Consider the following 288,358-nt stretch of genomic DNA (forward strand, 5'->3'; position numbering starts at 1 on the left):
CATTCGACCCATTGTCATATAAAACTATAGATTATTGCGTATTTAAAGATGTAGTTCAGTATATAAAACTCCTGTGATCGGGGTGAAAACAGGGTCACTGTGTGGAGATTAAGCTTCACAGTGCATCTGTTTGAACGTGTGGTCTAACTGATTTTAGGTGACATCTCCCCGTCACACCGGGTCTGCTAATCAACACTAAACAAGGTACGTCTCCATGATGGAACGGGGCTCTTGGCGCTGTGCATTTCAAAGAGGTCCCCTCACGACCGGCCATATCCATTTGGGTTTTGCTCCACAGGGATATTGCCTCCCCCCAATGCAAAACCAGAGGAAATCAGTCTTTGCTGGTGCTGAGCCCCAGCCATAATGAGATTTGAGGGACATCAAAGTGCCTCTCCTTTTGAGGAGGAAAAATAGAACGGATGAAAAATGGGCCTGAAATGCAAATGTCCCACTGCGATGATGAACATGAGTCAGCTTCCTCAGGAGCACGACACAAAGGGCTGAATCAAGTTTGGACAGCTGAGAAGTTTGGGAAATGCTTTCAAAGATAAGCCGTTTGTGTCTAAATCCAGATAGAAATGATGTTGTGATGAAAGGCTGCCGGGCGTGTGGTGGAGAAGAATCAAACACGCATGAAAGCAAATACGCTAAACAAATGAGAATAATGCAAGCAGTGTCATGGACACCCTCCGATTAACTGTTCACTGACCTCGCTTTCTCTTGAGCAGGATTGGGAAATTTGTCAGCAAACTTTGAGGTCAAGCTTTAGCCTCATAATGACGACTCCAGTTGAACCTGAGCTCTGTCTTATTAACGGGGGAATATCATGGGCATACTGTTGAATTACTACATAATACCTTAGGGAGCATGAGGGATATTTTTAGCACATTTTCAGAGCATATGTTACCTCCATATGGCCCTTAATATGACGGCGGCTGAGCAAGCGGCTCGCAGCTAACAGCGCTAACTGCATTAAATTTACAAACCGCATCTGCCTGAGCTAACAGTGTTTACTGGAGTGAACTGGGGGGCGGGCGCTGCACTTCTGCAATGACGCCGTCTATCAGGAAGGCAGTGCGGCGGCAACGAGCTAGCTGGTGGTCCACACTCACCTGCAGGGACAAGCACTAAAAAGCCTGGCTAGGATAGCACAGATTACTGCTTTATTTATACTCTGACTATCATATAAAGATCCTTTAATAAGTCCGATCAATTGGAAATCAGTAACTTCCAAATGTTCTGTTTCAAGCAAACGAAAGTTTATACATTCCCTGATATTTCATAGGGCTCTTTGCAGTGTGAGAAGTACCTCCAGAATGTATCATACAGCCTGGAGGTGAGTCTGGAGAGTTTGCCGGGGTTAAATCATTTGGCCTCCTTTTACACTGCTGGTCTCTGCAAACTCTTACTCTCTTTCCCCTGGAAGCTCTGGATCTTTTGTTCAGGGCAGCAAAGTGTGGAGAAAGAATGTTCAGATTTCCTCCCTCCAACCACCAAATATAACAATGATATAGGAAGGGCACAGAAACAGTAACTGATTTTATCAGTGAGATGGAAATGCCAAGGGGCTGGTAAAAACAAAACACATTTAGCTGGAAAACGGCAGAGATGACATACAGCAATACTGCACAACTGATTGATGAAGTAGATGCATTTATTTCATGGTACTTAGTGGATGACAAAGATGACGAGCTGTAAGAAAAGATGCTGAAGGCGATGAAAACATGAGATGGAAGAATTTAGAATGGGTCATGATTTTAAATCATCACCCCTTCAATGCAATTTAAAATAATAAAATAATGTCATGTTGTTACAGCAAAGGACCTGATGAACTGATTGCCTGTAGCAATTTGAAATCAGTAGTCATACCTTTGGCCCGACACCTTCCATCCTTCCTCAACAACAAAGCTACATGAGGTGTATTTGTCTGTTGGCTGTGTACATTAAGTGTAATAACCTCCCATGTAATTACTTTTTGTTTGTTAAGAACAGGAAAAAAACTGCGTAACAGCAATTGTGCTTAAATGATCTCAAGACAAATGAAAATAAATGGAATCATACACATGAAGCACATTTTTCTTCCTCTGCGTTGGATCTGTGTCTATGTCACTGTTTCTATTACATGCTTCTGCAGCACAGAAACATATGTGATGTGAACACATGTAGGCGCCATCTTCGGGTCCGGGATCTAGTTCGTCTAATCCATCATGGCAACCATGAGCGTGTCCCAGCAGTGTGCATGTTTTTTTCTTGGTGCCCCCTGGAACAGTTACCATTGTCGTCTGTGCTACTTGAAGCATTTCTATATTTGTTTGTATTTTCTTTATTTGCAGCTTTTTTTTGTATCAATCTGCATGTGTTTTCCTAGGATGCAGCGCATTGAGCTCTCAGGGCCACTGTCATTGCCTTAATTAGACTTAATTAATTAATGCTTTGCCAGAACAAGATTACTAAAAGTCTTCACAACTTGGGGAAAAAAACAACAACAGTTTCAACAATGTCACAGTAAGGACTGCAGTTGATTAATAATGAATTAGCACATAACCTTTAACACAGTGGTGTTTGTATAAACGGGAGAACAACATGTTAACTTCAATCAACAGAGAAGTTTATCATGGGCTAGATTAGGTACTGGTGCCATTAAGGCAGAGGACAAGCTGCAGATGGAGTGATCCATTATTCAGAGCAGAGCCTCTCCCGTATCAGGCTTTGGCAGCCATTTGTTAGATTAACTCTCACTTGTTTGCATTTGGACAAAGGGAGTATCATGCTGAAAGACGTATGGGCTAATTGGAAAATGTTACATGTTGAAATGTACACATAAAGCTCTTTTAGAGATTCAGTTAAATGATGGATGCTGCTGCAATTCTACATTCATATTTAATAAGGCGAAGCATTTGAAATGGCGTTTTTTCTTTCTGGGAGGATCTGCTGGCAAATGTCATAGGTGCTGCCTGCCATTAAAAGTCTGGTTTCCCTTTTGTTGTTATACCAACAAAGAAGCACAGAATGAGCGAAAGGGTCAAAAATACAAGTGCAAAGGTGCAGGAAATGAAAGTAAACTTTGGGCAGAAGACCAGCATCAATGACCCTCTAAACCACCGCCTGAGCAAGGGATTTGATTTCACCTACTGGTTTTCAGAGGTCTATCTATTTAGCATTTATTTTAAGGTGTGATAAACGTGAAAACGAATCAGCAGACAGTGAGTGATTTTATTATTGCCCATGCTTTTAGTGAGCATGCAAACAGGCATATACTCACTATTCCTGTAGATCAGATGTCTCTTCACAAGGAAATAGATTACATTTATTACCAGCTTTTGACGTTCACATTTGCATACTTTCTCCCGTTGTTTGAACCCAAACTCACCTGAACAAAGTATTTAACCTAACCAAGCCGTGTTGTGCTTAAACATTATAACACCTTATCCTGTCGGTGATACGTCAGTAAAGGTTTCTATCTGGCCAAACAACGTTTATTGTCACTACTTTCTGACTGTACCGTCTGTACCGACCAGACTTTGACTCTCTAATGGACAAACCATGCACAGTGAGTTCAGCACTACTTATTTACACCTTAGTGACTGACATGTTAAATGACATAGTAAATTGCACCCGAGCAGACAGTCTGTGATGACAAATCAATCCTGTTACTTGTAGGTCCATCAGTGTGATTTACATGCTCCGGTGTGTGTGCATTAAAGAATGCTCATGAACTAATAAAACATTTATAATCTAAGTATAATCTATATTCATGATGCACACTGCTGTGGATGAATGGGAAAGGCTATGCAGGATCTAATTCCTTGACGGTGAGCTAACCGACACAACACAGGGCAGGATCAGAGCTGAATGAAATACAACGGTTAATCCAGTTCATCACACACAGATTGTGTTTTCACTGTGTTCTAATCCAATGTTCAAATCCTGCTATCAAATGGAAGCAAATCTCTTGCAACAGCCATACTGTAGTGTCAAGTTCAACCATTTGAAAAACAATGAAGAAGGAGGGTTAGGATTACAGCTGGAAGTGCCAGGATTGCCCTTGAATGTACTTTGAATGTACTTAAGCAAATGCCAAGTCTCCTTCTGGAATATTTTACAAACTCAAAGTGAACTAAGACGTGAATGTTAGGAGGATATTTAAAGGTTTAAAGCCTGCTATGTGTTTGCTTGTATGCTTTCAGTGTTTTGGCCTAATTTGAGTGTTGGTGGATGTCTTTTCTACAGCCCAACAATGATTTACAACCCTCCCAATGGAGCCAAAGTTTATTTATACAACACGTTTCATTCCAAGGGTAATGCTCTGCTTCATGAGAAAAGCAAAAACCATTAACAGTAGGAACTCTATGTACTTGCACACATGGTGCACTAACAATCAATTAAAGGATAAAATGCAAATTGAATGCAAAAGCACAATGGGACAAGGTTAATTAAAAGCACAGGAGAAGAGACATCTTTGTAGTCTGTTAAACGGGTTCATTTTGTTTTCCCTAACACAGCTGTTTTGTTTTTTTCCCCACCTCTTACATTTTGTCAATCTTACAGCTCTAAAATAACAATCAATACCAGATCAAGCAGTCACAGTACTATGAGTCAGTGGAGACCGATTTGCCTTTGCCAATAGTCCCCTTTGACCATATTTGAATTTTGTGGCTTCAGTAATGGCGCTGAATGTTAAACCCAAATCAAAGCCTCTGAGATCCCAGATGCTACGTGCATATTTCTCTACAGTCCGTGGTGGGAATAGATTCATATAGAAGGGCTATTATCCATCTGTCCATCCTTGCACTCATTAAACTGTCCATCTACTTTAGTGCCCAATCTCTGCAGGAATAACGTTCACTTGGACGACTGCAGTCAAGGACTTGTCCAAGTCCCAATGCTCATTGCCAATGTGGGTAGTAGAGTGACATTTATAAAACGCAGCCAAAAGAAGTGTGGGGGGATGGGGGCGTTTAATTAATATGCTTGATTGGACACATGAGGCCCCGGTTTGCAGCACCAGTGTTGGCTTTTAATACAAAATAGAACCATGGATAAGATCTGGTCCTAACGACGATCTAGTTATCTAATTTTAAATATAGGTTTTGAACTTTAGTGCCAAGCGTGGCTTCGAGGATGGCAATGTCGGCCGGAAACATACGGTTCACAAACAATGAGCTTCATGCAACAACATTCTCCTCAATTGCTCTCATTTAAGAGAAAGAAACAAGGGAAGTCAACTCCAGATGCACAAAACAGGAAAATCAAAAGGTATCGACGGGCAGTATGTAAGTCACTCACAATATCATCCGTGGGTCTTTGAGTCTTCATTGGGATCAATGGACCAATATATTACAAATGTAATAAACCAATCATTCTAATTACCCTAATTGATACATTCATCTAAATTTGATTAAATTTTTTTCATGCTCTTCAAATGTATCTCCTAAAAATGTATTTTTCCTTGCGTTGGACAGTTTGTGGACATTTTTGCTCTTATCTTGGTAGGAGTGCTCTCGACCATTTTACCTGAGAGAAAAGCATAAATAAAAGAAATATAACGATAAAAACAAATTGTGGATAAGAACAAAAATAAGAGGAAATTGTTCTCATATCACTTCCTGCATGAGACGGGTTTTATCCTAGTCGCTTTGGTGATCACCTTTTCCTCTTGAAAAAAATATCTTAACAAATTTTGGACAGTTTGTCATGAAATTTGGTAAAAGCAATAATGTTCCATAAAGGATGAATCGTAATAACGTCTGCATTCATCTAGCGCCCTTCAGCAGGTGGAATTGTCTTCATGTTTTTGACCAAAATGTCAATGAATCTGATGACACTTCCATCAGGCTCAGCTATACTTTGCGTTTAGTGCGGATTAGCAGATATTAGCATGCTAACATGGTGAATATGATAAACATAACAGCTGTTAACATTGCCAGTGTGCCTTGGCATCATGCATATCTTCATTACAGGAGATCTGTGCCCTTGTATGTGACTATGAAGCGGTATTCCCTTAGACCCTTTAAAGGGACTAACGGATGTCTCAGAGACTAGCTTGTCGGGAGGAGAGCAGGTAGCAGCTACTGAGACTAGCTAGCTTACAGCTAGCTCTGGAAATAGTAGCTGGCTAACTTTGTCAAGTAACACTCACGCTAACGGAGAGTGAGTGTATATATAATATATATGTATACATATAGTGAGAGAGACTTAGGTCTAGAGAGGCTAAATCAAACCCCTATGGAGTCCCACGTGGGACCTTATGTTGGAAATAAATAGGGAGCCAGACATCACTTACCACGCTTTTGGGCGTGTCGTCTTTATAATTGCGTATTTTCACAGTCTGATATAGACTGGTATTTTCAACAGTTATATGACAAAATGCAACTTTCTTGATGTGCAAAATTATCTTTAAAATTGACATTAGTATGTGTGATTCATGGCACATCAAAATGAATCAAAGAATGATTTGTCTCCCGCCCCTCTGCAAATGAAAACCATCAAATGTAAATGTCACATTTCTCAATTCTGGCCACGCAGTGCTGAGGAGATTGGGCTACTTTCACAGCTGGTGATTTCTTGAAAATGTGTCAGTATACATTCGCTCAGCACAGAATTTCTGACTGAAGGGAGGAAATGAATCTCAAGCTTCCACACTTTATTTCACAAGACTTGCCTGCACTATGTTTAGTTTATTTTTAAGGTGAAATTCACTGGAAAAAGGTGTAAACGTATCTATATACCTTGGATGCATTGACATCAGAATGCTCTCGTTGGCATGCAGCCTGTTTGTCATTTAATTTAGTTCCAGCTGTTATTTTGATCACAATAAGTAGTTTATTATCATCTTCCTTCACTTCTGTCTATCCATGTATCTGTCTATATGTCTGAACACCCATAGATTATAATTAAAGAAGTGGAATGATGGATAGCAGGCCGGGGTTGTTAGAAAACGGCTCATTTAGTGATCGTACTGAGCAAATTCTGTTTGGTTTAAAAATACAGAGTGAATTGTTATCAGTATTTGAGCTGACGGGAATGACTGTTTCAATTGATGGATTGACGTTTCTTTTTTTTGGGGATGGATTGTTTCGTACAAACTTGTGTCTGATGTAACAGTTGGTCAACTGTCACAAAATTAAGCATCAACAATTTCAGTAATTGATAAACCGTTGGAGGCGTTTGCTAAGCAAACATGCCCTGCTGTTCCAGATGGCTTGTTGCGTCCTCCAACTGCAAGTTCAGACAATATTCACTTCATAATGAGACAATGGAGAGCAGTGAATCCCCACATTTGAGACTCCGATATTGATGTTCATAAATGGTTCTGACTATGAACATTCTTGTGAATTTCCCATCAATTGACAATTACTCATTATTACAGAAATGTGTGTATATATATATATATATATATATATATATATATATATATATATATATATATATATATATATACACATTAAAAATTATTTATCATTATTGATCGTATTACTATTAATGCTTAAAATAAAAAGATGTAAATAATCATTTTCTTTTCAAAATCATCCGATCTCCCAAATGTGAACATTTTCTTGTTTCTTTGCTCCTCTGCGACATTAAAGTTAATATATTTTTCACATTTCTGACATTTTGAAGACTAAACAAATCGACTAATTGAGAGGAAAAAAAATCGACATTCACAAAATCTGTAATGCCACATCCACCTATTTAAATGGACAAATCTCACTTTCCACCAGGGGGGAGGAGGAGGAGGAGGCGGAGGAGGAAGGAGGGGGCTTCAGCCCGGTGATGATGAAGTCAATAAATAAGGAAAGCAGAGCCATCGAAGGCAGGGGGATGGTTCCGCAGCTCCTATCCCGCCGTCCGACATGTGTTTGCGTGTACAGTCGGTGCTTTGCAGCGGTGCTCCTGTAGAGAGCGGTAGATAGTTTGAATAAGTGCTGCCAGCCGCGCTCCCTTCTACTGTACAGTACACAAGCGGAGGGAGGAGCGACCGTGTAGTATTTCTTTTTTTGTGTGTTGCTTCTTTCCCTCCTGTCGTTGCAGCGCAGCACAAACGCCACTGGAAGGCAACCAAAACACGGGGGGGGGAAACAAAACTGCTCGTTTTCACTACGAAGCTTCGCAGGAAGGAGGACCGGGGGGAGAGAAGAGAGAGGAAGAGGGAGATAATTTGGGCAGTGCGAGTCGCAGCGGCTTAGCGGAGGACTGGGCTTCTGGGAGTGAAGGAGGGGGGTTGAGAGACGTGGAGACCCGACACACACCGCTACACTTGTGCAGAACCCGGAGGGGAGCCCCCGCTGACTTTCTCCCGCTTCGTTTCCGCCTAATGCCCTCTTATCCAACCCGAGCTGGTGTCCGGACCGCGTGGGGGTGACCGACGGTAAGTGTCGCTATCGAGGCTTTTAACCCGCCCCGACGTCCGCGCTGCGCGGCGTGCATGCAGTTGTTTGGCGGTTGCTAGCATCAGTAGCCCGGGCTGGTTTGACAGATCTCAGAGAGCAGCCGGGGGTACACACGGTGTCCGGGACGCAGGAAGCTGGCTGCAGCCCCGCTGTCTCTGCACCGTCCTACCCCCCTCATAGTCCTCAATGAAACGCCAGCACCGTGGGTGTAACTGTACAGCGCTCACGCTGCCTATCATCATAGTGGATTGTGCGTCTTCTATGTGCATTTTGCACACAGGCCTGAACTTGGATTTATGCCTGCAGCTGCACTCTGGCGCGCGCATGGTCCAATCAGCATGCACACGTGCACAGAGGCACATCGGCTGATCGATACAGATCCCCCAGCTATGATACACCCATAATGTATAGGGGGAGGATACAGGGAGCCTCTCGGTTCAGTTACTTGACCCCGATCTGGTGTCCTCATGTTCTCCTTGAGGCCAGAAGGCAGATTAAATGCATTCTTATTTGAATAGTATTTGGAATGTTCTAGCTTCTCATAGTACTATGGGTCCAGACGGTGTACTTTATGTACTGCAAGGCTGTCATGGAAGGTAAACCCACCTTCCTCTTCTTCTAAACCCTCCTAAACTAAAGTCAGTGTGAAAGTTGGGTCGTTAACGTGTGTGTGCGGTTCATCACGGTGTGTAACGGTCCCAGTGATGCTCACAGACTGGCATGGAGACTTGGTAGCGCATCCCAGACAATCGTCGTGTGACTATATCAGTTGATATGTATCACAAATGGCCAATATCAGAACAAAGTGTTATTGTGAGGCACAATGTGCGCTGCATTAAAACGGTCTGCTGGGTATTAAATTACCACAGACGCTCTGACTCCGCTGTGCAACTCTCTCTGTGTGTGTGTTTTAGATAAACATGACCTCAAAATACACTACAGTACAATGAGGCGTACTTTCTGCAACAAAAGACAACATTGCCCAGGAAGTTGCCTTGACATGACTGCACTGATTATGAAGGAGCTCTAATGCCTAATGTTGCCAAGAAGCACTTTACTAACGTGTCCCGTCGCCCCGACTGACTGCTGACAGGCGGCAGCGACGCGTAATCATTCACTCGGACCATGTGAAAATCCCCCTAGTGAAAATAATCTCAGTGCGGCAGATCGTGAATATAATGGTGACGGTTTGCGTAGTGCGTTTGCAGCTGTTTGTACACCGAGTCCCTCATCACCACATTACAGCGCCGTAATAATTAAATCACTCAATGTAACCACTCTGCCCAGAGTGTTTTCAAGGTCTCCATTCTCAGTTGCATTCATGCTCACAGAAGTGTCTTTGCTCTGTGATGATAGAAAGCGACGGTCTAAAAGCCTAATGCTCTTGCTGTTGAATCCAGCAAGCTGGCAACGGAAGTATTTCCTCACACATTTTAAAGGCAGAGTGTATGGATTACCTCGTCAACGTGGTAACCACTGAAAGATGTACATCCTTTTTACTCTGCGTCTACTCTATTGTGATGTCTTCGCAAACTTTTAAAAGCATGTGCTATTATTTCACACTATGAAAGCAGTCAATAAGGCACAACACATCTTTCATATAACCTTTTCTCAATATGACATCTTATAGAAATGAAATAAAGGAACAACACAATGCTGTTTTTTTTTTTAAAGTAGGATTTAGTCTCAGTTATTCCTCCAAAAGTACTTAAGTAAAAAGGTGTCTGATAGACATTGCATACGCCTTCATTCATAAATCATGTTCATGCCATTATTATGTAAATGTCTGTGGTCTTAAACCCCCGTAGAGTCTCAGGATTCCTTACAAAACCGGACTAAAACAAAGCTAATTTATGTCGGATCAGCTGGTGTGGCCCCAGGTGCCCACTGTTCATTAATCATTAGCCTCCCGTTTAAATCGCAGTGTTCTCTCCCCGGGTTGATTATTAGCCCTGGACAAATCCGGCAGTCATGTATAAACATTTTCTCCACGGATAGGATTTTAAATGGACCAAGTGTGGGCTGTGTGTGTCAACAACAGGAACAAACTCTGAGAAACACTTAGGTGATATTTTCTTTTTGCTCATACTGGTAGTTTATTCTTTTATTAATTCTATAGTTCATATACTTTCCCATGCATAGAAGGATAGGAATGGGGAAACTGAGTGATGTAACAGTGATGTGTACATGAGCGAACACAGACCAGGTCACATGGGGCTACACCCATGTGACCTGGTCTTCCCTTTCTCCTCTCTTCTCCTCCAACTGTTGGCTGGGGCTCCCTTCGGGGGCCAGAGGTGACCTTCAGTCTCTCCTAGCAGCAAGCACCCTAGTGGGCCTCTCTTTTTGTGACCCTGTTTCTGTCTGTCTTTCTTCCTGGCCTCCCTCGCTCCCTTTCCTTCTCCTTACACCACTCCTCCCCCTCCTCGTCTGCTCCCATCCCCTCCTATTCTCCATGGTGAGGCAGCAGCGCTTAATGCTTAGAACCATAGAGCGTTCACTTATATAACCTTGGCTGTGCAGCTGAGGTCCTGGTCTGTATCTACTGTATAATGATGTCAGAGCTGTCTAGGGAGGCAGAGGGCATGCTGGGTAGGCCAATATGTAGAGCTATTCCTGAACTGAGTCTGGTGAGTGGGGGTGATCCTAGGATTTGCCTCCCCCTTTATCCTCCTTTTGTCTCTCAGGATGATGTTGGCAGCTAAATGGAGATGCAGTTGTGTTTCATTTGTAAGTTTTAATGGAACGTTTGATGCTACGTTGTTTCCCCACGTTGCTATCCTGGTTTAGAAGTTTCTGGCATTTTCAAACAATCTTAAGGGACCAAAGGTAAGCAATGGCGACACATTTGTTTGCTTGTTATCGGAGGTTAGCATCGCCTGTGACTTATCCAATATTGCCTTTTCCTCCATAAATGCACATCCTGGAATAACATGCGTGTTATTGTCTTGCCTTTACTTTCTGCTTGACCTCAGTTGACTGTTGCTCATCCGATAGAATCTGGGGCCCAAGGCGCTTCACCACGTTGTCTGTGTTTTGGCCTATGACTAATTAGATTACAGCACACCCATATGATATAGACTCGTAGGTTGTTTCATGGAATCCATTCAGCCAGTGTGAATGCAGCCAACCAGCCAGCCAAACCGTCATCTGATCATCACGGGTTTGTGCACTAGAGCCGGGCTAATAGATTGTGTGGCGATGTAGAGTATACCCTGTGTTTACCAACATAATGCATTAAGACGCACAAAGCCATCTTTTATCAAAGAATGGTTTGATTCACTTCGCTCTGTTTTTTTGTTCTCTTTATGCACCCAGAGATCAGTCGGATGACCAACAAGCATCAGATAAACATCAGGCGCCCTAGCAGATGCCTATACATCATTATGCATACCGATTACTACAGTCTAGGCATTAATGCGTTCACCATGAGCCGCTGATTTGGGAGAGGTCATCATCGCCTCAAGGCCACCTACTTCTCACAAACGTCCTCTTGTTCCACTAAATCCCCTTACCTGCTTTCAGTGCTGCTTCAGCCGACACTTTGATGGACGACTTGAACCGGCGCTAAGTTCTTTCTGGACATCCACTTATTATTCTATAACCTACACTTACACCGACACGTGAGCCAGAGATGGAGCCTTTATATATCGCTTTAGGTCTAGTTCAACCACATGGGCAATCACTTTTTGAGGTAAAGTTATGAAATTATTGAAAAAGTAGGTCAAGTCAGCACGCAAATGATGTGGAAAGTGAATGTGAAGTGTCCCATATGCACACATTTATTCATGGTGGAAGTGTCTTTATTTATGGAAGGGAAAACATTCAGGTGACGGTTCAAAATTAATAAAATATAATGTACTATAATCAACTACGGCTCTCAGCCATTCCTTTATGGCTGTCAAATATTTATTCTCCTATAGATCAACTTTTTCTCATTTCATGTTATCTCTGCTGAGTCAACACACATGTAGGCATGATTTACTCTTCGTGTCTTTTGTTTGAGGAAGTAAGCTCTTTAAATGTGCAGATGGCACCCATTCACACTGTCAATGTCACAGTTAATGTGAACTAATGTGCAAACCACTGGGCTTTAATAGCTCAAATCCCACATGTGTTCCCTCCAAAGTCATGATATGTTGTAATGGGAAAGGTTGTAATGTTGAGAGAGGAGTTGTCATTTTAGAATAAAGTCATACTGTTCTGAGGAAAAGGTTGAAATGTTAAGAGAGAAAAGTTTTGAGAATAAAGTCAGAATATTTTGAGGAAACATTTTGTAATGTTAAAAAAGAAAAAAGTAAAATAATTTTCCCAGCAGGGGTTTCTGCGTGGCATCGCCACTTGGACAAATCCAAATACCAGAGCTTGTAGTAATAAAAATGTAATATAATTTGTTGAGTTTATTTAGGATTGTGATTACATTTGCTCATGATTATTCCGGACAGCGGTGCACGGTTGTCTGTTGTGACATAGAATGTTTTGTATTTATATTTTGTATTAATTTGTTGGGGGAAGGAAGGACTGGAGGAAATTCCATGCTGTTTCCTGCCGTAATGTCTGGCACACGGAGTAATGAGTGTGTCTTCACTGGCAATTGGAACCTCATTATCTGAGAAGAATGAGGCTAACCTTTCAGTGTGACATCCTAGCGGGTTTGTGTTGCATTCGGGGGCCCGCGGAGCTCCCACCGCTGATAAGAACGCTGTCACGGTGAACACGCCGAGAGGCACTCCGCGCTGGTCTTCATGCAGACCGCTGGGGGGTCCTGCTGTCTTGGAGATACTCTAATGCCCCCCCATGCATGACATCAGGTGTCAGCCAGCGTGCTCCAAGTTTTTGGCTGTTTCTCAGTGTTGTGGTTTTTCTTGGACCCTCCCTTTCCTGTTCCCTCAGTAGGTTAGGTTTCGTTTTATTCTTCAGACCTTTCTGTTGAGCCGGGGTTTCCATGCTGCTTACCAGAGGCTCCCCCTCGTCTTTTGTATTCCCCTGCTCCATTGAACTCTCTGTCTCTCCGTGCCCGTCTCAGCCTTCTGCTTCAGCAGCTTTCCAGATTACCGGGGAAAATAATAATTTGTAAAATAACCTTTATTGGGCAGAGAGAGTAGCGAGGCTGTTTTACACGGCCGCACTTCTTTCTTATTAACGCCAGTCAGCTTGGCTCTGCCCCGGGTACAACTGGGACCACTCACAACTGGCTTTTCATCAACGGAATATTTGGCACGGAGGCTGTGAGGTTTATTTTTGCCAGGGTGAAGCGGAGCACTTTACGAGGACATCCGACATTCACTGGCATTGGACTGCTCTCTCTCTCTCTCTCTCTCTCTCTCTCTCTCTCTCCGCGAGAGCTGCCTCAATTTATGCATTGGAATAGAAATGAAGTCATTACACATTTGCAGATGTATTAAACAACCAGTTCCCAAGACAATAAAGTGGCTACTTTTTTTCCCTCTACTGTGTCATAAACGCTGAGGCGCTGCGGCATACAGAGGGATTCCCTTCATGTGGATTTGAGATTGAACGGGCAATAACAATCTCAGTATCCATGTCCCCTGGGGCGGAAGATGATCAGTTTATAATCAGAGTTCCCAAGAGGAATTAATGTGTGTGTAATTATGACTTAGTTTGTTTGAGGCAAGAGAATTTGAAAAAGAAGTAATAGACAATGGTTTGGGTAGACGGAGTGTTAAATTATCCCTGTACGTAGAACTAGATACAGTTCATATTTATAGATCTAGGGCTTTAACCAATTGCTGTTTTCACTATAAATGTATTTACTGTTTGAAAAATGGTCGTAACAAATTCCCACGGCCTAAGGCAACGTTTTCAAATTGGTTGTTTTGTCCAATCAAACAGTCAAATACCCTCAATAATCCATTTAAGATGGAATAAAACTGAGTAAAGTAGCACAAACTTTAAAACTGAAAGGCCAGAGCCAAATCAATTTTTACATTATTATATTTTCTGTATTGTGTGAGTAAAGACCCCAAAATAATTTTACCACAATCAACCAACTCCAAAAGGAAAGGAACAGTAAATGACTTAAATAATCTCAAGATCAATAGTGTTAAAATGCATGTGATTAGAGGCAAAAGAACAAATCTGTTTAACAGCTTCCATTTGGAAATTTTCCATGCATCAACATACTATCTGCCGAGGTAATGAATAACTGAGCTAAGAGATGCTTATAAAACCCCACAATTAAACATTTGGCCGAGGCCCAAGTCCAGCTATGCGTGTCTACTCTGCTCTCCCAACGAGTACTGTATATAGATCAGCATTTCATAACTGGCGGAGAGAGAAAAAAATCCATGAGCATGGAATAGATTGACCCTTATTTTTTATTAAACATCCAATCAGCGTGAGCTCAATGCTCTTTGCTGGCTGCGTTGCAAATAAAGCTGGAGCAGGATTCCTGTGTTGGTAAACAATGATATGATATTAAACATGTCTCACAAGCTGTCACTGCTCAAATAGCCCGGGTTTAGGAGCTTGACATATAGCTGGCTATGCAAATGAAAGACTGGACTTTTTATTGTGGCCAGTTTTGTAATCTGTCTTGTTTAAGGAAATTTGAATGGACTCTTTCCAACACCTGATGGTTTGGCAAGCTCCTGCAAGGCTCCACCTCTTGATCGTTGTGTTTTTGGAAACATTGGGACCGTGATTAAAGGCACTACACATGCTGCCTACACCGACAGCTTTACTTTTGCTATGAAAAAGCTGCATAATTACAAGACCATAATGAAGACCTTTGGTTACACAGTTGGCTTTCAGAATAGCAACATAGGTTTTCATTAGGGCTGTGGCTTTTCACTCCAGACACTGGGGAATTACAAGTGTCAGGAGTGAATGAGGCTGGAGGATTTAAGCTAAGCGACATTAAATATATAAAAAAAAATATATATATGTATATATGTGTGTAATTTATATAAAACGTGACATTATTAAACTATTATTTATAAGCATTATAGCTGATTGTCTCAACCAGTTATTTACATTTACATTTACATTTAGGTCATTTAGCAGATGCTTTTGTCTAAAGCGACTTACAATATCCGAAAATAGCTAACTATTTCACCTGTTTATTAACGTCTTTTAACTAATTATTTCACCTGTTTATCAGGTCATTGCCTAGCTTTAATCAATAGTCTGCCTCGAGCAGCTGCATAGGTCAGGTCTTGAAATGCTGCAGCATTCAAAGTTAAAAGTGAGTGCAAGATCAGTGACAGACAAGGGGATGTATGGCAGGAACTTATTCCTTTTAATTAACACCTGGAAATGCCATTTCCTGCCCATTTACTCTAAAGCTCAGTCTATTTTGCACTCCAACAGTGTTTCTCACAGGATGCCGCAAGACCTGTTTTCACAAGTGCAGACCTGGGACCCTCTAGGGGGTCCAGATAAATGCTCCACACTTACAGTATTAAAATGGTTTGAATCCTACTTAAAGGACAGGGACTACTTTTGAGTCTATCGATAGTTACACATCTGAGTGGGCAAAAATTACACGTGGAGTTCCCCAAGGCTCCATTCTGGGGCCTCTTCTGTTCAATATCTACATGCTTCCACTGGCTCAGATCATGAAAAACAACGAAATATGTGAGAGGATACACAAGTGTACATAACAATATCACCAGGGGACTATAGTCCAATATCAGTACTGATTAGATGCATTGGGCAAATCAGTAATTGGATGGAGCAGAATTTTCTCCAATTAAACAAAGACAAAACTGAAATCATTGTTTTTGGAGCCTAAAAAGAACAGTCAAAAGTTAGCACCCAGTTTCAAGCGGTAATGGTAAAAACCACAAATAAAGAAAGAAACTTAGGTGTAGTCATGGACTCAGACCTGAACTTCAACAGCCACATTAAATCAGTTACAAAGTCAGCCTTCTATCACCTAAAGAATATATCAAGGATTAAAGGACTTATGACTCAGCAGGATTTGGAAAAACTTTTCCATGCATTTATCTTCAGCAGGCTTGACTCCTGTAACAGTGTCTTCACAGGTCTCCCTAAAAAGTCCATCAGACAGCTGCAGTTAATTCAGAACACTGCTGCTCGAGTCCTCACTAAGACCAAAAAAGTGGATCACATTACTCCGGTTCTCAGGTCTTTACACTGGCTTCCTGTTCGACAAATAATTGACTTTAAAATACTACTGCTGGTTTACAAAGCACTGAATGGTTTAGGACCAAAATACATTTCTGGTCTTCTGCTTAGCTACGAACCATCCAGACCTCTCAGATCATCTGGGACAGGTCTGCTCTTTGTCCTTAGAGTCAGAACCAAACATGGAGAGGCAGCCTTCAGTTTTTATGCACCACACATCTGGAACCAACTTCCAGAAAACTGCAACTTTCTGTAAACATACTATCTATAAACTTATTATACTGCACTGCAATTTCTATTCCTTGATATTCTTGTTTTTATTTTTAAAGTTTTAAATGTTTTATTTTATTTTATTGGCTTGATTTAATGCCTTTTCTCCAATGCTTTTACTGTTTTATGTAAAGCACTTCTAATTGCCCTGTTGTTGAAAGGTGCGATACAAATAAAATTTGCCTTGCCTCCACAGGAAGTTAATTTTGTTTTTGTATTTTCTTCCTGGCATCCCTCGCTCCTTTTCCTTCTCCTTACACCCTTCCTCCCCCTCCGATATATTTTTTTTGTTAATCTGGTGCACTTTGAGAGCAAAATGAAGGGGATGGGTCTATGCAGGACTTTGTGCTCTTGTAAATAATTTATGCTCTTGTAAACAGTTTTGTACTCTAGTAAACAATTTAATCATAAACACAAATGACACAAGTCACAAACAAAACATCAAAGCACGATCAAAAAGTGGGAAATGCATAAATGCACATTTGCATCCGTCCCAGTCTAACAGCAGCTCTGCTTGCTCCGTGGCTCACAAGTACAGGTTGGTTTTAATATTAAAGTTAAGTTTGGTAATTCAATTTTATTATTAGACATTTCAAAAAAGTTACGGTTTTAATATGTTCAGCTAGTGCAGGTTCGGATTAGGGTTAGGGTTAGGGTCACTCCTTTCAGTTATTGCACAGCCCGCCTATAAATGTACAGCAAGCCGCTGCCTCAGTTGGAGAATGACGTGGATTTGGGTCACATGCCTGGTTTTCTCGGTCCGACTCGGGCAACGTGTGTGTGTGTGTGTGTGTGTGTGTGTGTGTGTGATATCCCCCTATCTGAAGAATTAGACTTTGGTTTATGTTATGACTGTCTGTGAGGTCAAAGATCACTTCAGAGTGTAGCTGGGCTTCTTTGAAGTGTGGCTGACAGTGTGCTTCCCTCCACACACACTTCTGTCTGAGGAAACATCTTTTTCTGACATCACGGCCGAACCTTTTCTGAAGCCGGACTCCGTCTTCCACCCTCGGGTTATTTTGAGAGCGTCGCTTCTGTGGGAAAAGTGTCGGGCCACATGTTGAGTCAGGGTCAGAGCATTTTGTTCAGGGATTCACACACTGTCACTTCTTGTGTGCATGCGTCAACATGAGAGTGGAGAATAGTTTAGCATTCCCCGCGTGAACCAATAGCCATGGAGGTGGCGGCAACTGTGTGCCACTGTGTTACAGCTGCAGTTTGGCAACAGGAAACACCAGTCAGTCACCTTTCCAACAGTTGGTTGATGCGGCGATGCCAAATATGATAAGTCTCTTTATAAGTCGCCTTTTCTGTTCCTGTCATTGTAGATATATATTATGTATTTTATGATGACAGTTATTTAAGGATAATCTGTAAAAGGGGATGAGTCATGAGAGATGAGTTAGTGATTAACATACATTTATATACATTTATATTTTAACATATGCCGTGTCCTTTTTTGTCAGATGCGGCGGCAACATCATCTACATCAGCATTTCAGAGGCATGGTTGATATTCAAAATGATGCTAAGATGGGCCAAAGTGACCTTGTTTTAATCTGAAGCAACTCTGAAGGATTTACTTGCTGATGCTGGAAGTTCATACGGATTTAACCTTTTAAACCCGCTACTACAAAATGCTGTGCAGCCAAATGAAATATACAGTAAATATCTTTGGGTTTTTTCTGAATATGTCAGCTTGGGCTGTTTAAAATTATAACAGGACATTTATAGACAAACTGATTAATGTTCATTAGTTGTACATTATACACTGTCAGACAGTGTTGAATGAGATGATTTGCCAACCTTAAAGCTGCTTAAAAAGAAGATAAAATGTTAGCAGGGGGTTTATAATTTATTTAGATCTGCAACGATTTATCGGTTGGTTGTTAATTTGATCATCAACCATTTGGATTTTTGAAGAAAAAAAGCTTTTTAAATGTAAATATTTTCTGGTTTATTTAGTCCTTCATGACAGGAAACTGATTATATTTGAATTGTGGACAAAATGATTTGTCAGCATTTTCATTTTTCACCATTTTCTGACATTCTTTAGAAGTGAGAAAATAATGAATGGATTGATTGATGATGGAGGGAATAGTTGGCTGCAGCTCTGCATTTGTTTAATGGTTTGAAATCATGCTTTGCAGTGACACGTTAATTTGTGAACTCAACTATTGAAAGGGAAAAGTTGTTGAGCTCCAGCAAATAATCAAACAAAAGGTAGTGTTCCTGCACTTGTGCTGGTAGTCTGCCCTTTAAAAAAAAGAAAAGGAACATAATTAAATTCCCATCAAGGCGCTGCTTCAAGGACAATCTGTCGCTCTTTGAGGACTATGAAAGAAGTAAGCCTTTTAACAGTTTGAAGTACTAGTTTGGAAGCACAATGGACCCATGTAAACAAACATTAACGTATGTATCGCCATACAAAGTTGCCTTATCCTACACATAACCTAGGTATTGTTTTTGAATGCATCATTCAGTGTGTTTCATCTCTACCTGCTGAGGGATAGCGAGCCACGCACTGGAAGGTCCAGAATGCCAACTTCATGCCCTGAGGCTGCGTGCATTTTTTTGTCTTTTGTAAAAGTCGAGAGGCTCATGCGACCAATCAACTGCAGCCAATCAGCAACCTCCGGCAGACGGGAGACACTAACATGACTGATCCAGTTGCTTGCTGCTATTTAAAGTCGCATCTCTTCTTTTACACACTTAAACATGTGTTGGCACGAGCTGCGTTGTGTGTCAGCGCTTCCATGTGCATGTACACTTGGCTATATTTGTGTCTGCAGCGTCTTCATGCGTTTGGTGTCGAGGACAAGCTCGTGTTTCCTTCGACATAGCTGGCCCAGATAGCAGGAAACTCAATCTGCAAAGTGTGAGGCGATCACTCTGTGATTAGTGTCCAACATCACCCTGCGGTAGCCTCGCCATGGCAACACTGGACCAAAAACTCAGGGGCATTTCTTGCAAGCTCTGCACACGTGCCAATAATAAAACTGATATGCATGCATTAGAGCTGTGAATTTTCCTCTAGAATACTATAATGCTCAAATTCAGCCTTTTATTAATATTCACTACACTACACAGGCTTATACGTTGCCAATGCCATTATCGGCAATGTGGTTGTTTTACTTCCTGTCCACTAGAGGGCATTACCAATGAATATGTTGAATTCCCAACAGCTGACAGCTTTCTAGATAAGTAATCATTAAGAAAGTAAAACAACCACATTGCCGTTCTCCTGAAGACGCTGTTTCTCCGTTGCCATGGCTACGCCCTCCTCATCTCACCGTCAGCTCTACGTTCACGTTCTCACGTACATCCTGCTGTCGGTCTTGTTCCAGATGAATCAGCCGATGGAGACGCGGGTCGATCTAGCTAGCAGTAAGCAGCATGAATGCATCTTTGTCATGATGTCATCACTTCTAGAGCTCCGCCCATATCTTTGTTTCATCTCACCGAGTGCTGCCGCGTGGTTATCTCAGCGTGTTATCTCCGTGATGCTCCGCTGTCGGCTATTTCTGATGGTAAATGGTAAATGGCCTCATTTATATAGCGCTTTTCTCCAAAGCGCTTTACAGTAATGACTGACATTCACCCATTCACTCACACATTCACACACCGACGGCTGAGTCAACCACGCAGGGCGACAGCCAGCTCGTCAGGAGCAATTAGGGTGAGGTGTCTTGCTCAGGGACACCAGGCACTCAGCTAGGAGGAGCCGGGGATCGAACCGGCAATCTTGCGGTTGCCAGCCAACCTGCTCTACCTCCTGAGCTAAACCCCCCCCTTTTGATGTGTCAAAAGCATCTGTTTATGCGGGTAGGCCAAGGCGAAGAGGGCGAGATTTGCTAACTTTAGAAAACACGTTTCTAAAATAAAAACCCATTTCAGCATTCGAATAGAACTGATTTCTTTTACCGTTTGAGTCGATTCGATTCCCGAAATTCAGTCCAACAGCCCGAGCATGCATTCACAAACACGCATTCACACCGGCTGATGCACATCCGTGTTCTCGAACGCATCCGGGCGGATAACCTTAGTCAAGATGTCGTCGCTCAAGCTTGTACAGATCACCGCCCTGTGAGGGAAATATGCTGCATTAGGGTTCTCTGTGTTTGCACAATACTGTACATAAGGATATACACAAAGGCACTTACAGTTCATTTTTTTTCAGCCGGCAAGCTCCCTGTTTGTACAGATCTGTCTAAACTGTCTCGAGTGAGTGTTTAATGCTGTCGCCAACAACGGTTTGACTTTTCACAATGCGGGGCGACACTCAGGGGAGCAGCATGCCGCCGACAGGCCCGGGGAACTGGGGCAACTTCCTGCATCAAAACAATCGTTTGTCAAGTTGGTCATTAATTACCGGGGCATGGAATTTGGGCATTTTTGATGACGTGGAAATAGGATTTCATGCTACTTGACGAATACGCCGAAATGAATTTAATCGTTATCTTCCCAGAAACATGTGACGGCTTCACAGGATGAAAAGTGTTGCAAAGAGTGAAAATGGATGCGATTCACGGTTTTATCCCAATAATCATCAAAATATGTTTAAAGTTCCTTAAATGACACTGATATATATAGTATAGATTTAAAAATGGTCCTTTAAATTCTAACCAGGCTCTATTTTTCATCAGACAGCTTTTTCAAAGTATTTCGCTATTCACAATTATCCCGATGATGGAAATTCACCACGATCAACTTATTGTGTTTGACTTATGAGTGTTTTTTTCTGATCATCCCGATGATAAAATCCTCCTTTGTCCAATCCCCACTTTCTAGCCATGGCTGCATGTTCTTGAGACTTGTAACTGAATTAAATAGGACAGTAAATGCAACACTTTTTTGACGACTAAGAATATGACCGCAGTCTGTCGAGGTGTGAAAATGAACAGTGACACTAATCAAATTGGCCTCGAGGAGCATTCATAGAAGATCTGGCTGGACGCGGGCCCAGGGTGACTGAGGAGAGTGACGAGCTGGCCGGCCCCTGAGAGGAGGCTCCAGTGCTGCTTGTGTTCTCTGTGTCGCGTCCCTGACCCTTGTCCAGGTTGGACCGGCTCCAGCTGGTCGCCAGAGCCAGCTCTCCCTACTTCCACATCTGTAGTCCTCCTCGGTGCCAAGGCAGGCACAGTGACCCTGCTGGCCTTCTATCCCTCTGTGTTTGTGTGTACGAGAGAGAGAGAGAGAGAGAGAGAGAGAGAAGGGATGACAGAGAGAGAGTAAAACAGATAACATTAGAGGTTACAGGACTCGTAAATGGAGAAATGGTAGAAGTATGTTGTTTACAGTCCATTATTGTTAGGCCTGTGTGTGTGTGTGTGTGTGTGTGTGTGTGTGTGTTAGTGGGCTAAGCACGAGTGTGTGGTGTTGGGACCTAACCGTTAGGACTACACAATGCGGCCTACAGAAGCCCACACATGCGGCCAGGACAAAGGGACAAAGGGGATTAAAAACTACACCGCCATTTTAGTTTCACATCTCACCCAGGTGAGAGATGCGACACCTCACAACCATCCTATTGGCTGACATCTTCAGGGAACCCCGGGGGGTCCCCTGGAGCGGCCTGAGCTTTATAAACCGAAGCCGCCCGGAGAACATTCTCTTATTCACTCTTACTCCGAATCCTACTCTGACCTCTTCCTACAACCGGCGCAACACCACGTTGCAACGGGAGGCGACCCCCTCCCGCAGCGCACCGCTGCAACAAGAGGAACCAAGCCGGTTCCTGCCGTCCAGCTACCAGACGCTGTCTGAAGTAAGCTGACTAGATCGCCAAGCCGCGATTATATCGCCGTCCGTGGAAGAAAGAAACACGGACTGTTTTCTTTATTTGAGTTTGATCAACGAGAGGAAACCCGCTCCGCTCTCGTCTGGACGAAGCCGACTCATCACGTCCCCCGCTGACGCCGGGGACTCACGAACCACCGCCGTTACGGAACGCCGTCATCGTCTTACGCAACGATACCAGTAAGAGGCTATCAGTCTGGGCAGAGACACAAGTGATAGTGTAGGATATGCTTGTAATTCTTGTTAATGTGTTTTAAGTTCTGATCGCGGACCGCCGAGTCCGTTGGTTCATGTGCTGCTGTATTTGAATACTGATCGTGTACCCACGCAGCTGGGTTGATTTCTGTAACAGTGTTTTCGACTAACCTCCGCCATATTCGCGAGCTCAGAAAGCCTCTACTATCAGTTAAAAGACCGGTCTCGCGGAATAAACGCCAGTTCATTCACGCGAGCCCGTGTGATAACGGCACGCTTTCTGTCCCTCCGAATATCGCTGGCGCATCCTCTCTCTCTTTGTTTGTGCCCCGCTAACACACACACACCGCACACACGTGTCCTAAGCCAGCTGTTCCCGGCGGGCGCTAGGGACATAGCTACATCTGGTGGCTACATACGGCTATCTCTCTCTCTCTCTCTCTCTCTCTCTCTCTCTCTCTCTCTCTCTCTCTCTCTCTCTCGCGCTACTCCGTCAGACCTCAGTGGCTCCGCCCCTGACCGCTGCGAGGAATAGCTCCACCTCTCTCTCTCTCTCGCTACCCCATCGAACCTCAGTGGCTCCGCCCCTGAACGCTGCGAGGAATAGCTCCATCTGGTGGCCGCACATCAGCTATCTCTCCCTCTCTCTCTCGACACGCACGCACGCACGCACACACGCACACGCACGCACACACACACATACGCACACACACACTCCACGTGTGTCTCTCCTTCTGTTTAGCTTAGTTTTGTGTGTTAGGTAGTTAGGTAATAAGGCTTTGTTAAGTGCAGTGTTATTGATTGTGATCATTATTACTGATTTTAATAAATCTTATTATGTTATAACTAGCGGTCTCTTGTGCTTGTTGTGTATATGTCACTGGATAACAGCAGGTTGTGAAGGCTAGTGCTTGAATTTCACGCCTTTTTAATTGTTCGATTGGTTTTGTACTCCTATGCCAATGATCACGATGATTGGCATGTGAGTATAAAACCTTCATATTGAGACTGAATACAGTTTTAGGTTATCTTTTCCCTGATCCCAGGGTGGTGCCCCGTTTATTCATGATTATATCATGATAATATATTAAATATAATTATTAATACCGATAATCATATTGATATTGATAGTTAACTGTTGATAACCAAATCTGCTCCTGCTACAACCCCAACATAAATGGTGCCCCGTGTGAGGCCTTCTTAAACCAGCTTTATCCAGAGATTTATGCACAATAACCTGAGAATTATAGTAATAATAACAATAATAGGAATTGTTGTTATTGATATCATTGTTTAGAAATCGATGTTCAAGGATCGATTTGTTTGCTCCCTGTTACTATTTGCCAAGCAAATACAGATCAGGGTTGCATATGCATGTTGTGATTAGCCATTTATTGTTTGACAACAATACTAACAAACACAGGGTTAGGGATACTAAGACGCGTTATAACACTGTTATTACTCACCAGAGGTGCTAGAGACACCTCATTGACAGTCCACAGGCTGTAGAAGAGTACTAACATTTCCATTGTAAGTCACAGGTCGACGCAGCTCACCTGTGCACCCACATCAGTATAACAACAAATACCGGTACATTCTTTTTTCTTGCGATTAGCACCGAACAAGTAAAGCCACCGTATCCTCCCTTTACTAGAAGTAGAGCAGAGAATAGAGCCACAGAGTGCACCGACTCTGTGAACGTTGAAATTGTACCTTGCTATTTCCACCACGGGTTCTAGCTCGAGTTAAAATTTCAAAATAATTCCCTAACTGTTCCTGCCGCGCATTTCAGTTAGCGTGCCTTTGGCAAAGAATTAAGTAAGCAGCCTACAGTAAGTCTGAGTTGCTGTATAGAATCATTAGAGCGTGAAGCTGACCTCTCTAAAAGAGAACCGCCAGTCACCTTATCAGGTGATTTGCATAACCCCCTCCTTTCTCTCCAGACACAATGGAGAACTTTTGTGAACAGTTCATCTCATCTGTGGCACAGAGCCTTCAGACAGGCTACTCTGAGTTTTTGCAGAAACTAAATCTCAGTGAGTGCCAAGAGGAGATCAACGTGTTACTGAACAGCAGATCTGATGAAGTAACATCATCCAAGGGTCCATTGTTAAAATGCTTGCTACTAACTTTCTACAAACAAACCTGTCTCTTGGTTCAGAGTAAATCTGCCCTAGAGAAAAAAGTGGTAGCACTAGAGGAGCAAAGTGCTTGTCACCTCCACGACGCTCAAGCAGCAGACATGAGAGCCCTGCGTTATTTAGATGTCCTGCACACCACAGAGTCCCAGTTTTTGTCCTACAAGAACAGGTGGTCGAAGTCTAAACCAGAATGTCCTCCCTCAGCCGACTCGGCCAGTCAGTGTGATTCAGGCGTCTCCGACTCCCACTCTTTTTGTAGTGAAAATACGACTCCCCCCGCCATGCAGAAGATGGGAACAGTTACCAGCGGACACAAAGTCCTTAAGACAAACTCCACTGAGAGATAGCGGTAACGGCTACGCAGCTTCCCATTGCTCCGACACAGACAGCGAAGAAACCAGCAGTGGAACTTACACAAGTTCTCCTCCAAAATCTTCCTATCTTTGGAACAAACCTGTAATTTGCGACGCGCCTCCTCAACCTAGCTTAGTCTCGCCTTCACCAGAAAGGACGCCACAGCGCTTCCGCTTTGAAGAGCTTGAGAGCATGGCTAAAGATATTCAACATTTTGATCCCGACAACTCGAACCATAATATTGACGAATATTTGAGAGAGTTAGACAGACTCCTGATTGACCTCCCCCATGCCTCCTCACGGGAGAAGCTCAGACTAGTCGGGAAGACCACAACCAGACATGTCCGCAGTTTCATAGGAACACTTGCACCCAGAACCCAGGACCGATACCCCAGACTTTGTGCAGCACTCCGGAAGGAGTATAGCCGGGACTGGGATCCCGCCGCCGCTACGATCAGTGCCCTCGCCGTTGTACATGAGGAGCAGGAATCACCCACGGAGTACTATTGGCGCTTCAGGGCCGCCTATGCTCAGGGCCGTAACTCCCCAGGAGTGGAGGAAGAGCCTGCCTTCAAGGCCCTCTTCCTGCATAACCTACACGAAAGTGTGCGCTACGATGCCACCATACACTTCAGGACACATCGACTCTCCATGCAAGAGATTCGTAATTACGCACAGATGGCTTGGGAAACCCACTTAGCGCGCAAACTTAAAAGCCAGCCCGCTAACTTCGACACATCTGCGTCCGAAACGTCTGCCGCCTTAAAGCATAGCCCTCGTAACAGCGCGAAAGGGGGTGAGCGGCCAGCACGCCCCAGGAATCAGACAAAACCAAGGAACGAGAGTAACTCCCAAACATCCGCCGCCTTAAAGCAGAGCCCTCGTAATCGCGCGAAAGGGGGTGAGCGGCCAGCACGCCCCTGGAATCAGACAAACTCCCAAACTGACGAAGATAGGGATCCGTGCGACCCAATCGAGAAGCTGATAAAAACGATAGCGCTATGGCGTGACTCGACCCAACCATCACTAAACTCCCCCCAGAAGCCTGGTAAGAGACGGCGTGGGGATACTGAGCATCACCGACATGCCCACCAACTGCGTCGAGATGGGCATTCACACAGAAGTAGTAGGAAGCCCTACTCCGAAATTCTGTCCCAGTCACGTGAACCAGCAGTGTACAAACATGACAACTCAGATAATGACAGCGCCTCTGACATTTCCTCTGTTTCAGGCTACATGGAGCGTTACAGCCCTGAGCCACAACATAGTAAATATGGCTAACTTAAATCTTCTCCAGGAGTAAACCAAACGACCACTAACCCCTTCTCCTTTTCCTCACTTTCCTTTTCCTCCTTCGTTCCGTTTCATAGTTGGGGCGTGTCCTGTTTTGAAACTACCTGAGTGTAATGACAATGTTGATGCTTGTGAAAATTGTGTCTTAGCAGATGTTTGATATAGGTTAGACGGTTAGAAATCTCTGCCCAGACCGTAGAAATCTCTGCCCAGACCGTAGAAATCTCTGCCCAGACCTTGCCTCAATCTCTGCCCAGACAATGCCTCCATCAAAGTCATGGACTTTAACCTGAATGAACTGTTTAACCTCTTTTCCATGGAATATACAGACTGTTTGGACTCCCACGTGTTTCAAGGAATACATGGACGGTTCGGCCCTTATGTTGCTCCGAAGGTTGCGTCCCACACCTCAACCTTCAGACCAAAAGGGGGACTGTTGGGACCTAACCGTTAGGACTACACAATGCGGCCTACAGAAGCCCACACATGCGGCCAGGACAAAGGGACAAAGGGGATTAAAAACTACACCGCCATTTTAGTTTCACATCTCACCCAGGTGAGAGATGCGACACCTCACAACCATCCTATTGGCTGACATCTTCAGGGAACCCCGGGGGGTCCCCTGGAGCGGCCTGAGCTTTATAAACCGAAGCCGCCCGGAGAACATTCTCTTATTCACTCTTACTCCGACTCCTACTCTGACCTCTTCCTACAACCGGCGCAACACCACGTTGCAACGGGAGGCGACCCCCTCCCGCAGCGCACCGCTGCAACAAGAGGAACCAAGCCGGTTCCTGCCGTCCAGCTACCAGACGCTGTCTGAAGTAAGCTGACTAGATCGCCAAGCCGCGATTATATCGCCGTCCGTGGAAGAAAGAAACACGGACTGTTTTCTTTATTTGAGTTTGATCAACGAGAGGAAACCCGCTCCGCTCTCGTCTGGACGAAGCCGACTCATCACGTCCCCCGCTGACGCCGGGGACTCACGAACCACCGCCGTTACGGAACGCCGTCATCGTCTTACGCAACGATACCAGTAAGAGGCTATCAGTCTGGGCAGAGACACAAGTGATAGTGTAGGATATGCTTGTAATTCTTGTTAATGTGTTTTAAGTTCTGATCGCGGACCGCCGAGTCCGTTGGTTCATGTGCTGCTGTATTTGAATACTGATGTGTACCACGCAGCTGGGTTGATTTCTGTAACAGTGTTTTCGACTAACCTCCGCCATATTCGCGAGCTCAGAAAGCCTCTACTATCAGTTAAAAGACCGGTCTCGCGGAATAAACGCCAGTTCATTCACGCGAGCCCGTGTGATAACGGCACGCTTTCTGTCCCTCCGAATATCGCTGGCGCATCCTCTCTCTCTTTGTTTGTGCCCCGCTAACACACACACACCGCACACACGTGTCCTAAGCCAGCTGTTCCCGGCGGGCGCTAGGGACATAGCTACATCTGGTGGCTACATACGGCTATCTCTCTCTCTCTCTCTCTCTCTCTCTCTCTCTCTCTCTCTCTCTCGCTACTCCGTCAGACCTCAGTGGCTCCGCCCCTGACCGCTGCGAGGAATAGCTCCACCTCTCTCTCTCTCTCGCTACCCCATCGAACCTCAGTGGCTCCGCCCCTGAACGCTGCGAGGAATAGCTCCATCTGGTGGCCGCACATCAGCTATCTCTCCCTCTCTCTCTCGACACGCACGCACGCACGCACACACGCACACGCACGCACACACACACATACGCACACACACACTCCACGTGTGTCTCTCCTTCTGTTTAGCTTAGTTTTGTGTGTTAGGTAGTTAGGTAATAAGGCTTTGTTAATTGCAGTGTTATTGATTGTGATCATTATTACTGATTTTAATAAATCTTATTATGTTATAACTAGCGGTCTCTTGTGCTTGTTGTGTATATGTCACTGGATAACAGCAGGTTGTGAAGGCTAGTGCTTGAATTTCACGCCTTTTTAATTGTTCGATTGGTTTTGTACTCCTATGCCAATGATCACGATGATTGGCATGTGAGTATAAAACCTTCATATTGAGACTGAATACAGTTTTAGGTTATCTTTTCCCTGATCCCAGGGTGGTGCCCCGTTTATTCATGATTATATCATGATAATATATTAAATATAATTATTAATACCGATAATCATATTGATATTGATAGTTAACTGTTGATAACCAAATCTGCTCCTGCTACAACCCCAACAGTGGGCAGACCTTTATCTCTCCCAGCTAGCGATAGCTGACCGTAGGCGACCCTTTGCCTCCGTCTGCCCCGGGATGCTTCCCCTTTATTATTCCTCAGATTGTCACTTAAGCATGTGGACTCCTGAAAAAGCAGACCAGTGGTCTGCTGTAACTCAACCTGTAACCCCAGTAAATACAAATATGTTCTCAGACATGCATTAAGGCATCTGCATGATTCCCAAGCTTCACACAGCCGTTTGATTTCATCTCAGTATGATATTAAAGGGTCGGTTTACCTATAGTACGGAGGAAAAACATTTTCTCACTCACTGCTCAGCCATATTACTTTTGTGATTACCAAACCCAAATCTTCATTCCTTTTAGCAATACCGTGAATTGCCTCCCCAATAATAATATTCATGCCACACCCGCACAGAATTCATATTGCCTTGAAAACGCCCAAGGGATTCACAGGAAACCATGCAGCATGTAATCCAGCATCACTCTCTCATTGATACCGGACCCACTAAGCCCTATTAAGTTGCTGATGCAGACAGGACATTTCCTGCTCAGCTGCTGCTTCACATTAAAAGGGTTCAACCGGCGAAACTCAAGGTGGCTTTTATTGTGAAGACGCCACACTTTCAGAGTGCTGAGAAAACGTTTCTGTTTAATGTATGGGAGACTGCTGCCTTTAAAAAATAAAGTTGCTTTTATAATTTGTAGGGCTGCACAATTAATCACAATTTAATCAAACTGTGGCCTTCTGCAATTTTCATTGTCGCAGGATGCACAATATGCAATTATTTGAATTATGTTTCAGTGAAAACGAGAATTACTCATAATAAAACTCGGAATAAGTCGCCCACTGATAATTTTGCAGTATCAACGAAAAAAGTAATCGCACTTTGATATTTTTTCAAAATGGTTCAGTCCCATTAATTGAGGGAACTGTCCTATTAAAATTCACTTGCAGAGACCTAACTATAATGTAAAAACCCTAATATGCACCGATGCTACCAGGGGTAAACTTTCTCCTCATTACTGTATGTAATTAGGATTCAATTTGATCCATCATCACAGCCTAATGTGACTCTTCGGAAATGCAATGAATATACATCAACATTTTATTATTTGTCTTTGCACCTGAAAGCTGTGAGCTGAGTTTATTATTTGAAATGAGCACCAGCGTATTTCCAGCAAGTGAATAATTGATTATTGAACTGTCTCTGTTGGAGCCCAGGCCTCTCATTATGCATACTGTTGAACACAAACGGTACACATGCCATAGAGGAAGCACACACACCTCCATAAAAGCCCACACGGAGAACCTAAAACCGGTGTTGTGCTCATCGTTCCAGTTCCGAACTGTACATCGGGACGTGTGGGTTTGTTGTGTATTGTGTTAGAAAGTGTGTAGGTTTTGGCTGCTCGGCACTGTGTTTCATAGAAATGCAAAGCACTCTGCAGCTCCAGTGAGTCTGAGTCATCAAGCTCCTTTACTGTAGATTAGAGGAAGGAAGGAAATTAGAGAGAAAGGAGGAGAGAGAGCAAGCAGAAAGTGGGTCAGACATCTGAGAGCCAGGCAGTCCTTTTTCTGCACTGGGTGTCAAGACATTATCCAATTGCACCTCTTTTTCTTCTTCTTTTTCCTGCTTTCTCTCGCTGTCTGTCTGTCTCTCTCTTTCTCTCTCATGCATTTGTTTTTTTGCTCCATCCCCACTTTTCCCCGGCCAAGAAAAAGTGCAAAGAGAGGGGAGTTATTATGCTTGGCATGTCTGCAGAGGACGGGCTTTAATTTGGACACGGCCCAGCCGATCAATCTCCACATTGGCTCAGTTACAGCACTCTGTGTGTGTGTGTCTGTGTGTGTGTGTGTGTGTGTGTGTGAGAGAGAGAGAGAAAAAGTGTGTGTCTGAGTCCACATGTAACAGCTAAGCTTTTAAAGTATGCAAACCAGCAGATTGCTCTCACAGTAAAGCACACTCTGGATTAATCCTGTGTGGAAATGACTTATTCTATACACAGAGCCGTGGCGGCACAAAGAGTTGGCTTAAACGTGGAATGAGCATTAATGGAATACATCTGTAACAAAGTCAAAATAAAGGGAATAGAGTTGATTCTGTATAAGGCAGTGTGCGTCCCAGCAGCAGCTGAATGGCCGCCGTGGAAACGTGGAGTCCCGCAGGTCCAACATGAATGATGTTGATGTGTCGGGAGCTCTCTCACACTCAGACCAACACACCTGCACTCTGATTTGCACTTTAATAACTCGCCGTGATTTGCATAAAATGCAAATGCATGGATGTGATTCAGCGGGTGGTTTTGGCAAAGTGTCAGTGATCCTGCAACGTTTCCTGTTCGAGGCCTTCCTCTGGCATCGAGAGCACTCAGCCCACTTCTGTTAGAAAGTACTGGTTGAATGCGTGACAGCAGCTCTCAGGAACAGACCTGTGACCAGCATCCAGTGACACCCCACACAGCAGGAGCAGTTTTTACTGATGGGAAAGCAGAGAAGTCTCATACTTTTTTGTTTGAGAATTCATCCATGAATCCTTTTGTCCATAATATAGTTGTTGTAGCGGATTTGATGATGTGTGAATATGTTATGTTGTGTATGGTTCAGGCATGTAAGTAGCAGTGATGCTCGTCCACCTGGGCATGGATCACAGAGGCACGCAGTTTTTCAACTGTTCATCCGAGATGTTTTCTGTTCTTCTCCGCATGAAAATAAAGGTAAAGGCATGCGTCATGGCAGACCTCATCTTTTGCACAAGGACGCGTTGAGATCACTCCAAATTCCCTCAAGTGGTTTTGTGGTTAGATTGCCATTACGATAGTTATAACGACTGGTTACTACTCCCACAGGACAAAGGGACATCATCAAATGTCTTATTTTCATCCAATAATGTAAAAGCCTAAAAGACTGTTTACAAAAACAGAAAAAAAAGTTGCATTTTTGCTTTAAAACATGGCGATTCATTTTCTCCAGCTGGATTAACTGATTAATCTACTAATTGTTGCAGCCCTAAAGGAGAAAAATACAAAAAAAGGTGAGACAGCTCACAACAGGAACGCCACGAAAAGCATCCATACGCAGTCCCGTTTCATTTTGAAAAGTAAAACATCTTTCTGCTGTTCATAAAACGAAGCTTGTGACAACCAGCTCTTTCGTCAGACGTCAGATTTGTCTAAAAAGATGAACAATGGTAGCAGTCTAGTTTTGGGGAGACGCTGTCACCTTACAAGAGAGCTTTTTCTTTTATTGCAAGGATTAGGCATCACAGGCTGCCGACCAAACTGTGTTCAGTGTGACTGGCATGACGATTAGTTGGACACACTCTGTGAGAGTGGCAGGAGGAGATGCTGAGCAATACTTGATTAAGTGTGAAACAGATTTGCCCAAGAAAATAGAAGTTTCCACATGAAACGAGCAGACAGAAAATATGCTGTCTTACTTTGAAGGGGATGATTGCAGAGCAGATGAGGCTTATATAAATACTGTATTGACCTGAATATGAGTGTTATTTAGACTTTTAGACTCATTGATATGACAAGGTGGAGAATGCAGCGTCCCCTTTCAATGAAACGCAGTGTTAATGGTAACAAATTGCGTTCCAGTGCTCTTTCAAACTCCATTTGAGCGTTTCAAAGAGAGTTGGCATCAACTGATTCAGCTGTTCGTCCCCATTGATCTCTTCCCTCCTATAAAACCGATACGCCGGGAATTTAACCGTTGGCACAGTTTGCTCAATAATGTGTTGTGTGCAACTCGAAACGGACAATCCTAGTATTTCAGCCACACCGTATTAGGAGAGATCTCTGTCCAAAGTATCTCATAGGTTTAATCCATACATTTGATCATTTGTACTTTGTCCTGTTTGTATCTCTTCCCGGGAGCTGCAGATGGAAAGTAGCCAGTATCTGGTACACTTTCATTGTCCTTGACAAATAGATGAAAGTCTCAAGACTTAGCAAACAACACACACAGCCTTTATGCTAAGCTAGGCTAACGATGTCCAACCAAAAAATCAAAAAAACGTATTGATAAAAATGTCCAGCTGTTCCTTCCAACAGAGTGTTGTGTTGCGGTTGTTTCCGGCCTCGGCGCAGCAGGTTTCTGTAACGGTATGTCTTTCTACCACCAGGGAGTTGACAGAAAGCCAATGCTGTCTTTGAAATTGAAAACCATCCCTTTAAGTAAATGCTGATGAAGACAATCATCGCATGTCGGCCTCATGCACGTGAACTGTTAGATTCCTGGGGTGAAGCAGGTTGACGTTGTTCCTTTTCTCATATGGTGATTAGGGTCACAGTTGTAAATGGGCTTCAAGGAACAGCATATTCTCTTTTTCTTCCGTGCTGTCGTATCATGTCGTATCAGTGCGTTACGCTGCAGAATCATCAAGCCTCTCTTTTCTTGATGCCGGAGTGCAAAGTCCACCTTCAGTATGCAGCCGTCCTCTCTTTCCTGTTAGTACATCCTTGTCTTACTAATGATGTTCACTTGTCGTATTATTTTACACCACAACAGATGTTAAAGGCAGGGTGCAGAATAGGCTGGATATCATTTGAATGTTGCCACACTGTTAATGATAAAAATACCCGAGATATGATACCTCCTATACGGTGTTGGGGTTGTGACACTCGGTGCTGACTTATTACCGTACGCCTCCTACTTGTTAACCCGTATCTCTCTCTGTCTGGTTCAAATAAAGCTGAGTATATACTGTACATGAGCTTGAGTGCTGCCGGGTTGAACCCTGACTCCAAGCAGCTGGCCCTCTTATCTGTCCCGCCTGTGCCGATGCATTATTTATCCCTCCCCGAGTGGCTGGGAGCTGGCTTAGCATATGGATTAGCCGGAAAATGAGATGTATGACCACACTGAATCGCCATAGCTGGTAATGAAAACAAACTGGTGGTGTTTCTTTAAACAGGAGTGCCATAGATCTGAGTTAGGGAAGAGGTCGTGCCTTCTTGGTAATTATGCACAAATATATAAGATATATAACCAGACCTTTCCAGGGCATTGTGTGAAAAATGAAAAGCCAGGCTTGACTGCCTTTTAAAAGGGAGGCAGCATATATACTTTGGAAACGATCCCGGTGAAGTGATTACTGTAGCCAGGACGACATTTACAGTATTTCAACATTTCAGTGCATTATTTGGCCTCGGGGAAGCTACACCAAAAAACAGCCTTTATCTACTTTGATTTGTGGGATAGTCGTGTCCCACCAATCTGATGTCAAAGGGCCAGCAGTTCTCTCACCGTGTCTTTTTGATAACGCCGCCGCCGAGCAGTCATGTTCCCGCTCATCCGAGGCGAATTATTTCATTATCTTCTCAATGCAAGATAGGAGCGGCCCCCTGTGTGCCGCCTGCCAAGTCGGCTGGAAAGGTGAGAACGTGGTGGCGCTACTTGGCTGAAGGTCAATCACACAATGATTCAACCTGGAAACATGTGTAGGTCTCAATCAGAGCTGAGAAGCTGCTCATTAAATACAGTTTGAAGATGTTTTAGGCTTTAATTCACAAGCGTTGACTCATGGGGTAACAGGAAAGTTGACTGAGCCTGCTCAACTTGTATTGGAGCCCAGGGGGGAAAGGGGCGGGACTTATATTAGACTTATATTTAGGCAGAAAAGTAAACTCATATTTCGTTGAGTGTGGGAATATTCAGGTTTTAAGTGGGGAACATGCTGTCATGAGCAGACAGGACAGTGGCTACACACACACACACACACACACACGGATGACATTTCATGCAGACTTGGGGTCAGATCTGAAAGAAAGACATTTCAGTTGCAGCCCTGATCTCACTGTTCTTGTGTCCATTTCTTAATTATATTTGCTTATACAAATTATTTCTTTAATTTGCGTAAACGGTGTGTGTGTGTGTGTGTGTGTGTGTGTGTGTGTGTGTGTGTGTGTGTGTGTGTGTGTGTGTGTGTGTGTGTGTGTGTGTGTGTGTGTAATAACAGTGAAGTATTATTCCGTTTGCCTTTGCACTGCCAGACGCTTAATTGAATCCAATTCAAAGAAGCAGGTTTGGTCGTGCTCACTGAAAGATGATTGGTTGTGATGCAGAGTGAAATATAATTAAGTTAAAGGGTGGCATGTCAGGTATTCTGTTCATTTCGACGTTGATGTTCCTGCACAGGAATGTGGAGCATGCGAGCAAGCGTGGAGCATGTGGAACATCCACGTTCACAGCTCTCGTCTTCACCTTGAACGCTGTGTGTTGAGGCGCCACTGCTTATTATTCACATTTGCTGCCAGGATTTTGACACCTTGTGTGGAAGTACAAGTGCTAATGAATCCTGTCTGGTTAATATCACATGAAACCTTTTCTTGAATTAGTCGATAATGAGTCTCGTTGCATGAAGAGCAAAGTAACCAAAGGGATATGTGTAATACCTGAAATGTCATTCCATCGATGCATTCCTGAACAGAGAGTGTTAAAGGTTGAGGAAGGTTCATCATACTATACACTCCCTTTGATTCCTGTGGCCAGCCTCAGCCTGAGGTTAGACACCTAAAGGATTAGACTACTAAGCCTTTTAGTGGTAAGCTGGTCACATGAAAATCTAACATCGGTTTGCCTAGACAAGAAAACTTTGCACCTCCTTCGGGGATTTTCCTCTCTTGAACTCGGAGACTCCTCCCATGTCATCCCGGACTCGGCAGTACACGCATGCATCAGTGGCCATGTGGATTTCCATGTGCAGAGCTATCTGTAGGATTTGGCTAACTCCTGTCTCCCTTCGTAAGCCTCATCACTCACCGGTGTTCGGCTGCATGGATGTTTTTACCTTTTTTTTGTTGGCAAACATGAAGGAATCACAGGTTTTCTGTTCTGATTACAGAGTTCCCTGAGAGCGACGTTGGGGACGAAAGCTGGGATGAAATTTAAAGCGCCGACACCGAAGTGAAGACAACTGACCACCGAGGTAAGAAATGCTTTCACGGCTTTGTGCACGCCCCTTGACATGTTTTGTGTCTCAATAGTCTTGTTTCAGCACACACTTAATTAACTGTGAAGCCGCATCAATGGGAGCTGCGAGTGTATAGTTACGGTGATACCTCCATGGAGTCACAAAGTCAAAAGACTGGAGGTGGGGTCGGTTTTAATTTTCCCTGCTGGAACACAGTGTCTCATTTCCACAGGTGCAGATATCAGATACTGTATGCATAGTACATCTGAGCTGTACAGCACATATGTTCAGCTCACTCACACGTTTACCAGCTTCTCATGCTTTTGGCCTGTTGGAAAATGAGCCAATCCGAATCTCTCTGCCACCTGAACGGCATGACGGTGTCGCCCATAAACGGCCACACTGGTGTTCCACCAGCCGTCATTTACAAATCAAATTGCACGTCAGAAAACTTTGCATTTTCTAAAACTCTTGCTTTGGCATGAACGCGCCCCCCCTTTTGAATGTGGCTCATGAAACTTTGAATGTGAACACAATTCATGCTCTACTGTGTGAACCCCTGCGTCGCCTTTGTGCAGCAGGGTTGAACACGTCCACTTCCCCTCGTTCATGTTGAGTACTGAGTAATCACTGACGAGGCAGTAACTGGACTGGACTTAGCCTGGTGCTGCAACATTTTTTTATTGTTGCTGGTTTTACCTCTACATCTGCTGGCAGCAGGCCAGCGTAGCATCGCATAGTTCACAGCCCCCGAGCTGCAGCCGTCAGCGCTCCTCCTGAGGAGTGTTATCTCCAAGACTGTTGAACGTGCACTTTCCCATCCAGAGGGGAACACGCTGCTCCCGGAGGCGGCCGACCCCTCTGCTTCACTGCAACGCTCACACTCACTCACCATCCTGTTTTTCCACATTCCCGCATCTTCACGACTTTTCGAGCCCCAACGCTGCAGCAAGCATCGGCAGCGGGATGATGCAGGTATTGTGGGGTCGGGGGTCGATAGCGGTTTATTGATCTGAATGCGTCACCCTAGGTGAAATGATTGATGAAATGGAGATTCTGATGATGTGCTACAATCTGTGAGGTCCTTTCACCAGTCTGTTGGTGCAAAAACACCCCTGATTTATGATTTTGGATAGCGGAGCTCTGTTCTCTTTGGCCGACTACAAACGCATTTTCATTTCAGCCTTTGGCAAGAGACTTAGAGCCTGAACTTGTTTCTCTGGCTGCACACCTGCGAATGTGCAGGCGTGTTTTTCTTCCACTTCGTCGAGCTGTTTTTTCTCGTCTCTTCTGCACCTTTTCCAACAAAACGAATGCACTTCAAAGTTCCTGCCAAGCTACTGATAAAAGATAGTGTTGAAAGTTGTAAAATGTTATTACAATTTTACGGAACGCAATTATTGATGTTATCAACAATCAAATGTTAGATAGTACAAAATGGAGTAAAATAGATAAAGTACAAATAATGAAACGGAAAAGATTAAAAACCACTGCATGGAAACCGGCTTAATAGATAATCTTCTGAACTTATCAGACTGTTCAGGCTTTTCTATTGTTTGTCTTTACTCACACACTGATTATATCCACATTACTGGGATTATTCATCACAACTCTCATTGTGTAAACGTTGTGCGGTCAACACCACAATATCCACATGTAAGTATTTAATCATAATATTCAGATATTTGATTTCCTCCATATGGTCCACCCCTCGCTCTGTGACCTACGACCTCCCATACCACCCGTCTCACAGCATCCACATGAATCAGCTGCCAGGATCTCCAAGCTTCAGGGGAAAGTGATGAGTGATTTGTGCGTTGGCCCAAGATCCAAAACAGAACCTGACTTTATTTTCACTGCACTCTCTTTCCTGTTGTGTGTGGAGTACAGAGCTACTTCTTATTAGCAATTAGCCTTTTTAAGGGGCGAGTGCATGAATCACAACAAAGTGGCTTCTGTCAGAGGGAAGAGAGGTGAGCGTGGATGCTGCACATCCCGCCCCTGAGCTTCTCAGGTGGAGCGGAGAAGGAGCTGAGCCACTCCCCGCCCATCTGTCATCCTCTTCGGGGGAAACACTCTGACACACAAACACAGGCGAGCACACACCCTGAGCACACACACAGAATCGAATGGGCAAATATGTAACATCCACGTGCACACAGACCAAAACAAACACACACACACAATATAGTAAATACATTTGAATCATAGGCAGATGATCTCTGAGCCCTGCTGCCGTTTCTCTGAGCAGGGAGCAGTGTGACGGGCTCGGAGCCAGCGGTTGAATTACTTTTATTCTCTGATGCTTTGACTCACCACCTGGTTGGGTAATCCCGGCGCTCGCTTTTGGACAGCTCCCGTACTAAACCTTTCATTTCAATTTGAGTGAATTGAATTTCTCAGATGGCCATTCAGGCCGCTGCCTGGCACAAAGCTGCAGGAAGATCTCCATGATGGCGTGCACAAGAGAGACACGGTGACATTTAACATGAAACCATCACAGTCGGACGGATGTGCACGCACAGCGTTGCTATATTAATGCGGCCTCCTTTCCTGTTCCAGACATTTGAATAAGCATTTTTTATTGGTAATCAATAAACTAACTTAATAACCTGCCTTGAGGCTCTCTGATGTCTAGACAGAATATTGTTTCAACTCCAGCCAGGGATTAATTTAGAAAGACTGTTACCAAACTGCAAATTACATTTCCAGGAACCGAGGAAACAATAACTGAACTATGCTAATACATGAATGAGTTTGTCTGCGTGTTGCTCAATTTGTGGCTGGGTTGATGCCGTGAGGTGGCTCCTACCTACCAGCCAGGGCCCGGTTTCCCAATAACGTCCACTCTTAGCGCGCTACGAAGACTCCTACGTTATGACTTACCAAAGTTGTTTACCTCTATAGTCGTGGTTCCCGAACGGTCTCTTAGGAGTCTTCTTAAGAAACACTCCTTACGTCGTACGTACACGGCGCTGTCCAGAAAGAAAGTGCTGAAATCGATTGCTCAGAGTTCGATTTTCCATTTCATGTGCAGGTGCATGACAGCACTATATTATAAAATGTTGGCTATTGCAGTGTTTGCGAACCATGGTCGTACACCATGTACTGATTTAAAAAAAGATATAATAAATATAGAAACAGCGGAGGAGATTGAGCCAATTACAGCCTTAATTACATGCGTATTTGTTGCTGTTGTAGTCGAAACTTATGCAATATCCACGTCGGTCTATATATCCATGGGATTGAAGTTGATCCTTATGAAACTATGTATTCCAACGGCTCCGAGGACGGCGACATCTTTGGTTCAGCACGAGGATACGTTGTATCGCTGCCACAGTTTTGCCACCGTTCACAACCATCACCGACGTCCATTTATGACATTTTTTAATTGTTTGACGATGTGCCAATTTCCCAAATTGCTTGCAGGATTGTGCATGCCTTGACTTTGACACTGTAATATACCTCGGCTACTTCTGAGGTTGAGGCTTGGCCTTGTGATCGAATGCATGCACATTTTATTTTTATTTTCTTCATGAATGACTTAAAACCACTGGTGAAACACAACACTGGCAATGTGCAGTTTCATGCTGAAACATCATTACGGTAGAGCTAAGAAGGCTCTAAGAGCGCTCCAGACCACTCTTAACAACGTATGACGTACGAAAGAGATTCGTAGCAAAGAACGTTGCGGGAAACACGCAAAATGTTAAGTAGGAACTCTAAGTAGGGGTTACGAATGACGTAGCGTTAAGAAGGCTTTAAGAAGGCTCTGGGAAACCGGGCCCAGGAGTCTTGGCTGGCCACTGCCGCGGTGGAGGCGTGGCACTGTCATGGAGGCGTGATGCTGTCGTGGAGGCGTGACGCTGTCGCGGAGGCGTGACGCTGTCGCGGAGGCATGACGCTGTCGTGGAGGCGTGACGCTGTCGTGGAGGCACGACGCTGTCGCGGAGGCGTGACACTGTCGTGGAGGCGTGATGCTGTCGTGGAGGCGTGACGCTGTCGCGGAGGCGTGACGCTGTCGCGGAGGCGTGACGCTGTCGCGGAGGCGTGACGCTGTCGTGGAGGCGTGACGCTGTCGTGGAGGCGCGACGCTGTCGCGGAGGCGTGACACTGTCGTGGAGGCGTGACGCTGTCGTGGAGGCGCGACGCTGTCGTGGAGGCGCGACGCTGTCGTGGAGGCGTGACGCTGTCGTGGAGGCGTGACGCTGTCGCGGAGGCGTGACGCTGTCGTGGAGGCGCGACGCTGTCGCGGAGGCACGACGCTGTCGCGGAGGCGTGACACTGTCGCGGAGGCGTGACGCTGTCGCGGAGGCGTGACGCTGTCGCGGAGGCGCGACGCTGTCGCGGAGGCGTGACGCTGTCGCGGAGGCGTGACGCTGTCGTGGAGGCGTGATGCTGTCGTGGAGGCTTGACACTGTCGTGGAGGCGTGACGCTGTCGTGGAGGCGTGACGCTGTCGTGGAGGCGTGACGCTGTCGTGGAGGCGTGACGCTGTCGTGGAGGCGTGATGCTGTCGTGGAGGCGTGACGCTGTCGTGGAGGCGTGATGCTGTCGTGGAGGCGTGATGCTGTCGTGGAGGCGTGACGCTGCCGTGTGTGACGCTGTCGTGGAGGCGTGATGCTGTCGTGGAGGCGTGATGCTGTCGTGGAGGCGTGATGCTGTCGTGGAGGCGTGATGCTGTCGTGGAGGCGTGATGCTGTCGTGGAAGCGTGATGCTGTCGTGGAGGCGTGATGCTGTCGTGGAGGCGTGACGCTGTCGTGGAGGCGTGATGCTGTCGTGGAGGCGTGACGCTGTCGTGGAAGCGTGATGCTGTTGTGGAGGCGTGACGCTGTCGTGGAGGCGTGATGCTGTCGTGGAGGCGTGATGCTGTCGTGGAAGCGTGATGCTGTCGTGGAGGCGTGACGCTGTCGTGGAGGCGTGACGCTGTCGTGGAGGCGTGATGCTGTCGTGGAGGCGTGATGCTGTCGTGGAGGCGTGACGCTGTCGTGTGTGATGCTGTCGTGGAGGCGTGACGCTGCCGTGTGTGATGCTGTCGTGGAGGCGTGACGCTGTCGTGGAGGCGTGACGCTGTCGTGGAGGCGTGACGCTGCCGTGTGTGATGCTGTCGTGGAGGCGTGATGCTGTCGTGGAGGCGTGACGCTGTCGTGGAGGCGTGACGCTGCCGTGTGTGATGCTGTCGTGGAGGCGTGATGCTGTCGTGGAGGCGTGACGCTGTCGTGGAGGCGTGACGCTGCCGTGTGTGATGCTGTCGTGGAGGCGTGATGCTGTCGTGGAGGCGTGACGCTGTCGTGGAAGCGTGATGCTGTCGTGGAGGCGTGGCGCTGTTGTGATGCTCTCTCCTCTGCGTCACATGTTTGTATTGTTGTGCAGCACAAACACGGTGCAGCTGTGGTGTCGGCAGCAGCGCTGCAGCGATGGAGTGGGTGGTATTTCATGAAAGCGTGCGGTTTCTTGGACAGCTCTCTCATTCACTGAAAGGAAGTGGGTTTTGGCTTCTCTCGGCAGCTGAGAAAATGTTCCTCTGTTTGCAGCTCTGTGTTGATACGCTGTCATTTCACTCATTCTCATGTGTTCGTCTATTAAATACGGGAGCTGTGTTTAGAAGGAAGCTCAGTTGTCAGTGAGTAGAAAGTATCTGTGGTGACTTTAATGACTGCTACCTCTCAGCTTTGAGTTGGCTGTCTCTGCAGGCTGCAATGGTAAAGCTAACGTCCTAAAGATGTGTGAGAGCTCCACCTCTCCAACACGTTTATGTTCATTCTCTGTTGAACGACTCATTTCTAAATGAATAAAGGACATGCAAGTACAAGGGCTTCCTTTGTGCATTTGCTAGCACAAGTCGTAAACGTTGCTCCAGAGGAGGGCCGGGTGATAACACGGATTTTATTTTTATTAACTGTGTTTGCGGTTTAATAATGAACGTAAACTGTTGCAGGCCGTTGTGACCTTGTTGCTTCCCAGGGCCGTGGATGCTCTCTCTCCCAGTGGGGGCCCCAGCGTCCCATTTACAATGCATTGTGGGTGTGACCATTCACCATTCATATCTACACAACCAATGTGTTTATGATTAAACAGTTTACAAGAGCCCAAACATTTTACAAGAGCACAAAGATTGTAGCAGTTAACCTTTAAAATGTACAACATGTTCAGCTCCGCTCGAGGCGAAGGGCTTAAAGAAAGCCTTTATTTGAAGTATGATTCAGATAGAAATGCAGGAAAAGCCTCTCTTAAAAAGTCAATGAGGAATTGTTTTAGAGAATCATGATCTCAACATCAAAGCAAAGTAATTGTGATTAGACTTCTTGCCAACCTGTGGACGAACAACGCTGGAGTTTTTATTTTATAGATTGGATATATTTTATGGCTGGAAAATAAACATGCTTCTCAAACGGACAAACTCTGTAAAATAACCACTACTTGTAGACTTCCTCAATCAAATCGTTAACATGCCTTTACTGAAACTTCTCATCACTTCTGTGACAGCGTGATGCATCACCCCGATACGTCTGTCGTAAACAGGTTGGTGATATCAGCCGTGTGGGTGGATCGGTCTGGCCCTCACGCTCCACACGGAAACCTCTGAAAGATTGATGCGTTCGACCTTCAAACAAGTCATCAGAAATTCATGAGTCTAAGTGCACACAACAAAAATAAGAAGTCATGTTCCTTTTCAACCCCGACATCCAATTTAAATCTGCAGCAGCTCAACGGACAAGCCGCTTTGCTTCATTCCTTCAAAAGTACAGTATATTTCTCACGCTGTGATATTCATGAGGATTTCAGGCTGGTCAGAAGAGGATGTCGGAGGAGACGCAATTGACATTTTGATTACAGCGTGTGACGTGACGGCGGCGGAAATGTTCGCAAGACAGATCGTCAGGGAGGAAAAAGGAGAAGAAGCAGTTAGACTTGGTAACCTGTGATCACAGCTCGGCGATATGCAACATGGATGTGACCCGTCTTCGCTCCACATGAGTCTCTGAGTGGCTGGCCGGTGCTGCAGCTCCTGTCAGACATCCAACTGGATATCGTGGAGCGAAACAGATATGATTGTATCAAGTGCTATCCTGTTTCACGCTCACAATGAACAGCTTCTTTGAGCAAACCAGACTGGAAACATTGTTCTGAGTTCACAAGTTTCACGGGGAGCTCCCGTTTCCTGACAGCGCAGTGAAAGCTGGTCTGACAGGAACGAGGAGTTCTCCATGTAGACAAAATATTCTCCTCTCTGAACAGTTAAAGATCAAGATAGCCAGGTGTTTACACAGATCCCTATCATAGGACTACTTTGTAAATAAAAACCACCGCTACCTGCTCCCAAGCAGGCGTTAGCATGTACCAATCTGCTGCTGTGCTTTGGGCCTTTGGGTGGCAGGTACGTGGTTCTGGTGCCAACAGGGGATTGTGTTCTGGACCACCTTCTTATTGCAGGGCATGATGGGACATCTGAGAGAGATGGTAATAGAGCCTCATTTTAAAAGTACAGTTACAAAGATAAATGTTTGTTTGTATGGATTTATCCATATGACCTTATGATTCATAGTCATCTTCTTTAGGATTATTTGAATGTTCTGAATCTGTGACGAAATTTGTTCCAGTTTATTTTAGTGCCATTTTCAAACTTTTAAGCATATTTTTGATGATCAAAATCACACATTGAATGGCAATTATTTTCACCAGGATAATGTTGATATAAGTTTTTCATACGGTCCCTTGCCTGGAAAAGCAAGCGATCACTGATAAAAGTCAGTATTGCTGACTTTTGGTAACAGAATGTGGATACGGAGCTGCGGCGTCCTCAGATACTTTGTTCTGGTTCTAAACAAGCTTGTGGCTGAGGACAGCCTCCCTTTGTTGTGATTGTGATTACCATATACTAAAGGACTGAAGTAGGTTAGTGCTTTCATCCAACAGTCACCACATTCATTTCAAACACTTCTCCTGACACGTCCTCATCCTCTGGATTATAAAACATTCATCTGCTGATGAAAAGAACATTTGCACATAAATAGGGAAAACAATCAAGGCATTGAACTCACTGCACAGCTATAGTCACTGGAAATCCCTAAACCTTCAACGGCCCCAGATATAGAGCGTTGTGTCGTGAGACATTTAATGTGGTCAGTCATGTGAAGAGCCTGATGAATCTCCCTTTCTCTCAAGAGTTAATGCTAAATGCATCAATCCGGTCACACTTAAAGTAAGTCATGCCGATGTTGCTGCTCTGCCTTTAATAACAACGGAGGATGTAGAGCCGTCCTGTTTATCACAGCTGTGTTTACGCTCAACACGTAGAGGTTCTTATAGTTATATGGGCCACATTCTTGTTTAACATTTTGTGCCTCTTCCCCCCCCTCCCCCCCCCCTCCATGCTTAATCTTTCCCCGAGGCGGTGTCAGTTGAGAACAGGTGCAGCAGGGAGGCGATACGAACACAAGTTCCTGCACAAACAGTCGAGCCCCGCCACATTACATACGTGAAATACAGCCCGGGTCGGCCGCCGCGCCGCCGCTCACGTGGTAAAGAGAAAACAGGTTCAAAGTACTCGGACCCACGGCGAATGCCTTTCCTTGTTTTAGCACAGCGCTGCCTGTGTTTGCTCTGGGCCTCGCTGTGTCAGGGCTCAGCTGTATGGGATTATAGATAAACATACCATGTATGGCGCAGACTAAGACCTCACGGGGTCTTTTACCTCTGAGCCGAGGACAGACACGCTGAGCGTCCGCCCGGTTCACAGGTTTAATGAGTAACACGTCAGCGTGGATAAGTAGGGCTGTGCAGGACGGTGGAGAGAAAGTGGTACGTTGTGTTGCTCTGAGGACAAGCGTGTGAGAACATGCTGGCTCACCCACTTCTATACTGGGTCTTTATGACTGTACAGCGGCACGTATGCATCTATGTTAAGGAGGATCTGATAGTGTGCACTCTGGCACACCATAATCTCAGAGGTGAAAAGTTGGTGTTCATTTCACAAGCTTCCTTCTGCCCGAGGAAAGGTTCTCCCCGGGGCGGGAACAAAAGCCGCTCTACTGTCAGCATGTTTATTATGTCCAAATCGGCGTAAACAAGGTTACAGAGCTCTGGATATGGTGAACATTTCCATAATCAGGAGCAGACCGCCTATTCCTAGAGGGGCTAAGACACTGAGAACAACAGAGGAGGAACAGAACAATTTGAGAAAAGGCTGGAGGGGAAAGAGGGGCAGAAAAGTCTTGAGAGTGGTGGGCAGCATTAACCAGTTTAGAGACGAGCATTCCAGCTCCTTTGTAGTCAGGCCACAAATAAGCCAGTCCTCCTACTCCTTCGCCACACCAATGAAGTGAACTCTGGAGCACTCCCATAAAGGCAGAGAGGAGGCGAGAGGATAAAAATGCCTGCGGTCGGGAGTCGCTGCATACAGTGGACACCCGCTCAGCGCTCCACGTGGTCGGAGCTGTCCGTTCCACCGTGACACTTAGCGCAGTCTGGTTTGAGGTTGTTTTTTACGCAGGAACAGGAAGTGTCGTGTAGGGGGTTCGGTCTCTATATAACACGACGACTTGTTCAGCTTTGTTTCAGACTCCAGAATAAAAGAGCCAGTTTGAGTGCGTGAGCAAACATGCAGCAACCATTTGAATGAATGTTCTCTAGCTGGCAGGTATGGAGGGGACGGGCACAGGAATGCATCAGCCCACCTTTGTGCTCCACTTGGAAGACTTCCAGATCAGTTAACAGCGTTGTTGCTCTGAGACGCTTCTATAGGTTTCAACGTGCCATGACTAGTTAGATCGTACCGGGACCGCTGTGAGCCGCTCTAGTATACGTTTATAGAGCACCTCATCAAGTTTGATCAACTCACACCGCCTTTTGTTCTTTTTTTAATGCTCTGTTTTACGTGTGACAGCATGAGTGATGTCATTAATAATATCGGAGCGATACAGAAGCCTCATATTATGGCACATATTAGTCCCAAATGACTGCAGAGGTCTCATTTTAACGATCCTCCCCGCTTCCTCTCACTGTGATGATTGTAGCTTTGTTCTTTGATGTTCTCTTCTTTCTGTTGTTGTTGTTTGATCTGGCTCTGCACCGCCGGCTCAAGTGTTGTCTCTATTACTAAATTGCCCACGTGCCTTTTGGCAAAGCACTCTGCGTGGAGCCTCAGCCAAGTCTGTCAAAGTTAGTTTAGCTGAAACTGTGCCAGTGTGGTTTGACACACTTGTGTGTGTTTGTGTGTGAAGGTGCTTTGAAACCTTTTTTTCAGCGTTTGGTTGTTTGTCACATGGACATAAAGTCCTACTTTCTCACGTTTTCACGATCACACCAAACGTGTTATTCACACGAGTTTGACCACAGAATCATTTGTCTTTATTTTAGCGCCGGAGTGCAGGGGGGGAGGGGCTTCCCTCCATGTAGACACCGACAATGTTTCATCCATCATGGCTGAAATCACCACTCTTGCCTTTGTATATTGATACGCCTGGTAGTTTGTGTTGTGATTTAATTGCAATAAAGGGATAAAACCAATGCTGACATCTACATAATGATGGCGATTTGTTAGAAGTCATGGTTTATTCGGTCTGTCTGCAGGACGACGAGCTAACATCTCTTTAAATGCATGTTTTTTTAATGGAGTTTGGATCGATCGGATGCAGGCTAACGCTGTAGCTGCTCCATCAAGACTCAGTCTCAACACTGACAGGCTCTGTGCCACAGCGTCACACATCTTTAATAGGTGAATGAAGGTCATTTTGCATGTTTCCCTCATTCATGTCACATCATTCGAGCCGCCGCCTGCGTCTCTTTGCATTGACTTCGCATGCAGTAGCGCTGCGTGGAAACCCGTTTCTGTTTGCCTGACACCACAGGATTTTTATAATTACAGATATGTGATTTTTTTATTCTGATCTCAAAAGCTTAACTCCCAACAATTCTATCTGTTGATGGTGAAATCTTGTCGTATTTATCTCTATTCAGGGCCATGTATATAATGCAGGTATTTCCCCTGATTAATAGGTCAAAACCTGTCCTCCATTAACGAGCATGTGACGGCGATCACACAGTAATGTGCCGACATCCACACTATGCATTCACACCAGTCATCTGGGAGCACAAAGAAACTCTTGTACAGTCCCGTCATGATTCATCATAACACACAGTCGACTTGTAGGCTTATAATACTAATAATGCTTATAATCAGTTAATTATCATCAAACATACATTTATGCATTAGAAGCATTAAAGTGCGGCATATATTTCTGTCAGTCAAAGGAATTTGATTTCACCCACGTGGATCCCAGTGATGCAGGACGGCACTCACCAAACTGTCCACTGGAGGAGTTACCCCTCACTCTGTATAACTTAATATTTCCACCTAGAAAAGCCTTCAGTGTCCTTTTCCACTCTTCTTTCAATTAAATAGTACTTTCCATTGATAAGGATTACATTGTAACTCGTTTAGCGGTTGCCGTCTGCAGCATTCTCCCTTCATACCGGACCAACGTCAAACATGAGTCACTTTGGCCCAAAAACACAGGAAATATCCCGGTACTGACATTACCCTTTAAAGTTATTTTTGCGTTCAACATTCCGATGAATTCAAATAACGCGTGGTTTTGTTTGACGAGGTGCTTTGAAATGACTCGTGCTCGTATATCATGGAAAGTTGCAGAGTGCAGCGGAACGGGAAGACTCGGCCCTGACCTTTGATCGATCTCCACACCGCCTCGGCCTGATTGAGGCTGCCGAGGTCACGTTAATCCAGTGCCGCGTTCGGAGCGTTCCTGTGACCTTACTCTTGTCTGCATGCTTCTAGCTGATAGATTTGACACTTGGCCGTTCCCATAACGTTGCACTGATCAGAGTTACCTCTCGTAATTGTTTGTCTTGGCGCTGCAGAACAGAGAGGAAAGAGCAGGTCGGATGTCATCCACAGACAAATCCGAGTAATGAGGTGAGCTCCTGACTCTGACGGCCCCCGCGGTGAGCGGAGGCAGTCCCTGTTTATCAGCTGTGAGCAGGAAATGCATTTGTAACTGACTGTACGAGCCCATAACATGGGCAGGTCAGGTGGTAGTCAGTCGGCCTGTAATTGTAAGGCTGGGGGTCTGATTCCTGGCTCCTGCTGCGTAAATGGGTCAAGGAAAATAAGCCACTTTGGATAAAAGCTTATGTAATACAAGGGCTGCAACTAATGGTTATTTTCATTTTCTGAAAATCTGCTGGTTTTCCATGATGCAACTAATTGGTAGGCAACTGGACGTGCTTTAGGTGTTGGGAGACGTTTCTCCTGCTCTGCCTCCACTCTGAAGAAGCCTCTTGGATGAGAGATGATGTGTCCTGCAACGACCCGGATCACTGAGAACCTTCACTGGTTCATGGTCCTCTGAGAGGTCAGGACCAGTGACCAAATCATTGTTTACCTGTTAACAGTCTCCCTCCTGAGTCTGTATGTGTCCCAGTAGTGTAAATCACGGGCTTTATTCTGACTCTATGTGTCCTTGTCCGTTTGTATCTAAATGTCTTTGTGTCCTTGTCACTGAATGTGAATTTACCACTGTCTGTGTGTCCCTGTATCTTTGTCTGTCTGTCCGTGTGCACTCAAGTCTGTGTGAGCCCAGTTATCTGTGTGCGTGTGTGCGTGTCATTGCATGCATTGCCAGATAATCCCAACCCTCCCCATACACTCATGCATCCAGCAGTGGGAGACGACTGCAGAGGCATGCCTGGGGATGTGGTCAGGAGAGGCCTGTGTTTTATGGAACATACTGTACTAAGCTGCACCGCTGCAGCAAAGGTGCTATAAATAGAAGGTGCTGATAAAGAGGAAGAAAAAAAAAAGAGGGTAGGGGGGGGGGGCTCAGTTTGAATCAGACTCACTGAGCCGGTTCCTGTTTGAACACTCAGCCGGGGGCCAAAGGATCACTGCAAGTCCAGGCTGAGCTAAAAGCAACACTAAGAGCATAGAAGCAAGCATTTAATGGAGCAATATTCTTCAGATTTATGTGTTTATATTCAGGGTTTAGGGTTTGGGTGTCAAGATTTGAGGAATTTATGAGTTTCATCAGCAAAGTCGCCTGCAATAAGTGCAACCACATGTGAAACTATCATGGAGGTCTGCCGGAGAACTGTCCTGTGGCTCCTGTTTATCGTGGTGTCTAGAAAAACCCAGATTTTTATTTTCAAACGTTGGTGACTGTAAGCACAGTGTGGATCCCTCGCCTCCACTCTTAGACAGAAACACCAGTGGAAAACCCTCTCAAAGCCAACGTGCTTTTGGAAATGCAGGACTCGTCTGAGTACCGTTTGACCCGAGGATGGTTAGACCAGATCCAAAAGTGTAGCCGGCCCTGAACGGATTCAAACTGAGGCCGAACACGGTCAGCAGCATGACGGTCATTTAACAAGCAGCAAAGGCACAGCAGTACATGGGAGTTAGTATGATTTTCCCCTGCACTTTAAAGCTCACGCTCAAACATCTCCTGTATTTGAGCTGATAGTAAGCACGCTTGGACACACTGTTATACGGCACGTTGATGCACAGAAATATATATATATATTAATATATATATATATATTTGATGTAATTACACAGTGCCGTCAGGTTTTGAAGCTGCACCTGGTTTCTGACCACAGGTGGCTGTGATCGCTATCAGGCTTTTATTTATGCCAAAGGTCACGTCCCCTCGCCCTTTAAGAACATTATTTTAGATCATATAACCCAACAATATTGTACTTTTTTTTAATTTATTTTTTATTTTTAAAGATCAAAATGGGTAGAGATAGGAAGTAACAAAGTACAAATACTTCATTACTATACTTAAGTAGGATTTTCAGGTATATACTTTATTTATTTTTCTGACAACTTAATAATAGTAATCATCACAGGTGATTTGAAAAAACTGTCTAGCTCGCTATCATGGAAGACAAACGAAACGTAGAACCTGATATAAAAATGTTTTTATTTATTTATTTATTTATTATTCATTTATTTAGCCTCAGAAATATAATCAGTGCAGTAAATCTGGTTGTGCAACGTAGGTATGTTTTCATGATGAGCGTTTTTGTAGCACGTAGCCGTTATAACTGCTGAGAGCTTACAGGAGGCTGTTTAAGGGGACTCCTTTGTAAAAGCTACGTTTGTGGTCGCTGTGGAAGAGAAATGAGTCTGAACCCTGTTGTCGGGACGAGGACTTTCGTAGGTTCTCAAACAGTGTTTGCCCTCTGATCCGGCGTGTTGTAATGGGGCTGACATGGATGGATGAAGGCAGGGAGCAGTGTTTGCTTAGCCTGAGATAAAGGTGAGAGGCATATGGATGGGCGACGAGAGCGACCTTCCTCTTGGTATTCTTGCAGGGGGAAAAGCATTGCAGGCTTTTAGGCCTTCAGTTACACTGCGTCACAAAGTACTCTGGAAAACTCTTGGAAGCCTTTTGTTTGCCTGTTAAACACTTTAAGTAGTAGTAGTACTTTTAGTTAGGCATTGTGAGGAACCACAGATTCACTTATTTATCACGCCTTCGTGATGAGTTTGTTTTGATGCACTCCACGACAAATACAATCACACAGCACACTTAAAACACAAATCACACCGCCACGATGACAATACAGTAACCGTACGATGAATAAAGTGCACGACAGTGAAAGTGTACGTGCTCGTTGATACGAGCAGCTTTTAGGATGGGAATGGCTTCAGGATGAGTTGCTGTTGTGGAAGCAAGACGTTGTCGTCTGAATATGTGTTTTATCCGGAGGTGGAAGACTGAGTGCAGGGTTTGTGAGGTGTGAGGAGTTTTTCAGACCTCTCCGCCGGCTGAAGATGTGGTACGGCTCAGAAATGGGCGGGAACAAACGTAGCTAACCCAGTGGCATGCATCTCTTTTCCAAACGCCTGCATGCAGGTCTTGAAGGTCTCATCTGACACCCAGCCCTCTTAAATGGCACCGTTTTTATGACCTTGTTTTTCTCTTCTCTGTCTTTTTCGGCTTCTTTCGCCGCATGCTTTGTTCTCACACCCCGATCGCCCATCTTCCACCTCATTCTCTCACTCGCCGTATCTCCATAAAAATTCTTCCAATATCCTTTCATGCGTCTATGCCAACACAGTGACACACACACACACACACACACACACACACACACACACACACACACACACACACACACACACACACACACACACACACACACACACACAGACACACACACGCCTGTGTGAAGCTGTGGATCCGTTTTCGGCTCCCTGCACACACTGCACCCCCAACGTTCCCATTTGGAATTCTCCCATTCCCCCATTCCCAGAATCCTGTTTCACCATAGCAACACCAGCATGTGCATATGCGCGTACACACACACACACACACACACACACACACACACACACACACACACACACACACAATTCATATTCACCACATTCCCTTTTTCCCCCTCTCTCCTTCCCCTTTTTTATCCCCCAGTTCTGAGCGGGGTTTTTATGGCTGCACCCCCTCTGCTCACTGTGTTCCTTCAGGAATTTTGGCCCACGTTCAACAATCCTAAATCAACTACAGGCTGCTACAGCACCCTGGGCCCCTTCGCTCTGCATCTGTCACCCCACATGTTGACCCCAGGGAGTGTTTGTGTATGTGAAAAAGGGGGGCTGACAATCAGGCCACTGACAACCTGCCCCCCCCTTCTCTCCCCTGTCCATCATTTTCTCACTCTTTTAGGTCCAGGTTGTCTTCTTATTGTCACCACCTGATATATTATGTATATGTGACCCACATTACTCTCAATCGCCTTCAGCAATGATTGATTTCGTTGCCCGGTTTAATAGTCTTTATATCTCACATCTAAGGGTCTTATGTATTGCATGCATGCGGACATTAGAGACACATGCCTGTGAGTTATACGTCATGATACCTAAGATACAAGAGGAGCGGGGAAAAAAGGCAGCCCAACATAAATTAGTCATCCCACTCCCTAATAAAGTATCTTCCCATTCCCTCTGCAGTGTCAGATACCCCATATTTTATGTGCTTCATTATTTGACTGTGTAGGAGAAAAATCATAAAATGTTCCAAAAAGTATCAAGCATATTTGGTGGTACTTTATCTTTCGGACGTTCCACAGCTGTACTGTTAATCAGGGCTTTACGTGTTGTTTTGTATTCTTGTGTACATCGCTTTGCATTTTGGAAGACTCACTCCGGCTTTGTCTCTGTTTCACAGAGCTCATCCCTGCTCTGCTTTTCATTTTGTAAGAAAAAGAGAAAGGAGGGGGAAAAAGAGTGGAGTGGAAAGAAATTTGTTCTACAGATGTTGCCTGTCCTGGGGCCCAAACCGTAGTCAAATAGAGGACTGCTTTCTCAACCCCCCATGACTCAACAGCCTTCCCTCTACCTCTGCATGACCCTCTATTCTTATTTGCTCATCCACTCCGTCGTTTTTATTTTATTTCCTCTCCAATAAAGTGATCCAATAGTGTGACACATATTTGAGGCCAAACCCAGAAGTTAGCATTGCGTTGGTTCCCCTCCACGAAAAGCGGATCCATTTTTTTACCTTGGATCACTGCAGATCACTGTTGATAACTGCAGGGGGCAGAAGGTAAAAGCCAAAGTTACTTTTTACTTCTTTACGTTTTACCTTTTCATGAAGTTAGGTCATAAAGGAAACTATACGGCGGTTGCATTAGTGCGAGTATAAACACAACAAGGCTGTGAGGACAGAATAATCGGGTTGATGGTGTTTTGTAGTCCCATTTTTTAGCAATTCCCGGGGCATTGACTGGCATGTTTTATATCCTATAAGAAAACATTAAAGTCTCTTGACCTTGTTTTAACCACAGACCTTATTTCAGGCAACGAACCAAAAACGTAGTAGGCGCTAAAATGACTTATTCCCAGTCTGTTAGGACTCCTGCAGCACTCATACATCATGTACTTGCTGATTAACAAACTGCTTTTAATTGATTCACTGCACTAGTGTGGTGTTGTGCTAAGATCCGCTAAGGTCTGTCAACACAAGGGCCCCTTTGCTCCGCTTTAATGTGGCTCCGTGTACATCACATCCAGTGTGTGAGTAGAGCTGCAAGACAGCATGCAAGAGGGTTTGTGCATGTGAGATGCTCGGATGACAACGAGCCTGCAGCACATTAGTCCGGTGATTTAGTGAGTTTGGCTGCGTCGCTGACCTCATCCCTCCCGCTTCACTCGTTCATCCCTGCAGTCGGGTTGTCCATTGTGTCGGGTCTGGTTCAGTTCCAGTTTGGTGGCTCCTCCGAAGGAGGGAAACACATGTGCCGAGAGGAAGCGTTGTCTTTCGTGCTGTTTCGCAGCGAAGCCAACTCTCTCCCAGTTCGCCAGATATCACTGTCATGTTTGGGTGGAAAATCTATTTGTACATGCCTTTTTGTGTGTTATGTCACTGTGGAATGTGTGTGTGCCAGCACCTGGAAACACTTACAGCACCGCCTATTTATTCTCATCTGAATTTAAAAATAACATGGGAATTCATCTGCAGGCGCCAAATGAAGTCAAAAAAAGACAATAACCGAGCTTATGATTAGCATGCTTTCAATGGGGACTCAGTCCTGGTGATGCACACAGCTTTTTATAAGGCTGTGCATTTAATTTATCGTTCCACAAAGGCATCAAACATTTACGCTGCGAGGGATTGGGAAAAAAGTGTGTTGGAGAAAGTGTTTAGCTTGAAGGGCTTTGGACATCACAAGTTCTCTGTCAAAGCACATCCTTTGTGATTCAGGTTTCTGTTTTCATCTGCTAAAGCTGTCCTAATCCACCACCAAATACCATTCCCAGTCAATTTACAGTGAGTGTAAATGTGTTTATTCAGTCTCTCAATCTCATTGTGGTCTTTCGGTCTGAACCACACGTATGTAACAGACCTTCTCGGAGGAATCACATTTTTCTCATCATAATTGCATTAGAAGCCGTGTTTGATCTGCCATCTAGAGTTCAAACGCTGCTCACAGCAATGTGTTTGTTCGTGGCCGTTACACACAAATCCATCCTCAGAACTGCTCCCTGCATCCCGCCAAATTATCCATCTATTCAAAGAGGTCAGGTGTTCATTGGCATCCGTTTCCTCCAGTTAGAGACACAATGCCAAGTCAGGATTGAGCTCATCTTCCCCCATAGCTACCTGGCTGCATCCATTAAAAGGGTGAGCACAAAGTGGAGGCAGGTGTGGCTGACAGCTGTGCAGATTGACAGAAATAACAGATCTCAAATCTGCACGTTTCTTCATTCGCCGGCTGCATATTGCGAACGCTATCTTATCTTCAAAAGCATGTCACTCTGATGAGAAAATAAAAACGACCCCCTGCCAAACAGAAATCGGATAACGTGAGGGTCATTCCATGTCATTTCATCAAATGCCTCCCACCTGACCATCTCAGAATGTCCTGAAAAAATTCTGTTATGTCTGGAGGCTATTAGTAACAGATATACTCTGTAAAAATGTTGAAGGCCACAGGTGAGATAGTTTTCCAGATATTGCTGTTTAAAAATGGCTTTTCAGAGCATGATGCCAAAAACCGTCATACCCTACCCTTCATTCAATGATGTTTCATGAGAAAACTATTGACAGTAGAGACCTAATATTTTGGATTTGTCCTAATAACAAGTGTGTCTTTGTACTTGAATTTTTTCAGGACATTCTGAGATGGTCAGGTGGGAGGCATTTGATGAAATGACACGGAATGACCCGTGAGCTAAATGTCTGAAGGACTGAAGGAATACAATGGAATAAACTGGCAGTTCAGCCTTATCATCAGGCAACACAAAGGGCTTTTTTACACCGCAGTAAAGGTTGTTGCATCAAGCAGTCAGTCAGTCAGTCTTTTAGCTGTTCTGCGACCTTGCGTTTTAGCTCTAATTCATTCATGCCAATTACCACAGAATGTCCTCCAGGGCTGCCGATCGTTGTCTTATGTCTCTGAATAAGAGGCTGTGTTTTAGCATCTCCAGTTCTTTGGAAGATTTTACAGCCTCTTAACATTCTTCAGCTGGCAATTATAGCATTATTTAATAACCTCAAATTAATGCACATAGCTGTATATTAAACCTATAGAAGACTCCAGTCTGCCGTGACGCACGCCAACAGAGCAGGAAGTCTTAACGCTTCGTCACAGATTTAGATCGTATGGCCGTCACGTCTCCGGTTGTCGGAGCACAAAAGGCCTAGCGTACTGTTAGTCACGCAAGGAGCATCGCCCCGGTGGAGATCCGTTATGCAGCCAGGTCGCCGTGGCTCCTATGTTGAGCCATCAATTATGTACCGTGTCATGGCATCGCATTTTCTATAACGGGGAAGATCCACCCTCTTTTTGATTTCAGCTTTGTCTACGATGATTTCGTTGTACACTAGAGTATTGCATCTCTATGTTGTTGCTGTTAACTCTACTCTGGGCTGTATCTGTGCTGCGGCCCACAGCGCGGTTGTTGCTCCGGTTTTAAAAACAGTGGCACGTGTCGTGTACACAGTCAGAGAATTTGGCAGAGCGATCGGTCATAGTGCGAGGCTTGCCAGTGCCGCCACTTTTTTCTTGCTGCCTGCCAGACGGCCGTCTGTTCCCCCCCTGCCGTATCTCTAATCCCCTATTGTTGTGCTTATCTGGTGAGGCGGGGAAAAAAAGAGGAGGTACAAAGTTAAAGTTAGTGTGGATCAGCTGGGAAATATGTGGCTGATGTGCGTTAATCAAAACGCAGCTGAGCTCTGATGTGTTTCAGCAGCGACAGGCACTGGGAAGTATTTACTCCAGAGTTTATTTGCTCATGTTTAATTTGAAGGATATTTAAAACAAATTAAAATTCTGGTGTTGAAACTGGGACAGGAAAATGTTCCAGAATGTGATTTCATTTCCCGTTGTCAACAGCCAGAGATCGTGAAGCAGTAGCTCCTCCTCAGTTCCAATCTGCTGGAGGACCAGGCCGTAAGGGGGGCCTCGGAGAGCCAGAACCAGGACTGAGCGGGGCCAGACCCTACAGCAGTAAAATAAGAGGTTTTCTAAAGGGACTCTGGTGCACTGAAACACTTCCCCTGGGACTGCCAAAATTGACACCAGAGGCCAGTAAAGTGAAATAGCTTTAAGGTTTATTTGCATGTATTCCAGAATAAACTGAAGGAACAACTGGCTTTGTCTAAAGTGAAAACAATAAGCCTGTAAACGTCTCTAAATGAACAGGAATGTAAACATATAGACGTGTGATTTTAGGGGAAGCTGTTTCCACCTGCCTCACCAGCGTCTGTGATTCTGTCATCATTTAAATGTCAGAACACATCCTCGACAGTCCTCGACCCCCGAAGCGAGCGACTGACCGTGAAACAGTGATCATCAAAACCCAGACAATCGTTCAGGTGTCCTCGTACTCATACTTGTGTGGCCACACAGACAGCCTTGTGGATGAACTGTGTGATGGACTGCAGCAGAGACTCCCTCCCTCCTGCTGCACGGAGCGAGCAGCAACATCACGCTGAAGCTCCTAGAGTATCTTTAAATGTGGAGCATGGCCTGGCAACCCAACAGTGCAACTGGAAAACAGGCTTTTCTCAAGAAACGGCTGTGAGCCTATACACAAACCAAAAATCATTCTCTTCTCTGAGTAAACTCCTCTGCCATCATTTCCACTCAGGGACGATAAAGTTGACTCTGTCTGTCAGCTAAAGCCAATGGTTTTCAAACCGGGGGGTGGAGTTATGGCAGGGGGGCGTGGCGAGTAGGACCCTAAGATTTCCTCGATGTGGTAAAACTGATTCACAACTGAAAGTGAAACTTAAAATAGCTGCGAGTGGATCGAGAGATGCTCTCACTTTAGACACAGATTCTTCAATACATTTCTCATATTTTCTTCTTCATTTATTGAATTATTATAATTCATCAACCACATGACTAGACGCCATGTGATGAATAAAATCTCTTTAATTCTAAAACATAGAATTTGGAAAAATGTCAACCAAAAACACAAAATTTGGCAAAAAATAAAACGGAATCTGAAAAAAAAAAAAAAAAAAAAACGCAACACATTAACACATTGTGAATCCAGCTCAGTACTTTAGTCGTGACCAGGATGTGGATCTCCTCATGAAGTGTCTCAGAATCCTGTTTTCCTCCCGTGCTCTGCCTCTGGAATCATTTCCTCCTTTGAGAGCAGGAAGTGCCGTCTCTGTAAACGTGTTTGTCAAAGACAGCTTCTTACTGATTTGATGTGTCACTTCCATCATCCCTGGAACGGCCTCCTGCCACCTCCTTTTCTCATGTTGTTAGCCAGTAAGAGGTCACAGCGGGCCGTGACACCGTCTGATATGCCGCCAGCTCTAACGCAGACCTGCACTCGTGGCGTCACTCGATGAAGATCTCCCTGCGTTCGTGGTATAGATCCCCTGGTGTGGCCTCTCCACGTACAATGCACTCTCACATCACAGTTCACAGACGAAGAGGCAGCGAGGTAGACGCCTTTCTTATCTATGTCCTGAGTCTGAGGGAGAGAGACAAGATTACCCAGCCTGCGACCGTGACACAGTGTTATATTATGTTCAAGTACATAATGTACGGAACATTACACACGCTGCACTGTGAACAGCAGGCTAGAATGAAAGGCTGCAGCAACGCTAACACCAATAAGGGCGTGTCCTCTCTATAGAATTCAGCTTTTATAACATGTGTAATGAAAGGGGTTTATCATCAGGCAAAGTGCTTGGTGTTATTCTAACATACAGCATGGGTGGCCTCTATGAGCTGTATCGGTCTCAACATGCAGAGAGAGTGTTGGGTAAGAGCAGCGCTGCCATGACGCCGCAACTTATGATTGTTTTTAATGTCGATTACGTTTTCTTTTTGGATAACTGATTATTCCTTTGGTCTATTTAATGAGAAAACGCCTGTTACAATGTCCCGGAGCCCAAAGTGATGCCTTCATATTGTTTGTTTTCTCCAAACAACAGCAAGAACCCAACAATTTGAAATGAAATGTTATAAAAGCAAGAAACTGATAACCAGAATTGATGTTGATTACATTTTGGACGATCAGCTAAGAGTTTCTACACTAGGGTTGGGCAATATGTTTAAATGTTTCCATTGGTGATTGACAATTTGTTTGCAAAGATGTGTGTGTGTGTGTCTGTAGCTTTCACGGGGTTTTGAGTAAAGAATCGCTTCTTTGATTATTTAAGTTTTGAACTGGATGCAACGACAAGCCAAACTACCGAAACGAAGGCCAAGAACCGTCCTTTTTGACGAGACCTATTGACTTATTTTCTTCAAACATGAGAAAGATGCTGCTTGAGACTTATCTCAGCCCTTTGGCAGTCACTTTGGGAACGTTTCTAAGAATAAACATCACTGTATCGAAGCAAACACCAGTTGTGGCAGATTGCAGCAAACTCGTGAAGCAACATGTATTTGTATTGGCAACAAGTTTCAAATAATCTCGCTCCGCTGGCAGAATGTTTTCCCTTTAAGCTGCACACGGAGGCCAATCAGGCTGCACAGACACCACCATGACTGTGACTGGTTTGCTACGGCCGCTTTCTATTTCCTGCATCTGCCCCACTGAATGTGAGAGTAGGCTTCAGGCGTCTGGTGCAGCAACGGTGGGACCTTGAACCCACCAGAAGTGTAACGCAGCTGAGGTGAAACCGGAACCTCCAGGAAACCTTTGAAAGTAGCGTTTGTATGAATGCAATCAGCCCTGCAGCACAACCGTGTCAGCAGTCTGTCCTGCAGACCGCTACGGCTGTCCAGGCTGGTCGCACATGCATTTAGTGCTTATGAGCGCATGTGAGCGTGCGCTCGGTAATGTGCGACCGACTGTGTCATCGCTGAAGCGTAGCGCCCACCGTCCGCCCCCCCCCCATCAAACACCGTTAGCTCTGTCTGCACTGTCTCCATTGTTTGCACTGTTAGCGCTGTCCTTCCATCATCCCGTCTAACTCAAACTTCACTCGCTCTGTCGTGCTGTTTGCTCTTTGATAATCTTGGAACCTCTTTTTTTTTTTTGGCTCGTTAGCACTCTAAATCCAGTCTCCCCCTCGCCTGCCTCTGTGTAGTCGTGTCTGTGGAGGCCATATAACAAAGCCAGCACATGCAAAACCTGACACACACAGAGAGGGAGAAACCTCACAGGATTATTACACTGTGGCACTTTCATGCAGAGGAAATGGGAAACACACAGATGAAAGCAGTGAGTAATAAGATCCCCCCCAAAAACCCACACATAAATATAAAAGGCTTCTCCAATGTTAACAGAAACACAAACAGAGGTACAAGAAGTTTGACTGAAGAAAGTTGTGTCAAATTGGTAATTGATGCCCTCGATCTGTTTATGACTTATTTTGATACTCAGTGCTTTGGATGTAAATGGGTTAAAAGTGTTGCATACTACTAATTTACATCGAAATAAGGATTTATTAATGTCATTATATTTTGCTAACATGTTTCAGCAGCCCCCCCCCTCTGTGAAGGGGCTGCAGCCCAATAGAGAACACAACATGGAGGGCCCCTCAAAATATCTGACCACATAGTTGAGTTTTAAAAATGGACCTGTGTTGCAACTCCTCGCGTGTTTGTCTCCGTGTTGAGCGAGCACCAATCATCAACACTGCTGTGTGCAGGGATCCGCTCTCATGCGATGTGTAACCAACGAACAGCACAACGCCTTTCTGTTGCGATAGTGAACTCTTAACTGTTCCTTTTCTCCGGCAGGTAAAAAAACATGCTATCTAATGACGGCTGGCTTTTAAATCATGACTCAGATATTGCTGAGCGTCTTTCAAAGCTCGGCTCAGATCAGCTGTTTCTTCTTCGCTGTCTATCCACAGCTCTTTATTATTCAGTGAATTAAAGCAAAGCGTTTTAAGATGTGTGTATCTTCAGCCACACACACTTCACAATGCATCACAGATGACGGCCTTGCTGCATATCAATACAGAGAAGTGAAAGTCCCGTTCATATCTGGAATCAGCAGTAATGACGGGACTGTCCAAGTGAGATTTAACAGCGATGAGATGGTGAAGAGATTCTTCTGAAGTCAGTGCAAACCATCAGAGTTCTTAATGTGATCTGTGTATCTATGTTTACTTTGCTAGAGTCATTATCTTCGCAGCAAAACCGGATAGTCGTAGCTAACAGACCCACTTGTGACATCATGTGTCGGGTCACATGGTTTACCAGTGTTAGTGTGGATGATGTCAACCACCAGCTACTAATTATTTAGTCTTTTTCTTTCTTGTGTGGCCAAACACCGCCGCTTTAATGGAGGGTCGATGAGTCCGCTCCACAGTGGCAGCGTGTGTCTATTCATGCCAGACTGCATGTTAGATCCCACTGCCGAGGATAAGGAGATGCATGTGATTGTTGCTATGATGATGATGCAGATATTTCAACAACGGTTAAGCAGATAAAATGCCGGTCGTTAAAGATTTGAATGTTAACCTGGTCATGAGCCGGGGCCTCTCATCACGTATGTTCTGAAGGCACCAACTAAAGAACTCCCCGCAGCGTGCCGAGTTATGTTAATGACATGGCTGCACAAAGGAACTGTCTGCTTTAATTACGGAAGAGTGTTGGGCTTTGATATTCCCCCGTCTTCTACCACTCGGCTTCTTCCTCTGTTTTCTTCAGTTTTTTTCTCCACTGCTCCCCAACATGGGCCCTTTTTGATTCCCCCCTCCTCCGCACGGTGAGGAGAGGTGGACTAATCCCCTGAATCAAATGTGTCACCTACTCTAAGCAGGAATGAATAGGCCCTAGATTACCACTGGACACTAATCGCATTTAGGCTCCACGATGATAGCTTCTGTTCTAGGCAGGGCCGCGGGGCTGCGGGGTCGGAGGCCGCGCTGATTTAGAGCCTGTCTTCGGCTCCGGAGCGGCCCAGCTGTTGTCGTGCACCTGTTGAGCTTCTTCCTTCCTTCTGCCCCCCGGATTGTGAGGAAGGAAGCTCATAAACATGTTTGTGGAGTGTAAAGATGAGTGAAGTTTGTTTATAAAACCCATGTGGACTCAGTGGACTGGTGTTGCTCCCTCCATGGGCCTGTCATGATAATTACATCATGGAGGTCACCTTGATCATCTTTTCCCGATGTGTTTCCATGCATGTTTGTTTACCTAAGAATGTCTTTTACATGAATCCAGAATAAACAGCAGCGGTCCATTATCGCCTTTACACACACTCTTCATTCACACAGCGATATGTATTTATATTTCCAAACTGTTGTTCTTGGCATGAAAACTTTCAAAACAGAAACTGAATGTTATTTGTTATAATGTCTGAATATTCTTAAGAAGTTATCATGACAGGCCAAGTTTATTTATAAGTCTATCAATTATTTAAACATGAATTTTGCCCAATGGGATCGTCTGAATGCTGGTGTTTCTTTCGTGACATCAGGATTGCAGATGTCAGCACTCTTTCTGTAACGTGTTGAGTTCAAAGCTGACATAGAGAATCTCCCAGTATTAGTGAGCAACATGTTGGCTTTAGGATCAGTAAATGTTCCACAGCAGTTTTCTGGTAGAGCTGCATGTAGATCACAGTCAAAAGGCTAATATTAAACTTATAAGTTAAAGATTGTGAAGATGGCTCTAATTTGAAACACAACAGAACTGGCGGGCGGGGGATAACCCATCTGGGACAAAGACTCCTCTGTGCCTCGCTCACACAAAACCAGCGCAGTGCTGCTAATATTACCAGCATGTCTGAAACGGCAAATTAAAAGAACTCGAGCCAGTATGCGATGAGAATAAACAGAGCCTTGAGAATCTATAGGCAGCGTGAGCGCGTTCTCATAGCAGCTTGCAGATGTAATGGTAATTAAAAGTGCTTTTCATAACGTTGTGAAGGGCCGAGCTCCTCGCCCTCTCCGTGCTCTTGAGTGAAACATGATCCGATTGTTTCCGTTGTTGGATTGGTCATACATCCTGATGTCCTAATTATGCCTTGGACCAGATAATATAGTGACTTAGTCATGAGATCTTTTATGCCTGTCTAGTTTTATAGACTTGAAGTAGACTATTGCAGACATCATGCTGTTAAGTCATTGGTGCACGATCCCAGACTATTTTTTTTAGTTTTACAAGGCATCCGGGTCTTGGCTTTTCCAAATGTCTCTTGCTTTTTTTAAAAACACAATTTAAATGAATGTAATGAGCAAGTAATCTTTTTCTATCATGATACACATGTTGCATACAGTTTATCTGCTCCCACAAACTTAAAAAATCCCTGAAATGTTGTCACATATTTAATGCGCTGTGTTTACACCAGTCTCTCTCCGCCTCATGCACACACACACACACACACACACACACACACACACACACACACACACACACACACAGATTTCTAGGGCTCCGGGTTCCTTGATCTTTCATCACCCTCTGTGTTCTTTTCTCAGTTTCTCTACACATATTTCATGCAGATACAGTCTCGAGGGCACTGGAGCAAAGCTATTTGGAGCTTGACCAACAGTAAATTTTCATTTTGACAAGCCCCGTTGCATTGTCTTCTTCCTGTTTGCCGTGGGTCTCTCCCTGCCCGCCCTCCCACCGTCTCCTTCAACCATCCAGCTGTGCAGCCTCGCATCAACGAGGCCTTGTGTCCCTCCGACTTTCCGTCTCGGGTGCCTCCTGTCGTCGTCATCGCTCCCCTTATTGCCGTCCTCCTCCTGATCTCTCTTCGCTCATCTTCTGCGTGTGTGCATTTTCATGAGCGCCCCGTAGTAACAGTGAATCCAGTCTTTCAGCGGGACAAAACAACCGCCCTTGGAGTGACAACTATGAACATGCTGTCACCCCGTCCCGCCCCTCCCACTCTTCCCCAACCTGAATGGACTGACACAGATGGCCTGAAGGACGTTGACTGTAGTTTGTGTGTGTGTGTGTGTGTGTGTGTGTGTGTGTTTGTATGTGTGAATAAATGGTTTCATCCACAGTTACACTTATGCACATGGCTCGGGAATTGATTCCTGATGTTATGGGCTAAATCCCAAGCTTTATGGGCAGAGTGAAAGAATGCATTCAACCCCCAACTGTTTTGAACTACATGAAACAGCTAAAATAGCATAAAGGAATCATATTTTTTCCTGTCCCTTACATACATCATTTCCAGATGGACAGCGTAGATTCCCCAAAAGGGAATGTTTGCATGTTTGCACTGCCAAGGCTCATGTTGCACGGACGATGACGCCTTTTTTTGTGGTAACAATTTCACCAACATTGAAAGTGAATCCTGATATTACAGACATGTAAATCCAGCACCAAAAGCTAGCTTTGGTCTTGGCTAAATAGCTAAAAACCTTATATTAACCACCATGTTTTTCCAATGGTGCTTAGGGCTGTTGGCCTGAAATGTCCCATTTATTCCCGTCGCTCACTGCCGACAACCAGCTGGCGAAGTTCTGGCTGGAGATTACTTGAAGGTTTCCTACTTGCTGTCGTCTGTATTGCTAAGTCTACGTCATTTCCAGTAAATATCACGATACAAAACATGTTTTCTCTTTAGCACAAACGCCAGAAGCAGGTACCGCAGCTATCACGTGGCGTAATGCATCGCTAGCTGTCTGGACATGGTGTCGCTCCGTCTGCGGCCGAGGTCTCTGACATCAGTACATTTGTTGTTGAATTATTCCTCGTTCAGCTTGAACTAACATTACATTACATTTAACGAGTAGCGTCTCGTGCTGCATTTAGCATGTGCGACACAGACAGCCGGGGTACTATTGTTTTTTTAATATATATTTGAACCTGAGGACGTCCTGGTCTTGTACAATTGCTGCCATCAAGGCTGGGTTTTGGTATCAATCCTCATTGGAAATATATATTTATATATATTTGAATATATCTCATTTCCTGTACCTGTAGCGTTACTCTCGTGTGACAGCGTGATGAGATCTATCCACGTGAGAGACGGCTTGTATTGAAAGCAGCGTGGGGCCTGAAGGCCGACGTCTGGCAGCATTTTGGATTTAAAAGGTCTGAGGACAGAGGAGAGCTGGACCAAAGCAAAGCCACATGCAAGATGTGCAAACAAAAGGTCAAATGCTGTGGCTGAAATCCTTTTAACAGAAAGACTGTCGGCGAAGACATCCGAGGCCAACTCAACATCGCTGGAGACGACATTTACATTTTGATGCAACATGGCGTTGCGGCTTCTCTTAAGTCGGCAGAGTTGCTGCTTTGTCTTTGAAAAGTTCAAAAGGTTCATTAGATGTTGGACTAATTTACGACTCATTTTAACTAAGTGAGAAGAGTCAAGGTCAAGTGCAGTAGAAGGAGGAGATGGCGTGAAGGTGACGATGAGTAGGATCGGGAAATTTATTGCAACTGTGGTGTCGTCTTTTCTGCGAAGCCGCTGACTGGGGATCTGCTTAATGCCAAGCCGCTACAGATCGCTTTCCCACAGACGGACCACAAGAACATCCATGATGCAATGTGCCACCTAACCTAGATTATCTGATAATCAAGAGCATTGTAGTGTTTACTTCACGTATAATCTCTCCTGCTTTGACTTCTTAAGACTCGCTCACTTAGACACATTGCATTTTTTAAAGAAAGCACCTCAAAGTATTTCTGGAGGCACCGATGCTTCTAAAATGCCTGCCGACCCTGTGTTTGATGATAATGATCATAAAATTGTAGGTGTAATTGGGGCCTTTGTATGTTGAGATGACACGAAAGCTAGATCTCTTCATGACTTGCCATGTTTAGCCCTGCGTGTGCATCGTCAGAAGATCTTTTTTCCCTGAAGGCTAAACGGCGAAGCGGGATCTGATCTGTTCCATCCACCATCATTCATAGTCCTGACAGGCCAGCAAATTCCCTGCCCCCCCTCCCAGCCTGGAGTTCAAAGCCTTACATTTGCCACCAGAGAGGGGGTGTAGCGGTGAACTTGGGGCCTACTGCCAGAATTTACCCTCAAGATGTTTTCAGTTGAATGTCCTCTGAAGTGGGAGGACTTTTTCTGCTTCTGTTTAAAACTTCCTCGAGACCACTGTGGGTATTTTATCTGGTGCGATCGCATCGTGCCGTTTTTTTAGACGCCTCGAGGAAGCAGGGGACCAAATAACCCAATATAGATGTTTAGAGTTGCCATAAGGCTTTTAAGTGTGAAGCCTTTGCTGCCTGTTGACTGACCCCAACTAACGGTTGTCTTCATTGTTGGAATGAAACGTACTCTGTTCCATAACAGCCTCTGGAGAAAAAAAAGCCATCTCTTAACTTATTTCAACAAGAGCTTGCAGTGAGATTGTTAAACCATAATGGACTGTATTTACAAGGCTGGTTTTATCGCCCCTCTTTAAAAATGTAAAGATGTGGTGGTGATGTTGGCCAGGCTTGATAAGAGTCACTCCATCAGACTTGGTTAGCAGGAGATTTGTTGTGGCTTCCTCGGACACATTGTACATTCGAGCACTTGGACTCACATGTGAACAGAGCAGAATTTCAAGGTCAAGGTTTCTGTCATCTCACAAAAGCCATTTTTGGTGACAAAATTCATAAGCTTCTTTCTGGCCTTTTTGGTCAACTTCAAAATTCATTTCGACCAGCACCACACCCCCAAACGCCTCCTGCACCTTTAATCAACCTCTTCACACAGAACGTGATCTCGCTTGATGATGTTTGGTATCTCTATTACGGGGCCGCAAAATGACAGGCCACTTCAGGCAGAATGGCCCCGGGCGTCCGAGGCTAAGGCCCTCGAATGTTTTATCAACAGGCCCCAGACCCTTTTAGCGGAGAGAGTGAGTTGCTATGGTTACCGGCAGACGGGTCATTCGGTCAGCCGATGTGAAGCTCGGCGAAAAGCTTAATATGTGTGAATGTCTCTTGCTGTCACAACAGCCTGTCAGGAATGACGCTGAGCGACATACGTTCCAGCAGGAGGGGGAGAAGAGAAACTGCCTTGAGCTGTTCTTCCAGAAGAGAAACATTAGAACAATCTTGTTGTGGATGACCCAGTTTCTTTGTTCATTAGACTGATACCTCGCTTTGTTAACAGGAAATAAGACGTTGCTTGTTAGATTTAGATTGGTGATTCAAGTGGTGTTTGTTCCTCAGATACTCTGAACATCTTGTTGAGTGCAAAGCGAGAGAAAAAGGCAGGTAATTAGAGCCAATCAATCATGAAAGCTGTTGGTCGTATGTCCTGTATGACCTTTGCTGCGGTTCAGTAAAGGCCATGACCGCGGCTCAGACACGCCTCATGTGCTGTACAATATCTGCGTCCAGGATGGGCTTAGATGCACTATATAAGACAGCTATCTAGTCGGGGCAAATATAGCACAGGCATTTGATCGCACGCCACACTAATGCTACTGAAATCCAACATGACACAGTACACCCATCAGCATGTACACAGCAGTGTCTCACACTGAACTTAATTTCTACTCGACAAGGCTAATGCATGTTAGATGTAGGATGAACCTCAATCAGACAGCATGCCCCACATTTATATCACAGGCATTTAAGGACACATGTTGCAGGGATTACATTTTTATTATAAAGCTGTTTAAATATTATATCAAAATGTATTATATTAAGTATCAAAATGCACACAGCCTGTATTCAAAGGAGCTGTTAGGACTTCTCTAAGGTTATGATGTCAGAACTATACAGTCACCTGCATATAAAACTCACCAAACTCATGAAGTTGGACATTTGTTTTGGGGACTTTAAAGCAGAATCCTCCAGATTGTCTCCGTCCACAGCCACAGAACAGCACTGTTTCCACAGACTGAATAATAATAATTCTCCTCTCTAATAATTGTGCTCTTGCTAATGATTCTCACCTCCTCGGGCAGAATAGTTGTTAAAGTTTTTCTGCAGGTGAGCCACTCCCCAACAAGTCAATGTAAATACCGAGCGGAGGCTTCCTATTGGCGCCGCCATGCTGGTTAACCACCTGTCAGATTCCTGCCCTGAAAACAGCACAGCGAGGACACCGAGAAATTCATTCTTGCTCGCTCACTCTCTGTTTTCTTCCTTCCCACAAATTAAATTATGACTTCCTTTTAGCTCCAGCAGGAGGGCATCATATGACTGCTTCTCCATTCAGGCTCTTTTGTTGTTTGCACAGTTCCCCCTCGCAGTGAGCTACCTCTCTCTCCGTGCACCCGTCTTTTTTTTTTTTGCTCACATCGAAGAGCCCCGCAGCTAATTAGAGACTTGCCATTGGAATTTCACTGTGACAAAGAAAGCTATTCATGTCGGCAGGATGGGGAAAAGGCCACAGTGGCGGCGGAGATACCATTGGAAGAGTTAGCAAAATGAAGACACTTCACTTTGAAGCTCGTCTCTCCACAGACACCCGGGCTCTCGGCTTGCTGCGACGCCGCCCCGCCTTCGGCGCCGCTCGGCCTTAGGCGGCGTCCGTGTGTTCGCGTCTGTTGAGCCTTTCCATCATCTTCTGTGTGCATCCGACACTGTCGGTGCAGAGGATGAAGAGTTGACATCTTACCATGTTGCACCACATCCAACAAAATGGAACAAATGCATAGATATATGAATTTACTGAATTGTTAAAATGATGTATTTCCGTAATGTCATGTATATAGTATGTAAACAAAGAACATCACACATCCAGTTGAGCTATCTTGAGTCGGTATTGGCCGGATATCCGATATCTGTGCATCCCGACTAGCTTCCCATCCTCTCCTCTCCACAGCGGCTCTACAGGGAGGGAAAAAAAAGTACCCTTTATGTTCAGACGGAGGGGGATTCCCCTCGTGTGGAATGTGAAGTGAAACCCACCCATCACATTTTCCACACAGGCCACCACAGTATGCATTTACATCATCTCACGGTGGACATCGTGCTGCAGCGTCCACATGGAGGCGTACATGAAAAACCTGTATTAGGATACACGGTACAGACACTTCCTAATTTCACGGCACACTCACATCCACGTATAGAAAGTCAGACCCGTGCATTCCTTCCGGCACTTCAGCTCCGATGGGACCGTAAAGACATTAACGGCTTCCTCTTTTCCTTCCCGCCTCAAAGCACTTTGTAGTTTAAGCAGGTTTCCTCTTTCTCACTTTAGCAGATCTCTCTCACAATTTCTGGATCCTTTCTCTCTCCTCCTTCCATCATCTCTTTTCTCTCACTCTTCCCCCCCTTGTTGTTGTGTGGAACAGTAGCTGTCTCCTGTGGGCTTCATGTGGAATTTTATATTGAGACAGAAACCATAATGAATTGTAGCGGCGCTAAATTGCCTGCAAATGGCTAGATGCGTTTTGTCATTACTGTGTCGTTTTCTAATATAAAGTTGTCATCTTTACGCTAAGCCTCGCGTGTTTTCAGATAGCGCTCGCGTCGCTACAATCGGCTTTTCCATTGTGTGATTAATGGGAAGTGACAGATGGGAACTAAAGCTGAACTCTGTTAACTTTCTTCTTTTACCAAGTAATGACTACCATTTGCGCTGGTTCCACACCAGGTATTTTGTTTTGAGAATAAAAAAAAAAAAAAAACAATTTCACTAAAGCAGCTGTCTTGTTGCGAACGCTGTGGGATAAAAGACAGCGTTGATGTTTTAAATATTCCTTTTCACTCCCTTGCTGAGAGCTGGAGGAGAAGACCTTTATGGCTCTTATATGTGCATTAAATGTGACGCTAACGCCAGCAGAGAGTTAGCTTAGCTTAGCATCGAGACTGGGAAGAAAAGGGGGAAAACTTGTTGTTGAACATGTAACTCGTTTTGACCTTTTCTGGTAAATATGGATTAAAGAAACCATAGACAACTTTTAAAGGAGCCATTAGGAGGTGTATTGTTTTCACACTGAACAGAGATATGAGTTGTCTGTCTGTCTGCCGACGCCTCAGTGCTGAGCTTGGTGAAACACGTCATGTCTCCAGCTCCATGCTTCACGCACAGACACCGCATTGACGTCATTTTCTCATCTCACTCTCAGAAAGCGAGCACATAAGTGTGTTTCACAGCTGATGTTAGACTAGCGGCGTCTTATCTGGGTTGACGGGCTAGCGAACATCAAAGTGTGACCCTGCAGGTCAGGTAGCATGCATGCTAGCATCCGCCCGTCCAAGGCTCCAGCGTCAAGGCTGCCGTTACTAGCGATAAAGCTAGCAGTGAGAGGATGTTTTTGCAGCCATTACAGCATGACTGTGACGCCGGCCCGTGGATAAATGTTTGGCTTTCATGTCTGACTGTGAGGTAAACAGGCCGAGGCTCCTGAGTTACATTTTCACAGAAGGAGGGGGGAGAGTAGAAATAAAGGATAGGAAAAGGGGAAACGTAAAAAGCTCCTCAAACTAAGAGGAAATAGAGGGGGAAGGAAAGAGAAGGAAGATGAAGAGACAGAGAGAAGTCAATAGAGGAAGGACAGAAAGACACGGAGAAGGAGAAGTAAGCGTGAGGACAAAGGGAAACGGGGTTGAGGAGCAGCCGTGGGTGTCCTCGCTGGCCTTTGTATTGTATGGCCTTGTTTGTTTTCTATATGCTACATCCCTCCCTTCCTCCCCCCTCCACCCTCCACCCCGGCTGCTCACCCACCCTCACCCTCCTCTTTTTTTATTTCTTCCAGGGCGGAGACGAGGCGGCCCACACAACGAAGGAGGCCTGGGGAAATCATTAACCGCACACAAACACGCACAATATGACTGGTAGGTTAGCTGTGCCCGTCCGCCTACGGGAACAGTACATGTATGTTTGCATGTGTGTGTGTGTGTGTGTGTGTGTGTGTGTGTGTGTGTGTGTGTGTGTGTGTGTGTGTGTGTGTGTGTGTGTGTGTGTGTGTGTGTGTGAACACTTCACAGACTCAGCAGGCAGCTGCTTTGTATAATGAGTCATTATCTTTATCCCTTCTACTGTCCTCATCCTCTTAATTGTGCAAAGTGATTTGTCACATATGCAGTATGTGCGGCTCACGGGCTCATGTCTCTGCGGCCACGCCTCGCTCTGCTTATAGTTCACCAGCAGGAAGTTCTCTACTGAACACTGACTGCAGGTGTTATGAGGGTTTGATTCGGGAGACGACTCCACTCATTCACTCAGCAGAAAACACATTTTATTTGAACTGTAAGTTAAACGGTAATAAGAGAAGTAATACTTTTGCTTGTTTTGCGGTGTGATCGGGACTCTTCTGGCTGTTTTTGGTAGAACTGACATCTGAAATGTGACTTTGACTACACTTTCTTTTTGATGCCAGAAGCCAAAACGGTCGGAAATCACTGGTTTAGTCCTTAATAGCCAGTTTTATTTTAAGTTGGATGCATAAAATCGATACATAAAAGTTATTAGAGCTGTTAAATAAATGTAGTCGACTAGAAAATATAATGTTTCCCACTGAAATGAGGTGGAGTAGAAGCTTAAAGTAGCTTAATGTGGAAATACTTCATTAGTTTTGTCAACATTTAATGTTTATTAATGACAAATGTGGTCATAAGTGAGATCTCTAAGAGGGAATTGAATAGTCCTGTGATGGCCGGGGTGATGGAGCACCATATGGCAAAAGAATGAGGCGTTTATGTAAATTATGTTTTCTGCGATTCCACAGCGCATCTTCAGCAATCAACTTTTTTTTGAATGGTGCCTCCCGTAGTCCTTTCCTCTCTCCGCACAGCTGGAGCGAATGGGGAAGCGCATAATTGTGGTTTAATCCTTTCTCTAAGTCCCTGCAGCATTAGGGAAGCAGAGGCCGATAATGCATAGCAGCTCGGCCACAGCGAGACGGAATAACCCCCAGAGTTGTTTGGACAGATGTTTGCTGAGAACGGCTTTAACCGTGGCGAGCTCGTACCGGCCCAAAGAGGACTGCTGGGAGTCACAGGTTAAAGCGCTACTTGGCGGGCCTGTAAGGGTTCGTGCGTCCGTACTGAACCGTAACGCAGCCGCGTACGCAGTGTGGAGATCCCCGCGCGTCACCAGGAACCAAAGTTCACAATCGCGGCTTCCGGCCGGTCGTTAGCGACAGCTGCTGCGGTTAACACAAGAAGCTGATTGGCGTGCCAGTCAGTCACACCACAGCGAGCGCGAGCCCGAGCCCAACTGGAGGAGCCGCCTGCGGTTTCTCGGCCGGGTTGTGTGTTTGATGAGGACGGAGGGTCGGCGTGGGATGTGGATGGAAACGCTTGCCGATCGCAGAGCTGATACATATGTGCATGCTTTGTTTGAATACTGCATGGTTTATTTTTGTATGATTCTATGTATTTTAGTATTTTCAATTTCATAGCACAAGTTTTTCAGTTGGATAGCTTACCAGGCTTACCACAGCCAAAGTGTGTTTAAGATAAGATAAACCTTTATTAGTCCCACGGCGGAGAATTTAACAATATTACAGCAGCAACGAAGATTAGAACTAATAGAAATCAGAAAGTAACAGGTAAACAGTAAGAAAATAAATATAACCTTAGAATCATGGCCGAAAGTTGCCGGTGAGCAAAATGCTACTGTCTCAGGACGCGTTGGGTTGTGTTGTGTGTGTGTTGCCATGGTGATGAATGCAATGTGTGCACATAATTTTCACTCGGGTCGTTCTCTCCCAGTCACAGTGGGGGAGACGTAAAGAAGTCACGATGACTATTGTAAATATTTGTCCTCTGGGTTGTTGACCCCTGACCTCTTTCACAGTAAGAAAGATTAGTGACCTCGATCAACCGCAGGAAAAGTTGCTTTAAGTAAACGCTTGCTGTTGCACAATTTATGTCATTGTCTCAGAATGAATTGATTTGACACTCTGAATGGATTCTGCACCTGTATTTGTATCTGGCGGACCTACCTGTCTTAGCTGGATGGAATGTAACTGAATACTTCAGGAGTCATTTCATTAAATGCATATTTATATCATTGTGGCTTTGGAATAGGACCAGTTGTGCTCAGATAGCAGATCCGTTGGTAGAAGTGCAGTGATTTATTGTTAAGACAAACCAGCTAGAGGCTTTAGTCAATGGTCCACAAAGGGGTCAAATAGAGTTCCAAAGCCGATCTAAAGGGTTGCTATGAGGTCATGTTTTCATGGCTTATCGACTAAAATAACCTACCGCTTGTCGTTTGACGATGGTCTAGCGATTTATTGGATTCAAATTTGCTTTGTCACTTGTGAGACCGTCCTGTCAACTCCAACTCCAGTCTCCCATCTCAAGTTGCTATATCAGACTGTGAACAATGAGCTGGGCACGATAATGTAAATACACCCCCCTTAACCTCGATTTCGACATTGCTGCAGATTTAAATGTTAAATAAAAGATTCCGGGAGAAATTCTGCTTTTTTGTTTGGCGACCTCATTAAACCTCCTCAGACCCACCTGTGGGTCTCGACCCAGTTTTGGGTTTTGCTGGCTTAAGTTGTATAATATTTAGCAACTGCAAGAGAAATAGGAACTTTATCCTTTCTGTCAGGCAAGAGAGCATCTTCGGTGTCAAGCCAGTAAAGTGAGAAGTCGTGGTGATTCGTTCTGCTAGTAAAAGCCGTGAAACATGCTCCCTCCTCCTCGCCGGCTCCTGCAGTGACCTTTCTCACTGCCTTCAAGTAAAGCTTTTCTCTCTCAGCGGCCGCCCGCTGGAGAGCGTGCCCTTTGGTTTCGATGAAGACCAGAACATGTGTGATTCCTTCACAGAAGTGTGTGTCGGCAGTGGGGGAAGAAAACCATAGCAGGCAGCGGAATGGACGATGGGGGATATTTTAGAAGGGGGATATTTTTAGTGTGCTTGGCTCCAGGAAATGCGTCTCTCAGAATGGGGTTTTTGGTGCAAACTTTTGACTCACACTTGTTCAGGAGGGTGATGTTCACTAGCTTGTGTCTGCTAGCGCTGGTGTGGGTCGGAGCCAGGTGAGATGATAGGCGGGGACAGGAGGAGGTGAGATCAGTCTCCCATCACTGGGCTAGAGGCGGGCATTCTTAACACCTCATAAATCTCACCTGGTGCTGCAGGACGGCCGTCCACATAGCTGCCGCCGTGCACACTCACATGCACGCATGCAAACGTGTTGCAGAACAGAGTAGCATGTAGCACGCAGGGTTTTTTTTTTCGACTGCATGTTGTGAAATAAGAGTCATATCAACAGTGGAAAAACACAGTGATGTATTCTAATCTATCGCATTTCAGCCGTCTACTCTTCTGACATACATAAGAACAAAGAAAAGTTAATCTTGGCAGCGTTGTAGATGAAGCCGCTGAATTAATCTGCAGCAGTCCAAGTAGGACTAATCCCTCCACTGATTTGTCCTGTTTCACATCACAATCCAGAGTGTTCACGTTATTCTTGGTAACATTGAGTGTCTGTACTGTTACCTGATGTGCAACGTTCTGTAAACACAGCCAATTTATATTCTGGGTGCGTCATAGAAAACAAATGGAAAACGACCATCTTGGTCTCTCGTGTGCGTTCTTGTTTTCTTACCTGTCGTAGGTTGGATGTTCCATCTCTAGCTAACAAGCAGATGACCTTAATGCACGGAGAAGCACTGGTATAACTGCAGTCAGAAGATAACAATTATTGGTGTGTGACGTGCACTGGGCTTGTTATCTCGTGCTATGTTGTTGTTGAGAATGCATGCACTTGGTGAACTGTATAGGAAGGAATGCAGCGAAGCCGGAGCCCATTATATATTCCCTCAACGTGTGCTTTTTCTTCCCTCCATCAGCAGCTGCACAGGTGTTTTAATACATGTGTACACATACATGCCGCCGACTCCTCTGACCTCATGTGTTCTTTGTGTCTCTGTGTGATGATTACAGTGTCTTTAAAAGACAGCGGGGGGATTCAAGGTTAAGCAAGACTTGGTCACCTAGTTTGACTTCAGAAAGGCTGAACCGTTCTGTCGTGTGTAAAAACAGAAAAGGAACAGATCCCACTTTTGTTTCGACTACGAGAGTGGCTTAAATAAAAATGACTTTTTGTCATTTCGTTAGCCTAATAGCATAATTGCCTAAGTCATATTTGAACGTTTTCGGAAAAAGAGAAAAAACACAATTTCTAGCAAGCAGATTGGTATTTTTTATTGATAATGTAACAGCAAGTTCAACCAGACCTGTGAACAAGTTTGAAAAAAAAAAAAAGACACAACATCAACTCCATAACAAATAAAAGTGACTTAGGCAGAATATGTCATGACTTAGGCATTTTTTTCTCTTACAGTATATGTATATAATGATAACATAACCAAGTCTAACCTTATCTAAGGTGTTTTAAAGTATAATCTTAACAAAGTTGTTTTAAAGTTTAACCTTGCCTAAGTTGTTTTAACCTTACCTAAGTTGTTTTCACCTTAACTAAGTTGTTTTAACCTTACCTAAGTTGTTTTCACCTTAACTAAGTTCTTTTAACCTTAACTAAGTTGTTTTAACCTTACCTCAGTTCTTTTAACCTTAACTAAGTTCTTTTAACCTTAACTAAGTTGTTTTAACCTCAACTAGGTTTTTTTTACACTCACCTAAGTTGTTTTAACCTTGCCTTGAACTCCTTTTCAGCTGTCTAATGATGAGGGAGGTCATCATAGTACTGGTGGGCCACTCTTGGTAGTACTGGTTTCATTGCCTGCAAGTCATTGAATTTCCTGAGAGTAATTGGCAGTTGGGCAGGAAAGAGTGGGACCCACTGGAATGATTCATCGGGGAGGCTGAGTCGCTGGAGGCTTTTACTGTCTAGAAAGTTGAAGGAATAAACCAGCTTACCAAATGAATTGAAGAGAAGATCTAATGCTTCACTTCTGTTAAACTTTCTTATGCGATCAGCCATGTTTGTTTATACCGGCAAACATGCCTAAGTCAAAAAGATGACTTGGGCAGATAGTGATTTTGGACTCTAAAAAGTGTTCTGATAGGTTGAGGACATAGCCAATAAGGCAAGGTGATGCAGCAGTGGTAGGAGAGGAAGGTTAGGCAGATATCTCAATTTGGCCAAAAAATGACTTAGGCAATTATGCTATTAGGCTAACGATTTACTCACTAATCTGCCTCCTTTTAGTGCTCTTCCATCACGCCCAAAGAAAGCAAACAATCCGAGCTGAGGAGCCTCGAACGCAGCTGTCCATCACGGCTCGTCAACTCTGATTAAACCGTCAAACTCGGCTGATCAAAATCAAATCAACATTCTCAGATGTTTTGATATTTTAGCGTACTATTTAGGCAAGCGGGGCTTGGTTTCAACCGTTTTCAACACACAAGCAAAGAAGGGTGGGAACTCCTGGAATAATTGTACTATATATATATATATATATATATATATACATTTATGTGCTTTTTTATATATATAATAAAAAAGCACATCAATGTCTAAAAATAAAATGTCCAGCCTTGCCAACAGTAACAATGAATCCCAGCAGAACGAGGCTGGCGGTGAGACCCGTGTAAACACAGGCAGGTGGGGGGGCTTGTCACTCCTCCAGCCTGCAGCGACCACAGAGCGACCGCATCAGCTCTCACTCTCAGAGCGCTATCAGTCCAGCTAACTAGCTGTCTGCTGCCACCCTGTCCGCACTTCATTGATCGCTCGCTGCTCGCCGCCTATTTGCTAGCAGCTCAGAGGGAACGGCTTCCTGGCAAACAGAGCGGGAAGAGAGAGAGCGTGTTCTGTGTGGCCGGCCGGCGCTCGCTGTGACAGAAGTGAGCGGAAATGTTTTCTCTCGCTCTGACAGCCGTTAGTTTAACGAAAGATCGAATACATTAGTGCAAGAAAGCACACAGCTCCGACCCCGGAGGATGACCGCCACACTTGGCCCATGCTTTAGAGTGAGTGTGGTTATTCGCAGCTGCCGTGCACAAGTGAGGCCCTATTTTGTGGTGGTGGAAGACCAGACTCATTCATTTTGATTTGTATTTGTGGATGTCAGCCCCCAGTCCCGCCCTGACTTTCAGCTGCTTTTTTTGGGTCTTTTAACCTTCTACTCCCAGACCCAGTTAGCGTTAATGAGCCGCTCTGCCTTGGCCGTGTCTCTCCTCTCTCCCATGTCAACATATATAAATCTGCAGGCTCCGGGTCTGCACTTAATGTGATTGCCTGCTGCACCGCTGCAGTACAGTGCATTGTCCCTGACAGACCCATGTAATAAACTAAACCACACTGTTGCACCGTGTGCAAAAGCATTTCTGCACATATACCATGGCTCAACAACAGTAATTAAAAATCGGTGGCACAAACACATTTTTAACATTTGTTACATTAGTGATATTTATGAAATATTGCCATACAGCAACATTGCAGGTGCATTGGTGCGTGTATATCTTTAATTATTCAAAATATGAGGTCAATAAAAACCAAACACTGCTGCCTGGCAGCCACTTTTAAACTTACTGGACTGTTGCACTGAATTGACACATTTCATCAAGCATTAAAGATTAAGGCTCATCTATATTTTGTCAACAAATCCCATGAAAAGATCGAAAACCAACAACTCTGACTGCTATCTACGTCTGTGACCTCAGCTCATACTGACAGGAAGCTAATAACACATTTATTCTGAATATATAGATTTGAGTGAATATATTAAGTTGTTCCCTACAGCAACTGGTCAATGTTGCCTAATAGTACCTAATAATAGTGCTTTTCGTGGGGACTATTTTCAGCTGCAGATTAACACACATCGGATGCTCCAGTGAGTATTTGTGGCAGCAGGACGGTGCATGTGGGGCTGAGTCCAAATCAACCTCAGCCTGTGTGTTCATGGTGATGAGGGAACGTGTCACCCAGGGCAACAGTGTGCCTCACTGATGTGTGTGTAATCGTTTTTGGAATACAATGGAGCTCTATGGCACAGAGGAGGAAGATACTCACACACAATACTTGGTAGTATGTTCGTTACTTACTCTTCATGGGATTGTTTGACAGTCAGAAAAAACTACAGTGTGCACTCTCTCTCTCTCTCTCTCTCTCTCTCTCTCTCTCTCTCTCTCTCTCTCTCTCTCTGGAACTAATTTGACACCCGTTTGTCTGGATTCATTAATTTCGCCGTGTCTTGTGGTTTCCTGCAGCCATGTGTCATCAGCCTGCACCGTGTGTCGGCTCCGCTGTGTGCCAGAATCCTCACTGATTTCATTTCTGCACTAATTATTGTTTGTTTTTGTTTTTTTTGCTTTTCCACACAAAATCCCTTTTGAGGTCAGAGGCACAGGCTGTCATCAGAAATGTCTCCCTTTGAGCTCAATCATATCAGATAATGAACTGGAACAAATATGTCTCCCTTCCCCTCCCTCCCTCCCTCTCTCTCTCCTGCTGTGGCAGTGTTGAGTGTAATGACTCGTCCACATCTTTTCTCTGCGTATCTGTCGGTGGGTCTCGCTTGCCCAGTCTGAGCTACTAGCAGGGTTTATGTTTTTGCACGACAGGCCAAGTAGGTCAGAAATCTATTTGCCAAAAGTCATTTTTCCCCCTTTTTACAATTTCAGCAACGTTTTTCAGAAACTTCAAGTGCCTTTTGAAAAGCGACCCTGAAATTCTTGCTTATAAACGTCGCCGTTTTGTGTCATGTGAGCCTGTGCACGTGCAGCGCTCAGCAGAGACGGGAAGCGAGATTGGCTCGCTGCTTCGCCACTTCCATCATCCGGGAAAAAACAGTGTTTAATTATTTTTTACCACTTGTCTGACTAGTTGCCAGATTTACCAGCGCATTGCAGCATTTATTCGCTCCACGCAATCGGGTAATAATTATTGTTGAGCCCTGATTAGCAGCAGCAGACTTGGTGAACACCCACAGAAAGAGACTGTTTGCCGTGTGTGTATTTTTGCAGCCGGCTAAATGGGTGAATGTGTGTTTTCAGTGTGTTTGTGTGTTCGACAAATTCCAATCCCCTCGGACTAAGACTAAGTATGGGAGAATGTAAATATTCACACACTATATTTTATCCTAAAATTACATCTGCATCAGGAACAAATATTATGCGTTTAAAGCCATACGTTTGGGGGAACGGCATCAAGAAATCCTTGTTACGCTGCCAACGAGTCACATTTCTTCCTCCTTCTATGAGACCAGTGAGCTGCTTTTTTTTCTCCTTCAGGCGTGTCAACATATATTCCCCTCCCTGCACATTGAGTATTGCATCTGGTCCACCACTGATGACATCAGAGCACCTACAGGGTGGGTCTTTCCTGATCAAACGACCAGCATCGTGAACACGGCAGCCTGGCCATTGTCCCATCAATCAGCTTGTAAATGTCACGACGAGGACGTGGCAGCTTTCACGACAGAAGAAACCTGTTGAGAGGACTTTTATCAAACATGGTGGGATGGAGTGGGAGGTAGAACCTTCCTCCTGGTGTGGGCCAGTCATTTAAATTAGAGCCTGGTTTCTTTAACTAGCGGTTGGGGCCTAATTTGGGTTGCAGGCCTGTGTCTGGTCAGTAGCCACATGACCAGAATATTGAAGTGTGAACTCGGATTCCACGATAGGTAATCTGATATTTTACTTTCTGAAAAGAGTTGGACTCGCTGGTTATTGATTATGAACTTCAGTGCATAACATTGATAACATTTCCAATACATTGTTGTGGAAGATGGATTTTAGAAAGAGTAGATTCTTCATTGTTCAACTCTGCAGAACTTTATTTTGAATTCCATTGGAGGTCGTCAAATTTTTTGAAGAAACCAAATATGTCGGGCTGAATATCGGGGAAACGTTCTGACATGTTGAATATTTCCATTTTATGGAAAGGAGCAGCCTTTAAAAGAACAAGGAGGGTTATATGTGGAACAAGGGCCCCTTCTGGACTCAAACCGGGGACATTTCAACTGCGTACCCCTCAACCACTGTGTTCTTTTTTATTCTTGGTGTTTATTCTTGAGTGGAAGCCTTGAAAAGTGAGGCAGCAAGACATAAATCAGTTTCTACATTAAAAACAGAACCCCCCAACAAGATTTCCACTCTGAATTTTTAAAATTCATGGTGGGAGAAGCTTGTCTCTTTCTTTTCCAGTACCAGAGACCATTTAATGAAACATAAAAAGTCATAGTCAGAGAGTGATTAGTGCGCTGCGGTGGCTGTAGTATCCAGCAGCAGCAGGTTTCACAAACAAATGCACAGACACACTCACACAACAAGTCGCATATAAACCACACTCGTACCTAACGATCTGGATTATTAGAGCCCACCCACAGCAGGAGTCTGGTCCAGTGTCTATCTGTTTGATCAGCTAATTACCACTATTATGAGCACACACACACACACACACACACACACACACACACACTACCCCGAGAGACCGGGTAGGAGGTTTAATGCAGCGAGCCGCTGGGCTCCACCTCCCCCCTCGTTTCTCTATTCCTCTCTTTCCTTTATTGCTGGCCTCAGAGCATGCTGTGAGTTATGGGAATAAGACAAGGACTGGAAAGGACATGCAGAGGCTTATTAAATGTATACAAGTCTGCAACATAGCACTGCTAAAGATGCTGCAGTCTACATTTCATGATGTAACAGAAATCATATTTAAAAACCTCGTATTGAGGGTTAGCATGCTAGCGCCGTGGCTCTGGGGCTGCAGGCAGTCTGGCGTTTCGTCAGAAGTTCATGTTCCCCAGATGATGAACTTTTGTTAATCCCATAATTACGCCTCCAGTATTACCTGCAAGTCAAAGATTCTCTCATATATATCTCAACACCACATTGTACAGACGTTCATGACCTGAAATTCTTCACCATATACCTTTTTAATTAAATTGTTCCTCAGCATCTTTCCATGTTTTCACATCTGCCCTTTACCGTTTCCTCTTTCCTTCATCTCTCTGCCACTACAGAAAGAAGGAGGCGTGTTTCTCTCTCCTTAATTACCAGAATCAATGATGGCCCTGCCACTGTGTTACCCACACTGCCGTGCACTGCTGCACTACCACTTCTACATGCTCTCTGTGACTCAGGGGAAACGCATTACCACCTCTGAGGCTGTTTCTGCTCGCAGAGATTAGGGTCATTTCCTGGCAGTGGGGCCTGGAGTTCCTCTCTGTGCATTATAGTCTTAAACTTTAACCTGGATCCAATGACTCAAACGCAAAGAACACAAACAAGCTCAGCCATTAGCATCTTCTCCAGCCATTCGATACCTTACGATAGGGAGTCAGAATACTACAGCAGAGGCCGTGCCAAGACATATGTTTAAGGCCTTTTTTTATAGCCCTATTTCTTCAGCTGGTCCATTTATTTTATATACGGTTCACGCATTTTTCTTGGATTTAACTCCAAGGTTTATGTTTGGTGCTTAAGGGTAGACGGCAATAAGGGCAGGGCTGGAATTCCCCATATGTGAGCCGTCTGCTGCTGCTGCACCCTCACGTTTACTCGTCATATAAAACTGCAGGTTTAAATTTCCTTAATTTAATTTCAGCGTATAAAAGACAGCTAAGCAGAACGTGCTGGACCGCGTCCCCAAACCTCACTCTGGCTTATTTTAGCAGATCATTTCTTTCACCGACTGTCACGTCAGTGGCTGAGTAATTTGTAGATGGAAAGCTCTTATAGGTGGTCTGTTCTCCCACTATGGGTTAAGTGTGTGTGGTTTAAAGAGGCTGGCTCTCGGAAAAACCACAAAAAGTATGAAATACTGCAAGTTCAGGATAATAAAAACGTCTTTGACCCACAGGAGTGATCTCAGGATTTTAATTTCCTGTTGTGTCCTGCACATCGTCGCTCCCCATTCAAATCAGTCCCATCCCTGACGCTATTCTGCATTTAGCACCCCTGGATGTATATGTCTGAGAGCCAATGAAGTCAATGAAGGCAGCGGAATAAAAACACACAGTTTGTAGGTGTGAGCGATGTGTTTTGACACAGCCGGTCACTCTTGGCAGCTCTCCTCTGCAGCACAGCCCGAATCTGACGTTTGCAAATTTGCTGAATGTGTGTGTATTTTACTCCGTGTGTGTGTGTGTGTGTGTGTATGTGTGTGTGTTTGGGACGGTGCACGGGACCGGCATAACCCGAGATGCAAACCTCTAATTGCCCGGCCAGAAAGGCCGGCAGCTCGTGCCAGGAACCTCAGTAAGCATCACAGAGTGGGTGTGTCGGGGGTATGTACCACCTTCAGCCAATGGGCTTGCGGCTCCCCCATGCAGGAAGTTGTGGTTTGGAACATGTGTTGTTGCGGCATCAAGAGAACTGAAAGGACAGCAGACGAGTGTGAGAGCGAAACCTCTGCAGCTCCTCCGACGCTCTTCTGTTCCTCACGACTTGACGGCATTATACGAGACGCTTTCACCCCGTTTCCACATGTGTAATAGGGTTGGGCGGTATGAGCAAAATCTTATATAACGGTATATATCACGGTATGGTTTTTCCCCCTGTAAATTCAATTAATGGCTTAAAAATAACCATACTGTCGCATTTGATCATTTTCCTCTTTTATTTTAATTTTCTCACACTTTCAGCAGCATAACATTATTTTAAAGAAAGTATAATAATATAATAAATAATAAGCCACAAAGACTGTGCAAATGTCTGGTAAACATTTGAACTCCAGCTTTAACTTAAGCTATAGTGTGTGTGCAAATGTAAACACGGAGCTCCATCTCAATAAGAAATAAAAATAACAAATGAGAAAAAGTATGCGTCGTGATGGCGTCCGTTATCTCCCTCCATCGATGTGATTTATTGTCATAGGGGTGCCTTTGGTGAAAGACTCATAATACTGCTTCGCATGTTTTAACTTTAAGTGGTGGAAGAGGTTACCGGTGTTTCCACCTGCAGCAGCAACAGTCGCGCGACACTCTTTGCAGAGTATCGCTTTTTGTTCGTTGTCAGAGTTTCTGAATCCACAGAACGGACGACAGACGTAGCGCCCTTTTTCGGAACGAGTTCCTCCTCTTCGTCATGGGTGGGTCGCGCTGCCTCCGTTTCCTCATGACGTTCACTCTCCGCCTCCGCCATGATTGTTATTACTCAGGTAAAGCTGTATAATACCGTCATACCGCCCAACCCTAGTGTGTAACGACGGGAGGGAGGGAGGTGTGAGGGGAGAAAGTTGGAGGGCTTTGGGCTGTAGAAAGGCACATGGATGCACAGACCAATTAGAAAGAAAAAGGAAAGAGAAACTTATCTGTGTGGGCGAGTCTTGAAACATTTAGTCTCACCTTTCACAGCAGAGCATTGTCTCACACTGAACTAATGTCCCCCCCCCCCCCCCCCTTCCATTGTCAGCTAATGGACCAGCGCAGGGTAAAGGCATATTCCCCACGGACACACACACACACACACACACACACACACACAAGACGAGAGGAGATCAAATGACAGAAGCCTTTATCTTCCTTCCCAAATCGTGTCACACTGTAACTGCAGGTGATGCACAGCTGAAGCATCTGCATGGAGAAGTGTCAGCATAACCAGGGAACCTCCAAACAACATGTCGTCAGGCGGCTGCTGCTGTGTTCAGGTCATGGGAAGGAGTCTGGGAGGGATGTCAGTGGAACGGAGTGAAAGCACAGCCTCCTGCCTCGGGGAGAAACAGACCCCAGAGGGCCCGCCTTCTGACACCTAACACCAGATTTCACAGGGAAAATAGATAAATCCAGGTTGGATTCCTTAAAAAAGATCCAGCCAGTGTTGCATGCCTTGATTATATAAGATCTTTGCTTGGTGCTTCATCTTTCTACCATCGTTCACTCAGCCATTCCAATGAAAACAAAGGCTCGGTGTCAAACAGGCGTGTGATTTGCTGCAAGTTAACTTGGCTCTAAACAAAGCGGTGACCTCCAAACCGAAGGTTCTCCTTTTTTTAAGGCTATAAATATGCGATATACCTCAAACCTGTCGTTTGAAGAGCTGCTGCTTTCGATTAGCATGAGAACATTCAGAAAACAACGTTATGCACATCAGCATAATATATGATGCAGGAATCATGCTGTCGAACCTGCTGGCCCGTCAGTCTTGTATTAAATTAATTTGTACCGCATTAATCAGGAACACCTTGTTCTTAGTAATGAGCTGTGTGATTTGCTGCGGCGTCATGTACCGAGTAGTGTGGGGTAAAGAACAAGAGAGAGAATGAGTGAATAAAAGAAAGTCTGAGAAAATCAGGTCCACAGAGGAAAAAAGGGCATTTTATTAAATCAGATCTTTATGTTTATGCTCCGTCTACAGGCACAATAGATGCTTTTCCCTCAAGAGGCTTACTGGCTGGCGTTTCCTGCTCTGGGACGGCCCTGTCCAGATTAGAGGAAATTGATTTAATGGCTTCGGTTTAATGGCTCAAAAGGCTACATCCAGTGTGGTTACTTTTTTTTGTATTTTGGTTTAATACAACTTTGTGAATCTCTCTGTTTTCACTGCAGCACATGTTGTAAAGGCATCTTGTGTGTGTGTGTGTGTGTGTGTGTGTCTGTGTGTGTGTGTGTGTGTGTGTGTGTGTGTGTGTGTGTGTGTGTGTGTGTGTCTGTGTGTGTGTGTGTGTGTGTGTGTGTGTGTGTGTGTGTCTGTGTGTGTGTGTGTGTGTGTGTGTGTGTGTGTGTGTGTGTGTCTGTGTGTGTGTCTGTGTGTGTGTGTGTGTGTGTGTGTGTGTGTGTGTGTGTGTGTGTGTGTCTGTGTCTGTGTGTGTGTGTGTGTGTGTCTGTGTGTGTGTGTGTGTGTGTGTGTGTGTGTGTGTCTGTGTGTGTGTCTGTGTGTGTGTGTGTGTGTGTGTGTGTGTGTGTGTGTGTGTGTCTGTGTGTGTGTGTGTGTGTGTGTGTGTGTGTGTGTGTGTGTGTGTGTGTGTGTGTGTGTCTGTGTGTGTGTGTGTGTGTGTGTGTGTGTGTGTGTGTGTGTGTGTGTGTGTGTGTGTCTGTGTGTGTGTGTGTGTGTGTGTGTGTGTGTGTGTGTGTGTGTCTGTGTGTGTGTCTGTGTGTGTGTGTGTGTGTGTGTGTGTGTGTGTGTGTGTGTGTGTGTGTGTGTGTCTGTGTGTGTGTGTGTGTGTGTGTGTGTGTGTGGATGCTTCTCCTGCTGCAGGAGACAGTATAGCAGTTTAATTGAGAGAGAGCTGGGATCAATAGCAACGGTGAACTGACGAATACAGCCTCGGGCCCAGCAGGGCATTCAATTACCTTGAGCTGGTACACACAAACAGAACCGAGGTGCCTCTGCTCACCGTCTTAACTGCTCTGATACAAATGTCCAAACTGCAGGCATTTCAGTGTGAAGGCCTTTAGAGGACGGCGACGCCACCAATAAACGTCTTGACAAAGCTGGTGTTGGCAGCGATGCACATTTGTGACGGTTGCAACACTTTTTCATGAAAAGGTTTGAATGGATTCTGTCTGAGGTAAATTGTTGTCCAGCCTAAGTTACTGCTATTTGTTTGGTGAGGTGTTGGGGAGGAATACGAGTCAGACAGTGTAAACATCTAGGGCTTTATTGAGAAAGATAAGAAGGAAGGAGTGGATCAGAAATACACCGCTTTTTATGCATTTTGAATAGTTTGCCATCTTAGTTTGGACGACAGAGCCTCCTGATTGGTTGAGGCCTTTGTTCATAGTGTGTAAACTCCCAAAAAATGTAACTTGCAATGAAACTGACAAGCAAATCTGAAAGTACACCCACACAGTACTGATGGAGGAGCTGAGGACTTGACTGTCAGGTTCCTGATAAACACCTCTGGAGGTTTGCTTTGGTTGCGTGTTGTAACGCTTAGTTAACCTTTTAGGTACATACTTTAACCAGAGGCTTTAAAGCAACAAGAAGATACTTCCTATACAATAAAAAGTATGACTTAAAAGTACTGAAGATAACTCATAAAAACCCGATAAACAAAGTATTGCAGTGCCCAGAAACACGGTGGACACGGTTGAAAGGATACGTCAGCGTACTGAAAGAAGTGATGTATATCATATAGTACTTATACTGTACTTCAGCACTGCACCTATTGAGACCCAGGGAACACGTATAGGTTCACGATGAGTCGAGATAAAGTGAAGATAAGTGGCGATTTAACGGCGAACAAAGAGCACAGTTTGGACCTTTCATCGGACACGCCCGAGACTCGTTCAGCTCTCAGCTCTCTGCTGTATAGAATGCTGCTGCAGACGGCTTGTACAGTATGTGAGGAATGTGTCTGTGAGCTTTCAGCTCCTTCCACGCCGTTAAATCTTTATGCAGAGACGTGACAGGTGGGAGTCAAATTGTCGGCCGTCAGCAAGGTCGGGGGGGCTCGCAAGGACAGAGCGCACCTTAAAGTCTCCTATACACAGAGGTACGAGGAGACAGACGGTCTCTGTGCTCGGCTACGTTTGAACCGCGTGCAGCTAATGAGCTGCGGTTTACGAGCGCGCTCCAACACGAGTATTCACACTTCAGACAACAGCTCTGTATGTTTTAGATTTGTCTGGAGGAACGATCACAAAACTGTTATTCATCGTAAGACGATGGCTTTCCATCCCGTGTGCTCTTAACAATTCACATCATGATCGTACGAACCGGCACGCGTGCACACCGTGATCGCTCATCCTGCTGGAGGTCACGCAAACACGCCGAAATCAATGACTTTCATATGATGTAAAAAAAAAAAAAAAACATCACATACCGCCAACGACCTCCTGTTAATTATCCTCCACGACTGTTAGGTGACAGACGCTGATGTTCACAAGCAGCGAACAGCTGTGGGTGGCTCCCATTCAAGCGCAATTAATTAAACAGAGACACAACAGTGGCGTGCCCCGTGCTCCAACGGGCCGGCGTGGCGTTCCTCCAGATAACCCTGGGGTTTTGACTAATGAGCAAGGTAATTATATAGCCACATACAATGTGATTATCTGCGAGGTCAGCGAGGGGACACATGTGTTCCTTTCGCCGGCGCTGAGGGACCGTTGGTGGGGGGGGGGGGATGGCTCCAGCCCTCCTTCCTGGTCCCCTGAGGTCCCATGTTATTTTAATGTTTCCCATGTGACGTGGCCGTGCGTGATGGTGCGTTTGCAGCGTGACAGGCGAGGGAACGCGGCGCCCTATCTGGGTTATCTATTCAGACTGCTGTTAGTGGCAGAGGAGCCTCGCGGCCCGTGATTATGAGTCATCATGCTCGGGTCTGAATCTCGTCCTCGGTGCGTACGCCGCCCAAATAAATAATCACAAGCGCTATAAATAATTGATAGCGACAGTGGTCTGCAGGATTGTGCGTAACCTTGACTTCCCAGAATGCCTTTCTACAGCGGTGCTAATAGTTTCATGTTGGTCAGCTCTTGTTGAGGGTTTTAATGCATGCTGGTCGTGGTAACCATGGAGATGGGCGGTAACTGGACTCTCCGTATATCCTCCCGTGTCCTGAATATTCTTTGTTGAAGAGATTAGTGTACATACAGGATTTAGGCAAAGCTCGTCTTGGTAAATGTTTTTCGGTTTTAGCTGCGCTGCAGTTTGTCAGCTGTGTAAAGTCACAGGTTACCGGTTCTCCCTTTTTAAATCCCTAGATTAATACCAGTAATGGGTTACGGTCCGTTGCTCAGCCAACAGAATCACAGAGAGGTTCCTGCCGCCGTTCTATCAGCTTCACAAATAATGCATGGATGTTCAAACGCTGGCTAAATAACATCCCTGTAGGGGTGCTGCATTCAAAGAGCCGGCTGAAACTTCACGAGATCAAAGAGCACACGTTTGCTTTACAGCCCAATTACACAGCAGAGATAAAGACTCTCCAATGCAAACTTTCCACGTGTCCTTAAAAACATTTCTACGGCAAGCGACGGGACTATATTTGCTAGAGCTGTAATTGTATTGATTTATAATTAGTTTTTTTTTTACATCCGGTCGGTTTTGTTGAAACGGTCTACCAAAGCAGGTGCTGGATTTTAATCTAAATGTGAAATATGTCACGACGCTCCTGGCAGTTTATTCATAATTGTATTTTAACATATTCTTCCCCTATCATTTATTCACTCTTTAGTGCTGCATATCCATGGAGACTTTAATATTTTACTATTTCACAAGAAGTCTTGGGATGCAAACTAGGAGTTGTACAAACATAAAAGAGAATGTTTTAAAAAAAGAAAGAAAAAAAATTCAGTTAGACAAAGGGCTGCCTCATTTACTTGTTCAAACACTCCTCAGCTATACATATTTGCTTTGGGCAATGTAAAGCCGAAAACTCCACCTGAAAGTTTCCTTCGGTTTCTGGCTTATCTGCAGCTCGGCCCTCACTCCTCTATATGTTCTCATCGGTTTGCACACTAACAACATAGGTGGAGAAATCAGGGCTCGTTGTGTGACCTTCATTCTTTTATTCAATACAAACAATTCAGCACTCTCCAGGGTGGGAACCTGCCCATGCTAGATGAATCACCATGATACGAACACTCATTTCTTCTCATCGACTGGATTGGCCAGCAGCCCCCCGTAACTAGCCAGCTAGCTCGTATGCTACGTTAGCGACGTCCCTAATAAAAGGACTCACCCAAAACCCACAGACGTGAAGAAAAGAAGAAGTTGACAGATGACATTCCCATGTCTTTTTTAGGGCAGCGCTGCGAGCCAGAACAGTTTGGACACTGAAGGTATGTTGAAGATTTCTAATGATCCTTTATAAAGACAGGAGCTTGACTATAAATGACAACATTATTCCAAAATATGCGTGGGAACACGCCGCTGTCGTGGGTCGGCTCAGGTCTCACTAGGACGGCCGCTGATTGATAACCCTGTTGTCGTGAATAAACCAGGGAGTCGTTTATTTCTGATGGACGGGAAGGAAACGGTGAAACAGTGCTAGTGGCCGTTTAAATATCCCTGTGCAGTCTGTGATTCCTGCAGACTAAACGCTGACTAAAATAACCCAAGCGCTCCTTTTACACACTGATCCGTGATTCAGTCGTGGGAACTTATTCAATGTTCTTCTTCACTTCACTGGAAGTTGCAACCATTCAGCTCGACTACAGACAAATAAAAAGCACGATCAGATGTCTTCCAGCACCAGCAGGAATCACACCGCGTGCTTCCCCCAAATCTCTTCAGAGCGCTGCGAGATAAAACAAGCTCTCCGTGCGGCTTCCCCCCCTCGCTGTGGTTGCCCTCCATTTTTCTCTGAGGTGTTGCTGTTGTCGGAGATTAAATCTCAATGCGGGTGTCAGCCCCTGTGAGGAAACGTACCTGTTGTTGTTGCTCATCCATCAGCTTTTACTGTCACATTTTAACTCGATGCCGCCGCTCACTGACATCAAAAGCCGAGCGTAATGCCTCTCAGGCTGCTGCCGCCACACCTCCGTGCAGAGTGAAGCGTTTAACCAGCGTAGGACCCCTCTAGCTGTGATATTTTATTCAGCGGAAAGTGCCTGGTTTGAATTCACAATCCTCTTAAGCGGGGATATTTCCACAGTGGGGAGCATCGTACAGCTGCAGCTGGTGCAGCATGTCGGCTGTGTTTCGGCGTGCGGTTGGCACCCGGATAGAAGTCTCATCATGATATCAGTTCTGGCCTCTCACTACGCATTACAGCACACATAACAGCTGGCATCCAGAGCTTTGAACCTCTGAACAGCAAACTGTGGTCTTGAGGTCCGGTTGTGAATGGAAGAGTGAGATGAAGACTGCGATGTGTCATTCAGAGTGGCTCCTTGACCCACTGCTTCCCAGGCACGCCCACCCGGGACGGTCCCAGGAGTGGTCGGAGGGATTATGTATCTCATCTGGCCCGGGGAAACCTCAGGGTGAGAATGCAGCCAGGGAGAAGGAAGTCTGGGCTACCTGCTGCCACCCCACCTAGACCTGCATACGCTGCAGGACATGATGAAGGGACTTTAATCATGATGATTGTGGTGAAAACAATATTGCAACTGTTTGCAAAATTATATATAAAATACTTGTCAGTGGTGAGCATCATCCCCCTAATATGGTGCCACTTTGTAACCTTATGTCGGCAACATGATGGAATCACGTGTTCTAGATTAAGTTATAGATCTGATTTGTCCTCCGGCAACACATTTGTGTGTCTCGTTTGGTTTCCTCTTAGATGCTGTGGAAGAAGGGACATTTCTTGTTCCCACACTGGGTTGTAGATCCGTGACGTGGAGAGGTAGAGGAAGACGGATCATTGTGCAATGGAGACGCGATGGAGGGTCACCCGGCAGGGAAAGAAGCCCGCCAGTCGATTGTATTATTAATGGCTCTGCACGGACCTGTAGATCTCCCTGATATGAGCTCTGCTGGCATGTTAACATTAATCGACGGCCCATTAGTCTAATGATAAGTCACATGAGCTCCGGGGCAGCTGGCATCGGCCTGCTGCTTGTGATAAGGCTGCTGAAACGGCCTGTTTGTCTTTGGGTGCAGCTGTCGGAGGAGGGCTGTGGCCGCAGCATAATGGGCTCCTTTAGCGTTCACGCCGCACACTACACACACAAGACCGCTGTTGTCACTCTAATCATCGTTGTCTCTGAGAGTTTTACTTTGTATTTGACGCATCCTTTTATGACGCCTTTTCATCCGGATAAAATCAATAATTATTTCAAGATTCTGGCGGCAGTCTAGGACCTTTTTTGTAGCACCATTTAACCATGCAGTCAAGTCAATGTGCTTTACACGAGGGAGGAATTGAAGGAAATAATATCAGACAATTAGAGTAATGCAGTAAATGTAATAATGAAAATAATAGTGCAGCAGAGGAAATTAATGAATCAAAGGTGCAGGAAATATGATCGTTTTTCATTTCTATTTGATCGAGGCCGAAGGGCTAATCCACAATATAATAAACAGCAAATCCAGTTTAATATTACTATTTATAAATATCTTATTATCTGGAAATCTTCATTTCATTTCACAAATGTAATTAAATGTGAAAACAAGGTTGCTAATTGATTACGACCGTGACCTCCTGTCATCTCTCCACCACCAGCTACCTATTAAAATACAAATAAAATAAACCTTTAAATGAATTGTCTCTCAATCAAAGCAAGCATTGATGGAGTTTGGTGACGTCATGAAGTAGTGCGGGATCATGGGAGTTGTTGTCTTCCTCTCTGCTGTGGTCGGCTTCTCCCGGTTCGGATTCCTTCAGCGTTGAGCAGGTTTTAACCGGCGAGCTGCCGCCGGCGTCTGCTCGACTTGTTTCTCTGCTATCTTTGTTCGAGTCATTCATACTATTCAAATATATCTATGGATTTATGACAGCTTCTCAGTGACACCATGGATAGGGGACCAAAGGAAAAGACAGTTTGCTTGATTCAAAAGACTTTATTATTATTTCTCTGGGTTTGAAAATAGTTGGACACTTTTGGGATAATGTAAGTACATAAATCATCAAAATATGTCTCACTGGTCTCGTCATTTGTAGACATTATAATGTTAGAGAAGTTACAAAATGATGCCTTTTTAATAACCCTTCGGGATGCGGTGAGGAGCTGAGCCAATCAGAGTCACTGAAGGCAGCCCCCTGGACCTCTCCCACTGCTTCCCAGACACACCCAACTGGGAACACGGCGGAGGGATTATATATCCCATCTGGCCTGGGAACGCCTGGGGATCCCCCCAGGAAGAGACGGAGAACGCTGGAAATCAATCAAATATTTTACATCTTTTGTTTTTCTGGCAGTTCTGTAGAACTATCATTAAAAGAATACTTAAAAAAACATTCTATCAATTACCTCACTAGAGAACAGGCTTTTCTCGCATGCCTCCACGGTGAACGGAGAAATATAAATACAATGAATAATGAATCCTTGCTGAGTTGAAGTAAATTGAGGCTGAAGGGTAAAAGTATATGAAAACATCTGTGCCAGTCTCATTCCTGCAGCCGTATGATCACGGCTTCTCCATCAGCATCCACCACTTGAGTCTCTGCGTGGACGAGCCAGCATGAGGCGGCGGTTTGGAGACAGATTTCTGATGCAGCCTTCCGTCCGTCAAGGATTTACTAACTACAGAGACATGCAAGACAATTCAAGGGGACGAGTTATTCATATGCAAATAGTCATTTTGTGGGTGATGTAAGCTTTGAAACGGAGCCCCGCAGCCAGATTCAAACCATACATGGCTTCTGTGTTAGTCGACTGAAAGACCTCGGGTTACTTAGTCCGTCAGATGGCGTTGGAAGGTTTTAATAGAGATACTGTACTCACACACACACACACACACACACACACACACACACACAGACACACAGTAGATGCTCCCAACGTACGCCAGGTATCCGGGCGACTGGATGACCCAGAAAATCTTGCTGTTCCAGTTCTCTCAAAGCGATTCTTCATGTACGACACTCTGGAATACATACGTTGGCTGCCGTGTGCGTGGCAGTGTGAGATGTTTATGTCCGACGCGGCACAGAATGTTCTCATACACTTCCCCTTATATGTCCTCCTCCTCCTCCTCGTCCTCCTCTTCACCACATTCTCCCTGCTCATCTCCTCCTCCTTTCTTTGCCAGCTCCCCCGTTCTGTCTTTTATCTCCGTCCACTTGATTGGATGCTGAACCAGCTGTTTGGGCGGCAGCACAGCTCAGAAATTGATTTGATGCTGCCCCTCAAATTAGTCAATTAACTTAAGCACGATTACTTTTTCCTTTTTTGTTTTTCGAGAAGATGCGTGCAGTACACATTGGACATTTCATGTCAACACCGACGTGGTGAAAAGTAAGACGTCCTGTTCAGTCGATGTTTGATTTGGCTTCGGGCTCAACGTACACACTGCAACAGTAATCTTCTAAATAAACAGGTAAATATTGTCTCGCCGGCATCCTTCTCATCTTGTCACAGTAGCTCACGTCCTGCTTCTTATTTACTCCCTCAGCTTAAGTAGAACAAATGCTACATGCGGCGCCATAGCGTAGCATAGCATTGCAACGTAGCATCACATCCATGACGCCTTGCTCGCACCACGCTCCAATCTAGACTCCCATCAAGCCCCCCGCGTCCCACCGCTGGGCTTAATGGAGCGAGCGGAGCTGATTGACTATTTATGTCACTTTTGTTCTTCTGTAACACACCAAAGAATAATAGCCCTCTACTGAACTCCTTTCCCAGAGATGTGAGTTGACCATTCCGGGCGAAACAAAGGTCACTTTTGATCTCAGGTTTTTCCGAGTCTTTGCGCCGGCCCTCGTGTCGGCTGAGACCCATGTGACTAATGAGAGCTGTGGGAGCGGCTGCCGGCTGTGCACTAGATCGGCTACGGGGTCTGCCCTAGAAATAACCAGCGCTTAATTGATTGATTGTCTTTGAGTCACAACAGCTTTCATGTCTCCGTTGGGTCAATGAGTAGATGAAGGAATTATGTCCACAACAGCAGTCCCGCTGGCTTCTGTGCTCTACGTTCTGCGTGGCTATGTTTGGGTAAAACTTGCTTAGGAATCCATTTTTTAAATGTTTTTGCTCCTTTGCTTATGTGACATGATGATCTTGGATAGGAAGTATATGTACATGGAAAGTGGCTTCACTTGCTGTAATTCTGCCTGTTTATATGGTCCATTCAGAGAGTCCTTCCTCCAGCGTAAGTGATGGGGACCAGAATCCACAGCAGACACGTATTTAGAGTTTATCTGAAGTTAATATGAGTTTATATTCCAGTGCAGCTCAGCGTCATTCTGCTGGAGCTTCACATGAACTTCAGATCAACTTATAATATGTCTTTGCACAATCCAGGCCTGTGGGATTTCTCCTCCAGCTGAAGTGTTGTATCTTTTAATGATCAGTTTACTCAAAATAAAATGTGACTTATAATGGCAACCATATTGTCAGTTTTGGCAACCAAGCACAGAAGTGGAAAAAAGCCTGTGTCGACGGTGTCGGAGGTGTTGAATTGAACGTGTGAAGGAAGGATTTACACATGAAGTTGTGATTTGATTTGAGTTTTTTCTTTTGTCTAGTCTTGGCCTTCAAACTCCACACTTTATTAATACGCCTTGAACCCACGCCCGAACGCTTTTATAGCTTCTCCTTTGAGGTACAGTGGAAGTGAAAAATGAACATCAAAGCTCAAATCATTTTGCAAATAGTTGCACAAAAAAAACACAATGTTACAAAGAGGAAAGGTGGCGAAGGGATGAAGGTGGCATGGACGTGAAGGGGTGAATTATTATTTGCACCTGTTCATCCAGACCGCTGTGCTTCTGGAAAGGGGAGACCGGCAGCATTCCTTCCTCTATTGTGCATACGTGCGTGCACGCCTGCATGCATCCATATATGGTGCAAATCAAACGTATACAGATCTCAGTGTGAAGTCAGCCGTCCTCTTTGCCCTTCTCTGTTTCTTCCATCCTCTTCTGACTCTTTGATTGTGAGGAGCCTCTGGGTCCATACGAGCATGGCGGGGTCAGTGGGCCAGACGGACGCCGTGCTGAACAGTTATTCTCTGTGTGTGTGTGTGTGTGTGTGTGTGTGTGTGTGTGTGTGTGTGTGCCGGGTGATTCTTCGGCAGCCTTAAACAGCCTGCAGTGGAGCAGTGAACTTAAGCGCGCTGACCCTCTCTGACCTTTCCCCGTGTGCATGCATCCATACAGCATACAGTGGGCGTGTCTCCGTACGCATGTTTGCCCACGCCTAATGCATGTTGGCGCCTGCACATTTTAATGTATGTGCGATAGGAACCTTTTGAACGTGTGTTTGTGTACGTTGCCCTATTTTGAACACAGCGTCCGTGAAGTGTGAATGCCATGCGTCCTCCATAACGGCTGGCCCGTATCTGGTTAAACAGGACCGTCCCGCTACAACGGCTCGTCCTCATTCTTGTCCCCGTCGAGCAGCACACAATGCAGCTTCCCCCTCCAGGGCTTCAACGGCTCAGACACAAACCATCCACGCGCACATAATGCTCCGTTTGTCGGACCTTATTTTCTTTCATCTCCAGGAGGCGTTCATATTTTACATTACTGCACATTTCCTTTTTATATGAATCCAGTGCATATATTTCAGTCTCGACCTTCAGCTCAAATTCTACCCACCTATGTCATGTTGCTCCACTAATGACAGGATAGTGGTGATTGCTGAAACATAGGGTTCACATGGTGTCGCCCAAGTTCAGACGAGTCATTCAAAAAGGGATGCACATCATCGGTGTCGGCAGATGAAGGCTTTAAGAAGTTTCCATTGTCACGACATGCCGTTTATATGACAAGCCGACAAACATGTTCAAATTAAATAACGAACGAACAGCAACAGCAATGATTTGTCAGCGTTAGTCATGTGAAAAGAGCCAAATCGCATTCTTTCAACACTACAAATGTAATTACCCGTCTGAGGAGTCGCCGTCCACCTGTGAAATAGCTGAGATCTGCCCCGGTTGTTCCAGGATCGACTTAGGATCAGCAGCAGCATCAAAGCCTGCTACAAGTAGGATTCAGTGTTCAGATGTGTTGGAACATAAAATACATATAGAAAAACACGTTGGAACTCAAGTTGATAGTAGTTTTCTTATTTTGCCCAGTAAATGTGTACATTTTGAAGCTTGTTGTGTTTTATGTCTTGAGTTGGACGATGCATTCTCAACGTGAAGTCTGTTATTCTTCTGCGTCCACCCTAAGTTTGTTACGTTGCTCATGACATAAACTTTTAATTTGAAGGAGGACGATTTCCTTATTTCTTCTCTGTAAAAGTTCAGTTCAATAAATCACCGCAGGCTGTAATTAAAAGCTAACAAGCCTTCGCTCTCATGTAATGCATAGATCATTGCTTTGCCTTGAACATCACTTTGAATAAATGTGATCTCTGCATACATTTGCCATGTTGTGACATATAATTGATACATTGATACAGCCTGAAAGATTAAAACAGTCGGAGGAGAGAAAGGGAAAGCAAACGTGATGAATGTAAAGATGAAATGATTTATTTTTCTTCTTCACTTTTATCATATTTGACTACTTTAACCACATGGTTTCCACGGTCCAGTCACTCGCCTTGCAGTCTGATGAAACAATAAATGAGTTACACCGGGCCTTAATTGTCTTGTTTAGCTTTAAGTCCCTTAAAGGTTTTTGCTGTAAAAAAAAGAGCCTTAAAGGGAAAAAGGCACGTAGAGTCAAGTATCAGTGTGCCTTCAGGGCAGTTCAGAACACACACACGCTTCTGTGTTCAAGTCCCACACTCAGAAATGTGTTTTGCTCATTGTTGCTTCACTTGGATGTTGGCGCTCTGCTGTGTGCAGAATGATGTATTATGTGCAGGGTTTGTTTTCACATTCTTCTGCTGAAGTGGTGGGTGGGGGGGGGGGGGGTGCTCACTTTAAATCGTAGCTGAACACACGGACGTGAGAGTGGGACTTTGTGGCATCACAATCAGTTTTGAGGCTGTGAAACCTCCAGTGCTCATAAAGCACACAGAGACTGGACTGGAGTCAGGGAGGAGCAGCGTGTCTACACAACCTTCACCTCCACCATCGGACATCATGCAGAGCAGAGTATTCTGGGTCTCTTAAAACATTTCTGGAGGGGGATCTTTAACATAAGCCATGTGGTTTACTTTGTGTCTGGAGAAAAACCAATATTGCATCATCTAAATCCGTACGTAGTCTGATGTGGACACGGAGAGATCGCACAAACACACTGTACTGCCCACAGATACCCTGCCATATATCTCCAACAGCTTTTTATTCAACGCTACCCGATGATTACGCAGATTCCACCCCACCACGGCAGAAACACAAAGCAGAGGTGGTGGTGATGGGCTGCTGACAGTCCCGCCCTGCCCTTTGCCCCGCCCCCCCCTAACGTCTGAGGGTCCGGTGGGGGGGCCTCGGTTTCTGCAAAACATTCATGCTGAGCAACAGAAGAGTCTTGATGTGGGACAGTTCACGACCGAGAGCTGCGTCACACTCCTGCGCCCTGATTGGTTGTTTTCCTTTTTTCTATTATCAGGACGTAATGAGCAAAAAGAAAATCGATCGTTATCAGCATGAACTCGTGGTTTGCATTCATTCAGTCCAACGTTACAGCTGTGGTCACTGCACACACACACACACACACACACACACACACACACACACACACACACACACACACACACATACACACACACACACACACTGGTGCACTTTTCTACTTTTCATTTTAGCAGCGAAGCAAAAAGTGAGTCCTGGATTCTCTGAATCCCACTTTAGCTCTGAATGTGTTGAAATGTGTGAAAGCTCAATTGAGCATCAAACGGTGAGTTTGAGTGGAAATGAGCGTGGTGATGACAGACGATATGTCATCAGTGCACACAGGTCACATGGCGACCTGCTCCCGAGGCGTCTGTTAGACAGGTGGAGCCTGTCTGAACACATGGAAGAGTACACGCTGCTCCGACGCTGCGCTCCCTCCCATCATCTCACCCCAATAATGACAAAGACGTGTTTAGGCAGCACAGAATCCCCATCCCCGACATCCAGGCATTTCTCTCTCCTCTCTCGGCGTCGTCTTCTAATCACTAACACACGCTGGCATTCACAACCTGAACCCGAGATGTATGTCTTCTCCTCAAGCTCTTTAGGCAAACACACACTGGCGTCAAACGTCTCTCACATGCACATACAGTAGTATAGTGGAACTGTGTGTGTGTGTGTGTGTGTGTGTGCAGCATGGAAAAGATGAGTGACTTTTTCATTTCATCCGTCAGGGACGTTTGTTAAAGAAATCTCAGAACTGACAGTTGTTGGCTCTCGCTGTGTTTCTCCGCTCCTCGCTCGTCTTCTTGTCTTTTCCCTCCCAAAGCATTTAGTTCTGTTTCTGATCACCGTCTGGGTTTCAGGAGTCCTCTCCATGCACTCTGACGTTGTTCAGACAAGTGAACATCGGAACAAAGAGTTTGCATGTGTAGAAAACGTGGACGGCCCGTGTTGCCGCTCACATGTGAGCAGCCGTACCTTGTGTGGTGTATGACAGACTCGGCACTAATCACATCCAGGACCACACAGGCACTCAGGGTGGGAGCCCCTCAGCCCACAGTACCCCAACCAGATCCTCAGCCATGAAAACCACCTCCCAGCCCGTTGGCTCCACCTTTTGGGCCCCGCTAAGTCCTCCTCCTCCTTTACGCCTTCTCCTCTCTCCTCTGCTGTCCGTCAGGAAAAGGTGGAGATTAATGGAATATTAATCGCTATCACAATATTAGCTTCACACCGTTAAATGAACACGTTTGACATTTAAAAAGCACACTCCGTTTGCCTAAGCTAACAGCCGGCCACCAGGGGACGGCCGAGATGGTTTGGCTTCACTTTTGGAAATAATGTCACGCAGCCGCGGCTGCAATGCAGAACAGAAGAGTTTAAATCCAGGTGTTAATATCAGGAGTATAGGACAACATGGATGTGAAAGCTGTGCCGTGTTTATTTAAATGTGAACATTTAACACACAAACAGAGTCCCTGAAATCAATGAATTATTTCATCTCAAGACCAAAGCGTCACGTAAAAACGCAGATAACGGGCTTGAAAAACCAAACGTTAAAACCATCATACATTTCACACAAAGAGACCAGCAAGCAGCCTGAGGAGTTATGGCTCTGTGGCGCCCAGGGGCCTCACCGGGTCTTGTAGACTTGTATGGGGGGGCCCTTTGTGTGCGTCTGTGGTCTCTTTACAGTAGGGGTTTATTGCTCATTACAGCCGAGGCTGAGATGTGGAGATGAATGGAAAGGCTTGAGGGGGTGAAAGGTGACATGGGGTCTGGAGTGTGTGCTACTTAAAGTACCTTAAAGGAAAAGTTCATCCCAGTACGCCGCTGTGATCACGGTATTAGTCTGTGTAACAGAAGAAGGATGGAGTTTTAACAGTAACATCATATCCTTTATAATAATTAATACGCCACGGTGGATGGAAAAGATCAGACATGTATGCTGTGGTCACATGATGACTCAGTGTTTATGGATTACTATGATGCTTTGCAAAGAAAGATTTGATGATTAAGTCAGAGTTAATCATTTTGTTTTTATTATATAGAAAACACTTTTAGGTCTGTTGTTTTGTTGGTAATCTTTTTTGTGGTGTTTAAGCGTCCAATAGACACCCACGATGCCCCTGCTGGCCTTGGGTCAAACCAGGCCCTCCTGGTTTCGGGGCCTCTCCGATGCATCTGTACATCTGTCCTCCTAAACTGGGACACGCATGACCTGAATATCTCACTGTCACCTCCCCGGGGCCGCGATCTCGATATGGTTAGGACGGCTCAGCCGTGTCATCTTATACCGAACATGGTGACGGGAGGCCGGTTAGCGTTATGCGAGCATCGGCACACATGCCATGGACCAGGTTCTGCTGCTTGGACACATGGTTTCGTGCAGAGCCCCATACTGAGCACAAGTTAAACAACATTAAGTAGAAAGGTCAACTTAAAGTTCAAAGGTGTTTGTTTTGCTCCGTTGCCGGCGGTTATATGTGAGCCTGTACACAAGAATCAGTCGATGTTTACCGGCCTGATAAGCAGGCTCCTAAACCTCCTGGGCCAGCCTGTGTGAGGGCTGCCAGGACCAGCCACCTCGGACCCCCACCGACAGCAAGTGTCGAGTCCACAACCCTCCGTCCACATCGTTGAAGTCTTCAGTTAAGACTTATTACGGAGCTCAAGACGCGAACACACAAGCTTCAGTGAAGGAAGCAGTGGAGCCGTGGGCTGCATCTCAGCTCTCCTCTCCCCTCGGAGCACGCTGGCTCCCCCTCAAACAGAAAACCCTCCCAATTTGTAGAGGCTTTGCTATTTTGCTTTATACATTTGCACATATTTATTTATATCATTTTTATTTGTGCCAATGTTTGTACGCCTGACGCAAGTCTGGTTTGGTTTATTTGAGCTGAGGCCAGTGTCTGGATCCGGGCCCTGTTGGTAAACTCTGAGAAACTGGGTGCACGTCTCACACACACACACACACACACACACACACACACACACACACACACACACACACACACACACACAGTACCCACGACTGCCAGGCATGTGTAGTACAACACGTGCACACATGCAACCCATTGCTGATTTGGGAAATGCTGCAAACAAATGCTCACGTGTACATAATAGCCGGCCGGTACATGGATGTATTTATTCAGCTTTTGTGTCTTAAGTGTAAGATAAACAATAAGAATATCAGGAGATTTGTGCGGAAAAATAAGCTAAATAAACTTATTATGAAACCACATAAAGTTGTCCACATATACTTTCTATTTTAGGACAGTATGTTGATAGTTTTTGTTATTTTAGATGAATCTCTCTTTTTTGGGGGGGTTTCTCTGTTGCTCCATCTTTATTATGGGAAAAGTAGACCCTTTCCTGGGCTGTTGGCATGGCAACAGCACCCCTGTGTGTGTGTGTGTGTGTGTGTGTGTGTGTGTGTGTGTGTGTGTGTGTGTGTGTGTGTGTGTGTGTGTGTGTGTGTGTGTGTGTGTGCGTGTGTATGTGTGTGTGTGCGTGTGTGTGTGGTTGTGTGTGTCCAGCAGAGATGGAAAGGGGGAGGCCAAAATAGAGTGATTGCCCAGATTGCTGGCACAGTTGGACAAAGTTACCCATGCAGTTAGTGTGTGTGTGTGTGTGTGTGTGTGTGTGTGTGTGTTTGGTGCTGCAGGTTAGGTTCAGTGCCCTCAAACACACCACACACACACACACACACACACACACATCTCCCTCCTGGTCTGTTATGTTGGCATTGCCAGCTCAATCTGCCTAATGTTGGACACACGTGAGTAAACATCATTAATAAAGTAACACAAACACACACACACACACACACACTGAAAAGGAATTCCCTACTCTGCTCGCCCCGGTAATGACACCACCTGCACCGGCGGACTCACACTCACACCTTCCTCAGGATGACGTTTGGTGCGACCGCTGCCTCCGATTCTTTGGCCCCACGTAGCAGCATGCATGTGTGTGTGTTGTGCATGCTTATTCAGCTTCAAACACATGCATGTTGTCATACTGTCTCCATATGTTCACCTTTGCAAAGGTAGTTGTCAGGTCTTCTTTCTATCCATACTAAGCATGTGACAGGGTCTGACTTGTTGGATCACATCTGATCCAGGCAGTCCACCAACAGAAAAGAAGCCTCGTCTTATCTCACTGTTTGTGGTGTGGACACCCACATGTATGTCAAGAGAAATGATTTTAATCTTCATCTTTAATCAACACTTCCTCACGTGGATCCCACACGTATTGCCTTCTTTTATTTCCTTTTAATTGTCGGCATTGAGGCAGCTGGTGTAATATGTAATGACAAATGTACAAATCCCTCCGTTTTTTACCCTCCACCTTAAATGCCCCCCCACCCCCCCCCAAGCAACAATCTTAAAATCTCATCTTTGTTGTCTCGAACAATGAGACACTTCCATGAGCTGTGAGGAAATGAACAAGTGTGGGGAAGTGGACATCTTCGGGAAAACAATCAGGAAAAGCACACAAACACACACACACACACACACACACAGCGTCCAACAGTTTCACACAGAGTGCAGTTTTTCTTAAGGTGGGTTGAGGAGGAAACGTGAGGCAGGAGAAGCAGCTGGCTGTGTGTTTCAGGAGAGTTGTGTAGAAAGAGTAGAGGGTTAGCTGAGGTTGAAAAATGCACATTTGGCAACGATCTACAGACAGTTTGATCCGTCTGAAAACATGTTTTTTCTTTAAGACGGCTGTAGGAGGTGTCGGGCCCTGCAGCATTCATGGGACCACCTTAAGAAGGAAAAAAAAGGGGCAAAAACTGCAAGTGGAGGAAAAGAGAAGAAGTGAAAAAAAACAGAAGTGAGCTGGATTTGTTTTCCAAATGCAGTCACATTCTTGGCAGCACCTTAGCTTGTCCTTGCCAGAGGAGGGAGAGGGAGGGATGAGAGAGGTGGGGAGAGAGAGAGAGAGGGGGGGGGACGTGGGAGAGAGAAAGAACAGATTGTTTTTTTTTCTTCTTCTTGCTCACTGCCCAGTGCATTAAAAGTTAATATGTTAACATTATCTATAGATGGACTTTAATCTTTGGCCTCGGCTCACGTCTCTGCTGAGCAGACACATATGTCCAATGTACGTCGCTCTTGTAAAAGTATACATTGCCTCATTTGGCCCCTGATGACAAAATGTACTGTTCTATATTTGGTCAATTGCACAAACCAGTCACAGACCGTGTGGAGGGGGGGTATTTGTCCTGCTGCCTCCGGGCCGGTCCTCTGTCTGCGTCCGTTTAGAAGTTAATCCCTCATAGTTGACAGAAAGTTCACAGAAACCTTTCATGTCAAAAAGAACTGATTCATGGTTAAAGTCAATCGTAAAGGAAGATACCAAACGTGTGCTGGTTCCAGCTTCTCCACTGTGACAATTTACATTTTTAACTGCCTTTACATCATCGTCAAATGAATATACAAGAGTTTTGGATGGATATTGTTGGGAAAAACAAAAAACAAGGAAATTAAGACGTCACTGTGGGTTCTGGGAACTTAAAAGGATGTAACTAATTACTGAAACCACTAACACATTGCTTGGCTTAATATAATCACTCGTTGTCCTCTCTGTGTTGTCTGCATGCGATCTCAAGGGGCTGCACACAAACTCAGGTTAATGTATTTCAGCCGGTAGTGACGTTACTGCTTTTATGTTTACATGTTGCCTGCTAATGGGAAACAGTACGAGGCAGCGAGGATGCTGGGAGGGGCCGAGCGGAGGCTGGCAGCATCGTTAGCCCCGCAAGTGTGCAGATGTCTCGCGTAAATTTATGTCTCTGACTGCTCATCAGTCTCGGTGCCAGGCGCCAGCGAGCTCTGCCCAGCTGGGCCGCTGGACTTCCTCTGAAACAACTACTGGTGATGACAGCTAAGGTGCCACCGAGCAAGGCAGCTCAGCGGCAACTCCTGCCAGGGTCGGAAAACCGTGGTGTCACCGGGCAACCTCGGGGTGTGAATTTCTCTTCTGGGTAAACAAGGCTTCAGGAAGGTGTCTGCCTGTTTGTGTATGTCATCTTTGCATACCAGCCTGACGTTCTATAGACTCTCCTGTATGTGCGTTCCTGTTTCCACACCGCCGTCCCCGTCTGCCTCTGGGCTTTGTGGCAATCCTGGATGGATTATGTGGACTCAGACATATAAAAGGCTGACAGCCACCCTGAAAGACACGCAAAATGAACCGTTTGTGGACGTTTTGCACTTTTACAGTCGTTTCCGTGTCCCTTTGTAGTAGTTTTGCATCTCTCAGGTAGTTTTTATGTCATTGCGTGTCTCTTTGTGGTCGCTTTGCATCTTTTTTTTTTGTAGTCCTTTGTCAACAAACTTCAAGGGCTTTTTTTCCCAGGAGTCCCCCGTTCAGGAATCCATCCGCGAATGCAATGTTGCCGTAGCACCAGCAATTTTGTCACGATGTTAATCTGGGAGACAAAGTAGCAAATGTTAAAGAGGCTTTCCCAGGGGGGTTTTGTTTTCACGCCTTTTTTTTAACTTTTTTTTATCACCATCAGTTTTGAAAAGTGGCACGCAGACAGATGGAGTTCATAAGAGCCAAAGAGGGAAGTGAGGACAGCCGGAGAAGTGGTGATGTAAAATGTGTGGGGGGAAAAGAAAAGAGTGAAATAAGGATAAATGAGACGAGGAAAGAAAAATTGGTGAAAAGGACAGATAACGACGTGCGATTGTTGGCGAAAGCAAAGCGTACAGAAATGGTATGAGCTTTCCATGTGGCCCTTACTACCCAGTGTGTCCCATGTGTCCTTGGCTGGTGCACACTTATCTATATGCACACCCAAACACACACACGGTATGCATACAGAATAAGAAACATACTGTTACCAGCAGAGTCAGGGTAGGACACCGTGTTCCCATTTCCAGCAGGGCAACTCTGAGGGAGTGTGTACTATATCAAGGCTTACAGATACACAGGGATACAAATGCCCCGCTCTTACATACCAGGCTGGAGAACGTGTCAAAATGTAAAGGGACTATTGTTTACTTGGTCGTCATCTAAATTTGGGATCCATGAGACAAGCTGCTGATCATAGCTTGAAAGCCTGCGGTATTTAAATGGGTCAAAGTTCAAACGGTTTGAAACCAGAGATTCGTGTTTTGGCTTTTTTTTTTTTCTTGAGCAGTTTCTTGCGTAAGGTGTGCAGCGAGCCGCTGAGTTAAACTCCCACCGTCACAAACATATGGATGAGTGGCGTTTCAAGGTTTCAGCCCTTCTTGTCCTGTTTTCACCTGACGGCCAGACACACGAAAAGGCCAAATCCTCACCTGTGTGTACACATTCCAGTTAAACATTAACATCGGAGTGTATGCAGACGTCTGTGGCAGCGCGCACGCTCGGAGCCACAATGTCACATTTGAAAGAAATGGCTGTAAAGATAGCATTTAATCACTTTGCTGTGACCTATTAGCACCTATTAATAATCCTGTGGCAGTAATCAGGCTGGTGAGAGAGCCGGCGGAGTCGGAGTATGAAACATGATCTCTTTGCCTTTGACTACTTGTGACCCTGGGGTACTAGCTGACACCCCCCCCCCCCCCCCCCCATCCCCCCACCCCCTGAACCTCCATTTCTTCTACGATTGCAGGCTGCATGCGCCACATCAACAACCCGCACCCCGGCCCCGTTCCATTACTTAACCACTAATTGCTCAGGCCACCCTTGGGACTCGGGAGCACTGACCCCATGTCTGCTGCCATGATGTGAATTTTAACAAGGGTTCCTCCTCAGGAGCTCCAGGGCTGCAACCAGCATGTTCTGCTGAGGGGACGAAAAACCTCCGACTCTCATGTCGAATCCGCGTTCAAGAGAGAATAAACACAAATATCATGTAAAAAAAAAAAATAGGTGAACAGCATGAAAGTCTGTAATGATAAAATTGCCACATATGAGCTGACATGTGATCTGCTGCACGCCAGAACACGCCAGCAGCTGCAAGAAGCAAGCAGTTAACAGGTGTGTCCCCCCCTCCCTTTAAAGTGTAATATTTTTAAATAATTGGTCAAAGAGCCCTGGATGAAAGTGCAGCCTTCTCGGCCAATTTCTAAGACTTTTATATTTTTCTAAATGGGTGTGCGACTGACTTTAATGAGATTGGCGGAGGGTGTGAAAGGAGATCGTACCGGAGAGCCAGACTTCTGTCTGCTGAGTGCTTTTCCAGTTCTGTCGCTGCCTTGAAGACTGTCAGCTTTTAGGCTGTTTTGTGGGAACTGTTCTGCTAATGTGTCATCACACTTAGACTGATAGACTTTATCATTTGCATCCGTCTTAATTAACTGTGTTGAAAGCTGATTGAGTGCATGTGACTGTATGAATAAACAGGCAATGCGTCTGCACGTCAAATGTGAACCACAATATCCCGTGGGACGACGTGGGATATTTTCCCCTAGTGTTCAGGGGACCGGGGCGCTACGTCAAGGTCCCGCCCACACACCTTCCTGGGGCCAATCGCGAGCCGAGCATGAGCTTGTTAGCGTGAGCCACCTAGCTGCTACGTTAGCACCTATCTCTCTATCAATCTATCTTCTTCCTCAATGTTTAAAATGAATACATCAGCCCATGTACCATCATGACATGACCTACGCTGCAGCCAGGGGGCGATCCTGATGTTCGGCCATCTTTACATGCAGACTGTGTTTCGCCGTTGCCCAGGGCAGGAGTAGCGCAGCAGGCTAAGTGCTGTTTTCACAGCCAGATTTATGTTGCTGCTCGGAATCGAAACGGCAACTTTGCGGTCAGAAGCCAGCTGCTCACGGCGTTCACACGACGCTGCGTAGACCACGATCGGCCTTCGTGCGTGTTTCCGATATATGCGTATAGCAGCAGTGACTGGTGGTGTTTTTATATAAGAACGAGCTTTGATGGGTCAACAGGAAGTGCATGGATCAACCCTGCAGCACACATCCAGCCGGGCCACGCCCTGGAAACTAGCGGTCTTATTTATATGTACTTGCTCTGCTAATTGTGTCAGCAGCACAGCTAGCAAACCACTGAATTGTCTCCGCTCTCATCAACTTCATTGCCTGGAAACATAATTCAGTGCACCGTGTCTTTTAATAATACTTTTTGTTGCTATCACTCGCCCTTGACCGTAACGATTTCTTCCCGGTGTAGAACTACATTTCACACTGGCCTGCTTTGTACTGAAGAATTCACCCACCTCCTTTTCTTTTCCCCTCTCTCCTCACTTTCTGAAGAACAGAGGGACATCGATCTCTCTGGCCTGGAACAGAGGAGAAAGCGAGCAAGTCATTTTTAATTAATGCTGAGCTTCTCCGGGCATCATCGTGCGTTCACTAGCTATTCTTTTGATACTTTTTCAAGGCTTTATTTCAGAGCGTGCAATTAAAGGTGAACCTTTTTTTCCTTGAGGGAGAATGCCAGTTTTTGCAGGCCCAATTAAAATTTGGAAGCTGCACCGAAAAGGGAAGAAAATCAAGATGCATGTGGCCGAGACATGTGAGCTGCAGTGTGTGTGTGTGTGTGTGTGTGTGTGCTTTAAAGAGGATATGTTATCATATAAAAACATGTATAAAAAACATCTGACAAGCAGGTAATTTATTTTCACAGTGAATGTCAAACTTTTCAAGTCAACAGCATTAGTGTGATTTATGATCAGTGGTTGAAACGTCAGAAACGCTGAATCTGCGATTCACTACAAGTGTCAATATCCTTCTGTGTCTATACCCATGTGTGTGTGTGTGTGTGTGTGTGTGTGTGTGTGTGTGTGTGTGTGTGTGTGTGTGTGTGTGTGTGTGTGTGTGTGTGTGTGTGTGTTTGTGTGTGTGTTTCTTCAAGTTGATACAAGCAATTTCTTCAAGTCGTGACAGATCAGCCCCTAAATCTTCCCCTGTTACCTGTGTAGCTGTTTATCAGTGCGTATGTTGCCCGTTGAGTTGCCGAGCTGTCTGCTTCTTCTCCCATGTAATGGAACTGTAGTCGACAGCGGCGCCTCTTTCCAGAAACCATGACCCAGTTTCTGGAGATAATCCACAGACCTCGTTGGGATCAGTTTCACGTAGGAACTATCCTCTTTCTACTGAATTACACCATCACGAAGCGGAAAGCGGCTGTTTGCTTCCACTCAAGGATGGATCCCAACTCTCTCCCCTGATTGGTCTTTGTGTCAAACTGCCATTACTGCTCCAGAGGTGTGCTGTTTCTTTAGTGTGTACTGCTAGCTAATTAGCCTATCTTCTTCTTCTTTAGAAAGAAAATAGTTCCGACATGAAACTGAAAAAGGGTCATTTCTGGGAAGAGACGGCGGTTTTCTATTATGTTGGACGGAAGGTGGACATCTCTCCATCATCTCTGTATAGATAAGGAGCACTAAAAGAGAAGAGGAAAATCTGTATTTTCATTTATGTTGTGTGAGTGATGCCTGCGATGTGACGGCGTTCTCCAGCCAGAATCTCTGGCGTCTGAATCCACGTTAATGAACGGGTTCTCCGTCCCCCCGTCATCTCTGCTGCCGTTGGAAGGTTACCCCAAACACATTCCACGACCGCCGTTCATCACCTACTTAAAATGTAGGACTCACATGTTATTTCACATGATTTGTTTGCTGATACAATCACAACGTGATCTGCCGCACATTCACATCTCATTGCTCGCTGACGTGCACGGACCATAAATGGTTGTGTAACGAATCCCCAGCTGATCCGAGACGTGTATGATCCCAGGCATTTCTCCCTGTATGTACCTTTGTGCTCAAAACCAGCTGAACGCCCTAAATCTGCCTCCTCGACACGCCCAGCTCTCTTCCTGTTATTCGTCTTCTCGCTCCGATAAGTGGGTTTATTTTGTCTCCGTTCCAGCGGTGACCTAAATCAAGCCTTTACCTTTCGTCAACTTTACCTCGGTGCCCTCCTCCACAAAAATACCCTATATATGATCTCAATCTCACTTTATCTCCTTCTTTCTCGCTCTCCCCCTCCTTATCTCCCCCGTCTTTCTCACTGTCTCTCAACTCAAGTATGCTATGTACTCTTTTTCATCCCCCAGACCACTTGACAAACTGTATTTTCATGGCCTGACCTTGGCTATATGGGATATTAATACAAGCATAACTTCCTGGGTGGGGGCAAAGGCGAACGAGTACATACAAGGACACAGTAGTTAGGAGGGCAACTACTGTATATATATGGCCTTGGAGGAGAGGGGGGGGGGGGGGGGGGGGGGTTCTTACAGAGATTTATCACGCTTTTCAGGAAATACCTCGAGGCAGGGTTACATGTGTAGTGGAAGCTAGTTAGCCTAGCTGGGAGTGTGGATTACACACTTTAAAGCACGTCCTCCTGAATGTTCAGTGTTTAAAGGAACAGCACAGAAGCAGCTTATAGAAAAGCAAAACGCAACGCCATCATGTGCTCCAGTCAATAGTGCACCAGTTGACAGCCCGGCCCCTCGGAGGTCAGCACACTGGACTCATGGGAAAAGACCACTTAGAGGCTGGAAGCTTGGATGCTGTTGTTTCCACAAATACCTCCAGAACAGTTTGAATCCATCTTTTAAAAAGAAAAATGTTCAAACCAGCTACAGTCTGTAAACTGGGGATATTTCAGTCGGACTGTTAATCTAGAAATGTAGTCAGCAACTGAGCCTGTTGTGAATGCACAACCCTGGTTTTACACATTTGTTCATTTATTTGCTGGTACTTCAGAGTTTTTAATAGGAAGCTCCAGAGCGGGTCAGTCTGGAGGGTCAACCAGCTGTTGGTTCTCTAGTTATTTGATTCATTCATTAAAAATGTCTTTTTATGTATCTGCTTTTTATTGTGACTGATTGATCCAACTGTGGGTCGTCTCTCACCCCTTGTGGGCTTGATCCCTGAAACCCCCAGGAGGGGGCTGGTTGATGAGGGACTGACAGTCGTTTTTACTGGTACTCAAACAAATAGGCCCCCTCTTCTCATCAGTCCTCTCGGCCCCCAGTGTGATAAACAACTAATTGTTTGTGCTCCGAGCGCAAACAACAGCAGCGAGGCTAGTGCCACTCGTGGCAACAGTTGGTGTGATAGAGAGGAGGCCTCTGATAAAGCACACTCCATTAGTGCGACGCCTCCGGGGCTTATGTCATCATTACTGTCCGACTTATCATCGCTCCACAGATAGTCCTGCCGGGGGTCACGGTGTGGCAGTCTGCTGGGTCTGACCTTTTTCATGACAAAGACTGAAGTGTTACCGCTTGGTTTGTTTGTGTGGACCGTGTGTGTGTGTGTGTGTGTGTGTGTGTGTTTGTTTTAGAGCAAATATGGTTCTAGTTTAAGGTTTTCAATAGAACATAATACATGGGTTTAAGGTAGTTGCACGTGTTTGTTTGTGTGAGAGGTAATTAGCTGATGTAAATGTACACTTTGCTTTTATTTTGAACTCTTTTATTTTTCCTAATATAATGCGGCTCTTTATCTCATGGCTGAAAAGGTGTTTAACAATGGTTAGAGGGAGTCCACCCTCCACATCATGCTCTCGTATCACGTCATAAATCTTCAGCCACATCCTTAATGTCTCTGCGTCTGGCAGAGGTAGCTGTGTTTCTTATCTCAACCTCTCGATGAGTCATAAATAAATGTGTCCTGGCATTTACAGGTCTTATTCCAAGCTTTGACGCCGCGAAGGTTGCAGCACTTCATAAAACGTACAATGTGCTATTTAAATCAGTGGCGTTGTGCTTGTTGTTTCAGTGATTTTGCGACGACACAGAATGTGTTTATTCAACAGACTCTAGAAGACGGAGGTTAGGTTGTAAGTCAGTGAATTCAAATCACTGCTGCTATGAAAAAATGAACCCATTATTTTGTTTTTCAGTTCCATTTCAATATCTCAGATACACATGCACTTTCCTATAATCTACCTGACAATATGAGATATATAACTGTTGAGTTTTATTTAAAGTAATATTATTTTCTGAGCCTCTGAGCGTCACACAGAAGGTTTGGAGGGTTGTGAATCAGTGGCCTTCTTCTATTTATGCAAATCCAAAACAACTTCCTTTTCCTGCACAGAAAGGTTGTTTTGAATATGTATGTAATCTCTCTATTAGCAGTGAAAGCAATAATCATATCAGTCCTGTCTAAGGACATTCTCATGTCCTGTATCCCACTGTTCCGGATTAGAAAGGCATTGAACCAGGGATTAGCGGTGGGGAGAGAATAAAGCCTTCCTTTGACAACAAAGGAGGGAGGCAGGGGCTCATGGATCAGGACCCTCTGAACACACACACAAACACACACACACACACACACACACACACACACACACACACACAGTCTTTCTCACAGATCAGCTGCTCATCCTAAAGCTACTTAACCTTTTCGTGGGAGGTGACATTCCATAAGAACATTTCCAGGAATTATTCAGTTGTAGCCGCAGCGGTTGGAGGTGATGTAGTTCCCCTCTGACCTCCGGGCCACCGTATCCAGTTTGAGCCTGGTGTGTGACTCCGAGGAATCCCCCCTGCTGCCGAGGGCGGACACGTGGACGTGTTTTCTGTTTCTGACCCACTTGTCTAAATCCGGACATGTAATGCTGTGTTGCCAGTCATATTTGGAGACACTAGTTGGACTTATTTGGTTCGGGTTTTTTAAATTCAAAGATCTTCACCTGAACTTTGAAAATGCAATTATAAATATGTATTAATATTACAGTGCTGAAACATAAATATTGTATTGTAATTGAAGAGAAATAGTCTGATGCATCATGCAAAGATGAGATGAAATGAACATTTTAGGGGAAATGTTGCAATTCATGTCAAACCCAAAGAGATGTTTTGTTGACTAAACTTTTCTCAGTTACACATTTCATTGTGAGAAATCCCCATCATTTCCTCTGAGCAGTGTCTTGTTTTGTCAGCACAATGGTCAGATTTCTTATTTTGTTTTGCATAAAAACGACCTACAACAATCCAATAGGTTTCAGCTCTGTGGAATCTCACTGTGTCCGACTCCTTTGTGCTTCCAGATTGGACCTCACTCCACCCTCCGCATCCCTGAGACCGACATCCACCAACCCCGACCCACGCAGGCCCCCAGCCGGAGTAGTGACCTCTCCGACATCCTCCAGATCTTACCGTTTCGCACCGAGCCACGCCCCACCTGGTGACTCCCCCTCCTGTACTCCCCAAAAAGAAACCCCAGGGACGGGACCCTGTCATGTCTCACTGACGCACCCCTCCCGACCAGCGAATGACAAGTGTGCATCCGAGGGTGGGGCTTGCCTCAGTCTCTCATGATTGGCTGCTGGATGGAATTAAGGTGAATGGAACACGTGCCCAAGGAGCAGGACCCTAACCCATCAGAGGGGGAGGAGAAACGGTGAGTGGGACAATCAAGCTTTTTCAATCTTTTTGTAGACAAACTGATGCTTCCAGAGCAAATTCTACACTTATTCATCTTTTTCTTCCCGGAGTGCTCGGCCATCATTTTCTCATGGCCTGTGAAATGTTAAAAGTAGCCTACGTCACACCAAACTTTTGCCTCAAGAGCCGTCAGCTGCTCCTTTACTCTGTCTTTCCTGATCTAAACATACCCCTGACATAAAGCAGGCATGGCTTTCTGTTATTGTGTAATGTTGTTATGTATGGAGGAGGTCTTCCGAGGACATCCAACAAGGAATCCTTGTTTTTCAGTAGGTCTGTTATCGTCTAAATCTTTCTCATGGTCCTCTGTTTTTACGTCCTTGGGATCATTTTTTCCAGACAAGCTAAACAGTAAAGCTTTCTTTTTTCCTCACTGCCATTCTCTTCCTCTCGTCTCAATTGTTTTTCAGAGATCTGAGCTTAAAGCTACATCTGACCCCAGCGCTCCTCCCCAAAGCTCCCTCATTTCTTGAGAAGCAGAACCAGTCGGGCCAGCCTGAACACAAATAAACATGCCACTGTTTAAGCCCCTTCTCATAAATGAAAACATAATATTAGTGGAATGGAGCCTCTCTCATACAGTAGTGCTGCTGCTGGAGGAAGGGCCCCTCTGTGTGGAAGAGGCCTCTGGCTAAAAGGAAAGTGTTATCAGTCAATACCAATCTGCTCTGGCTTTCAGAGGGGAGTTCAGTTCATTTACAAACTTCTATGATAGTTTTATGGGACAGAGAGAGATTACCTTTTTAATTTAAAAGACATTTTTGATACGGGTCCAGTGAGGGAGAAAACGCCCGGGGCAGCTCCGCACCATCGCTGTACATCCACTGACAGTGATTGGTTTTACCACTGATGTCTCTTATTGTTCCGACAACATGATGGAGGAAAGAACCAACAGAGATAAAAACATTGCTCTTCACTTTTTTGCTTGATCCGCTCTTTTTGTTCTTCACACGTCCCATCTACATCCTCGATCGCCATCAGCTAAGTAGCTAGGTGCAACATTGAGCATCTTTTAGATAATGCAAAGCTGAGAGTGTTCTACTCTGACAACACTTTGTTGTTTGTGTCACATGACCGGATCAAGGTGAATGTTGAAAAAAAACACTTTTAGTGAATTTCGATTGGCGGTTGACCTGGGCAACCTTTCAAGTGGCTGCCATCTGCAGCAATCTCATTCAATACTGGGCCAAATATTTATATATACTGTGTATATATATATATATATATATATATATATATATATATATATATATATATATATATATATATTCGTTAAAGTTATTAAAAAATCCTCCCCATTCATCACTTAGACACAAAAACATTGTGAAATAGGTTTGAATGAATGTGGGAATAACAGAAGTTGTGATGTACGAGTGCGTCTGGAAGTCTAAATGAGGCTCTGAGGTGGAGGACGATCATGGAAACATCTGTTTAATCTGTGCTTTTTACATTTTGTTGAATCTTCCCTCATCATGCTGATAAACTGTTGAGGAACTGAACACTTAAAGCAGCGTTTTGCCAAAAGCTTATTTATGTTGCTGTCACAAATATCCCCCCTTGCCAACGGAGTAATAAAAACATTACATGTATGCATTATGGCCATTCACGGAGTCAGGAAATAAACTTTTTTAGTAGCTTTATCGCCTCGTTTATTTAGATGAAAAACAAAGCACTTCTGTTTATGACATGTGGTATTTATGATTAAGAAGTAAGTAGTTAAGAAGTGCACCTGAACGCACGCCAAACTCCTTCACGCCGTCTCAACAGTTAAACTTCAATTTATGCATGAATAAAAATATCAGTGTGAGTGGATGTTATTAGTAGCGTGTGGATAGACTAGCTGGCTGCCTAGAATGCAGCTCAGCTCCACTGAGTCTCCATGTGCCATATCACAAGCTTGTGTGAAGAAAGTCAATCCGAGCCGAGCCTGCATAGATTCCTCAGCTAACATGAACACCTGTCAGGAGATTAACAGCTCTGCTAGAGGAGGACAGGGACAGTTGGACAGTTGGACGTCGTACATGCGGCCTCTCTTTATTTATATGCGTTCGGCTGCAAGCATTGTGTGTATTCTATCGTATGCACCTCGCGTGTGATTAAAAGCCCAGAGAGTTAAAGCTCTCGGAGCTTCAGAGTGGAGCCGTGTGCCACATACAGTAGATATCAGGGTGGATTTGATTAAATCTCTGCCCCGCCCCTCTTCATGTTCACCCTTTTTGTTTTGGACTGCTCCAGCTCTTTGAAGTGATGCTAGAGTTACCATCCTGGCATGCAGGCAGAGGATAGAACACCTGTACTCATACGTGTATGTGTGTGTATAAATATATAAACACGTATGTATGTACAGTGTGTACATATATATCTTTATTTTGTGTGTGTGATTCTTACAGACTGGATGTCAGTTTCTGAGCTGCTAAACCAGAAAGTCTGATGCTATTTCGTGTTACTACGCTGCTCTCGCCGGCTCATTAAGATGCGTTGATTGTTGTACTTCCCATCACGCTGGATTGAGTTCAAACGTGGATGTGTAGTTGCAGCTTGCATCATTTCACCCAGCGTGTCACCGCGGCTGATGCAAGGCTGCTTGCAGTGTGTTGCAGTAACGGCAGCGCAGGCTTGCGCCATGCTGTTGTGTGTTCTTCGCTGCATCAGGAATCTTGGTTTGCCATCAACCGCGGCCTCCAGTCAAACATGGATGGGACCAGACCACAGCACGTACCTAATTGTTGCTTCAGTTCTTTACGGGCAACAGTGATTCTAGTGCTTTAATTCCTGAGTAAATAAGATACACATTGTACAAAATGTTCCCTGTGTTAGACCGCGTACGAGTGCTCATCGACTCACCACCACGAGAGTGCGACCTGCTTCCCTCCGCTAGAAATAGCAGGAGATGGGTGATAATAACTCTGAAGTATCTGTGGCAGCGAACAGAATAAAACCTTTCCGTGCATCCAGTGGGAGGAAGATAAATCTAGACAATGTTACTCTCACACATGGAGAGCGAAATGGGGACAGAAGAGAATATTAACATCTCGGTGCACCGGGGAGAAAATGTGATGGTTCTTTCTGAGCAACAAGTGTGTAGAATGTGTTATTTCTTTGATTTCTCTTTCCTCCTGTCAGGCCTCACTGTGTTTTCTTCCTCACTGCCTTTAATCCCTGTGATCAGATCCCCTTCCACGCTACAAAGTACAGTATGTAGGAAAGGGGAAACAAGAGTCGGCCTTTCCGGCGTCTAGACGCGAGGATGTCCTGTCGTACGCGGGTAAAGCCATTGTTGTTTGTGGCCTAATGACGGTGCTTGTTCCTCGTGTGTTGGAGATTTGAATACTAAGACTCGAGAGCTCAGCGAATGCCATTTAGGTTGAGCAGGACGGGCCGTTCTGTACGTACCGGTATTTCTGTCTGCAGATGAAGGTGTTTTGTTTGATAAATACACAGTGTGTGCTGTAGGCAGTCTGGGCGTGTTAGGTGTATACATAAACCTGCTGGCCTCACACAATAACATGAATACCTGTTCGGCCTGCACTTGTAGAAGATCGCGTGACGTTGTGTTGCAAGGTGTTCCTCGTATCTGTAAATGTTCCTGTTACCTCCTCGACCCGCCTCAGATCGCTGCCCCCTTGGTTGCCATGGCGATCGCTGTCTTTTGTGTTAAAAGTGTGAACGCCAGAAAAATGACTTGGCACACTGCCCAGTTTGAGAGCAAAGCTGCGTGATTGTGTGTGTCACACCTTTTGCCATCAGAGTAATTGTTTGTCTCGTCGTTTAAAGGTTTGCAGGAATCTCAACGCACTCTTAAACAGCTGTGACCACGTTCACGGAAAACTGTTTGTGTTGTAAATAGAAGAACAACTGATGTTTTACCTTCCTGGAAAAACAAGGTGGGCACACCGACGTTAATGCCTTTTGATTGAGTCTTACATTTCAGATACTGGAGTCTCTTTGAGATCCTGAAATGCTGCAGAGGGGCAGCTGGTCAAATATCCAGGTCATCAGTGCAGCTTGATCAGTGTTTTCATGGTGATTTGACTGGATATGGTCAACAAGTGCAAATGCCTATGAAACACAATGATATGCTGCTATGGATTCAGGTGCATTTGTTTTGACTCATCACACGAAGCAGCGTAGTCTATTACGAGTGGAGGTAAAGGTAAAGGTAACCCTGGTTAATTAGGACTTTTTGTTCCCTTTTTACAGTTTTGACACGTTTCCCTTGTTGGGAGCGATTCATGCCATTTGCGTTTGAAATGTGCATTTGTTTGTACAATTATAAGTCACATAATTTTGTATTGTTGCTTTTTTAATATAATTTAATGGTTGCTCAGTTATAGAATTTATTTCCAATTAATGACTTAACAGTGTGCATAGGGTTGGACTGTTTAGAAAAGTAAAGGATAGATTTCATAGTAGCAAAATACACATAAAAATGTAGATTGTGAACTAAATGCAGCTAAATACAGGCTACATGTAGCCGTTTGGGCTGTATGGTCTTTTTATAAGTTTCATTGTACCGGATGCACCGAGCTGTATATATATATATCGGAGGATGTAGCTCCATGTTCATTATTGGTTATGTGTGGGTTGCTGTAAACTTGTGTATTTGGACTGAGGGAGTTGTCTTGCTTTCACTCGGGTGCATGCCATGTCCCCTTGGCTAGCTCAGCCTGTAATTTAGACAGTGGCGGGATACATGAGGGAACAAAGTGTCCATTAGCTGGATGTATAGGACGGGACAGACCCAGCTGTAGGCCCGTAGCATGCGTGCCGAACAATAGGCTACTGTGGCACTCAACACACAAGACAGGGGGCCTCATTCAGACTCTGTTATGGATATAATTCTCTGGACTAGTGTCTCTTTGTATTGTTCTGACTGTTTAATGTGCCAGCTTCAGAGCAGGTGCTTCTCCGTCTCCCACTTTTCATTAAAAAAACAAACATATTTACTCACGCAGCTCTCGCCGTATCCAGCCACGCACAGAGGTTCAGCTTTTATTTGCAGAGGTTCTGTAAATATGAGATATCTGGCACCGCCCACTACAATGGAGGTGATTGGAATTTCATCCGTGGCGCTCGCAGCAATGAAGCGACTCAACAGCAACGCGTCTTTTCTCCCCGAGCAATCGGGACATTGTTTGTGAAGGACACAGGACTGCTGAGTTGTCATTGTTGTGAGCCCTGCCAGTGAAATTCCATACGTGTAGGTTGTATATGTGGTGAAATATCAGAACCATGATTCATGAAACCAAAAGTATGTGTTTATGTTTCTGTAATCGGGGTGAACTAACCTTTAAAGTGTACGGCTGGCATCATTCCATTCTTTAGAAAAGAATGGAATTCCATTTGTGCATCTATATCTTCTTCCTGTGTGCCATAGAGCTCCATTGTTGTCCAAAGACTATTAAAAACACATCAGAGCGCCGCGCTGGGTGACGCTCTCCTTCATTAGCAGAGAACACTGTCGCTTATTTTGACGCCATTCTGCTGCTCACTACAGCCTGTGTTGTGTGTTAATCCGCAGCTGAAAATAGTCCCCAGCAAATGCACTATTTCCTCCTGTTTGAGTAACATTTGCTAAAAACTAAAAGTGCCAAAAATGTTTTTAATACTCCCTTTTTTTAGAAATGAAACTATATATTTTTGACCTGTTTTTAATGTGTGTATTTAGTTGGACCAAAGAGTTAAGAAAAGATCAGAGGTGTCAGAAGTACAGACGTTCTATAAGTAGTATAAGATCAAGTTCAGATACTTGTGTTTAAAAGGACTCTGGTAAAAGTATAAGTACTTCAACTTCTTTACTCAAGTAAACGTGGAAAAGTACAGGCTGTGAAATGTACTCAAAGTAAAAGTAAAAAGTTTCCCTATGAAGGACATTTCTACTTGCAAGGCTAACTGAATCTTGCATTATAATGAGTAAATAAATATTGATAACTTCCCTCATATGCATTAAAACTAATGGAACGAGCATGTTTTGAAAATGTGAGGGGTAGAAAGTACAAGTTCAAAAACATAAATACTCATAAAAAGTATTGTATGTATGTACTTTATTACTTCCCACCCAAGTATTCCAAGGCAGACAAACGTGCCAACAACATGCCGATGCAAAGGGGAATGGTCTGTAAGGACATGTAGTTCTTTGTGGTGCTGCCTTGGCCTGAATGAAACCTGCGCTGTCTTAAAATAGCTGAGTCTCATGAGGGCGCTCAGTTACCTGACAGCATGGCAATTACATGTTAGACACACTCCTCCTCAGCCAGTCAGAGTCACAGGTGGAGAAACTGGCTGTCCTCCAATCAGGGGAGACGGGGTGGTACTAGTGGCAGAGCAAGAAAGTCCCACTCATCAGAGAAAGAGGGAGGGAGTGCATTTGAGTGGGACGGCCGACTAAACATAGCACAACTGTTAGAGACATCAGGGTGTAAGAGGGACAGATCTGACAGAGACCTCGTCCACGCATGAGAGCTGCTTATCTCCAACTGTAGCGTCGACCAGCACAACTCCTCTGCCATGCATATTTTACAGTCCCACTGCGTCATCAGGTCTGCGCTGTAAGTCTTTTTTTCTCCTGTCATCTGCTCGGCTCGTGCTGTCAACTCTTCTGTTCTTGCATTGTCTGTGTTGTTTTGGTGCTCCGGTGCAAAGGCAGCAGCCCTCCGACATGTCAACGTTGGTGCCGTGCAGGAGAGGCAGCGGGGAAAGTACAGCCTGTGCATGTTGCTGTGGGATTGGCTCAGGTTGCTGAGAGGCACACTCTGTGCGGGACCTTGTATATTCAGGGGTGTGTTGCAATCCGCGTCCCGTCAGGGGTTTGAGAGCTGTAAATTGAAAAGCGCTCTATGGCATGCCAGTGTCTTGTCCCGACCTGCAAAAAAGAAAGCTCACATTCCATCAAAACAATATTCAATTCTGCATGTTTTCAGCCACGAGCAGCCGTTCTTGTATTTGCACTGACTGGCCACACGTTCATCAGCTGTTTGATACGGTTTCTACCCTGTCAGGCTGCTTGCTGCTTGTTTCTTTTGCAGAAGCAGCCAAATCAAAGTGACTCTGTTAGTTTAAGACGATTCAACGGAGCGGCGCTTCAAACCATCACGCTAAAAAAAGCAGCCAATCGTTGTTTTTTCACACTGCAGCGTATTTCTTCATCTTGTGCTTTTTTTCTGTGGTTATGGTTTTCTTTGCCTTTTGCTTGCTTCTTGAGCCACTTGACACCACGTCTCTCTAATTCTTTCCTGAGAGCTCTCAGCGCGGTGAGAAGCTCTTCTGAGGCTCCCCGCCAACAGTGCCAAGCTCTTTTTTCTTTTTGCTGCCATAGTGTTGATATTTTTATTAGTGCTATTTTGGGATTGATCCCAATGGAGGGTTAGAGCTGGAGCTTATTGAGAGAGCCGTATTTGTATTATCATTTCATCGTCTGTTGTAGTTCAAATGTGTGCTTTAAAAAAAAAGATCAGCAGAGAGTTTGTGGATGTTAGTTTGAGGAACTTGTTGTTGAGATCTCAGTATGGAGATGCAGAAAAAGGTTGTCGGGGAACTGAATACACACTCTCCGTATCGACTTGGCCTGTGTTTCCATCTTTAACTACATGCTGCCACATGGGACAAACTGTCAGAGAGCTGTCAGATTGATGCGTGTCGCCTCCAGCGGCAGTGTGGATGGAGTGATATGGAAGCTATTGGGGAGAGGGAGAGACGTTTACCTGAGTGGCAGGCAGTGAAAACCCCACCTCTCTGCTGCCGTCACAGCTTTAATTATTTTCTTGCTGAGCCTTTGCCCACGAAAGGTGAGAAAAGCATCGGCCGTGTTGAAAGAGCTCTTGTGTATCATATCCCGTTACAGTGTGAAATATGCACCTCGCCGTTGCGTCTCGCATCCTGACTCTTCCTGCTTGTTGTCTCCGTTCTACGTTCCATCATGAAAGGAAAATGACATCCTCCAGTTGAGATGGGTTGCTAATAAGATGCTACAGGCAAAGCAATCACAATCAATCAAGCTTTAACGCGATAGGCTATTCAGGAGCTTAATTAACCGCCTCGTTAAGCTATCCGATGTGGCACAGGGAACCATAACTGAGAACAAGGCAGCGTCACCAGCCAAGGTAGAACGTGAAGGGCCGTTTGAGTCGCTGTTCAGCTCCGGAGCCTGACAGGCAGTCATGTTTTAGTGTTTGTGAGGAGCGAACATTGTTTGCAGGTGTGAAATCTAAAAACCCGACGGCTCATATAAGAGAAGTGAGAAGCATCTGGGCCATGTAGATGCAGTGCAATGTTGACGATGGCCGCGTTCACACCAGGCAGTAACACGCGCTGGTGACGCAAACACAAGGGAACAGCGCTAAGTACGCCGGTTAACACCTGGCATTAGAATGTGTTTTGAGTGAGCACTTGAGATCGGATCTCCCTTATATCATAAACACTGGCTAAGACCAAATGTTGTGTTCATAGGTGCAATAAACGAGATTCAGAGCGTCAGTATAGCAGCAAACAGCTAGAAGCAGAGGACAAACTCCCTCTGTGTGTGTTGTTACCGAGCTTCTCCGTTGACATTCTGCTCTCTGAGGCGATGACAGCTAGTGTCTCGGCTGAATCAAAGCACCCGCCCTGCAGGTAAACGCTGTTAGCATCCTTAGCGTAGACACCTCAATCTCGCATTTTGCACCTTTTATCCAGCGGGAGGCAGCAATGCACTTCCTGTGCATAGTCTGGAGGACACGAGAAGAAGAAGAAATCCAAACAAGTCCTTCCAGAGTGTGTTTTATATAGGATTTTTGTGGTGCTGGTAAATATGTATATGGGTGTGGACAAAGCCGGCTGAGGAGGAAGAGGAGGAAGAACCTTTCTCTCTTACGTCCTTGTGAGTGGACTATATCGGAGAGGTGGTCTTGGCGCCCCCCATGGCTCACCTGGTAGAGCGGGTGCTCCCCATGAGACGAGGCTGTTTGATCATCTGGCATGCAGAGAGTCACTTTGCATAATATCTCTTCAATATGAAGCACGGAAACAAAAATACGTCTTCGTGCACTGGAGGATTTGGAGCCAACGTTTTTTTCCGTCACTGCATCCAAGTTCCTTCATACACATTCTGAAGTGAGCAATTAGAGTATAATCAGAGATGTCAGTATGCACCTAAATGTGGAGGAAGAGAGAGAGAGTTATCCCTCCATGAAAGAGCTACTCAGAGCTGGGAGCCAATCAGCAAGCATCAGGACGTATGTGTTGAAACCTTCTGAAATATGACTTTGCTTTCCCTTTTTTGGGGAAAAAGTTGATTCATTGATCGAGCGATCTGCAGACACGCCGTGTAAACAACCCGTCTGCACGGATGGCGTGACTGTCGATGAACTCGTTTGTTTGTATTTCTTCACTTTGTATGCAAATTCAAATGTGTATGTGTTGATTTTTGAAAGGAGGAATGCAGATGTAATTCACTGATGCAGTCCTGTAACAATACTGATAATTGACATTTTCAATAAAGATAAAGTTTTTAATTAAACGTCTTATGCCTTAAGGCACTTTGTGCAGTTGGCACACGGTTTCTCGGCCAATTACTTCTTTGATTTGCCTAAAAATACAAATCACAGAGGGATTATAATCAGCGCAGCTTGTGTCATGATAATAAACAACACTGTGCTACAACTTCACAAAGCCAATGTGACCCATTAGGCCTGGTGTATTGAGTGGAACTGGGCTTTATTAATGCTGCTAATGGAGTCCTGCTCCCTCTCCTGGAGCCGGGATTAAAGGGCCCTGGTGTCGGCGGTGTGGGTGGAGGGCTGGAGGCTACCGTCTGAGAGCAGAGAGCCGGACTCTCGGGGATCAAACGCCGACTCTCTCTCTCTCTCCCGTACTCTCCTTTCAGGTTTTCCTTTCCTGCTTCATCTCCACGCTTTCATAACACCCTTCAGAGCACCAAGTTTTCCATCTGTACATGCCTTTCACATGTGTCAGTGCGGTCGGAGGTTTGTTTCTGAGTGCGCGTGCTCGTGGAGCGTGTTGCTCCGTGAACGCTCCATACGTAACAGTAATAATAGAGCTGTGGGACTTTTCCATGTGTGCCCTAATAATTAGAGTTGTTTCGGCGGGTCAAATTATCTTCCACACAAAGTTGTTTTCCTACTGCTCGGATTCTGTTTTGGAGCAAAAAGTTTCCCTGCCAAATGTATACATTTTTCTACACATACACTATTTGTAGGGCTTGACTGCTCCATTACTCATCTGCTGGAAATTAACCACACACTTTTTTTTTGTTATTATTTAATTTGAGTACCAGATGGTTAGTTGGTGCGGGAATACGGGATGATTTGATGCCAGGAGAGACAAGAACAGATACAGAAAAGCTTCGGCCCTTTTCCCTTTTCTGGAACCTCGTCTAATCCTGGACTCTGTGTTTACAGCCAGCGCTGATGAGCGCTAATCTCGTTAGCTGCATTGTGGTAGCTGACGGACTACAACAAACATGGCGTGTCCGCTGAATAAGTGCATTTTTATGTCAACTTCTGCCTGAGACAGCAGGATGTTTTTTTTGGTCCAGTTGGGATTGCAATGTCTATCTTTAACTCACTGTGGCTTCGTTGTTCACCGCAATATATAGAAGCGCTGCACTTTTATGGAAACAACACAACCATAGCTATATATGGCAAGACACTGTGTGTGCAATATGACAGTTATAATGCCATACATTTTTAGTTGTTGTTAAAAAATGCAAGTTGAATTTCTTTGATAATGTAATTAAAAGAAATTGGGATAAAAAAAAAAACATTTTCCGAGCGCCCACAAGTGTGACCAATCTTCGAAGAAGCTCCACATGCTCTACATATTGAGCCATTTCACAACATCTCCTTAGAAGCTCTCTGTCCGTCTGAGTCCGGGTCGTTCGTGGCTTCGTTGCACCGAGGAGAGCAGAATGTAATGTTTTCACAGGATGCGGTGCAAAGTGATTTCGATGACATTTCACAGTTTCAAGCTGGGATTCGGTTACGTTTTCCCGAAGGAAGCTCTCGTCACATGAGATTCATTCAAGAACATCTGAAGATGATCATCTGTGATAAAGAATGTCAAACAAGCCTTTCTCAACCCTCTGTGGCTTATGTGTGTGTTTTTAAAAGCAGATACATAAACATGTAGTATATTCACATGCATGTTTGACTCATTTCTCTTTCTGTGTCTCTTTTCTAATCTCTCAGGTGGCTCAATGGCCCCAAAAGGAAGAGGAAGAACAGCCAATGTTCGTTGAAGAGTATGACTGGTGAGTAACTGATGGAGAGAGAGAGAGAGAAAGAGAGAGAGAGAGAGACTAGCTAAAGTGGCAGCTAATAAAAACAGAACTCCACTTTCATAACTGAAGTTTTTATATTTCTAAGTCTCTTCAGAAACGCACCTCTCCTTTTCCAGAATAAAAAGCTCTCCAAATGCAAGCAAGCGTTCATTTTGAAAATGGCAGCATTCAGTTCAGCTGCTTTTAACTGTTAAATTCTGTTAGGAGAGGGATATTTATCCACCAGTCTCACCGCAGTGAATGCATGCAGTTGAGTGACTGCAGAGAAGCTAGTGGTACATGATTCATTGCTGCCTCGTGCACATAACGCTCTCGATTTGTCACCTCCAAAAGAGAAAAAAGTTTAAAAAAAAACACACATCTTGGCATCTGTCAGCAGTAAACGAAAGCTTTGTGCCTCTGTCTGCTTTCTTGTTGGACGCAGCACGTTGTCTGAGTGACAGCTCCAAATCCCCCGAGCTGAAAGAAGCGAGTAAAGAAGGTAAGAGAGCCTGATAGTGACGGAGGAACGGTGGGAGAAACACCAACATTCAAACCTACGGGACGGTTCATTTGGCATTTCTATGAAACATATCTCCCTCGGCCAGTCTGCCACACGTTTCCCCTCCCAGCCAGCTTGTTGTCCTGCCTCTCTGCATCTCGGCTGGAGGCCTGGACCATATTCTACCTGCCGCGCTGCGTTTCAGCCATGACAATCTGTCCGCCTGGTTGGATCAGATCTGATCACATCCCCTGTAATGATGTCAGAGCTTGTCCCGAGGGGAGAGCGGGTCCTCGGGATGCTTCCACAGGACACTGAAGGGAAGCGAACATTCCACGCTCATAATCCCGATTTAGCAAAGAGGCATATCAGTGTCAAATCACTGCGCAGATTAAATGTAGATTAAAACATCCAGTTTACTCTTGAGACGAGCGAATCAATTCGAGCGTTGAAGTGATTAGTGAATTCATTAGTGGACAGACGGAAGATTATCCCACTTATTTAAAGCTACACCCGATCCATAACGTGCATCTCAACAATCACAATCAGAGAGGAGTTTATTGCCAAATACATTTTCACATATAAGAAAAGTCAAAAATAAGACAATTTAATAAGAAAATAGGCTATTTACATACATCTGTACCGCAATAGGATGATATTTACAATTTTGTATATTTTTTTACGATGGTGCAAATGATGTTGAAGAGGTCACCTGTACCGACAGCACGGCAGACAGGTGTATTATTAAGTCATTGTTTAGATTTGACAGTACTTTAGGTTGAGTCTCGCAGCTTTTCCAATATGGCTGACAGACACATTCAGCATGTGAACATAGTGGAGCATCTCTGTAGAGACCAAAACAGGAGCGTAAACATTGGACTTACATAAGTTTATGATGATATGTCAATGCTTTGTTTTCAGCTTGTTCTGCTGCCACCTAGTGGCAAATAAAATCTATGAATGCAGCTTAAACAATCAATCAATCAGTTAATTAGTTGATTTATTAAATAAGCATGTCTTCTATACCGTCTCAGGTTTATACATTGAATTGCTTTGAGACCAAACCAGCTGAGCCCTGATGTCGTCAGTGTTTACCCTCTCAGATGTCACGTCGCCGTGCTGTGTTCATGTACCTCAGCGAAACAATCCTGAGACCCCTTCAGGGACCCGATGCATACGGCCCCATATATACAGGCTTTGATGAAACGAGATGGCAGGTGTTGTGTTGAGAAACGTGTGAAGACAAACATTTGCTTTGGCTCAGCAACATTAAAGAACAACAGAAACCCCTCCTTCCCTGTGCTGGGTTTTGCTGATGGAGGTGTTGCGGGGCGCGTCAGCGAGGGGCGGGCAGCCAGAGCCACAGAGCTGCAGCACTATTGATTTTGGGCTCGGCTTCCAAACATAGTCCTCAGTAGACTGGCTCGGAGATCCGGCTGCGGCGGCGGCTGCTGCTTTCCAACACACAGCTGACATTTTTCCTATATGACCGCTCTGATGTCCTCATTATCTTTCCTTTGGCCTGCTTCTCTTCTCCTTCCTCTTTCCCACCACACCCCCTCCCCTCCCCCCATCTCCCCCACCTAGTTTTATACAGTAGTATTGTTGTTCTAGTATTGTCTCTTGTTGTTTTTCTTTTGCCTCTCTCTTTCTATTTGAATGCTTTGTATTAGCAAATGCACCTGTGTGGTTTCCCCTATATTTCACTCAAGTTTTCAATCTTTTTTCCTCTATCGAAATGTGTTTTTTTTTATCAATGGAAAGAGCTCAAGTGCTTCTTAACTATATATATAATGAGTATACTGTATATATTGACTTAAATGTCACTTATGCCCCTTTGGCACTCTCTCCTCCTCCTCCTCCTCCTCCTCCTCCTCATTTTTCTCTCTTTCCCACCATCCTCTTCTTGCCCTCCTCCTCCTCCTCCTCCTCTAAAATCTGTAACAACGCCAAAAGGCAGAGCACAACTGACACTGCCAGTCACAGCTCTCACCACGCCTCAGTATATAGACACATCAGCATACATGCCATGGGAACGTCTCACACACACACACACACACACACACACACACACACATACATGTATGTACAGAGTACAAAGCTCTGCCCGTGGCTGTGTGTGTGGGGGTGGGTTGGAGGGGGGGCTGTGTGTGTGCATGTGTTTATGTGTGTGTGTGTGTGTGTGTGTGTGTGTGTGTGTGTGTGTGTGTGTGTGTGTGTGTGTGTTCAGACTTGAGAGCCCCACGTTTCTGCATTAAGTTGTGACTTGCAGTGTACCATCCCCTCCCCTCCCTCTTCTCTCTGCTATATATCATAAGGAATGACTGGAAATCGGCTATTTCCTGTGTCTCTGCGCTCGCTCCCTCAGTCTCGCTGGTCCTGTCAGCAGCACACGGAAAAAGAACAAACTGTCCTTTCCCTGCTTTAAAGCAGAGGAAAGGCTGCAGAGGGAGGAAGACGTGTACAGGGACAGAACAATCAAATACTCTACATTCAGACCAGAGTGTTTGTTTAGGAAAGAAAAGTTCATTTAGTCAAACGTAAGGCACTTCAAAGAAAGATGAGTTCATGTGAACCGATTTCATCTGATAAATAGTATAAATGTTTGTTTGTTTGACCCCTGGGTTGAGGCGAGTTGAGGATCTCTGAACCAAATTTAAATTCTGTGACCACATTGATTTGAGCGATGTTAAAATACCGTATGTATTTGAAGAGGATCACTTCATAATGGAAAATTACCATTTTGTTCTAAAAAAAAAAACTTTTTAGAATAAAAATAAAAACCTTGACTTACATGAGTAGCCACCGAATCCCCCCTCTGCTCACCCCTCCCTTTCTAAACACGTCGGAGAATACGGTGGCCTTCGGTTCACGTAAAAATGGGAAATGTGGCGGAGTGGTTAGAGCACATGCCACGTACGCATACGCAGCCGTCCCCGGTTCGAATCCCGGCCAGAGGTCCTTTGCTGCATGTCACACACCCCTCTCTCTCCTGTCTTTCCTATGTGTCGATATGAAGGGCTCATTCCAACATTCTATATGAATATTATCCCCCTAAATCCTTCACACAGGACCTTTTTAAAACACAGTTTACGAACGGTGTTTAAATGATAAACCTTTGACTTTTCCAGAAAACATGAACACACCTTGTGATCCTTCTGCATTTGGACCACAGATTCTGCTTTCTAAAAGAAAAGCAGAGTAAAGGGAGTGACCAGTTGCAGCGGTGGTCCTGTTTGCCATTAGCGGATTCATGTTTAGTGATGGTGATTATTTTGTTTATTCTCATACATATTCTGGCCACCGGAGGCAGAGATCCACCACCACCCCGTGCCTTAAATAGGACTAAAAGGATTCACGTTTTCCTCCCAGGCCAGTTTTCATTTACATAACTCACTAACACACAACATATGCACCTTGTGTTCACAGTGCACGGGGACATTTACAGTAAAAACAAAAACAAGTCACCTGTTTTCACAGAAGAAAACAAGAAATTTACATCAACGATCCAAGCAAAACAGGAGGGGAAACAATTTAGGATGGGAAGCTTCTCATGGGCCGAGAAAATGAATAGTCACATGAATGAATGACAAGAGTGTCGTATAAGAACGGTGGATGGCGGGGTGTACAGGGAGGATGATGATGACTAGGAAGGGCGGAGCTAAGCAGTGAAGGGAAGACTGATGGATCCCGGTTTGGTTTTATTGGTGCATAGAACCTCTTTAATGATATAAAAATATACATAATGTGTTGTCGTCTTTGCCCTTTGCTTCCCTCTCTCTCTCTCTCTCTCTCTCTCTCAGGGTACATCCCCAGCTACCTCGAAAAGGATGAGCCATGTGTGGTGTGCGGCGACAAGGCCACAGGTTACCACTACCGCTGCATTACCTGCGAGGGCTGCAAAGTACGCACACACACACACACACCCACACACACACACAGTGAAGTCATCGCTTCAAAGTAAACACGAGGTCAAAGACACATTGTGTTCAGTGCAGAGATGTTCTATCAACATATTTCTACAAACCTGTCAGTCTGTCTCGTCAGCGCTCAGCCGTGTCATTTATCTTTCTCGCTGTCAGACTTCTTCTGTTCATCGACGATGTGACGTTTCAGGCTCCACTGAAGGGAATGTGATTAAACTCAGTCGGCATTGATGATTGGTTTTTATAAAAACTAACCGAAACAGGAATTGATATGTAAAGACATCAGATTCATTCCCTCCATGGACATGAATTAATATCCAGCGATGATTTGTTCAGCACGCTCCTACGCTGACGCCTCCCAGCAATTACAATGTTTGGCTTGTTAGCATTTAGACAAATTGCCTCCGATGTGGCAGCGAGTCAGGTACAGACTGAAGCAGATTAAAGATTTTATTTCTGAATTTGTTTTGCTGCACAGAACAAAGCAGCGGTGGCCATTAAAATGTGTTTTTATCCGCACTAAAGAGCAGCAACACTGGTGTGGTCGACACAAAGCAGTCCGCATTTCAGCCCGTCGCCCTCTTCGTATGTGTCTCTCTCCCTCTGTGTCCCACTCTGACTGTCTCGCCCTCTCCCTGTCTGTCTCCCTGTCTGTCTCCCTGTCTGTCTCAGGGTTTCTTCCGTAGGACCATTCAAAAGAACCTCCACCCGAGCTACTCCTGTAAGTACGATGGCTGCTGCATCATCGACAAGATCACCCGCAACCAGTGTCAGCTGTGCCGCTTCAAGAAGTGCATTGCAGTGGGCATGGCCATGGACTGTGAGTGTCACACACACACACACACACACACACACACACACACACACACATGAAAGAGAAACTTCTTTTCTATACCCTGAAGTCAAGCCTGACTTATTGCTTGGTACAGTCTATATAGTGCTGTTATGGATGTTTTTGATCAATTAAGAATGTAGCCCACTGTTCGTTCCTTCCTTCCTTCCTTCCTTGCTTCCTTCCCTGTAAAGTGGTATCTAATGTATTTAATATATCGTATAGTTTTATTCATATTGGTTTGATACTTACATAAATGTGGTCATTCCTGTACTATCACAAACAGCTATTAATATGTCCTCCTCTTCCCTTCATATTCTTGTATGCTGTATAGTTGTGAACACTACCCACCTATGTAGGCTTGTCCCCTCCCTGTTCCTGCAGCCTGTGGTGGATCTGTTCCTAATTAGAGCCGCTTATTGAAGAGACTCTGGTCGACTCGTTAGCCCTCTAATGAGGCCGCTTTCCTTAAATCTGTGTTCTCCGGTATGTTCTATACTCTGAGAGTCCCGGACAGGCCTCCTCCTTCACTACACACATTTCAGACTGTATTTTGCAACCGTTGTGCTTTTTAGAAGAGGTAATGATGCCGTAGTAAAGCAGGGGATTTACATTAAATGAGTACCACAAGGGTTGTAGAGAGACTTAATATAGAAGCTGCATCTCTAAACAATATGTGCAGACTGTAGGCAACACGCAAACTAATTACATATCTCTTTTTTTGCTTGCTTTTCCTTGGCACGCTCTCTTTCTCTGGGGCTCCTCCTGCTCCTCCCGCCGCCCACCGTCTCCCCCCAGTGGTGCTGGATGACTCAAAGCGGGTAGCGAAACGGCGTCTGATTGAAGAGAACAGGGAGCGACGCAAGAAGGAGGAAATGGTGAAAACCCTCCAGAACCGTCCAGAGCCAACCGACAGCGAGTGGGAGGTGATCCACCTGGTGACGGAGGCCCACCGACACACCAACGCTCAGGGTGCACAGTGGAAACAGAAGCGCAAATTCCTGGTAAGGAGACCCGGAGAGACAGGAGTGATGACGCATGAGCTCAGGTGTAGACGCTCCCAGAGAGAGTCAAGCATTTAACACTTAGAGCAATATATTGTATGCACTTTTTATTATTTTAAACCAACATTATCAACCAACAAAATACAAATCCCAGTCATAGCTCTTATTATTATTGTTATTGTTATAATTATCCTCGTCAGTCGAGGCAGACAAAGCACCTACAAAGAAAACAGCATCATTTCAAAAAGCCCACATTGTACTTTCACATCACCGGGACTGCGAGGGTCCTCGGTGTCGCCAGTTGTTTGTGACTGAACGACCTCAACCAATGAAGTCGCCTCATTTGAGGTTCTTTCAACACCAGCTTTACCCGCTCATTGTTCGGAGGGCGGCGGGAGGCCGAACCCAGCCGACATGAGGCGAGAGTGTGATCTGTCACAGGGCTGAGATGTTTAGAGACAAACAACCACACGCACCCGCATCCACACCTCCAGGCCGTTTCAGAGTCTCCAGTTAACTCCACCAGCATGTGTTTGGCCCGAAGGTGCAAACCAGAACAACGTGGGGGAAACTCCTGCAGGCAAACCCAGAAACCCAAACCGTTTTACCGTTCGCCATCGGTTTCATTCTCTTCCAAACACGTTTGCTTTACCTGAGGGTTCGTCTGATCGCCTCACCGTTCTCACTCCCAGATCTCAGTATTAACCCAGAGAGTATGACGTTATCGTATCTGACAGAAACATTGTCCCAAAACCAAGAAAATAAAGATCTGAGCGAGCCGGAATGATCCGTTACATACAAACGCAGTAAACAATCGGAGGATCAAGGGGATGTATCATTTTGCACGTCCCTGCAGCAGCCGTTTGTTGGAGCACCCTGGGTGGGTTGGCTCTGCAGAACAATAACCCGTTTTAAGTGGGAAACCACTCAACAATCAGCTGCCACCGTGTGGTGCTCCTTCAGTGTTTGGGCTTCAATTATCCTGCTCTTAACCCCGTCAAGACCCAACAACCGGCACGTTTAGGATTATGTCCTCGCACGAGTCAGAAATGATAAGGTTTAATTTTATCTGGGCGAGTGGAGGCTCTGTTTCCACATTAATGGCTGTCAGAGTGGATATTCGTGACTTCATGGCTCTGTTTTCCCTGCTCTCTGTTTCTGCCTGTATCTTTATTCCTCAGTTTCTCTCCGGCATTCGGGGGTTTATTCATCATAATCCTTCTGGGCTCTTAACCAGACCTAATTCCCTTCACAGATTTCATTCACACCTCGACTTTTTTTTCTTTTTCTTCCTCGCTTTAATCTGTTCCCCGTCTTCATTTCTTTGTTTCCTCTCTCTCTCTGTCCCTCTGTGTCTACAGTGACTTTCCCCCGTATTTTCTGTTTTCTGTGAGCTCCCTCTATCCCAGCCGAAGCAAATCCTCAGTCATGAGCGCTCATCTGCAAGCTGCCGGGGATGTGTGGCAGCCGGGAGTTTCTCTCTCCCTCGCTCAAACTGACTTCCTGCTGCGCCAGCCGTCAGATCTACCGTGGACCGCGTCGCCCTGGTATCGGTCTTCCTTTGTCACGCACTCAAGTATCAGTCTTCCCTCGCCACACACTCAAACGCAGACCGCCCCCGAGGGACCTCATGCTTTTGGCCCTGCGGCGTCTGAGGAGCTTTCCCTGGTTTTTAACAATTTCACAGCAGCTCTGGACCAAACCTCTCAACCAAATCAAGGAGCTTTATTCAAAGAAACCGTCTCCACCAGGGACCTGTTCAGTGTGGGTGGGTGTGATTGGGAGAGATGAGGGAGATTCATCCGGAGAGGGGTTGATGGAACTTAGTGGCAAGTATTGTGGAGGGAGTTGCTAGGCAACAAGAAGGATGTGGCCGGGTGTCGGGCTGATGGGGATAACGTAGACGAGGAGATGTGAAGCTTCAAGCAGAGAAGGAGTGTGATGATTCCATTAAGACACAATATGCAACAATTTCCTAAAAAACAATGTGCAGACTGATTCAAAGGGTTTCCCTCGTGATCGTCACTTATGAGAAGATTTTGTTGGGATTGGGAGGCGGTGCCCGATCGTTACACATGAAGCTGGTTTGGAAACCAGAGCGAATCTCTGGCTGTCAGCTGAGTTTTAATTGTGATTACCGGGAAAATATGGCAAATCGCAATTATGCTGTTCGGCTCCTGTGTGATGAACCGAACTGGTTTAATTGGGCACTGAAAGGACGCGAGCAGCGCTTCTCTGAAAATCGTGGCGCTTCTGCGTTGAGTGCAAACTCGTGATAACCATCCCTGACCTGGGAAAACACAAATCCTACGCACTGTGCGTTTAAGGTTAATTTAGATTATTTATTTACTCTTACAGTAACAGTTGTAGGAAGCCTGGATCTAGAGCGGGGCTTGTAAAAAAAAAAAGGATTTATAACTGCTTAGTGCAGCAATCCGTGCTGCCATAACAAACTCTGAGCCCTGAGCTCGGTTCATCTAAAAGGATGAACGGTTCTATTTTACAGGCTTCACCCAGTAATGGGGCTCTGGAGGGGGCAGCTGCTGAACCCTTCAAGGATCAGCCGCGTCGCTCCTGTGGGGACGGCAGCTTTGAAACAGCAGCAGTGACATCACTCTTCATACGTTACTGTTCTTTAGCTCACAGTAAAGCTCCAGGCTGAATACTGCAGAAGGGATGGACAAATTGGACTGATTTGTTAAATTGAATGAAATAGAATTTAACGAGCAGTGTTAATGAAGATAATGAGGACTCTGAGTACCCAACCTGGAACAAGAGGGTGTACATGATGCAAACATCCTCACCTCTCTGTATCTGCAGGGATTCAACAAGACACTGCAAATGTTGAAAGGATGTCCAAACATCACGTAGGTTGATACTGTGGGTTAGAATATTATTATTATCAGAGATAGTTTTTTCAGCACTGCATTCATATGGCGAACAGCTCCCATCAAAACCTCCCTTTGCTTAGATTGGCTGTACGTCAGCGGGACATTTCACTCCCATCTTCTCATGACATGGGACAAAAAATAATAATGGAAGTGTCCAATTTAAACCGCTATCTGGCCGCGAATGAAGGCACCTGACAGCAACAATTTTCTGTCGTCATGTGTCTGGAAACAGATTCAGCTCGTATACGGCTGTGTGTGTGTGTGTGTGTGTGTGTGTGTGTGTGTGTGTGTGTGTGTGTGTGTTTGTGTGTATGTCCACACTCCTGTGTAGAAGTAGTCACGATTTCTTTCAGACAAAACTAAAAATTTAAATTCTCAATGATTAGCTCGTCAACGCGACACTAAATCAACGTGACTAATATAAAAGTGCATCATCCATCGTCTACCACTTATCCTTTATTCAGGATCACGGGGGGCTGATCCCAGCTATCATTGGGCGAAGGCAGGGTTCACCTGGACACGTAACCAGTCTATCACAGGGAGACATGTAGAGACAGACAGGTAACCAGTCTATCACAGGGAGACATGTAGAGACAGACAGGTAACCAGTCTATCACAGGGTGACATGTAGAGACAGACAGGTAACCAATCTATCACAGGGAGACATGTAGAGACAGACAGGTAACCAGTCTATCACAGGGAGACATGTAGAGACAGACAGGTAACCAGTCTATCACAGGGAGACATGTAGAGACAGACAGGTAACCAGTCTATCACAGGGAGACATGTAGAGACAGACAGGTTTTTGGCCAGTGCTCATGATGGTAAATGATTAAATATGAATGCTCATGTTTAATTCCCTCACTAACATGCATGAAACTCTCTGAGCTCCTATGTTGCTGCGGAGGTCAGTCCAGGTCTTCCATGTAGTTTTCCATAAACTCTCCTGGCAGCCCTTCACAATCACAGCAATCTCTCCTTCCCCATAATGGCCTCGGCGACATCGGGGTAAATAAGACGGCTCAGATGGTGTAAAATGTTCTACTCCGCTACTCAGAAACTAAATTGAAAAATCAGAAATGGACTTGTGTGATGCGGTTGGTGGAGGACATATGGTTTTGGTTGAACGCAGACATTCAGAATTACACGTTCGAAAACATCAGCGTTTTTTTCAACCGCACACTCGCAGCTCTGCAGTCACAAGGTGATCTTATCATCTCCTCATGCAAGTTCACATTTCTGTATTCCAGCATATTATAACCAGATGATCTATATCGCTGTTTCTGGGAAATAACGACCCCGAGGTTCAGACGTGTACGTTTCATCGGAGGGTCTTGGAAGTGGGTGTGATAAAGGTGATAGCAGCTCCATCAATCCTCCTGCTCCACGATGTTCTTCTCCTTTCTAATATGTGAAACAAAACACATAATACGATAAACGTTTATTAATCTGATGTGTCTTAATCACACTCGGTGCAATTCATAGCAGTTAAAACATCTGAGGCCGGATGAAATCATAATTTCTCTTCCCCACAATCTCCCCCTAATTCATCTGATAGAAGTTCAACAGTTGAAGTTTACCACATAAACGATGAGCCTGCAGGAGACTACATCAGCTGCCGGTTCCCAGCGTGGACTGGGGGTTCACGTTAGTCCAAATAACTTGTCTCTTCCGGGACTTCTTCTACACGTGAGAACGAAGAGGAGATTTTCTTTGGGAATACTTAAGCCCCACAGAGCTTTACAATATCTCCCCACAATGTTTAGACTCCCTGACCAACCGGCGGAGATAATCCCCGCCGGCTCTGCGGCCGCAGCCAAGTGTTTTCCCTGGAAACCGCCCATACGGCCGCGGCTAATAAAATACACCAACAGGCCCAGGAAAATCACATTAGCCCATAAGGAGACGCATATGGATAAATGGTAAATATAGTGGTGTTTATATAAACCACTATATTTACTGTATATAAACCACTATATTTACTATATATAAACCACTATATTTACTATATATAAACCACTATATTTACTGTATATATAAACCACTATATTTACTATATATAAACCACTATATTTACTATATATAAACCACTATATTTACTGTATATATAAACCACTATATTTACTATATATAAACCACTATATTTACTATATATATAAACCACTATATTTACTGTATATATTAACCACTATATTTACTATGGATATTTACTATATTTTACTCTTAACCCCCCTCTAATTCTTTTAATTCACTCCTCAAAACTCACATTTTTAAAATCGCCTACAAGGACTTCATATGAGTTTTTTTCTTTTACTTTGTTTTTCTTTTTAGTTGTGAAGCGCATTGGGTCCTAGAAATGTGCTATACAAGACTGATTTATTTTTATTTATTATTTATTGTTATTATTATTTGTGATATTTATTGTTAATAATATTATTATTATATGACGACGAGGCCTGTGCATTATCATTCCCGGAAAAGAGACAAACGTCAGCAGCTTCCTTGTGCGCGGTGATCCAGTTGGCAGAGAAAATAGTTCCTTCACGAACCTGCTGTTTTGGAGGAACTGGGTCGTGACCTGATGCTGCTGATTTGTTGGGGTTTTGGTGTTTCTTTGGTTCCATCTTGTCCCATCATGCTGGAGTCTCATATACTCGCCGTGTGTCTACGTTCTGCAACCTCAGCTGCTCTCTCTACTTTTTTTTCTTTCCTTCTCACCGCCAGATTGAAAAATGAGTTGCAGTCCATCACGACGATTATGTTCATTTTCCACAATTGCTCAGCGGTGGATTGGCTAAAAATCACACCGTTTCCCTGGATTATGATTGAGGGCTCGTTGTGTGCGGTGATTATTCCTCTACTTTTATCTCAACCCCGGCCTGAACAAACGACTCCGGCCTTGACACCCGCTTTATTCAGCGGTGAAACAGTGTTTTTCATCGTCGCAGCCTGGATTCACCCAACTCTGTAAACATGTATTACCATCTGCAGCTCCCCGCCACAGACCTCCTCTAAGTAAGCACTATTTGTCGGCTGACATGTCCCATCCCTCTCTCGGAGCGCAATCTGCCCTCCTTATCGGCTAAATTGGTTTTAATTTGTCTCCCAAGGCAAGTGAGCACTTTATAGAGAGCCTATAAAAGCTTTTAAAACTATGTTGTGCCCTCTGCTATATTTTACTTTAAACCCCACACCACCCTTATTGATTCTTCAATAATCTGATTTTATTCATGCTTTCTCTCGAACGGAGCCAGTTCCCTGTTTGGTGCTCTCTTCTTCCCGTCTCATGCACTTTGTTCTAACATGCTCTCCTCACCACAATGTAATGTCCCACTTAAATGATGGCATTTTTCTCTATATTCCCCAAAACCAACAATGTGTCAGTCTGTCTAAAAAGCCACAACAAGGCTTCTGGGGAGAATTTACGCAACTGAATCTCACCATTCCAGCTTTACAGAAGGAAATAAAGTACTCCATAATACTTTAAGAGCACTGGTATTGGTAGTGGTATCATATCATAATTTTTTAAAACGATACTCAGCCCTAATAAATACTTTACTTTGCTTCCTTCCTTGACCTGTCTGTGATGCTCAGCTCCAAACCAAGACATAAATCTTTGAAAAATACACCTCAAATAGATTCTTGCATTTCTAAAAAAAAGACAGAAAGCTCAGTAAGTGCTTGAAACAGCTGGGCACCGTAGTTTTACAGACGCGTGACGCAAACGGGAGGAAAGTGCACATTTGTTGGGGACTATTTTTAGCAGCGGATTAATCTGTGTGGTGCTCTAGTGTGTTTGTGTGGCAGCAGGGTGGTGTGTGTGGGGGGTTGAATTAAAATAATGTGTTTATGGTTTTATAGGAACATAATGATGAGGCTCATTGATGTGTTTTTAATAGTTTGTAACAATGGAGGCACAGAGGAAGGAGATATTTCAGGCATTGAAAGACTAATTAATAGAATCCTTTTGTTGTTGAGTTTGGTGTTTTCTCTGCTTTACAGAAATAAACACTTTATCTCCGCCTGCGCTCTAATCAGCCACGTTTTCTTCCCCCATGCAGCCAGAAAAAATCGGCCAGTCCCCAGTTGCCCCGACGTCAGACGGAGACAAGGTGGACCTGGAGGCCTTCAGCGAGTTCACCAAGATCATCACTCCTGCCATCACCCGCGTCGTCGACTTTGCCAAAAAACTGCCCATGTTCTCTGAGGTAAGTGGGGGGGGGGGGCTGACTCATATGAAGACGTATAACACTTGGCAGACGCCGCCAAGCTCCCCTCGCCCCGCGAGCGTGCGTTACTCACATGGAAATGTGTGATTTAGGAGGTAAATTTGTCAGGCAGAATGAGCGGCTGCTCGGGTTGAGGAGGACCAGAGCGACATGTGGTTCAGGAGTTACGAGTTATCTAACACAGCCGCCCATCGACAAACGCATCGTTGCAGTTTAATGGGAAGATATAAAGAGCAGGTAAACATGCCGTTTACACGTCTATTATTATAATAATAACAGGAATATGTTCAGAAGCCTTGGTGGTTGTTGGTGACAACGGCCCCGCCTCCATTAGCAACATGTAATCTCCTTGTAATGAGACCTTAGATTGGATCATTATCTGGGGAGTTATTCTAGTAGTGGAGATGGCTGGTGTGTGTGTGTGTGTGTGTGTGTGTGTGTGTGTGTGTGTGTGTGTGTGTGTGTGTGTGTGTGTGTGTGTGTGTGTGTGTGTGTGTGTGTGTGTGTGTGTGCGTGCGTGCGTGCGTGCGTGCGTGCGTGCGTGCGTGCGTGCGTGCGTGCGTGCGTGCGTGCGTGCGTGTGTGTGTGTGCGTGTGTGTGTGTTTGTGTGTGTTGGAAAGAAAGAATAGCTTCTATGTGAGTCTGACAGGTAAAGTTTCCTCCTGGAACATAAATCACAGATAGTGTTGAAACTAGAGGTCGTCACTTCTTTTTTTTTTAATCAGCATATTTTAAAGTTGAATTTGTTCAAATTGTTTTATTATGATACGAATGTTGCTGTTATGATGGATGCCGCTATTCAAATGAGAGTGTAAACTCGAATAAATTCCTGGACGTTCTATTCATTCTTTAGAGATGAAGAAAAATAAAACGCCGGCAGATAAGGAGTTTTTTTTAGTTTTGCAGACACCGGAGCGGCGTAATCAGTCGTGTTTTAATGTCTTATCGTTTACTCACACTGTAATAGATTATATTACGAGAGGAGCCTTTTTAATGTGAGGACAGAGGGAGAGGACCTGTTGGTGCCAAACGCAGGGAATGTACCGATAAGAACACACAGAATACAAGCCTGGTTTTTATCCAGCCACTAAAAACGAAGCGTGCCCTCCAGTTGCACGTTCACAAGACAAATCAAGCCAATTAATGCCAATTAATCAGCTCAGCAGGCGAAATTAGAAGCGAGCTCACACCAAGGTGAGATTTAATTCAGCACGCCCGAGTCTGTAGATTTAATCTGCGTTTCAGCCCAGAGATTGTAATATCCATGTAAATCAGGGCGTCAGCCACAATCTGTGTTCATCACTGGAGGAACATGTGTGCCGATCTTCCTTCACATCTCCTCCTCCATTCCACATCTGTGTGTTAACGTCTGATAACGCCACACATCCATCTCAAGGCAATATGAACATGAACGCACGAGGAAACAAGGAATCCATCTTTTTTAAATAGTTTTCTCTCCACTTTTGCAACGGGGCATTATTCCTGTTTTTGTGTTGTGCTTTTGTTCCCTCTCTGGGGAATGGTGTGAGTGCTGTAGTGTGTTTTGGTTTTTTAATTGAGGACAAGGCTTATTTTGGCTTCTCACAGAAATTAATTATATCTGTGTGGCTGTTTTTTTGTTTTTGCTTGAATTTTTCTGTAAAACTACCTGCCTCTCATTAAGAGTTTGTCATCTGTTCTAAAAAACAGGACAAATTAAAATATTCTTTACCTTTTTACCAAGAAAGAATATAGGAAGTCAAATTCTGTTGAAATCTGTTTTGCAGCATATTTTTAACCCCAAGTATACTATTATATATAGTATACTTAAATATATAATATAATATAATATATATATATATATCTATATATATATATATATATATATATATATATATATAGATATTTATATAGATATTTTAATAGTTTTATCTTATTATCAAAAGAAAAAAATGACTTTTGCCCTTCGATTTTGTTTTCTATTTTCTAAACACTGTTTCTTCTATAAATGATATGACAAGAATGAGAAGGTTCTTTACCCTTTTTTATCGGTTTCTTGTGTCTCTAACTCTAAAATGAAAGACAAAAACAGCAAACGTTCATTCCTAACCTTAAACTGACCGCTCCTCCCTAGCTGCCGTGTGAAGACCAGATCATCCTGTTGAAGGGCTGCTGCATGGAGATCATGTCGCTGCGCGCCGCCATGCGCTACGACCCGGAGAGCGAGACGCTGACGCTGAGCGGGGAGATGGCGGTGAAGCGCGAGCAGCTGAAGAACGGCGGGCTGGGCGTGGTGTCGGACGCCATCTTCGATCTGGGCAAGAGCCTGGCGCAGTTCAACCTGGACGACACAGAGGTGGCGCTGCTGCAGGCCGTGCTGCTCATGAGCTCAGGTCGGTGTTGACTCCACAACTTCTCGTGTCCTTTCTCAACCTCGCAGCTGCACGACTGCTTTTCCTCCCGACACCGCTAGTCTGGAAGCTTTAATGCAATGTAAATGTAAATGTAAATGTTGGGTCTGTGGAGACACCATTCCATGACAGTCCATATTCATTCCCGCTGCTTAGCACAGCATATATTGTAGCCTATTGTGACTGAGAATGTAATTATGGCCCGAATATTAAAGTCTGCATACATATTCAGCGTTGAAAGGAGGAAATCTGAATCTCATCCTAAATGTGTATAAAAGGCCTTCAGTCGTCGATTGTTCGCTGTAGAACTCCAACATTAGACTTTCGGGGTTAGGAAGCCTGACATAATTAAACTTAAAGAAGGGATAATAGTTCTCCCTCTAGCGTTTCCAGGTGGTATTAATGAATTAGACCGTGCGTTTCTCTACTGGCGGTCGGAATTGAAGGACTTGCATTGAGGCTCTTTGCTAACTGCACAGCTCCGACAGCAGGAAAACTTAACAAAGGCAACGAGTACCAGCAGCTGCCGTCTGTCTCCACCTGCAACATTAACTTTGTGATGATAAGTTAAAGAGAAACACTCGTCTAATAACTTTAAAAAGTAACACAATCCTGAATTAAAACATGCTACACGCAGAGGTTCCAGTCCATAATTACTAGGGGTGAGTATTGGCAAGAACCTCACGATACGATACGTATCACGATATCACCATATTGCGATATAAATAAAGATGAAAACACAAGTACCTGTATATGTACATCAGATGATATTGATCAGAGGACAAAATGAGTCAAAACTATTTCATTCAAAACAGGCTCTCCATTTTATTAATTCCCATGAAATTCACTGGAATAATATTTATAATAAAAAAGAGTGACAATGCACAAAATAATAAATCATAAAATAATAATAATAAATAATGTTTCTCATTTTGTGTCACTGTTTGAACACTGAAATGAAGAGGTCATATGAAATAATGTAAAGGTATATGTGTAAACATGAATCTTTTTTTTTAAATCAATCTTTGGAGTTGAAAAATCGATATTGTATTGGGCGGCAACGTATCGCGATATATTGCCGTATCAATATTTTTACCCACCCCTAATAATTGACAGCGACGACATGATGATTTCTATACACTCATCACTTTCCCCCCCCTCGTCACCAGATCGCTCCGGCCTGACCTGCATGGACAAGATCGAGAAGTGCCAGGACACCTACCTGCTGGCGTTTGAGCACTACATCAACTACCGCAAGCACAACATTCCTCACTTCTGGCCGAAGCTCCTGATGAAGGTGACGGACCTGCGGATGATCGGGGCGTGCCACGCCAGCCGCTTCCTTCACATGAAGGTGGAGTGTCCCAACGAACTCTTCCCGCCGCTCTTCCTGGAGGTCTTCGAGGACCAGGAGGTGTGACACACAGTTGCCGCCAAATGCGAAGGGAAGAGGAAGCTGGGGCAAACTGGGAGATGGGAAGAGCCATCGTTTTTTATCGGGGTAGGAAGGAGGGAGCGTCCTCGTTCACAGTATGTGGTTTTCAAACAAACTGGAACCAACAATAACAGAAACAACACACCAGCAACAGGAGAGTCAAGCAAACTGAGGATTTCGTTGTTTTTTTTGAAACACCATCTCCTCCCCCTCGTTCTCCTCCTTTTAACCCTGTTTGAAAATCCGTGTGGGGGCCCTTCTGTCTGAGCACGATGTCTTATCTAGTGAGTGTTGTAGCCATTTGCCAAGACACCGCCACACACACAACACAACACACAAACACACAGCCACGGCCTATTCCACCTCAGTTCTTCAGAGCAGCGCTCTTTGCAGGGGTCCGTCCCCCCTCTGGTTCTTTGTTGTTTTTGTAGTGGTCACAGATTTACACGCCTGTTTTGAAGCCCATGTTTTCCAGCCTCCACGCTGGCCAGCACCTCTCAGTATTACAGTCTGAACACGTGTCGAGGCGGTTATTCAGACGATATGGACATCGGTGACATGTCATTGCTCACACTCACACAATCAGCAACAACACTGCACGGGGAGTCTTTCAGCAGATGCTTTAAGCGTTGCTTTTGGTGTATAAAGGCTGCGGTAAAGCAGAGCTACCAGACCTGGCTTTCTTTTTTTAATCAGTTCCTCAACTCAATCTGAGCCGTTAACAGCTGTTTGTTTTTTTGGAGCTTCTTGAGAGCTTCTCTTCAGATCCCACTGAAACCGGTGCTATATTTATATAAGGCTACTCCAGTTCTATGAAACTGTGTGATCTACCTTTGAGAAAGAAAAATGTGCAGAACATGGCTCCATATCTACCTTCATTTTTGTCATTGGACCGGCTCCTGTGACACACACACACACACACACACACACACACACACACACACACGAGCAGACTTGCCTTGTCATTGCCTGTGCTACGTGTGCCAGCAGCCTACCATCTTTTTTAATGACAATTAAGCCCTTCTCTCTCCAGGGAGTTACTGCATTGAAAGGAAGATGGGGGGAGGGGGGGGGGGAGCAGAGGGAGAGAGAGGAAACGAGATTTAATGGCTATAGAGTCGGAATAAATCTCCCACACGGAGCCTCCAAGGAGGTTTACGATAGCAGCAGCGAGACGGCAAAGCTCATCTCACACACACACACACACACACACACACACACACACACACACACACACACACTCTGTCTTTCTCTCACACACAAACATGAAAACACACAACATCACCTCAGAGTAACGTGAATGCCTCATTTTACTGTATGCACTGCGCGGCAGTGTCGATACACAGCCCTAACCTGCAGGGTTTGTACAGAGTCCCCTCCTCACGGACTCAGCTCAGTGTGGCCCCGCCAGGCTTCCATACACATTTGCCTTTTTTTTTGTCTTTTAGTTGTTTTGTTTTTTTTACCATGGGCGTCACTGAGAGCAGGCAAATGCCAAGAAGGCTACCATTTACCTCAAAAGTGGACACACACACACACACACCCCCAGGCTGGGGCAGCGACACTGCCCCTGTGGTGTCAGGCACTACCTCACCTCTGTGGACACGGGGCAGCTGCCCACCGCCGACACACACACACACACACACCGTTCAAGTGGGCGCATGTTAACACGCAAAAAAAACATGCAGAATATTTACGTAGTTGCACACTTGAAGTCATGTAACGATGAAACACTCGCGTACACACACGCACACACACCCTCAGTGCTATTGGTTAAAATGAAATACCATTGAAGACAGGAGGGCCATCCCCCACCCCCACCCCCCCGGAAAGGTTTTACCCACTCCAGGGAATGGTACCCATCACATTCGGGTTAGCTCTTTTTTGTTATGCGGGACCAAGTGGCGTCTTTTTTGAAAATTTGGATTCGTCCCTCCGTTTCTGTGAAAAACAGAAACCGACTCACAGAAGCAACGATGGACAGTGTAAACGTGCAGCACAGCTGACGGCCGGGAGGCGAGAGGATAGACGACCCCGAACCAAACCCCTCGGTGGCCACGCCCATTCAATTAGCGTGCAGAGAGAAGCCCTTTCCTTCTGCATGGTGGCGATCTTCCCCGGTGCGGCCACGATGGCTGCCGGCGGATCTCCACGAACAGCTTGGTTTCGCGCGTGGACTGTTGCATTAGACGTAAATGAAAAGGTGGAAATGAAGCTTCTCGAAAGGCGACTCGGAATCTCTTTTAGTCTCGTGCACTTTACCCAACGCTCACCAATATAACGGTAATATCTCGCAGCCAACACCTGCGGCAGGTATCACGATGTACCAGCCAAAACGACCATTCAAGAATGTTGATTTGATCATGAAAGGCCCAGTGTGTTCATTCCAATTCTGGGGCCAAATCCAACTGGGTTTACCACTCTTACGAGAAGAGAGAGAGCGAAAGAAAAGAGAGAGACTATGAAAAACCTATTTTATATTCTATGCCAAGCAGTAGGTGGCGCTCGGCACCTGTACAGGAAGGGTGACACCCCCCCCCCCCCCCCAGAGGAGTACCGATGCGTGGCAGGGATCATGGGTAGAGGTCACAGATGGCCACGCCTCCCGCCGCCCCCCCACCACCGTTATGAACAGCCCCCAGCCAGGCTGGTGGGAGTTTTTGCACTACTGCAGCGGCCCTCCCTTCAGCCCCGTACTCACGTTTAAGCCCATGTTGGATCGCCCGTTGGTTCCCCACCGAGCTCTCCTCTTCTGGGCCGAGTCTCGGTGCCGGTATGCCGACACGCCGTGAGTTGTGGTGGCTCTGTGTAACAGAGGCTGCAGTCGCAGTGGGCTCAGTCCCAAACCTGACCTGTTAGTCAGTATTAGACCAACAGCACATGCCCCTCCCCCTTTATCATCCAGAGGTAGAGAGATCCTTGCCTAGGAGGGCTGTGTAGCACTTATCCATTCTCATTACATTATTCTCAGTACACAGTACTCATTTACCCATCATCCTCCTGTAGCCCTCCCCCTCCATAATCACCCCCCCCCCCCCCTCCCCTCCCCGTCCCTCGCTAGCGTACCCCCCAATTTACCCAGAAATCATTGACACCAAACGGGATCCGGGCCTCTCCCTTGTGAGACAAGGCTGGCCATAACTGCCCCTTTTAGAGTGGCGCCACCGAATGAATGTGATCGGCAAAGCAGCACGACGGGAACGAGAGACTTGAGCGCGAGATTGTGAGGATGTCAGAGAAGAAGAAGAGAGAAAAAAAGCGTGGGACAGGAAAAGGAGAAAAAAAAGCCGAGGGCCTCGACCCTCACTGCCATCTTTGACGTGAGTGAGAGGGGGCGACGCGGCCGGTTGTAGAGACGATGCTAACGGACACGGGAGGAAGGGGAGGCGGCGGCGTAGGAACGCGTCTCCCCTTCCATTCCCAACGACAACCGCCCGCGAGCCCCTCCTCCCATGCCAGCTGACAACCCCAAATGTCCCCCTTCAGCTCCCTCCAAAAGGATATAACCTCCAAGCTTCACACGGAGAGGATCGGAACGAGATCCTCGTTCCAGAGATGCAGGTTTGGAGTTCCAACACGTCTTTGTAAAAGAACTGAAAAGAGAAAGAAGAAGAAAAAAAACAACCTATTGATGTCCTTTGTTCTTGTGAGCTGACTGGGTCTGTGTGTGACAGTCGGGGTTATAATGCTGCTTTACCTTCTGAGTCTGATTTAGATTAAGAAAAAAAGATATATGAAATGATTATAAATCTACGAAACAAAATGAAAAGAGATGACTTTAAAAAAAAGACTCCTGAACAAAATTATTGGAGATTTTTTTTCTTCATTTTATCATTGTTTTCTTATTTTTCTGTTTTTTGACGCTTAAACTGCTCTGTGTAAAAAAAAGAAAAAAAGGAAGAAAAAAACAGCTGTAGTCACTTTTTGACCATGCGTGCAGTGTAACATAGAAACGATTTCACTTCTTTTTCACATCTATACTTTGTGTTGATAAGCCAACTGATCTGTTTGTCTGTGTGTCTGTCCAGTTGTCCGTCCCCTTTTATCAGGAGGAATTTACAACCAACAAAACAGGAATTTCTTTTATATATATATATATATATATATATATATATATATATATATATATATATATATATATAAATTATGTATTTTGTTTCTTCTTTTTTTATGAAATACAACTTTTGAGAAAAAAAAACACAAACAGGAAAAATAATGCAACAGAAACTGAAAATATATATAAAAAAAAAAAACTAAAAAAAAAACTGAAACAATCTTGTCATACCTCACACAACACAAAACTCAAAGGAACTTGGGAGGAGTCATATTTTGCAGGCACATGTGATCGTTCAGAGATGCATATATAGAGTTAAAAAATGTATATGTTAAGATAATATGTGCTTGTGTGTACGCATCAGTAGAAGTTACAAAAGGACTCTTCCCTCAAGCTTCTGTGCTCTTATTTGGTTGCGAGACGTCTAGATGGCCATCTGCTAACGTGAGCGCGTCTCCAGCTTAAAGGCACAGTCTGTAGACTAAACTCAAAATGTGAATGGCCCAGAGACTGAGGGATCGGGACTTTTGTAATGGCTGAGAGTTTTATGGTATTGAATGTAGCTGACAGGAGGGGGGCTGGACCTGAGCCCGGCACCCACAACCCAAACTTCCACGCACCAGCAGAAAAGATAGTGGTGTCACATAGACGTTACAGACAAAACTACAAAACTGAGAATATATATATTGCCCGTCTGCAAGGTGCAATACTATGTTGTGTATTTTTATATGTTTTCTGTTTTGATTTTTGATTTTACGTATTTCTTTTATTTTTCTTTTATTTTTTTTTATTTTTTTTTTGGCCATAACCAAGGATGTAAATACAAAAAAAAAACATACAACACTCGAGATTTATTGCAACAAAAGTAAATTTTAACCTCTCCATCCCGCCTCCCATGTAAGAGGGGGAGAAAGGAAAAACAAAAAACAAAAACGACAAAAAAAAGCAAAGTAATGTGTAATGCTTCGTACATTTGTATGTGTGCACTCTCTCACATGTGCATGCTGATCCATATTCAGAAGTGCCCCGTGACATTAATCATGAACCCTGTGCCTCCTGTTGTTTGCAAAGAGATAGTCGTACCCCTCATATTCTCACAACGACATCACACGCTACACATGAATGCCTATCGTTGTGTGTGTGTGTGTGTGTGTGTGTGTGTGTTCACCAGTCAGATTCGATCCTTCCAAACTGTCGATGTGAGTGTTACCCAGCAGCCACGGCAGCTAAAGGTCAGGAGGGCAGAGAAGGTGTTTTTTAGTTGGAGTAAAGTGGGAGGAGGGAGTTGGAACAGAAGTTAAGCAGGTTCATTATTCGCCGTGAACGTTTCGGCTAACGTGGCTGCCAAAAAATAACACCCACATCGGAGTTGGAAAAAAGGGCAAAATGGATTCCCCCCCATTTGTCTGCCGCCCCCGTTTGCCTCCCAGAAGCCAGCCTCGAAATCCTCTCAGCAAAAAAACACAAGCTAGTCGTAAACCTGGACCGGTTTTCAATGAGGACTGGTCCAGGTCCCATTCACTCCTTCATGTGTCTTGCATGCAGATCCAGATTTAAGACACTAAGGCTCGGCCCGGATCATGTTGATCTCTGCTCCCAAAAACAACCACCGGCAGCTTCTTCCTCTAGATGACTTTCTGACATTTGAAGGTTTATTAATTTTTAACATCTGGCACCAAACCACCTCCCGATCTGGTTTGAGAAATCCTTCTGGGCCTGTCACGTCACCCGAGGTCCGACAGCGACCTGATCTGTCGAAGACACATGAAGTGAAATGTAAACAGAGGCTTTGAACTGAACTGGTTTTGGGTCTGTTAAAGCAGAGGAGGAATTCTGGTCTGTGATGATACCCCTTAAGTTAGACCACAACAGGCATCGTGAGGGGTTTCCAGGCTGGCTCTGCAGGGGCCTCCGAGCCTTCCCGTCCATACATATTGATGATCCTGGTTTATTCTCACATGTTGACACATTGGACAAGGGTTGAGATTGTCTGTGCTGTTTTTTTGTTTTCATGGTTGTGTTTGGTCCCCCCCCCCCCCCCCCCCTCCTCCCCTCCCATGCCAAATGTAGAGTTTGTAAAGACATGCAAATAGCAAGATGTCTATGCAATTTCCCTCCTGCTCTCCTCCGAAAGACAAGCTCAGCGCAACACCGACGAGCCGGTCTTGCTTGTGAAATCAAATTCGGCCTGGCTTGATATTCCAGAGGTTCTTTAAGTGACCCCAGACCCTCGTTATTTTGTGTAGGGGGGGCGGGGGCGGGACTGTGAGCTGGCCTTGGACCAGCTGCCACGGCGGCTGGTCCTCGATGACTCCTCGCGAGCAGTTCCGGGTCTCGGAGAGCAAAGTAGGAGGGGTACCGGGATGTTGTGGAGAATATGGATTCTACGAGATGTGCTGTTGTTTTGTAAACTGCTCAGAAAGTGGCGTGTGTGTGTGTGTATATGTGTCGTCTGGAAGCGTTGGTGTGTCCACTCGATGCCGATGCTCTCATCGTTAGGCGGCTTTCCATCGTTCAGACCACAAATTCCAGGATTGAGACGAGCCCCCTGAAATTCAATCCCATCCTGTGACGTGTGTGTGAAGCTTTAATGTTTTTCTATCCTGCGACGAGTTAATGTAATAATAATAGTCTACGAGTATTCTGGGTTGTGGATGTTCTCCAGCGGGACGCGTGTAGAACGAGTTTACCCGACAGATCTACGTCGCCCTCGCTGAGACGAACATCCACGACCTGCTGACCCCCAGTTGAACTTGAGCACTTAACTAAAAATGCACTTTGAATGGCCCAAACAACCACCAAGTGGAAGATCCATTGGTGGTAGTAATTGCGACAAAATATGAATAAAAAAAAGAAATGTAAATTGTACCCAAATGCCTTTTGCACCATTGATGTTTTTTTCTGTTTTGTTAATTTCTAAATTAGAAAGTTTCAGCCTTGAGGCAAAGACACTTAATGACCAATTATAAAGTTTACAATTATTTTTTTCTATTGAAGTGCAATAAGCGAGCGAGCGAACCTTTTTTTGACGCATATCTCGGCTCTTCAGTTTTTTAATACATTTGCGAGAAAAAAATAATCATCTTTTTTTTTAAATGGCGACCGCCAAGTGAGAGCATCGGCTTTCGGAGCCGCTTCGCACGCACACACATGCACACGCATGAACACGGCCCACTTTCTGTGACTGGGTAAAGGAAGCTATTGAAGGATTCTCTCAGGTAAAAGAACATTTTCTAATAAATGATGATGAACCTTAGATGAAAAACATTGTTAGCTCATCTTTTTTTTTTGTCTTCTCAATTTGATCAATCAGCAATGTACCTTTTTGATTTTTTCTTGTTCCTGCGTCCGGTCCAGAAGGAGTCCTGAAGCATGTCTTCGTGTGTGGAGGTGGGAGAGAGTGATGTGTCTGTGTTGTTTGTGCGGCGAGTGTTTGAGTCCCATTGGTTTTGCTTTAGTGCTGCAGCGAGTGGAAGCCCGTTCCCGCCAGGAAACAGAGAAAGTCGCTTTTGCTTATAGAGCTCCATGTCACAAATTTGCCTCGAGGGGCTTTAAAATCTGTTCAGACCCTCAATTCATAGAAGGAAACCCCCCTAAATAAACCCCTAAAGCAGTAGACATTGAACCAGGAGGACAAAATTACAGAGAATAGAGATCTGGAGGAGGCCAAGCTCTAACGTTCCCACGGAAAAGGAGAAGGGAAACAAACATGCACGAGGGGAGAATCTGAATCCTCCTGGAGGAGGTACAACCAGACCCCAAACATCTGGAGCGAGGCACCCGGGGGAGCGCAGTGGTCCCGGGATGGTTGATGGTGCACAGAGAGAGAGAGGGACCTCCGAGCCAAAGAGAGAACAAGGAAAAACTAGAGAGAGCTTTGAGGCTTCCTGTGTTTACAAACCGGCTTGGAGGAAGTCTGCAGTGTTGTGAACAGAGGGACCAACGCCGACTGGACAAACCAATGGATTCATCGGAGGGTGAGACGCTAACAGAGTTTGGCCACCGGGAAAGAGACCTAGGATTGTGTTTCCTGTTGATGATGGAGTGAGAGAGGCTGAAGGACCGATCCCGTTCAGGACCACCGGGGGCGACACCAACCAGCTGCTCGGTCCTTCACTGCATCGTCCACAGAGCGGGCTACGCTAACGCTGTAGCTAACCTGCTTCCAAGTGTTAGTGTTACCACGGTGACAAAGTTAGGATACGTTAGACTGGAGTACAAAACAAATTGAATGAAACATTAGGAATAAATTCACAATATTATCCCGATAATCATCAAAATATGTTTAAAACTGTTTAAACGGCGCTAAAACCTAGTGGAATAACGAATCAAGAGACACACAAAAACTATTCAATCTTAAATAAGATCATGAATCATCACGTCCCCCTGCATAAATAAAGGATAAATAAATGAAAACATTTTGTATCCTGTATTTATCCATCTTTAATAATAAAAAGCCAGACAATTGTTTAAGGTCACTTTTAATGGAACTGAATTAAATTAGTATTATCCTTTATCGTCCCGTCCCTACTCGTGATAATCAAATAAAGTTGTGACTGAGCTCACAATTCAACTCCATAATTTAACCATAATTCTAAAATTGAGAGTCTTATTTCTGAATCGTAAATTACAATCTCAATGTTTTGACTTACAGTCTCACAAATGTCTCTGAACCATGTGGTGCATTTATTTGTGTCATCCTTAAATATCTTTATGACATAATCTTGATTTAAAAGTAATGTTTATTTCATTCGTCCCCAGCTTCTCCTCGGTGGAAATGGGCTTCCATAGCACAGTGAACACACAAGAACATTATTTACCTCCAAAGTCCAGCTTGATCATGTGATCCTAAATAAATCACATTTTGACTTTTTTTTCCTCACAAACACACGTGCTAGGGCGCACTTTCTCCCGCTGCGGTCAAAGTGCCGGCAGCAGCTCGTGCCCCCCCACATCCAAGCCGGGCCCCCATCCGTCCTGTTCTCCTTGTGTTGGCATGGCTACCACCGAGGCTGTGCATGTGTAGGTGTGTGCATGTGAATGTCGGCGTCCATGGTCATGTGAGAGAGAACTGTGTTCGCTGTGTGTGAATGCTTTGCTATGATTCAACCCTCTTCTACCCCCCCTCCCCCCCAAAAGCACCTTTTCAGGCCGCGGTACATGACAGAAGTCTGTAAAACAGCGTCCTGTCATAGACTTGGATTATTCCCTTTGAAGAATGTAACTAATATGTCGGCAGGCAAACGGGAGTGGAAAGGGGGAGCCGTTCATGCGTGAGGGCGGGGGGTCGTAGGAGATGAAAACCCAATTGCGAGAGTAATATTTCAAAATAAAGAAAAGCTTTGCTGGATTCCCACAAACAAGAAGGCAGGCTGTTTGCTGGCGGAGTAGATTACCGTCACGTCTCCAGTTGGAGGCTTCAAAATTGTTTTTCTCTCCAAACGACGGCCTTATTGATTGCTGTTGTATCGGCGCGCCTCACCGCTGTTGTTCTGTGTCGTGTTCTGCCGGCGCCGGGGGGATTCATCACGAGGGCTCAGCACTTAGAAAGACGCTCGCCGTGGAAGTTGGACAGCAAAGAGTGAATTAGAGCGCCGGGCGGTGGCAAGTTAAGGGCTCCAGAGAGTGATTTTTTAGGTTATCACAGCACACAATATTAGCGGGCTCAATCTAAGCCGATACTCCCGTTTGTGGCCACGTTGGCAGGAGATTCACCCAGTGGAGGATAGTTTACCCTGTCGTGAGCTGAATAACAATCAGTGCCAAAAAATCAGCCCATCGTTTAAATTGTGACTGTTATCTGGCGGCCGTCGAGAGTTGGAGGCGTCGCGTGGATGGAGAGCTGGTCGCCACCCCGTCCCTTCTCCGCTCGACGATCAGCTTCGACACGATCGCCGTCCTGCTTTGAGAAGCAAAATCCCGAGACAACTAAGAGCACTTAGAGGGGACCTACGAGGAGATTTATAGTCATGGAGGGGGGGGGTATTTTTGTACGGATGGGTGGGAAACCACATGCCTAGACAGCTAAGAATGTACACGAATTAGCTCATCTTTTAGTAGTCCATCAATCAGAGATATAGATCAGAGATTAGGTCCATGATGTGAATTGTATTGGGAGTTTTGAGGGAGAGATCTGCGCTTATAAGGAGAAGAAAACATATGCAATGCTTGTCAGGTTGAAAAAAAACGGTTTTGAATCGGTTCAGAACTGCTCAGGTTTGATGAACCGGCCTCAAAGGGTGCTTTCCGTCCTCCCTCTCTCCCCCGGTCCAACGTGTCTCCCTTGTCTGTCCTGTCGAACCCTCCGAGCAGCAACTCCGTCACACAAGCTGGCGAACTCGGCTCTGCAGCAGGTCCGAGCCACTTTACTCAGCACCAGCAAAAATCACCCATCATCCACCTCTTCATGGCGTCACGGCCAACCGGGAAAGGTCTTCTTTTACTGTGCCACCTTGTTATCTTTTCTCTTCTTCTTTTTTTTTGCTCGCATTGTTTACAAACGGAAAAGGACTCGGTGTTGCATGTACAGAGAGCTTAGCATGCTAATAGTACAATGTGAAAAAACATTTAGCAAAAACACACTATGCTTCAACGTGGTTTCCTCAACAGCAGAACCAGTGTTTCGCTACAAAAAAAAAACACAAAAAAAAAAGCTGGTGGACGCGACGAGTCGTATTCAGTGGCTGGTGCTGGTCGATGTCTCCATGTCAGACTTTATTTATAGATGGGGTTATGTTGTACAAATGTCTATGAACTATGTCTGTGTGTCTGTATTCGCTATTCTACAATCCGCCGTCCGAGTCAATGGTAAAAGTCTCAAAATGAAAAATCAACAAAAGAAAAAGTAAACACTGAATGAAGATCTTTGGGCCGCGAGCATCGGTGGCGTGCAGGAGTTTGTCTCAAATGAAGACGAGGATGCCGGACGGTGCGTTTAAACACTGTTCTTGCAAACCTTGTGTTGAGATATCTCGGCCGTTTCCGCCGGTAGAAGCACGCTGAAGAGCTGAATCCACGGCGGTGGATTTCTCTCGGGGTTACGTTTTCATTTGCTGTTTCTTTTCTTTGTCTTTTTCCTCTTGGATTTTCTCAAGGACCCTGTTCAGCCTGCTCAGTATATTTGTGACTATTCAAACGTACCAGGACTTTCAAACCAGCAGTAGATGTTTGAACAAAACCTACACAGAAAAATAATAATAAACTAAACATGCAAACGAGCTAGGAGAAAATGCCTCGCTACAACTGCTAACCAATACAACTACCTTTCTTACTTTTTGTATCACTCCTTCAAGAGTTCCTCGCTTCACTGTGACTACAGAGGCTGCTGGGAAAACTATGATGTGGTCTGCAGACACTCAGGGGTCACGACCCGTCCGGTCAGGATCAGGGTTTAGTCGGAAAGGTGCCAAAGACAGGACGCGAGGTGATTTTTGTCAGTTATGTTGAAGGCGTGTTGACGTGTTGTCGAGGCTGTAAACGAGGCAAACCCTCTCTGAGGACGACCGGGATCCAAGTGCAAGCAACCTTGGCCATGTGGTCTCTCTGCCTGATCCAGGGCTGTCGTATCGTGGTCCTGGACCTTCGTATGGTGGTCCTGGACATTTGTATCATGGCCCTGGACCTTCGTATCGTGGTCCTGGACCTTCGTATCGCGGTCCTGGACCTTCGTATCATGGTCCTGGACCTTCGTATCGCGGTCCTGGACCTTCGCATCGCGGTCCGGGACGGCGTCTCCTAAAGCCCGGACATTTAGTTGCTCATCGGATTACAGTCAGAGGTCGAAGGCGATTTTAGCGTCTCGTAAGGTGGAGAAGAAAAAATATGTTAATATGTACAAAAATCAGAAATGACTTTGAATGCAAGGTTTTAGACAAAAGAAAGGTCTCTAAAGTCAGTAAATGCTACGTCATATCAAAGATGTAATTCAAATATTAGTTTGTTAACTAAATGTAAAGTGACACCAGGATGTTTTAGTGCCACTTTAAGAGTTTTAAGCACATTTTGATGATAATCAGGATAATATCGTGAATCACAATAATTTAGGCAGGATAATGGTGACAGGACATTTTCATATTGTCCCATCAGTATGTTTCTGAAGTAGTAACGTTCCAGATTTCTGGTTTCACACGGGACTTGAACACCAGTCTCCTGGGTGAAAGTCCTGCATTTCTGGTCCTTAATGCGACCACGTACAGCGTACATGATGACGCTGCTGCAAGGAGAAATAACATTCTCAACGTCAGATACACATCTGACAGGGTCAACCAAGTCAATTATACTGTTTATACAGAATGATGAACTACATCTTTGTACTGACTTGAGTTGAACTTCACCACCTTACAAGTCACAGACGATTACGACGGAGGGTTTCTGTGAGCGACTCAAATGTCCAGGTAGTCAGGACGTGCTAACTGGAGGTTTATTCCACTTGGCTTCTTGTTTCTCACCAGAAAGAGTAAAATCAAATCTTGCTTGTGACGTAGTGTGCAGATTCGTCCCGGTCAAAGCGGTGAACAACGGAGACAGCACGCAGGGAAACACGCCATTCACTGTACTAACAGCAGACATCTCTCTTCTGTCTCTATCCAGAGGTGCCAGATGTTCTTATATTTTCAGGTTAACACGAAGAGTAGCAGAAAGTATTTAAAAGTTGATTCAGTTTCAGCGTTGGGGATTCTGTGTGAACGGCCCGACGCTACGAGCCACAGCCTCCTGGTGTTCTGGTGCCGCTTAAACCACACAACAATAAGCATCTGAGAAATATAATATATATTATATTGTATGATATTCGTTTCAGGTTTTTTTGTTCCTGTCATCGCCGTGTCTCTCTTTGTTTGTCTCACGCAGAGCAAAGGAGCGATATCTAGGGTTCATTTCTAGGCGCGCGAGGACGTTACGGTCGAAGCTTTAGGCGACGCTCTGGGCCAAATAAAGACGCAGCGTCTTCAAACGCAACACAAACACACGCGCAGGAAACCTCCGAATATCTACTGTGATCTCCTCTCACACCACCCACACCTCCATCACACCCAGCCCCTTCTCACCTGGACCTGTCCCCTCCCCCCGTGGTTACCCCGCTGTTCCCCGAGCACCCCCCCCCCCCCTCCAGAGTCCAGTGGGTGGTGTGATGTCAGGTTTTTGTGGTGGGCTGCTTAACGACAGGTCCAGACAATCAGCGTGTTTGTAAATGTCAATGTGTGATTTTCAAATCTTTGTTTATGGTCAGGGTTTTAAAGGAAGATATTTTTATGGTAATTGTCGCTGGTCTATTTTACTATATATTTATGTAATAAATATGTGACTAAATTGACATCTCACTGGCTCTTTGGGCTGTTATCGGCTCTCGGGTCTCCGGCCGGCTACGTCATGTGCTGGAGGGTTTTCATTAATGGACTAATAAATTAAACCCACAAAAAAACCCTTTTCTCTTGTCATCGCCTCATTGTCTCTGATATTTATATGAAGAGTTTTTGTTCACTGTACATGGAAGAAATGAGAAATATTAATATCTGCATTAAAGTCGCAATCCAGATTGGTGAAATTACAGCTGAATATGTTCTTAAAGGTGCAACGTGATTTGTTTAACTTAAATAATCACATTACAAAGACTTAAAAATAAAACTTCAAATATTTGTATTGTTCTCAGAGTTTCATCAGTTTGGTCCTGTTGTTAGTTCATAATTGGCTTTTTTAAATATCTTATACCTGATATAAATCTAAATTGTATGTTCCCCGTAGCCGAGGTGGAACCCGCTAGTCTTCAGAGCAGGTGGCTACATGCTACATGCTACATACTGAACCTTCCAAACAGACTCATGTGACTCTGAATTGTAACATGGCCAATATAAAAGATGTGTTCTCGCTGCATCAACACTACTTAAACCTGCCTCTGCAGGTTTCAGCAATAATAGATGAAAACGTAAACGTCCCCATGTCGCATAATCCAACATGAGCACTTAATCCCCCTTAGATTAGAGGACGGCAGCGGTGAAAAATATGTGCATTCATTTGAAAAACAATGTTTAGGAGTAGACTCGGTTGGGTCTGAAAGAAACGGCCAAATGAGGAGCGAACGAGGTTTGTCTGGTCGAATCAGCGTCAGGGTGTGAAGACGCACGCTGGCGGCGCTGCTCAATTCATCAGCACCCGTCACTCCACATCCTGTCTGATGTATTGACGGATCAGGTCAGACGTCTATGTGAGACGGAGGGTCGCGAGGACGCGTGCGTCTGCAGCGTTGCTCTGCTGATGATGATAATGATGTCACACCTCGCTTTCACTGAAACGCTGAGAAGAAATCCACATGATTACACCTCCCTGGCGTCACGGCTTTACGGTCCGCACTCTCGCTGCACGTTGGGGCAATTTGGATTAGCAACCTGGCGGCGGCTCCCGTGTGACTCAGACGGTGCAAAGATGAAGTAATACGTTATTTCCAAAGGGAGCTTATGGGGCATCACATATAACATGTACAATGGGGTTCATGGTTGAAGACTTTTCAGTCATTGGATCCATGTTGGAATCCGACCTGCGACACAAGACGACGTGAATGAAGAAGTGGAGTGAAGGTCTGCTGTGAGGTTGTGAAGGGTCACGTAGTCTGATGGCGTGTCACCATCTGGTGGTCTCACAAGAGTCAACAAGAAATACCATTAAACGGTGGGCTTTCAATGACTCAAAGAAGCAAAACAGCTTTGTTCTGTTTGATCAGCTACCTGCTGCTTCCGGAGTTGATGAGAGCCTTGATAGTGAATCAAATCCAAACAGTTGCAGGCTTTAAGACAAAAACAATGAGCTGAGGGGAACTGATGATGATTCTCAGTGGGCTTTTCACATCCCATCCCATCCTTTGAACAATCTTCAGATAAAAAGTTCTTGGTCGACATTTAAAGGTGCAATAGAGGAGATAAGGAGCATTTCCATTGCTTCTCAACATGGGCGACAGCTGAGCCGGCAGCCTGCAGCTAACGGTGCAAACTATGACAAAAGTGAGGGGGAACCGGATGGGTTTTTTTTTTTTTGCTTTCCTCTGTTAACTGCTGTGCACACGACAACAGCAGTGGAGGAGCGAGGGCATGCTATGTTCACCTCTGGTGAAACTGGGATCCATCCAGAATCGATCTGCCCACCTCTAGCTCTGGTTGGCAGATCGAGCAAATGAAACAACACACACAGCGGGACAGTGACTTCTCTGCTCAGGTAGACGTCACTCCGCTACATCTTTACTTAGACAACAGTTGTTTGCTGCTACATTGATGCTCTTTGTGTCAGATATCACAACCTTAAAGACTTTATATGAAATTTCTGAAATACTAGATAGTGTGCTTTTAGTTTTTTGTTTTAAAACACAACTTTTCCCCTGAATGTTTTGAAGCACAATTCATTCTGCCCAACTGTAGAGCACACAAGTTCTCCCCACTCATCGGGCCTGCTAGTGTGCAGCAGGTGACTGAAGGACTGGAAGGTTGGACTTCCTGAAGACAGCGCGGGTCTGTTCTTCATTAACTTGGTGTGGGAAGGGTGGGTCTCTTCACATGAAGCCGGCCATGTGGGTGGAAGCTGTTGTGGGGGCTGTGATCTCACAAAGGCAGCTTTTCCGCCAACCAATCCCACGCTAGCTGTTTGGACGATAGCCCATCCCCCTCAGCTCGCCCTCCTCCCTCTCTCTCGCTCTCTCTCTCTCTCCCATGTGTCTGTCATGCGCACACACCCTCTCCCTCCCTCCCTCTCTCTCTCACATGCACACACTTCATGCTCCGTCATGGCAGGAATTTTCCACTCAGCAGCAGGAGAACATTGCAGCCAGCTGTGCTGTCAATTTCAGTACATGCTTGAATCTCAAGGACCGCTTGCAGACTCCTCCCCCCCCCCCCCCCCCCCTCTTTTTTCTCCTTCTTCCCAACCCTGGCGTTTGCCTCTCATGCTCAGCTATATATGCATGCACACAAAGTACATGGTGTACTGAACACGGCCTGTGACCAGCAGCAGCAGCTTCATTTTCATCTCATGCTTTCTGCTCAAAGCCTCGCATTCATGGCGAAGAAAGAACTTCACGCCAACGTGAACATGTGTGTTTACCAGGACAGCGGAGCAGAAGAATGCAACTCCCGAGTACTGGGGCCCAAGGGAGACAGGACGGCCTGCTAATACCCCCCGTCTCCCCCCTCTCTTGTACACACTCCCCCCCCCTTCTAAAGAATCCCACATGGATGGGCTCCAACGGTAGCTCTGTTTTTCCCTCCTCTCATCTTTATTTCTCAGTCTGTTTAATCCTCGCCGTCCCTCCCTCCCTTTGTTTCGTCACCGTGGAACATCAAGCGTGGCCGTGCACATGTAGCATGTGTTCTGTGTGTATTAGAGGCCTCTTATGTAAGCGTGAGTCTCACTCCCCTCCCCTTCCCTGTCGCCCATACATTTCCTCTCAAATCAGGTCAGGTGAGGACGGCGCTGTGAGAGGACTGCCCTCAAACAGCCCCGTCGGTGAAAATGTATACATGATCCTGGAAGCCTGCACCACACAAGGGAGGTGAAAAGAAAAGACGTGGTGGGGGGTTATTTGAGGAACATTTGTCGTAAACACTGGCCGGATCCGTGACAACGTTACGTAAATGTGAGAGAGAACAAAAATAAATGGATTCTGAATGAGTGTTAAAAGTCTTAATCTAATGCCACCTGTTTCAACACCATGTTCCCACCGGTGCTGATTGCCTCACGATATTTTAAATGGATGTTATGTCTGTGTCCGAATACACCGTGTGGACAAAAGTATGTGGACATGGTTTGAGCCCCTTTAATTCCAATTAAGGGGGATACTTAAAAGATATATGGAGCTACAGGCAGGGATTAGCTTAGTCTGGCTCTCTCCACTGTTCAAAAATACACACATGACCAGCTCTTCTTGGCCTGGATTCATCATCGTATAGCAGAGGGGTTAACACTTACCTAATGCGTGTAGGTTCTGAGCCTCAGCGTCACATTTCACCCGTTCCATATCACCGCTGCAACGTGAGACGCTGGTATTGTACTCAAAGCACAAAGGCTTTTTTTCCCCACTTTGATGTGGAAGAACTCGACTGACCTTCACAGAGCGCTGACTTCCACCCTCATCCAACACCTCTGGGATGAAGGGGAACGCTCACACTCACGGTGAACCAGCACCCGCTCACCCGGACCTCACTAAGTCTCACTAAACCTCCAGCCAGGTCCGTCTCATGTAGATTTGTTAGGATTTCCTGGCAAATCTAATATTCATGACCTTGTTTGTCGTTAGCTTAGCATAAGCCTGTCAAATATACATAGGGAGTCTCTTCACAGGGTTTCTACGGTAGCCCAGAATGGACAAACCAAACACTGGCCCCAGAGAGGCCCTTCCACATTTTTGACGTTACTGAAGCCACCGTCGTTTTCTGAAACACTTGGAAAGGAAGAAGTGAGCGTGGGAATATTCCCTTATTTGCTTGTGCAACCGTATTCCTTCACACTGCTCCTTCGCGTGTCGACATACTTCTGGCCACGTTGTTTAAATGCTCTGGGATATTAGCACTGCTTTTCTATGAATCTTAGCTGCATGGGTCGACTAAATTAAAGATGTGTATTAACTCTGGAGCTCATGAGTTGTAGTAAGAAAGTATACTTTACTAGTTGCCCAACAGATGAACAGCTGAGTAGATTATGTTGTATTTTTCACAGCGCACAGGGAAGAAGAAATACTTACCAGAAGAAATACAGAAGAAATACAAGATGAAAAATGCATCAAGTTAGAGAAGATCATGTGGGACCTTCGAGGGAAAGCGGCCTCCTGGGATGGAAGCTTCTCCGAGAGAATCCATTACTGCGTGGGTCGACGTAGGAAAACACATAAAAATGTAAAATGCGTGCTTTTAAAGATGTGCAGGAATGGCAATGTGAGAAATGACAAGTGAAGCAAAAAATAATTGCCAAAGATCACAGAGGTTCAGTGCTTATCTAGTGTAACGTCCTGTAGCGAGACACACGCCGTCATTATCTCATAGGTCGACTCCTTCTGAAAACCATGAGGTTATGTGAGCTAATGTGTACGAGTGCATCCCTGGAGCTCAGCCCTCTGACTCCACTGAAGTCATGCTGGAGTTTATGGAACGGTTCTAAATCAGGAAGCCATTCCAGTAAATAAGTGGCATGTTTAAGGTCCCGGTAATGAGGATTTAAATTTGAAAAGGACATGAGGAGGTTGTTGGTCTGAGAGGAGAGCGCCACCTGGACTCAGACAGAGGGTGGATGGAGGGTTATCCCAGGATGAGGGGAGGAAGGATGTCTCCCACATCCCGTACACCGGCACGTACTCCCAATATAAACACAGCACACCTCGTCCAATTCGTTACGACGACTCTGACAGGACACACAACGCGGCGCGATACGCGGCGTTGATTTACTGGTCCAAAGTTCTCCCACAGTGAAACACTTCCAAGTCTCCGTGAGTCTAAAGGCAGTTAGTGAGCGCAAAACCGTGAATCATGCCTGTGTGACACATTGGCCGGTGTAGAGACAGAGATAAAGTTGTGGTGGAAGCCTCAGCCAAGTGTTCAAGATTGCACGGTGTGATTAACTGCTCAAAACTGTGCACAGCGTAGTTCATAAGTCTTAATAACTCTTTTTCCCTCAACACTTTGTTTCTTGTGACTCTGAAGTAAGAATTTGATTAAAAAAAGAACTACATGGCTTAAAAAGTATGTGGACTCCAGAGGGTCGGGAACAATTGAGGTTCAATTCATCCCAAAGGGGGTCGGGTGGGGTTGAGGTCAGGTATCATTGTAAGACGCAGCATTGGAATTAGGAACTAGTCCAAACTACAAAAATCAAAAGTCTACCTGTCGACATACTTATGGTGCCAGAACGAAGTTCACATGGGTCCCATGCTTTCTTTCCACGTCTAAAATATCTCAAACGCATCAGTGTTAATAAATTCTTCATTGCACCGTAACAAATTATTTAGGCAACATGCCAGACATTATGTAGTCTCGCTCCCAGGGGGTCGTTGTACACGAGGCGTACTGGAACATAACCGAGTTTAAGTTGCGTGTGCTGTTATAAGTTATTGCACGCAATCATATCTTTCTCCAAAAGGAGCTGAAATGTGCATTAAATATTTACACAGGACAAACACGTATATGCATGGGTGCATCTATGATTTATGTTTACGTTTATAGCGTGTGCTGTACCTTTGCATATATCTTTATTTCACTCTGTCTTCATTAATTTTTTTTGTTAGAAAATAGTTATGTTGTTATGTTTACATCCTGCTGCCAAAACCCCAAATGACAAATTGATATTTCGCAGCAAACACGCGGACACCAACAGCAGCGACGTTACCCGTGTATTGTTAGGAATTTTAGCGCCATCGTGCGGCAAATGGGAGCACGACTGGTTAACCCCTGACGCGCTCTGACGTAAAAGACGGAAACGGAAGTTGCCCGCGTCCAATATGTCTGCTGGCGTCTGAACTTGTTGCGAACAAAACAAGACTCGTGGAGCGATGGCAGACGGCGGAGTTGACGAGCTCTCGCAGCTGGAATATTTGTCTCTGGTGTCCAAAGTGTGCACGGAGCTCGATAACCACCTGGGAATAAGCGACAAAGATTTAGGTGAGTATTTCGTAGCCGAGATATATATCGATGCTAGCTAGCTAATGCTAGCTGTTGTTAGCTAGCCCCCGTGTGATCTGTTAGCACTGTTAACTGACGTGGTTTCCGACAGAAAGTGTTGTTAAACGTACTGTTTCTTAACGCGTAACATTTACTCGATGTGTGGGATGTGGTACGTTATAAATATCGCAGCGATCTGCGTGTCTTTCGTGGCCGTCACGGCTGTAATGTCCCGTTCGCTGCTAATGTGGTGTTTTCCTTATTTCGCAGCTGAATTTGTCATCGACCTCGCCGAAAAACAGCCGACCTTTGATGGATTCAAAGCTCTTCTGCTGCAAAATGGAGCCGAATTCACGGTAAGTTAAACGCTACAGCAAGCTAACAGTCACAACTTGGCGACGTGAGCTATCAGTTAGCTAACTGGCAAAGCTAACTAACGTTGTTTTTTGTTGTTCGTTGTAGGATTCGCTCGTCGGCAATTTGCTCAGACTCATTCAGACCATGCGACCTCCGCCCATGTCGTCTTCAAGCGACGGTAAGCTGCTGAGCTGCGTATTGCTATACTGTAATCTAGTTTCCAATCAATACATAGTATTGACCAAATAAGTGGGTTTAGTCAGCATAGAGCCAAAGACAGTCAGTGCAGGTAGTGGTTTCTCTGCTATATCCATTTTATTTGAGCCAAATTACAATTAAAACTCTTCCGCACTTTTACCTTCAAATGCTGTGTGTGTTGTCTGTATTTGTTGTTTGTAGCTGCTTCATACCTGCATGTCCTTGTGCAACAGCGTACTAATGAGTTACTGTCCATTCCCAGCCTCCGAGCCTGTGGTCAAGCGGAAGTCTGAAAAGGATAAGCTGAAGGAGCTGTTTCCAGCGCTGTGTAGAGCAGATGACCCGGCACCCAAGGTATGTTGCTTAAAAGCTTGTTGGTGAAAATAATCATCATTGATGCAAAACAAGATCTTTACATGTGTACCGATTTGTTGTTTTTCACTTAAAAAAGTACCCTTTGTGGTGCACCTGCAATGCATCTCACCACATTCATAGTTTTCTCATAATGGGAGTCTTGTCTCTCCTTTTCTCATTCATCTTGTTAATTTACTGCTGCCTGTAGTTGAGATTTCATTTTTAATGTGATTGTCCGTCCTTGGCGGCAGCTTGAAACACACCCTCTGATGATCTATAAATTATTCTTCAATAACGATGTGGAGTGCCTGCCTTTGGAAACTCACTAAAAAATTCTGATTGCTGAGTGACTACACCTGGCTACTGGGGCCATAATCATTTAAAAATCATATTAATGAAATGACTGTAGGGTCCACAAAGACATTATAGGAAACAACTTTAGACAGTCGGACGAGGCCAATGTTAGAGCTGTGCAAAATGTTTTAATTCTGATGGACTGAAGCTCACCCGTCTGCACCTCGCTGTGTGGCGTGTACCAATGACGACCACTATTATAATGCGGTCATTATTTTGTTTAATTGGCTTTCTCAGAAGCTACTAGATGAAGATGATGTGAAAGTCGCTGCTGATGCCATGAAAGAGTTGGAGATGTTTATGCCCAGTGTCAGCGGAACAGTTTCCAAAAGCAGCAAGAGCAAGTAAGACAACGAAGGATACCGGTCACATTTGTATTTAAGTTTTTATCCTGGAAATAGAAACCAGTGGCTTGTAATAACTTTTTATGTGCTTTTTCACACTAATTCTCGCAGGTCAGAAAAGAGCAGACGCCACAGCCGGAGTCGAAGCAGAGAAAGAGACAGACACAGAGATCGGGATCGGGACCGAGATCGGGAGAAGGACAGGAAGAGACGGCATCGCTCAAGGTCCAGGTCTCGCTCCAGAGATCGCGATCGTCACAGAGATGGAGACAGAGATCGCGGCAAAAGAAGAGACAAATCTTCCCGCTGGTCTGAGCGCTCACCGAGCCCAAGAAAAGACCAAGACAGGGACTGGAAGGACAAGCACGTGGACCGCCCGCCACCAGAGGAGCCTTCTGTTGGAGACATATACAACGGCAAAGTCACCAGTATCATGCAGTTTGGATGTTTTGTTCAGCTGGAGGGATTAAGGTACTAGTAGTTGTCTTGATGTTTTGCATTTCTATTCATTCTCTTTAAACTCTGTATCGCTGCACACTTTCAGATAAAGATTAGGCTCCACTCATATTCTTTGTTTCATACTATTTGTTGAATTAAGTTACAGCGGTGGCTCCGTAGGACTGTTTCTGACATCTACTGAAAAAAGATTGATGTAATCATCAAAATGTTCTACATCAATCCATAATGGTTTTCACATTTGTTGCACACAAGGAGGCATGAACTTGTATTAATGGGGTGGTCTAGCAGCATCTAACAACCCTATAGATAAGCTTTATACAATAACACTGTTTTGAAGAAAAAAACATCATAAAATATGATGATATGATGGACACTCAAAGCATTGTCTGAAAAACCTCAATAGATGCGTTAAATGTAAAAACAGACACTTGGATCAGTCGTAGTATTAAGTCACAAAAGTGCTATTAACACAACATTTAGCGTGACGGCTCAGCCTGCTAATGAAACATTCTTTGTTTTGTCCCAGTAATCAATTCTGTTAATTGATTGCAACTGTTCAGATCTGTGCTCAGGTTGCATATGCATGCCTGTGATTTATGGTGCAGACATTGAGCATCCGTTAACAGGAAGGAACTGTATTTTTCCGACTGTTATTCTGTGAGTTAAGTCAACCATGTTGTTGTAGGAAACGATGGGAGGGTTTGGTCCACATTTCCGAGCTGCGTCGGGAGGGCCGAGTGGCCAACGTGGCTGATGTCGTCAGCAAAGGGCAGAGAGTCAAGATCAAGGTGCTCTCATTCACCGGCTCAAAGACCAGCCTCAGTATGAAGGTAAGGACGGGCGTCTGTAGTGGAATAAATGAATGGAAATGAGTCATTAGGCTGTTTGTCAGCATTTTAAATGGCCTAAATTTTCCTCCTTTCTTTGCCAGGATGTGGAACAGGAGACGGGCGAAGACCTGAACCCCAACAGGAGGAGGAACGTGGGCCCGGATGGAGGGGATGAGATCTCCATGAGGAACCCCGACCGGCCGAGCAACCTGAACCTGGGCCACGCACCTGAGATGGAGCAGGACGACACGCTGGAGCGCAAGAGGCTCACCAAGATTTCTGACCCGGAGAAGTGGGAGATCAAACAGGTGGGTGTTTATACAATGTAGCTAAGCCATGGGAAAAATCATGTCATGATTATCCTGCCAAAATATTTGAGATTCACGATAATCATCAAATAATGCTTAAATCTAAAGAAAACTAAGCACTGAAACATATTGGTATCACTTCTAACAATCAAATCATTTTAAATAAGATCATCATTAGGTCTCACCACACAAAGGATAAACAAAGAGATGTATTTAAAAAAAATCATGGTTCTATTTTTAGTTCACCACGATAATGAACTAGACGATTTATTCAAGTCACTTGTGACCGTATTTAGGATTTTTTATGATCTATGATAAAAATTCCACGTCGTCCCGTCCCCAGTGTAGATTTCTCCACACATTTTAGGTGATAACGTTCTTCTCTTTTCTGTGCTTATTTTGTCGATTCTCATGCTCTCCGTCTGCTCTCAGATGATTGCTGCCAACGTTTTGTCCAAAGAGGAGTTTCCCGATTTCGACGACGAGACCGGCATCCTTCCTAAAGTTGATGATGAAGAGGGTAAGAAATCTAGTCCTACAGTTTATGAACAAATACCTGCACTAATGGCATTCTCATCAGCCGTAGTTGCACTTTGTGTTCAGTGCTAATTAGCGAATGTTAGCATGCCAAACTAAGTTAGCGAACACACTGAAAATGACTCCTGCTCAACATCAACACGTCGGCAGTGTCACTGTGAACATGTTGGCGTTTAGCTAGCACGGCTGTAGACTCTTAAATTCTGTCGTTTCATCTTTATTAATGACTTGGGAACGAGCGGACAGCTTGCTCATTGATGTCTCTCACTGCCATTCAGATGAAGATTTGGAAATTGAGCTGGTTGAAGAGGAGCCTCCGTTCTTGAGGGGACACACCAAACAAAGCATGGACATGAGCCCCGTCAAGATCGTAAAGGTACGGCAACATATCCCAACATGTAATTGCAGATCTCGCTAAACACACAGAGGAGAGACGACGGTGTAGTTTAGACTTGCTTTTAGTGCTTAAGTCAAATTTCATTGGATCTGTCTGTCAACTCATGAAGTAAAACAATTATAAGGGAAGTTGATTACACTTGTGATAAAAAATTATTATTCTACCTGTCTTTGGAGCCGTTGAACACGTTTTCACCTAATAAGATGTAGGCGAAAGTAACACGGCCCCGTCCTTCCCTCTGGCCATAGAATCCAGATGGCTCTCTGTCTCAAGCCGCCATGATGCAGAGCGCCCTGGCGAAGGAGAGACGAGAGCTGAAGCAGGCTGCACGAGAGGCGGAGATGGACTCCATACCCATGGGGCTGAATAAACACTGGGTCGACCCGCTGCCAGACGGTAAGAAAACCATCAGATGTGCCCGTTAAGTGATTTCTATGTCACAGATGTTTATGCTGAAGAACGACTCATCAAATCCCTGTGTAACCATTTAAGAACAGCTGCCAGCTTGAAATTTGCATATTGATTATCTTAACCCCTGTTGTCAGATTTATTTAAATGTGGATTTTTGAGATTTATCTTTGGCACAATCCTGTTTTGAATTCAGTCGTTTGTGTGTTTGCACCGCTTTATCCAAACCACAACGCAGTCTGAGCCATACATACAGATGACTGGCAGCCCCCCTCAGGCTCGCCAGTTACTGGAGATGGTTATCTGGCTTCCTGCAGACTCATATCTGGCCGGATGGACTAGTGTTGTCATGGTTCAGTGTTCTTGTGGCCCCTCTGTGCCCCCCAAGTGTGCCAGACAGTTTCCAACAGTGGGCGTCATCATCCTCCCATAACCATGCCGAGCCAATGAGATTTCATTTGAAGCATTAAAACGGTCATTCTAAAGCACCCTTCTGTTGCTCTGTTTTCAGTTGATGGCAGGCAAATTGCAGCTAACATGAGAGGCATTGGCATGATGCCCAATGACATCCCCGAGTGGAAGAAGCATGCTTTTGGAGGCAACAAGGCCTCTTATGGAAAGAAGACGCAGCTCTCCATCCTGGAGCAGAGGGAGAGCCTGCCTATCTACAAGCTGAAGGAGCAGCTCATTCAGGTAGCTTTAGTTACCATGTGGGAGTTTGTAAGCAAGTCGGAATAGATTCTGTTTAACATGTGATTGTCCTCTTTAAGAAGCAGGTGTTGGTGCTTAAGAACATTTTATGGTTATGAGGAAATGCAAATCACCAGTTTTTCTCCTTTTTAATTTCCATTTGTCTGCTGCTGCTGACGTACGATGTGAAACGACCCCTACAGAAATGTGGCTTTAAAAAACAAGTCTGTAACGTTTACCGTTTTTAAATCGGTCACAGGCTGTTCACGACAACCAGATCCTGATTGTGATCGGAGAGACGGGGTCGGGTAAGACCACGCAGATCACACAGTACCTGGCGGAGGCGGGCTACACCACCAGGGGGAAGATCGGCTGCACGCAGCCCCGTCGTGTGGCCGCCATGTCCGTGGCCAAGAGAGTGTCTGAGGAGTATGGTTGCTGTCTAGGACAAGAGGTGAGTGAGCCGCCCTTTACTTATTTGATAGTGAAATCACATTTATGTTTTGTAACAAGAGGGCTGATATGAATCTTTTTTTGCTTATAGGTGGGTTACACCATCCGTTTTGAGGACTGCACCAGCCCTGAGACGGTGATCAAGTACATGACGGACGGCATGCTGCTGAGAGAGTGTCTGATCGACTCAGAGTTGGGCCAGTACGCCATTATTATGTTGGACGAAGCTCACGAGAGGACAATCCACACTGATGTTCTCTTTGGCTTGCTGAAGAAGGTGAGCCGGATGAGCTTTTGTATTTTTTGTGTACACATTTGGGGGAAATAAGTGGAGCTGTTTGTGAAAGATGAGGAAAAGAGACACTGTATTTTCTTTTTTTTGCGTATCTCAGACTGTACAGAAACGCACAGACATGAAGCTGATTGTAACATCGGCCACGCTGGACGCTGTGAAGTTCTCTCAGTATTTCTATGAAGCACCCATCTTCACCATCCCAGGAAGAACCTATCCGGTGGAGGTTCTCTACACCAAAGAGCCCGAGACGGACTACCTGGACGCCAGTCTCATCACGGTCATGCAGATCCACCTGACCGAGCCCCCAGGTATGATGTTTAAAATCACACACGGGTCTCCTTGTCAACAGTAGACACCAATCATCATTCCACCTTTCCCTCGTCTCCGTCCAGGTGACGTCCTGGTGTTTCTGACTGGACAGGAAGAGATCGACACCGCCTGTGAGATCCTGTATGAGAGAATGAAGTCGCTGGGTCCTGATGTCCCTGAGCTGATTATTCTGCCGGTTTACTCGGCCCTGCCCAGCGAGATGCAGACCAGGATCTTTGACCCGGCGCCCCCAGGGAGCAGAAAGGTGCAATATTTTTAAATGGATGTGAAAATGTGTATCTATTAATGGTATTACATTTCAGCATTAAAATGTCGATTAGAGCAATGTTATATATTTTTGCCGAGTTGTTGACAAGTGCAGAGTTAAATAGGCAATGATGTTTCTGTGTATAATTTGGACAGTGTGGAGTCATCTTTATTTTTCTCCCCCCAGGTTGTCATCGCCACAAACATCGCAGAGACGTCTCTGACCATCGATGGCATCTATTATGTGGTGGATCCTGGCTTTGTAAAGCAAAAAGTGTACAACTCAAAGACCGGCATTGACCAGCTGGTGGTGACTCCCATCTCACAGGTACAATACATTTAATTTACTATGTGCTAGATGTTGAAGGAGTAGAACAGCAAATATTCCCTGACATTCTGCATATGTATTTGATGCAGTTTGCTATCTTCCTGAATTGTTTGAATGTATGTGTTTTCGATCTCAGGCCCAGGCCAAGCAGAGAGCCGGGCGAGCCGGCAGGACGGGCCCGGGGAAGTGTTACCGCCTCTACACGGAGAGAGCCTACAGAGACGAGATGCTGACCACCAACGTGCCCGAGATCCAGAGAACCAACTTGGCCAGCACAGTGCTGTCCCTGAAGGTAAACTCTGCAACCAACACGTCACGCTTTCTTCACCGTGGAGATGTTTTTGTGGACGCTCAAACAGGAAGTTAGGCTCATTATCTCAACCGGTCCCATAACGGACCCCGCAATGTTCTGCAGAGAGTCTGCGTGAGACATTAGTTTTTATGTGAAGTCACTGTTGTGTGTTTCTAGAATGTACTTTCTCATTATTTGAAAATAGATAGCCACACCTCATCAACGTATCTATTATTTCTAGTGCTGTCAATCGATTACATTTTTTTTTTACTAATTAATCGCACAATTTGCCGTAATTAATCGCAATTAATCGCTTTCTTCTTAAGAATAAAGTATGTTATAATGGATATTTAAATGGAATTATGATGATGGAATTTATGTAGAATCAACACAAAGGAAGTATTTAAATTCAAATACTATTGTAAAATAGCAGCTTTTTTAACTTTAAGCACAGATTCTCTCATGTGAACTACAGATTTCCATAGAAACCATCAAGCCATCAAAATGAACTGTCAGCTTGAAAAAGGCATATTTCTTATATGCACTAACAGAACATTTCAAAAAGGTCCACAATAGAACATGCAAATATGGAAAAAAGAACAAGGAACTATTCTGCTGTGAAGTCAGAATGATAAATCCTTTTCACTCCATAGAACAACAAGTCAGCTTAGTCCTCCTTTACATTCAGCCCGTTACTGAGACAGACCAGTCTGTTTACATCGTCAGAGGACAAAGCAGCACACACCACATCCCCCTTGTGTACAGGTTTGCGTGCGGTAGCTTTTAAGTCTTGTAGAGACTGTCTCTACTCGTCTGTCTTCTCATATTTATGTTTTCTCCACCAGGCCATGGGCATCAATGACCTCCTGTCCTTTGACTTCATGGACGCTCCTCCCATGGAGACTCTGATCACAGCCATGGAGCAGCTCTACACGCTGGGAGCTCTGGACGACGAAGGCTTACTGACGCGGCTGGGAAGAAGGGTGAGGAATGCTTCTACCTGGTGGTTTCTCATTAAATCTACATCGAATCATTCATGCACTTTTGAGTTTCATTAAACAAGTTATGTGATGTAACTTTCCTCTTGTTTTCACTTTAAGCATTGCACCAATTAAAAATATATTTTTTCTGTCTTCCAGATGGCCGAGTTTCCTCTGGAGCCCATGTTGTGTAAGATGCTGATCATGTCCGTCCATCTGGGCTGCAGTGAGGAGATGCTCACCATTGTGTCGATGCTGTCTGTGCAAAACGTCTTCTACAGGCCAAAGGTAGGTCCACAGCGAAGCCTTGTTTTATTATGACTGGATGAAAAGCTTTTTGGGGGCAGTTTTCTAACATATTCAAAAGCACAGGTCAGAATTAATTATGATCACGGGGAGTGTTTTTCTCTTCCATGGAAACTAAAAAATGGATATTTAAAATGTTTATTTGCTCTGTTTGTGCATTAAGTAAACTTAAAAGCTTGAAGTTTATTATTAAATGACAAACAATACAATTTTTTCATTGGGAACCAATAATAAAAAAAATCTAATCATTCTTCTTGAGTTTAAAAAGTGTCCATGCAGTTTTGAATTTCCCTTTCTTTGCTTCTACTTTTTTAAATCATCTTTTGACAGCTCACCTTCATTTTCTCAGAGCATAGATCTTACTTTATTTTTAGGGTGCCCTGATCCAATCGGTCACCAATCATTATCCGCCTATATTGGTTCCAAATAGTTTGATCAGTGGTCTCTATAAAGGCTACTTCATATACAGAGTTGTTAAGAATAGTTACATATATAATGCTACATTATAAATCTAAGGCATCAAATCAATATCCTGATTTAAACCCCCTTGATTCTTTGTTTCTTTTTGTGTAAAAGGACAAACAGGCCTTGGCTGACCAGAAGAAGGCAAAGTTCCATCAACCCGAGGGGGATCACCTGACCCTGCTGGCGGTCTACAACTCCTGGAAGAACAACAAGTTCTCCAACCCGTGGTGTTACGAGAACTTCATCCAGGCTCGCTCCCTGCGCAGAGCCCAGGACATCCGCAAACAGATGCTGGGTATCATGGACAGGTATGAATGTCAGAGAGGCCGAGGCAGAACCACAATACATGTTAACAACTGAGGCTGCAATTCTATTAATATCCGCTTTGTTTCCTCTTACTCTTCAGACATAAACTGGATGTGGTATCTTGTGGCAAAGCCACAGTTCGCGTCCAGAAAGCCATCTGCAGTGGCTTCTTCAGGAATGCAGCCAAAAAGGATCCTCAAGAGGGCTACCGCACCCTTATAGACCAGCAAGTGGTTTACATCCACCCCTCCAGTGCTCTGTTCAACCGCCAGCCTGAGTGGTACAAAAACACCCTTTCTCCTTTTTTTTTAACAGAACAAGAAATAAATGTGCCTCTTATTATAGTTTCCAAATGTAAAACCACCTTGTAACGTCCTGCCTGTCTCACCCTCAGGGTCGTCTACCACGAGTTGGTGCTGACCACTAAGGAGTACATGCGGGAGGTGACCACCATCGACCCTCGCTGGCTGGTGGAGTTTTCGCCTGCCTTCTTCAAAGTGTCCGACCCGACGCGTCTCAGCAAGCAGAAGAAACAACAGCGCCTCGAGCCTCTTTACAACCGTTACGAGGAGCCCAACGCCTGGAGGATCTCTCGTGCCTTCAGACGCCGTTGATGTTGCTGATGGTGATGTGGAATACGTGGATTTATACCGGCCCTGTACATGTGATCAGACTCGGACTGGTGGTTGGAGATTGTATCATCCTGGACTTCAGGCTGTGTATTCACTCCTTTTTTTTAAACATTTGTACACATTGTACATTTCCCCCCCAGAAGTTCCTACATTGTCTGTGTAGGTGGCAATTTAAGTGTCATTATTTTAGGAAACCCAGAGCTATTTACTTTTCATAGCACTAATACAGGCAAAAGAAAACGTTCCACGTCTGTTCCTTTTGAGACGGAAGTTTAATCACAAATCTTCTGTGAGGACGTTCTGTAAAACGGTGGACTATTTATTTTGACCCTGTACATTTTAAAAAGCATAACTTTATGCATTAATGAGACCTGATCAGAAGGGAATCACAAGACAATACTTGTCAGACCATTGGGATCGAACGGAAACGTATGTTTGATAGATTTTGTACTGTAGCTATACATGTCTCTCTATCTAAGAGTTGCTTTGCTATACTAACCAGTGGAACTATGAAAATGTGCCCTCATTAAATGCAAATTTTTCTTAATGCTGTTGGTTTTTGTTGTGTACTTTCAAATAGATGGACAGTTATGCTAGATACAGAGGTTATTGTTCGGCGGTTGTGGTGGTGACATCCTTTAGCCAAGCCACACAAATGTAAAAAACGAAATATTAGTAGGCCGTTTGACTCGGGAGATGCTAGAAAATACATGCTTTGAAAAGGAAAAAAAGTCTTGCAAAGTATCACAATTCAAAAGCACTAAGTATGCAGAAAAATGTGGTTCCTGTTTGAATTATTGCGCATTTTAATGTTGCTGGTTCAAGGAGAAGAAATGTTCTGCCTTTTGGGTTATTGAATGTTATGGTGGAAGAAGTACTCTGATCTTTTACCTCAGTAGCAGCAATACAAAATCTTATTGATGTGAAAGTTGCAATGCAACAGTAACTGTTAGGAGTAAAAGTCATCCATACAAATCATTACTTAACTGAAAGTATTGGCATTAGACTATACCAAAAGTAAATGTCCTCACTATGCCAAAAATATTATTGGGTTATAATGGGTGATGCGTTTATGAGTAAACATCATTAATAGAGGTCGAGATTTAAAAAACAAATAAATGATGTACTGCCTGGTAGTTTAATCCATGATAATACATCATAATTATATGGATTATATTTGTGTGAATTTGCAAAGCAATCTGCATAATTAAAATAAATCAAATAATTGTGGAGTAGAAACTTAGTAACTAAAATGGAAAAACTCAAGTGAAATACAAGCGACTCTATATTGCATATACGGTAAGTATAATATTTACATCATGTAACCACTGAGATTTGAGTCTGTACATTCCGTTATCTGCCTGCTGACCGGTAGGGGGCAGCAGCGCTGCAACACGTTCGTTGGAGCTCAAACGGGAAGAAGAAGTTAGCGCCACTTCCGGTTCAGCGCTAAACAACACAACACGAGAAATGGCTGCTTTGGACGAAATACAACGTCTGGAATATTTATCGTTGGTGTCGAAGGTGTGCACGGAGTTGGAGAATCATCTTGGAATAAGCGAGAAAGATCTGGGTAACGTTGTTCTTCCTCACCGAGGCTCCCGAGCTAGCTTACTAACGCGACCATGCTAACCGTCTCAGTTAGCACGATCAGCTAATCATCTGTTGATGTTTTGCAGCTGAATTTATCATCAGTTTGGCCGAAAAACACCCAACATTTGAGGCGTTCAAGGCGGTTCTCTCTGAAAATGGAGCGGACTTTACGGTCAGTCTGCAGCTAAACCAAACACCTTAACCTTCACGTCTGCTGCTATCTATTAAAAATGTATATTTATTTTATTGTTTTCTTCCAGGATACATTTGTCGGCAATCTGCTCAGACTTATTAATACTATGCGACCCTCGCCGTCCACAAGTAAAGGTACATTACATGTCTCCAATGTTATTATACCATACATGTATCTACTGTTAAATCCCTATAATAACAATCAAATAAATGTTATTGTCTGGCAGCTCATCAACCAAAGAGTGAGCAGGACAAGCTGAAAGAGAAATACCCTGCTTTATGTAAACCAGATCATCCTGTTTGGATGGTGAGGCTTTCTTTGTTCTTGCAAACTGGAAAGGAAAATACAATAAATAAGAAAACACTGCATTTTATAGTATTCATAGAGTTTTGGAGCTGTTTTCCTCATTATTACCTCTTCATCAGATTCCACCACGTCACACTGACAGAGACAAAGATGACGAGCAGGTTGCAGCGGCGGCCATGAAGGAGCTGGAAATGCTGATGCCCAACTTCTGTGGAACAAGCTCAGATAACAGGTAATTAAAAAGGAGTTGTACTTAAAGGTGGATACCTGCCATTTGGAAAACAAGCTATTAAAACAAGAGACCACTTCACATTTATATGTGGAATATGTTAAAATTGAGTCATCGCAGAGTGAGGAGGAGCACTTCTCAACACCAGCATGTCATAGTGTAGCACTGTTGTTTTCCTTCATTATTGTACATATTATGTACATTGCTGGATAACATTTTATTCTTCTTTACTTTAATATTTATTTTGCATCTTATCTTAGCTGGAGTAAGAATTGTGCTTCTTCCTTTTTCTCATTTCCTCCTCAGGTCAGACGGTGACAGGAGTCGAGACGCAGGAGGACCAATGGGACGCCGGCGGAGTCGTTCTCGCTCCAGGTCAAGAGAGCGCGACGGGGAGACGAACCCCAAGCGCAAAAGGAAACGTGTGTCTCGTTGGAGCGACCATCCGCCGAGCCCCCGCCGGGAGGACGAGGACAAGAGCAACAAGGACAACGGAGCATCCGACCGCTGCCGTGACAGACTCGTGGACCGTCCTCTGTCAGACGAGCCCGTCGTGGGCGACGTCTACAACGGCAAAGTCAGCAGTGTCATGCAGTTTGGATGTTTTGTGCAGCTAGAGGGCCTCAGGTCAGTCAGCTAAAAGATGTTTTGATGTAACATATCCTGTTTTAATATTTAGTTCTCCAGGATTTCATTGTTGCCCGTTAATCTTTTTTGTGGTGTTATTAGTATTATTAGTTATCAGACAGGAAGGGGGAGGGAGAGTGGAGATGACAAGCAGCAGCGATATTCCTCCCTTTTGCACTTTCTTGTGCGTATTTGAGTGTTTAAATTTGGAATTTTTCAGAGATTTCATGAAATATATGAGACACTTAAGTTAACAAAGCAAAAGCATCCATTTGATTGCATGTTGCGTTGAGAGTTGTTTTTGCCAGCCGTCTCCGGTAATGTTATTTTATTTATTTTTTAAGTGTTTGCACCTCGATCCTGATCTGTGTGTGAAACTGTCTGCAGGAAACGCTGGGAAGGTCTGGTGCACATCTCAGAGTTGCGCAAAGAAGGACGTATAGCCAATGTGGCCGACGTGGTCACCAAAGGCCAGAAGGTCAAGGTCAAAGTGCTGTCGTTCACCGGAACCAAAGCCAGCTTGAGCATGAAGGTGAGTCGTGTGCAGAGTGGTGAGAAATGTTCGTACGCTGCGGCGCGAAGAATCTAGAGGAATCACTTCATCACCATAGAAACACACCTGTCTGTCTTCTATTATTTGCTGTTGATTAATTAGTTAGTGAAGATGAATCATAAATCATGCTGTTACCCACTTTTAGACGAAGACATGAAATCAGATGTTCAAATTTAAATTAGACTAGATGTTTTGTTTTTTTCAGATAAAATGATAATACATGTATTTGTTAAAGTAATGCATGAGTGTATTTGACTTGCATCCAACATAACTGATTTCTAGAAACAGTGCTCACTGGTTTTCCTCGTTGCCAGGATGTGAACCAGGAGACGGGGGAGGACCTGAACCCTAACCGGAGAAGAAACCTGGACACTGGAGTCGTTGACGAAGTCATGAGGAACCCCGACCGCCCTGCTGAGGTCAGCGTGGCGGAGTTAGAGGAAAACCCCACGGAGCGCAAACGGCTCACCAAGATAACTGACCTTGAGAAATGGGAAATCAAACAGGTATTTTACACGTCATGTAAAACAGATGCTTTATGACGGAAATGTATAAGTTCTAATAGTGATGACAAAATGAAGGATTTATTGCGTCAAAATGTCAGCATTATTAATTTATTAAAGATGAATAGATTTATGTTTTTTAAATTTATGTTTTGAATTGTATTTATTTGATACAGAACTGATCAGGCCACCGGTTGAATGGCTTGATTTGTGGTGATAACTTTTAAATACATCTTCTGTCCAGATGATTGCAGCCAACGTCCTCCCCAAAGAAGAGTTCCCAGAGTTTGACCAGGAGACGGGAATCCTTCCCAAAATAGATGAGGATGAAGGTAAAAAGTCTTCACTTTATTCTCTATTTTTCTCTAAATGAAAGTTATCCTGCATCATGATGTCTCTTGTGTAACTCGTCCTCCTGCAGATGACGAGTTGGAGATCGATCTGGTGGAAGAGGAGCCTCCTTTCCTGAGGGGGCAGACGAAATGGACCGCCAACTTGAGCCCAGTCAAAATAGTAAAGGTGTGTTTCCAGACACAGATCTGAATGAAAGTGTGACTCCCTCAGACACTTATTTACTTACTAATATCATGTGCTTGGAATACATAATCAGTTGCCTGACAGCAACGTCCAGTTGTTAGTAAATATGAAATACTATTAAAAATACAGATCATGGCTGTAAAACTAGGTGTCCTCGACTACAAACCCGTAAGCAATTAAAGAACATATTTTAAAAATACTCCAAGTTAAACAAATAATCCCCCCCCCCCCCCCCCCCCCACACATTAGGATGATTAATGAAATCAAAACCCTCATCTTATGGAGGTCTCGATTCAGAATCATACCGAAAATCAAAGTGGAAAATCAGATCGCAGGCCGATCCAACTTTTGTGGAGATTTTTCAAGACAGTAGTGCGTGTGGCCTCCACGTGCCTGTATGACGCCTGGGCATGCTCCTGATGAGACCACGGATGGTCTCCTGAGGGATCTCTTCCCAGACCTGGACCAGAGCAGCAGTCAACTCAGTCTGTGGTGCGACATGGCGTTGGTGGATGGAACGAGACATGATCCCAGATGTGGTCAATAGGATTCAGGTCTGGGGAACGGGCAGGCCAGTCCATAACATCAATGCCTTTATCATGCAGGAACTGCTGACACACTCCAGCCACATGAGGCCTAGCATTGTCCTGCATTAGAAGGAACTTAGCACCAGCATATGGTCTCACAATGGGTCTGAGGATCTCATCCCGGTACCGAATGGCAGTCAGGGTACCTCCGTTAAGCACATGGAGGGCTGTGTGACCTTCCAAAGAAATGCCTCCCCAGACCATCACTGACCCACCGCCAAACCGGTCATGCTGGAGGATGTTGCAGCAGCAGAACGTTCTCCACGGCGCCACCAGACCCTGTCCCGTCGGTCACATGTGCTCAGGGTGAACCTGCTCTCATCCATGAAGAGAACAGGGCGCCAATGGTCAATCTGCCAATCTCTGGGATCTCTAGCGAATGCCAATCACATTGCACGGTGTTGGGTTTTAAGCAGAGGCCCTATTTGTGGACGTCGGGCCCTCAAACCACCCTCATGGAGTCTGCTGGAGGTAATTTTGTAGGGCTCTGGCAGTGCTCCTCCCGCTCCTCCGTGCACAAAGGAGCAGATATCAGTCCTGCTGTTGGGTTGTTGTCCTTCTTCAGCCCCCTCCACGTCTCCTGGTGTACTGGCCGGTCTCCTGGAATCTCGTCCATGCTCTTAACACTGCTGGGGGACACAGCAAACCTTCCTACCACAGTGCACATTGATGTGCCATCACGGATGAGTTGCACTAAATGGGCCACTTCTGTGGGTTGGAGAAACCGCCTCATGCTACCTCTAGTGGTGCAAACACTGCCAAAATTCAAAAGATAAAATAATCTGCCAGAAAGGCCGAGAACAGAGAAATGGTCCGTGGTCACCACCTGCAGAATGATTCCTTTATAGGGATGTCTTGCTTATTGCCACTCGTTTCCACCTGTGGTCTGTTCCATTTACACAACAGCAGGTGAAATTGATTCCCAATCAGTGCTGCTTCCTAATTGGACAGGCTGATATCTCAGAAATATGACTGACTTGCAGTTACATCATGTTGTTTTAGTGTTCCCTTTATTTTTTTGAGCAGTGTAGATTACATGTGTGTTTGTAAATGGTGGGTAGTCAATTTAAATAACCCGATGAATGTTTTCACTGCGTCCATCAGAACCCCGACGGCTCCCTCTCCCAGGCGGCCATGATGCAGAACGCTCTGTCCAAGGAGAGGAGGGAGCTGAAGCAGGCGGTCCGGGCAGCAGAGCTGGACTCCATCCCTACCGGACTCCACAAGAACTGGATAGACCCGATGCCTGACTGTAAGCAGGATTTGTATCAACAAACTCTGAACTGGAACTGAATTAAAGGACATAAAACAATGTGTGTCAGAGAGAGAGAGAGAGGGATTATAAAACGTAGAAAATGAAATGTAAGCATCTGTCTTGTGCCGGGCCTGTTACGCTGTTACGTGATTACTGTGGAGCGGCTGGAGATGCTTATCTTATCTGGCGTTTACGCCGGCACACAGTCGTAATGCACTGTGACTCCGTCTTTCCGTGGCCAGGAGGGATATCGGAGGCGTAACAAGTTCCTTCCCGGCCCGCTCACTACCTCTGACTCATGCTTTATTACAAAAAGAGCTTGTTAGGAAGTTAATTATCGTCCGAGTGCATCCTGATCAGACTAACTGTTGGGATCCTGCCGGAACCTTAACGTCTGTGCCGTTCCTCTCCTATGCAGACGAAGGAAGGCAGATCGCCGCCAACATGAGAGGCATCGGCGCGATGCCCATCGACCTGCCGGCGTGGAAGAGATACGCCTTCGGGGGGAACCAGGTGTCGTACGGCAAGAAGACGGAGCTTTCCATCCTGCAGCAGAGGGAGAGTCTGCCCATCTTCAAGCTCAAGGAGGAGCTCGTTCAGGTGTGGGAAGTAGATTCTGCTTCTGAAGCATGTCGTCTTCTTTCAGACTCCTGGAGAGAAAACATCCACAACATTCATTTAGGTGTTTAGGCAAAATCCACCAAACGCATGCGTTTATAGTAACACTGGTTATAACAGGACACAAGGATGCATCGGTGTAATATAATTATTGATTGTCAGATAGCTTTTAAAGCTAAATGTAGCTATTAGCCTGCAACACGCACAAGACCTGAACCCACATTACATCCATGTTCATCTCCCCAGCCATCAATACGCCCATGTTTGTTTGTTTTAGGCCGTCCACGACAACCAGATCCTGATCGTCGTTGGAGAAACCGGCTCCGGGAAGACCACGCAGATCACACAGTACCTGGCAGAGGCGGGCTACACCTCCCGGGGGAAGATCGGCTGCACGCAGCCCCGCCGCGTGGCCGCCATGTCCGTGGCCAAGAGAGTGTCTGAGGAGTACGGCTGCCGTCTAGGACAAGAGGTGAGTGAGCCGCCTAATCGGAGCAAGACGTTCTTTAAGAGACTTCTCCTTCTCCTTTAGCTTTAGCATGTTTCTGTTTTTACCTTTAGGTGGGCTACACCATCCGATTTGAAGACTGCACCAGCACGGAGACGGTGATCAAGTACATGACTCACGGGATGCTGCAGAGGGAGTGTCTGCTGGACCCGGACATGAGTCTCTATTCCCTCATCATGCTGGATGAGGCCCACGAGAGAACCATACACACCGATGTGCTCTTTGGGCTTCTCAAGAAGGTCGTTTTGATGTTCTACAAACCATGCAATGGTTTTTAAAAAGAATAGTCAATGATATTTACATACAATCACTTCCCCCGACTCATTTAGACGATACAGAAACGCAAAGACATGAAGCTGATCGTGTCCTCAGCCACGCTGGACGCTGTGAAGTTCTCTCAGTATTTCTATGAAGCGCCCATCTTCACCATCCCAGGGAGAACTTTCCCAGTGGAGGTTCTCTACACCAAAGAGCCCGAGACGGACTACCTGGATGCCAGTCTCATCACGGTCATGCAGATCCACCTGACCGAGCCCCCAGGTATGATGTCAGAACCGGCTTTCCCTGTCTTCAATTAGAAGCCCAAGGGACCAGTGATGATTTTCCAAAAAGAATTGTGATTAAAATCCTGTAACATTCCCGTTCTCCGTGTTCTCCGTCCAGGTGACGTCCTGGTGTTTCTGACTGGACAGGAAGAGATCGACACCGCCTGTGAGATCCTGTATGAGAGAATGAAGTCGCTGGGTCCTGCTGTTCCTGAGCTGATTATTCTGCCGGTTTACTCTGCCCTGCCCAGCGAGATGCAGACCAGGATCTTTGACCCGGCGCCCCCAGGGAGCAGAAAGGTGATGAACAACACGGGAACAGATCAAAGCTATGACTTGTTGTGTGTTAAACCAAGATGTTTTACTCCTTATTAGCTTTTTTTTATGTGACAAACGCCATTTCAGTTTTCATGCTGTCCTTCCTTGTTAGACTTATGAATATATTCACCTTTTTAGTGGCTTTCATTTGTAGTTTCATCTAAAGCTCAACACATAAGTCATTCACCTTTTAAACGGTAATTCTCCTTTTCTTTTACCACCAGGTCATCATCGCCACCAACATCGCCGAGACGTCGCTCACCATCGATGGAATCTACTACGTGGTCGACCCCGGCTTCGTGAAGCAGATTGTGTACAACTCCAAGACGGGCATCGACCAGCTGGTGGTGACTCCTATATCACAGGTCCGTTTAAATACAACACAGGAACCGTTTCTATTTGCCCTATTAAGCAACCAGAGTGGGTTTTCTAGGATGCTGAAAAGCTGAAGATGATTTGATGCTACAAACTCCAGTGTGTGTTCAGGCCCAGGCCAAGCAGAGGTCAGGGCGAGCCGGCAGGACGGGCCCGGGGAAGTGTTACCGCCTCTACACGGAGAGAGCCTACAGAGACGAGATGCTGACCACCAACGTGCCCGAGATCCAGAGAACCAACTTGGCCAGCACAGTGCTGTCCCTGAAGGTAACGCACTGACTTCCTCTAACACGTCATGCTGTAAAACAACTGCAGGGGGCCTTGTGATACGATGTATGACATTAGACAGGGTTCCCTCGGGTCAGGGAATTTGAAAGTATAATATTTCCCATACTGTATTTTTCTGTATTTCACAAGTTCAACCTCGACTTTGTGGGTGGTTGTTATGGTTACTTGGTTTTTCTGTGCTAAATAACTCAATTAAAATGTGCACTGTTCATGCAGTGCATAGCTTATGTTTTGTACTGCAAGCTCACAAATGAATGGGTTTATAATACTTTTAATACGTTTTGTGTTGAGCAGCAAAAACAGCCAGTTTTTATCATCATTATATTTCATGGAGATTCAGCTCTTTAGTCGGTGAAAGTCAGAAAATCTGAAATGTGAATCTGAGCATTAATCATGACTTTGTTGCCCTGTTATTTTCTTTTGGACATTACCATTGTTGTCAGTGTGATTTACTTATATGTTTTCTCCACCAGGCCATGGGCATCAATGACCTCATGTCCTTTGACTTCATGGACGCTCCTCCCATGGAGACTCTGATCACAGCCATGGAGCAGCTCTACACGCTGGGAGCTCTGGACGATGAAGGCTTACTGACGCGGCTGGGAAGAAGGGTGAGGAGAATCTTATATACTCAGTCAGATTGTTGCATTAAAACCCACGATACTGCTTCATATACCTAGAATAGGTTTGATGAGAAGTCTCTCTACACTGTATTTAATGTCCACCCGTCTCTGTGGCTCAGATGGCCGAGTTTCCTCTGGAGCCCATGTTGTGTAAGATGCTGATCATGTCCGTCCATCTGGGCTGCAGTGAGGAGATGCTCACCATCGTCTCCATGTTGTCCGTGCAGAACATCTTTTACAGACCAAAGGTAGGTGGATCACACAGCAGTCATACTGACCACATGAGATGAGACTGACTTCTATAACATGCATGTGAAAATGTGGAACATGCTTGTGAAATAACACTCAATCAAACTGGACAAAAACCGAAATGTGATCCTTCCACTTTCAGGACAAACAGGCCCAGGCTGACCAGAAAAAGACCAAGTTCTTCCAGCTCGAGGGAGATCACCTGACCCTGCTGGCGGTCTACAACTCTTGGAAGAACAACAAGTTCTCCAACCCCTGGTGTTTTGAGAATTTCATCCAAGCCCGCTCCTTAAAGAGAGCTCAGGACATCCGCAAGCAGATGCTGAGCATCATGGACAGGTAACAATTGTTCATGCTTCAATATGTTCTAATAAGCACTAACAAAACCCCACGGTTCCTGTCTGTGCAATGTAAAGGCGTTTCAATCATATCATTTGTCTCTGTGTTTTATAGTTGAGAAATGACTATAGATATAAAAACTACAATTTAAATCTACGTAACCCGTTTTAAGTGTAGTCTAGAAATATAAACCGTACTAAATATTCCTCAGACACAAGTTGGATGTGGTTTCTTGTGGAACGGCTACGATGCGGGTCCAGAAAGCTATCTGCAGTGGTTTCTTCAGGAACTCTGCCAGGAAGCACCCTCACGACGGGTACCGTACCCTGATTGACCAGCAGGTGGTGTACCTCCACCCCTCCAGCACTCTGTTCAACCGCCAGCCAGAATGGTGAGTTCTTATTGTGGGATACAGATTAATATCTTGTTGACAAAGTCTTGTATTCGCCTGTTGAATGAGAGTAGAAGTTGTCTGGATTAATCATTACTTTTACTAAAATTATTATAAATTTTGTCTTTATAAACTACACAATTCATTGCAAAATGTTGACTTATTGCAGCGTCATAAATGTGAACATTTTATCATTTTTATTATATGTTAGGTTTTCCAGATAAAATTATTTAAATCAGAAATAGTGAAACCATCACAGTCCAAAAAACAGAGTGACCAATGATTGATTACTGTGCAAATTATCTGCCATTATAGTCTTCTAGAGCCCAAGTGGCCTCTTTTTATATGGCTTCAGAAGTCAAAAAACCCAAAGATGTTCAGCATCATTGGGACAAAGAAAATAAAATCGTCCCGTTTAAGGAGCTGGAACCAGCAAATGTTTCATCAGTTTTGCTTGACAAATAGTGAATTGACTTTGGGTATAATTAGTTGCAGCCCTTAATCATCACTACTAAGTGTATTATTGTCCTCATGACGCCTCCTGCAGGCTTGTGTACCACGAGTTGGTGCTGACAACCAAGGAGTACATGCGGGAGGTGACCACCATCGACCCTCGCTGGCTGGTGGAGTTTGCGCCAGCGTTCTATCGAGTCGGCGACCCGACGCGCCTCAGCAGGCAGAAGAGGCAACAGAAACTGGAGCCTCTCTACAACCGCTACGAGGAGCCCAACGCCTGGAGGATCTCCCGCGCCTTCAGACGCCGCTGAAGCTCTCAGTCAGCAGAGACTTTCCCCCGGACGAATTCTAATTAAAACCTCAATTCATTGTATTTCACAATATTTAAGCTTCTTCATTCATATTGCCTTGCCTCTGCATTGATGGCTATGTCGTCTTAAACTGTTCAGTGATTTCAATTTTGTGAATTCTGTGAAATTCAACATATATTGTAAAAAGATGTAAATATAAATATATATGATCTTTTTTGTTCCGTACGCCGCCTACTGAGCCGATCCCAGCTGTCATTGGGTGAAGGCAGGGTTCACCTGGACAGGTAACCAGTCCATCACAGGGCTGACATGTAGAGACAGACGGGTAACCAGACAGGACTGACATGTAGAGACAGACAGGTAACCAGTCTATCAAAGGACCGACATGTAGAGACAGACAGGTAACCAGTCTATCACAGGGCTGACATGTAGAGACAGACAGGTAACCAGTCTATCACAGGACCGACATGTAGAGACAGACAGGTAACCAGTCTATCACAGGACCGACATGTAGAGACAGACAGATAACCAGTCTATCACAGGGAGACATGTAGAGACAGACAGGTAACCAGTCTATCACAGGACCGACATGTAGAGACAGACAGGTAACCAGTCTATCACAGGGCCGACATGTAGAGACAGACAGGTAACCAGTCTATCACAGGACCGACATGTAGAGACAGAAAGGTAACCAGTCTATCACAGGACCAACATGTAGAGACAGACAGGTAACCAGTCTATCACAGGGAGACATGTAGAGACAGACAGGTAACCAGTCTATCACAGGACCGACATGTAGAGACAGACAGGTAACCAGTCTATCACAGGACCGACATGTAGAGACAGACAGGTAACCTGTCTATCACAGGGCCGACATGTAGAGACAGACAGGTAACCAGTCTATCACAGTACCGACATGTAGAGACAGACAGGTAACCTGTCTATCACAGGGCCGACATGTAGAGACAGACAGGTAACCAGACAGGACTGACATGTAGAGACAGACAGGTAACCAGACAGGACTGACATGTAGAGACAGACAGGTAACCAGTCTATCACAGGGCTGACATGTAGAGACAGACAGGTAACCAGTCTATCACAGGGAGACATGTAGAGACAGACAGGTAACAAGTCTATCACAGGGCCGACATGTAGAGACAGACAGGACTGACATGTAGAGACAGAGAGGTAACCAGTCTATCACAGGACTGACATGTAGAGACAGACAGGTAACCAGTCTATCACAGGGAGACATGTAGAGACAGACAGGTCCATCCTGCATGTCTTTGGACTGTGGGAGGAAGCCGGAGAACCCGGAGAGAACCCACACTCACGTGGGGAGAACATGCACACTCCACACAGGATTTATTGGAATTGAACCCGGGACCTTCTTGCTGTGAGGCGACAGTGCTACCCACTACACCACCGTGCAGCCCCCTATTCTTTTTTGTTGTGATAAACATTGGATGCAGTTTTCTGTCTGCTGCCTCTTCATTTTCAGTGCCGGGGTAGCATCTTTTCTCAACATACTATGATTCCTTTTGTCACATTCTATACTGTGACTTTTTTCAATTCAATTTTATTTATAGTGTCACAACAGAAGTTATCTCAGGACACTATTTTTTCAAATACTATGCTATGACTTTTCATGACTTTTTTGAAAAATTTGACTACTGCTACTACTTTGACTTTTTCAACATTCTATACTATGAGTTTTGTAATGGGTTCAGAAGTTATCTCAACACTATTTTTCGAAATACTATGCTATGACTGTTTTCGAAAAGTTAGACTGTTTACATGACTATTTTTTGACACTGACGTTTTTCAATGTACTAGTAGTTTTTTCGACATACGATAATATGACTTTTTTCGACTTTATTGACACTATACAATGACCTCTTTATACAATGCTGTTTATTGTCATACTATACTATGTCTAGTATGTCAAATATGGCATAGTATAGTAATGTCGAAAAATAGTCATGTAAACAGTTGTAGTCTAGTATGTCAATTAAAAGTCATAGTATAGTATGTGGAAAAAATCCATGGCAAAAGTCATAGTAGAATGTGTCAATAAAAAAATCACAGTATAGTATGTCGAAAATAGTCAAGGTGCATGTCGAAAAATAGCCATGTAAACAGTTGTAGTCTAGTATGTCAATTAAAAGTCATAGTATAGTATGTGGAAAAAATCCATGGCAAAAGTCATAGTAGAATGTGTCAATAAAAAAATCACAGTATAGTATGTCGAAAATAGTCAAGGTGCATGTCGAAAAATAGCCATGTAAACAGTGTGATTTGTCGAAAGAGTCATAAAAACTCAGTATAGTATGTCAATAAAAAGTCAGTATAGTGTGTCAATAAAAAGCCATAGTATAGTGTGTCAATACAAAGTTATAGTATAGTATGTCAATAAACTCATAGTTTAGTATGGCAATAAAAAAAGTTATAGTATGTCAATAAAGTAATAGTATAATAGTATGTCAATAAAAAGTCACAGTATAGTATGTCAATAAAAAGTCATAGTATAGTATGTCAATAAAAAGTCATAGTATAGTATGTCAATAAAAAGTCAGAGTATAGTATAGTATGTCAATAAAGTCATAGTAGTGTGTCAATACAAAGTTATAGTATAATATGTCAATAAACTCATAGTTTAGTATGGCAATAAAAAGTTATAGTATGTCAATAAAAAGTCATAGTATAGTGTGTCAATAAAAAGTCATAGTATAGTGTGTAAATAAAAGGTCATAGTATAGTATGTCAATAAAGTAATAGTATAATAGTATGTCAATAAAAAGTCACAGTATAGTATGTCAATAAAAAGTCATAGTATAGTATGTCACTAAAAAGTCATAGTATAGTATGTCAATAAAAAGTCATAGTATAGTATGTCAATAAAAAGTCATAGTATAGTATAGTATGTAAATAAAGTCATAGTAGTGTGTCAATAAAAAGTCATAGTATAGTGTGTCAATAAAAAGTCATAGTAGTGTGTCAATAAAAAGTCATAGTATAGTATGTCAATAAAAAGTCATAGTAGTGTGTCAATAAAGTCATAGTATAGTGTGTCAATAAAAAGTCATAGTAGTGTGTCAATAAAGTCATAGTATAGTATGTCAATAAAAAGTCAGAGTATAGTAAGTCAATAAAAAGTCATAGTATAGTATGTCACTAAAAAGTCATAGTAGCTATAGTATGTCAATAAAAAGTAATAGTATAGTATGTCAATAAAAAGTCATAGTATAGTGTGTCAATAAAAAGTCATAGTATAGTATGTCAATAAAGTAATAGTATAATAGTATGTCAATAAAAAGTCACAGTATAGTATGTCAATAAAAAGTCATAGTATAGTATGTCAATAAAAAGTCATAGTATAGTATGTCAATAAAAAGTCATAGTATAGTATAGTATGTCAATAAAGTCATAGTAGTGTGTCAATAAAAAGTCATAGTTTAGTGTGTCAATAAAAAGTCATAGTATAGTATGTCACTAAAAGTCATAGTATAGTATGTCAATAAAAAGTCATAGTAGTGTGTCAATAAAGTCATAGTATAGTATGTAACTAAAAAGTCATAGTATAGTATGTCAATAAAAAGTTAGAGTATAGTAAGTCAATAAAGTCATAGTAGTGTGTCAATAAAAAGTCATAGTATAGTATAGTATGTCAATAAAGTCATAGTAGTGTGTCAATTAAAAGTCATAGTATAGTATGTCAATAAAGTCATAGTATAATAGTATGTCAATAAAATGTCACAGTATAGTATGTCAATAAAAAGTCATAGTATAGTATGTCACTAAAAAGTCATAGTATAGTATAGTATGTCAATAAAGTCATAGTATAGTATGTCAATTAAAAAGTCACAGTATAGTATGTCAATAAAGAGTCATAGTATAGTATGTCACTAAAAAGTCACAGTATAGTATGTCAATAAAAAGTCATAGTATAGTATGTCACTAAAAAGTCATAGTAGTGTGTCAATAAAAAAATCATAGTATAGTATGTCAATAAAAAGTCATTGTAGTGTGTCAATAAAAAGACATAGTATAGTGTGTAAATAAAAAGTCATAGTATAGTGTGTCAATAAAAAGTTATAGTAGTATGTCAATAAAAAGTCATAGTATAGTATAGTATGTCAATAAGTCATAGTAGTGTGTCAATAAAAAGTCATAGTATAGTATAGTATGTCAATAAAGTCATAGTAGTGTGTCAATAAAAAGTCATAGTTTAGTGTGTCAATAAAAAGTCATAGTATAGTATGTCAATAAAAAGTCATAGTAGTTTGTCAATAAAAAGTCATAGTATAGTGTGTAAATAAAAAGTCATAGTATAGTGTGTCAATAACAAGTTATAGTAGTATGTCAATAAAGTCATAGTATAGTATGTAACTAAAAAGTCATAGTATAGTATGTCAATAAAAAGTCATAGTATAGTATAGTATGTCAATAAAGTCATAGTAGTGTGTCAATAAAAAGTCATAGTATAGTATGTCAATAAAGTCATAGTATAATAGTATGTCAATAAAATGTCACAGTATAGTATGTCAATAAAAAGTCATAGTATAGTATGTCACTAAAAAGTCATAGTAGTGTCAAAAAAATAGTATAGTATGTCAATAAAAAGTCATAGTATAGTATGTCAATAAAAAGTCATAGTATAGTATAGTATGTCAATAAGTCATAGTAGTGTGTCAATAAAAAGTCATAGTATAGTATAGTATGTCAATAAAGTCATAGTAGTGTGTCAATAAAAAGTCATAGTTTAGTGTGTCAATAAAAAGTCATAGTATAGTATGTAACTAAAAAGTCATAGTATAGTATGTCAATAAAAAGTTAGAGTATAGTAAGTCAATAAAGTCATAGTAGTGTGTCAATAAAAAGTCATAGTATAGTATAGTATGTCAATAAAGTCATAGTAGTGTGTCAATAAAAAGTCATAGTATAGTATGTCAATAAAGTCATAGTATAATAGTATGTCAATAAAATGTCACAGTATAGTATGTCAATAAAAAGTCATAGTATAGTATGTCACTAAAAAGTCATAGTATAGTATAGTATGTCAATAAAGTCATAGTATAGTATGTCAATTAAAAAGTCACAGTATAGTATGTCAATAAAGAGTCATAGTATAGTATGTCACTAAAAAGTCACAGTATAGTATGTCAATAAAAAGTCATAGTATAGTATGTCACTAAAAAGTCATAGTAGTGTGTCATTAAAAAAATCATAGTATAGTATGTCAATAAAAAGTCATTGTAGTGTGTCAATAAAAAGACATAGTATAGTGTGTAAATAAAAAGTCATAGTATAGTGTGTCAATAAAAAGTTATAGTAGTATGTCAATAAAAAGTCATAGTATAGTATGTCAATAAAAAGTCATAGTATAGTATGTCAATAAAAAGTCATAGTAGTGTGCCAATCAGGTGCCAGTCACACACCTGTGACTGGCATACACCTGCCAGCACTTGAAGCTCAAAATGAGAGTGAATACCAACAGAAGAATATTGCAGGGGATTTTGGCACATTTACACCGCTACCCACACGGTTAGCTGTGTTGCTCATTCCATGAATGCATGATCCTTACAAGTTGTACCTCGTTGTAAAGGTGACTACTCAGGCTTTCCAACAATATAAAATACAATACCAATAGGTATTATTAAAGGGGAGGAATAATCGGCCGAAAATAACCCTTCCAAACTTTTTTTAAGGAGTTTATTATTACCATCAGTGATGGGAATAACGGCGTTATAAGTAACAGCGTTAGTACTGTTACGGGACATAAGAGACTTCTTTAGAAGTCAAAGTGTAAATTACTCAAAGAAATGCGTTACACCCATCCTGCAACACCTTCACTGGCTCCCAATAAAGCAGCATATCCACTTCAAGATCATCATCATTTACAAAGCTCTCAATAATCTGATAAATTAACAAGCATAATTTAATTTGGCTTAGTTGTGACCCGTTGAGGTGCAATAAATATCAAAAGTTCCAAAAGATATATTGTGTTATATTTATCAATCCACTCTATAAGCATAGTAATTATAATATCTCCAATAAAATTGTTTAGATTTGTGCACTGTGGATTTCTGCTTGTAATGTATTGAGTATCCATTTCATTATAATACTCAGATTTATCATAAATAATTGAACACATAGAGGGATGGAGATGGGTACCAAATTATTTGACACATCAGTATTTAAAAATTATTTGAAAGTAACGCAATAGTTACTTTCCAAAGTAACTAGTTACTTTTAGAATTTGTAACTCAGTAACTACTTTCAGACTGTGCAGAGATTACCATATACTGTAGGTGTAGGATTCTTTCCACCTATCTTGATGATGATACTCGGCAATCACTTTTCTATGATTGTGTTCGACATTCTACACTATTACTGTTAATTTTATTTTTTTATGTATACACTATAGTGTGAATTTTCATTACTTGGTTCGACATACCACATTATGAACTTTTGTGACTTTTTATGGCATACTATACTTTTACTTCTGTGACATTTTAACAAACTCTACATTTCTGACATAGTACAACTTTTTGCCATTGCTATGGCATATTATACTACGAATTCTGTATGACATTTTTATGGGACACCACTGACGTGTCTGAAGGTTCATTAAAAGCTTTGTTGTAGGCAACTGGACTTGTTTTGTATCGTCATATACCTACTACATCTTCTGGCATAAAAAAGTTAAAAGAATACCTGTGGCTCCTAACACAAAACACAAAAGAATTGTCTGGACTTCTCATTGGGTATTATTATGGGTATTTATTACGCAATATCTTCAACCACAATCATGTTTATGGATTGAATAGGCCTCAGATGTGAGAGGAATGCAGCTCTTAAAAACAAAAAATCCCTAATGAGATTAATTTAAAACAAAAACACCATAGCCTTATATACAAGTGGATGGGGTGGGCGTGTGCAAGAGGTGCATGGGATTTCAGGGTGTGTATGATGATGGGTCAGTACAACAGGAAGATTTATGAAGATGGGGAGGAAGGAGGGGGGCGGGGGCTGGCTTTAGTACATGTAGCCTTTGGAGTAGGGCTGGGGGCCCATGTTTTGAGGGGCTTGTTCCGTGGCATAGGGCACTCCCTCGTCCAGGTGGGACAGCGGCACCGTGTCCTCCTCGTTGACGTAGCGTTCAAACTCGGCCTTCAGGCTGGGCCGCTGATTGTCGGGGAAGGCCAGGGAGATGAGGGCCTCGGGCTCACACACAAACTTGTAAACATAGCGCTCCCCTGCCACCTGGAGAGAGAGTGGGACCAATTTCTATTATTTTCAGTTACTTGTGTCAAGTGCTTAGCATTCATATTTATGGAAGGAAACTTACAAAAAAGTAGCAGTAGTATAAAAAAAGGATGCATTTTCAGTGAACCTTTTGCATTTACTTTATTATGAATACATAAGGGGAAAAAAACATAGTTTTGTACCTTCTGCATGATTCCCTTCTCGTAGTAATAGCGCAGAGAGCGGCTGAGCTTGTCGTAGTTCATGGCTGGACGGTTCTTCTGCATGCCCCACAGCCTAGCAACCTGAGAAGGGGAGAGGATGGAAGAAAAGGAAATGGCTGTGGTTACACTTCTGGCTTAGTTCAGCTTTGGTGAAGTCAATTTAACGGCCAGTGGTTATCTGCATGCTTTTGAAGGGCTTAAGAATATAGCCTTCCTCAAATGACACGCCAACAGAAGAGAAATGTTTGAGTCAGTATTTCTGTTCCTCAATATCATATCATATCCACACAGTTGTGTGCATCTCCACGCCATGACCACTAGGGGTCCTCGGTGGCAAGCCAAAGTCCTTTCTTCTTTTTATCTCAAAAGTGTCAACATGCCAAGACCAGGGCGAGTCCCCACATGTGGATTCACTTCCTTTTTATGTAACCCATTACCACTTGAATGCAACCAGAGTCCCACAGTGTTCGCAGTGAAATAGGAGTCATGGCTGGTTGTCAGGGGCAGGCCATGAATTACGCTCCCAACCCAAAACTTAACTCTCTGTTGACAAGGGACCACTAACTGACAGAAATCGAGTCTCTCACAACCCCACATGGATGTGTGAAGGAGATGAAATCATCCCACAACAGTGAATGATCGTAATGCTGACGAACATCTGAAATAATGGAAGACAGCGTAAACATGGGGGGAGGGAGACTCTGAGATTCATGACTCAGGAAGAGACAGGTTGTATCCCACAGTGGCCATCCAGCCAGTAGCCCCGTTTGATCTCCGAGTGTGCTCTCAGCACTAATTGCTCTTGTAAAACTCTTCCCCATTCATTTTTAATGTACAGTAAAAAGATAATGGAAAACACGGCGTATACCTATCTGTATTAGGACCCGCCTAAATGGACGCTGTCTGATACACCCAATCAAATTGCAGACTTAAACATCGCAAAAATGTCTGGACTAAGGAAATGTGAGGAGGTGAGGGAGAGAGGGTGTTGGGTGATTCTGTGATGGCGCTTGTCCTTCATTTATCAATCCGGCGTTTCATGTGTTGAATAATGAATGGGGGACTAATGGAAGATGGATTGACGAAAAGACCTATGGAGGAAAGTGGCCAAATCCCACTTCTAATCAGATTCATATTAACGTTGTGATCTCTATCCACACGTTTCCCCACTATCTGTGGATGAGGCCATACAGTAACATGAACTAAAATAGTGCTGATACATTTTAAAGAGTATCTCTTTAATCCAAACATTATACTACTAGAGTATACATGGAAAGAGATTACGACCTAGAGAACCTACATATGCCCTTATAATACTTGGCAAAGCTAAACAAGAAAATCATTAACACAACACAAATACTCTAACGGAGGGGAATCTCAAATGTGACTGGATTTCACGTCACATTGTTGAGAGTTAAAATATTTCAACTTGCGCGAATAAACGAATGACGGAAAAGTTTATTCCCTTTGTTAATACAGAGACGTCAATTAACCTTTAGACCAAAACGCTTCATCCCTGCAGAACTCTGTACTTTGTGTTTAAAATTAATCTAGGAAATTCTGCAAGACTGCACCTCTGCTCTGACACACATTTTTAATGTTGTCTCAATAGAACAAAACTATATGATCAAATCAAAAAGGTTCAGACATACCTCTTCGGGTTCGATGAGTTTGAACTCCATGCCGCGGCCCGTCCAGGCGATGAAGTGGGAATTACCCGGGTCGTCCAGCAGGGCCACCAGGAACTGCCAGAGCTGCAAAGAGCCACGGCGCTGGTAAGGTGTGCCCTCGCGAAAAACACCACCCCCCTCCTGCTTCACTTCACCTGGAACGGAGAGAGAGATGGTATGATCACGAGCTCACGACAAGATGCTTTCCTTCATTTTCAGTATTCAAATTGATCAGGGGTTACTGAATCTGACCCGTTTATGCCACTCAAATATCTTTGTGGCTTCAGTTGTAGTTCACACCAAGCAGAGTTCATTTGATACATTTTTCGGCACATTAATCTGCATCAAACTGATACATTAAATTAAGGTCTAAAATTGATCTTATATTCCATGTAAAACAAGGACATTTTGAGCAGCTCCACACCTGGAGGAAGTCCCTGGATTCTAAGGGCACCGGTATATCATGAGCTCATCTAATCTTGATGTTTCATGTTTGCATACTGACCTGAACCGAATCCAATGCTTATCAAGGTCGGCTTATCAAATTGACCACTAAAAGGGCAGCGGTATGTTTGGTTCAGACGGAAACGGAAACATTATTTTTTAGCAGAGACTAAAAACAAATGATTACAAATGGGGTTAAGCAATATGTAGGTAAACGGACACTGATTAGTTCTTGGTTGTTTACCAGTCATTGGATACGTTGTAAACAAGTGTGGCCACATGAGAAGCTCAGCTAAATTACTGCTGTTGTCGCTCAGTGAGCTTGCACACTTCACTGGTTCAACCAGTGCCGACACCCTCAGGCCCTCCACTCAATCTCCGTTAGCGCCAATCACCAACGACACCATGGGAAACGGCTCGCCTCTCTTCTCGCCTTGACAGAGGATCTCTACATCGTGTGTGCGGGGAAACCGAACCCACTATCCAAGCTTCCGAGTACACAAAGCCCCATGTACCTCTTACACAAGGATCACTCCATATAAGATGATAGTGAGGCATATAGGGTTTCTCTCCAGGACCTGCCGTCATTCGACTAACACCTCGCCAAGTGGATTGCGCCGTGCAAATGAAATTCTGTGTGAATGCAGGGGGGGATTATGTGTACGGCGGGCTCACCTTCGAACTTCTCTGGAACCACACGGGAGTCATTTTCAAACAGATAGCCTGGGAGACAAAGGGAGAATTGTGTTAAAGACTTTCAAGGGGCCTAGATCTCAGTACAACTAGGTTGTTCATTTGGGATCCGTGCCAAGCTTTGAATACCATCCCAAAAAAACACAAGGATCTATTCATGCATGAATAACATTAAGCCAATAAGTGTGTGCTCTACTTTTACAAAAGGAGAATAGAGCTCTTCAGTAACAGAAAGGATTCCGTATTGGAAACATTTGAAAGAGACTTTGCTTGCATGTTCAGGGCCAATTAACTTATTGAAACATCTTTAAGTCATTTCAAGCCTCTCTTATGTGCCGCTGAACATAATTGGCGAATAAAAAGATGTGTGTAACAAACAATGAGAGTGAAGGGAAGGATTGTTTCCTTTTTTCTGGAGAAATACTGTGCTTTTTCCAGGAGTTATGTTTATTCAGGCATTCTTGAGGCAGGAGTGAGGCGAGAGCCTCTGCCAATGGAAACATAGACACACCGCTGGTTAGCCAATGGAAACACGGACACTCTACGCCGGTTAGCCAATGACCGCAGAGAGCTAACCAGCGAAGGTTCTATGTAGATTAAGTCTTGCAGAAGAGATTGGAAACATACAATTGAAATACTGACAGCAAAATAGATACATTCCACTGACAAACAACTATACTTTGGCAGAGGCCTCTAAAAGGGTGCAGAGAACGAAGGTTTTCACAATAAAAGTCCCACTACCTTCATTGCTGTGCTGTGGATTTGGGTAGCCCTCATTGTGGTGGTACATAGATGGACATCCAGGCACATCTGCAACAGAACACAAAAAAGCTATGGGTTAATTTAAAGTGTATTTTATTGCTTAACAGTGGTGAAACAATGAACAACGATCCAGCAAAAGTCTGTCCATCTATTCTCAGGATAAACTGTCTCCCAATTTTCCCAGAAAAATAAAATTCCCAAAAGTGGCAGTATGGAAAATGCTCACGGGTTGAAGAATAAGCAAATATGATCTTGAGAAAGTGGATGTATTATATGGATATTTTGTGTGATCAACCCGAGCATTGCAAGGACAAATGCTGCATTCATCATATCACTTCTCTTGTCTCGGATGGTATTTTTAGGCCATGAGCAAGCACCTTCCCCAGACCAGAAAAGTGGTACAGTATACAGTGTCTGCACTTTATCTGGGCACTATTGACTGACTCAAATAGATGTATTCACTAGAATAGACTTTAGATTCCTCCTCGTAAACCTTTTAGCAGAACTCTCTGCAAGTTTGAACAGATATTTATGTTATAATTAGTTCTTATAATGAGAATAAGTGTTGCCAAGAGGTATTGCATATCCAGGGATTGCGCTGCTAGCTTTAAGTATCTTTTTCCTTTGTCCTAAAAATAAAAAAAAAGGTGCAACACTGATTCTTCCGCTTGCTTTTGTCTGTTTTTATGTCATCGGTCAACTGTATGAACAAGACGAGCGAGAGCATGAAAAGTGAAAAGGTGCAGCTCTTTGCCTCTGGCCGTGACTCACTCCTGGGGAATGCAGCTGCAGCACTGTGACTGTGATAAGATGCCACTGGGGAAAATCAAACCCTCCATTCTGGGGCAGCAGCACTCGATCATACTGTAAATAATATGGCTGCCAGCAACGGCAGGCACCCACCAGGGAGTGATCAGCAGATTGGGAGTGAGAGCGGGGGGGTTAATTGTGCACCGAGTGGCATGACCATTTTGTGTCTTTCATGCAACACAATAGCGGCGATTAAGTGAAAGAATGCCAATTTGAATGTGAACGAGTCATTCTCAAGCCTGCTCTGAAAATGCCACTGTATGCCATGACACCTCTTTTGTGTGCTCCAGCTCCACGTTCACATTACACGTCCACGACCTCACAATTTGGGACAGGTTTTCCTTCAATTAAATGGAACCACAATGACATTATAAAATCAGCAGCAAATGACTGACAATCATTGAAAGCAATTTGTCTTTATGTACCATTTATATTAATGTGCAATAATTCAAAACCTCTTCAAAACAAAAATTATCCTATTAAATGCCTGAAAGAAACTATATTTTTTAACTGTGTCTACAAATTATGATTTACATTACTGCTTTTACATGGTGGCAGATTAAGGTTCCTGTTTATATAGATTATTTGACTTTTCAAAGACTACCTGGAATCCTCATGTCCCAACCTTTAACAAATGATGGTTTTTAATTTATGCCATCTCATTGCAGCATTCTTTCCATTCAAACAATTCTATAAACTGTTTATTTAGAGATCTAGTGGTAATTGTTAAGGAAGGATAGGGATATTTTCTTCAGATTAGAGCCTCCTGTCGCCCCATATTATCTCATGAAAGGTGTGGTGTATTGTATAACTGTCCATAAACAAATGATAAACTCTGATCTTTTACATCCGACCGGCCTCTGCAGTTGGTCAAACTCATATCCGACACAATTCTGAGGAAACTCCACCAAATTCAACTTTCTCCTCCTTCCAGCAGTTATCGACAGAAAAACATCCTTTTGTACTTCTTTCCCCATACTTTCTCAAGGTTGTGCAATTCCACGTTGGTGCTATCCGCTGCACCAAAAGGCTGCATGCATAAAATATGCTGGTGTCAGCGCTGGAAGGCATGCTTTGTAGACTTCCACTAACATGCATGTGGGAGCTGTGGGAATCTCAACAATAGCACTCTAAGTCCTACAGCAGCTCCAATAAAGGTGAATGAGGACACATTGTATGGTGAGTGTTATATTTCCCTCCTTGTTTTAAATTCAGAGAGGCAAGCAGAAGAGCTGGTGTCTGTGCTCTACAGTGGTACAGCTCGTTGTTGAAGTGCCTGCACTGGCTACCCCACCCTGTACGCCCCATCGCCACCCATCCCACCCCCCTCACCCTCTCCAAAAGCCCAGCCAGTGAGAGGTTCAGGTTACTGCGGCCACGCTCATTTTTCCATTATGAGTTCATCTGCCTGCAGAAAAAGGAAGCTGCTGGTGCAACCTGAAACCCTGGAGCACTCCACCAGGGACTCTAGTCTTTCCAGTGCCCTCCATTTTCTCAATGAAATTCCTCTGCCTCCCTCTAACAGAGCGGTGGGGGAAGGGAGGGAGAGGGGTAAGGAAGGAGGGAGGGAGGAGTGTAGCTGCAGCAGAAAAAAAAAATGTTTTCCCCCTTTTCTTTGCAAAGTGTCAGAGAGTTGAAAGGAGGAGTTTTGGAGGCAGGGAGGGAGCCGGTTGGAGTCTAGATACAGTGAAGAAGTTTGTTTGCCTTTTGGACATTTTGTTCTTGAGTTAGCTTTGCACACAGGGGAGTGTTTGTCTTCAAAGGGACTTTTTTGAGGCAGATAGTAATGCTTCACAATTCCTTAAGGATTATATCAACCATTGTCAAGATTCTAGTTTCAGTTCAAAGGTACATACTGTATTCTATATGTATACAAATAAGGTGCATACTGTATTCTATATGTATACAAATAAGGTACATACTGTATTCTATATGTATACAAATAAGGTACATATTGTATTCTATATGTATACAAATAAGGTACATACTGTATTCTATATGTAAACAAATAAGGTACATACTGTATTCTATATGTATACAAATAAGGTTCAAATGTGATCCCTCCATATTTCCCTGTTTATCTAAAATACTTTTAGTTGTACCAAGTCTTCAGCTACCTTTAATATCCCGCCATAGCGCTCAAACAAATGCATAAATAGATTTTTAAAAATTAATTAACAAATAAAAACTGACTGACTTGTTGCTTGGAGAAACATGCAGTTTCACCATAAACCAGACATCTTGGACCTGGGAGACTGATGACCATTTTCACTTCTGATATTTCAGACTCCATAATCAATGAGAAAAGTCATTGCAGTTCCACATTGTTATGGTTCACCTTTTTGATGTGAATAAAAACAACACTTATGAATGACCACTCACCGGGTTCGTAGGTGTAGTCTGTGGGCTCCTGTTTAACCATCATGTGGGCTGAGGGGAACCTGTGTGGGTGAGGGTGTGAGTGTGGATGTGGGTGAGGATGGGAGTGGGGGTGAGGTCCGTGCCCTGGTCCTGCCATGTGAGCTGCCCGCTCATACAATGGGTCCAGATATTCTTGCTTAAAGCTCTGCTGCAGGTAGGGCATGCAGGGGTCCGAGTGCTGCCGATGATAACCTCCACCTCCGCCCCCCGGCCCTCCACCAGCTCCACTGCTGCCATGACCAGCTGGGGCAGACGGCATGCGCTGAAAGGCCTGGCCTGGTGGTGGGAACTGGGGGCACATGGGGTCTCCTGAAGGGCCCTGATACCTAGAGCTGAGACATGAGACACAGCAGGTCATTTCAGGATCTCATGAAACTATGCAAAAAAAAAAAAGCATCCATGCGTTATCATTGTGATCAGAATCATCCAAAAACAGCTTTTCTCACAGTTTAATTATTAAAAGGTTTCTGCACAGATTTGAATATGCGGATGCTTTTTAAGATAGTCCATAGCACCCCAACTAAGTCTGATACACGGTGAGTGGTGTTCTTGATATCTTGCATGTGGTGTAATGTAAATCACAGCTGCCGCCTAGACTTGTGTGTGTCGTCACCTGGCGTTGATGGGGTAACTGTTGCTGGGCAGTGGCTGGGAGGTGGCAGCAGGGTTCATGTAGCCAGCATCGGGCCGTCCGGCCGAGGCAGGTTTCGGGGAGTAATGCTGCTGCATAGGAGACATGGGGGTGCCTGGGCAGGAGCTCTTGGCTCCTCCAGCGGCCCTTTTCTGCTCATAGGCACTGTAAAACAAACACTAATGAGTGCATGCATACAAGCATGAAGGCACATGTTACAGCAGGGTCGTACTAGGGAGGGTCAATACGACAAACAGCTAATGGGAGTTCTCTTGTGGAGGTTTGGTTGTCAATAACATGTGGTCAGTGCTTTAGCTGTGTTCACTTATGCATGACAGCGGAGCAGTGGGCCGGTGGACAAGGATATCTGCCTATGCATCAATGCCATAATAAAACATTTAAATGTTTTATATAAGAGCTAAAACCTTAAAGAGAATAAAGAATAGCCCTTTGAAAAAATAACAACAAAAAAACACATTTAAAGTGTTTTCACCACAGCTAAAATGGTAATAACCTGACAGTTAAAAGAAATTACATTACACTGAAGAGTTTGAAAATGGCTCATTTAGAGAATCAGCGTGTTTTTTTGTTGTTTTTTTTTTAAATCAACCTAAATAGACAATTTAAAAAAGATCTGTTGAGGGTTGGAAATAGCAAAACACATGTAGTGGAACGTGACACCTGTGACGGTTATGAAACCCATAAACAGACACACAACATGTACTTTATTAGCAGAACATGGAGGTATACCTGGCAAAAAGGCACTGCTCTCCACTGGGGTAGCTGAAGCTCTGTTTGTGGCTACAGGACTGGCTGGGGTCGGAGCCCGGGCTCTGTGGTTCCTTCTTGATAGTGACTGGAGGGCTGTGAAATGCCACCGCTACAAGAAACAGTAAACAGAGATGAGGGTTGTGTCTCTCTCACTCACACACACTCACAGCTTTGTGTAATTCTTTTCTCATTCATCCCGGCCCCGATACTATGACTGTAAGCTCAAATGTAAAAGGAAATACTTCTGTCTGCACAGGAATCTCTTTTACGTGCCAGCCAAAATGCTTAAGTGATTGTCAGCTGCAAAACACAGGGCAGCAGACAGACACGTATAAACACAAACTTAAATACACACTCAAGAGGACAGACACACAAAACACACACACACACACACACACACACACACACACACACACACACACACACACACACACACACACACACAAGCGCATTCCAGCAGCCCAAACTGTCCCCGCCCACTTTTCTTCACTCTTCCAGACACAACAGCAGCCAAAACTTCCTCCGTCAGAGTCGAGCTTAGAGCTAAACAACTCTACGGGCCAGAGAGATGTCTGCGGACTGATGAAAGCAAATGTCACACTTCTGTTAGAGCAGCATATACACCCATTCCATGTCCCAGCATTCTTTCCTATTGGTGTCCAGATGTCAGCTTTCGACTTTGAGCAGAGGGCAACAGGGAGGACCTGATAATGCCACGTCTACCAGCAAAGTCAAAAAATATTAAGCAACCCCCCCCACAAAGGCATCCACTCAATCACCAGCACACCCAACTGTCCATCAAGCTGGACTGCTGCAGGGGACCTTTGCCTTAATGGCCACAAAAACCACCCAAAGTGGAGCTTCAAACTGTGCAGAGGGCTTGTGTTTATTATGCGAGGGGAGGTTTTCACCCGGAGAACTGTACAGGATGTTTTTCTGGTCCCGACAGGGTAAACAGCAGCAGCTGTGCACTTCCAGCTGGGGAGGCCTGTATTTAGGTGCGTGCATGAGTGTGCATTTGTGTTTGTGTGTTAGTAATCTTGGCTAGACTGCATCTACGTGTGCACTTGTGAATGTGTGTGTATGCGTACATGTGTATCCGTGTGTGTTTGCAGTGGGTGTGGAACTGACGGAGCAGGCCACACTGAAAGACTAGCCCAGGTAATTACATACTGCTGTCCATTCACAAAAAAGGAGGAGAAAAAATGCCTGGCTGACTGAATACGACTTGCTTGACGAAGGGGAGGGATAGGAAGTGAAAAAACAAAAGGAGAAAACTAAGTGAACAAAAAGTGAGACGAGATTAGAGCGTCATAAACCACAAACGGCCTCAAGGATCTAATGTAACACTCTCAAAACTGATCAAGTTGGTTGAAATTAGTTAAAAAAATAAAGTAATTGCAATAATGTGACTTGTTAGACATCAAAGCAAGCAATTGTAAGATGCGACTTGGAGGTCGTTATTTTTCAGTATTTTCTAATAATATACACACACGAGATTTAAACAATTTAATTAAAAAACTGAAATTGCAGAAAAAAAGAAAATAAAAAAAATGCAGCCATAGTCCCATTGTCGTTTTTAGATGAATGACAAATGTTTTTTCCTCCAATTATTATTCAAAATGAGCCCAAGTATGACTATGTGATCAAACAGCTGAGGTGGGTTATGGTTCATGAACACCTACAGAAGAAGTTTGTGCTCAAATTTAAGGATTCTGGTGGTTTCTGCTTCCGGTTCATTCAATTCAGATGTTTACTTCACTGTTTGATCAGATTTGTCGTGGACGTAGAACAAGCACAAAAAAGATAAAACTGGGTTGAATAATCAAAACAGCGATACGCATTATCATAACCTTCCTATTTTTGGTCTGTACTCACTCTCCCATGGCAGCCAAGCAGGTGAGGAAGTGTTGGCTTTAGTGGAGGATCAACAGGATTAGAGAGCATTTACCCAGATTTCCCAGACAGTCGCGATGGGATTCCAGCCTCCTCTAAGTCTCCGACAGCTCGTCTGCGAGTACACAGAGGGGTGGCACATGACTGCCGCTCTAATAATACTAGTGTGTTTGTCTATTGACATTCCCCCCCTTTCTCCGCCATGGTCATGAACTGCAAACAATCCTCAGAGAGTGTACACTCAGAGCAGCCAAGTAGAGCCACTAATGCGATTGGCAGGAATATTGCCCTTGATGTGGCTCTCCGTTTATGAGGATGTTCCATTTCAAACAGTCCTGCCTGGGAACGGCGTCAGCTGTGTGTGTGTGTGCATGTTTGAACTGCTTGTGCGTGACCTTTCTGGAATATTAATTCATCTGCTAAATGAGCATTAGTGTTTGTGTATTTGTCTGTGTAATTGTTGTCTGTTGCATCGCTCGTGTTTCCAATTAGATGGAGACGGTTGACTGTTCTGATTCAGGAATTAAACAGAAAATTTGGAAAAATAAACAGAGCTAGATGCTAAGATTCTAATTTGCCATATGATTTTGATTAATAAATAAAGCTGAACAAGACCTGGGAGTCTACAGCTATGCAAGCGGCTCTTTGCGTCCGTACATCAGCATGCTCACATTGACAATACTAACTGATGTTTAGCAGCTATAATGTTTACTGTGTTCACCTCAGTATTGGGTCATAAAAGTTTATTTAACTAAACTGACCTGGTTGTGGTACTCCAAGTTATTTCAAGTCATCCTCAAATAATCTGTTATGCGCAATCGTGGGCCTGTGCATTCTCAAAAGGGTGACTTTTTTTTGCTCTTTCATATCTTTTGTCTCACATGAATTTCTGAACCAAATGTTGTGGTAATGAATCCAATAATTCACATTTGACTCATAAACACAAAGATCAAACTCATGGTGCTGCGAAAAGGAAACGTCAGTCAGAAAGTCACCAACATCATTAAGAAACATCATCTGTCTGCCAACATGGTAACAACAGGATATGGGATCCAACTTCTCAGTTCTAAAAATAGTCCTTAAATAAATTAAAAACAACCTCTGGTCTCCACCAAGTATTACAAACCGACATATCCCAGTAAATCTCACTGTCCCAAATTATGTCAAATTTGCTGCTTCAGTTTATACGGCCGTGGCAGACTTGTAAACGGATCCAGAGAGAGTTATGTTCTTCGGGTTCCTGTCCTGTTCCTGCTGTTATTTGGGGGCAATATGACCTCTTCTGACGGCTTTGTTAAATGTTACATAACCCTTTCACGGAGATCCTCATATTTCTTAGTTTGTTTTCTACACTGAGGAGGGGGCGGTTCCTGAACTTAAGCACGGAGTGTGAAGGACCTGAAAGCTGTTTAGAAGTGAAACGACAGATCCAGTACACAATAGCTGTTGCCTTTGAAAACAGACCATTTTGAGATAACACAGATGGTTGTACAGTGAAATATATGTGAGTATTTATCTGTGTGCCTGGCACGCACGCACGCTTCTGTGTGTGATTGCATGCTATCTCTCTTTCAGCGTTGGGCGGAGCGTGGCAGATTCCCAGCACCTCCTAAACTGATAAGGTCAAATGTTTCTTCCTCGCTCCAAACTCAACCCTCTTATCTCCTCCTTCCTTATTTTCTGGTATTCTTCGCCGTCTCCCATTCACTCCCTATTTTGAGCGCTACGTATAGAGATGACCGTCCGACTAAAGGCAGGGTGGAGATGGACTTTAACATATGTAAATGTTGGTTCTTAGAGGGGGAGGATGCGGGGTGAAAGGTGATGGTCATGGTTGAGTGCTTTAGGAAGTAGAGGGATCATTACATGGGGGGGGGGGGGGGGGGGGGGTCCCATTCAACAGACACCCACCACAAACAAATCGCAGGAGTGGGGCTGGCAGCTCCCACACACAGACTTTTCTCTATAATGGGTCCCTCAGCTGAGCCATGCAGCGGTAGTGTGAACATGTTGGAAAACACTATTAGATACTTAGGGTTACAGATGATCTACAACAGCTTGTGCAAAAAGATTTGGACACGAATAAGAATAGCGTGATAAATCCAGGTTACAATACACATTTGATTAATGTACGTTAAAAATGCTGATGCTTTTTTCCCCAAGAACCTCGATTGGAATTGAAAGAGACAAAAGCAGAGGATGAAACTCATCTGTAGCTGTCAAAACATTTTAACATCACCTGCGAACGAGCCGTTTCAAGCAGTTTGACTAGACCTCAATATGAACTCCCCCATCTTAGACAGAGTATTTCCTACCATTAAAGGCCCTCGTGTAGGGAAATCCAATCTGGAGACAGCGGTGGATCTGGAGAGTCTTACATTGGATGTTTATGTGCGACATAGCCAAGTCTTAAGCCTCTGGAAGTCTGTAGAACATGACAGCCGCGCTCACAATAACTCATTGGACATCAGCCCCAGTGTCAAACAAGGTGACTGGATCTTGCTAAACTGAAGAACATGTGAGCGTAATGTAAATACACACTTAATGGGTCCAATCACACAAATAAAAAATTCAAGTCGTACTCTTACGTGAACCATCTCCGGGCTATCTGGAGCTCTGGTTCTTATCTCACATGATATGAATTGTAAATGTGCAGTGCAAGCCGCTCAAGGCCTCTGTGTGCTGCACAGACACACTAAAAGCAAGCATATAACAGGCTACACCTGGTCCCCCCCCCACTCTTGCCAATTGATCCCTCATGTGGTGATGGATCAATAAAAAACTAGAATGTCAATTACGCCTAGATGGTTTTAAAGGTTAAGAATTAAGCTATTGATTCACACATAGCTCGCTAATTAAATTAGTTGCTTAGCGGAATACATGACTCCACTGTGGTGAGATGGAGGCGTAACAGAAAGCAACAGTTTATGCTTTAAAAGTTCAGCGATACTTTCATGATTACTTTAAAGTCCTGTATCGCTTTCACAGACCAGGTTTGGATGCAACTTCTAGCTTGTTTTTTTTATGGACAGTGAATGTTTAGATGGAAATAAAAAGCTGACAGCACAGTATTATTTTTTTTAGCCAACTACACAAGAAGAAAGGGGTTCATCATTTTAAGCAGATTATTTCACCCAAAAAAACATTGGCATCGATATGATAAATGAATCTATTCGTTAACCCTACATTTACATTCAGCTTCACGACACAAAGTGACACGAATTCCACTTGAGCCGTAAACTAAAACGGCAGTTAACGTAAATGCTAACGTCCTCTGCTAAAGTAGGCTACTTAGCTACTCCTTAGCGAGACACCAACGTAACTCTCCTTCGTGACACTGCCTTCTCGGTGACAGTTTAAGTTGGGAAAAGTGGGAGCAATTTGACACAAGGTCACTATTCCCCCACGCAGGTGACAATCCCCGCTGACCACGTACCTGTTCTCCACAACTTGCCATCACACTGGCGTTGTTCGCGCCGTCAACTTGGGTAATGTTAGCTAACGTTGCTAGCCGAGTAGGTCCAAGGTTACCGCGTTGTCCTGCCGCTATCATGTTTGGCAATCCTCCCAGAAAGATCCCAGGGATCCCGAAAGGTGTCTGACCAGGTCCCACCGCCCCGAATAGCACACAAGGGAAGCAACAAAAAAAAAAAAAACTTGTTCTATGACAAGCTAGCAGTCAGCCATTTTGTCCTGGAGAAACACTCCAGGTTTGGTTTGTAAAAAATCCTGCGGCTGACGGGCCCCGATGGGTTTTATCTTTGCTTTTTCTTAATTAAAGGCTTTAATAGGAGATAATTCACATGTTCATCTTGTTTGTACTTCCGCAAATGCCGCGCAAATGACAACGACAGCACGTGGTTAATAGCCAATCGCAGCTGGGCAACAGGTGATCAACGTCACTGGCATCCAGTTGGTGCCAGGGTACCATACGCTCTGGGCATGCGCATTATTCTCCTTCCATTGCAACCTACATATTCAGCCACAAGATACATTTGTTTGTTTTTGTCATGAATTGCATTAATTTCGAAATTAGTCGGTATATTGTTAAACTTTATTGTACAATGATAATAAATAGGGCTGTCAAAGTTAACGCAACATCCTCTTAACGCCGTTAATTTTTTTAACGCGCGATTAACGCTCTGTATTTAAAAAAACGCGCATTGTATGATTTATGGCCGTCGGTGGCACCTGTAGTCTTGATCCAGAGGGAGGCAGAAGAAGAAGAAGCAGGATTGGCGCCACTACGGGACAACCAAGACAAAGGAGGAAGCGAAGAAATGGAGAAAGGACTTGTGAACGGCAAATTCACCTTCAAAAGACTGCCGGATGGTTCAGTCGATAGGACCAAAGTCATCTGCGCATACTGTGGGTATGAAATGAGCTACCATAGAAGTACGTCCAGTCTGAGATATCACTTGCAAGCCAAACACAAGGCAGATGCAGAGAGCCCGCCGCCGCCCCCTCGGCCAAAACAGACGACCCTGGATACATTTCAAACATTCATGTTCAAGTATTAGCTATAATTATATCCTAACTGCACTTATCTCCTGTTACACTATCTCCTGTGACATGTTCACTTTAATTGTTTGTGATATATTCTTATAACCATGTTTTGATCCCATGTTTTGGTAAGGGGATATTTGAAGTGTTAAATAAACATTTTCATAAATCAAGTATATTTGCCCTTATGTTGTTAAAAGTATTAAGCATATGAAAAAAATACATTAAGGTACATTTAGAAGAAAAAAAATGTGCCCAAAAAATGCGATTAATTTGCGTTTAATCGCGAGTTAACTATGGACAAAATGCGATTAAATCGCGATTAAAAAAATCAATCTTTTGACAGCCCTAATGATAAATTGTTTATTATTCTTTTTTTAAATGGGTCATTTTGCATAATGAGTATTTTACTTTTGGTTCATTAAGTATATTTAATGAAACAAAACATGTTAATTGCATGTAACAGTATTTTTGCACTATGCTAGTACTACTTTTACTTAAGTAAAGCTATGAATACTGCAAATTATCCATACATGCACAACAACTAAGGAATTCAAGGGAATGGATTAGCATAGAGTTAAAAATAAATCAATACCATCAACATATAAACTATGTTTCATCAGGCTTGACAGACGTCAAATCATCAGATTCTTGTCTCCACTCTGTTTTGATCAAATATGTATGAATGAGTTTTGTCTTTGTAGTTTATAGTTCAGTGGAAAAAATGTCGAGCAATAGAGAGAAATGGAGTGAGAGAGGGAAGGGAAGTGAGGCGATACAATATGATCCAGACCGCTTCGACTGCAGATATCCAGTCATTCCACTGATGCATGGAAACATGTGCTGGACATGTGTGTGTGTGTGTGTGTGTGTGTGTGTGAGCGCTTCTCAGGTCACTGCACAATCAGGAAGACACAGATAAAGAGAAACGTAGCCTGACCAGCACCGACACAACTCGTCCTCCTCATCTCTGAGAGCCGACAGGGCCCGAGAGTGGCCTCGGTATCTGTCTGCTCAGGGAGCCCGGGAGTGTTGGATCCATTAGTGTCTGCTCTATCTGATTTACAGGTCGTCCTCTCCACATCTGATAATGGTTCAGGCTCCTTGAATATTTAAAGAATGGTTTGTCAGATACCTGCCAAACAAGCCTAACGAGATTGATGGAAAGTACCAATCAGTGAGTCAGATGATTGGCTGGGACAGTGGCACTGTGGCACCACTCACAATAGGGGATTTTTGTTGAAGCATCTTTTTTTTTTATGCATCATGTTGTGTTGGCTAACAGGATGTAAATCTGAATGACACCCATCATGGGAAAGGCAGTAGCAGAGTCTATTTTTTTGCAAACATAAAACTTTCGCTTCCCCTTTTCTCTACTGGAAATAGATTGCAGTATCTATGTGAAGTGATGGCGATGTTCTACACTCAGCTCCCCCACCCCCTTTGGAATAAGCCTGCGCTTTCATTTTCGTGACATGTCATCGAACTAGATATCAATCAGCATGGACAAAGAATCCTAATCCACTCTTGTTAGAGAGCTGAGAGAGAGGAGAGAGGAGATGGATCTCCAGCCTTAGCAAGGACATTACAAAAATGAGTATGGGGGAAGTAAAACAGAAATTTCCAAGAACAAATGAGAATTAACAGCATATTTACACAAAACCAAATTACAAAAAGGGAATATATATATATATATATATATATATATATATATATATCATGGTAGCATCAAGGGATCTCAATTTATATCGGTAAATGTTCTGACATCTCACGTTTTCCCTGTTGTCCACTTCACTTTCAATTGTGCCGCGTTGGCTTTTTATAAATGGCCATTGACCACCCGTAAATCTCCCTGCTCCATTGCTGTTTTAGTGGAGCCGATACAATACATCCCTGTCGCGGGACATGTGCAGCTATGAGGGACGTCCCGTCACAGGCGAGGGGTGGGTGTAATTAATCTGGCACAATATTGACTCCTCGCTCTCAATCCCTCAGCCCCCAATATAGCTGTCCCCTCTTAATGTTTAATGTAGCGATCGATCCTCCCCCCCATGCTGTTACTGAAATGATATAATGAGCTCCCGCCGCCCACTGGGGTATCGTGTGTGTGTGTGTGTGTGTGTGTGTGTGTGTGTGCAGTGTTGCATTTGCTTGTTGCACTAAATGCCCCATACTAGCGTTTCAAACAGGCGTTTCAGGCGAAATGTGCCTTATCAGAAGGAGATAACACACACACACACACACACACAGGGCCGGGACACCTTGCTTGAAATTATCAGTGCACACATCCACAGCGCCCCCCCCCCCCCCCCCCCCTTCAGCCTCCCTTTCACCCTCTCTCTCAGTTTCCCGATCAGGATCTCGACCGTAATTCTCTGACAGCATGCTTGACCCTCTCTTACCCCTTCTCCTTCCCCTTATCTGCCTCCACGCTGATTTATCTGCGCTTTATCTCTATCAAGTCATCTATCAGGCCCTCCATCTCCTCTTACTCCTCTCCTGGACCCGCGAGGATCGATACACGGCCGCACGCTGGCTCTCAGCTCGCTCTACACACCTACTGGTCCGTGTCAGCGGGTTACCATACGGGCCGCCGCCCCTCTGCAGCCGCCGCCTCCTCTCACGTGCACGTGCATTTTGTGTGTGCGCGTGTGTGCGTGTGCTGGATTGTCAGGCATATGTGAAAGTGGAAAACTGAGTGAGATCCAAGTATTAATGTTGGCCACGAAAGGGGAGCAATAACAGCTCTTAAAAGGATAATTCAGCTTTGTTGCTACTTGGGTTTTATTTTGATAGTTTTGGCCGTGAGTTTTAAGAGTTATGACAACATTGCACTCGCTGCAGTTGCTGCTCGGATCTGGGAACACGGTGGCTGCGAGACTGACAGAAACTGGATTTCGGTTTAAGGACCTCTATGTCACCACAGAGAGAGGGGTGAGATCAGAGCGCAGATTTTCCAGCTCGCTCTCACCAAATGGTGCGTGAACGACACGACGGTTTAGCGTCCAATAACAACTTAATCCTTGCTTTTTTTTGCGTGTCACTCTGTATGCACGTAGTCCTGCGATGCAAACACATATGTGCGAATACGCTACGACAAATGATGGGACGTGTCAAACAAACACAGGACTTTCAACCAGGAGGCCGGTGTCCATGTCCCAAAGTGTTTGTCAAGTCATTTTAAGCTCAGTTCGTCGTGTGTTTTCGCCTCACGTACGTTACATTGTTTACGTTTCACTTATTCTACCTACTTATTTTAACCCCGACGGTGATGACTAGACTTAAATTAGTGCTTTTGTTGCCTTAATCTGTGGCCGTTTTGCAGTAATGATGTGACGTTAAAAAAAATTCCATGCAAAAAAGCCTAAAATGAGAAGATCATTAAAATATTTTGCTACTTACACTCCTTCCTGTCTTTGCTCAAAGGCATTCACGGCTTTGCATGTATGAAGAGTGACAGAAGTTGTCTAAAACATAACCAAATGAACAAATCGAGTGCCACCACAAGCTAAAACGGTGTTTGGGAGAGTCTCTGACACCGACTGACGATCCAAAACAATGCTTAATTTTAAGCATAACGACCTCTTTAGACACATTTTAGCTTGATCATCTAAACCACTTTAATTGGAGGTAAAACCAAAAAGAGAACACACCCAATGATGAAAATAATTCCCCGTTGCACAGGAGAACTGTGCGGTAAGTCGAAATTTAAGAAGCCCGACTATGAACTTAATTTGTTAAGTTGTGCTAACTTGTGGGTTTTTTTACAACCCGTCTGACCTTTCTTGCGCCATCTTTGTTAGCGACGTCACCGGCAGTGAAAGTCCAGAACTCACCAGCAGTCCATAGAAACGTGGACACAACGAGCTCAGTGGGAGGAGCTGGTCCTACTTTAACCACAAGGATGGCGGTTGGACTTGAAATGTACTTGTATGTATGTGATGGTTGTCATCAAAGTTGAATAGTTAACTATTAAAACGATCAAACCGGACGTCGGCGCTGCCACGGTCGACCCGCTTCCAGTATCTTCTCATTAATGCCCCGTTTCCAGTCGGACTCCTGTTATTTTAACGGCCTCGCCCCGTCTCTCTCCAAGCATCTGTTCCCCTCTTTGCTCGCTTCAGAGAGGAAACATTCCAGCTGCAGAGAGCAGAGCGTTCCCCCGCTGGAGTAAACACACCAACACTGGACGCTGGAAACGCAGCGGCACGCATACGAGCAACACACACACACACACACTCACTCTCCTGTAATAAAACACACACTGCCGTCCATTCACAAAGCTATGCTGCTGACACTCGGGCTGCGCTGCCTGGCTCAAATCCCCCCCCCCCCCGGCTTTGACAGGGCTGTTCTGAATCAACACGCCGAGGTACAGCTTTAACTTCCCTACTGGAAGCTGTTAAACGCCTATTACTCTACATGCCCGGCCTTTTTACGAACCCAATTTTCATTGGATGTGATTGACTGAAGATGACAGGAAAAAATCCACAAAACTAGCGGTTCTACTTCTTCAGACCTTGTTTGTCATCATTCAAAAGACCACGGCAAAAAACAAAATGCAATAAAAGTATGAATCTGTAAACGTAGAGTTGAGATCTTGAAAGAATATTTGTTAAATGAAAGTAGAAATAGGCTTGCATCTCTGCTAGGTGTTGTTAGTGTTGGAATAACAGCCCCCCCATGTCATGAATGAAGGTTCACTCCCCTTTAACTCAATGTGCTGCCTCAGCCAGTCTTTCACAACCAGCCCATTCATAAAACTGCAGGGCTGAAGTTTGTGTGTGTGTGTGTGTGTGTGTGTGTGTGTGTGTGAGTGTAAGTGGATTTGAGCCTGTCAAAAGAAATCATCTGTTCATGGAGGAGAAATCAACCATTTGAGCAAAATAAAATGCTGCAACAAACAGACACGGAAGAAAGTTAACCCGGTCTGCTCTCCCCCGGGCGGGCGGGCGGGCGAGCGAGCTAGCAGGCGAGCAGGAGAGCGAGCAGAGTCCGTGCAGGCACCTGGCTTGTTTTTCTGCACACTTTGTTGCATAGCAGCTGTATTTTGGAAAGTGGAGAACACAGAGAGGCATGTTTCTCTTGTGAGGAGAGAGAGAAAGAGAGAGAGAGAGAGAGAGAGAGAGAGAGAGAGAGAGAGGGAGGGTTGCTCCCAACAGGACCCGAATGGGACCCAGTTCTGATCCAGAAAAACAACCCAAACAAGAGGAAGGCTGTGAAGTCATGACAAAGCAGAACACACAGAGACGACACTCTGCTGGGAGGATTTGGTTCGAGCCGGCTTACTGGAACTGTTCCTTCCCTCCTGTTCTATTCTCTCTTTGTTCACTTTTTTGATACTTGATCAATTATTTTTTTAAACATGCAAAACAAGACCTGGTTCTAATCGTCTAATTGTGAGGATTTGCTGATCTTGTGATCGTGATCTGACCATCCAACAAGTATTTAATTGCATTGTATTCTACAATAAAAGGCGTTGCCAACAAGCCGACAACATGATATATATGATGAGAAGTGGTTTAAGGTGATGCCGATGGTGAGATACGATAAAAAAATAAATAAAAAGAAGCTTTCAGCGTCTCTCTTCTTCCTCTCTATTCTCGCGTTTCCTCTCTTTGCTAAACTTGCTTTTTGAAAAAGCAGTGTAACTGCATTCTATAGCCACAACTTCCTATATAATTACTGCAAGGCACAAAACTAAACAATCGTCCCACACAGCTCTGAAATCACTGGATTAGTTCACATCTTGGATCACTCAATGTGTGTGTAGAGAGAGAGAGAGAGGTTGAGAGAAAAGGGAAAGGGGAGGGAGGGGAGTCCAGATTTTTAAATGCGACTTGTAGAGACACAGGAAGGGGGGGAGGGGTTTGGAGTATCCACTTGGAGGGGAGGGGGTGTCTGTAGTACTGTAGGGCTTTTTTATGAATGAAGAGCGAAGGAGAGAGAGCAGCAGAGGACTGAAGAGAGAGAGAGAGAGGGGGGGGAGGGAGAGAGAGGCACACTTCCTCTTACGCATGCAGGGAAGAAAATTTATGAATGGGTCACATCTCCCCGAGCTGCTCCAAGTGTAAACAACGTGCTCGGACAAAGAAGAAGGCGCTCTCGGTGCAGACGGCGCCTCGGCGGACGCCACGACGCTGTAGTGTTTTTACAAAGTGGTGACACGTTCAGACAGCATCTGCACCATGAGGTGTGACTGACACCGCCGCGTGTTTCTTGCAGTTAACACACAAAAGGAATCAGAACAATCAGCTCCTCTTCATGAGATTTAAAAAAACAATCACATCCTTATTTTCTTCCACGCCGCGGGGGCCAATCACAACAGCTTGATGGGGGAGAAAATATGATGCAGCCGTTATCACCAATGGCTCAGTTACCATTCACACACACACACACACACACACACACACACACACGCATGCACCAGCAAGTACATAAAAGTTGCACGTTTGCATAATAACCTTCCCGCAATGGCAGCCTGCAGACAGAGCACGCTTGTTAGCGGCGGATGGAGGGAGAGCGGACCAGATGAGATAGATTTACCAGATGTGCAGGTATTGCACAATCCCCCCCCCACCCATCTCCTCCTCTCCCCCCTAACATTCCTACATGCTCCCGGTGTTTTCGCCTCTCTTCTTTTAGCTGTTTTGGTCTCTCGTTGACGGCACACCCATGCAGGTAACAACCTGACTCAGTCAACAACAATGTTTCATTCTAGCAGGGCGCTGTTTCCGATGCCAGCCTCAATTAGATCTCCGCTCACCTGGGATTAGGGCTTTGCTTTATGTTCCTTTTTTATGTGCTACAGTTTCCAAAACAGGTGAGTCACTTGTTTTTCTAAAAACCTACACCAGACACTGAGAATGCCCTCCAGCTCCGTGCGGGGAAACGATACGCCTTTTTATGCTTTTAATAGATCACAAACACAAAAGATGAATATATTTGAAAGTTGCTCGTCAGCTTCGGTTTCCCACGAATCGATGCTGAATAGAGATGCTCAAAGCGGACCAGCAGGGACACTGTCTGTCAACGCAGGACACGTCTCCGCCGCGTATAAGCGAGCTGCCCGTCAAACCGGGGCCCCGCGTGACCCTGCAAATCACACCCTGGTCAACCGTTAGCAGAGGCCTGACAGCTGATTGGCTGACAGGTCAGGGGGGTTAAGTAGACACGACCCCCCGCGTGCCCTCGGGGTTCATCTGCACTTCCTGCTCCACATTGTTGGCAAACAGACTGGCTGAGCGCTTGTGACTGGTGAGCTGGTTGAATCACATGGTGTTTAAACAAAGTGTCAGGGAGAGGAAGCGCCTTTGACCGGGACTGAAAGCTGTCAGTTTTACTTAGAGGAAGGGATAAGATTCAACGTATGTCCAATTCTCTTTTTCACTATTTCAGTGTGGCTGCTGAAGGCGGAGAACGTGTTGAATGGGGGACAGGAGAGAAAGAGCGACACGTCAAACCCACCCAGATCCTGAACCGCCATTGTTAGGACTCACAACAAGCAAAAGGGAAACTCATTCAAATAGCCGCTCAGATGTGCAGCCCAGGAATTTGCTTTTCTATTTTACACCTTCCGATCCGGGACAAAGGGCCATCTTTGTACCTGAGCCACTGAATATTCCTGCTTCTTTTTTTACCGGTTTCCTGGGCCGTACCCATTCAGCTTTTCAAAGGCATGCAAATGGCAACACGTAATGCCGGCACCCAAAATTGACTTTGTGGCGAGCGGCTCATTAGGCCTTCTGTTTCTGCGTTTGCTAACGTCTGTCAAAGAGCTGCTTGTAACATCAGCGGGTTACAGGATCCCCCATCTTAAGGCGGTTTCACAGCCCCAATATGTGGATCTCATCCTCACGTGCTTATTACATGCATACTTCAGCTGCAGGCCGGATCTGTGTCCTCGGACAGCTCTGTTTGTTGCACAGATCAATGTCTGATTGAATAAACAATAGAAAAATGATGGGATCCGTGCACTATACGGTCAGAGATCAGATTCCGTGGCCTGGACACATACGTTTAAAAAGGACGCAGAAAGTGAAAGTACTCACAGTTCTCAGAATGGAAATCAGGAACAAACTGCTCGTCGCTGTCAGGAACCTGAGCTGAAATCAGAAAGAAGAAACCATATTTAACTTTTTTTTAAATTATTTTTATTATTAAACTCAGGACAAAATCGGACCTTTCTCCTTTCTTCCTCTCTCATTCTGTCTTAATGTTCTCTTTGGGATATGACTCATCCAGCCGACCTTCACTTCATGGTTTTTACTTTGCAACGTTGTGTGGCCTTCATGCGTGGAGAACCAAAGTCTTCAATATGGGATAGATAAACAAACACAGAGCCAAGAAATTGCAACACAATTCACCAATCTCAGTGTAATGTTTCCTCCTGCTTCTTTCCAGCGAAAAGCCGTTATTGAAGCATTCTTTTTAAAATACAAAATGTCCTTTTTCCAAAGTCTGTTTATAATTTACCATTTTTAACGATGCCACTTTTGAAAATATTTATTTGTAAATCAAGACAAAAGAGGGCAAAGCTATTTATGTCACGTTGATGTGCCATCAGGAGGTAGTTAAAGACTCCCATCTCCAACAAAACGTCCCATTTAAAGACACGTAACTACTTTCTTGACCACACAAACAAGTCAGACAACATGTTTTTATAAGCAGCTGTTTCTCCCATTTCCATTGTAGAAATCCAGACAGACTAAACAGGCTCTCCTGGCTGAACGAGAAATCAGCCCAGCGGTGATTCAGACCGACGGACCTCGTCCCAAAGGTGTCGGGGACTCTTAACAATCTCAGGTAGTCTGGATTTCATCAGGATGCGTGGACGAGGCTTCGCTCTCATATACACCAGACAACAGAGCTTAAACAGGTACCCTAAAGATCCGATCACGCCATCCTTCCTATTCAGACAAAAAAAACGTTGGCTTATATCACATCGGGTGCGATGCTTAAGGTGTCACAAAGTTTGGCAATAAACTCTTTTCTGATTCCGATTCATCTCATCTCGGATCTAACTGGGAAAAAAGAGCCCAGTCAGAGATGTCGAGTCCAGGTGCAGAACAGCCAAACAGACACTATTGTGCAACCCTTTTATTCTTGTTTTAGGAATCCAAACCCCTTCACAATTGTCCTTTTTGGGGGCTTTAGTCACACAATCAAGGTTTGGAAGAGCCCAAATCGTTCGCCTGCCAGCACCCTGCTCGGGGGCCAGGAGGTCAAATTCACCCACTTAACCGTGAGTGTGATGGCATTTTTTGTGTGTGTTTGCCTGCTCCCGAATTAATGATCTCAACCCCCGAACATAGAACAAGAACCAGGGCTAAGCAAACCTGGCTCCACTCCAGCTCCACAAGTTTCTTGTTTTTAAAAAAAAAAAGTGTTTCCATTACTCGAGGCCTCACACTTACGTCATGGTACGAGCTAACTGGTAGGGAAAAGTTGATGGCTATCATTAAATATCATGAACTCAATCAGGGGCGTAATGGGCTACAAAACAAAGTGGTACCATGTTGCGGCACCATTTGCTCACTAAAACGGCCAAAAGGGCCGTAAATAATAAAACACATACATAACAGAAGAGACTAAAGTAGCAGGATCCACCATGACTGTAACCTCCACCAAGAGCCTAAATCTGACCTCAGCAGCCTCTCTCACTTTACTCATCATTGTGGTTTCCAGACAATGATACACAGCACAGAAACCAAAACTCAAGAGACAGAGAGAGAGAGCAACGGAGACAGAGGACAAAAAGAGGAAATAAGAAATCCAAATCCACTTTCTTGTCGTCACACTCCTCCTTCCTGTGCAGAGGAAACCGGATGATGGCGTTTTGGAGGCATGTTCAGATAAAAACGACATCGATTTCTTATACGATGCCGCATCCTGTGGCTTACTATACCATAATAATATTAGCCCCTTTTAACTTTACAGTCTGTCGCCCTCAGGGAGCGGGGGGAAGCTGCTGCGTGAGACAGAGCAGGGGCCGATATTCAGCTCAGCAGATCCAACGATCAATCATATCCGCTAGTTTCAACATGTCCAAAAACAGGAACATGCCGGACCTCATAAAAAAATACAAAGGAGGCAGGAGGAAAAGAAACACGGACTATGAACGTCGGACGTTTTATCGTGTGTTTGTGTCCGTGCACACTTTTCCCTGCGCGTGCACGAGCATCTGACTTGTTTCCAGGAACACCTCGTCAGGAACCTTCGGGATGCAAGTCAGCACAAGAAGCAAAAGTGTGTTTATACGAGCGCAGACGCATGTTTCTCCCCGATGCTTCCAGGCACCTTGAATGACTTTTTTTGTTTTTTCTCTCTCAGTGGGAGATCCTGGGAGGAGCCACGCCAGCCTCAGTCATATAAACCTAAAAGGCCAAAATGAGACAAGATGTGACAAGCTCCTGAACTCTTGCCATTCACTACTTCACCCTTCTCTGTCTCTCTCCCTCTTGCTTCCGCTCTGCTTTGGTGAAGAAAGAAAAACTCCCTCCAGCTACCCAGCTTTTACAATCTTGGTGAATCCCTCACAACTGCAATCAGTCATGATAAGGTCTTTAATTAATGCGACAGGAAAGGAGAGGACTTAGCTGAGGGAAGCTGAAAACAAGCCCCTACTTAGGGGTTAAATAACACTTTGATAAAAGCAACACTTCCATCTTTCTGTCCGTTTTTTTTTCTCTATTTTGACTCTGTGACTCAACAATAAGCTACCGCCACAATTTGTACAGAAAATAATGTTTCCTTTTAAAGGGCCAGTTCACCAAAATTACACCAACAACAAACCCATACTTTCTCAATCATCTCAGTTGGTATCGACTTGTGTAGATGGGCTAGTTTTGGTTTTATTTGGTTTTTAAAATATCAATCGATATCTGCCGCCACATGAATCAATGGTTGTGGATGTGTTTTGGCGCTTAAACCCGGAGACAGCAGCCTCGCTATTTTAAACCGTTCAGGAACGTGTTGTCCTGGAGACCATTTCTTTGGTAGAAAATACTTCCAGAGTTCTGAGTTGTTTCTGGATAGACATCTTTTTGATCAAACTTTGGAGGACCACAAACTAAAATCCCTCTCCGCTCCATCGTCGGGAGGCGGTGGCATAAATCTCAGAGGCTGATATTTCCCGTAAAGACGACACTCCACTATAAAAGGTAGGTGAGAAAAAGCCGAAGCTTTTAAAAGGGGGAGCTTTACAGTGAAATCTGTGAATACAAATAGGCTCCAGCTTTGAAGAGTCACCCATTGTTGCAGTTTTATGGGGCTCTGGCTCTTTGTGTGCGTGAGACGCTGGTGTGAAGTGAACTTGCTGGGTTTCTTTTTTTTTTTTTTGACGCTGCATGAGAAAAAAGGTGAGAAAGCCAAACGTGGATGCAGCATTGTTTGGCCGCCAGGGGAGTGGGCTGTATTTAAATGTGTGGTCTTCACGACGGACGCGGCCGAGGCGACTGGAAACGCACCACTTCCCTGCTGGTTTGCTGACCTGCTGTAGGCCTCAAATACTGAAGACATTATAGTTCTTAGAAATATGAGAAATCGCTTTCAAAATCCTGCTTTTATCTAATACACCAGGTGAGTATACACTGTATACTTGACTCATGAGAATAGCATTTACATAGAATAAACATTCTGCCATAACTTATTATAAAAACTTGAAATAATTATTTGCATCTGATTTGGTTTTTACCACAAAAAAATTAGTATTACATTCTTAATACACCAACAGCTCAACTACAAGTCCACTGGATGCTCCAACTCTCCACATCACACTTGTATAAGCTGCATATTTGGCCCAAAAATGGCTGGAACACATCACGCTTTAAAGTGTAAGTTTGGCGGAAATTGAAAATAAAGCTATTTTCTGAATGAAAATACATCAACTAAGCCGTGGAGGAAGTAATTTTCGCTCATCACGCAGTTCAGAGCTAGCACGGGCGGGAGCTAGAGTCCAAAATCGCAAACAGTGGGTTAGTATGGGGCCTACAGCCACACGCTTTCAAAATCGCATTTTTAAACCACTAACATTGCTCAAAACAGCGCCAAACCTCGTCAGCAGCTTGCTCTGGGTGTCTACACATAAAACGAAGCACCAACAACTCAGTTCATGAACCCGAAGTTTATAACAGAAGACAGTTAAGAACACTCACCAATTCTACCCCTGCCAGCTCCTCGCGAAGGATAGTCCGTAAGTGTCGATTACTGAACGCAATGCAAAACGAGGGAGACCACTGAAGATTTCGCCCAGAATAAAATGAGTATACTTTTAAATTAGTGGCAGTTTGGCCAAATATAAGTTAATAACGGTGGGTAAAAACGTCGGGATAGTTTGTATACACTTCCAATCAGTTCAAGACAGCAGCCTTATCTGAAGCACATACATGTCACGCGAGATCTCACACGGGAACACGTTCGGTAATCGACACTTACGGACTATCCTTCGCGAGGAGCTGGCAGGGGTAGAATTGGTGAGTGTTCTTAACTGTCTTCTGTTATAAACTTCGGGTTCATGAACTGAGTTGTTGGTGCTTCGTTTTATGTGTAGACACCCAGAGCAAGCTGCTGACGAGGTTTGGCGCTGTTTTGAGCAATGTTAGTGGTTTAAAAATGCGATTTTGAAAGCGTGTGGCTGTTGGCCCCATGCTAACCCACTGTTTGCGATTTTGGACTCTAGCTCCCGCCCGTGCTAGCTCTGAACTGCGTGATGAGCGAAAATTACTTCCTCCACGGCTTAGTTGATGTATTTTCACTCAGAAAATAGCTTTATTTTCAATTTCCGCCAAACTTACACTTTAAACTCAGGCTCCAGGTGAGCCCTGATGAAACCCTCCGTCTTCAGCAGATGAAAGTTAAAACAGCCTTCGGGGTGTAAAACACCGTTCATGAGCAACTTTAAAAACAGGATTTATCAGGTTGATGTGGTTCACATAAAACGTCAAAAAAGACATGAGTGGCGTTTCCCCTTTAAACCTCCACATCAAAGCAACTGAAACAACTCAAACTCACACCTCGAGGTGCACTTCTCATTTCTACTTTGCAGCTTCCAGCACATTGAAGACGCAGCGTCCCGCCGCCATGACTCACAGCCGCTGTTGTTGTCCTCCACATGCATTATAATTACTCCATTAGGCCTCACGTCATCATTGCACTTATTAAGCGTTACTTGCTGACAGTCGCCTGTGGCTCGGGCCTCATCTCATCGCTATGTTCCTTTGAGTGACACAAGCCAAATAGCCTGTTTGTTTGCATTGGCTGCTGGCTGGCACGCATACATGCCACATGGCCAAAATAGGACATGCTCAGAGCTAATAATGTCCCGTCTGTGCTCTCTGTGGCCTCTTTTTTAAAGTGTTGTATGGATTATGAGCATGTGTGTTGCATCAGACAGTTTGGGGAGCTAAACTATAAAGGAGGTCGTCTTTTTCAGTGTTAAACAACAGCGTTTAAATAAGAATGCATTCATAGGAAGTTGTTGAACTGGAAGCATTGAGTGTCACAAAATCTGTGAGCAAATGTGTTTCATGGCTGACGGAAAGCAACATATTTGCAACCGTAGATCTCTGTGTTCATCAATCAGACACGTCACCAACCCACAGAAACATCATTCTTGTGGGAATCATTGCAGAAATGAGAACATATAGAGAGGAAAAGCAGCCTGCAGCAAGTCTCACCTTCTGTGAGCCATGTCTCCTGGAGTTGGCTTAAATCCTGGAAGAGGTCTGAAGAGAAAGAGGAAAAAATCAGAGTGAATAATCAAAAACACCAGTTAGACTCTTTGTATTGGGTCTCAACGTGAGATTTACAATGCAGTAAAGTGATCCTCAGACTGACATCGGGCTGCTGAGAGGTTGATGGACTACATGAGGTCAACATGCATCACGTACAGAGAGACTCCGGCTACTTTACCTTCGGATTCCTGAGGGGGCAATTCTGTGTCCATGTATTTCCTTTTGGCTGCCATCAACAGTCTATTTAGGGGCCCATTTCCATGCGACTTCTGCAACAACAACAAAACAGAGATTTGAACAGAGAAGTGAGTGCACGTCACCGAGGGTTAATGTGGCGTGCAAGAGAGAAGCCAAGAGGCGCACAAAAAACAACAACAAGAAGTTAAATCAGACAACAACAATTCTTTGCAATGAGCTACAGAAAGGAGAGCCGACTGCGGGCTGAGGGGGACGCGGAGCACCGACACGTCCCTCGCTCCGTGGAGGAGATCTGGGGGCAAACAAACGCGCTGTTTTGCGCCTGAAGAAAGTGACCATTTGGCACGTTGACGCGCTCCGAGCAGCGTGGAAGGAGCTAGCTCGCAAACACCGCCACAAAACACGCAGCGCGTCGGTTTGTGTGGACATAAGTGTGAGTTTTAAAGGCTTTAGAAGTTGTTTTGTGTCGCTGCTTAAAGCAGAAAACCGGAGAGAGAGAGCGATAAAGCCCGGTAGCCGCGTCACTAAAAAAACAACAACCCCCCCCTCCAAAAAGAGAAGCATTGCAAAGTAACAGAAATAGTTCATCCATACGTACATTTGCTAAAGTGTAAGGCACTTGCTGGTCCAAATATCCATCCATCTTATAATCCATCCGTTAACCGTTTGTGGTCATTTGGGCTGAGTTGAGTGGAGACCCACGCAGCCGTGCAGAGAGAGAGGAGGGAGCTGCTGCTCGCTCGCTTGTGAATGGAGCTGCGTGGAGGCTGCATGCATAATGAGCTCCATTCACAAAAAAAAAAAAAAAAAAAAAATGCCGAGGGGAAGTGATGGCGAGTGATTACCCAGCGGGCTGCTGCCCTCTTTACAAACCTCCCTCTCTCTTTGTGTGCGTGTGTGTGTGTGTGTGTGTGTGTTTGACGGACAGCTTGGCCACGTTACCTATAAAGTTATGGCAAAGTTAATTTTACACCTTTTTTTGTGCAGAATATTACAGTTTAGTTTATGTGTTGCGAAAAAAAGCTGTGTTATTTAGTGGCCTTGCTTTCTCGGGCTTTTTTGCCACGTCTGCCCCGGATATCAGGCTCCACTTTCTTTAGGGAACCAGGCCAGCGACGGGAACCAGATGTTTCAGCGACACTCGACTCTTTATTTCCCCGAAAACAACCCAACACGAGCGGCGTCGAAACACTTTCATGTTGACGTGAGGTGACTTTTGAGCGCCAGCTGTCCCGTCATCTCTGTAGCAGACGATGATTTTGGGGGATGAGAGAGAGAGAGAGAGAGAGAGAGAGAGAGAGAGAGAGAGAGAGAGAGAGAGAGAGAGAGAGAGAGAGAGAGAGAGAGAGAGAGAGAGAGAGAGTTGCTTTTGTCGCTCGGCCCCAGACGAGGCTCGTGATTGGCGCATTCCCTCTCACGAGGAGCTCGGATTTCTTGCCTTTTGTCCGCTCGAATACACTCTGACTTATGAATGAAGTTCTTGGTTCCACCGCGCGAGCCAATCAAGAGCGCGACGCTCCGGCTCCATAGCAACGGTGGGCGGAGGTTTTGCGCCACAGCAGCCAATCAGCTCCCAGCATGGCTGCGAGGCCTTTTTTTATATACTGGATTTTCCAGTTGTTTTTCATTCACAAAAAGAGAGAGAGGGAAAGTTAGGGGAGAGAGAGAGAGAGAGAGAGAGAGAGAGAGAGAGAGAGAGAGAGAGAGAGAGAGAGAGAGAGAGAGAGAGAGAGAGAAAACTTCCATTCATAAAAACCTGCCCTGGCACGAAAGTGTTTTTCTTTTTTCTGCCTGGACAAACTCAAAGAACCTCACGTTGTTTACTTCATTTCATGTGTCTCACCCTCTACTTAGGACTGATCTCAGACAGACAGACAGACAGACAGGAAGAAGTGGCAGGAGCCCTGTTGTACGTTTAAAATGAGCATAAAAAACGTCCGTAAATGAGCTCAGGACATGCATTCTTGTCCGTGTGTGTGTGTTTTTAGACTACACCACAAGAAAACCCACAGGATTTAAAGCTCTCATCAGGAGGCTTTGTCCACAGAATGGTGAAACGCTTGCTCCTCACTGAAACCAAACTGCCAAACTAAAGTTGGCGGCGAGGAGACAGGAAACAAAGTTCTGATGGGATTTGGGTTTTCCTTTTCAGCGGTGGACGAGCTTCAGAGATGTACACGACAAGCAGTTTAAGAGCGTTCCTCTTCCTCCTCTCTCTCCCGTTATTATATGTAATTCAATCTCCATAACAGGTGAAAGTGTACATGTTGTTTCCTGCCTAATGATATCTAGATGCACATTTAGATGTAGGCTGTAAATAGGCTGAGCGGTTTTACCATGAAGAGACAGACAGGCTCACGAACAGCACAGAGGTTAAGGTTGTCTTGTAGATGTTTTATAAACTTCAAGCCACTCTGGTAACCATGTGGGCTAAAACCGTGGTTCCCAAACCGCAGTCCACGGTGGATCTAACTTTTTAAAGGGTAAATGACGGGCTGCACAAACGTTTAACGCTGGTTAGTTTGTGGGGTCAGGTCTAGTATGAAGTGAAAGATAAACAGATTTGTGTTAATGGGTAGATATTTTTCATCAGCTTATTTGATCCCAGAGATTAAAGCATGTCTAAGCATTATTCTGTTGTTTCCCATGACGTGACCTCAGAGCATGTGACCTTTTAAAAACACGAAAATTCCCCCTTTTTTGTTGTTTTGTTTTTTTTTGCCACAGATGTTGGTTGTCGGACCACCACTTTATGCAAGTACTGCCATAACATTTTTAAAAGGATGAACCATGTTTCACTAATGTTGTTTACATTTTATTTGAACTGACCCGGCCACAAACGACCCGAATATCATTAAATATATTTTAGTTTGGCTCGTATTCCGGCTCAGCCCATAGCAGTGTGGGCCGTTAAACGGTTGAAACACTCTGTGAAGATACAAACTAGTAACAGGTTAGCATCACCATGTCATTATAATCACGTTAGCATGCTGACGTTAGCATGCTGACGTTAGGCCAGCCTGACTGAGATGCTTTACGACGCGTGGCAACTCTCATGATGTCATGAGATCACCACGTATCAAAATCCATCTCGTCTCCGGTTTGCCGGAGCACGGACCAATCGGTGTCCGGTGAGGAGCTACTGGCAGCCAAGGGCGTGGCTTCGGTGTGCGAGAGACGACAAACGGCAGCTCCTAGAGGTTAGCATAGATGCTGCATTAGCACGAGCTATAGCAGAAGAAACGACGGTAAGGTGTTTTTGCTTTTCTCCGGACTCAGTTCAGTAACAGCTTGATTGACAGATGGTTAATCCAATCACCTGCCAAGTCTCATTCCCTTTACTAATCAGCTTCCAATAACGGCTTCTGGTGGTTCAGGGTTAAGAGCTGCTGCCTCTGAAAGTCTTTGAAATGAAACAGCCGGAGACTAACTTTTTTCACACAGTGACACACAACAGAATGTCGTCCCGAGTACATTAGAGCATGACTCAACATCACGCCGTTGTCAGTTACCACAGAGGATTGACACATTCCTGCCCCTTGCACAACACCAAACAAGTATGCCATGCAAACCCACATGTCACATGTGAGATTTGTGGACACTAAATCCACCAGTTCTCCATGTTTGTGATGAATAATGTCTCTTATCTGAAACGAAGTTGTCACGAGTGAAAACATATTCTTGCGGTTTCGAGAATGAATGAATTCCCTAAATCACTCCTCACCCCTGAGTCAAATGTTGTTCCTGTTGCTTTTTGTTTAACATTCAAAGTAACAAGAACTTCTTATTTTTATTAAGAATTTTTTTTTTCAATGTTATTCCCATGTGGTTGACGTGTTAACTACCTACCCATGATGCATTGCGTAAGTGATTTACAACTCGTTTAGGTTATTTAGGAGGAATTGACGGCAACATGGATCACCTCTTTGTATTTCATTTACCGTACACACACACAACTCAGTGCTGCAACGCACTGTATAAAATCTATTGTAATAGTCATCCACCCGGAGTCTGATCCAGCTTTGTCAGCAGAGAGATAAGTACTGACAGAGACAGAGGGGAGACATTTTAAGTTCGGTGCTATGGAGAGGACTCAGAGTGCTTATTGATCAAAGCCTGCCTGATGGATGGGTTAAATGTTATTATGGCCTCCTGCTCTGCTAGTTATCGAGAGACGGAGCGAGACGTGTCGAGGTGGGAGGTAGACGGAGGGGAGTTAAGAAACGTCCACGAGAGATATTAAAAAGAAAATCAAAAAGAACGAGTGGAAAGTAAGAAGGATGAGGAAGTAAGAGAGGATGTGGAGAGAAGACAGACAGGAGGAGCCAGAGGGCGAGGAGTCTGCTGGGGGGATGGGGTTTGTTTCGGAAAGACTCTTCGACAAAAAACGTCGTCTTCCTCTCTCTGGAGCTTCGTCTTCCTCCCTCGTCGCCGATGAGGCGGATGGTGACTGATGAACAAACAGATCTCTGCTAAATCAAGGACATCACACTGACAGGAAGCACGATGCACCATTCTTCTTCAACTCTCAGTGTTATTAGTATAAAAATTGATTTCTAAAACAATTGATTTTGACGGAATCTTATCACCACGTGATCTTTATCAGCACATGAAGTCTGGTTGTCATGGAATTACAAGTTTGTCTTTTTTAAAAGGGAGGACAGGGGATCTTTAGGTTTAAGTTTTGGATTAAGAAATTAAAATATACCAAAATGCATCATTAAAATAAAGTGTATGTAGGATTTATACATTAGGATGGAAGTATGTCATTCCTGTGCTCACTTACGTCAACGAGACACCGAGACCTTGGTATCTCAAATCTTTGACATTTGGGGATTTGCTTTGGTGATCTGATGACGAGCAGGGCAGACTCCCAACTGAATCTGTTTTCCTTCACATATCTGGAGGAGAGGGGTCAATGGACCACTTTGAAAATGCCATGCCAGTTTTTTTTTCCACTGCAAAATGGAGCCAAATGGAGATAAACCAACGTGGATGAGAAAGTCAATTGATCATGTTTTTTTCCAGAAGGTGTCGCATCTTCTACGTGATGAACAACCTCCACCCTTCATCGAAACATAACTTTGCTCCTCCGATCAGTCTCCCTATCCTCTCCGTGACGTGAATTACATGAATGATTGACGTTTGTGGGTTTGAGTTCAACTCTCTTCTCTCAGTTTCTTTCATGAACGTGTTCACCAAGCAACCAACGGATTTCCACAGTAAGCAAAGCCAAACCACATGAGTTCAGTCTACGTATAGCAACATAGAGAAAGGGGGGCATTCACTGTACATGGGTGTACATGAGCTGTCACGAACGCTGGGCGTCACAGCAGCATTAAAACAACCAGGACTGAGTCCCGGGCTGGAGGCCGTCAGGGAGCCCTGGTTTTGTTTGGAGTGTGTGATCGCGCTTCCGAAGAAGAGCAGCCTCTCTCACGCGCCACGCCAACTGAAAAATGATTTCTAATGCAAACACTCGCTGTGTGAAACGCAGGGCAGTGTGTGTGTGTGTTCTTTTGCGTGCCTGGAAACTATTTCAGTTTTTTCTTTCAGGATGACCAAAAATAAGACCAACTGCACGTTCATTTTCTTGATTCACATCCTTAGTGTGCCACGTTGCCAAACCTGGACCCCTCGTGTCCTGATTTACTTCCAGGAGAATATTTCCCCGGCAAACAATACGCACCTTAAAATAACTCCAGACAAAGTAGAGCCGGCTCTGTTTGTTGCAGGGTCGTTCCTTACAAGGTGAAGGCTTTATTTGAACTTGCAACCTTTCCTGGAAAGACCCCATTGTCAGGGCATTAAAGTGGTCTATATCATGTTGCTGTTGGAGCTTCCCTGCACAGACACGCATCAACGCTGCCCTGATTATGAGAGTGAGAGGCTCAAAGTTGATTTGTGAGTCACTCTCAGTCGACGTGATTGGTTGTTAGCGTGGAGACGGGTCCAGGATTTTAGATTTTACACCTCCCGACTTTGTGCTCTCTGGTGCAGGGGATTGTTGCTGATTGCTGGTGGTTTCCCACCCGTGTACCACCCCTGTGGAATTCCTGGCAGCGCTGTTCAGTCAGCAGACTCGCCTCGCTTGAGCCCCGCCTGCTCAACACTAACAGATGAGCTCCACTGGAGGTGACAGAAAGAGATCTTTATTAGCGTTTTTTATGTTTAATGCATGCTCTTCCATACCCCTCCTGTGTGCTGTAAAACCCACCCCCCTGTTCTTCATTCCCCCTGGACACTTGCACCGTTGCCGGGATGCCAGTTTGTGTATAGCCACAGTCAGGAAATGTCACTGTTGGCATCTGAGGAGGGGCTAGAGCGCCAACCCAAGCGTGCCTCCTAGCCACCTGCAGCCCCAACCTCCTCCGCCGCAGACACTGGCCCGCTTGTTTGCTCACCGACCTACTCCTCGCCGTTCCCCCTCCCAAGTCGGCCCGTCTGGCCTCCTCTGGGCCTGTGAAAGATCAATCAGGTGAGCACAATAGCATTTATAGGGGTGTTTTTGACCGGCAGCCCCGAAGAGAAGGAGCTGCCATGCAGCTGCACCGGCCCAGCTGAGCTTCCAGATACAACACAAAGCTGAGTCTAAACACACACACACACACACACACACACATATACACACACACACACACACATACACACACACACACCAGGTACACAACTCCACAAACCAGGAGAACATGCATCGGACCTTAAAACTTGCCTCTTTAAACATGTTCACAATATTTTATATTTATTTTTAATCTTGCATTTTTGGCTTGCTTTATATGTGAATATTTGGCCCAGACAGACAGACAGATAGACAGATAGATAGACAGACAGATAGATAGATAGATAGATAGATAGATAGATAGATAGATAGATAGATAGATAGATAGATAGATAGATAGATAGATAGATAGATAGATAGATAGATAGATCGTGAAGATAGATAGATCGTAAAGATAAATCGTGACAGAAAATGAATTTAGCTGATATAATTATTTTGATTTAATATTTCGTGGTGGAATTTAAAGCCCATTTGAAAAAACTGTAAACATAAATACAAAAAATAATTTTCCTTTCAGGAAATGTTCTTATGGGCTAAATATGAAAATGAGGCATTATCCAAAGCTAACTTTCGGAGAAATCTACAGACGCAAATAGACAAAGTAGTAAATAATAAACATAGCTATGTGTATTAGAAGCTGTGTTATGGAAGAAATAGCCCAAAATCACAGAATTTATTTTTGCCACATGGAGTAATTTAGTGAAATTGCGTTAACGCTATTAAGGACACATGCAAACACACATTTATTCACACTTATTCATGTGTGTTCACACGTCGGCTATAAAAGGCTCATGGTGGCGACCGGAGAGTGTTGTTGTTTTGTTCTCAAAGCAGGATGACATTAAGGAGACACAGAGGAGCCTTGTTGATGTCTCTCTCTCTCTCTCGTTGGCCGCCCTCTTTAACGCTGGTTTTGTGTAAACCCCCCCCCCCCCCATTGTTGCCACCAGCCCCTCTTCACCCACATTTCCATTTATAGCCCATTTTCCACTTCATTTCCATGCTAATTTTGAGAGGGACGTGAACAAAAAATTCCCATGTTATGTCATTTATAGTGATGCAGCTGGTTTATCTGCCCATACAGGGGGAATCCCAGTGGAGCTGGCCCCGGGGCCTCGGCCCTGCTTCATCAAAAACGCCTCTGTCGAATCAAAGGCAGGATATGTAGATGCTGGGACTGTTTGGCGTACTGACGATAAAGACATCTCTCATGAATTTAACATAAAGGGACTCTCACTATTGAGTTGAAAATCAAACGAAAGCCGGATTAATAGCAAGTTATTTTAGGTTTTCTGAGCCTTCCAACATGATCTGCTGTGGGTTTTCTCGGGTTGTACAATCCCGTATTGTGGTGTTTTCACCCGTGTCATTTTGTTGGATTCCTCCTCGTAATGACTGTCAATCTTTGTAAACTGCGCGGTGTAAACACTGCCTGGGGATCTTTCCACCAAAACAACACGCGAGGCCCGTTTGGAGGCCCGAACAAGTGGGCGGCTGTGTTTAGTTCAGGTCCATCCGGTACTCGGAGACCTGATAACACCAGGTCACTCAGCTCCACCGCAGATGTCCCACACGGTGAATTTAATGGGACGTAATAAGGTTTACGGCTAAACTCGCCTTATCTGGTTTATATGATGTGTTGCTTGTGCTTGTTTACAAGGAGTGGGGGCGGGGGGGACTACGCAACTACAGAAAAACACTTTCTCAACACCTCTCCTGGGTCAGCGTCAGCCCATAGCTAGAGGGTCTGTGAAATAATTTGCTATAGGCCTACATTATAAAATGAATACATATCTACAGATGGGGACCATTTGTGCCACTAAAACAAGCATATTGTGTCGATTACTCCCACCCACGTTAACTTTGGGCCAATAGAAACTCTGATGTTTGTGACATCACGTCAATCTGTCAATCACACTTCACTCCTGCTGCTTTGATTGGTAGAGGCCTATTAGCCAGCTAGCTAGCTGGCAACCAGAGACATATTTGAGTCAGTCCACATCATCAAGTGATGCTGAACACAAACTATCCAAATATGATGAAAATATGACGACAGTTATATGGAGTTTGGTTTTATTGAAAACAGCGACAGGAGACTAAAATGCGTCGTGTCTTCAGATGCTAGCGAACGAAGTCATGAAGCCCGCCAAGCTAAAGACACATCTGATTACAACAAACCTGGAATTTAAGGGCAAAACCAAATTATTTTTCAGTAGAAAGAGCGACGAATACACCCCCAGAAACCACGATGGTGAACCTGGACATAACTTCAGAGAAAGCCCAGAAGACTTCCAATTTGGTCACTCAATGTATCACTACACATGGAAGCCACTCGCAATCACACAAGAACTCACACAAGAACTCACACTTCGAGCGGCGGTTGAAATGTGCTTAATCTGTGATACGATTATGAGTGGGTCCTTGGAAAAAATGTTCTCCCCTGTAAGGGGTCCCTGGCCCCAAAAAAGTTAGCGATCCCCTGTCCTAAGTTCAATTTATTTCAATTCAATTCAATTTTATTTATAGTGTCAAATCACAACAGAAGTCATCTCAGGACACTCAACACATTGTGTGAAAGTCCCATGTTTGTTTATCACATCCACCTACATGCATTTACACTGCAATGACAAGTGACGAATCAAGAATGTTGTTATTGCACGCTTAATGACCCACAAAAAGTTGCGAGTCATTCATAGCTATTTTAGTGTCGAGATTTTGCTGTTTTTATTCAGGAACAATGAGGAACATCACAGTCTATATTTAACGTGCACATTCCTCCATGAATAAATCTACCGTGTCATCACAACCCAGAGGGTCCGCCTTCAACCACGCCGACGCAAAGCAAACACAACAGGCGGATCAACAGATAAAAGGTGACCCTCTGCACCTGTAAGGACCAGGACCAGCTGATGCCCAACGAAATGCCTGGCACGCCGCGTCGTCTTTGAAGTGAGCGAACAGGGGGTGAAGTATGTGAGACTGGCACCAAGTGCCATCCTGTGACACCTGGGGCCAGGAATGTGCACGATTGCCCTTGATAGAGGTGCAGTGGGGCCGACGGCGGCGAGGACGCTGTTTAAGACCATAAGCTGTGTGTCCTTGGGGGGGTTGGAAAGCGGGCCAGCAGGTGTCTCTAATGAATGTTATCCTTTGACGGACACTTGATGCCGCTCGTGATATTAGCGCTACATTTATGGTTATTGCGGGTTCTGGCTAGTCGATACGAGCACGTCCTCTTTGAAAGCATCATCGCAGCAGCTTGGCCCAAAGTCAAACTTCACCTTGAGAATGTAAAAATCACTTTCAGACCCATTGTATTGAAGTATTCAGAGCCTCCGTCACTGCCCATTAGACGTCTTTTATTTTGAAATGCTACCCAGCTTGGATGTTTGAGCATTACATAATAAAAACAATATTCCACTGAGAAAACACAGAGGGCAGCGCTAAGCGACCGCTCCCTCCGTGGCTGTTTGCTCCACTCAGGTGAAGCTGCACTGATGTCAGCGCTCCGACATCGGGGGGATGAAGTCACCGGCGTTCGGAGGAGTGAGGTCATTTTTCCGTTGACTGCAGAGAGCCTGGCAGTGTAAGAGACACCTCTCATGGCAATCGGGGAGAAGTTGCTGCTGCCTGATTGCCTGTCTATCGACCTGCCTGTCTAACACTCCACTGTCTGTCAGTCATGGCCATGCCAAAAGACACAACATGGTTTCTGTTTTTTGTGTGTCTTCTTTCACGTTACAATAACACAAACTTGGCCTGTGCTTGAAGAGTCGTGTATCTAAGAAACTCAGCACTCCTGCCGTTGTTGTTTTGGTGTGGTGATCGTATTCCTGACATGTATTTAATACACCACATTACCGCCAACGTCACACCGGGATGCTTGAGTAACTAATGTTTTGTAATGTTACATTAAGCAGCAGTAACTTGTATTTACCTGATGAGTTTACTAACGTTAGCTAGTTATGCTAATGTAAGCAAACTAACATTTACATTAGCAATTAGGAAAAAAATGCAAAAAGGCTTTTTGCATTTATTTCCGCAAATGTTCGTTTGCTTACGGTATTAGCACAGCTAGCGAACATTAGCATATTCATGAGGTTAGCACAAGTTGCTTCTGCTTATCGTTACGTTGCCTAACTTTATAAATTACATCAACATATTATTATTGTGTTGTTAACCTTGGTGGTGGAGGTTCACTGTAATCAATGCTATCTTTCCAGCTATTCCTGAAGTGCGTGAAACGGAGGAGGAGGTCCGAGCTCTGCAGATGTACACTTCACCTGATATGCAAAAAAAATATTCTTTTTGAAAAGTTCTTTCAAGTGCAAAACAATTTAAGGGAATAGTTCAATATTGTGGAAAATGGCTCTAACTCTGTACATAATGCAGAACTATGAGAGCAGTAACGACGCTCTCATCTAACTCGGCAAGAAAGCAAATGAGCAAACATCCATGAATTCTAACTTTGTTGTCTAGCAGAACAAAAATATAATAATAATAATAATAATAACAATAATAATAATAATAATAATAATAATAATACAAAAATACAAGGATTTACAGATAATTGACCTGAATATATTGAGGTTTTCTAAGCGCTATCCACTGTTAAAAAAAATGCTTCCTTGTCTTAATACATTCTTTGCTAAACACACTCACACACTCACTCACACACACACACACACACACACACACACACACACACACACACTGACAGGAATGCATATATGTAAGCGCTCGAGACATGTAGTAATCGACACATGGAGCACAGGCACATTACACCTGTGAGAGCAAACAATATGAAACAAAACACTCACAATGGTTCCCACAAACAAACAGGACTACACACTCTCTCTCTCATACACACACACACACACACACACACACGCACACACACACACACACACACACACACTCTCCTTCCCCCTTCTACCCATCTCAGCATGACATCAGCTCGTCCTGGGTTACTCGGCCTCCCGAGTGTCCTGATGGCAGAGATAAGGCAGGAAAGTCACTGATTAGCTGGGAATCTCGTTACACAGGGAGCAACGGATCCCCCCCTTCCACCTCCTCCTCCTCCTCCTCCTCCTCCTCCTCCTCCTCCTCTCTACCACAACTATCTCAACTCCTCTTCTCCATCAGTGGTGACATGCATGACCGATCCTGGAGCCAAATAATGAGCAGGTGATGTGGAAGTTATTAAAAAAAGAAGAAGAGATGAACAAAACAAACACATCGTTCCAGATGTTGACTCACAGAATCATCCTGGTGACTGGGTTGGTTCGTGCAGATGTTTAGAGGATTCATTTAACGACTTCGGTGACACTTTAACTTTCCATCGATCATTTAAATTTGCCCTTTATGTCGTTTATGGCCAACTACCTGCAGAAATAATGACATCCCCATCAGCCTCAACTGTACCGGCTGTTTAGCTCTCATTAAGACATGTAAGCATGCTGCTACGCCAAAAGTAGTCCGTGGACATGGTAAACATCAACAATGCTTGTCATAGCATCGCATTTATAGGATAACATGTGGCTCATATTACAATAATACGCAGTAATTCATTCAAATTATTCATCCATGTATTTCAGTTAGATTTACTGTAATAATGAAATAATGAAAACAACATTTATACATCAAGTATTGATTATATGTGCTGCTCAGAATAAGGAAATAAGAAATTACCCTTACGAAATGAAAATAAAAATACTTTCAAAATTTTTAAATTCAATTCAATTCAATTTTATTCAATCATAAAATGACATAGATGGACCAGAAGGGACTAGGTCCAGATGCACCTGCTATTACATCTCCGTCTTGTTATCGGTTGTATAAACTGTATGCTGAATGAATGTTGAATAAAAAGTGAGTCAAAAAAAATCAATCAGGGTTCAAACTGTATCATGTTGTTGTAAAGCCTCTATCAGTCTGTTCGTCAACACTTTCCGGTTGTGTTGCAGTGTTGTAGCGTTGCAGCGTTGCAGTGTTGCGAGGGCGTTGCTGCTCCGCTTTGCTGCCGTTGGGCTCATTGTCTCGGGTACAAGGGGAGCAAATGTATGCTTGACGGAGCCCCATTTAAGACTCAATCAGTCCTTTGGTGGGGTCCACTGACCCAGAAAATGGGTTTCCACAGCCGGAGGAAATGATACCTCAGTAATCACCTTACTGGCAACGCCGGGAGAGAAGGAACGCAACCAAAATCTAGACCAGAACCTCGTTCACCAGTTGAACCTCGAGAAGACGCAAACATCTCATTTAAGTCATTATTTGATGACATTCCAAAAACCAGCTTCTTTTTCTCGGGGCAGGTAATCTACACGTTTGGTGTACGTGTTTTCCCACGCATTCCTGTTGGAGTTATTCTCCAGAGATGAGAGCCGCGTATCGCGTGTCGCTTCTTCTTGTGGGACATGTGGTTGTCATGCAGGTTAGGGAGAGTTACTTAAAACAATGTATCCTGATGCAAGGTGCTGATTACATGTTCAAAAAAATGTCATTGGCGTCACAATTCGCAATGTGACTACTCACTCTACAACGTTACTTTTGGATGACCTCAATACAAAATGAAGACGAGAGAAAGGAAAAATGCTGAAGTTTCGCTTATTGTTGTATGTAAAGCAGGAAAACAGGAACAATGTCACAGTTTAGTGCAAATTCCGCCTCCTGGCTGTGAAAGCGCTTCCATCACCCGAGGGCGCCGATCACCTGGCACATCAGCCATGCCGGATTCTAAACGGCAACACCCATATAAGTTTCAATTAAATGAACCTACATGCAAAAAATGTATCCGGTGTGTCATGTATTTGTGTTTGCTGGAGCAGAAACATGAACCGCCTTTTTCACGCTGCGAGGCAAAAACTGAATAATTGTAATGAGCTGGAAAGTGTGCAGAGCGTCCTGCTTTGGGATTAACTCACACAGTAGTGTGATGTTGTTCCTCTTTTCTGCTGGGAAATTTACACCTTTTTTTCACCAATTGTGAATTGCGTCAATTGTAATTCAGATAATAATCTGTATTTTTTTATTGAATGTGTCAGTGATCTGATTATTGTCTTTATTTTTCTGTCAGTCATTCTGTCCGTCGGTCCACTGTTCAGGTCCAGACTGAAATATCTCAACAACTGTTGGATTCACTGCTGTCACATATAGATATTCATGTTCCCCTCAGGATGGATTGCAAACAACTTTGGTGACCTTCCTTTTTACTTGTCATAGCAACGGGAAATATCCGGTCAAGCAACTTGTTTACGTCCTCTATGACAAGTGAAAGCTACTGCTAGCATCTTAGCCCAACCTCCCGATCAATAAACACCCATAAGATGACAATTTTGCCGATATAAAAACAACAATTACCATCACCAGCCATCACCCTAAGGACCTTAACGAGGTATTGTCACATGTGTTAGAAAAATAAATCCATACAAATATAAAAATGCTAATGTGAGTATGTTAACACTTTTTCCCCTGTATCCGCATGTTAGCGTGCTGATTTTAGCATTTAGCTCAAAGCGCCGCTTAGTCTAATGACTCACAGAGCTGCTGGCGAGTCTGAGTGTTAAAACACACATGATAGATGCAATGAATATGTAAAATATGTCATGTTAGACAGCTTCACAGATATAGTTTGAGGCTGAAATTAAAAACCTTGCTTTGTCCCCGAAGCTCATAATGCTACAAGATGACACAGAGACTCATCGGATACGGGTCGGTCTGCTGCAGTGAAAACATTTTCCCTGCGATATCCGGTTACACGTACTGTTGCATAATCACAAGTGACTCTAAATAGGTCACTCAGGCACTTGTTATTTAAGATCTGTGGATGACCTGTTTTGACAGGTCGCGACGATTGATCCGGCTCGGAGTCTGGTTTCACACGGGAAATTGATTTGTGTGTTAAAAATAGAAAAATAAGATCGACTTGATTGGGAAAGCATTAATTGCAACTTGATCTAAGAGTTTGATTTTAATTTTTTTTTTTAGATAAATGAAAGTTAAAATACGTGGGAAACCTTGTGAAATGGTGTTTGGTGAACTCTTTCAAGTGAGAAGAAATAGCACGAATGTTGAATTATATGCAGTAAAATGGATTCTTCCTAAACTCAATGCGTTCAGGGATTTTGCTTGGTATGTTATGACCAGAGCTTACGGTTAAACAAACGTTAGCTACTGTTAGCAAAAGTATTGTGGATGCACTTTAAAGAAGTAGCTTAGCATTTTGGGGAAATGCATGAATCAGGGAGAAACCGCAAGCTAGATGTCCAAAGGTAAAAACAAACCCACCTCCACAGGTCACTAAATAATATGTTGTATCTTTATTTTAGACAAAACCCAAAGAGTAGTGGTCTCATCAGGGTTACGTGCTGCATCCACTCAATGACAACAAGCTGTCTTTATGCTAAACTAAGCTAACTTCTCCTGGTTTACCTTCATATTTATTAAAGCTACTGTGAGCAACGTTCAACTGCTTATGAAACCGTCTCAGTTTAATACTGGTCTCAGTTTGATACTGGTCTCAGTTTAATTCTGGTCTCCTTCAGCTGGACGCGGATCAGGCTCCTCCTCTGGCTACGAACAGAGCTTCACCTCCCCAGCGGGAGCCAACATCGACACCAACCCAGGCCGCATTACTGGACCTGCTAGAGGTAAAGGAGGCACGGGCAGAACCAGAACCAGAACCAGGACTGGCATACCCTGCCATGGTAGAATGAGAGGTTTTCTAAAGGGACTCTGGTGCTCCACAAAAACCAACACAAATTAAACTTCTCAGAAGTGGTTTTAATGGAATTAGTAGTCTCAAAAAATGAACTATTCCTTTAAAAACAATGTTGTTACATCTACTCCCAGTTTTATTATATAAAAAAAGAACTCATTCATAAAATACATACATGTGTAGCCTCGTTTCAGCTTGTTCACCTGGGTTATCTTCTAGTCGCCAGGTCAGAACACGGGACGGCGTAGACCTGCGGAACAACAACATGGTCCATCTACCTGCACATAAGTGTGAGCAGATGGCCGAGGTGATGCACTGAGAGAGGACGATAAGGTTTATGGACACGTCCCCCGGCAACACGGTGTGGGTGAGACACAACTGTGGTCTGATTCAATATTTTCGGAGGGTGGCTGTTGGCAAGTGCGTCACATCCAGAGCTGCTGGTTGGAAATGAGAAAGATTATCTAGTCAGCCTCCATGGGGTTCTATTGTGGTTACAGTCTGCTGGATTGATCCAGAAATGGTCTCCTGAGAGGAAAAGGGGGCATTTAAAGACCTGGAGATTCATGTTGCAGTCACAGACGCCACCATGAGGCCACTGCTGGTAGAGCACAATACCTGACGACCTGCAGGACATTGATGTGTGGAACAAAGGTCAATGAAGTGTAAACTCTTTTTATGAATCAGAAATAAACATGGAGTGATTTCTCTTTTGTGCAGAGTCACATTCGGTCTCCACGAGGAAATATAAAAGCTAGCTCTGGAAAGTGTCGACTCATGGCATGTGGTTGTGTTTGCACTTCTGTGACTGTGCACAGAAAACAAACATCTCTCAAGTGTTTCAGTCGCTGAAGGTGAAAGAAAAGAGCTTCAGAAAGAGGAAACGCTCTATGCAGCTGAAGGAAAACTGAGTTTTCCAATTCAAGTAAATGGATTTGATGAGGAATGTTTTTATCTTCTGTGTCACATTAAGAAAAGTTTTCCCCTGCAGTTCAAGGAAGCAGCACCACAATTAATGTAGAAATACTACCACAAGTAACATGTTCAGGATTTTAACTTGCTGTATTACAACTAATGTGTGTACAAAGCAGAGATGCTCATAAGTCTTTTCCTTTTAAAAAAAAATCAAGTCCAAGTCAAGTCTCTGGTATCTTACGGTCGTAATGAGTGTTCTTCAGTCTGTTCTTTCTTTCTTTGACAATAAGGGAATATGCAATGACAGCCAAACAGGCTCATCATGTGTATCCCCCGGTCCGGATTTAAACAATTTATAAACAAAACTTATTACAATAATAAAAAAATTGATTTAAAAGCAAAAAACTTGAAAAATAAATAAGTGAAAAGATCCAACAATGACATCAAATAATAAGTAATATATTGCTATTATTAGGCATGCAATAATAACTGTAACCTATTTTTCAACAACCATGTTCTATAATCGCCAACTAAACAAGTTTATCATCTAGTGTAATTTAACACACCCTCAAAACACAGAGCAACTTTTATTTTGGAAGTCAATCTGAGCGTGACTTAATAAAATGCAGCAAATCTTATCATTTGATCATATTTTTTTTTAAAGTAAATAAATCAAGTAAATAGTACAAAATGTGTACAATGTAGTGGAGTGGAAGTTAAAGTTATGTTGTATGTATGAACATCTTCTCACGTCTATCCAGGCCTGATTGCTGCAGCTGAGCACTAGGTGGCGTCAATCACCAAATATTATATTTATTTTTTTCAAGTCAGCTCTCAACCCACTAGTCGAGAAGAAATGATGAAGCCATAATGTAAAAATGTTAAAACACCCACACTTACAAATGAGACGATATGAAAATATGACAATCTCTCAAATCAACAACATCCAGGTGTTTCTATTAAATCAAACACACGGGTTACATGTTAGTGTTATTTTCTATCTTTCTGTTCAACTTATTGTGGTTATTTGACCTTTAGTACTTTTTTTTATTAATTCAATTGTTGAAACTGAACAGGAGACACAAAATAATTTAAACATGCATGTGTTTGTTTTGATTTTAGATTAAAACACAAACCACATTTTTGTCCCAGTGATTTTAATGTGTGTGAGACATTCATTTTATTTTACTGGTTTACTCACATTCATTTAAAGGTGAAGCGTCTCCATGTGTTTGTTTGGATCGCAGCTTTCAACCCAAAGTGCTTTATATGAGATAAAAAGCCTTAAGACAGGAAACAGAAAAGAAACTGTAAAAAGACATTAACGGTAGTTAAAAAGAGATAAAATAAGAACACAGCTCCACTTTGATTTGATTAAAAGTAGAAGCAGACTTGTTTGAGATGCTGCTTCTATCGTTTCACAGCAGCATTTTAACGTCGTGAAAACGTTCCCGCTCTTATAGCGAGCATCTTGTGTGCAACATCGGTGGGGAATTTATAGTCTTATCTCGCTATTCGTCGTCCGTCTAAATCCTCAAATCGCTGCGGCCTGAATGTGATACTTTTCCTGCTTTTATCCGTTTTGTGTGACATCGTGTTTAGCGAGACGACGTCCCGACGCTTCGGCTCAGAGGCCAAAAGATCAAACCGGCTTCGCTGTCGATTTCTATTTCTCCTCCCGTAGATGTTTTTCGATAAAAACGTATTTTGGAAGAGACCGGCTCCATCAAACCACTCTGCTGAGGGTTCGAGATTAAAAGGCATAAATATGGCTCCCAGTGCTGCCAGGGTCGGTTACGTTCACCAGTGGAGTTATCACGGCGGCGGTGGAGAGCGTGGATCTGTTTCCCCCGCCGCGTGGTATTGTTTGACCTTTGGTGGGGGGGGTAATGATGTCACTTTTCCGAGCCCCATCAAGTCCAATTAGTGCGCGAGGCGAGGACGCGTGCACACGGGGGCGCAGACAGACGCGCAGACAGACGTGCATAGACACATGTAGAGGCGCACGCACGCACGCTATAATTAAGAAATAGACTTGCATAAACAGAGTAATACAATATCTTAAAACCCATTTAGAGGGAGCGCTGAAATAAACCTTTGGCTTATTGCATTTGTCAGGTCTCTCAAACTGATTGGACCTTTTTTTTCATATTTTCCTGCAGACGGATGAAATATGGTGCAGGAGATGAGTGAAATCTTGCCTGCTTTGACACACAGGTTGGAAGGCAAGAGGAGAAACAGGTAATAATTGGTGGACTTTCTGGAGCAGCCCCCCCCCCCCCCCGGTCTCCGAGGCCGAGGGTGTAGAATAACAGCAGCACTGTGACCCGGCGTCTCGTCCACATGACAGATTGACAGAAACACTATTTCTCTTTCGTCTTTTTCTCGCAGCCGAATACAAAAAAAAAGAAAAGAAATCTCTCAAGCATTCTTCTCCTTTAATGAGAAAGTGAGTATGAAGTATGAAACGGGACGCAGACAAGGGAAAGATCTGGTGGGACTCGGGCCAACAGAGTCAAGTTAACGGGGAACATTTTATTCAGATCAAATGAGCTCAATATTTTCTGGTTAGACTTTTTTGGGAGAATTTTCCGTTAATAAATCAAACGAGTGAATGCTTTGTCTGCGGCGTATCGTCATAATCACTGCCAAGCAGCCATGAATGTAAGTATATTAATGCACAATCGTACATATGCACTGACTGGAGATGACATTGGATGTCGGGTCGGATTCATCGACCGTGTCTGCAATCATGGACGGATATATGACGGGCCCCTGCACAGACATGCAGACGGCCGCCACCTGTCCGACACGGGAGCAGCTGACTTCATAGAGCCTGGTATCTGTAGTCATTCTGTGTCACTTTGCAGCTATTTAGCATCTCCACTTCAGTTGTTTCAGCCTTTTTATGTGTCATTGTGGTTGTTTTGTGTCTCTTTGAGGTTATTTTGCTTCTGTTTGTAGTCATTTAGTGTTCATTTGTAGTCATTTAGTGTTAATTTGTAGTCATTTAGTGTTTATTTGTAGTCATTTTGTGGTTGTTTTGTCTCTCTTTATAGTTGTTTTGTATTTCTTTGTGGTCTTTGTGGTAATTTTGTGTCACTTTGCAGCTATTTAGCATGAATTTGTAGTGGTTTTGGTCTCTTTTTATTCTTTTTGTAAATATTTGTAGTTCTCTCAACACATCTCACTCACAAAAAACCTTTGGGTTTGTTTGGGGGGAGAGGATGGGTCAAACAAACACAGGGGAGCAATGTCGTGTCTCGTTGGTCCCCCGCAATTTGTGGAAATGTAGCGAGATGGTGAAGGTTAAGCGGTGACCTTGAATGGTTGCTAGAGGTCGTCGGGCAGCGAGTCTTGTGAGATATTGTGGATCTAGACACGACTCTGGTTGTCCTGTGTGAGACCAATATTTAATGTTGCAATGATAAGTCATGTTACTATAATAGATGTGTCGTTACATCGGTTACGTAACGTTACCTCGCCTACTTAAAGTGGCAGTCCCTAACATGTTCATCTATTTATTTGTCTTTTAAGTTCCTATCTATCAAAGAGTGAGTTAAAACAATGGTGGTTGATCATGTGACCCACTAATGAAAGTGCTTGTTGCTGCTTTGTCCAGAAATAGGATCTCCGTGTCTGTGGCCACATTCCCACTAAACTCATAATGAGTTTGATCTTTTTCCGTCAGTCAGCAGCAGTGGTTGGTCTGCAGGTGGAGCTACTCACAGAAGTATGCTGTGTTTACTTGTAATGGGAAATCAGTAACTTCCAACTGCTGAGTCAGGCTCCCTCTAGTCTAAAGTGTTTGACCGACACAGTCAGGTACATTTCATTACTGCTGACTCATAATGGAGGATCAACAGGCAGAGAAAGAAGACCATTTAACTTCCAGCCCAAGAAAAAGAACCAACAAACTAATGGAAGTGAAGAAGGAAAGTCATCAAGAAGCAAAGTGACGCCAACGAGGGAAAACCACGGAGCTCCTTTCAGTGTGGAGCATTTGAAGGCATCACGCAGATGAGAGACAGTCCACACTGTTGGTGAGGGAGATGAGTCCCAGAGGCTCGCCTGCAGTTTCATCTACCGCCAGAGAGGCCGCTATAAGCACCAATCTGAAATCTTACGCAATGCCACTTTAACTACGTAGACATTCAACATTTGAACACAAACCACAATCTTTTCCTAAACTCAACCAAATAGTTCTGTTGTGGAGACCTAACCAAGTAGTTTCCAGTGAAAAGGACATTTATTTTGAAGGGACACGACACGTGTAATAAGCAGAAATCTACAGCTAGAGTCGTAGTTGGGAGCGTCGGGTCAAGCTGCTGTATTTGATGAGTTGCGAGTGAGAACGCGTGTCGTCTCGAGAGGAAAACATACCGACACACGCTCCTGAATGTACACATAATGAGGCATTAAAAAAAAACAAAAGCACAACACTGTCTACAGAAACAACCTTTGGGTTCGTGCACTTGCGTCTGAGCTCTGTTTGCATCCGGCCAGACAAAGAATGTAGATTTACAAGCCTGTGCAGCCGTGCAGATGTGGAACCAAAGAGCAAGTGTTATGGTGTATCCCCTGGTGTGTGAGTCTCCCGTCTCCTCTCCTCACCCCCCCATCCATCCACACCCCTTCTGGCCTTCCACCTACCCCACCACACCTCCCTCTGCTCCCTCCACACTGTGCACCTCCCCCCCTCCCCCCTCCAACAGCGGTAGGAGCTGCAGCATCCCTGCTGGGCCTTGCCTGTTTATCTCTTCCGAAGCAGCCATGATTAATGAGGCCCTGAACACATCCTCTCTTTCCCCTGGACCTGGGGAGCCCCCACAGCTGAGTAAACAGGCCCAGCCGCTGTTCCACCCCACAGCCACGATCCTGGGCCCCAGGTGGGTCGACAGGGAACCCCCCCCCCACCCACCCCACTGCAGGTAGCGACTCACGAGATCTGTCAGACGTTTGCTCGTATCGCTGAGTCCAGATCTATCACGACTCGTGTAAGAGATCCAACGAAAAGTCATCTGGGTGTCGGTGGGTGAAGGAGAAAACATCCTCACATTTCAAACATCCTACACTTGTGTGGCACACACACACACACACACACACACACACACACACACACAGGGCCCTTTATGGTCAAGCGGTTCACAAGAGACTTTTAGATTTATGACTTTCTTACATGTTCCTTAAAACGCATGCGAGAGAGAAAAGCACCGTGGCTCCTGGAAGCTGCATTCTGCAAAAAAGACAATCAAATAAAAAAGAAAATTCTGACGACGGCGTAACGCGTGAGGTGAGCGAACGCATGCCGCCAAAGAAGCTGCGCAGCATCACGCGAGCATCAGTCACATAAACGTGCTTCGTCTCCGTCCAAGTTCAGTGCAATTATAAGTATATTTCCTATTCAGACGAAAGGATTTGGTAATTACAAGTAATAAGCACTAACCATAAATAACCAGTACTTTCTCTTAAAAACATTCTTTAAATCTCATAAACTCGCATGCGGAGGGTTTATATAAACCATATGAATTTTTGGAGGATGAATATTGTCTTTTTTGCAAAGATATCCGCCGTGAGGAAAGCCAGAGTCTCTCAAAAAAAGATTTTCCTTTTTGGCAGCAGCAGGTTCAGTAGATTGATCTGTTGATCCCGGCGCGCTGACAGGACGGCGAATCAAAACAGATAGCTCGAGGCCGGAGGCATCGCTCCGCTGGGCAGAGAGCAACCTGAGCGCCAGCAGCATATGGAATTCAGCGCAGCTTTATTTAGCTGCTCCACCAGAACACACAATACTTTCCACGTCTGAGGAATACCACGTGTCAAATAGAATCTGCAATAATGACAAATCCCTCCCGATGTGTGCACCGTTTCTGTTACTCATCACAATTTCTTTGGAGCTCCATGGTTTGTTCAGGGACGGACGCCGGGCGCCAAAAGTTTGTTTCTCGTGTCAGGCGGCGGTGTCAAATGTTATGTTCCAGACCCGGCAGGGGAGCCTTCTCTCTCACTAACGACCCCGAGCTGGATTTAACAGCTCTTAACGGCCGCCGTCGTCCACTTCTTCACAGGTGGAGGGACAGGGGGGGGGGGGGGCTATATAGCCGTCACTTCACTTTTGGGGGCCATTTGTTGACGGGCATTTCCTCTTTTGGGTGTGTTTGTGTTTGGACGTGTTGAACGTCACACCTCGCCCCCCCAACACACACAAAACAGGCTAGCAGCGTAACAAACAGCTTCACGCTGCCCTTTTAAAAACATGTCATTTTCACCAGTGTTGGGAGGTAGAGCGGGTCGACCACCGCCAGGTAGGCGGTTCGATCCCCGGCTTCCCCTGTCTGCATGTCAAAGTCTCCTGAGCGCACCGCTACTAAACGCTAAGAATATCAAGTGTCATTACATCGTGTTGAGTACGATTGTAACCTGCAAACAAATAAATTCAGTTTTTAAAAATATATCGAAGAATTTATTTCCTTAATTCGGTTATGATCAAATTTAGCTTGCAAAAAAAAAAAATCCTGCAAAAATAAGACTGTAAATATTCTTTAAAGCGTATGTGCACATTTGTAAAAATAATGTAATGTTGTTCTGTGTGCTGATTTCATGATATATTTCAACTTTACTTAACTTTACGCAATGAGCACAAACAGATCCACCCGTCGCTCCTCCACAGTCCAAATATGGTCACTTCCTTCACTGGTTGCAATAACAACGGCTAAAATCCAAGATGGCAACAGCCTCTACTACGACTACTACGACTACTACTACTGCAAATCATAATACTGCTACTACTACTACTGCTCCTACTACAACTACTACTACTGCAAATCATAATACTGCTACTACTACTACTGCTCCTACTACAACTACTACTACTGCTAATAATAATAATAACAATAATGATGCTACTACTGCTGCTGCTAATAATACTGCTACTACTACTGCTTCTACTACTACTGCAAACACTGCTAATTCTTCTACTTGTAATAATAATACTGCCACTACTTCTGCTGATACTTTTTTCTCGCCACTGTCACGCTGTAACACTTCCTCCTGGGTGATTCAGCAATCATGAGCGTCTTCTAGTCCTACTCTGTGTGGAAAGTGTCATGAGATCAGTTTTATTATGATATGACACTAGAAATACAATTTATTTGAAAACTGTTAAGTCGCCAAACCGATGGGTGATATAACGATGGAAACCTCCACTTCTTCTCTCCGTGTTTGATTTCCTCAGACTTCAGGTTCCTCTTAGAAACACAGAAGACATCAGATGTATCTGAAGCTGATATCTAATGGATGTGAAGATGACAGACGTGTGCTGCGGTTTATCCTCTCTGCCTGGTGGCGTGCTGAGAGGAGGATGTGTCCCCATCAGCTCTGATGCTGCTGCTGCTTGTTGGGTGTTTGGCGGATGAGAGTCCACTGGATGCACATGTGTGAGTGTGTGTTAACGTGTGTCTGTGCATCCATGTGAGTGCTGAGGAATCCCCTGGTAGCTAATGCTACGGTGTGGGCTCTTTTTGTTTTAAGTGTGTGTGTGTGTGTGTAATAGATACAGTGGCCTCCAGCATCGCGGCCTTCTTTCCAGGACTGGTTGGTTGGCTGTCTGGGGGGCGCCCGGCCTGTCTGTCCCCATGTCTACTCATCTGTCTCTGGGCTCGGCTCAGAGAGGTGTGGGGTGAAGGATGGGGAGCCGGGCAGATGTACGGCCATTAGGTGGTGACATGGGTCTGTGTGGGTCTGCGTGGGTCTGCTTGGGTCTGCGTGGGTCTGGGTGGGTCTGGGAAGCTGTGGGAAGGCAGGAACATGGTTTTAGTAAACCTGGTGGGCAACAACGTTCAAACAGAAGACACATTTCACACATTTTATTTCAGATATTTATTCTTTTATGTGTAAGAATGTATTTCAACTTTTACAGCTAAGAACACGTTGGTGACTTTACTTAAAAAATGTACTCAGACACATTTTATTCATAATTAAATTGATTTTACATTATTGTTTATGTTTGAATGTGCTTTAATTTCACCATATATATAAAATTAAAAATAACAGAGCTTAAATAATCGCAGCACGGCTATTCCACGTTAAAAGGCTATTTTCAGGTATTTTATATAAGAACAGTGTTCAAGAACAGAACATCTTAAATGTGTAATTAAAGTACCTGAATTGTTGAATGGCTTGAAATGCACTTTGAGCTTGTCCTGTCATGTCGGGACTTAAAGTTAAGACGTAGAAGGATATTTAATGGTGTCACTGTGGGCTCTTAAGGGATAATGCTGGTTTACATTCAACCAAACACAGAATGCAAAATACTCAAGAAGACGTGAGATGTGAGTTAAATGTTCGACATGCAAAAGTTCTCTTTTTCTACTAGTACATTTATGGCTTTTATATGCATTTAAAATATGTGAATGACAAAGTGTTCACAGGTTTTCCTTCAGTGTAAAGTTGCTCCAATGAACAACAACAAAAAGTGGTTCTGGAATATATCATACATACCATCATATCGTAGTTACCTCCCTTGCATTAGTGTATCACTCAAACGGAGGCAAATAAAACCAAAGTATACTGTTGGTATACTGTTTGCCCTAGCAAGCAGAGAGTCCAACACCACGAAGTAGAAATCTCTGTTAATGTAGACGCAGTGAGACCAACGTGTCTGTGGCTGCAGCATCTGTCTCCCCCCCATCTGAAGTGGCAGTGAGAAACAGCTGGGCCGAGGTTCGACCTGAGTGTGTGTTGAACTGCAGATCTCCTTTCAGCATCAGGAGGAGATGTAAATGGTGTGCGACGGCGTCTGCAGCCATGTGTAATGTGTACGTTTGCGGTCGCGGTGGTGTGTGTGTGTGTGTCTGTGTGCATCTTGGGAAGATAATCGTGTGTGTGGCGGTGGTATTGTTTCAGTGCGTGGTCGTGTATACGCGGGGGTTAAACGATCACGATCCCGTCTGAGGTCTGGCCGCCCCCCCACCCCCCCAGAGGCCGGCGCTCTCTGACGCTCTTCCTCTGTCTCTCATGCTCTCTGCCTGTCTGTCTCTCAGGCAGTGAGAACACAAACAGAGGTGCTGCCTTCGTGAGGCACAAATCCCCACTTCCTCTGAAACTTCCAGCGCCGCTTTTTTCCTGTCCAAATTCCACAGTCATTAAACTTTCCTGGCAGGAATTCAGAAAACAACTCAGAGGAGAGAAGGATGGAGGAGGTGGAGGGAGGGGGGACTCCACCCTCCCCCATCCTCCACCCCCCTCTTGTCTCCTCTCCTCTGGATATCACAGATCTGTACTCCTGCTGACTACCTAAAATAAAGATCTGACTTCATACTTGTTTTCGTTGCTGATCGGGTTTCCTCAAAAGTGTCTACTGGTTTTCACAGAACGGTTTGAGGCTGTCGATCCCCCCCACCCCCCCTCTGTCCGCTTTCCATCCGCTCACGCAGCTCGGATGATAGAAACCACGGTCAGATTAGCCCAAAGGTAAATATTCAACTAGTGGCTGTGATTTTTTGGGGGCTTTATTACCGCCCCAAGCGCCGGCGGTAGTTACACGAAGGCAAACAACATGGCCTCCCGGTCGGCGGGGACAGCTGAGGCCGCGGCGCTGCTACCGTGTTGGACGGCGTCTCGCTTTCTCACTTTCTGTCGAACGTGTCGGAGGGAAATTACACAGAGCTTAAGTGACTTTATGGTCGTTTGCGGTGCCGCAGCTGGTGTTTTAGAAAATTAAAAAAAGAAACTGGCATTGAAACGGCACAGACATAAACATAATTTGACATATTTAAGTATTTTATTGACGCGTCTGTGCGTTCAAGTATGAGAACGTCCTGCAGACCGCTGTGGGGTAAAGAGCTTCGCTGCCGAGCCGAGGGTTCATCGTTACCGCTGGACAAAAGGCTTGTATTGTTTGTAAAACCACATTTAAAATCATTTTTTTTACATTCAATCCCAAAGTCGTAAAAAAACTCCATACAATACCTGCACATATAACTGCTTTGCGGTTGAAGTTTGAAAAAGATTGTGGCTACTAAAAAAAAGGGGGCCATTAAGTGTTAGTCTGTGAGTCTCCTGCTAAATTATGTTCCCATACAATTAAACTGCTTTCTTAATTGCGTTTCGAAGGAAATATATTTTCTCCCAGGTTTGGGTCGCAGTGTTTTTTAAATGTGTGGTAAATGTCGTAAATTGTAAAATGTCGGTGACGGCAAGTCAATGCGTGCTCTTGTACGCGCACGTATCTTTTCAAAATTAACTTCACAAAATAAACAGGTTAGGTTTGGCAAAAGAGCGTGGTTGGCCTCAACGTCGAGGGACTAGAGTCACGTGACTATCAACGCTAATGTGATTCACGTTACCAACTACTTTTAAGGCCTTCGCACACAGAGTCATGCAACTTTGTTATCCGTCATCCGATAAAATTATGCACAGAAACCTTGCACACTGAGTCCATTTTTATATATGTATTAGTTTGGAAAAAATTGCAAAATTAAAATAAAATAAAAAAGCGAAAAACTGAGAAAATCGACCCTGTTCCGAAAACTTTTTTGATGGATGAAAGTTTCGGTGTCGATGTAAAACGTGATTGATACAATGTAAGCCTTTACAGTTACGATCTCCATCAGCTGCTCTACCGTCACGCAGCAGATGGTTGTGATGAAAACATGCTAGCTTGCACGCTAAATGAGTGTCGGCTAATGATGTCAGATTTTTTTCCCCGAATTAAAATAAGTACGTGTTTTGCTTTTTTCTGTTTAGATATTCTATCGTGAACGAACACCTCTACGTGTTTTACTTTTTTCTGTTTAGATATTTTATCGTGGACGAACACCTCTACGTGTTTTACTGTTTTCTGTTTAGATATTCTATCGTGGACGAACACCTCTACGTGTTTTACTGTTTTCTGTTTAGATATTTTATCGTGGACGAACACCTCTACGTGTGGTGTCCTGTGGACTCCGGCTCGGCGTTGAAGAGGACCATGGGAGGTGGGAACAAGTCTCACTCTCATTGAAACCTCCACCCGACACCACACACATGCAAACCCCGAAACCAACCGCTGTAACGGGCCTTTGGTGTTGAGCCTTGAACTTTCCCGCTGTCACCTTCCTCAAGCTTTATCTTTTTTTAACTATCCCGAATCCCTGGAGATTTAGTGGCTGAAACCAGCTGCTTGGACTTGTAAAAGCAACCGAGGGGTTGATGAAGAACGGTGTGTGTGAGGCAGCATGCAGCGAGATGGCGAGCCCTGAACTCACCAGACTAAATGAGAACAATCTGGACTTCCTGCGAGAACGAGGGAGAGAACGAGGGAGAGAAGGAGCGTGGGAGGCAGCGACTCGGCGAGAGGAACGGGAATTCAAACTCGTCGAGGAGGAGAGGGAGAAGAAAGTGTCAGACACCTGCGGCGGAAGCCCTCAGCACACTGTTGAGACGGGGGGGCTGACTGCAGAGCTCAGTGCCGGGGTCCTGGACCAGACCAGACCGCGCTGGGCTAGCGCTGCTGTAAACAGCCGCGCTGTAATAACTCAGCGACTGGGGGGGCTGAAAGGTGATAGCCTGGCAGGAATCGCTTTACAGCCAAGGCGGCCGACACTTGTGGACGCTGAGACTTCCCCCCTCAAACGTACATCGGTGTGAGGTGTAGCTTTCCTGCCTACCGATGTTTGTGTGTGCAGACCTGCGATGGAAACTAGATGATGGAAGAGGACGGCGCGATGGAGACCGGCGATGTGGTTTTTGCAAAAAGCAGCCGACAGCGTTGCTCGGCAGGGAGGCGGGATGTTGGGCTCCACCAGGTGTCGTGGAGGGCTTTTTGGATGAGAGAGCTACCGGGATTAAGGAATAAGGAATACAGGCCGTTGGTTTCACACCAGCTGGTGGCGGCAGCGACTGTAGCGTGCATTTGGTTTATCTAGCCCCTCTTTTTGATGTGGTGTTAAATGGCCATAATAATCGGGTCAGTCTGACAGTAGGAAGTGTTGAGGCCTAAAGAGATCAGTTCCCGAGCCGTAGCGACAAACTGACATGCTTTCCCCCGAAGACTTCCTCGGATACATTACTTTTTACGGCGCTCACGTTCCCCCGGCAGGTTTTCTTCAAAGCTGTGATTGTGTGTAGAGAAAAAAAAAAGAAATCTCAGTGGATTTAGGCAGAACTCAGACAGACAACAGCTCTGTGTGAAGGTTGAGACAAGAATACGCAGACGAAACCGCGTTGTCCAATGAAATGCGTGCAAGCGGACATTCCTCATTGGCTGCTCTTACTGTTTACCTGGCAGTCGCTACGACAGAAGATATATGACTTTTGCCGTGATAACTATTCAGAGTGGTAAAAATCTAATGTCAGAGTGTTCTAAACTGGCCTGTGGTGTTTTTGGAGTGTGATGAGCCAAAACACTGGATCTATTACTCAAACTGAACTTCCTGGATCACATTACCAGTACATACAGAAAAAACACAGGGCTGCTTTCAGTCTGAACACCCACAGTAACACCTCAGGACGCTGCGAGCTCCATCCCACCACACAGGAAAACACATTAAGATAAAAGGTCACGTTTGCTTTAAAAAAAAAACACCTAGGGCTGGCAGGAGAGAGAGAGAGAGAGAATCAACAACGACTGGAAAACTAAGGCAGATGCAATCAGAGCAACCTGGGAATGATAGGAGATAGGCTGGTAAATATATATATATATATATATATATATATACTGCTAGCCTGATTAAGGAAATGGGAAGCAGGTGAGTGCATGGGGCGGGAAAGGTCAGGTGATGGGACAAAGAGGTGAAGGGAGGGGGGAGGGGCTGGATCCTCATTGATGGGGAGAGTTAGTACATTAAGAGCCGGCTGGAGATGAGGTCTGCATTTTTAATGCGTATGAAGAAGTTTTATCAACGTTAAAGTTGCCTGAAAAAGATTTTCTGGTAGACAGATAGACAGATTACAAAAAACCCTTTGTTTAAATTAGTTATTCAAACACCATCAATAGCAACGTCTAGCATCACTTACATGTTATGCAGCTATTGAACTCATCATTTTAATGGTTAGTTGCTGGAGATTTTGTGCATCATTTCTCACACTATCACTTTTTTTTTAAAGAATCATGGTATTTCCATCTGTGAATAAGCTTTTACATCAGCAGAGTCCTCTAATCATTTTCAAACGCAGCCTGATAAAAGACCACGTTTCCTTATTGCCCACATTTGCGTTGCTGCTGGTCCGAAGCGATTCCCCCCGGACGGAGCTGAATGGTGTTTAGAGAGCGGTAGGTCAACATTGACCCGTGTCCACAGATGGTCTGCACTAATGGCTCGTGTTGCTGTCAGCGGGGGAGGGGGCTAACCTGGCCCAGAGTAAACAGTCAAACAAACACGGAAGTAATCCCACGGCTGTTTAGGTTAGGCCCAGATATCCCGCCGACTGACATAACAACCTGTCAGCTTATTTCAGAATCACATCGTTGGTGTCGGAGTGTTGTTGTTGCTATTCAACTCGACCTGCTGTGGCTTCATTTGATCAAGTTCTAATAATAATAATTACGATCATCACCATTTTGTATATGTAGCATTTCCCGTATGAAAGAAATCAAAGTAAACATTTATGCTTTACACTAACTAAATAGGATATGTCTTCAAACATGAACTACATTAAACATTAAATTATATTAAAAAGAGTCTAGTGTAAAGGTGGGCTTGGATGTGAAACTACTCGATTAAAGAATAGCAATCAATTTATCAAGTCAAGTATTAAAACGTATAAGGGGCCCCAGGACGCTGTCTGGAGGAACTCCAGTATGTACATGTCTGTATTTGGAATTGATGAGAACCAATCAATTTACATGACAAGATCTGCAACAAGGCAAATCACAATATTGTTACTACTTCTTAAAGACAAATGAAGGAAATACCAGGTATCCGTATTAGGATTCCTGGCGTATTAGGACTGTAAAAGATTGCTGTTCCCACTTTAAAAAAAGGAAAAAAAGAAGGATAAGAATCACTCCTACTACTACATTGTTTTTCCTCTCAGTGTAAATAGGGCATTCCCACTGCTCTCCGTGTTTGTGTATAATGGAAAGCCGAACATTCCCACAGGTCGCCCAGCTGCTCCCCTCTTGGGAGTGTCCGAAGGCATCGACTCCCACTGAAACCAGAGGGGTGTGGATGCTACCAGCAACACACACAATGACCCTGAGCAGCTAACAATGGCCACACACACACACACACACACACACACACACACACACACAGTTATGGTTTGGCCCAGTGTTGCCCCCCCCCCCCCCTTTCCCTCCTCTGATGGATTGCTTTCCTCACTCTCGGTGCTTGGCGTGTGCTGTGGCCTCGCCGGACTCCAGACGACCACTGGGAACTGCCCTGTTTTCACTCTGCCCGACTCTAAACCTCCAAACAGTCAGCAACTGCACTCATTACCCACATTCCCTCCTTGCCTCCCTCTCCCATATTGTGTTGCCTTCTTTCCCCCCCAAACGCAGACGAACAAGACGGGGTTCGGTTGCTTCTGAATCTGCTTCCAGAGAGAGAAATGAAGCTAATGTCTCGTCTTTGAGGTGGAGAAAGGAGATGAAAGATGGAACAAGAGGATTTCCTCAACGTGAAACCAACGTAATCCCGTTGTGCCAATTTGCTAACATGCAGACCATCATCCATGAGCCCAAGTGAAGCCGGAGAGCCGGGTCTCACTTTCAGGGAGGCGGAGGTGTCACAGGAAGTCAGATTGCTATCCACCGGGCGTGCAAGAGGCCTGCAGCTGGAGAACGGCTGCTCCGAGAGGGCTAATCCTCGGGGCTTTGGGTGGGATTCTGGACGTGCAGGGTGCACACACACACACACACACACACACACACACACACACACACACACACACACACACACACAGAGTGCACAGGCTGCCTGTATACAGACATAAACACAAATCATGCTGGCGGACATGAAAGGCCCTGAAAACGTGATCCAGTAATATTTTTTTTTTATCTCGCATCCTTTTAAAATATTTATACGGTTTGTAAATGCAAACAATTCAACATGAAAGTTTGTACGAAAACAAATGATTATAAAAGAATAATCATAAAATTCTAGCATCGTACAACCTTATTTTATTTTTTATCAAAAAATATGCTTGACGGGGAAATAAAGGCAGACAATCAATATTTATCAATAGTTTAGCATGTCAACATGATTTGCTAATTGGCTAAAGCTGCAATGATTAGTTGACTAATTGATTAGTCAACCAGGACTTGAACATCAGGCAATCGTTAAAGTCAACTTTCATGCAACAATGCTGTTTGATATTGTATTTAACTAATCTTTGGGTTTTGGAGAAATTGGGATGGCCATTTTAAATTATGTTCTGTTTTTGACATTTTTCCAATTAATTTATAAAATCGTTAATGAAAATAATAGTTTGTTGGTTGCAGACCTAAGTTGAGAGTTTTTCCAATTTCATTTCAACCCACCTGGTAGTTGTCGAGACTTTTAACTCACAACCAACCTCATGGTGGCGCTACATGAAAACACCAGAGATCAACGTTGTGAGGAAACATCCTCTGGGAACCACGAATGTGACGTCATAATAACGTTGGAGCGTCTCTGTAATTGGGGCTCGTGGATCTTCTTTTCTGAACGCTCAATTATCTCCAGCAGCAGCCGAGGAGGAGATTAAGGGAATTTGTCTGAACTATCATGCAATAAGAATTTTTTGCTCTTGCGTCCCTGCGAGCGCGAGCCAAGAGGGGCGGATGTACGCGGGGGTGGGTGTGAATGATTCTGACATCATCACCGCCTGCCGTCTCGTCCTCCTCCAGTGCCCCGATACTGACAGGTCCTCTATTGTTCCAGCGTTGCGTGGGCTCCCAAGGTTCCCATGTGTTAGAAATCATCCGCCCACGTGCTCCAGCAGACCGGGGGCTCTAGACTATGAAACCGTATACGGAGAGTCTGTGGGCTGCAGGACGGGCCTGATGAAAGACAGTGTGACTGTAGAGAGAATAACAAACACCAGGCTCCTCGACACTGCACACACACACACACACACACACACACACACACACACACACACACACACACACACACACACTTACCTGCAGAGAAGCAACACACAAACACACACGTTGTCACGCTACAGGCCGCAGACTCCCAGGGCCGATGGGAGTTGGGGCGCGGGGGCAGATGGTGCAGGAGAGGCGGACGGACGGCGGTGGAATGGATGGAAGAGGAGGTTTAAAAGAATCCTGGTTCACGACTGGTCTGATCCCCGGTTCTGGTTCTGCTCAAAGCCGGGGGTTTTGGACGCGGGCCAGGCCGAGCGCTGGCACAGGTGAACGCAGTCACACTCTGTTGGCTCGGCGTCTCCCCCCGCAGGTCATTCAAACACAGCGGAGGACAGAAGCGGCGGGTCTGTATGTCTTCAAGCTCATTGTGTGGCTGCGGATGAAATAGTTGTTAAATGATTGTTTTCTTCTGCTGGAGGACCAGACGGTCGGGAAATCTTACACCGTATGAAAATGAATTCAGCGTGAGCAGGTGGTCATCCGACTTCACCTGATGCTAACAGACGCTTGACATTTATTCCCTCTTTTAAAATGTTCACGGCACTTTTATTAAGACACAGGCCGAGATGTGAACATAGTTTCATACATCACAAAGAAGTGATACAAGTGTGTAGGAAACTTCACTTTCAAGTAAACAAAGATCAAAAATCGATCGACTATATGGGTCAATTATTGATACTATATGGCAAAATAAGAATGTAAAAAGTTTAATTTAAAAAAGTAACATTTTATGAGATGATGGAAATTGTTTTTTTTTTTTACAATTTTAATAATAATTTCAGAGATTTAAAGTCAAAGAAGCCAGTGCTGGTGTTGCTCCCTCCCCCCCCCCACCACCACCCCCACCTTTTTTCGATGGCATTACCTCATTTTTTTTTAAATGACAACACCTGTATTTGAAAGCCTCTGTCATCCTGCGTCTAAAACTTTTTATGGAAACCCAAATCCCTGGAATTTATTGGCGGCAGTAAAAGTGGCTGATGCTCAGTAACCCTGCTATTTATTGATCAGTCAGCGGGCGTTAAACTTCTACCCTTTCATGCTGACACAAAAGCTCTCTGGAAATCAAGTCCTGCTTCGGATGTTAGATATGAACAATGCATATATATATATATATATATACTCCACATATTTCATCATTACAATAATCACCACCATCACGTGCTGAGAAAATATGAGTGAATAAATCACATTTCATAGGGATGGAGGAGGGAATATTAACTTTGGTCTAGTCTACACACATATTTACAGTGCTGTTAGCTTCCATTATTTTTAAATTCAAGTGGGCCTTACGTTATTAAAAATCAAGAACTCGTATTGTTCATCTGCATGCAAGATGGTGAACAAAACTGCTACAAACGATATATAATTGACTGCAAAGTGGGTCACAGTGATATGAAATCAGGTTCACACCTCACCTGGGTCACAGTGGCCTCATTCTTCAGATGCAACCGGACTCCAGAAGCCAGACTCGGGATGGATCCCCACAGTCCAGAGACACGGGTGTCCTGCAGGGCTTGGCCGTCTGGCCCGCCACGACACCTCTATGACAGCAGTCTGATCCCGGTGCACTCTGGGAGCCCCTCGTGTTGATGGATGATTCCTCTGCTGCCTGATGCCAGCGCCTCCAGGACCATTTCCCCGGCGCTCCTCAGCCTGTTTGGACAGGAGACCTGCGAGGTGGGAGGGTGAATGAAGACCTGGTCAGGATGGCTGAATGAGCTTTTTGTGTGTGATGGAGAGGCCAGCGAGTCACACCAGAGGGTTAGAGGTTCTCGATGTGGGGTTGGTTTACAGGACTACTGTTCAACAGGAGGAGGGAGAAGCTGCTGATTGTCTGATTGACATGTTTTTCCATAAACGTTCCACCGTTCCACTTGCTGCAACGCTGTGACAGAAAAAAAGACTAGATTGGAGATCAGGTTTATGTCACGTTGATACAGGCAGCAGTTCTTAAACTAAACTTAACCTACACGAAAACGTAGTCCCGTTCCTCAAGGCCAAGTTCTGAGGAGCCAGTCTACCCTGAAATCTGAATCCTTTTTTTTTTATCTCTTCGGACATCTCTGAAGCGTGAAGCCAAGTGCCTTAACTTGCCTTCTCTCTGCTGGCCACCAGGTGGCGACTCTATGAGAAAATGAGCCTTCTTCTCTCTTGATTTATTATCTCATCAACATTGTAAACATGAGTTTATGGTTTCAATCCAGCATGATGTTCATTTAGTACATTATGGTCCATTTAGAGTCAAACAGACCGGGAGCGGGGCTACCTGGGGGGCTACCTATGCTACAGCATAGTGGCCACTCTTGGTATTGCAGGGTCACGTGACAGAACACGAGTCCATGATCCTCACAAAGGGAGCAGCTGTGAAGCAAGAAATGCATTTTTCCGAGTGCAAAAGAGACCCCAAAACCATGTGATCAGAAAAACCCTGCGGGCGAGGTCAGGCCTGCCACAATCCTCAGGATGGGCCGGGACCTTTTTTTTAAATTATTGACTGACATATAGAGACAGACAGGTAACCAGTCTATCACAGGGAGACATGGAGAGACAGACAGGTAACCAGTCTATCACAGGGAGACATGTAGAGACAGACAGGTAACCAGTCTATCACAGGGCTGACATGTAGAGACAGACAGGTAACCAGTCTATCACAGGGAGACATGTAGAGACAGACAGGTAACCAGTCTATCACAGGGCTGACATGTAGAGACAGACAGGTAACCAGTCTATCACAGGGAGACATGTAGAGACAGACAGGTAACCAGTCTATCACAGGGAGACATGTAGAGACAGACAGGTAACCAGTCTATCACAGGGCTGACATATAGAGACAGACAGGTAACCAGTCTATCACAGGGAGACATGTAGAGACAGACAGGTAACCAGTCTATCACAGGGCTGACATATAGAGACAGACAGGTAACCAGTCTATCACAGGGCTGACATGTACAGACAGACAGGTAACCAGTCTATCACAGGGCTGACGTGTAGAGACAGACAGGTAACCTGTCTATCACAGGGCTGACATGTAGAGACAGACAGGTAACCAGTCTATCACAGCTGACATGTACAGACAGACGGGTAACCAGTCTATCACAGGGCTGACATGTAGAGACAGACAGGTAACCAGTCTATCACAGGGAGACATGTAGAGACAGACAGGTAACCAGTCTATCACAGGGAGACATGTAGAGACAGACAGGTAACCAGTCTATCACAGGGAGACATGTAGAGACAGACAGGTAACCAGTCTATCACAGGGAGACATGTAGAGACAGACAGGTCTCCACACTGCATGTCTTTGGACTGTAGGAGGAACCCAGAGAACCCAGAGAGAACCCAAGCGAACTAGGTCCATTTCCCTCCGGTTCCGTCGACGTCTTTGCTCCAGACGGTGATGCCTGACTCTGCGGTGCGTTCTGGTGAACAAGGCCCCTCTATGTTCACTCCGCTCAGCACAGTGTGATTGAGTGCTCCACTGTGTGATGATTCTGGAGGGTCAAAAAAGCATGCTGGGTTTCCTGGCTCCACACCAGGCAGGACACAGCGGGTCAGACGCACCAACCAGAGGGAGCCGCAGACCCGGGGACCCGGGGTCCGACGTTCTGGTATCCACTTCGCTGAAGACGCAACATCCAAAAAGGAACCGTTGCAGGAAGTCTCACATAATTTAACGTTGTGCAGCTCCCTCAACTTTGGCCAGTCTTGAGTGATTGTGCAATGGAAATTGAAGATTTATAACTCCTGCAGGAGTCGCTAATCACCGGAGACGAGAGGCTGGGGGGGGGGGGGGGATGAGCAGAGGCGGTCTGCATGAGTGTCCAGCGCTGACTCCCTCTAACCGACTACAGCGGGGCCCGCTCGCTCGCCAGGCCTGCTCACACGGGCCCACACCAACATGCCAACACGCGTTCCTCGTACGCCTCCTTCAACACGACGGCCGTCTGGGGAGGATGTGTGGAAGACATCGCATGTTTTTGAGCCTTTTCTGTGTGCGAGAGGCCGAGGACAGAGAAATGGATTTGCAGGTGGCCCTAAGACAACAATGGAGGATGAAAAGAAAGAGAGGATGTGCACGTCCAGTAAGTGGATGAGGGATCACAAGCGAGGAGAGCCAGGAAGACAGGAGGAACAGTCTCGTTGCATTAACGTCCTCCGGGGTCCATTTCGCTTGACAGAACCCAGCATGCATTTTTTTTGTCTTTTAGCATCCGTCGGCGAGGCGAGATGGACATGTTCAGGACAGACTCTCACCGTCACATCTAAAAAGAGCAGAATTAACAAGACGCAGAGAGGGTTTCTGTTCCCAAGGTCACATCGGCAGTTAAAAATTTTTTTTTTAAATCTACCTAAATACAAAGTTAACCCCCCTTCCTCTGACACATACTACCCCATTATGATGTTATCTTAACTCTCACTATCACAGCGGCGTCCTTCCATATCGGCCCGTCGGAGCCTTTGATGTGACCAACGAGCTGCCGAACACAATAACAATGTGCAGATGGAGCTGACGTTGCAGAGGGCCCCAGTCGGGCCCCAGTGGGAGAGGGACACGCTTTAATTTCTGCGGTCGTCTCTTGTAGAGCTGACCTTCACACCTCCGGCGATCCATCAAGATCTTTTCCCGCCAAGAGCAGCTGGAGCCGAAGCAGAGCGTGCTGGCTTTTCAAAATAAAAGTGTGGTGGGAGAGCAAGGTGAAGGTGTACGACGTCGCAAGCAAATTAAAAGCAGAGAAAATGACATTTGTCGCAATAAGTTCTATGTACTTATGTGATTCAACGTGAACTAGAGGACTGTATAGAGGACTATGTAGAGGACTATATAGAAGACTATATAGAAGACTATACAGAAGACTATATAGAGGACTATATAGAAGACTAGGTAGAGGACTATACAGAAGACTATATAGAGGACTATATAGAAGACTAGGTAGAGGACTATATAGAAGACTATACAGAAGACTATACAGAATACTATATAGAGGACTATATAGAAGACTATATAGAGGACTATATAGAAGACTATGTAGAGGACTATATAGAAGACTAGGTTGAGGACTATATAGAGGACTATAAGACTATGTAGAGGACTATATAGAAGACTATGTAGAGGACTATATAGAAGACTAGGTTGAGGACTATATAGAGGACTATATAGAAGACTATATAGAAGACTATGTAGAGGACTATGTAGAGGACTATATAGAAGACTATGTAGGGGACTATATAGAATACTAGGTTGAGGACTATATAGAGGACTATATAGAAGACTATGTAGGGGACTATATAGAAGACTAGGTTGAGGACTATATAGAGGACTATATAGAAGACTATGTTGAGGACTATATAGAGGACTATAAGACTATGTAGAGGACTATATAGCGGACTATATAGAAGACTATGTACAGATAGTGTATATTTGTTTACTTGTGTCCCATCAACATAGTTCTTTTACAGGAGCTCCTAAACACTTGATATTCTATAAATAGATATTAATATACTAATATACATGGTATGAAAACTCAGATTGCATGTAAAACTGTCGCACATGCAGGATGGCGACATTTCGGCATTCTCAGTTACCAACACCATCGCATGGAGATGGAGCGTTTTCTTCTTCTCATGATGCGTTTGGGTGATGTGGGATTATTTATAGGAAAATGAATCCGTATATGGGCCGTGGTGTCAACTACAATATGTCTGAATGCTGTGAGGTTAACATTAATACCATCCATCCAGACGAATGACTCACAACCGCGTTGTAAAAACGGAAACAGTGGCGTGCAGCTGCCCGTGCGATGCCCACAAACGCGTCATTTTTAGCGTCGTGCCGTTTGCGCTGTCCGCTCGCTCAAATCCAGCATTCGGCCAAATCCCCTGCTAATCTGTGTTTTTAGCGGCAGCGCCAAACCGTGTGCCGAAAGGCCTGTTTTTAAGGAACATTCCCGTCGAGCTCTTCCAACTCTGACGAGTGTTTTTCTTGCTGCTCTTTGCCCACAGAGGAGGTTACACGCAAAAAAGAAGACGAGCTATTTCAAGAATGTTTCCTGCAGCTGAATTTATAATCACAGCGAGATGTTGCTGCTTCCATCTCTAAATCAGTTCACCGACGAATCAATAAAAATAGAACGAGGGGTTCGCAGCCGTCGGTGGGCAGGAGGAGTGAAAGGGAAACCCCAGAGCGCGGTCGAACATCCCACAATCACAACGCCGCCAATTAAATCTAATCCATAAATTTGGCCACCAACGCGCCTTTAAAAGGATCTTCTATGGTGGAAGAACAACATTCCAGTTTCATTAGTTTACACTGCTGATATTAATACCGTCATTACAGTCGGACACGGTTTATTTTGACTACTATTACCACTAATACAATAATAGACCCTAATAGAGGCTGAGCGAGGGGGGCGAGACGGGTTATTCCACCCCCAGCAGCTGCAGCAGGGGGGGGCCTCAGAGGTCAGACGTACAGTAACACTTGACCCCCCAACTCCGTGTGTGTGTGTGTGTGTGTGTGTGTGTGTGTGTGTGGAAGAACCGTCCCGCCCTCCCGCCAAACCACCGGTCCCTGCAGACCAGCAGAAAGGGCAGTAACCTCTGAAGGCTTTGTTTGGTTGGCCGGAGCCTGAGCATAGGCCCACCATTGTAAGTCTGGGGACTCCTGCGCTCGGGCTCTTGTTTTCTTTGGGAAGCAGGAAATTGGATGACTGGCTACCTGCTACAACAACATCCTGTACTTGAGAAGCCGTCTTTTCACCCATACCCACCTATTATTTCCCTTTTCCATCATACGCAAGTGGTCAGCCAGCAAGCTTCTTTTTTTCCTCCTTCTTCTGGTCCTGGGGGCCTGTGTGTGGGTTTGTCCAGGTTCCACTCAGGTTGAGATCAAATTGGCCCAATCCAGATGCTTCCGTTGAAAATATAGTGTGCCGGGGCCAAATATGTGAGCTTTTTTGGAGCCGGACTCCACCTCGCCAGGTTTGGGGAGCGGAGTGGAATCACACGGATGGTGTGCAGAAACTGAATGTTCCTATTCAAACACACTCAAATCTACTTATAGGTCTGTCAGTGCTTGTCAGGTCACTTCAGACCAGTCAGAGTGATCCGCGTGGGTTCTGCAGGAGACCACTTGCCATTAAGAAAACATTCTTCAGGATTACGGGTGCTACAGACAGGATCCAGTCGGGTGGGATCCGACCTCCACGCGAGATGTTAGCGAAGATAAACGCAGCATCGATCGGAAGGGATTTTGCAAACCCCCGAAATATTACACATCACGCTGCGTAATCCCTCCTGATAATATTTTGTCGCCGCGACCTCCAGACAGGAAGACTTCGGTGAAGCGTGCAACCCGGGAGGATGTCGCTTTTAGTCGAACCAGACAGGACCAATGCTTGGTTTTCACCTCATTATTTCGTCTGGCATCACGTCCATGCTCATATGTACGGAGCAATAAGTAGAAAGTGGTGTAAACCAGCCCACTTGTGTCATTTTCAATCAACACAGAAACTATAGAGGCAGTACACCTTGGTAGCAGTACGGGCAAACTCATCAGGGTGGAAAAGGTGACAAAGATGTGAACCATCTGGTCACTCCCCCAACTCCATTTCATTGCATTATTGTATTAAAATGAACCATGATAAGGCACCTACTTGTGCATAAAAAGTATCAAATAAAACAATTTACCTTCAAGAGGTGCTAGTGATGAAGGAGTTTGATCTCTATCCTAAAATAATGAACATGTCAAACGTCTGTTTCTCACGAAGGCTGCGAAACTGAAAAGCAACTTTTTTGGACCTCGGAATCAGTTGTGTTTATTCGTGCCGTCGGAGAGGAGGCGGGGCTTACCTCCACGTAGACACTGACACGGTTTTATCCATCATGTCTGAAATAACCACTATTGCTGCTTCGTACACGTTGTGAAGTCCCAGATACGCCTGGTAATCTAACAACGTCCTCTCTGAAGTCATGCTTTGTTTGGTCTGTCTGCAAGACGACAAGCAATCAACTTTTAAAATGCTTGTTTTCTGAATGGAGTCTGGTTTGATGGGTGCTAGGCTACGCTAACATTGTAGCTGCTCCATCAACTTAAAATAAATACAGCAGAGACCTTGTTGTTTGGACCACAGACAGTCTCTGGTTTCTCCAGTCTGGTCTCTGGACTAATGTGACCTCTGGTGGACCACAGACGGATACGATATTTCCCCTCCTCTATTTCTGATTCAGTGATGTCAGCAATATTTAGTGAAATATTTCAACACATTTTGTATCTTTGCATTGACTTTGTATGCAATGACATAACACAAAAATTCACTTTGCATGGTGTGAATCCAGATTTATAATAACTTTTATTTTTATAATTATTTTTATTAAAGTAAGTTCCACCTTGGCTCCATGCCAACAACCTCTGCAATGGTTCTACCTCGCTCTGCAGCTCCCTCTCATCTGAAGGTTGGTTCGTTTCCTCTGCCTGTTGATCGGCACCTCCGGGAGTTGTTGTCAAATGTGCGTCAGCATGATGTTTGTGTTTCCGTTCACGTCCGTCACACCGTCTTCACCTTATTCAACACGTGACTAACAGCTGACGATCAGAGCTATTTCACTGAAAATATTTGAGAACAAGCTTGATGAGAGCCGTGGGAATGAAACATTAAAGCTGCAGGTCACAAAACCCAAAACAAGCTGAAAGACACCGCAACGCTTCCTACAGCCGAGGTGAACTGCAGTTGGTGATAAATCTCTGTCACAGTCATGTGATCCATCGTTTAGATGAAGGTATTGCTGAGTGCAGCATTAATATAGGCATTTCGTTATTTCTTTATGTTGACTTACATCAACCCGTATTGTTGCCTTATTTACGCCAATTCTTCTGGCTCTTGCATGAGAAGATGATTCTTACTGATGCCTCCAAACCTCCCACTGGTTACCACGGAAACAGCTGCCAATGAGCACAACACCAGACCGGCTTGAATTGCTACAAAAAAGAAAATATGGCCGGCTTATCTCTCGACCAGGCGGAAAAATACTTGATGCTTAAAGGGATATGCGAGTACACGCACACGATTTATGACCTTTTATGTCGGCCAGAAACAACCGCTTCTCCTCAGTTATCATTTTCTCAGCGACTGTAATATCCGACCAAAAATATCTCGGCGTGATGAAACAATCAGCCGGGAATACAGACGCACCTACCGTCCAATCGTAACTCAACTGTTGCGGGTGGAACAAATTATCAAGATATTTTTCCCATCATTCTTTTTGCAGCAGATGATTTATTCTATTTGCAGAAACAGGCAACATCTGTGTTTTATCAATAACATTCAACATGTATAAAAAAAAAGAATGATTAAAAAAAAGAAAAGCTTGACAGATTAGAAAAAACCCCTATAATCTAGGAAAAATAAACTGAAAAAACCCATCTGATTCTGAGGCACTTATGGCTTGGCAACACTTGTGCAGTCTGCGTTTTCCTAGTTGTAGTCGAGCGTTGAGTTCCGTGATTACGGTGTTGGAGCCGGTGTTGATGCACTCAAACGCATCACATCACGCTCCGACACGTCATCGCCGGCCTCAGCTTCTATCTGGACTCACCGATCTACAATGACCAGAAGGATCGCCTCGAGTGTTTAAAACAAGAGGTGGAGTATTTATCAATCAATAGTGTATCAGAAATGCAGTTCATCGTGGACACAAGTCAACTATTTACAACAGCAAAGTAGATGCTCGTTGATTCGTTCCTGGGAATTTAAACAAACAAAGAGTCTCGTTCCGTTCCTGCAGCTTTCCAGAGAGAGTGGCGTTTGTGCTGCGTCGGCGTCCAGGTGACCCCCCCCACCCCCCAAGGTCACCTCCTGTTTTCGTAACACCGCCCCCCCTTGTTCATTCGGAGCTGGGCGAGGCCGCTGAGTCCATGTCGTCGTTTTCCAGGTCGTTGGGCGAAGACGACTGTCCCCCCTTCACTCGCTTCCACTTCATCCTGCGGTTCTGAAACCACACCTTCACCTGCGAGGGAAAGCAGAGCATCCAGTTAACAGTGTATTTTAAAGACAAACTGTCTTTAAGAAGGTCTTAGTGTTATCAGCATGCATGGACAAAATGTAATCATTTAATATGCAATTAAATAACTGATCATTTTAGGCAAAAACCCACTGATCCTCTCCTATCCCGACAAAGTTCAGTTTCTGACATTTTATGTAATATTATTTTATATAAGATAATTAAAGGCTTTATTGATCCTCTGGTTGTTGCAACAGCACAAGAACAGACATAAATACAGATACGCGTATACATTACATTAGAAAAAAAATCATTATTAGAAATATGCCAAACTAAAATAAGAATAGAAGTAAACTCATTAAAATAGACAACTGCAAGGCAAAAGTTAGAGCAGTCGGATGTGATCAGGCTAAACGCCATTAAAGGATTAAATGTGAATCATTTGTTGAAGCCCTCCTCATATAAAACAATAAGCATATATACTAAGATAACTCTCACACAGACACACAGCAGAATTGTTTTTTTCTCTTTTTATTCACAGAATTTGAACTTGTAACAGGATCACTGTGGCTTTTCTCTCCATTTGGCAATTTTTAGCTAAATTTACAACACGGTCAGCGGAAAAACAGACAAATAATCCCCCACAAATCTCCCAGCGCTGTATAGGAATTGGCTCAGTTTGCCTTTGGCCTTGCGAAGGAGCATGAATTTGTCGGCGCAAAGCTCTCGGTTCTGGCTCAGAAAAAATCCCCTGCAAATGCAGAGGGAGAGTATCGTATAGACGGCGGGTCAGAAGAGTCAACTCTCAGGATGTCGGCCTACACAGGATGTGAGTTTACGGCGTGGACGGAGCTCATCTGCATCGCTGCACCGCTCTGAAATGTGGATGATATCATGCCTCGACTGTCCAGCCAAGAATAGCAGCGAAAACATACACTTCCTGAAATTACATAGAAGATGCAGGAGGGAAAACAACTGGTTCTGTCTGTGACTGAGAACGACGTTTACTGGACGGACGCGGACGCCGAGATGTCAGGTTGAAATCTGGTGCTCGTCTCAGACACGTCAGAGACATCATGGAGTCCCGTTTTATTAACTGAGAATTAACGGCTTGCTTATCGGCAGACATAAGGCTGAACAATTAGTCTGTTAGCATTCAGTCTATTCTAGCGGAGCAACGATACGTTGATTCATCCGGACAGGACGTCTGGTTTGGTTGGCACCATCCTCCATCAGATCAGAACTTTTCACATCTAATAAATAAACGGATTGATTCTCATCATTATTATTTTTATTTTGCCCTGATGTACTGAACCGAACCTTGACCCCAAAACAAAAAAGAGTAAATGGCTGCATTTGTGTGGGACTATTGCTTTGGTGGGTATTTGCAGCAGCAGGGCCGACGTTCATCCCAGAGAAGAACCAGTGTGGCTCGCTGACAAAGGAGGAAGAACGTTTGTATTATCACAGGATTTGTTGCTGTAAGAAAAAAACTATAAAATATCCCCAGCCTTACCATCTAAAAGCATCTGTGTAATGTTAAAATGCAGCGATGCTACGCTCCGAGCTCTTTGTCTTAGTTTGTGAAACTTTTACAGGACAGAATAAAAAACATTTTAAAGTCAATTCAAACTTCACGATGACTCTCGAGGCTCAAGCACACAGAATCTCCGGTCAGTTCCAGGTGACTTCTGCACATCTGACTCCAACATTCTTCCCCCCCGGTCGCAACTCTGGGATTCAAACTCAATCGGCTCCCACGTACCGCGTCCTCCTCCTCGTCCCCGGGTTTTTCTGCACATCGCGGCCGGTCGGAAGGACGGCGAGACGCCAAAGCGTGTAGGACGAGCTGGAAAAGGCCGCGGAGTTGCAGTGGGAGCTCCGAGTGAAGATGGAACCCGGCTGTGAGAGTGTGTCTGTCTGCAGGGGAAGTGTGTGTGTGTGTGTGTGTTGCAGAGGTCTGGGAAATAGATTGAAGCAGCAGACGGCAGTATGTGTGGTCACTGTGGCACCGCGGCCTCATTAGGAGGAGCTGGGACAGCGAGCCTGACAGGCAGACGGGGTTTCATCCAGCAGCATCGACACATGGTCACCCGATTTCACCGAGTCTGGAGCTGCCGCCCACTCGTTACAGCTCATGTCATTCTGCCGCGACCACACCATGAAAAACACCGTGGAAAAAACGCTTCATTACAACCTAAATGCATCTATGTGCATTATTATTATCATCATTATCATTATTATTATTATTATCAGACAGTGGAAGGAGAGACATTAATATTGCGGATGACGCCCACATTAACTAAGTGATGATTACCCTTTTTGATATATTTTGATGTCATTTTGTTGCATTTTATTCTCTTGGAAATCAAATTCAATGAAGTCATGAAGGTGTTTTTTTCCTTGAAAGTTTTTGCTGCTGGAAAAGAAGAGCAGCAGTAACACAGAAAAAGGTAACAGCTAGTTGATGATTCTGAATGAGAGGATTCTTGCATGAAGAGTCACGTTTGACTCTGCAGATATAACAGTCTTGATGACTGAACCCTGTGGTATTAATATAATATTATATTATCATGTGACACGCGTACCTGTCTCTCTGTGAGGTCCAGGTTGACGGCGATCTCGTAGCGGCGCAGCCTGGTCAGGTAGTTGTGGTGGGTGAACTCGGCCTCCAGCTCTCTCAGCTGCTCCTTGGTGAACGCCGTGCGCTCTTTCCGGGCCTTGCAGCTGGAGTCCACCTTAAAACTGGACTCCTGGATGTCTGCAGGGAGACCGGACAGGAAATACATCCAGACACTTTAAGGTGGGTGTTTTCAGATTACTTTCCACAAGACTGATGAATGTTGTTTTTACACAAAAAATAAAGTTGGATATGATACACCTTCATATTTCTTTATAAAGATTATGGACCAGTGGTTCTACTTTTGTCGGACTCGCAGCTACTCTGACTTGAATTAACCCTCCAGCTTCTCGTTGACTGTTAAACTGACCTGAAGGACCTCTTCAACCAACAAACCACAACTCCAAAGACTCTTCATTGGGAGGCCCCTCATATAGTAAACACCAAAACCAGCACTTTAAAAAGGAGAGACCACCCGGACCCGAGCTCACAGGTCCCGTTCACCTGCAGCGCACGTATGTATGCAGCAGCTTTGATGCAAGCGTGCACGTTTCTATTTCTGCTTTATTTATTTGTTTAGGTTTAGGTAGAAATTTGTGCATTAAAGGATTCATTCATGGTGTGAATGTGTGTGTGTGTGTGTGTGTGTGTGTGTGTGTGTGTGTGTGTGTGTGAGTGTGTATCGGGGCCGAGCCCACCAAACCAGCCACAGAGGGACCGAGTTAGGGGAGGAATGCAGCGGAACATCGTTAAAGCCTCTAACAAAAGAACAAAGGTGCGGATGTGTCCAGGTCCAACTGCTTCGTGTGTGTGTGTGTGTGCGTGTGTGTGTGTGTATTTCCCTCTGGAGGAGACTCACATTAACTCATCTCTACATGACAGCAAATACATCAGGACTAAGCCTGAGATATCTCTATGAATGTGGCGGACAGGAAAATACAAATCTGACATGAGTTTCAGACAAAAGTCACAGTTTATTACTAAGTTTTACAGATTTGCCCGGCTTTCATATTCCCTCTTTAAAAAACCTCAATTACCAGGATAAATATAAATGAAATCCGGTTGATTTAACTTAAAACCTCTCGTGTGTGTTAAAGCGAAGAGAGAAAAAAAAAGGGTTCTGGGTAATAATTGTGCGTCGACACCAGCAGCTGATGTAATCTCTAAGAAAATGGTTCTAATTTGTCAACGTGAGAAGTTCTGCTCGGCGGCTGCCAGAGCGGCGGGCCAGAATGTGAAGTGGACTGCTGAGCCGGTGCCAGATGGGACTGGGCAGACCAGGACTGATATGTGTGTGCTGGAGGACCGGCGTGTCATGCCAAAGAAAGAAAAAAAAACCCTTCTTATTGTTGTTTGAGCGTCATTAGTGACGCGGCGCGTCAGGTCTGGTTCTGGAGCTGTGTGGAGCAGGTTTTGGTTAAGACTGGAACACCTGGCAGGGCACAGACTGGTCCTCAGTAAACAGACCCCAATAAATATCCTGCACAGCCAGAGACCGTAAACTTGCAGGGAGAAGGCTTCTGCGCCCAGCAGGCTCCCCCAGACAAACAGCATTTGGTGCCTTTTCGGGCTGGATGGTGCAAAAGTAGTTTGTCTTCATCAGGAGCGAATTAAAGCCGCTGTTACTTTAAATCAAAAACCACAGGTGAAAATTACAGGTGTGACTGAACGCGTAATTTGTGGGTGTAAAAGTGGGGAGCCGGCAGTGAGTGTGTTTTTATTGCTTTTACTTTATTTAAACCTCCTACTTTATTATTTCTAAGCAGAATTCACACAATACATGTTTTTTTCATGAATATAAATAATCTGGTTCGACATTTATAAACACTTTTCATCCAACATGTGAGTGATTTAAACATGTTCATTTGGATTTTTTAAATATGTCTGATCATAAAGCTACGTTACTTTGCATTCGTTTAGTGACAAACACATTTATAAAGACTTAAAAATATGTATTCACTTTATTTATTATAGTTTGTTATCAAACGATTTATACATTTAATTTAATATCCTGTTAATAAATGTTTGATTTTATAATGAAGTTTTCCCCCCAGCTGTTGCTTATCTGGAATTGCAGTCACTATAATACCAAGTATAATAATATTTGCTAATAACAGAGTTTACGTCAAAGTTCCTGTATTATAAACAGAACTTTGGCATTTTTTGGAAACACATTTCCATATCTGTATGAATGCACACACACACACACACACACACACACACACACACACACACACACACACACACACACACACACACACACACACTGTATAGCAGCTCTGTCTGTAATGTGAAAGCCTTGGGGGTATTTTCCTAATATATGCTTCTTCTACCAGCTCGTCAACAGAGAGCGGAGGACTTCTTTCTGTGAAACGCAGAGCCGATGGTCAGACATGTTGCATGCACTCAGTGGGAGATTGTGTTACGGCTTAACGACAGGAAAATGTCAATGGATAAGAATGTAAAAAAAAAAACGTGGGCTCGCAGGCAAAGTGATTTTACCAGACGTGGTCTGGCATGTTTTCAGTGTAGTGAGAGGAGGTTACAATAAGGTAAGAAAGGGAGGGGTGATGGTGGGGGTGGGGGTGGATGGTGGTGGGGGTCTGCACTCCCCCACCATGCCCTTCAATTAGGCTGCTGCAGACATCGGTCACGTCGTTTCTACAAATTATTATTGGTGCTCGGCGTGATCAGATATTTGTAACGTGTGTGATGGAGAAAACTCCACCCAGCGCGGACGTGGATGAAAGTAAATACATATTCGCCACATATTCCTCACGTGTTTCTCCAGCACAAATGTCCAGGATTTATTGATGACTTTTCCTTCTTATTAGGCGTAAAGGTGCAAATGCCATCTGCGTCGCATAAATCATCACAAATTTCAACCGTCTAAAATTTTGATCCAGTTTAGAGTTTATTTTTCCACAGATGAAATATGAGCCTTCCAGATGTGTTGGATGTGGTTTTATTAATATTGTGCCCGGGTGAAATTCTGCACATTCAAACATTAATGCCTTTTAGATTGAGTCGAAATGTAAACACATCCTCTGTCGATTTGGCTGTTAGATGTTCACGCTGTGAAACTTTTGAGAACGACTTTGTCACGGATATTGGTTACTTTTTTTTGCTCCCCGTTAGCAAAGTGTGAAACGTGATCGGTGGGATAAATTGCAGTATAATCCGAAAGCATACCGCGATGCTATTTCAGTGCTTACGGCACATCTCCGGGCAGATACAGGGACACGTGAGGATACGTGAACTCATTCTTTTGTGGGTGAAAAGAAACGTCTTTTGGCAGCGAGCGTGGCTGGAAACAGCGTGTAATAGGAACATCATCTTATTTCGGTTCGCTGGCGTTCGGTGAAGCGGCTGAAAAGTATTTTAGCATGGTCACTTTTTTTCCCTCTTTGACCATTTTAAAGTCGATAAAATTCCTGATTCACAATAAAACACATGAATTTAATTCACTTTTGAGACTTATATTGATAATAAATAATAATTTAAACAATCTGAAGCACCTGTGACGCCCGAGGTCACTTTTCCCCCACAGAAGCCTGATCATAGCGCCATCTGGAACACGGCCACGCCGCTACTAAACAATAGTGCGTTTCCAACGGATATGGGGCCCAATGAAACGTTCAGACGTCCCGTTAATCATCTCAGCCCTTTTTCTGAACAATACGAGGATGCGACCGCTACTTGAAGAAAACACAAAAGTCTCGTCACCTGCTCACCTTTCACATAACGATGTGGTGAGAGTGCTGCGTTTAAGAGCGACGGTGGAATGTGTGCCATACAGGACCTTGACCTACTCGACATCTTCTACACTTTAAAAAGGAGCAACAATGGCATTTTTTTTACATTTGTATGGTTTGGCAAAAAAAAAAAAACCTCATACAATTTTCACTTTTATTGTTTGCTGCTGTTTCCTCAGCACCACACACACAAGTGTAGAGAGACAGAGCGATGTGGACTATCAGTTTTACTGCTCCCACATGTGCTTCCTATTACTGTACGTTTTCCTTTTCTAAGCCTCCTGTGATTCCCTTCTGGACGCCCTCCTTCCCCCATAAAACCCAGCTGACTCCCATCTATCACGGCGACTCACCTGTGACATCTCTCTTCCTCTTGTTGGAGCTCTTCTTGTCGGAGTCGGCCGACGCCACGCTCTGTGGCGAGTACTCTCCCTCCAGGCAGCCTCCGGGCCCGGCCCCTGGGAGCCTGTCCCCCCCTACACTGTCCAGCTCGGGCCCTCCGCCTCCGGCGGCGCCTCCCACCACAGGTGCGACGATGGCGGGGCAGGCCTCGGGCGCTCTCCCCCGCGTCTCGCAGGGGAACTGCCAGTCGGCCCTCTGGTAGCCCCCCTGGCTCTCCTGGTACTGTCTGTCGTCGCGGGGGTAGGCGGCGTGCGGCGCGGTCGGCACCAGGCAGGAGCTGGAGAAGTCCGTGTAGGCCAGGAAGTCGGACTTCTGGTGGAGGGAGAAAGGGGCCTGCTGGTAGGGGGACTGCAGATTGGCTCCGGGGACCCCCGAGTGAGGGTTCCTCATGCAGCCCCAGATGGGGCTGCCGGGGTGGGCGCTCCGCATGCAGCTGCTGGCCGGCTGATCCATTTGTTGAAGCAGAAACACTTCACACAATCTCGACTGAATGTCTCGTAGAGGAGTCGGAAACTCCCCCCCTTCCCCTCCTCAGACAAGTGAGTTCGGACTGGAAATCTGTGTCTCTGTCAGCGGTGAGAAAACATCCACCATTCAGCTGCCTAGATGCACATCGTGGTCTCGGTGCATCCACCTCAGGACTCACTTCTGTCAGACCGTGGACTCTTCCAGCAGCCCAGCAGCCGTGAAGATAGACGCCTTCCTGTGTCAGCGTGCTTCCCCCTCTTCTCTCTCTCTCTGCGAGTGTGTGTGTGTGTGTGTGTGACGTCCGTTGGAGCCTCTGGTCCTGACACTCTCACACACACTTTCCCCTCCGTCTTGCTCTCACACACCCTCTCTCTCTCTCTCACCCTGACTGATCTGACTGGCTTGCGGCTCGGCGGGAGAGCTGCGTCCGCGACTGCACGACTCCCTCCTTGGGCTGGCTGTTTTCACAACTCTTCTAAGGCATTCTTGACAAGCGAGCCCTCCTCCTCCTTTTTTTTCTTCTTCTTTTAAACGTATAGGTGGGAAAGAGTGGCAAGTTTATGGAGTGTAACGTGAGATTGTAGAGGAGGAGCCCTGCCGGCCACATGTTGGTAGTACCCTCCAACCAACCCTGCCTCATCAACTATTAATCACGGGGGGAAATTTTATATGCACATCTAATGGGCTTTCCAGACGCGGGGCCTTTTTTTTTTTTTAAAGGGACATTGTCTATAAAATATAAAGCGAGCACCCACCCACATGAGAGCTGGGGACCCCGACTTATTTCGGCTCCTTAGCGCTTTCTGACACCCAATTTAGTTCCTTTTTTGACACCCTTTAGAGGAAAGTTAACCCCAACCCTTTCCCTCTGCACCCCTGATCCCCGGCTGTCCTCTCCAATCTGAAAAGTCTTTTTTTCTCCCCCCTTTCTTGTTTTTATGACTCTTTGTGTGTGTGTGTGTGTGTGTGTGTGTGTGTGTGTGTGTGTGTGTGTGTGTGTGCACACCCAAATCCACCTGGCTGTACTCTCTTTAACTGTGAGGTGATAGAGGGACTGGATTTGATATTGGCTACGCAGGACTCTCACACCTCTCGAGGTTTTCTCACTTTAGTGAAACACAATATGAAATTTCAAAGCCACATTTCAAAAACACAAGCTAATATTTTCTTTTAGCAAACAGCGCGCCTGAGGGATCGTGCTTTTTTTCTTCTTCCTGTTCAGCCTCTGCGTGTGTCTGAGATATTAAGCAGCGGTAGCGATTGTGTGCGACGCCGATCGCATGTAGATCGACCGCATTTGGATGGGACGTGAGACGTGATTGTCCGATCAGTGATTTTTAATCTGCGCAGGCTACTCGTGATAGAAGCCACTTCCCCATGAAGTAATGTCTCTAATACCATTAAAACCTTTTTGGCTAAACCAACATTTTGGACTGGATGTCAGTGTATCCGTTACCCAGTAAACCCTCTGAACCACACTTTACAGAAATGCACAGTTTTGCTTCATGCTGCTCATATTTGCACGCTGAGGTTTTGCCTGTTCCTTGTATGTCCTCACGTCGCTCCTGACCTCTCAGACAGGAGGGGAGATTTAGAGATAGACGCGATTAGAGGAGAGAGGAGGAGAAAATCTGAGATAAAGCGTCGAAGGAGTAAAGGGAGAACTTGTTTTGTACATCTGCTGGCGACTATTTCATAGCCAGAAAGAAATCGGAAAAACAAAAATGGGACAAACAGCAAAGCTAACTATCAGTGACCCTCATTTGCACATAACGAATTAAAACAAAAACAGTCAAATGAAAGAAGGAAAAATCTGATTTATTGAAAGTCAACAAAACCAGAAGGGGAAAGAAAACAGAGAGAGAGAGAGAGAGAGAGAGAGAGAGAGTGAGATAGAGAGCGAGTCAGAGAGCAGACTGTTTGAGGTCACACACAAAACCCTTTCCATTTACCCAGCAAATTGTTGAGCCATGAAGCATCCCTCGCTTTTACTGGCAGTCTGAGCTCTGGCCGCACCGCAGGGAGCAGAGGTTACACTGCATTTGTGGTCAGAGCCGGGGCCATCTGTGTGTCAGGATAAATTAGAGTGTCTGTGTGTGTGTGTGTGTGTGTGTGTGTGCAGTGAAAATACGTCAGTGGGAGTATGTGAGGGTCTCACTTAAAAGAGGTAATGGGTGTTGAAACGAAAGTCACAGGAAACAAAGAATATCCGCAGAGCTTCACACTATCTCCGAGTCAGACGTCCATGCTGAGCGGTGAAGTCACACATTCTGTGTTATATGAATATGAACCGTTAACCTCCAAGGTTTCTTGTTGAGGTTGTTTTTACATCTGCCTGAACGTCCAAAACTGTTAGCCTTTTAAAAATAACGGAGCGCTGCATCTTTATAGTTGGTATCACGTCTTTATACATGGTCCGATGTTTGCATGGGTTATTGTTTTTACCAAAATCAAGCTCAAATGCAGTTACGAGATTTTTGACCGGCTAATGTTGAGACACGTTTTGTTTCATGGAGGGGGGAAACGCTACACAAACCCGTACCCGAGGTTTCCGATACAGGACGTTGGGTTCGGTATGTGACATCCTGTCGGTACGGGAAGCTGTTTGTTTTTGCTACTTGAACATGCGGAACAGAAATTCTGGAGTTTTACCGAGAACGTTTTGGCAGTAATTGTTGTTAGTTGCTAGTTGTATGCTAGTTGCTTTAAACCAGTTTATTAAGCTCAATGTGCCGACACTGTTGAACTGAAGTCGGGTTCATCTGCAGATTTACTTCAGACTTTTCATTGACAACGGCGTCACTGAATCCTTCTCTTCGCTGCTTTCAGGCTCCTCCCACTGCAGGTTCTCACCAGCCAAGGTAGCTGATGTTATATTTCTGTATGTGCTTTGTTTTTCCTACCGACAACCGAGCCGTGACCAAAAAAGCGAGGTACAAACCGTCTCTGACCCGCCTATTTTAGAGGTGTAAAAGTATTTTCTGTTCATTATGAAACTGTAAGAAACAAGCAACATTATGCAATATGCAATGCATAACATGGATTTTAAGATTCTCTCCTGATTTTATGTGTTTTTATATATATATATATATATATATATATATATACATATATATATATATATTTTTTTATCTCTAAGGGCAAACATTTCTGATCTCTCATCAGACATTTTGTATCTATCTATCTATCTATCTATCTATCTATCTATCTATCTATATATATATATATATATATATATATATATATATATATATATATATATATATATATATAGATACACGATGTAAGTGCAAGTTTTTCACCTACTTTACTTTAATTGTATATGAATGTAATTTTATGGATATGATACAGCATATCTTATTAGCTATGGCATCAGCTAAAGGGGATCCTTGAAATAAACAAGTAAACCAACTCCAACACTGCTGGTGTTTGGTCTCTGCGTTGGGACTTCTTTCACAATAAAGAAAACTACAGAATAACACCGGACGTATCCTTAAACATACTGTGAATAGTAAGTGTACGTTTTGTTCTCGCCTCGCTGTGCGGCTGCACAAAAACAGCCGCAGTGATGTGTGCGTGTGAGCGTTTCTGCCGTCGCCGTGTTTGTGAAACGAGAGTGTGTTTGTGTGAGAAACTCAGGAGCATGTGAACTCTCACTCAGTCATACACCCCGCGGATCGCAGATGAATGAGCTGGACATGAGTCACATCTCCCCTCACCCTGCCCACAACCTGTCTCTGTCAGTCTAGCACCATGTGTGTGGGTGTGTGTGTGTGTGTGTGTGTGTGTGTGTGTGTGTGTGTGTGTGTGGGTGTGTGTGTGTGTGAGACAGAGATAGTTTAAGTATAAGATACAGGAGCAGGAAATCGTATATATGTGGATGTGTTTAAGTTTTGTAAGCTGTGTGTGTGTGTGTGCATGTCTTCATGCTTCCAAATACATTTGTGCATGAATGTTTGCATGAATGTGTGTGTGTGTGTGTGTGTGAGTGTGTGTGTTTTCATCTGATCCATCTTCGTGACACTGGCAGGATTAGGACCCTCCATCAGTCTCCTGTGTTTGACAGCGTGACCCCCTGTGACCCCACATTCACCTGGTCTCACTGGTCTGTGGGAGCCCCCTTATCTCCGCTACTGTCCTGGGGATAAGGTGGGGGGGAATATGAGAAGGAGGGATGTGGGGGGAAGAAAAAAAAGAGAGAAGGAAGACTACGGAGGATATAGAAGTAAAGAGGCTTATTTGATTAAATGCAACATAATAATCAAATGTTGACTTTCCAAGATTTAGTGAAATTCTCCTCGGGTCTCTGCAGCCTCATGTTTGGATAATTCACTCCACATTTGTGCCACTGAGATAGTATCTGCTGCCCAGCTGACAGACAGATAGGAGCCAATAAACAAGACTCCTGGTTTCTTTCACTCCTGCTGGTTGGAGCCAAGAACCAAATCAGAGCAGCTTCTGTGAAACCAGAGCACGAAAAAGAAAAGATAAACGATCCTTCATTAACAGCATTAACAGCAAACCCACAGAATCAGTTGCTCAGTTCAAAATATGAAAGTACATGCAGTAAAATACTAACACATCAAAGTACTCATTCTGAGAAACAAAGCTTTCGTAGTTTTATCAATGCATACTGTCGTGTCTCCCAAGTATATTAATGTTGCAGCTAATCCTCAAATGCATGCTAGTTTATACTAATGGCATATTTTATTAGCTTATATCTAGGGGTACAGAAAATGCCCAATCAGTTTGTTTCGGTGCAATAGAGAAAATTATTATTTTATCGAAAAGTGAAGCCCATGCTGAAGTGACTTGCATTCTCCGTACTGACCACCAGGGGGCAACTCCTCTCTGATTGTAAAGAAGTCTATGAGAAAATGGTCCTACTTCTCTCTTGATGTATTATCTCAGTAAACTTTGTAAACATGAGTTTATGTTCTCAATCTCTAGTTTCAAGTCGTCTTCAATCCAGCATGATGTTCCTTTAGTACATTATGGTCCATTTAGAGTCCACCAGACCAGGAAGCAGGGGATGCTTTAGGGGGCGGGGCTACCTGCTGATTGACAGGTCGCTACTACCAATGCAGTTAGCTACTAAGATGACTTTAACACTTAGCTGTAAAGTTGACCTTAAATTATGAAGCTAACTTTGTTAGCAGCTTCTCACCAGAATCCACATGGATCCAGATCCAGTAAGGGTGATGCTGCTTGTGTTCGTCAGATCCACCTGTCGCTCCTCCACAGTCCAAATATGGTCACTTCCTTCACTCCAAAATGCTGAACTCAAAGCTTCAAAACCACAAGCCAACGGGTGACGTCACCATGACTACGTCCACTTCTTATATACAGGCCACGGGGAAAACTCACGCTTCCAAATTTCTGTTCCAAGTCCGTTTGGGTCACAGGGCGTGCCGAAAGAATGTGTCATACTAAACACCCTGTACCGAACATTTGCAGTAGGAATACGTGTACGGTTCCATCATGCAAAACCTTATTGTGCAAATTAAATGTGCTTTTGAGCAAAATAATGTATTAATCTAAATACAAAACTATTGCACTGTGAGTAGTTAAATTAGGTTTGTAGCGATTTTTACAGTCCGATAATACCAAACAATATCACGGTATTACATTATTATTATTAAATAAACTGTCTCTAATGAGTTCTACTGTTAAAAAAAACTGAAGAATAAACTGAAAGTAGTCATTCATGCCAAAGACTGTTTCATACAGTGTACTGCATTGAGAGATGCTGGTGAAATGGATGGTGTGTATTGTGTCCCGTCGTTTGCCAACAGTATTACCTAAAGTCATTAGCAGTGTTGGCGAAGTGATGGACTGCTACTCTGACAAATGGACTGTATTTTCAGGTTGCTCAGCCAGAAGAAAGCGATGCTGCCAGCACACTGAAAACCTGTCAAAAAAAGTACAATATTGTTTACGTCCTGAGAAATAAAAAAAGTTGGCCAAGCCAGAAAATTAAATTGGTGTTAATTGATGAAGAAGAAAAAGCACGAAACAATGATCATTCTCAAAAGCAATGTCATTTTTGGCTGTAACAGCACAGCTCTCAGCATTTTTTACTAATAGTTCTGTTGCAAATGCTTGGCTCAGAGATTAATATAAAACCTCCGGATGTCTGACTGACTGTCTGATCCATCGTAGGAACTTTTTTTCTGTTCCAGTATTCGACCAATACTGGGAATAATATGTGCTCGAATCGGGCTCGAAAGCATATTGTCTGCTTGTATTACAGCATTTATACATGTGTGCGTGTGGGAGGGTGGAAGGGACACAGGTGCTAATAATCACATATGATCACATATGATTGGAATCAGGTGTTGGCAGCAATTTCTTGCTATTGTGGGGGAATATTATAGCTCTCTAAGGCTTTTGGCCTCTCATCATCTCCCATTGTAAAGTTGTTTACCATTTTTCCACAGTGAGATTTTCAGAGCCGATCCCTACGAGGTTAAAGCCAGTTTACAGCACAGTATATCTGTCTGAAAAGCCGGGCTTTGGATCCCACAAGTAAATGCTAGCGATGGCAAGGAGGGCTAAGGGAGAACAGCAGCTGCTATACGTGTTTGTAGAGCCTAAGCCACGCCCCTTCCAATGAACAAAATATGTTTTGATACGTTTTTGATCCTGTTACTACCATAAATTAGATGTATGATGTCAATTTTAAAGATCATTTAACACGTCAAGAAGGTTGTGCTTTATAGTATAAGAATGTGAAAATACGTAATTAAAGCAACAAATAACTTTTCCTCTTCGGTCCCCCTACAGGTTGGAAGGGAATTGTCCATTACTGCCGTCGTAAATAATTTAGCGTACCGCAGCCTACCGTCGCACGCACGTTATTTGTTTGTATGCAGAACCGGCTCTGGAAACGATGAACGATTTGAATGATGTCCAGTGACAAGGTAGAGTAGCTAACGCCTTAGCTAAGATTAGCTAACATGAGCCATAGCAATAGTTACATATATATTAGCACAATAGCTAACATGAGCAAATAACTGACAATGTATTGTACACAGATGCACACTGTTGGGGAAAAAAATGATTACTGGTATTATTTACAAGTCCAGCAGCAACAAAGCCGAGTCACCATCCATCTTGCATTTTGTAGCCTCCTTCAGCTCTCGCCAACGAGTGTGAGCCGGTCGGATATTCACTCTTGTTCGAGCTCTTTCTTTGTCATGCTCCCGTTTTCTTTCCTTCGCCTCATCGGACATTATACTCCTCCTTTTCTTTGCAGGCTCTGCCATGACGTCAATTTAAAAACTACCTAGCTGCAAGGTATCTTCCACGCACCTGCTGGGTGTTCTCCCACTGATCTCCACGCAGAGCCTCCACCTACCGGCTTTTGTAACGCTTGCCGTAAAGCAGGTCAAATTCGTAGTCTCATTAGAACTACAAAACCGCTACCCGACGAGGCAAAGTTACATAGTGCGGTTACAGCTAATAGAGGGCTGCAGAGCGAATGCTGAAGTGCCGTTCACCCGGTTTTGAGGTGATGAACCACTGAAACTATTTTGGAAACATTATTTAAAGGCACTAAATACTCTTTAGTGTTGCTTTAAAAGACAACACACCTAAAAGTCACATGATGACATCTCTGGCTGAAGCTGTGATGCTTCTGTGCTTCATACCAGGATGTACTCACATGAACAACCCACAGTGAATTTGACCTGTATTCACTGCGGATAGCAAGACACACTAGTTTATTACAGTGGTAAAGCCAAAATAAACTATTTTGTTGGGATTTAATTGCAATAAACAGATAAAAAAGGACGCCAAAGTAACCATATAATGACAACAATTTGTAAAAAGTCTGAAGTCATGGTTTGTTAGGTCCGTCTGCATGATCGAGAAGCAAACAACTTTTAAAATGCTTGTTTTCTGAACGGAGTTTGGATCGATCAGACGTAGGCGATGCTAACATTGTAGCTGCTCCATCAACACGTGGAAATAACGTCGTCGAGACATAAATACTGCAGCGACCTTGTTGTTTGTACCACAGACAGTCTTATAAGAAACAAAGCCCATTTTACTTGAGTGTAATCAAAATATCAAAAACGAAATGCACCAGGAATAGTATTATGCCTTTCAAGAAAGAAAGAAAGAAATGTCTTCTAGTGAAACTTTCACCTGAGTTAGTTCAAAGTACTAATTAATTGTCCACTAAGATAATAATCTATATAACAGCTGGGATGGTATTTTAAATGGCAAATGAAACAAAAATATGTGAAATACTAGAGTGAACTCTGACACAATGTGGTGGTTTTAAGAATAAACTGCTCTTCTTGTACTGTACTTATTAGGCAACATTTCTCAATTCTCAACAAACTGACCCCATCACGCCGTCTTGACTTAGAATGTAGGCCACTAGCTGCACCATGTTGAGTCATGTTACAATAATGAAAACAAGCTAATCTTTACCTCACCGACACTACACCACAAAAACTAATTTCCCTGCTTCCACAATATTACCGCACGCTGTATAATATGAGCAGGAACAGGCCGGGAAGCCAGGCTACTGATTTCATTGGCAACAACATCAGGTTTTAGTTCCAGCCACATTCTCGCTCAGCTGTGGGCCACAGTAGGAGTTAAAGCTTCATGGAAAAATAATTGGAGACTGCTCTCTAGTGGTTTTCAGCCGGAACAGCTGAAAAAAGCCCCCCCCCCCCCCACCCGCTGAAGGGTTAGTTCCTCTCCTTAAGGACAAACTGGCAGAGGTCTTTTAATTTGTTTTATTTTTAAACAATGATTGGATTAGTGGCTTTCATAATTTCCATATGAATTCAACACCGGAGCACGTTTTTTACTCTTAAATCGTGTCTTTTTTCATCCATTCAAAGCGAGTCATCAATCTTCTTCTGAAGGGAAGGTGTTGTGAGCAACAGCTTAGCAGGATGCAGCATCGCTGCCACGAGGAACAATCGGATACATTCACATGCTTCCCATAATGCTCAACTGCTGTGCTTTTGTACTTTGGGCCAGAGACAAATAAATCAATCCGGCTCCAAACACTCGCTTCACATCCATCATGCTTGATGGAGCCGACCGAATTTCATTCAAATTTCATGTTACTTTAGAAGGTAAGAGTCCGGCCACAGGCCTGCGTGCTGCTGCTGCCGCGGTGGAGCCGCTTTCACTTGTCATACTTCAAGAGTATTTGCACACACACACGCACACACAAAAAAACTGCACTACAGGAAACCAGAATCATCTAGTCCGAGCTGCTGGTGATCACCTCGGTTGTTTAACAGCACAAAACACAAGATAAATCAAGCTAAATGTCTGTGGGGTTCAAGGAATACCCATGTTTTTGTGGGTGTCAGGAGGCACTGATCGGATATGCCTGTGTGTGTGTGTGTGTGTGTGTGTGTGTGTGTGTGTGTGTGTGTGTGTGTGTGTGTCTGTGTGTGTGTGTTGCCATGTGGACAGTAGCACTATTGCGTGTTCATGGATTACCTTCCTTCCTGTCTGCCTCATCTTGTTTCCAAGCAGACCAGGGCTGGACTTCCTGCTTTGGGAGCTGGGACCCTTTGAAGAGGCCTACTGAGCGCGCTCCCCGGAGGGTTGTCAGGATCAGCCTTGGCCAACAAACACCTCCAAAGGGAGCAAAGTCACTGGGCCAAACATTTCCTCAACCGCCGAACGGACTCTTCGGGGTTTACAGTCCGAGGCCCAGGGGCGCCCGACTCCCTCGTGCTCAATGTGGAGTGTTTGAGCAGCGCTGAGGAAGGCTGTTCACACGCGAGCAGGACGACAGCAACAACACATGTCAACGCTACACACCGCACTAGAGCTGTGACTATTTAAATAACTCATTCATCTGTTTGATTGATTGGTTACATCTTCAATTAATAATAAAAAAACAAAAAACAATCTTGACACAAATAAAAGACATTAAGGCCTTAATATTTGCTGGATCGTGTTTCAAATACACACTATTAGATAAACAAGGCCTACCTGCTTGCAGCTTATCATTCTATTGAGTCCTCTTTCTCCATCACTCCATTATGTCTCAGAGGTTGGTTTGTGAAGCTAACACACTTTTGCTTTTAATTAAAAGTGTTCCCATGCTACAGATTAATCTGTATGCTCATTAATACATATTAATACATAATAATCTGTATGATTGGTTGAACAGTTTTCTTTCTCAAAGATTTTTTTTATTCATTCTTGACATGATGCAGCCAGCTCTGTAACAACAGCAACAAGTCAATCATCCATTCATTGTTGCAGCCGGACACTACACCGTCTAGCATTAAGTTAAAAATTAAAAAGAATCTTTTCATACATGTATGGAAGAACACACAGACACACAAAGGAAACACCATTCAACCACACACCCACATAAAAACATCCACGGACACGAACAAAAAAAGGGAAAAGAACATCACCAGAACGGGTGTACAGACAGCCATGCATGAATCATGTCCCTGCACATCCCCTTCCCTTTAGCAGCAGTGATGGATTTTAGCAGCAGTGATGGATTTTAGCAGCAGTGGGTTAAGATGTTGTGATTTGTGTTTGCCTTTTTTGAATATCTTTCCTCATGTGATTCCAGTAAAAGGAGGGAGACAGGGAGGGAGGCATGAGGAAGACAGAGGGGGAGTCCTGTCTGAACAGCAGCATCCTGTTTGCCTTTCTCAAGAGTTTTTTTGTTTATGTGTGTGCAGTGTTGTGTGTGAGTGTGTGTGTATCTATCCCACCCTCTGGATGATGTGGGTCAAGTGCACAAATAGGTTAAATTCATAATTCATCACCAGCTGCAGTGGAACTGTCCCGAGTTCACCATGACATTGCCCTTTATCGTCCTGGACACGTGCAGCCAAGTTTCCCGGTAAGGCCAGCGCATCAGTTAGCGTAGCCGCGAGGTTGTCAGCTGTATTCTGTGAGGGTTCCTGCCAGTGCATTAACAGTCCGGCGTCACCTTAGCAACTGTCGGGTCACTGCCACCGATGTATTACTTCAAGCACGGGAGACCGAATCAAATCAGCCTGTCATTCTAATCCAGCAGCTGTGACCGCAGTGAAAAATAGTTTTGAGAGGTGAAACACTAACAAATATATATTGAAGCTGATTAAAACATTGAACGGTGACATTTCTAAACATGTTGTGGACTGAGGACTGATGGCGGTGTGGGATTAACGCCACAGCTACACCAGCCTCCGTCAAAACGGCAGCGCTAAAAAAGTCAGTGACAGAACATATTTGGTTAGCGTGACTCCTACGGCCTTTTAGCTGATTAGTATTGTGAACCCTAAGAAACAGAGACGGCAAACAAAAGGTCTGAATGATTGATTTCAGCTACAAAAATACATTTCCATCCTGAATTACAGACATTGTCACTGCAGTGGAAACAACACGAGCAGCACATCGAACCGAGACGAGCCAACGCATGTTATGGATTGCCGCTGGCATCAACCGCTCCATAATGACAATGTGTGAGCGCTTCAGACTTCGGGGGTTTCAGTCGGAGTAATGTGAGGGCGAATGCACTCAGCTGCTCCGTGGAAGCCGCAACAGACGAGCCTGTGATCAGACACAAACCGTCTATGATGTGAGATTAATTGCCAGTGACAGCCTCCATTATGATAATTACCCCGTGTGTATGTGAAACCCTATAGTAGAGTTCAGCGTGCGGTCAAGCCAAACAGCAGAGGAGGGCATGATATCATGTGTGGTAAAATATGCAGCGCCAGAAAAGGCACAAGAAAACAAAAAGTCTATATTTAGCCAGCTGACGCTTTTACGATGATGGATACTGTACCGAGCGAGTCAGCCCTCAATCAAACAAAACCAAAAAAAAAAGGGAGAAGAGGAGGAAGAAAATAAAAAAGGAAGGGGAGGAAAGAAATTCCAGATGTCAACAGTAAAGTTTGTCCAGCTCCGGTTTGTGGCCACTGGAGCTTTGTGTACCTGCCCCTGCTAAAGCCATTACCTCCGGCTGCTGCGCCGGGGAAGCTGAACAACAAAGCCAGAGAATTCTCGGAAGCCCTTCAATCAAGCTCTCCGGCATCGACGCTGCCGCCGCTCCGAGGAACACGCCGTTAATTTGACAGGGTGGAAACGAGGAGGAAGACCAAGGTGTGTGTGTGTGTGTGCCCTCATCCTGCAGTACTGTGTAATGTTGGAGCATGTCCCTACAGCACCTCCGTGGACGAGGAGAGTGTGTGTGTGTGTTTCCTGCATACAGTGTACGTCAATTGAAAGTAGGCATTTCAAGCAAAAAAGCTACATTTTAACAGTGACGACCGTCCCATAAACTATTTGATATTTTTATAATTCAATGACTATCCAAATATCATGATCCATCCCTGTATTACTAACTTGAGCATATTTTCTGCAACTAAAGACGACTTTCGATTAAGTTTTTGCACAGAGAACTAAGACAGTAACGGTACACAAAGTTCACAGTATGTTTCTGTGCAATAGGAAAATTTATTTTTTAAATTATAACTATTCGACAGTTGGTTGCTATTTGGCCATAATTCTTACATCAAAACTTAACTCACCCGCCATTGGTTACTTTGGCTTGGTGTGAATGTGCAGTGGGAGGAGCCTGAACACTGTGAGGAGAAGGCCTCGCCCTCCAGTCTATCACAGGGAGACATGTAGAGACAGACAGGTAACCAGTCTATCACAGGGAGACATGTAGAGACAGACAGGTAACCAGTCTATCACAGGGAGACATGTAGAGACAGACAGGTAACCAGTCTATCACAGGGAGACATGTAGAGACAGACAGGTAACCAGTCTATCACAGGGAGACATGTAGAGACAGACAGGTAACCAGTCTATCACAGGGAGACATGTAGAGACAGACAGGTAACCAGTCTATCACAGGGAGACATGTAGAGACAGACAGGTAACCAGTCTATCACAGGGAGACATGTAGAGACAGACAGGTAACCAGTCTATCACAGGGCTGACATGTAGAGACAGACAGGTAACCAGTCTATCACAGGGAGACATGTAGAGACAGACAGGTAACCAGTCTATCACAGGGAGACATGTAGAGACAGACAGGTAACCAGTCTATCACAGGGCTGACATGTAGAGACAGACAGGTAACCAGTCTATCACAGGGCTGACATGTAGAGACAGACAGGTAACCAGTCTATCACAGGGCTGACATGTAGAGACAGACAGGTAACCAGTCTATCACAGGGAGACATGTAGAGACAGACAGGTAACCAGTCTATCACAGGGAGACATGTAGAGACAGACAGGTAACCAGTCTATCCCACCACCAGACTGTGGGAGGAAGCCGGAGAACCTGGAGAGAACCCACACTAACACGGGGAGAACATGCAAACTCCACACAGAAGGAACCTGGATCAGGGAATCAAACCTGGGACCCTCTTGCTGTGAGGCGACAGTGCTACCCACTACACCACCGTATGATCGTATTATTAAAATCGTCTTATTTTGGGTTGATATAAGTGTAGTAAACCAACATGTGACTAACACAGCTCAGTGAAATACCCAGACACCTCGGTGTTGGACTTTCCAACGTATCTGGGAAGCAGAAAAAAAAAAAAAAAGGTTCTTCCAGCCATGATTGATGAAACTTCGCCCAGCTAAGCCCCGCCTCCTCTCCGCTGCGTCCTGCGTGAGTGATGGGATAAACAATAAGCTTGCGTTTGGTGGAACCACAGCACTGCAGCCAGTTACAATGTGCCCACTGTTACATCTCTGTTTGTGTGCATGATTTCCAAAATCATCATCCTGTCCTCCAAAGTCCTGCTCAGTTTGCTCGTCACCTCTGTGGATGGACACGCTTCATTTCCAAGATTTTTCCATGTTCTCGTTCCCATGGCCACGCTCTAACCACAGTCAGCCGCTCTCCACCACCATCACCACCACCATCACCCCTGCTCTGCTGAACGCCGTCCCTCCTGGTCCCGATCACTTTCGCTCTGGATTGAGACGAACCAGACGTTGCTTGCTGAGTGTTGTATAATACGATGATGAAGCCTGGGTGGCTCTCTCATGCATCTCATCCAACCGTGGGCTCCCTGGGGCTCTCTCTCCCTGTCTCTCTCTACCACGAAATGAGAGACAACTGCCAAACAAGGCCGTGGAAACGCGATGCTGCGTACACGTCTTGTTACGGCACCGACTGCCAAACATATTAGTTCTATGTTTCTGTTTCTTTAACTTGGCCATCGAGCGTGACATTCAAAGTGTTGCTTAATGACATGACGCTCCTCATGTTAGCATTTTACAATGCAGAATAAATAATAACAAAAACATTTCTGGCATTATGACAAATGTGATTGATTATAAAGATTATAAAGCAACAATCAAATAACTGTTTCGATATTCAAATATTTGTTTTCTTTTCACGAATGCATTTTAAAGTTGACCCTGTTATACAACAGGAGACATATAACATAATGATAATGTTGTACTTGAAGCGTTTTATAGTTTCTGCTAAAATCACCACCTTCCACCTGGCGTTCAAGCCATCAAGGGAATCTACTGGTACAAAACATGCAGCAAAGTGAAAAGCAGGAGTTTGTCCTCAGGTGATCTCTGGTTGAAATGCATGACATCATTTTGAGTTTGCTTATTTAATCAGCATTAGACTGATTACATTTAACCTCTAACGCTGACAAAGACACGTAAAAGTAATTTGTTTTCATTACACTTGAACAACGTTCACATCCTGGTAAATTTACATTTCAGATCATCAGGTTGAAATTTACAACACACATACAGTATAACTTTGATAACCCACCTGCCTCCAGACTGAAAACCAAACTTTTCCACGATGCCTTCCACTAACCCAGCCTTGCACCCGTTGTCTGTTAGCTTTCATGTTTTTATCTGTGCTGTGTTTTGCTTTTATTCATTTGTTCTGTAATTATTTATTTTGCTTTTGTCATTTCTGTGTACTATGTTCCCTGTGAATTCCCATGCTTTCATTTTTATTCAAATTATTTTAACTATTTTAATTGATTTGACCTCTCATGACATTTTAGATATTTTAATATGTGATTGTTATGATTATGTGAAGCACATTGGGCTACCGTTCTGTGTATGAAATGGGCTATATCAATAAACATGACATGACATGCTTTCTCCTCTACTGTCGGGACATTCCTGGTCTACTGGAAGGATCTGATGGCTAATTCTATAGTCTGTTATGTATGAATCTAAACCTGCTTAAGGCCTGTTTCAACCTGATGACAGCTCAAGGAAAGCCTCATCATGTCTTTCAAACGAGCTTTGATACAACACCGCCCTCTACTGTATGAGGATGGAGCTTCAATGGAACATGGTGAAGCATCACTGGGTTTGCTCTCTGAGCATACGGTTGTTTATTTCATTTTGCGTGGCTGTCTTGCAATAAAAGGTGAAGAAATACAATCTTGTAATAGTTCACTGCATTTTAACTTTGTTTTATTTGTGGCCTGGAACAGGTGGAAGCCTCATACACGTGTGTGTAGACATCTTTGCTATGAGAAGCATATTAGACATTTTAAATCCCAAGCTCTTAAAAACTTTAAATCCAACAGGTCAAATTAAATGTCAAACTTTTTAAAACCTAAATGAAAATACTCCTTCCTTAATGTCAGATCTGCTGGTTAACCCTTAAACGAGGCCACACGGTGGAGAACAAGAGCTTGTCAAGCCATCGAAGGACAAGAACCGCCAAAGACGGTGAATGCACCCTAAATAAATCCACTTCCCGGATCTCTATGCCACTACTGAATGGGAAGGACACATTGGCAAGTGGCCCAGTATTTAGTGGCAGATGTATTTGCTGTTGTAGATTATCTCCATAGAAGTCACTCGATGCTTCCAACTATGTAATCTGTGGTCGTGAACGGAGCCACCATGACTAAGTTTTGACTTTATTGAGTTTTAAAAGGACATTCAGTGGTGGTCAACGTGTTTAATAGCTTGCAGCCACAGAAGCTGCCGGTGTTTGGGTTTAACGAGTGACCGTGTTAACTGGTGACTCTCAGCTGAACACGTCATGGTTGAGAAGAGAAGAGAGGTCGGTGTCCTGGGAAAAGCCTTTAATCAAGTTTAAATACATGTTTATTATCTGATGCATTCAGCTGAAAGTCACTGGTTAGCATGGTCGCTCTCTGAAGTGAAACACCTGTTGCTCTGAAACAGAATGTAGAACTGGAGTCGGTTGTTGGAATATGGATTCTGACATCCCAACGTGCAACAACAAGAAAATGTGATGCTGGTACCAGTTTTAATTCAACGTTTAAAGTGTGCTTGTCCAGATGCTCGGGGGGAAACTGTACTACAACATCCATGCACATGAATTTGATGACGCCGTCTGTAAAGTGCCAAAAAGACATATTTTATAATAACAATGCCTGTGTGAGGAAACGGTGTGAGGCTGTCAAAAGTGTCACGTGTAATGATGAAATGGCAGAATTGTCATGTGGACCTGCAGCTCCCACTCGGCCTCACCCAGTTTTACTGCCAGTGTCAGGTCATTACTGTGACTTTACTTTCACAACCCCACAGCAGTCGGCCGCTCTAAGCCAAGCAGCCCTTTTAACCCACCTGCTCAGCACCAAACCGCAAACAGACACAGTGAGACGAGCTGGACAACACGTAATGACTAACAGGATGAATCATTTAGCAGCTAAAGAGCCGGATATTTCCCTCAGGAGTTGTTAGAGAATGAAAAAACCCCACAGAGCTCCGAGAGAGTGAATATTGAACTAACGTTCAGGTGGCAGAAACACGACTGGATTAATGATAACGTTGTTCAATGTTACGAATTAAACATTTAGCTTGAACTGTTTTCTTGAAGCCCCCAAACATCATCTTTTTACAGAACACGGTGGAAACAATTACCCGAAAAATCCTTTCTTTTTTTTGGGGGGGGGTCTATAGTGAAGAGGCGATCCTGTCCAACAACGGGGGAAATACAAAAGCACACCCATTTGGCCACGATGGCTTCAACATGTTCAGTAAATTAAATTTAATAGCCATTGTTCGTAAAGGTTTGGACTTGGATAAATTTATATTGAATCACCTTGCAACTTTGCAGTGGAGTCAGTAATACTTGACCTCCTGGCAAACGGAAAAGTGGACCTCTCTTCAGTGAACTCTTCATTTTAATGAAACTTAAAAAAAAAAAAAAAACGTTTGTAAAAGTTTGCGAGGCACCGGGGACGCGGGTCCCGTCCAGTGCGTTGAGTTGTTCTTGCCAGGTGATTTTACAAGTCCCTGTGAAGACAGATCTGACGGGGAGAGAGCGGGGGGACGAGAGAGCATGAGAGAGTATGAGGAGAGAGAGAGAGATGATAGAGCGCCTTAACATGTGCCAGAGAGAATAGGAGTTCTTCTGGAGGCCAGAGCTGCGTGTTGCTACGCTGGAGCCAGAATTTGCGGTGACCTTTCTGCTCCCCACAGGCAGCGAGAGAGAGAGAGAGAGAGAGAGAGAGAGAGAGTGATGGCTGGATGTCAAATAAAAGAAGAGGAGAAAGGAGTAGTTAAACATAGAACTCCTTCACCTCCTCCATCTCCGACTCCTGCAGGTCAGGTGCGCTGTGCGGCCCCGGTATTGAGATTCATATGGTGAGCTTGAATTGTGCAGAGGCTTCTCGTTCTGCCAAACTCCCGTTGACATGCATGTGCACGCCAATAGAAACATTCAAGGCTCCTTTTACTGACCCCAATGATCAGTGACACATGAACATTTTTCTCCTCCCCGCCCCCAGAAAAAAACTCAAGCAAGGCGGAAAAAAGGAAAAAGCGACTGACAATTCATTCCGGCGTAATGAAACAAGCTCCATCGTGGATCTCGGACCCTCGCCGCACAGCTGGATGCTGAGACGGCGTTCTGGACGTAATTGAAAGTGGCAGAGGTAATCACGCATCGCCATTTGAGAAACTCTCTCAGTGTGAATGGAGCTTGAAGCTTTTGGGGAATAAAATAATACCTTTCTTGCAGTATGCAATAGGAATGATGGATTGTAATAAGGCTGGATGATCTACGGGGTAAGAGTGCAGAGAATTACTCCCTCCAAAAAAAGAGGGGGAAAAAGCTTCTCGTTTACTTTTTGGGGGGAGAAAGACTGTTAATCTTGGGCTTTCACAGAGATAAGTGTCCTATAAGAGCATAAAACTTCATATTTTATGGGTTGAAACTGCAGCAACCTCTTCATATACCAATACATTGATTTAACCACCGATACCACAGTAATGTTTATTATTTATAATGTTGTTAAGTGACACACAGCTCATTTCTCCACTTTAAAATGTGTTTTTTTTTGTTACAATTGTTTACTATGTATGAAAATTCTTGTTTTCTTGAAATGACAGTTCATAATATAAACAGTATCCAACCAACAAGTTGGCAACATCAAAAGACAATAACCCCAGTAAACACAAACTCCACTGCCTAAAGCCATACAGTTCTGTTTTCAAATTTAACATGTTGAAGTTTCAAAAACAAATATATTCATCAATAACGATTTGCAATGTTCATATGTCACTTTTTCTAAAAATCCACATGAACATCTCTTCATATCGTCAAAAAAACTAGATCCACCACACAGAGGGCTGATTTAAAGAGAAATGACATCCCTTTTAAAGCTGCTTGTGGCCATGCATATAAAAGGTCCAGCACTCACTCCACATAAAATGCCTGAAGCTACATGCAGAGAACAATGAGCATGTTCTCCGGTCCGGCTCAGCTAAAAACATAAAAACACTGAATCTGGCTGAAGAGACACACGCTTCTAAAAATAGACTAATTATCAAATGGCAACCTCCGGGTCTGAAAAGTGAAGCCAACACCAACTGCTTTAAATTTGCATTCTCTCCACTAACCATCAGGGGGCGACTCCTCTGGTTGCAAAATGACGTCAGATTGCATGGTAGTCTATGATAAAATGACTCTACTTCTCACTTGATTAATTAGGGCTTTAGGGCGTGACGACTTTGTGTTGTGATTGACAGTTCGCTACCACGGCGTCGCTATGACCTAGACCACGCTACCAAAGCAGTTAGCTACTTTAGGACTAAGCTGTAAAGTTGACCCTGAATTATGAAGCTAACTTTGTTAACACCTTCACATCAGAATCCAGCTGGATCCAGATCCAGTTATGTTCCAGCTTGGGTTGCCGCTCTGCCGCCTGTGTTCATCAGATCCACGCGTTACTCCTCCGCAGTCCAAAAATGGTCACGAAAATCTGACCAAAATCTGAGACGCAGACGCTCAAAATGCCCAAATTAAAGATTTGGTTATGGAGCCCAGATTGGGTGACAAAAAAAGTCTTTAAGAAATCTCACTCTATTGCTCGGTGGGTTTTTAGAATAATGTGCTCCTGTGACTAACGTCCATCTTTACCAAACAGCGATCCACACGTGGCACAAAGCAGACAAAGGATGAGCTGTGGTCCGGGGCGATGAAGCCCGCCACATAGTGAGACCATGAAGTCCTGCTGTTACATGGGATGTAACGGAGCCAAACCAGCGCAGGCAAGGTGGTAATATGATTTTATAGTGTGTACAGATATCCTTTATCACCTTTCATCATCGTTCCATCTGTTTAAACTCAGCTCTTCATTAACAGACCCACATCTGTCAGGCAGGTGTTGGCACGTTAAAAAGCTAGTATTATTACAACAATTGCTCGGCGTCTTATTCATGAAACATCCACCAGTGATTCTGAACCAGCTTAAAGTCACGGTGAATTTTATTGGTTTGTCCGTGACCCTTGGTCTGTATATTAAACATGAAATCTTAGAATCGGTTTAAACACTGGCAAAAAACCAAGTCCTGATTATTTATGATGGTACGGTTTCAGCAAAAGTGTGAATGGCTTATTTTATTTGATTTAACTGATTTATTTTTTTATTTCCTTCTCCATAAAAGATGTCCAGAGGATATATGTGGAGCTGTTTTATGGAATGGCAAATATCTGGTATATATCTAGCATGGAGCATAGACTGTATATATAGGTGAGCGGCATGTCTGCACCTTCTCCTGCAGAGTGAAGCCAAAATATCCCGGATGTGGGAGTTTCCATCTTGAAATTTAGAGCTGATGCAGGGGCCACACCAGTGTACGCACAGAAATGGCAAATACAACCACAAATGGACAAAAATAAGACAAAATCGAATGTTTTCAGTATCAGTGAAATCAGTAGTGTATATCATGGTGATAGGCCCCGGTGCAAATATTTTTTTTGTGCCCTCCATCCCCGCCCTAAACACAAGCGCACGCTTGTGAGCACTCCACACACACACACACACGCTTGGACACACACGCACAGTACGGTATGATAACTCTCCCGGCCCGGGGAGAGAGACATGCATCGGCTCGGCCCACAGTGCTCAGCAGCAGAGAGGTAACGAGACTAGAGCCGAGCTGTATTGTGTAGTGGAGAGAGGCCAACACACGCTATGCGCAATTGCACACACGCGATCGTCCTCTCAAATGCGGCTGCGTCTCTCCAGGTCACTGTGTGAGAGAAAGAAAAGCTCTGGCTTGCTTGCCCGCTGAAGAAAAAAAAAAAAATAATTGCTTCTATTTTTTTTTCACCTTCAAAAAAAGTATGCACAGGATTCCGGCTGGCGGCGCCACTGGGCCACACTATCAGTATTTTTAATTTCATGTTGATGATTTTATTTAGCACTAGTTGTAGTATTTATTTACATCAGAAGGCCTCAAAATATCTTCCTATTTCTTTATTTTATTTATAATTTTTTCTTTTACATACATCGACGAGCCGAATTTCCCTCTACAGTAATGAAAAAAACCAGCACGCCTCTCGGCAAAGCTTTTATGGAAACTGTTTTATCAAATTCTGACTTTTTTTGTAAACAGTTTTATTGGGTATAAAAGGTCACATGCCTTCAGGGCCGACATTCACGTGCACTACTGTGAAATATGCGCGTCATATTTCCAGCTCTGCATTTGTCACTTCCTGTGTGGAATGCACCCATCTATCATCTTCTTGATACAAATCAGTAATAAAAAAATGCACGCTATAGAAATGTATGTACAATGTCTGAATTAAAAGAGAGAGAGAAAAAAGAAAGAAATCTGTCTAAATATAGTGTCGCCGTTGACCTCGATGTGACACCGAATAGCCTCTGCTGTCGTCATGGCGAGCAGCCACCGGGACAAGGTCACGCGATGCTCGGAGGAGACCTCTCCGCCTGCGTTCGCTCGTCTCCCCCCGCGTCAGGTTGACCCAGATTACGCCACCCATGCGTTGCTTTCTCTCCCACATCTGTCTCCAATTGACGGCAAACCAACCGAGACCATGACCACTCATTATTCATAAACGAGTTGCTCTTCGTGCTTTACACCAGAGTGCTTACGTCATATTTGTTTATGCTGTTTGACAACGAGTCCCAGTCAACTGAAAAAAGGTCACATTGGGAAACATTTATCACTCGAGTGAGGTTTTGTCCCGAGTCTCAAAGAGTAATGGGAAAAGTGTGATTTTGTTAGATCCGCTGTCATTTGTTGTGGAGTTTGCCGTGGTGAGGGGCAACAGTTGTTTTTATTGCGTCTCTCCAGTGATGGCCTCTGCGGTCTGGAAAGGGAAGGTAGTAGTCCGTCCAACCACAAGTGGGAGCTGTGTGACTGCGTACTCCACCTCCATGATCAGCCATCTAACCTGAACCACCTTTACTCCCATCTGCAGGGAGGGAAAATGATATTTGCTGCTGAAATCCAGCTCAATCAATCACGTATTTCCATGGATGTCAGAGATAACTAAGTGTATTTACAGAATCCAGCCATGTGAAAGAGGTAGAAAGAATAAAAGGTATCTCAGTATTTGGGAACAAACCTGCTCCACAGGTGCCTCTTGGACTTCTGTACAAATGTAAATCCAATGAATCTCATAGAGGACTTCAGCAGGCCTTTTTTTCCCACATAACATACACAGATGGATTGTTGTAGCTCTTGGACAAAGAGGAGCTTGAATCGATCTAAAGACCGATGTGGGCCGGTCCAGCTCTTCCAGCGCCGTCTCCAGAGTCAACTTGGACGTGTGTTTGGATGCGTTTCACACAAGGCACGGTGCGTTTCGACACTCGGGAACCTCGGCGCTCCTCGCCCGGAGGACGATTTAACAGCCGACTCGATAAACAGGAGTCGCTGGTGTTTTTGCACGTGTGCGCAGACGTGCATGTGTGCGAGTGAGGGGCGGGGGGAGGTGTGCGTCATGTCTGACAGCTTTGTGTGCTCATGTCAGATGAGGGGAACGGAGCGCCGTATAGCCCTAAAGCACATCTTGTTTGGTTAAGCGTCAACAGTGTTTCTGTGCTGCCGTCTTGACCCTCCCTCCCCGCCGCTCATCACTCAGCCGCTGCTAACAGGGGAGAAATAAAACTGACTGATGCACCCACACCCACACACACATCCACCGCTCACACTGTCGGCCACGCGGTGCGCACACAGTTCACACACACACACACACAAAACAGGATGTGCATCAGCACAGCTCCCACCAGTTAAATGGACATCATCTACGCTATTGGATGTGGAAGCATAGCTCTAAATGAAGCGGATCCACTGTTTGTCCTAAATATGACGGATTTTGCAGACGCTCCGCCCTGATATGAACAAGAAACAGAACAACTGCATGTAATTCAGAACCCCGAAGAAGAGATTGATCATCTTCTCTGAGCCTCGAACCTACATATGCATTATGATCGTCACCCCATGTCACATTACACACAATCTACTCTTAGCTCCGATAAACAGAACATTGTGGAAACTACAGTCCAAGCACTCGTACAGTTTCCGTCGGTGAGTCTGGCTTTGCCCTCGACTTCTCTCCATTTTTTGCTTGCAAAATAAACACACAGGGCCACAGGAATGTTATCCCAAACCTACTAATTTGCCTTGATTACATTAATATTTTTTCAGTTGAAATTGCCCTTTTCCCCTTCCTATTGCCATTGTTTATTTGCCCCCCCACCTCTCGCTGTGCTCCTCTTTCCCCCTCCACATGCATTGCTTTCACTATTAGGACACAATTACGGGCGATTAGTTGTCAGACGGATGCCCAGTGTTTCCTGTGTGTGTCGGGGTGTTTACACTGTCGTCTGCTTATGTAACCGGAGCAGCTAAACACATCATATAGGATCCACTGAGGAGGCCGAGGAAGGCAGTGGAAGAAAGTGAAGGTTACCTGATATACTTGTGATACTGTTCCTATGGGATGTGTAGCTGCAGTGAACATACGGTAACGCACTGTACACAACAGATAAGACCTTCACATCAAATGTACACTCTGTTTATGTATGCGCTTTAAAGACCGCTTTGAAAGATCTCAGTTGCTTTTTATTTACATGTGTACGTAGAATGAATGAAAACTGATTCTGCTGCGATGTGTGTGTTTCTTTGTACGGTGTGTGTGGAGATAAGAGCTTCTTGTTGGCCCTCGTGTCACCCGTTGCTCGTAGACGTAAAGGCAGAGACAAGATGGAGAAAGGTCTGACCTAAATTTGTTGCCCAGTTATGATTTTTACGGATTTATATGAACGCTGAAAATGGACCAATAGAAAATGATAAAAATACATAATAAATTAAAAGTTGCTCGAAAGAAATTTAGATTAATGAATAACTGGGGAGAAGCATCGTCATATACTCCAGCAGATAGTATTAAATAGTCTATTTACTACTTCCTAATTTTCTTTTCTTTCCTTCTGCATTCTTAGTTGTTTTTCCAAAAGGTTTATTAAATAGAATAA

At 44.4% G+C, this 288,358-nt stretch overlaps 5 protein-coding genes across 8 annotated transcripts; 3 read left to right on the forward strand and 2 right to left on the reverse strand.

The window, feature by feature from the left end:
* The first annotated feature begins 8,086 nt into the window (after positions 1 to 8,086).
* LOC311032780 (thyroid hormone receptor alpha-B) lies at positions 8,087 to 138,174 on the forward strand. Of its 4 annotated transcripts, XM_084039815.1 has the most exons (12): positions 8,087 to 8,371; positions 35,615 to 35,698; positions 69,208 to 69,286; positions 109,328 to 109,680; positions 120,908 to 120,969; positions 121,424 to 121,480; positions 125,284 to 125,384; positions 126,079 to 126,226; positions 127,037 to 127,242; positions 134,195 to 134,341; positions 136,476 to 136,734; positions 137,922 to 138,174. In XM_084039815.1, the coding sequence occupies exons 4-12, from the start codon at positions 109,625 to 109,627 to the stop codon at positions 138,170 to 138,172; spliced, it is 1,287 nt and encodes a 428-aa protein (XP_083895941.1). In that variant the 5' UTR covers positions 8,087 to 8,371; positions 35,615 to 35,698; positions 69,208 to 69,286; positions 109,328 to 109,624; the 3' UTR covers positions 138,173 to 138,174. The 4 variants fall into 4 exon arrangements, with proteins under 4 accessions (XP_083895941.1, XP_083895943.1, XP_083895942.1 ...); XM_084039817.1 differs by lacking the exon at positions 121,424 to 121,480; XM_084039816.1 differs by lacking the exons at positions 8,087 to 8,371; positions 35,615 to 35,698; positions 69,208 to 69,286; positions 109,328 to 109,680 and adding an exon at positions 116,220 to 116,263.
* A 19,524-nt stretch (positions 138,175 to 157,698) lies between these two features.
* On the forward strand, positions 157,699 to 168,277 carry LOC311032608 (ATP-dependent RNA helicase DHX8). The gene is made up of 23 exons (XM_084039507.1): positions 157,699 to 157,861; positions 158,132 to 158,217; positions 158,324 to 158,396; positions 158,679 to 158,770; positions 159,362 to 159,468; positions 159,580 to 159,939; positions 160,613 to 160,757; positions 160,859 to 161,065; positions 161,498 to 161,585; positions 161,881 to 161,978; positions 162,248 to 162,395; positions 162,919 to 163,100; positions 163,357 to 163,551; positions 163,642 to 163,827; positions 163,943 to 164,153; positions 164,238 to 164,419; positions 164,609 to 164,749; positions 164,886 to 165,041; positions 165,887 to 166,024; positions 166,181 to 166,309; positions 166,904 to 167,100; positions 167,199 to 167,378; positions 167,493 to 168,277. Exons 1-23 carry the CDS (start codon positions 157,753 to 157,755, stop codon positions 167,710 to 167,712), a joined length of 3,630 nt encoding a protein of 1,209 aa, XP_083895633.1. The 5' UTR covers positions 157,699 to 157,752; the 3' UTR covers positions 167,713 to 168,277.
* Positions 168,278 to 169,164: 887 nt separating this feature from the next.
* LOC311032609 (ATP-dependent RNA helicase DHX8-like) lies at positions 169,165 to 179,358 on the forward strand. Its single transcript, XM_084039508.1, has 23 exons — positions 169,165 to 169,303; positions 169,410 to 169,495; positions 169,584 to 169,650; positions 169,743 to 169,822; positions 169,942 to 170,054; positions 170,358 to 170,678; positions 171,066 to 171,210; positions 171,546 to 171,737; positions 171,979 to 172,066; positions 172,156 to 172,253; positions 173,963 to 174,110; positions 174,532 to 174,713; positions 175,009 to 175,203; positions 175,293 to 175,478; positions 175,569 to 175,779; positions 175,903 to 176,084; positions 176,327 to 176,467; positions 176,589 to 176,744; positions 177,239 to 177,376; positions 177,508 to 177,636; positions 177,780 to 177,976; positions 178,188 to 178,367; positions 178,915 to 179,358. Exons 1-23 carry the CDS (start codon positions 169,201 to 169,203, stop codon positions 179,132 to 179,134), a joined length of 3,558 nt encoding a protein of 1,185 aa, XP_083895634.1. The 5' UTR covers positions 169,165 to 169,200; the 3' UTR covers positions 179,135 to 179,358.
* Positions 179,359 to 185,897: 6,539 nt separating this feature from the next.
* On the reverse strand, positions 185,898 to 215,896 carry etv4 (ETS variant transcription factor 4). The gene is made up of 12 exons (XM_084039509.1): positions 215,737 to 215,896; positions 215,119 to 215,209; positions 214,884 to 214,931; positions 209,259 to 209,312; positions 194,788 to 194,917; positions 194,020 to 194,202; positions 193,368 to 193,738; positions 190,155 to 190,223; positions 189,396 to 189,443; positions 188,259 to 188,431; positions 186,586 to 186,687; positions 185,898 to 186,400 (listed from the first exon to the last, which is right to left on the reverse strand). The coding sequence occupies exons 1-12, from the start codon at positions 215,791 to 215,793 to the stop codon at positions 186,173 to 186,175; spliced, it is 1,554 nt and encodes a 517-aa protein (XP_083895635.1). The 5' UTR covers positions 215,794 to 215,896; the 3' UTR covers positions 185,898 to 186,172.
* A 40,753-nt stretch (positions 215,897 to 256,649) lies between these two features.
* On the reverse strand, positions 256,650 to 265,068 carry meox1 (mesenchyme homeobox 1). Its single transcript, XM_084040261.1, has 3 exons — positions 264,113 to 265,068; positions 259,973 to 260,145; positions 256,650 to 257,390 (listed from the first exon to the last, which is right to left on the reverse strand). The coding sequence occupies exons 1-3, from the start codon at positions 264,612 to 264,614 to the stop codon at positions 257,268 to 257,270; spliced, it is 798 nt and encodes a 265-aa protein (XP_083896387.1). The 5' UTR covers positions 264,615 to 265,068; the 3' UTR covers positions 256,650 to 257,267.
* Between the last annotated feature and the right edge of the window lie 23,290 nt (positions 265,069 to 288,358).

Source organism: Eutrigla gurnardus (genome assembly GCF_963514095.1).
Source record: "Eutrigla gurnardus genome assembly, chromosome: 22".
NCBI classification, from domain to species: Eukaryota; Metazoa; Chordata; class Actinopteri; order Perciformes; family Triglidae; genus Eutrigla; species Eutrigla gurnardus.

Excerpts from the sequence above, each read along its gene's own strand:
- LOC311032780 (XM_084039815.1), top strand. The coding sequence starts at position 109,625 with ATGGAACACGTGCCCAAGGAGCAGGACCCTAACCCATCAGAGGGGGAG. Across the intron at positions 125,385-126,078 it reads TTACCTGCGAGGGCTGCAAA|GGTTTCTTCCGTAGGACCAT; the intron begins GTACGCACACAC and ends TGTCTGTCTCAG. Across the intron at positions 134,342-136,475 it reads AACTGCCCATGTTCTCTGAG|CTGCCGTGTGAAGACCAGAT; the intron begins GTAAGTGGGGGG and ends GCTCCTCCCTAG.
- etv4 (XM_084039509.1), bottom strand. The coding sequence starts at position 215,793 with ATGGATTATAAGATGGATGGATATTTGGACCAGCAAGTGCCTTACACT. Across the intron at positions 190,224-193,367 it reads AGACTACACCTACGAACCCG|ATGTGCCTGGATGTCCATCT; the intron begins GTGAGTGGTCAT and ends GTTCTGTTGCAG. Across the intron at positions 189,444-190,154 it reads TCCACAGCACAGCAATGAAG|GCTATCTGTTTGAAAATGAC; the intron begins GTAGTGGGACTT and ends TTTGTCTCCCAG.
- LOC311032609 (XM_084039508.1), top strand. The coding sequence starts at position 169,201 with ATGGCTGCTTTGGACGAAATACAACGTCTGGAATATTTATCGTTGGTG. Across the intron at positions 174,714-175,008 it reads TCAAGGAGGAGCTCGTTCAG|GCCGTCCACGACAACCAGAT; the intron begins GTGTGGGAAGTA and ends TGTTTGTTTTAG. Across the intron at positions 176,745-177,238 it reads GCACAGTGCTGTCCCTGAAG|GCCATGGGCATCAATGACCT; the intron begins GTAACGCACTGA and ends TTTCTCCACCAG.
- LOC311032608 (XM_084039507.1), top strand. The coding sequence starts at position 157,753 with ATGGCAGACGGCGGAGTTGACGAGCTCTCGCAGCTGGAATATTTGTCT. Across the intron at positions 159,469-159,579 it reads TCCAAAAGCAGCAAGAGCAA|GTCAGAAAAGAGCAGACGCC; the intron begins GTAAGACAACGA and ends TAATTCTCGCAG. Across the intron at positions 161,979-162,247 it reads GCCCCGTCAAGATCGTAAAG|AATCCAGATGGCTCTCTGTC; the intron begins GTACGGCAACAT and ends CTCTGGCCATAG.
- meox1 (XM_084040261.1), bottom strand. The coding sequence starts at position 264,614 with ATGGATCAGCCGGCCAGCAGCTGCATGCGGAGCGCCCACCCCGGCAGC. Across the intron at positions 260,146-264,112 it reads GAGGAAGAGAGATGTCACAG|ACATCCAGGAGTCCAGTTTT; the intron begins GTGAGTCGCCGT and ends GTCTCCCTGCAG. Across the intron at positions 257,391-259,972 it reads TGGACCTCACAGAGAGACAG|GTGAAGGTGTGGTTTCAGAA; the intron begins GTACGCGTGTCA and ends TTTCCCTCGCAG.